This window comes from Numenius arquata, chromosome 5 (assembly GCF_964106895.1).
Source record: "Numenius arquata chromosome 5, bNumArq3.hap1.1, whole genome shotgun sequence".
Taxonomy (NCBI): Eukaryota; Metazoa; Chordata; class Aves; order Charadriiformes; family Scolopacidae; genus Numenius; species Numenius arquata.
Window position 1 is genome coordinate 10,335,801 of NC_133580.1, and position 288,358 is coordinate 10,624,158.

Below are 288,358 nucleotides of genomic sequence, written 5' to 3' on the forward strand. Positions count from 1 at the left end.
TTAGGAGTAAAAAATGAAATCGTTGTCAGGTGTGCCTTGCAGGGCTTTCATAGTATGACTTACTACTCAGCACTAATAAGAGATGGGACAGCTATTAGTCCAAAATTGCTCATATGAAGTGAAACAGCAAAACCTCATTTTAAACCTTGACCTTTCTGGTGCTAATCATTGCTGCAGGGCAGGAGTTACCACTGCCCTTTGGAGTCTGGTGGTTCAGTTATCCTGCCTGTGTGAGTGCTGTGCTGAGGCAGGACCTGTGAAGTGATGCAGAGCTGTGATGGATACCATTAAATAAAACTACCTCAAAAATTGGTAACGCTTGTTATAATGACTTCAAGACACATAATGGAGACATCACTCCTGCACTCCCCTGGCCTCAGGCTGAGTGATGAAACAAAATTCAAGCCGCTCAGCTCAAAACAGTATATCCCTTATAGGAAAATAATATAGAAATTTATAGATGCTTAACAATAGCTGACAGTTCTCACTACCTGTAAGATTCTCGAGGTGTTTCTCTACATCCTACTGAACGTTGGAAGATGTGTTCGCAGGGGGTACTGTGAAAAGTCAATACACTGATTGATTTGGTTGAAAACGCCTTCACGCTCTCCTGCTTCCTCTTTTATGTATATTCAAAGTGTTGGAATACATTTTTGCGCCACTCCAAGGAAAGCACAAGACTGCAGAAGTCCCCGTGAGCTGGACTGAGGCCCTGCATTTCTTCAGCTTAGCGGAGGAACTTCTGGTGGAGCTGTCTCGGGTTCAAAGCAGACAGAAGGGTGCTTGACCTTCTGTTTGTCTCAGCTTGGAAACCCCAAGTCAGAATATGTTTTCAATCATCTGGAGAAAACTCCAGAGAGAAACTTGTACTTTGTTTTTCCTTAAGCCACTGAGTGCCATGCTGTACCTTTATTATTAAGATGTAAATGGATGCCTGTGTTTTCCCAGATACTGCCTTCCATCCTAGACCCTAGAGGTTTATAAACCTTGGTGAGCTGGAAAAGAAGTTGCTCAAAGACTTTTAAGACCACCCTTTGTGGCATCCCTCATAGAGTATCTCCTATTCTAAAGAGTAACAAAAGTAACAAATTGTCTCTGCTGTTTAATGGGTTGTTGCAATTCTTCCTCCTCATAAAGGTGCAAATCATTGGTACGTGACTGTCAATCGCAAATATTTGGCAGGAAGAACATTGTGGATCCTTCTAAAGGAAAAAAAATAATGACAGCAGCAAACTATGTATATTTCTTCATTGAGTTAATTCCCAACATGGACTTAATTTGCTCTTTGGTCACTCCTTATTTTCTGTCTCAGCATTAAAATAGCTTTTTCACCCAATTTTACTTCCATCCTCTTACATCTCTGGTGTGGAAGAATAACTAGCTTTTCTTGAAAGGAATGTGAACCCACAGAGTTTACTAACTACTTGATTCCCAGAGAAGATATTGAAACGTCCCTAGTTGCTTCAGAAGATGTAGTGGCTGTCACGGTAAAGTGTGCTAATTGGCATCTTTGTGTTGACACTGTATCAACTCTTTGCTCCACCAAGGATTCAAAATGCTGCATTAACTTGTCTTGAACAGAAAGTACATGTTTTGCCCCTGCCAGTGGTTGCAGGAAGCAGTGTGTGGTCTAAGCATGTGGTCTAAGTGTCCAGTGTGTTGGGAAAGTGTTTGAAGTTGAAGTTCTTATAATAATTCCCTTGGTACAAAAGGAAGGAAAATGTTTTCTAAGTTTCATATGTTTATTTCTTCATGTTAAACACAGAGATACCTCCAATCTGTGCTTGTCTGTGAGAAGATGGATGGGCTAAAATTCTCCTGATTGTGCCCACATTTTGTGTAGGAATGTAATTGATGGATTCAATTCAGTGCTACATCTTAAAACCTCCTAAATCTTCTGGCAGGGAGACTTGTTCATACCAGTTGCAAAGGAGCCTTCTGTCTGCCAGGATCTGGACTGAAGCTGCTCATCTCATGGCACTGCTTCCCAAATGCAGCTGGGAATGCCGCTTGTTTACTGCTGACATGGGCCTTGGCTAAACAGATGGTTTGATGATAGGGATTCACTTGTCTGAGCTATTTGTTGCTTGTGGCAATGAGCAGACAGGTAGCAAAACTACCTGTCGGTAGTGTCCCCCTGACTGAAGCCCATCCCTCCATTGCTTAGTGCAAAGGGCTGGTGAGCAGCAGGGAGGACCAGCACTGCTGGCCATGCAGCAGGTCACCTTTGATCCCGTATGTCCCCATGGTGGCTTTGGCATGGCCAGGGCATGTGGTGCTGTACAACAGCTGCTCTTTGCACTGGAGGAAACCCGGGGAAATGGGAAATCCCATGGCCTGGTTCTGTGGGATGTTAGGATGCCCTACAGTCCTGGCGGGCCTCTGGGTCCTTTCCTATAAATGGGTTTTTACAAGCAAGGAATTGCTGGGCTCTGTGTGCGAGGGGTACCTGTTGTACTGCTACTATATTTTGTGTATGTTTTTTATAATCCGTTTTTCTCTAAACCTCAATTGTACTTTAACTCTCTTGGCTTTGATTTTGTTTTCTACAAACTTGCATTTTTATCTGGATAAGCGCTAGTTCCATTTTATGGTCTTTATTTGATTACATTTTTTTTCTGAGGTGATATGGATAGAAGTTAACCATCAGCCAGTTGTGATTTTCAGGTTATTGCCGTTTATATTGAACACCATGTGAAAAATCAGCGTGTAAGAGAGGGCTGAAAGATAAGCATTGAACTGCTGAAAGGGAAGAGCGCACAAAGTAGGTGGTATGGAAACTAAAAACCAAAAACCTGCAACAAAAGAATCCCACCCCCCTGCCCTACTCTACCAAAAAACTGATGAGGAAGGTGGAAAAAGTTAGCTTTGTTAATGAATAGAGCTAAAGAAAAATGTGGCAGTCTCTTAAAATTACACGTCTCAGTTCTTGTGTTTCCAACCAAAGCTGAGTTTCTGATTTCTCCAGTGGCCAGCAAAACCATGGGACCAGAGCACCATTGGTTTGGATTGGCAGCCTGTTTGGATTGTATTTTTATTTGTTTTTTGAAGGTGTCCTTGGCCAGGTTGGTGGCATGCAAAGGTTATATTTTCATGCTCAGCTAGAACATACAGTGTGTACAGGCCAGCATGAAAGAAGGTGTGCAGGGTAAGTGGTACAGAGAAGCTGTTGTATGAAGGAAAAAATGCAATGTGCTACTCAAAGGCATTCAAAAACCAGAGCTGTAGCTCTTGAAACTCGAATAGAATGATTTGTAAAGCATTTTGGTGCCCTTCAGGCTCTTGCAGAGTTAAATACTTCCAGCAGTGCCTTGCTTTTGCCATTTAATAAGGAATCCTGGGATAAATAACCAACTCATCTGCAGATCAGCAGGAAAACATGTATTGATTAGATGGGCTGGAGGCTGGACATAGCTGTTGGCAATCAAAAGATACAACACAAATACTCAAGAACATTTTAGCTGGATTAAAATTACTTTTGTGGGGTAGTCTTCATGTGGCTTCAGAGTTGTTTAACCTATCTAGCCAGTTTCTTAATATGATAATGAGCATTAACATCTGTTCTATCAGTGACTGTCATTGTTAAGCAATTAATTTCTGATTTTGTGAAGCTCCCTGTGGTGATAATGAACCTTGGGGTATGAAGAAATTCTTTAATGTGTCCTGTGTGTACTGAACGTAGCTTTCTTTCCTTTGTGTGTCTAAGTTTTTTTGCCCTCTCAGAATTAATTTTTTTTTTTTTTTTTTTTTTTTTTTGTATCTTGCTCCCTTGCAGCAGAACAGAAATGACTGAAACTCAAGGAGAGCTGGGAACACATGGGCTGCTGAATCCAGTCTGCTGCCATCACAGGCATCTATATAGCAGATGTTGAATGGAGACAATTTCACAGAAACGCCCGTTCTTGCATGTCTCCTGAGCCACTGCAAAGTAGATCATTAAATGGCTCCCATGTCTATTACAAAAATGAACTTGTTTAGTACAAAGACAAAAAAGTCTCACATACTGTATGTCAGATGCTGCTGTGGGAGAGAGCAGGAGAAAGAAATCCCCAACTCCACCACAGCCTGGAGGTCCGTGGAAAGTCCCTGGTTTTCTGAAATGATCCAGACTGTTGCCTTCCTCAGTATCAAAGCTGTAAATATGTCACAACTGCCTTTAGGTAATGGAACTGAAAATCCCATGAAGGAGAATGAGATATTTATGCAACGGGTTGAGAGGGTTTTAGTGTAGAGACTTTATCTTAATATTTTGCAGTATGTTTTATCCTTTTAACTCTACTGAGGTCACTAAAGTCATAAGAGGGATGAAGGTTGCTCATTTCTGTTTTACTGCCGTGGAAAACAATTTGATGCCTACAGAGCTACCCAGAGTTTCCTCTCCTCCCTCCAAAGACTCTCCTTTTATTAGTCCTCCCTGTTCTCCTCCTCCATAACTTCTCCTCCTCATGCTTTTCTTTCTTTCTCAGTTTCCAAATTGCTCCATTCATCACTGTCGGCTTTCCCTTCCTCTGTAAACTCTTCAACTTATTTTCTGCTTCAGATAAATGGTTTTAATTTAATGTTTTAGATGCTTCCAGGTTTCTTCTGAGTTTTCCTTATGCATCATATTTGGCTTTTTTTTCCAGATATAAATAGTAGATTTGATTTTTGTGTTGAGGGCCTTGAAGATGCTTTTGCACTCTGATATTTCATGTGCAAATTTCATGCAATCAGCAGTGCTTAAAATGAAGAGTATCTCGAGGGAAGCAAATCTATAGAGAATTTTACTTTTCCTGCAGTACTGGAAGAAACTTTCAGTTTGGGAAGAGGCAGAGAAAAGCATGGGTGGAGTATGGCTTCAAAGCAACATTTACCAAAAGTGGACTGAGTTATTTTTGAGTTTGGGTTGACGACTCAGGCTGACTTTAGTGAAGTGCACAGATTTACATTATTGTCAGTTTGTTACTGCTTAACTTGCTCCCATGAAGATACTGGATATGGAAAAGATGGAAGGAATCCAGAAAAAGCAAAGTCTTACAGGGATAGTACGTGTGGGAGCTTAGACCACCCCAGCTTTTGCTCAGTGATCTGGATGTCAGTGAGCCTGGTGGAAATTAGCCATCAGAGTCCTTCTCTGTTCTGCTCCTCTTCTGGGGCTTTTGCAAAATAGATATCCATGGAAACTGGATATCGTGGAAAACTGTACGAAATGTTATGAACCTTCTCAAAACTGGGTTGTCAGATGCTGGCAAAGCTGTTAAGAAAACAAAGATGAGGCTGTATCAGACTGGATAGACAATTTCAGTCTTTTGAGTTCCTTTTGGAGGATGAATTGCAGGTTTTCAGCTTCTGAAACTATCCCTTTTAATGTTCTTAGGAAAATTCAGTCAAGGTTTTGGTGCTAGAACTGAAAGTTTTTCAAACTCCCTGACTCTGCAGGTTGCAATCTGCTGTGGCAGTTTGCTGTGCATACCTTGTTATTGTCTTTGGTATTTTATAGGTTTCTTTCAGCACTTTTTTGATGCATGAGCTATCCTTTGACACGGCTTCAGAAGAAAGCCTGACAAGGCTAATGTGGGCAAGGAATTCTTCTCACAAGCTGCAGTGGGAGGCTTTGGAGATAGAAATCTGAATTTATTTGAACGTTACAGGGAGAAAAACAAGTCTTAGTTTCAAAATTCATTGCATGGTTTTACCTTCTCTTTATTTTGGTCATGTTGCAGTCCATCCTCTCTTTTCCCATTACCTCGGATTTAAGCTTGTCCCAACCTTCCAGCACATCTGTGATGTGACTTCCTGGCATGTGTTTCCTACACAAACTTCTTGCTGTGCTTTCTTTCTACTCAACCATTCCCTTGTCATCTCTGGGTCCTTTAAGGTGTCACAAATTAACCTGGTCGATCAACACCGTTCTTTTCTGGTCTGTACTTCTGCATCTCCATAAATGGCACTTCAACAATGCAGCCTGCAGTGAATCTGGCTGATAACTTTGAGTGTTTATTCTTGTTTCTTCCCCTCTTGTTTGTCATCAAAGGCTGAGCAGAAGCTTTGTGTTACTTTATTTTAACCATTTGTACACCAGGGGAAAAGTCCTTTCGCAAATCTGCAGTAATAATCATGAGTTTACTAGCAACAGTCTTATTTCTCCATCATCCCTTTTAGTGCTGTCTGTAGACTGATGTGTTTTTCTGCTTTCAGGATTTTCTATCTAAAGCAGTGACTAAAGCTATAGAACTGATAACTTGAAAGTTTAAATAAAGAGGTTTAGCAAAAATCTGTATGTGGCCTAAAATGCCAGGAATAAGGGAGCTGAAATGCCATTAGGAAGAATGCTTGGAAACATCGGATAGAATACTTTAAAAAATACATGGCCTATTGCTGGCAGACTAAAACAATATTATGTTTTTAGTGTTTTATCTGAAAGCTTATATATAATAAATGTCATTGATGTGAATTTGAAAATACCACTGGCTTTGTAGCAAAACTGTTGAAGTGTGATGTTTAGGGTTTTTTTATTCCTCCACTAAAAAAAAGTAATTTTTGGATACAGTTTTTTAATTGCTGCATTTCCCTCAAAGGACCCACGCTGAAGCTCTAATTTACTGTCTTCATAACTGTGGACAGTGCAGGGAGTTTAGACTTTCACTTTTGCTACAGTGGCCTTATTAAATATGCATATACTCTTGCCACATAAGGGAAAACTAAATCAGACCAAATTTGTTGCACTTTATATAATTATGCATCGAGAACAATGTATAATTAATAAACTCATTGTAGATTCAGGCTATGGGGTGCTATTACCACTGAAATCTAAAATGTTTTTTTAAGGTGAGTATTTCCTATGTCTTTTTGCAAAAAACTCTACAAATAGAGATGTAACCCTAATAAATGAAATCACTGGAATGATAAATTTCTTCTGTAGAAGCAGGAAATGTTTTTAAACTCAAGTGAACCCAGATGATCTTCCTTACGCCATTTTCTTTTTAGTTGCAATTTTTGACATTGTTTCCACAAAGTTTCATAGCTAAATTTAAATTAATATTGAATTAATACTTTATAGCTTGGTTTTTGATGTGCCAAACAAAATGTACTTCTGGACTCTTTCCCAGTGTAATAACACAGGAAGAATATGCCTAAAGACTGATGAAGACACCAGTCAAAGCTTGTGAAACTTAACAGTAGGTCTTACACTTATATATAAAGGGAAAGGAATAAGACCATACTGTTGACTTGCAGTTTAAATAGGCTTGGGGGTTCTATTTTTAATATTAATCTCCCCTGTTTCCCATTGATTTGCTGTATTTTGGAGGCCTCAAACAAACATGGTGAAAATATGCAAAGGAAAATAGTGGCACCACCTCAGCTGTGCATCCTAGTTCTGCCTGGGTTGATTGTTCCTCTCAGCCAGAGGAAAGCCTGTGAAAATCAGTGCTTCGGACCAAAAAGATGTCTCCCTGGCGGGTGACTGGCATCAGTTCTCCTCGTGGTTGACACTTTTTTTGAAAAAGCAAGTATCCCTGCTGTAAGAAGCCATAATCCATCTTTCCATGCTCATTGTTGTCCCCCCATGTTTTTCCATGTCTGTTCTTTTTCTGCAGATGTTTCCAATATCCTCTCTGCATTTTGACCAGGGTCAGTGATAACCCAGCTTGGGATTCCCGCTGCAGGGTCTGAGCACCAGCATCCTGGGAGCTGATAACAAAGCTGGAGGATAGTACTTGACATCAGTGTTCACCTGTACATCTAGGAAAGAAAAATCAAAAGATGTTTATCTTTTTTTGCCAGCAGGGGAATAATTGATTGAATGCACCTTTTAATTACTGAGAATTTTAGCATCTTACCCTAAAATATAAAGCTGCTTAAATTAATTGCATTTAAAAATTAGAGTGACAGACAGAACAGGTGTAACTTCTTCTATTCAGGTGCTGCTTTGTTGTCATTGTTCTGCATTTCCTACGTGCAGCTGTGAAGATGTGATCTGTTGAAACACCGTGATCTGAGAGAACTTTAGGTCATACTTCTTCAGGCTGACACATGAAGATCTTATTTATCCTTCCTCTTGCAACACCATAGCAACGAGCTTCATTGTTTTGTTTGGGAGTCAATATGGGAGTATATTCTGTGCAGCAATTGAATTTTTGAGCAGTCCTGAAAGGAGAAGGTTTAGGGGGCAATCCTGATGCCCTCCATAACTGTACTTGCTTTATTAGCTATGGCTTCACGCTAGAGCTACTGCAGATTTGTACTGAAGACTGTAACAATGAGAAGAAAAATAATATAGACAGAAACCGAACCCAAATGGCAAAGCATCTAGGCAAAAAGTTTAATGTAGTGTTGTTTTTTGTTTGTTTTTTTTTGAGTAGTTGCCAGTGGTGGCATTTTAATGGAGTTATGTTGGGGCAAGTACTTGAGCATTGAGACAAATTTTTCCTTTGAACTGGAATTTACAAGATCTGTTAACATGCATATGGTTTTTCTTGCTAGGTGAAACTGGTAACATTGCTTTTAGAGAGGAAAAATAGATTTCAATCGTAAAGATAACTTGTCTGTCTTCACAGATTATGATAGAAAGATGAAACCAAAATTGACCACTTCTCCCTGCCCCCTGTGTCCTGATTTCCATGCAACACTGCTGCTGTCCTAGCTCAGCTCAGTCTGTGCCTTCAAGGCATGAGTGTAATGAATAAAATGGTCATTTTACATCTCCACATCAAGTGGGTTCAAAAGAAGTAAGTCAGACTAGAGAGCAGAAATAATTTTTGACAGCTACAAACAGGGAAGAGATTCTGCTGAAATTCTGTTTAATCAACGGTGTTTACCAGCTCCTCTGTGAGCTTCATCTGTACAGAATAGTTCTGCTTTATGTAAACTTTCCCTCCAAAATAATTTCATGTTAATGTCTGATAACCAGTGGCTGCCTGTTAAAAGCTAGTAAATTCAAAGTGCAAATAGGATTTCCCTTCTGCTAACACAGAAGATAATACAAGGTTAGAACAGGAATGCACAATAGTATTTTTCTCCCTTTCTTGATTTCCTTAGACCAAGACTCAAAGCTTGCCTATAGTTTAATTAAACTTCACCTGAAGGATTTCAGCGTGGGAGAAAGTGAATGAAATTTCAAGGTCCTTGTGGGCCTGGATGGACCCAGTGTTGCCTCCTGCCTTAATAAGTAAGAAGGAACAAAATAAAGCTAGAAAGGTGCAGGATTAACAGCATTTCTAAATACATTTTTCTCTCATAGCAGGATATATAATATTCATTCCTGTTCCCCAGGAACCTTCTCGAAGCAGGTAGAACTTTAAGGATAAAAATTATCTCGCTGAATAGCACTCAAAAGAAAATTGTAAAGTAGGGGAAACTTCAGGGAATCAGTGTAATAATTCTTGTGACTCTACTAAATAAGTAGACAGCCACTTTGTGTATTAGTTAAAGCTTCTGAGTAGTCATCAATGTTGTAATACATTAAAGTATAAAACAATTACAGCTTGTACTTGTTTGCACTTGCAAGTCTTTCAGCCATTATTGCAGCCTGTGAGACTTTCAGCATCGTTAAAAAAACCCAACAGACCACAAAACCCCTGGATGCATATAAAAATATTCCCATGTTACTCAAAAGTAGGTGTGTTAGTTCCCAAATTATCATTTGTTTGTATCAGCATATATTACCACGGAGTCTGCAATTGTTAGATCCAGTGTTAGAAACTCCAGGTATTTCATAGTACAGAGTTCGAAAGCAAACCCGAATGTGAATCATCTCGCAAAATGACTTCAAGTGTTTTTGGGAAAAACTATCTCAAATTTGATTTGCCTCCCTGCAGTATACCCTTTAGGGCTAATGTATTTAAGATGTTATTTTCCCCTTATTTAATGTTCCCAGTCCTTGTGTAGTCAAGACTGTTGCTGGATTGGTAATGGCCCAGTGGTGTTTTACCTGGTCCCTGCTCCTGGTCTCCAGTACAGGCTTCTCACGGGTTTATCAGCAAGTGCAGCAAAAGCTCTGGGCTGCTGCATTTACCGCCAAGAGCACGCTTTGGCCCTGATGAAATAACCTTGCATCTGATAAAACAATAGTGTGTGACTAAAGGGCCGGTAGCATACAGCCCTGACATTTACACTGCAGGATGGGGGATTTTTTTCCCCTTCTCTAACCAGACACCAGACCACATGTACTCTCTGAGGATCTGTTCAGGAGCAGCCAATGAATAATTACTGCCCTTCCTAAGCCAGCTAGCTCAGCTCATCAGCTTGGAGAGAGGATTGCTGTACTTACTTACTTTCCTTTCTTGTCTGGCTTATTTTTTCCTGCCTCTATTCTGCAGGGTCTGTCGTGACACCAGACTGACTGACCATCTTAGTGGGGTGATAAATGCTTTCTTTGTGCTTGCCAAGAGATTCACTTCAAGGCCAGTGCTGCAGATACTACATACTCTTTAGGCCTGATTTTTCACCTCCAGAACTGGAGGCCAGATCCTAAAAAAGACAAAGTCAGGTTTGTCTTTTTCTTTTGGACCAAAGTCTAACAGAGCAACCTGCAAAATAGCACCTAACTGATAAGTGTTTCAACAGCCCGTTGGGTGCTATCTGTCTGTGAGAGGTGGCTTCAGAGCCTAGTGTTGTGTTACTGTGCACATCTACAACAGCGAATGTACAGCTAGCTGTCTTGGTGTCAGTAACCGGGGACACCTCTCCAGGATGCACAAGCAAGATAGGGGTGGCCTGGGCCTTTCCAGATGGTTAAAGCGCTTTCTCAAGAGCAGAGATTCTTGGTAAAGCTCTGTCCTCAGGCACTTGAACCTACATCTTGTGACTTCCAGGAGTGGGCAATCATTGCTGTCTTCTTGAGGCTGCCCCATGGGTGCAGCAATCCCCGTGGTGTAGGTGGGAGCCAGCTCCGGGAAGGGCAGGCCAAGGCTGCAGCCTGACAGGGAGCTGACTTGTGAGGAACAAGCCCTGCTTCCTGTGCCTGCTTCCCCAGAGCCATTTCCACAGCTTATTAAAAAACAGAATCTACTACTCACCTTGAATTTGGGCATTGAAGGTAATGCACCCAAGAAATCTTATGTTGTGTATCTGGCACGAAAAGTAATAAAATAGAAGGAATTATGACTTTGAAATGAGATGTGAATGCTTGAGGGGAACAGCACCTCAGCCTTTCTTGTCTCTTATAGGCCAGCGTTTTCTAAAGAAAGCCTTGTTTTGAATCATTTGGTATTACTAAATATCTTTGTCTTTTTCCTTTCCCTTCAACCAAATGCTGGGTTTTGGAAAAACAACCCTTTATATTTGAAGCTTTTTTGTGTGTAATATCTGATACAGGGAAGAGAAAGACAACAGGAAAAATACTATTTTTCTTGCCCTGTCGTCACCCTGCAGATGAGATTTAACGTACAAAATAGTTGGCCATACATATACTGTTTCTCATCTCAATGGATTTTGCTAGCAATTTTATTTTTTTGTTCTAATTCTTTTAACTTTATGCTTATCTGGCTTCTTGGGAGGCAAACATCTTGCTGCTTTTATTCCACTTTGTTTCCTCACACTGGCATATGTTGGAAGTATGGCCATGAAATGAAAATACTGTTACACAACAGCGAATACTGCAATAGTTATATTAGGCTGTACTAACCAGCAGAAGATTTAGTATCTTCTCCACGCTTTAGGTCAATTAATTTATAAAATGAGAACATCTTGTACAAATACCAAGATAAGTTGAAATTTGAGACTTAAGATCAGTTGCATCCCACGTTTAATTAGGCACATATAATAAATTACAAATAGTGATTATGGAAGAAAGAAGGGGGAGGAGAGGAAGGCCACATATTGGGAAGAAAGTTTTCTGCAAGCTACTTAGGAGTAAATGAGCCCTTTCTTTAATTATCTGCACTAGTCTTTGAAATGAGAGTATCTCACTACAGCTGTTCTCAAAAACTAAATTAAAAACTGTGAAGAAAATCCAGTTGTATTCAGAAAGGGTTTGCCAAGACTTCATGTTCTAAAATGGCAAAAACTGAAGTGAAATTTCAGTGGCAGAAATTCCCGTGCTGGGCTCCTCCTTCTGACCTTTGAGAAGAGAGATAGGATTTTTAGGATGATGATGAGTAAAACCCTGGGGTCTCTGAGCTGGTAAATCAGTTACTGAATTCAGGATACTAAAACATGGTAGAGATGTTGCTATACTTGAGAGATCATGTCTGGATTTTCTGGTATTTGAGTGATAATAGCCTCTCTTGGGCTATTAACTGTCTGATAATGTTTAATATAGTGGTAAAGGGCACAAGGTCGTGAGTAGTGTAGGAAAGGGGGGAAAGGCACCGAGAGAAAAGAAGATCAACTATTGTTGCTGCTTTTAACATAGCTTAAAATAATATGGCACTGAGGCAGAGTGGCTCTTCTGAAAGTTCACTCTTGCTTGTAAATGTAGGGTTTTTCTGGTTCCTGGTGATAACAGGACTTTGGAAATACAGCACCCTCCCTTGAGGCAGTACTTAGTAGCATCTGACAGTGTTATACTGATTGATGGGGTAGTTTGAGAGATATTTAATTCCCACAGAAATTTATTGCTGCTGCAGAATGGTAATAGGGACCTTGCACGGTAAAGAAGCTTATAAGAAATGGCTATTTGTCTTCTACTGTGTTTGTAGCCTTTTGTTAAACCCTTAACCTAACTCTTAGACTGAAGATTGTCCGTGATGTGGAATTTCTTAAGTCTATGCTTTGATCCATGAAATATTTTTTTTCCTTGATGTCATGTGTTGGATGAGTACAGTTAATGCCACTAGAAGTAGGTAGAAAGATATTAGGAGAGGGTAGGGGCAGAGGAGGGAAAGATAGATGGTCTAGAGATTCTAAAGGGTGCTACCAGTGTTAGATGCTTAACACCAGTTACGAGTTGAGAATAAAACATCCAAACAAGTTGGAAACTTGCTGTTTCTGAAACTTAAGCTTAAGGCTTAAGTAAAGGCTTAATTTAAGCATACGTTGCTTAAGGATTATATGTTTCTGTATAAAATGGTATTCTAGATAGTTAATGACTGTGGATAGGATTACTGGGATGGTGACTTGAGACAAAACTGTAAGTTACAGAGGCCTTAACAACAATCTTCCAGTACAATGGATGGAGAAGTCATCTAAGGAAAAAAATATCAGGTGCTCTTCAGATGAGGGGAAAGCTGTGGAAGTGAACTAGAAGAAATTGCCAAAGACGGTGAGATGGACTTACACGTACTTCTCACAATTTTTACTGGAAAAAAATTGGTTGTGAGTTGAATGAGAGCTTTGAGAAATCAGTGGACTTTGGTAGTGGACACGGCTTCCTAAAGAAGCAGACAGGGTTAAATAACTTCATCACATGTACATTAAAATCCTTCTTACACTGTGCATGCACTTCTGTTTCTTTCTGTGATTTAGTAGGCCGTAATTAGCAGAATTAAGCACTGGAATTCTGTTGGAGAAATGAACTGAGCAGAAATGCACTTTTTGAATGTGCAGATAGTACTTACATCTGTTTGCACCTCATGCTGAATCAGGTATCATTTTCAAAGGCAAAATTGTGTCAGTGTATGAAAAATGATTTGGTTGTGCTTCAAATGGAGATAAATTAATGGAAACCACCCCAGAGTGAACTGAAACCTTGGATGTAAGGTAAAGAAGATCTAAAGGATTGCATATTAATCAAATTGTGACACTTTGTTCCTGACTACTTGTGCTGCTGTCGCTTGTCTGCATGGAAAGTCAGTTTAAGGGTGTTCTTAACAGAGTATGACTGCCTTTCCTAATCCTTGTTAGAATCAAAGGTGTCATTAATCCTCATCTGATTTTGGAGGTTAATAGAAACTCTTTCTTCCTTCCTCCCCGCCCTTTACCTTGATATACAATTCATAGAATCATAGAATTGCTTTTGGTTGGAAGAGACCTTTAAGATCATCAAGTCCAACCGTTAATCTAGCACTGCCAAGTTACCACTAAACCATGTCCCTCAGCACCGCATCTACGCAGGTGGTGGAACATTTCCCAATATTTCAAGCCTTGAATTTATTGTTGCAAAAGGCAAAACTTAAAAATATGTTTTCCCAGCTTATGTTTTTTGCCGGATAACTCCCAACCTGCATATGAAGATGCTGCCCCCTTAGTTTTCAGTCTCGGAGTCAGTTTAGTGGTGGTCTTTCTCAAATTAGCAAAAGCACTGTTAAGCTCTATAAGAAGGCAGTCTGTATGAGGGTAGTGAGAATTATCATCCCTCAGCTGAGCTAAACCTGTCCCCAAAGTCCTTTGAGATTGGTTTAGTTTTGCTGTTCTTTCTTCTTTGTTCCTGTTCCTTGTGCAATAGCTCAGCATGCTGTTATTTTTTTTTTTTCCCCTCCTCTGACAGGAGGCATAAGTGTTAAAATGCTTATTAACATAAGCCAAAGCTTTGAATTGGAATACACCCACATTCAAACTGGAAGCTTGCCATCTGGGCCCATCTCTGTGTAAAAACCAATCTCTGTTGCTGATTTCAGACTATTTGGATTGAAGAAGCACTGGAAACATAAAGATATTTTACTCCCAGAGGACTTTGGATGCATTTTGGAGAGCTCTGTATGAGTTTTTTACTTTAACTGTCTTTAATTTCTATAGCTGTCACTTCCTTGATCTTTAACATAAATAATGTAACTGCATTAATGGTGCTGTATAGAGGTTTTCATTTGCTATAATGTGATACAGCACGTGTAACATGGAGGTTCTAGAAGAATTAGTTGTTTAAGTGGTTTTCATTTAATTAAGTATGTACTGGTTTATTTGGCTTCGCTCCTGGCAACTCCAATTCTATTTAATTTGCTGAGTTTGTGTTTTTTAGGAAAAGGCTGGAATAAAGAAAAATGCTGAATGATTACTGACAGTGCTGCCTTAAATGCAAAGAGAAATAAAGTATGATAGGTGGTGTTGCTTAAAGATGCTGTGCTGGCGCTGGTTGGAATATTTTAAGATTTGTTTTCATCTAACATGAGTTAGGTTGAAGGCTGGATTCACGAGATAAAATGACATTGAGAGCTAGGTTATGCTGTTGCTATGAGTCTTGCATGCAAATCACGATGCAGACTTCACCATATGAATGATAGCAAAGTTCTTGTAAATGCAAATTCTTTATAAGGAAAAGTTAGCTTAAGATTTGCACTTAACTGGATGACAGGAAGCAAGGTTTGCAGAAGATTAGCAGCAAGCAATGCAACTTCATAGCAAGGAGGAAACCAAATATTGTTGTGTTGCAATCTTATGTGCTCACTGACTTTATTTATAGGTCTCTAATCGTTCTTCATCTAATCACTGCAGAAAAAAAATGTAAGCCAGAACAGGGCAGAGAAGGAAGAGTGCTCAGAACTTAAAGGCTGGATGTGCTGGTGGGGAACCTGCATCTATGGTAGTAAGTAAAGCAGTTGTAATGGTGAATTAAACAGGTGAGGGCTGCTCTCTAGCACTAAGATCAAGTGGTATAGAGCGGGACGCATTCTCTCTGCCCTCTCCCCCACCACCAGTAGTGTGGCCTCATGTGTACTGTTTATTAGGAAATATCTCCTGGATGTGCTTGACTGGGTGGGCTGGAGTGCCCCAGGGAGGATGCCAGCAGCCTTGGTGATGCTCAGGCCCGGTTAGTCACTGCTGTGAGCCTGGTGAAGTCATCTTGTTTCTCTGCCTCTAAATTCCCTGCAGTCAAATAACGTTGTCCCTTCTTTTATTTTATGTTTTTTTTTTTGTCCTTTGTATACTTCTTTAGGCATGGCCTGTGCATGGTTTTTCTTGTCCGCTTCTCTGCTCTTTATAAGCATAGCTTTCAATTGATACACTTCTATGAAGCTGATTATTTTTTATGAAGGTAATCACTGATGCAGTCATAGGTGTTGCTAAAGGCACATTGCATTGGAAGAACGTGGCTTCATCTCTCTAATAACCTCGACATAAGGACGGGTGGCTGACGTTGGTCCCCCTGAAGCAGCCTCTTCCTAGGCTGAAGAATTCCAGCTGCCTTAGCTTCTCCTCACAGGGCGAGTGCTGCAGAATCGGGTCATCTGCAGATAATTTAGCCCCAGGTTTCCTACAACCATTCAGTTTGCAAAGGGTGAGATGTGGCAAATGGGTTGGTGTTTGTGTTTGTTTTTTTTTTTTTTTTTCCCCACACTCCAGTCTTGCCAATGATCAGGTTCCTGCCTCAGGTCTGCCCCATCCTTCAGCTTCTGTGGGGAGGCTGGTGGAGAGATAGTGCCTTGGAAGATAATGAAAGGAGCACGAGCATATTTTTCATATGCTGGTGGCAATTGGAAGAAAATATGTAGACTTTCCAGCAAGACTGCTTAATGATAAGACTAACAAGCAGAACGGTGTAGCCGGACACTTGGGATTCATTAGTGTTCTGAACTTGTAGGTGTGTTACCTTTTCATCTGATGCTTGGTTTCCTAGTCATCCATAAAAACCTCCCCCCTCCCCAGTTTTATAGTAGAAAAGGGCAGTATTGACAATACAACAAAATATCTGTTTATTCATTTACAAAATCCAGTAACAAATGCCCTTATCACAATAATCCTACTAGAAAAAAAAACCACAACTGAGTGCAGGGTTTCACTGAATGTTTTTGCTCATGCTGCTAGACAAACCCCTGTGGGTTTGGAGGTAAGGTTGACATGCTTGTAATCACCTAAGAGCAAAAAAAAAAAATCACAACAGGGCGTATTAGTTATCCCCGAAACAAGTACTACATATCAGAAAATTCATAATTTACCGTTAAATGAAATCTTAATACTTCAAAATGTGGAAATACAATATTAGGGACCCAAGTAACTTTGACAGTAACAATCCTGCTTAGTAACAAAAATAAAAAAAAATAGTATTTATGGTATCAAATTAGATTTAAAGAAACAAAAATGACATTTTTATATCCCTTCTCTTCTTGCCTTGGAATGAAGTGCTTGATTTACGGAAAGCTGCTACATTTGTGAACAGTGAGCATAGTTCGTTTTAAATTATGTGTAGATATGTTTGAGTTAATGCTCAGTGTGTGTTATATGCATATTTTTACCGTTTTCTTTCATTTGTATGTGACTGTTTTGCACATTAAGCCTCAGCAAGAAGTCATGTTGATGACTTATTTATGTGTAATATCAAAATCAGATGAATTAATGAGGAACTAAGTGATTCAGGCAATTGGTGCAGCTACATCAAAACATTTCATAGACCGATTTGCAAGTATACTGAATGCCAAAAAGTCTTCCAGTGCCCAATTCCTCAGCTAATAAGCAACTTCAGATCCTTTAGCAGGCAGTCACAATTGGCCCAAGAAGAGCAGCCAGTCAACAGTAACACACCTGCTGTATCAGTGGTAGGGTAGATGATTGTAACCTTGTGTGTTCCACCAGGCTACAGGAGGATAGACTTGATCAACTTTTCTTAATCAAAGGACTGGCTTACTTTTCTGGGGATAAGCCTAGACGCACCTGGGACTGTTTTGTGCAATGCTGCTGCAGAGAATTTGCATTCTGAATACCACAAAAAACAGTTTTTATGTATGTTAATTTTTTGTGTTTAACTTTCCCTCCCTTGTCTGTCACCCCGTTTTGTGTGCTTGTTTATGAGCATAGAGAGGTGTAGGTGCTTTCTGTCAATGTTTGCAAAGGTTTCTTGTGTCATACAGCCCCTCAGGTGTGTCCTGGACTGAGTTACTCTGAGGTCCCTTCCAGTCCTGCATCATTCTGTACTCAGAAAAAATATGTATGATATTTTAATTAATTTTGATGGAGTGGAAGGTTAGAAATATCTTTGTTGTTCATTTGGGATATAAAAAGGCCAACCCATGCTAAATTTCTCTAAATTAATTAAACTGGAGTAATTAGACTCAATTTAACAAATGGTTTTACTTCTACAGTCTCATAGCAAGTAAGCACTGTTCTCCCAATGTGTGTACTATACTTCTCATTCCCAAAAAAGTTCAGATCCCTGTTAAAATAGGGAGGAAGGAAAATATTGCACAGTTTCCTTGGGTTGTGTGGTTTTTGTGTAGGGTATGAGAAATATCAGCATATTTGTAATGTTTTTTTTTTTTTTTTTTCAGGACAAGAAGTTGATTTAGAACTAGAAAACCTATTTTGCTTTCCCAGCACATAGCTATGCTGCTGCACAATTCCATCTCTCTTCCTGCCCCTCCAAGTCCACCATGTGATGCTAAAAAATAAACACATTTTTTATCTTGGCCATGACTGTGAACTGCTTCAATTTATTAAAGTCCCTTGAGGCCTGTGTTTAAACAAAAGTGGACAGAAATAGCAGGTGAGCATTTCCCTAAACTGAGAAATAATTGCCTGATTTGTGGCCGGGGAATGGTGAGTACCTGACAGTTATAATCTTGCAGAGAATGAGACTTTCTAGTATTTATTATTTGCATTATTCAAGAGGACAGGGGAAAGAAATTACCCTCATCTCTCTTCTTTCTTCCTCCCATACACTACGAAGCCATCGGGAAGTGGACCCAGTGCTGCTGCTTCCACGGCAAACTTGCCACCACCCTGGAGGCACAGACCAGAAGGGAGCACCTAACCATTTCTGTCCTGCTTCTTGGCCTCTGCTTTGGCTTTTAAAACATTGGCTGATACATTTTGCAGACAGAAGAGTAAATAGGAGCTTAAGTTTGTTTCCTTAAGAAAAAGTTGGGAGAATCTTCTCTTTGCCCTGGCTATTGTTGAGGCAAGTGTAGAAGTTTGCACTTAAACCTATTGAGCTTCAGTGACATGTAAACACTTGTGATAAGCTTTAGGAGGTCACCGGACTCTTGTATGTTTTGAGACTTGTGATGGTACTGCAAAGTCCTGCATCAGGCACCAAGAAAATCGTAACATTGGCTTAGCTTTTAAGGGAATGCTAAAGTTTTCAGATTGTTTTCCAGTCTTGAACTGCTTAGTGGTTAAATGCTTTCTGTATAGCCACAAAAGGGGAAAGGATTCTTAAAACATACTGTGGAATTGAGAATCGTTCAGGAGCTTGAGCTTAAAGAAAAACATCAGAGGCCACAAGTTAGCAGCACTGTACAACATGCAAGCATCTCATCATGCAGCACCAAAACAATGAATTGTCTTTGGCCAGCGAATAGCATAATGTTACTTGAAATCTAGAGTGAGGTCTAAGTGAGCTAGATACTTTTTAAACTATTTTTAGAGTTTGGATTAACGACCTCCCCCCTGATTTAGCAGTCAAAGGAAGCTTCTAGTTTCCCCACCCTCCAATTTCTTGTAGGATACATCACTGAAAATTTCAATTAGAGCATATATGTCAAGGAAGAGCCTCTAAAGATAAAGTAACTCATTTTAATATTTTCTACATTTAATGTATGAATGGTTTGTTACATAAAAGCAGTTCAAGGATACTCTGTTAATCTGTGACATGGAGAAAAAGACGACAATCGGTACATTCTGGGAAGCAGAAAATTTTTAATTAAAAATGCCAGGCTAATTTGTTTCACTCTGAGCTGTTGCTATTGTGCTACTGGGCTGTTTTGCACTCTTGTCGGCTGTTTGTCTGAATATAAATAACTGTAATTTTCACACTTGTCTCTTCCTACAGTTTGTAAAAGTGGTTGGTTATAACACCAAATTAATTTCATATCTGCTGAGCAGGTTTTAATACAAAAAGTTCTCAAAAGAAAATTATTTTATCATTTATAAAAAAAAATAAATGGACTTAGTGGCACACGGGAGTCCTGTTTTCAAGCAAGCCATAGTTACGTGTCAGGGAGCTTTAGCAAAGCTCTCTTCTTAAGCTCACTCCTCCCACGCAAAGCCCCTCTTGCACTGTCAGGGCTGTGTGAAGAGGTGACCCCCAAGGTTGCCAGTGTAGGTTCATTAGCAGAGCAAATGAAGGGAAGGTTGCTGGTGTGGGTGAGTTTCCCTCTGAAAACACTCTCCCACCCTGGATTCTGATTGCTGTCAGAGATGTGAGGCAAGACCAAGGATGCAACGCTTCATGTATCAGCAAGGTTTTTTTGGGGTTTTTTTGCATATTCAAGGAAGCGGTGGGGTGTTGCTAAGCTATTTTGCAAAACCTTGCTTTGAACACCTTTTCCATGGCTGAAGGGAGAGCAGAGCCATAAAAACACATGTACTGGGTGAGACCAAGGTGCCGCCTTGACCTGTGCTTATGAGTGATTGCTTACAGCAAAGTACGACAGTGGAAGGAACAGACATCCTGTTCCATGTTGGGCTGCCTCCAGCAGCCTCCAGCAGTTTGTGCCTTGTGGACACCCTAAGCCGGTGGCTGGGTGTGTGTTATGTAGGATTTGTAGCTAAACTAAGATACTTGTGCGAGGCTGACTTCTGCAGCCAGCTACACTTTTCTTTATCCTGTGCAATGCTTTTTCCAAATGATGATTTCCAATACTTGAGAAATCTGCAAAGGTTTGATTAGGCCTTCTTCAAGCCTTTCTCATACCTCCAAGGGAAGAAGAGTCCTGGGAGTGCTTTGATCCTTGGTACTGTTTCAAGGGCAGGTTCAGCCTGCAGGTGGAGGGCCAGTGGACTTAATGGCCTGGGCCAGCATGAGTGCTGTGAAAGCCTTGTGCGGGTGTAGGGACCTCGTTACTGCTCTCAGGCTTCTCTTAGAAATGTTCAGTCAGGCTGGCTATCCTCAGGGCTTGCTTTCCACGTTGAGTACGGGAAGAATAAAGGATTGGGCACAGTGTTATTCTCTATCTGATGATAGTGGAAAAACTTTACTGAGGTTTTTGTATGCCAGTGTTTCAGGGGCTTCTGGATTCACTAATCAGCTGACCAAAACAACAAGATGTCTCTTCAAGCAGGCTGATTTCAGGTGGTTTTAAATTACCACTATTTTGGGAGCTACAGCTGCTTTTTGTATTCATGTGAGAGACTGGTAATTGGACTCCCATGTAAAGGTTTTCAGGTACGTAGCAAGGAAGAGCAGGTACTATTGTATCAGATGTCTTGAAATTTTCATAGTAACGGGTTGAACTTTTCAAAGTTGAAAGAATTTTTATTTGGAGCCTGAGTTCAATAACTGCAAAACCTTTAACAATAGCTTACATCATCTCTTTCTTCCTCTGAACCGGACACGATTCAAAAAAAAAAAAAAGGTTGAGTTTGCGTTTGCCCCAATTATTTGTGGAATCAAGTGGATGTACGCACTTGGAAAGCAGCAGCAATGTGACCCTTTCATTACTGATTATAAAAATACCTGGAAAAAACATCTGACTAGATACTAGCAGCAGCTGAATGTTGTAAAACCCTTTGGAAAGGTACAGCTTGGCTCTCACCTTCCAGCAAATTGGCACCTATGACAGTGTGCTGTCAGGTAATGCAGGGGGCTATGGGAATCAGCTGAAAGTGGAAAAAACCAAACACACAGAAAAGTAGTAGCCTTTGTTACTCCCTTAGCTGCTCTATGCAGGATCCCAGAGCTCCTTGGAAGGGAAGAAGTTCTGGCACGATCAGGAGCTGTGTTGGCCTTAGCTGAAAACAAGCAATTTTCCTCTGTACAAACCGATACTTTCATTTACAGCCCTGGGTTGCATTTCAATCCCGTGCTCTCAGGAGAGCCGCTGGAGTTGCAGGTGTGTAAGTTAATCAGGCAGTAATTGGCTAGTGGGAGAATAACAGGTTTTCTTGCGTGCAGCTGATTTTAACTCACTTATAAGGCCTAAAGTAGAAGGCTGTTGGCTATTGCTGGTTTTGTTACTCACTGTATTTGCAGGATTTCTTGTATTTCAGGTATTGGTTGTACCTGAGAAGCTTGGTTATGAGAGAACTGAACAGTCTGGTCCTTGTCCACAGTGTCTTTGGTGATGGTATCTAATCCTAAGGAAATAAAGGGTTTTACTTAAAAAGGAAAAAAAAAAGGGGGGGGGGGAGGAATTTTATTTGTATTCTCTTTAAGAGAATATTGATATTTTGACTGCACAGGTTTTAATCTGATATGAATGTCAAAAACATGATTTTCTATAACATGGTAAAATTGCTGTTCTCTTTAATATCCACTTTATTGTTATCCTTGTGCTACAAGTTGCAGGCAAAATGGTTTGGCCATCCTTTTTTCTGAAATCTTTTTGTCTCTGTTCATTTTCATTCCCCCCTACTGTTTTTTTTACATTACTGGGTTTTCAACTATCTCGCATGTTGTCTGTGTGTTCAGAAAACTTTCCAGTTTTCTAATTACTCCTAGAATCTTAGTTTGATCCCCAAACATGGTTACTAATGGTTTAGAATGAGGTCATGCTTCAGAGGCTCGCAAAGGCTGTTTTGAAAAGTGTCCTCAAACAGCTTTTCTTTTAATATCGTAGCCCTGGAAAGAGATGAAGGGAAGGTTAGGCTGTCATCTCTTGCATGTGTTTGCTGTTGGCTGCTGGGACCTTCTGTGTGGCTGTTGACCGTTGAGGATATATTTTTGTGCAGGTCATAGGCCTTGGCTTTTCCCAGCTTGGAACAGTAAAAGATACTCTCTTAAGAACAACTGCTGATTTACCATCTCAGTTGTGCTTTGTCTTGAAGAACCTACTAGTTTTAATGAAGTTTCTTTCATACAAGAGTGTGTGTCTAAGAACAGAAGAGTGGTATGTTTGGCAGAAATGAAAAGGCCTTATAGAGGAAGGAGTTAAAACAGCAAAAAAGAAAATGAAACAAAACCCACCCCAAAACATCAGTAAAAAAAGAAAGAAATCCACAAAACCCAATAATACTCCCTCCTCCCCCAAATCATGCCCATCTCATGACACCAGCATGGTCATTCCTATAGAGCTTGTGTTGTAGTTACCGAGTCCTTTCAAATCCTGCCCAGTGTCCAGACTCCTGGGTTCAGAGATCTGGCGGTTTTCTGTCACTCTTCTGAAAGTGTCCCTTCACTGGGGACAGCTTGAGCTATTTTTCTCTGCCTGTCTGTGTTGTAAACTGAGCCCTATAGAACTGAGCTAATGTATCCGTGCTGTAACAGTGCAATACACCCATGCCCTTGCACAGAGCTTTTCATGGCTAGAGCTCAAAGCTCATCTCAAGGGAGGTCAGGTGTATTGGCTCAGCTTTATAGACATGCTGCTGAAGTGAATGGACTAGCTGAAGGTCACCCAGCAGGCCAGCAGCAGATGTAGGAGCAGAACCTGCACTTCCTACGCTGCCTCTGGGGTCTGTCTGTCACGTTGTACTGCTGCAACTTCTGTTTAACACAAATTACAAGCAGCTCCATAACTGTTGATGTCTGGCTGGATCTTCGATATCCTTTCTTGCTGCAGAGTCATGAATTGGTGCTGAGAGTAACAGGCACATTTGTATAACATTTTTGGAGATGCGTTGAGAAGCTGATGTTGCTGTCTGTAAAATAGAAATATGTTAACTCAGATAAATGCAGTCAGGTCCCCAAGAGCATGAATCACATTAATATCTGTGGCTAATGCTGTATTACCTATGAGATCCCGGAAGAATTAATTCTATGATAGCTATGGCTCATGCCATGATGGTGATGCTCATTCTTAGTTTGCTGCAGGTCCCTCTCAAGGCGTGAAGTCCCATGTAAGGGATGAAGCACGGTGCAGCCCAGGGCTGCTGTGCTGTACTGGCATAGTGTGTGGACCTGTGGTGCAGGAAGCCTCTGGGCTCCAGGAGATGTGCCTTCCTTTGTATTTTCAGCCCCAGCGTGTCACTATTATAGCAGCAACAGGGTCAAGCCCTGGGAAGCCACACTGATGGTGGCTGCTGTAGCTCCTGCAGCGTGTACGGCTCCACCTACCCTTGCTGTGTGGCAGGGAATGCGGAGAGAAAAAAGGGGAGGGCGGGGGCAGCAGGTGTTGGTGTCGTCAATTCTCCTTTATTCCAGTGAAGTGAGATTAAAGAGGTGGGTTAATTGAAAGGCATCAGGAAATCTCACATCCTGCAAGGGATTCAGGAAGGTTCCAATGATGATGGGTAATCGTGTGAAATCATGTTGTTATAGCTTTACTACATGCACTAAGGTGCCCCTGTGCTTTTGTGAATTGTAAAGCTTTACAAAGCTTCTGCTCTTGATAAGAGTGTTTGCTTTCCTTATTTGTGTCTCTGTACTCTTCTGTCGTAACCATCCTGTGAGCCCGACTGCCGCTCTCCCTGAGCTGTGCACAGCAAATACTTGGTTCCTCGGTACAGACAGAGTTATTGTCTCTGAGGAAGAAAAATGAAATGCATGTTCACTGCATGAAGAATAAGCAAAGATACAGGTATTTAGTAAAATGCATTTGCAATCCATCTCTGAAATAGCTATTCAGAAATTATTGTGAATTTCAGATCATTTATAAGAATGGATGCTTTCTAGTATGACTTTTCAGTGGCAGAGTATATAAAATTTCACAATCTGTTCTTATTTAGTTGTAAGTCACATTTACTTCAAAGCTTCCTGGATATTGACTGAATCGCCTTTTTACTAATACAGTGACATCTCTTTATAAATCAGAAGGTTTATGGCCTTGACTCATGCTCTTTTTATTTTCCATCCATCTAAACAACCCACAACTATTGCTAGATAAGTATCTGAATGTTCTTCCTGTCAAGTGTGTGCTATCACAAAATATTGTTCAACAGAACAGTTTTTCTAATGCCTTCCAATTTTTGGTATAAATATATAACCCTAGGAAGTGCTACAGGCGTTCTTCCTCCTCTCAATCTTATAAACTCCTTTCAATTCACTTTTGAGCATGGATGGTAAATTACCGTACTGCAGAAATGCAGCATGAACTGGGGTGTGTTTATGGCGTTTGGAACCCAGTACCTGCAAAATGCTTTTACCCCTGGCCCAGAGCAGTGACAATATGATGATTGTACACAGCGGTTGAGATAGGAACGTGGGGTGGAAATATTCTTCTGTGGAAATATTGAAGCTTTGGTTTATTCCGTCTGTGGTAAATGCCATGGTACGCCCAGCCTGTCCTCAATACCAGCTGTAGGTAAAAGTTAGTGGCTTGTTAGTGCAGCACCACTTCTAGTGATATCCTTGGTGGACTAGAGATCCAGGAGTTATATGTCGAGAGAAATTCTTGTTCATTGATTTCATTAAAATGAAAAGAAATATTAGTCTGGAAACTTTTTGATTGTCTTTAGCTTTTTGCTAAAGCTTGTTATAAACGCTGAATTTTGTGTTTAATTTAACTTGGCAGCATGTGTCTAACTTCTCCCCTTTCCGTAGCTGTCAAAAAGCCCTTTGTTTATTAGTGCCTACAATGTAGCTGTTTCTGCACTTTGGATTTAAACCGTGATCTTTAGAAGTGGCAACCAATATAAGACTGGGTGTCAGCAGCACATCCATCATGTCAGAGCACTGTTTAGGAAGACAAAAATGATGAGATGTTATTCTAGCAATATTTACATGTCTCCTTTCTCATACTTCATTTCTATGAAATCCATTGCTGTTTAGTGTCTGACTAGAGCTCTGCTTTGTGCAGGTGGGAATGGGTGCTGTGTTCAAATTACATCGCAGTGCTGAGCACCTCAAGCACATTGGTTTTTGGGAAAAGGAAGTTTTGGAAGTTTTATCTTGAGAAGTCCATGGGATTTCTGGGGTATTAAAAAGCGTGAAAGCATTTAAAAGCCGAACAAAAGACCTTAAACAACATGAAATCCTTTCCCAAATTTGTTTTCACTTACATCAGAGAAATACGAAATCCTGGTCAAAGCTTTATCTCATGAGTTTATTAAGGATCTCTGTAAATCTTTTTTTCCTCCCTGTGTAACACCTAAGCCCAGGGTAGGATTTATTTCCCTTTACTGTGAACGTGAACTTTTTATTCAGAGGAGCCATCTGATGAGTCATTCTTTCATTCTTACAGTGGAAATCAATGTCTTATTGTCTTTTTCTGGCATATTTCCTTCTCCTAGGATCTGGGATAAAAAGGATGATAATATTCTTTTTCTGTCACAGATCTGTAGTTCTTCAAGGGAAGTTCTCTTGGAGATGGATGAATTACAGGTAATGATTTTGTTTACTAGTGCTGTAATGCAGCAATAGATGCATTTACTGGAGCTCTTTTAAAAACTGTGATGGCTATATTTTTTTTTTCTTTTCCACCAAAGACCAAACCCAAATTCCATCAAAGTCAAAGGGAAACTACTGACTTCTTCAGACCTGCATTAGAGCTATAGACACTGCAGAATGCTTCAAGGAAGAGCTTATATCTGAACACCTTTCTTCAGAGCATCTTTAATGCTTTTTCTATGTTAGCAGAAAAACTGCATTATGGATATCCTCATATTTCTTGAAAAGGCTTATTTCTTTAAATGGAAGCTGCACTCACAAACAAATGTGACCCAGTTACTTGCAAACCCAAAATTCTTCTAATGGAACAAAGGTTGAAAAAAGTGTAAAGATAAAAAGGTGCATTATTAAGTGTGCTAAACTGGAAGGCCTTTCCTTTTTCCTCTCTGCTTCTCATTCTCTAAGGGTGGTTAACAACTGTCTCTAGTTTGCAAGCACTGGCATCCTCTGTGGTGTTTTCTAGAGAAGGACAGCCCTATTGGTAAAGGAGGTTCCTGGGACGGTTCCAACCACCTCTCTCCTCCCTTCTCTCTTTCTTATTATCCACACCTTGTACCTGTGACTGGGTGTAACTCAGCTCTCCAGTACTGCCAGTCTGGTCCTTACTCCTCTGCTCTTCAACATTACCTCATTGCTTTTAATTTGTGTTTACGTTCATTGAAATGTTGTTGGCATTTGGCCTGTAGCTGTTCTGTATGTCTTCCTGAATATTACAGTAGAGTAGTTTGGCTTTACATATTGAATGCTAAGAGCAATATGGTGTAAATGCTGGTAAAGATGTATAAAGTTTAGTTTTCTATGATGTACACTCTACAAAAAAACTTGTATGAGGATAGGGATGCCAACATACTTTGGCAAATCCTTTAGACGTAAACTTCACGTTTAATGCCTGTGTGTGTTTTGTTAATGACCAGCTTCTAAGGAAGGGCAGAAGCATAAACAAGGTCTTACAAGGATTTACTTAGGAAACTCTGGGATTTACAGCTATACATGCAATAAATAACGTGGGCAGAGGAAGAGGAGGTCTAACTTCAACAAATATCCTTTAAGCGAATGAAAGCTGTTTGTACCATTCAGTGGCAGATGAAGTACTCTTTCCAGACATGAGGAAAAGGACTGTCATAAATATCTCACCCTTTTTAAAAAAGGGGAATTACAACTGTCTTCTCGGCATTCTTTTTTTTTTTTTCTTTTTTTTTTTTCCTCTTGATAATAGCACCCACATTACAGGGAAGCCAACTGGACATTAACTGTCTCTGTTCTCCTTTCTTCACTCTGCCAAAGTTTTAAATGGTTGAGACTGAAACTTCTTACTGTGCCACTACAAAAAGATGAAGTTAGTAGGGTACCAGGCTGTCTCTCTGCAGTTAGTGACAAATGAGAATTCCAGGTAACATTAAGGCTGGGGAATGTTTAACAGTGACCTTTGTAGATATCTATTATCTTTTGTCCTTTCTGTATTTCTTATTTTTGCCAAAATACAAGCTGTGTGGTAGGTAGCAGAACATGATGCCATGCATTTATACATATGTAATTTGATTGATTTTATAAATGTCGAAGCTGTCTGGTGAGCAATAGAAACTCTGAAGTGAAACTCAGGTTGGTAACATCTTAAGCACTTAGCTTAATGTAAAACACTGGAATTAAGGCCACATGTAACCAAAACTGAAAGACTGTATCTGTGTTTATCTTCAGATATCCTAGCATCCGTATGACCTCTGGCAATAAGAAAAGCCCTACCAACCGAGACAAGCCTAGTGGTCTGAATAGGAAAACATCTCAAAGCTACCTCTCTTCTTTCTTTAAGTGCAAGGGAGAAAAATCTACTAAAAATTCTAGATACTTGTCAGAATATGAATGCTGAAACGTCAGTGTGTTAAGCTTGCTCTACTAACCAGTTTGTGTCATGTATAAATCTGAATATACCAATGGAAACAATTGCACACTGTCACAACAGCAATGCACATAGTTTACCAGTTTTGTTTGAATTTTTGGATTTGTGGGAAAATTAAGGATCTTTAATATTTAAGGATCTTTGATTTTAAGGATAATTGATATTTTCAGCACTTTTGAAAGCATCCTTTATCTAAAACCGGGTAGTTGCTACTTTGAAACAGGTTTTCTTTCCTATACATTTTTGCTCCTAAAATATGTGCTTTGAAAGGATAGATTTTGAATATTTGAACCTTGAAACAGTATGCCAGAACATATGATTTCTTTATACATTACCTTGTTTACTCAGTTTTTCATCCAAATAAGTGTGCCTGAAATGCAGGTGGTTTCCTTAATTGCAGGTTTCTGCAATACAGAGATGGAACTTCAGCTTTAATTACCTTTCCAGTAGCACATGATTATTTTTGTTTGGCTAATCTCAGTCACTTCATCTGTCATGGAGTCTGACATTAGCATTTTGTTCTTTAAGGACGACTTATCTAACATCTCTGTACATAACAGGGAAACTTCATTTTTTTTGTAGCTGGTATTTATCCAGTTGACTTCTGTGAGTACCTTGTAACTTGCTTTTTGGATCTGATCCTGTATCTTGGTGGATCTAGACCTCGAGACTGTAAAGGTGGTAGTAGAAACCCTCAGGTATACGTTCAGGAGGAAGAACTTTAAGAATGAGCTTTTAAAGGTAAACTGCTTTGAAGGGCAATTTCATTACAGCGTTTATTTTTTAACACTAGTGCCTGGTAAACCATTTGTTTTGATCTGTGGGACTTATTTAGATTAACAGTTACCCTAAAACCATAATAACCATTCTAAAAATATTTGTGATCATTCCCGTCCTAAGAGTTTGGGAGTAATTGGATTTCTCTGGGTTGCTGTTAGTAAAGTGCTCACCTACAAACACCTGGGACCAGGAGCTCTTAATTGGGCCTCAGCTGGCGCGGTGGAGCCCCGCTTCCCTGTGGCTGCGGGAGGGAGCGGGCATTTGCAGACGGATTAGCTGCTGCTGTTCCAGTTAATGATTTTCTCTTTCCAGCTATTCCCCTGCATTTGTAGTGCTGTAAAAGAACTGCACAGAAAAAAAAAACAAACCAAAACCAAAACTCTGATCATATTTTTGCGAGGGGAGAACCTGGGTTTTTGCACATTCATGTTCAACCTGCCTGTTTGCACATTGAGAATACGGACCCCAAAAGTTTTGGCGCTGGGAAGCCATTCTTGAGGTGGGTTGTAAATCTCTAAAGGGTGATCATGATAGAATTGCTGATGCAACCTGATTATATCGGTGTGAATGGAACTGCCAAAATACAATTAAAGAAACTGCTTATATTCTCTGTCTTCCAGGCAGAGTACAATTGCTCATGTCATTACCACGCTTCTTATTTTCTTGGTGACGATTTAATGTACTGTTTGGAAAACGTATGTGCTTATTCTCTCAGTGCTGATTTATGACATGATAAGTAAGTGCCAAATATTTCAGCAATAAAACGGATCCTGTGCAATGTGCTATATATATGGTCAGCATTTCATCCTCTAGTCCCTAAATACTAGTGGGTAGATTGAGAGAATTACTGTTGGTTGCCGTTTACTACAGATGCATTTATTATAGGTGATGTGTGGCACTACTTTGGCTGATTCTGCTGTTGCGTCTGGAGTATGAGAAGGCAAAAAAGCTCGTTGCAGTTCTGCGTTGTGTTTTGTGAAGGCTCAGACTTCATACAGCCTGAGAGCATGAGTGGTGGCTTTGCTGGGAGAGGAGATGGGCTCTGTGTGTGTGGGGATTTGGTGCTGACAAAGCTCTTCCACCTCTGCCTCATGCCTGCCCAAGGGATAATATTCCCTTGCTGCTCCCTTGGGACATTATTGTAGGTAGGGCCTAATCCAGAACTCATCACAGCCAGCGGGGAAGGGGGTGCGGGTTTGGGGAGGTTATACTGGTGCATTTCAGTGCTTGTCAGGTAGGTCTAGAAAGCATCAGTGGAAATGGATGATCTAAGACAGTGATCAAAAACTTTGCTTGTATTGCCATCAGTGTTATTTTTGGTTCCTATTTATACTTTTAAAGATCATTGTTCTGAAGGGAGGTTTGTTCTGATTAACTAGTAACTACTAGAATATAGGCTTTCGATGAAGTCAAGTCATTATCTAAAATTTAGCATTTAGTTTTAGAGTTTAACGATGTATCTACTATATCACATGAACAGATGCATAGCTCTGACATGCATTGGGTTGGTTCCTTAATTTTAAGTTGGTTTTGCTAAACAGGCCTGAATAACTTATTTGCTAGGTCCATTTTGACTAAGGTTTGATCTGCCTTTTGAATAGGAACCGGAGTTAAATTTATGCAGAAAACTGATATTTTAAAATAAATTAACATTAAATGTACTGAATAATAAAGCAAAATGTGCTCAAAATATATTTCCCATTTTCCTTTAATGTGCCATCAAATGCTGATTTATTAAGGACAGTATTATCAGCACTTGGTGTATTGAACTGATGATTTCTGGTCAAAATATCTTTCTGTAGCTTTTGCATTCTTAAAGTTAATTTTTATTAATAGATTACAGAAAGGAAAGAAATTAATGAATGTGCAAATCCTAGCTGTTATTTTACTTTGAAAGAATTACATATTAATCTGGACTAGACTGGGGGGATGGAGGAGAAGGTAAGGAGAATATATTCTTGGAACCAGAGCTAAAATGTCAAGGTTGGGTTTATTATATACCAGGTTCCAGGTCAATGCTTAGACAGTGACTCCCCCTTTCCTCATTTTTTTCATAAAATTTGTCAATAGCATATGGCGCTTGAATAGTACCATTTAATTTGTTAATTTACTATGCTTCACTAGAAGCCCAGTAACATTAGGCATTGATGAATATTTTCATAATATATTGAAATTTCTATTTATAAAGAAAAATGTGTGTTTTAAATAAAACCAGCTTCTCTTATTAATTGTTGGGGTGGTGATGAATCCCCTGAATCGGTAAGTGCCAGTCATTAGATCACCCAATTCCAGTCATGATTTGCTTAGCTCCAAAGCATCAAATTGTCCTGCTGTCCTAAACCGCAGCATTTATGTATATAGAATGAAGCAGATGCCCAAGTGCCCTGCTGTGCAGCAGAACTGGTGTTTCCTGATGTCATTGCTTTTTTGGGGGGTGCTCTGGGGATGGCCATCGGCTGGGCACAGGGTAGAGTGAGCGTCTGCCGAGAGGCATTGGCAGCCCACGGGACTGGAGTTGGGGGGAAGATCTGAATTCAGCCACCCAAAAGGATGGCATAGGGGGGGTTGAGACAGGCTCTCCCTGGAGGCGCTCCATGGAAGGGCAAGAGGCGGCAGATGCTTGGGGTAGAGACCACCTCCCAAGGGCCATTTCGACCTGAATTATTATTTCAACCTGGTTCTCCTTTCAGTGGTTTTGGATTAGGGCTCTGCTGCTCCCATCTGTGGGTTTGCAACTGGCTGATGATGCCCTGCCACTCTGTCACCTCAAACTTCTGTGGATGCAAATTCCTTATTTTTTTAACTTTCCTATTGTGATAACTTGTGTATTCTGTCTGTGTGCTGCCAAGTACTACTAGAAGTATCGTTAATCCATAAGGATTTATTTAAAGCTATTCTCTCCGAGGCCGGGAGGAAATTTTCTCATCGTTTACCAAGCTGAATGTATAATAAGCACTTGTATCACTTACTGAATTCCTAGTGATATGTATTTCCCAATGGGTTCGTGAATATTGTTGCAAATCAGCTTTCTTTATGAATGGCTTTGTATTGACTGTCACTTCTAGTTTTGCTGGTTTTGTTTAAGAGCATTGCACAGATAATGGCATTTGGCCCAGAGGAAAGATGCCTCAAAGAGTAATGGGGATTTCTTTAATGAGGATCATTATTATTTGTAATGCACTGACCTGGTCATGAATCAGGTTTCTATTGTGTCCTATAAAACCACAGGGCAAAAGTAGTCTTAATTTTAAAGAACATCCAACCAAAGCATAGGTTAAACATCAACAGAGCTGACTATTAAAAGAACAAAGCACACTAATAAGATAACTTTTGGAGAAGAGGAAGGAAAACAATTGTTCATGATTTAATTAAAGCAGCAAAGAAATCAGCTGTTCTGGAGTTGAGGCTGGGTGTGTGCGCCGATGTTTCTCTCTTGTACAGAATTCACATTTGACCTTTCAATAGAATACAGTAGCTCATGGAAGGGAAGATGTCTCATTAAAAGTGAAAGTGATAGATAGTGTCTATTAATCAATGGTATGGAAATTCTTTAGGTCTCAGACTTGGTGTTTAGATGCATCTCTTGGGAATCAATATTGTTTCCAAGTAACTAAAACAAAATCAATAGGAGACATGGATTTCATTTTGGTTACAAATCATTAGTTTCCAGTGTTTCTGAACCTTAAACTGCGAACAAAATCTTTATAAATTTGCCTTTTAAAGAATAAACAGTACTCAGGAGACCTTGACATGTTATGTCACTTGAAATACAGCACCTTGGAAGCATCTAATTCATTAAGAGCTGCTCCTGTGGTCTAACAATGCCCTGTTACTGCAAATAGGCTGCAAGCAGGATTCTGGTTAAAAATACTCCATCAACGCCTTGGGGGTCTGTAGTAGCAAAAAACAATCTGAGATTTTTCTCTCACTCTTTCCTGTGTTGTCTTATCCTTCTACTCTTCTTTGGAGTACGCTCTTGCAGAAATTGCTGATATAACATAGCAGGCTGTCAGCTTGCTTCAGCCATCCTTCCCTTTTCTTCTTCTCCCCAAAATGCTGCATCGCACCTTGTACCCTAAACCCCACTAGTCTTAAAAAAGTGCTATTTCTGTTTTGCCTTCTCTTCTGCTGTGGCTTGGAAAAGATAAGTTTATTGTAGTTTTCTTAGAAACAAAGGAAAAACCCCTTGAGCAGTAGGGATGTAAAAAGCCAGAGTAACAAAAAACTACTGCCTTATGTTAGTCCTGGAGGCTTAGATTGGACAACAGTTAAAGCCTAAAGAAAGCAAAGTAGTAACAGAGGGTGGGGAGAGCAGAGCACAAACTTCTCTTCAGGGAGCTAAGCAGCTGGTGAGTCATTTCTCCTCAGGGACAGAAATGAGAGCCGTTCGTGGCACAAATAAGAAAGTGAATTTGGGGACACTGTCTATACTGCACTGCAGCATTACACAGTCACTGTCCTGTGGCGTTCCATTGAATTATTATGCCAGAAAGTTGGCACCCCTTCCCCCTGAATTGAGCATCTGACCTATATTACTCAGGTGCTCAGGAAAGAATAGGCCTATTGTGAAATCGTATCCTCATTAGCTGTAACCTGCAGAACATTCATCTTGCTTCCCATCACAAAAAGCCTAATCAGTGTCCTTGGTTTTCTTCTGTTAGATGATTCATACAGAGATGAAGGCATTGCTGTTTTTTCTTAGCTAATGATTTTTTACAATGTTGTGTTCCTCCCATTTCTTGAAGTTAGGCTTGGTTGAAAAAAATATACTGGGGGAAAAGAAGAATTAAAACTGGGTGACAGAACTTTCAGTCTCCTGCTACAGAAGGTCAGGAGTGCTTAATGCAGACTTGAATCTTAAAGTGTAAAGGAATTTTATTGGAAATTCTTACTGATTTCATATTTGCATGCTGTTTTTTCTTTGCTGTTTTCAAGATGTGAATCCTCTCTTCTCCTTGGTAGTGCCTCACAGTAAAGGTAGGTAGAAAAAGGGAAAAAAACCCCAAGTCTAACTTCTCCTAGCTGTTACTGGGCTGGTATGTTAAATGTGCAATTAACACAAAACCAGATTTAATACTAACAGAGATGTGCAGCAGGAATGAAACTTCAACAAATCTGTTAAAAGCTATCAAGAGGAGGAGAGGCTGCTTGAAGAAAGAAGTAGAGCCAAAGAAGCTCAGATTGGAGTTGAGTGAATAAAGTATTTGCAAATGTTCTTGTGAATAAAACCTGCTGATTTGATTTGCTGATATTGCATGCCATTTTAATCGCTTATTCGCAAACATCTGGTTGAGCTAATTCTTATTCACAAGAACAAAACGTAGAAGACAAAAGCACCATGGATGTTTGCATAGATTTCTGAGGTATTCCCATGAGAAGTGACTTGGTCCTTTTGAAAAGGTTTTTTTTTTTCCTTTTAATTTGCACAAAAGACTATCAAACAGTTACACATGTAATGAGGGAGCTCTTGAAAATTACAACCTGTTTGTGGAGTCTTCACGAGTTAAAAGAAAGGAAGAGTTCTAACACATGGTACAGAAGGGAAAAAGTGGCTCAGGTGTGACTGTCATGAAGTGACAGGTAAGAATAACATGTGGCTACCAGTTTATGAACAGAGGTGGCCTGGGCATATTACTGCTTTCAGTTTAGTTAAAGATTAACCCAAAGTCTGCAAGAGTTAACTGTTTAATTGCAAACATTGGGTACCAATGTATTATATAACCTTTTAATATAGTATGGTTTGTAGCACAATAAATCCAACTTCTCTGAAGTGGCAACTATTTGTAACCTTTTGAGAGGCACCACAGTTGTGCGGTTTACAGCATCAACTTATAGTGGCTTTGTCACTTCAGACATATTCAAAGTCTTTTGGTGGTTTAACTGAGAGATGGGCTTTCTGCAGGTTCAAGTTTTGTATCTCCACTGTCCCAATTTTATGCCAAATCAAATATTGTTTGCTCTTCCTTAGCAAGCAGTGTACGGTAATGTATATTACAGTGATATAATAGTATGTTTCCTTAATATGTAAGAGCTCTTTCTGTACTCAGAACAGTTTACTTTTCTGGTCTTTGGCAGAAATACCAGGATATGTTATTTTAAATTTTGTCCTTTTTCAGATACACTGTGTGGTCTCTAACATCCACCTGAGTCCCTGTGAGACCCAGCTCAGAGGGAGAGGCTTTATTAGGTCAACATCTCTTTCATCTTCTGTAGCCAGTTTTAAAACTTTCTGTGTGAGATGTCATCTGCCAGTTTTAAAATTTTCCATGTGAGATGTCATCTGCCTGCTCTCCCCTGAGGCATGGGAGACCTGTGCCCCACAGCAAGGGAAGAACACGCCAGTCCTCAAGGAGCTACCTGGGGGGAAGGAGGCTACAAGTCCTTGCCCTGTCTGTTCCTTGTCCAGGATGGGATTTGAGCTTACGATGTAGGGCTTCTTTATTTCACACTATCACTTCTTTCTTGTGTTGAAGAAGATGAGGAAAGGTCTAGAGTCCACATCCTCTTTTAAGGCTTGGAGTGTCTTTTCTTCAGTTTTTCCTGGTGTTTGTTCTTACAAGTTCCTTTGCTAAGGCAATATTCTTATTGCCAAATTATTTATTCTTGCTACAGCTTCATGTTCCTGTATGCAGATGTAGAATAGAGGCCACCTTCAACCCACACTCAGTACCTGCTGAAATTTGATTTTGGAATAACCCCATTCTCTTGAAGCTTGAAGATGGTCCTGTGCGAGTTAATCTGTTCTCAAAATCCAATCTAATCTGCCAAGTGGGGATTGAAGGAATCCGTTATAAAAAGCTGATGATAAAGTCCAGATGAGGTCACTGTAAATATCACTGTGTACTTCAAACAAAGAGAAATGATTAAAAACCATTTATTTAATGTGTCTTCTTTGAGACCAAAGGTACCAATTAACTAGGACATATTGCAAGTTAGGAGTTCTCTTTGCTGTCAATAACTGTCATACAAGATACATTAGTTCTCCTACAGGCACTCTACCACAGGAATTTTATGCCTCCCATAAATTTAAGCATGAGTTATTGTGAGAGAAATGCACAAGGGCTCCTACTAAATAATATGTGTTACAGTTAATACAATAATTTCTTTTATGACTCGGTGAAATTAATGACAAATAGATAGTAGGTCTTCTTGTTGGTAACAACACAAATATATTCTCAAATGCTTTTGGAGAGCGAGCATCGTTACCTTTGATCTAACGTCTGGCTCTATGTAGCCACTTAACTTGCTCTCTTAATCCTGAATTAATCCCAACATGCAATTGGTTTACTTGAAAAATATTTTAGGACATGATAGTGTTTAATCATATTTTCCTGATCAGGTAAATTTTAGTATCTGTTATCATTGATTTCTGAAGTTGGAAATTGAATACACCTACGTGTGAGTGCAAATTTCAGCTGATGGGACTTTCTTAGCATTCATCTTTATTCTTGCTTTCATGAAAACTTGTAAAAGCTCTGATCAGAAGCTACCAGAAGCAAGTCAGTCAAAGAAGAGGTAAAAACCCTACAAAAACTTTTACCTTTGGATCACTTTTATATCATTTTACATTTAAAGAACATTTTCTTTTCCTTACTACTGTAGTAAGAAATGGAAAATATAGGTATTTTTGTATCACACAGGCTTTTATTATGAGAGAAGTGATAGCGTCATGGAAATCAGCAGAACTTTTTCCATTAGTTGCATTTTTCTACTAAATGTGTTGAACAAAGAGGTCATTCTAAAAGCATTTATTTGTCAAAGAAAGGAACAATGAGACAGACAAGTCAGCTTCCAAAGTCTGTAGGAAGGAGAGTTGGGACTTAAGGAGCTGGCCAGTTGGAGAAATAGCAGGAATTCAAGCAAAGAGTTGTCTCCATGCCTGGTGCAGGAATGGGTGTCTAGGAATGGTTTCATTAGGACGTGAGAAACTGTTTTTTCATTCCCACTGGTATTGAGCTAAGGACCTGTGGGAGGCATTGCTGTGGTGTGTATTCCTGGATATCCAGTATTTATGTAGTGGGACTTTGTCTCAAAGATTTTAGTGTTGATACATGAACTGAGGCACTCAGTTAAGAGAGTTCAATTCACCTTGTTGGGGCAAATTATTGTTGGGGCTGATAATACACCCTAAAGTGATATAGAATTTATCTAAGACTAAGCAGTAATAATAGCGAAACTTAAATTTTGTATTGTCCTACCTGTGTCCTAAGGGTCAATTGCAGCAACTTTTTCATATAACGCTATGTAATTCAGTGGGATCACTTAAGGAAAAAGAGCAAGAGAAGTTTCACATCTTGAGTAAGCAGAGGTCACCCATCTGGAGATGTTTACCCTGCTTGAAGCAGTAGTGATCTTCTGACAAAGAAGCCTCAAGGTTCACCTTGTATCATCCAGGGCTGAACTTGAATGTGAGATTCTCAAATGCCTCTTTTTGTCAAAAGTTACGGGGAAGATAGCAAATTTTCAAGAGCACAAGAAAGCAGAAGAATGGCTCTATAGGCGTGGTTAGAAGTATATAGGCTCTTCTTGGTTAACTTGGCCTTAAGTGGAACACCGAGTTCTGCCAGTACTGGTGGTGGTGGCTATTCACTATTACTTGTTAATAGTTATAGTACATACTCGGTTTGCAGTATATGCTTGTCCTGGTTTGAGGTAAAACAGAACTAATTTTCTGTTCAGTAATTTTACCTTTTTAGCTGGGCCTCTTCTAACTAACTAAACTCTGAAAATTAACAGCATATTGTTCAGAAACTGTTCACTTTCATAGTGATAAGACCTGATAATACCAAGGAATGGTATGCAGAGAGGCCCTTACTTATACTTATTGCTATAACAACCAAGGTCAGGTAAATTTGTTATTTGCCCCGTTGGAGGGTCGGAAGCAGAAAAGCATAGAGGGGTCACACCAGTAGGGAGGAACAGACAGGACAGGTGACCCAAAACTGACCAACAGGGTATTCCATCCCATCTGCATCATGCTCAGTATAAAAGCTGAGGGAACAAAGGGTCAACTCTCTTCCTTCAATGGCTGATGTCCAAGGAGGACCCTGTCTGTTTGTCTGCCTTTGATCCCAATTTGAGCATTCCTGACTCCAGATCTGGAATCCAGCTCCTGTCCATCACTGAGTCCAGCCTGGGACTTTCCCCTGTGCCCGCTGGTGACGTGATCATCATCCTGGGAGCTTGATACAGTTTTGTATATACTGTATACTTTTTTTTCCTTTTTTTTTCTTCTTATTATTTTTTATTTCATTATTTATTAATATTTCCATTAAAGTAGTTTTTTCTAAACTCATAAATCTCTTTTATCTCTTCCTCTCCTCTCTTTTCCTTACGGGGGGAGGGAGGGGCCATCTGTCGTTCTGATTGGTCAATCCGGTCAAAATCATGACAGATTTATTGGCGCCCAACATGGGGCTCAACTGTGGTACGACTAGAGCTCTGGTAGATTTGTCTGAATAGTTTGAATTCCAGCTTTCTCAGAGATTAGTTGGAGTTGCCTAATGGTTCTGCTATTATCGCTTATGCTAGAAAGATCTAGACAGCATCCTCCCACATCTGATTTTGTTGCTGTGAGAGAGGAGGTAGGCACTTATGATGTAGATCATGTGGGATTATTGATTTTAAATGCAATGTAGACAGACTTTGATAAACTCCAAGAGTTTAGAAGGATTTCCTTTACTTGAAGTCTCTTGTCAGTTTAATCAGTCTTGAAACAATTTTAAAGAATACTTCTTGAGCTATTCTTGAACCCTGGAAGTGGGAAAAAAAGAATTAAAAAAAAAAAAAAATCCTCAAACAGGCCCTAAATCCTTATGTTTTTACAGTCTTTTTTCTTTTTTTTTTCCCCTTTATTGACAACAAATGTATAGATGGTAGTCTTAAACTAAAGCTACACCATCTCTTGTGGTGTTGTGGCTGCTTTCCTAGGCTGGATGTGCACCTACAAGCAGAGGTGCCGTAGGTGGTGTCTATGTGGTGCTGTCACCACAGCAGTGACAGCAGTGTAGACACTGCTCTCAATTTTGCATTAGCAGCACCTCTGCCTGTGCAGCACATTCATGCCAGGGACGGCCAATGCTTCCTGAAGCATTACTGAGGTGACATCTCACACAAGGGAGGTGAGTAATTGACTTCGGTGAGGAAAGGAAGAGGTGGCCTGCCCTTCGGCAGGCAGCTGCTCTCTTGAGCTCTTCATGGAGACAGTGGGAAATGAGGAATAACGGGTATTCCTTTTATAGCTGAACAGAGATGTTGGTGGTCATAATGGCTTCAATTTTCGTTTCCTCTACTATCATATGTTTTAAGTAAATACATCCTGGTCACTTGTTGGGGTTACCACTGAGTCTGCAGTACACAAACAGGAGTCAACGAGTCTTTGGTCCCAAAGCTGCTTTTTTTTTTTTTTTTTTGAAAGCTTTCATTTTGAAATGAAAGAGTAGGCAAGAAGGGAGGAGGAATTGAGATAAAGGGACTTGCTCAAGACCATCTGAGAGATCAGTAGTGATGGCAGAGCTTCTGTCACCTGAATTCCAGACCACTACCCATGTTTGCTGTTGAAAGTATCTTCAGAAAGAGCCAGTTTTGTTAGCAAGGCTTTTCCTGCATGTTATTTATTGCTTCCCCTCTCCTGGCCTTTTGCAAGGTCATTAGGAAGCAGTTAGGACAAATATTTTGAAACTCCTTAGTATTTCCTCCTCTGTTTTCCTTCTTTACTGTTTCCTTTTTACTTTTGTGGGGCTAGGCTCATCTCAAAACATTTAGAGACTTCCCTGACTGAAAGTCTTCATACTTTCCATGACTGAATTATGTTATGTTAGCTGTTCCACATAGACATTGCAATGATCGATAGCATAAAAATAAGACACTGCTACAATTCCCACTGAAGAAAGATTGACTGCCTCTATGGACTTCAAAGAACAGAAGGAGATGAATAGAGACAGGAAAATAGGCCAGTTTTCCCCCAAATGCATAGAATATACAAAAGATCTCTTTTGCCAAATTCCCTGTTGTATTCTGAGAGAAAGGTTAGAAGTAGAAGGTGCGTTGTGAGTGCACAAGTTAGTTTTCTGTGGACAGTGATTTGGCCTCTTGCTATGAGTGGGTGTTTATGCTGATCCCAGGGGGTGGTTCATGCCAAAAGGATGGATGTTTTTGGTGCTATTGCTCAATTCTGAGTGCCCTTGACAAGTCGGGAGATTAATGAGTTGAATGCAACAAGAATGTATTAGGAGAGTATTTGTTCTTTGGAAAGATTAAGAATTTAAAATGAGAATGCTGTGGCTGTAGGTGTGTCAAGACACTTGCAGGATGAAAAGGCGTGGGGGGATCACTGAGACCAAAAAATTAGAAGCAGATGAAGAGGAGTTCCCAAGGTTTCCCTTGAGTGCTGCTGCCATGAGCACTTCCATAGCACTTACCTGGACATCAGAGCTCCGTCCCCATTACTACTGACTCCTGCCCTTTTGTGAGGTTGATAAAAGGAAAGTGGGAATTCTTTCACACCCTCAAGGAGTATGGGCCTTGGTGACTGCTGAATGCCACCCTGGATGCTAAGGAGCTCTGTAAGGTAGTCTGTGGGGCTGGGGGGTTACTGAGTCAGACTGCAGCAGAATTGAAGGTAGGCATTCAGACTGGCTGTTCTACTTGGATAAAAATGATTGAGAAATTCCTTTTGCAATGGTGAGAGCTGTCAGGGCCCTAAGTACACCAGCAGGCTTTGCATGTCTTCTCCTTGCCTAGGGGTCTGACTGCTCAAGGCCAGCTCTGACCTCTGACTGCCCAGAAGAGCTGTGGGGAAAAGAGCTGGGAGAAATCTCATCTGGAACTTTTTGGTTCAGGAGGTGTTTGTAAGCTCAAACGCCTTGCCTTTGGCTCTCGCCTGAGCTGTGCGATAGGTATGCCTGTGCCCTGCCAGACACCTTGCTGCTCCTGACCTCTTCTTCCTGGCTTCTTGGCTTGACCTGCTGACCTACCTCTGGTGATCACTGTGGTTGCCATCATGGGCCTACTGTGCTCTTCTTGCTTGGCACTGTGGGACTGTGCCCTTGCTGAGGAGGCTGCTGCCCTATCTGGCCTGGTGTCACCTTGGCTCCTGGCTCACCTGCTGCTGTGAGGGGCAGCTGCTTGGCTGCACCCAAGTCCTGGTGGGTGGCACTGTATGAATTCAGTATCTGTGTTCTCTGTGGACTTGTGTGAGCTACTGTTGGGTCCCATGTAGCTTGACTGAGAGAAGGAAACAAAACATGAGCTTTGTGTCCAGTTTGCACAGCCCTGGGATGCCTGGGGGTGCAAGCTGTAGTCTGCTGTCTTGTATCATTTGGGGTCTCCTGGGAATTGCCTGCAGCAAAGGTTGGGAAACCTACCTGTCCTGCATGGTAGTCTGGGTGCAAAGAGTGGAAAGTGGGTGGAAGACCAGTGACCATCTGTCTTGCTGCAACTATATTAATCTGGTCTGTGTAGCATTTATCTGGGAAATGCTCTGGCTTTGTGTGAGGTTGTCCTTTTTCTAAGAACTGACCTTAACAACGATAATTCTGCCATTTGCTACAATCTGTTATTTTTTACTGCAAACCCCAGGTGTGTAAATGCTGAAGGTTTTGTGTTTGATCTTGCTAATGACCTACAGAAGATTTGTTCTGTCTGCCCTTGCACTTCTCATTCTTCGGTTTATTGAAAGTCCTACATTTAATTACAGTCAAACAGCTGCTATTTTTTTTTTTTCAGAAATGCGCATTAGAGACATCAGCACTTAACAATTATTAAATGTAGTGTGATGTACCATTTAGTGTGCATGTGAACTCTTACTCTCTGCCTGATGCCTGTAACTGAGCAAATATGTATTGTGTCTCCTGCACCTTCCAAGAACGAGTGGGAAACTCCTTTTCCCTGTGCTTTGGAAACAAAGTCCTCTCTTTGCTGGTTTTCTCTGATGTCAGAAGCACCAAAGCTGGATTTTTGCCATTATGTCACTATGTGTTTTTCACCATATGGTCTTTGTCTGCTGAGTGGAATTCAGTACATCGACAATGGCTGATCTGTAGGTTTGGTCACCTGACTGAATACATGCCCACGTGTGCCAGCAATGGTACGGGAAAGAACATACTGGTATTTCTTATGGTACCTGACGACACTGTGTATTGACATGACATAGTCATATGGCTTCTAGGATCTAATGTGGCTTTTGAGAGCTTGCTTGGGTATCTCTGCATAGTGCTGTGTACAGCCTTGTAATAAAGAATGACTTACCACATGCAGACAACCAAACATTGTCTAAAACCACAGGAATTTCCATACCTAGTTGGCAGCATGGAAGGTGTTTCCATTTTATCTCCATTCAGACCAAAGGCAGGTAGAATCTCATTGTAAGATAGTGTGTCTGTAGGTGCATTCGTGCTCTACCTTGAATATTTGGTAGGAGTACTGAAAAAGGAGCTGGTTTTTGAAGACATAATGTGGGATAGGCAATGGAGTGGGGAATGGTGGGCAGAGTAAATGGACCTTCTAGCTTCAATGGTTTCTAAGCCTTGAGTAAGGCTCAGTTTATACACTGAAGTGTGATTTATAGCTAAGTTTAGATCACACTAATTAGGGTAGAGTCCAAAGCGAGACAATGTTTCCCATTATTTATGAGCAAATATGCATTGTTCTATAGAATCCTAGTTGTTAAAAGACGAAATATTACTGGAGGACCATTTGCTATTTCCTACCGTATTTAAACCTGGGCTCTCAGATATAGCTGTGTTAAATCATAACCTGAAAAGTAGTAATGCTTGTGAGTCTTAAAATCAAACAAAGCAGTATTTGGAACAGAACAGCTGGCCATCAATTCCACAGCATTAATTCTGTCACAAATCAAATACATTGGAACAAAGGTCTTGTCACCACTTGTTTCTTGCCATGTAGAGAATGCAAATAATTCCATGTGATCATGCAGTTTCTTTATGGGAGCTGTTTTAAACCAGAATCATTAAATGCGGTACTGTGTGTTAATGACAATTAGTTTCCTACTACTGCTATAAGGGTTCATCATCTACCATTGACATTAATTATTCTGTTTTGGCTCATTGACTTGCAAAATCACTAAATGATTCCTTTGTTACAAAATACCGTATTCAAAGAAAGTGTTTGATGGAAACACAGGTCTACTCATCATCTTCATATCACTATCGAGAACTTGTCTTTTACGGGAATTTTTGCAAATGGCTTTCAAAAGAAATTAAAGTTGTTATATTTAGATCATGTCTGCTTGTCACTCATACTTTAGCTATCTCACAATAGAGGGCAGAAGTGAATTCTTTTCAATTTGCAATTTTCAGGCTTGTAAATTGAAAAATCCACATCTGCCCTTTCTAGCTTAAGCAGGATTGACAACAAAAGGTCACATTTTCAAAATGAATATGTTATGCATTGCCCCTTATTGTATCATTATTTTCAGGTTTTTGTATTGGTCCACTGCAATATTTCTTAAGCATGTAGTAATCATCAATATAGTTATACTCACAACACCCTTGTGAGAAAGGGAAGTCCTATTATCTTTTATTTATAACCAGAAAACTCAGTTGCAACAAGTCTTCTGGACTTGTCTGTGATTGCATAAGAAGCCTGTGATAAATTCATTTGTCAAATTACTGTGCAAGTTGCCGGACTCCTGGTTATGTCATTGTAGCGTCTGCTGCAAGGTAGGGCTCCGCTGCTGTTTGCAGGGATGAGGGCGCAGCTTTCACTCCCTGTGTGCTTTCTGATTTATTGCTGTAAAAGTTTTGGCATACTAACGTACATTTGAATGTTTTACAAGCTTTCTGACTTCAGGGGCACTGACAAACCAAGGAAACGGTCAACAAAGACCAGCAGTCAATTGGTGTTTGACAACAAACATGAGCAGGAATTCTAGAGAGCAGCAAGTAGAGAGGGTGCAAATACTTTTGTCCCTTATCTTTGTGGAAGTCATGAATTTGTGTTGCACGATGTTAACCTCACACCTGCTTTGCTCTGAAGACAAAAAAGCAAGCTTTTCACCTGTCTCATTTTTAATTGCTAGGGATAGTGTCGGATGTTTTTTGGTGAACAACACTATTATAGCCTGCAACTAAAATCTTTTAGTGGGATTCATTCCTAGAGAGTGACAATCTAAGAAACAAACTCATTTGGGAATACAGTTCATACCAGGAAGGAAGGAGAATCTGAGTGGTTTGACTTAGCTAAGCGACGATGAAGGGTCTTAGACTGACATAATCAGACAACTATGAGCATCAAGAAGGAAATAATTATTCAGGATGGAACAAGGGATAAAATTAGAAAATGTAGGACTATAAAATGGTCTCTCAAAGGAGATGGGGGAGGCACATTAGAAACTGGAGCAGCAAAATCTTACTGAAAGTACTTTAAAAATAGACACATATAACCCAGTGAATAATGGTTTTGCCTCTAGCAATTCCAGTTCATGAGTGTCAGGGAGCTTGGGGTAGGGATACCTGGGTGCTATTCCAGTTGAGTAGCTGAATGGCTTCAGCTCAGGCATGCACTGTGCACTAAAAGCTGTGTAATAGACGGTTTTACAAGACGGAGAAGATAACCTAGAAGAAAAGATATTCTGGAGCAGAGGAATGGATAAGAAAAGCTTAGCAGGGAATGTGGCTGTGCAGGCTTTTGAGAGATGGTCTGGGATGAAAAGTGTGAGGTGCGCCAAAAGGGGTGGGCTGGGGAGGGTGGTGTTTCAGGGGGAAAAAGGCAGTGCCTGGGGGCACGCAGGGAGGCTGCAATAGAGGCAGACTTGGAGCAAGTTTTAGTGCAGGTGCCTCCTTTCAATAAAAGCAAATGGGGCTTCTTAGAGAGGCTTGAGTCCATTGGCTGGGGAACATGGTGGGGGTAGAAAACAAGCGAGATTACTTCCTAAGGCAGAGGAGGGCATGGTACGTGGGTGCCAAAGCCAGTATTGGTGCTGTGCCTAAACTGAGAGTTAAGAAACTCCATGCTTCATTTCTTTTTCATATCAGCGAATTATTTAATTCATGTGTTTTGGGGGATTGAAACTTTCCTTTTAACTGCAGTCTGCAATTTTCTTTGGCTATTCAACGTGTTTCTTTTTAGAAAAAAATTTAGTGACGTCTTCCATTGGCATGAGGTGATACAGTGATTATGTGGACTTGCATGAGATGCTCTTTATTTTTGAAGTCTTTAAAGACTGCCTCTGTGCTTTTAAAAACCCTGAACTACTTGCCTGTTGATGAGTACCATATACAGTATTCTCACTGGAAGAAAGTATGTGACTGCTGTAAGTTGAGAGCCTGATTATATTCACCTCAGTTCTATACCAGGGCAACTCCAAGGACTTGTCTGAGTGGGAGCCGACTCAGGCTCAGTATCTTTTCAGTTTGTGATGGGAACTGTATAACGGGATTAATAAATCATCTTTCTAGCTTTAAAAAAAAAAAACCAACCCCAAACCTGCTTGGATAATAAAACTTTTAGTAATGAAATAATCATAGATCAATTGGATTGCCTGAGGGTAAAAACGTGTCTGTCTCTCTGCTTAATATGTTTTGCTCTTTTGCTTAACCATCCATTCATGGTATTTCTCCACTGCAGAAGCACAGCCCAACACTTCTGCTGACTGGACAGAGGGTCAGATCGATGCAGGGCAAATTCCTGTTAATGAGATTTTGATTCTTTGACACTTGCAATCAATGTTTACTTGAAACACATGGAGGGAGTCTGATGTTAGCAATCCAATTCTCAATTGTTTCTCAAGTAGGCAATCATAAATATTTCTCTCGTGTATGTGTGTGGGTTTGGGTGTGGGTTTTTTGTGTGGTGTGGTGTTTTGTTTTTTTTTTTTTTTCCAAATGGAGGTCATAAATTTGTGTTGCTTGGTGTTAATTAGCTCCTTAATATGCCATGGTCTGCACTTCAGTGAAACCTTGCTTTTGTTTGTGTTTATTGCCTTTGTAGAAAGAGAGTATCAGTTTATTCTACTAGACAACCTCACTGTCTCTTAATTAGTAACTTTTCCTAATTTAATGCCTTGGCAGTGACTGTTTGAAAAATGAACTCTCCTTGCACATGTACGTAATGCAACCAGAGTTCTTATTAAACATCAGAGGTCCACAACCAGGAAACGCATACACCAGTTATGCCACTATTTGTTATGTTTTGCCAACATCTAATTTCTGGGGGATTGCACTTCCTTGTTATTCACCTAACTTTACCAAAGCTCAGAGGTGAAGCCTCTCATTTCCTGGGGGAATGAGATAGCTACTCTGATGTTAAAACATTCCTTCTTGTCCTGTCTGGGCTGTCCTTTGCCATCAACATGCAACTAGTCACCTGGGTGACTTGTGTCCAGATCCAGCTGTCTGTGTGTACACTGGAGATCTTAAAAGAATTAGTCTCTTCCCCAACACCGGCTTGTTTCTATTTAAGACGAGTAGTGAGGGAGCAGGCATCAGAAGAGCCAGAAAAGGGAACTTAGTGTAACAGTTGGTGTATGCCCAGTTAATTAACGTCCTATCTCAGAGAGGGCTGGAATGCTATGAGGTGTTGGTCTAGGATGTGTACAATACAGGCAGGTAGAGGTATTTGCCTTTATATTGGAGACAGAGAATATCTTTTGTAGTGGTGGCCACATTTTGAGTGAGACACTTCATTTCTTTCAAAAACTACTTATAGGTGTCTGTTATCAGGAAAGCATCTTCTGTGGATCCAGAGCGTGTGAAGTCATTTAGACTTACAATACTGTGTAGTATTAGCCCTTGCCTAGAGGCTTGACTCTAAGCTTGAGTTTCAGTCCTGGGAACTACGAGTCTAAATGGTTAACACTGGGGTACCTGACTTGCAGTGCCTGTGTTCTGCCAGATCTCATCCTGACAATCTCCAGCTTTGGGAACTAGGATTGCTGCTGCATCCTCCCTGTTAAACAGGTCATTTTGAGGCATTCATTATAGCTGCTGTTACCATTTTTTTTTGAGAAGAGTTTTTCATATCTGCCTGGCAGCGGAAGGCCTCTGTGCTTAAAAGTCTTATTTTAAAATAAAGTGTAGCTCAAGGCCTGGTACGATAACTTTCGGTTAGTTCCGAAGAAACTTGCTAGAGGTCAGCATTTTCAGAACAGACAAACCAGCTTTTGAGAATTTGGCCATCAAATTTTGCCAACAAAAGGTCACTCAGAGATGCAAGGGGAGAGTTGTTTCAGATGCTCCCTCTGTGGTCTGACTCTGAATTTTCTTGACATTGGGGATCTGCTACATAAAAGAGAAAAAGAGCCAAGTTCTAGGAAAGAGCTGACCCTCCAGCTGAACATGGATGGGTCAGGCAGCCACAAAGCAACAGTCAGAATAGTCTCACAAATTATGATGAATCACAGCTTCTGTTTCTGGAGAGGAAAAAAAATAATCCAAATCTACTGAAATTGAAACGTAATGAAGTAAAATGCCTCTAATACAGGGTAATCATGTGCATTTGCCTTATTTATAATGATTTATAGGGTCTAAATGTACTTTCGATTTCTGTCCCTTTTATTTTTTGCAGTCTTGGAAAACTCATCGGTTGAACTTGGCTTTGAGAATAATGTAATGCAGCTCGCGTAGCTCTGCTCCCAAACAGAACCATGCTTTTTATTTAGATGAAAATATTCAATAAACTTCTTTTGTGCTGGCTTTGCTATCCTTCAGGATAAGTAAGTTTCCAGTAAAATTAATAGCTAACCAAAAATGAAGAACACTTGTTTGAGATCTTGGTGGAGGAAATGAGTCTCAGAGAATGCTGCAAATTGCTCTGGTAGTATCCTTTCAGAAATAAAATACTGAGCTGCAATTGTAGTCAATTATCAGCTTTTGTCTACTATGTTTTGATCCTTAGAGCATTTTTTCCCTTTGCTAGTATGCATACCCCCAAAAAAGAAATGTAACAAGATGCCTAAATTGCTGACTGTCTTGTGTGCAATATCGATTGGGTTCATTGATGCTGTGTTATCTAAGACTAAATTGGCATCAATTTTTTCCTTCTGAAGCCTGAAGATTTTGTGTTCTCTTTAATTGTTGGAGAAAGGTCAGCACAGAGTATACCCTCTGGCTTTTAATCTTAGACGGAAATGTCCTAAATGAATAGAAAACTGCATGTCAGCGAAATGAACTCTTGCTGAAAGCAATGTGTAGGCTTCTCATGTTTTCCGTTTGTGATGACATAAGCTTTGACCTTGGCCTGTATCTTTTTGAAAGCAGAGTAACGTTTGTTCCCTTCAGCCTAATAGCAGCACTGATGGTAGGAACTGTGCGCTTGCATGAACAACAGCTCCAGACCTTCTGCAATTTGTAGTGCTGGTTGGAGAAAAACTTTTTTTAATATTGAAGTGCTATTCTTTATAATTTCTCAGTGTAAGGATCCTTGCTTTCATCTTTATACAGTCAAAATGTAAGTGTAAAAGATGTGGTTAGGGCTTAATGTGGTAAATGAATTTCTTTGCCTCTGTGACTGTTCTTGTAGCCAGTCTAGCAGATGGAGAGCTGAACTTGTGGGTAGGACTGTTCCTGCAGCCTAGAGGACTTTCTGAGTTTATCCCTTCTCTTTTTTCCCATCTATAGCAGGCAGGAAACAGGACTCCTCTTTGATATCTCTGTCTTTGTCCCAATAAGGGGGATAAGGGGAACGGATGCTGTGGGGAGAGGAGTCCTGTTTCTTTCTGAATGCTTATTAAGGCCTCTGCTGTGTCCTGCAACCCAAGCCTGAGAAATGGGAAGAAACATGGATCAAACCCCATATCTCATAAGCAAGTGGCAGAATGCAGCTGTTGGCATAGACTGTGTTGGGCCTTCTAGTGAGAAGGGCATCCATCCCAGAGAGACCCACATCTTTGTACCAGGCAGTGAGCGATCCTGTGTTGATGAAATGTGAGAGAAGATTAATTTTAGCATCCACTTTTGAAATTATTTCAGTGCACTTGCACCAAATGGTGTGGCTGAATGCAATCAGGTTGAATGCATAGGGGCAGCAGTTTATTTCCCTTCCACCTGAGCTCACCAAAAAATATGAAAAAACCTTGAGCCCATTTCCCTTAGGGCTTTGGCTCATATTTCCTGGTTGAAACAGGAGATTCATGAGTAAAAGAATAGCTGCCCATCTGTTAGGGAGGCAAAAGAGGTGAAATACATCTGGTCCTCTGATTTCCTTCACCTCCCAAGTCCTGCACATCGTGAGGAGAAACAAATTCAGTTTTCCTCTTGAAGCCCAATGAGAGCAAGAAGAAAGTGGAACAATTGAAAAACTTCTCAGCATATTAAAGAATAGTTGGAGGATAAAACAGGCCTGGGGGCATCACTGTGACTTTGAACAAAGCTGGGAAGCATTACTGGTCCTTTTTTTTAGAGTTCTGTGTAAACAGTTTCCAGTTGGGTGAATTTAGAGGTTTCCCTGGTCTGATCTGAGATTTCACTTCAGTTGTCCCCAGTGGCTCAGGAACACTCTCGGGCAATTGCAGTTGGGAGATTTTTTCATGTCTCCAATTTGACCATCTGCCTTTGACAATAAAATGTGCGCAGCAGTTGAAGAGATGTCGCAAGGAAACACAGAACACACTGGACAAAATGCTGTGAGCTCTTTGTGTCTCATTTCTCCCCAAGCCTGCAACCAAGGAAAGCTGTGGAACAGATGTAAGCCCAAAAGTGTGTGGGGATTTTGTACACAGAATAATTGAAAGCTAAATTCCAGTCTTTAAGTGTGAACCAACCATGAGAAATGTGGGAGTCTGTACCAAATCCATGTGTGAAATCTCTAAACAGAAAGATAAAGACTTTATACAGAGTGCTGTTTTATCAGCAAGCAGATGTGGCAGAGTTTGTGGTTGCTGTATGTGGTTTAGCTTAGAATATCCAGGTGGAGTTTGGGACATCTTATCTATTGGTTCCTGGAGATGACTGTCATTGAGAAGTACTCGTATCAAGCAAGCATGGACAATGTATGATTGCTTTGTTTGGCTTTGAGCGAAGGTGGAAGAAAACCTGCCAGCTGCAGCTCTCCATCCCACTGAAGTGGGACAGGTCCCTTTTCATCTTCCTTCATGTCCCTTTCTTGTTCTGTGAGTGTCTCTTGCTGGGACATGGAGGACAGAGGGATGCTGAGAGGCTGACAGGCCACAGAGGTTGGTGGGGAGAGATACAGCCCCCTCCCTCACACCCAGCAGTTGGTGTCACTTGGGTGGTGCATCAGAGAGCCAGGCACACCAGGATTCTGGCTAGAAACCAGGTTTGGGACAACCTTGCTCCATCCTATTTGTATTTGTTTATAGTAGGTGCTGGTGCTGTTATTTTGGGGCTTTGTATGCTGCAGGGCCCAGAGCTTTCAGAGGAAAATAGCATGTACTGAAGAGGAGGTCAGTGAAGAGAAGCAGACAGTGTGTTCATGTAATAAATCCTGGTCCTTTTTTCCTTCATTTGCCTGGCACGGTTGTTTCCAGAGGGACCCATAACTGTGAGAGGTACCCGCGTGCACTGCAGCGGCACTCCAAAGTTATGAAAAACTGAAGGGTGGCAGCAAGATTTTACTGCAGAGCTGTTCTTAAATAGTTATCATGGGCATTCATTTGCAGGGAAGGGGGGTTTCGGGAAAAACAAAGAAAAAACATTCCAGTTCCTTAAGAAAGAAGGAATGGCCTTACTTGTTTAGGGAACAGAGATTTTTTTTTTTTTTTTTTTTTTTTTTTTTTCTCCAGAGCTGGGCCTCATTCATGCATAGCAAGAATTTCCTTTGGTTTATGCAGAGCTAATTTTGAAGGGCACTTTTCTACTTTTTTCTAGTGATTAGTAACTTTTTTTAATGTTTTGTTGTGCTCTGTTAGAGCAAATGTAGTTATTTTCTGCTGGGCAAATAATGAAAGAGGAGCATCTTTCAAATAACCCAGTTCAGTGGGATAAGGGAAAACTTGCAGAGCTCTCTTACCATTAGCAGGAACCTCTGACTGAAGCTGCACACAGGGAGGTTTGCTGCTGCTCTATTCTTCCTTCCTGCAATTTCTTCTGTGTCAGGGCTAGCTGCTTCCAGCAGCAATAATGTGCTCCCCCTCTTCCTCCATCGCTGAATCGGGGATGGCCATGGCTGTTTCCTTGGAAGATAAAGCAAAGCTTGGGTCCTCCAGACCAGCTCCTGCTCAGCTGCTCTGTGCCCCATCTGACCCACCGGCCAGGTCTTGGTCAGAGCTCACTGTGCTGGATCTTTCATCCACTTACACAGCACACTTGACACCAGATGTGATAATTTATTGTTTCACCATGTTGAGTTTTGACATGAGGTGTGGCCCTTCTTTTCCCTCTCTTTCTCTTTGAGATTGTGTTTAGGAGAGGTGGATTTATTTTTCCTTTCCTGCAGCTCTTTAAAATGCTAAAGGATCGACATAGAGTTATTAGTGGTGTTCTGTCCTGTAGGGTTTGGGAAGTGAGATTTTTAGCACATGGGAAGACCAGTCCTTCAGAGACACTGCTGTGCTGTGTTATGTGAAACGCTTTGATTTCTTCTCTTGCAGAGTACTTTATGGGTCATATTGCCCTGAACTGTTCTCCTTGTACCCACCTGCTGTCTTGAGCTCATTTCCTTACATTGAGAAAGTATTTGGGAAAGAATTGACTCAGAAAATAGTTCACAGTGTTGCAATCCTGTAAGACTTTAAAAAAGTAGGCAAAAGAGATATTTTAAGTAATATACCTGTTCATTTTGGACATCTGAACCTGTATGCGTAGATGTTTTCTCACTGGTATGGGTAGATCTGTCCTTGCTACACTTATTTCACTCTGTGCTTTTCTGAGCTCTCTGAGGAATCCTGGACACAGGTGTTAGGATGCACAGCAGGGATTTGTTATGTGGAATGAAGTAATGAAGAGCCAGCAAAGGTTGTTTATAAATTGGTTTTCTAAGCACCATTGGACTGTTCTTCTAGTTGTGCAGTGTGTTTATCAGTATCTCATCTGCATGTTCAGCAATCGATACTCAAGCTTTCTTTTCAGTTCTTTGTTGTGGTTTCGTGGCCTGCTGAAAGAAGCATGGACCAGTGTTCTACCTGATCACCTGCTTATGCAGTCACTGAGGATAAATTTTAAATCATCTTTATGCTTTGTATTGTAAAATCCAGTGCTAATCCAGGCAAGCATCTTAGTTTAATACAGTATGTGTCTCAGATTTTGAGAATAAACCTTACATCTAGCTCTGTTCCTTTCAGTAGAACCCTGTAATAACAGACTGCTGGTGTTTCGCTGTAGACATTAATTTTGCCTCAAAAGCCAATAAATGTTTGATGCACACTTAATAATCTAAAGAAAAAGTGACTTGCTGCTGTGTTATATTTCCTTTCATTAGGTATTTCAAAGAGGATGTAATGTTGGTAGTATTCCCAGATGCTTCATGAAAACAAATACTAATACCTAATTATTGCCTTACAAACACTTTATTCTATGTGGCAGTAATATAAGATTGAATAGTATTAATTGCACCAGAGGCTCAGTCCTGATCTGAGTTTCTGATCCCAGTTCTGTTTTCTTAGGCACCTATATCATTGTTGTCATTACAATTTTGTGATACAGACAAAAGAAATAGAATCCTTGTTAAAAATACATTCTTACCTATGACTTGGTCAAAACTTTCCTTGAGTTTCTAGAAGGTGAAAAGTAGTGAATGAAATAATGAAGTCGTCTGGTGTCTCTCTCTATGTTGTCATGTGTAGTTATAGTAGTTTGAGGGACTGGTAATGGGTTAATTTTCTCATTAATATAAATTATTTCAAAGAGTAGGATTCTAGTCAAACTGGAAGCCATTCATGGGAATGAAGCAGTGCACAAGCCAAAGAGTTCAGACACAGAAAACACTGTGTACCAACACAAATCCAAAAAAAAGTATAATCAAACCAACTGTGACATTTTCCCAGTGACACAGAAACGTGGTGCATCCAGCAATGAGCTGACTTGTCTGAGGACCCGCGGTGATCAGGCAGCCTCCAGGCATTGGGGACACAGTACGCAGTGTTCGAAGTACTCTGCTCTAGTGATCCTCCCTCCTGTTTGCTGTTGCTGACTGAAGCCGAAATGTTGTACTATTTGATTTAAGAAAAATTTACAATGATGTGTTCTGGTTGATACGTTTATATCCTGTAGTGCATTTTCCCATGAAATTCAGATTGTGCATTTTATGGAGTACAGGACTCATTAAAACCAAGGAATTGTCAGTAAAGAAATGGCGTTTCTCACACAAAATACTAAAATGGGCTTTTGATGCATATGCATTTATATATAGGCTTAGTTGCTACTAACTGAGCCTTATAAAAGTAAATTGTGAACATTTTCTTACTAATGGCAGCTATTGTACCATCTAGACATGTTTGGACACCAGAAATGTTCATATTTTGCATTCTATTGTAAATCTGTTTCTTGACAACCCGGTAAAATGCAAAATAATAGAGACACAAAATGTAGTTAATGTTCACTGGCAACATATTTCCACATATGTTATTGTCACAACTGAATTAACTTATGTGAAAGATTAAAAGACCAACCTTCAAGTAGATTTAAATTATTAGTTGTCATAAGTATATGTTAAATAGTTTAATGGCACTTTCGATAAAATCTATACTACCCCCTTCTGCAGTGGATTGGCTGCAATAATAATTAACCAAAAGAAGAAAAAAAGTCATAATATCTGCTTGAAAGCTGGGCAAAGAAAAAACATAAAAGTTTCTGAATTTACTGGTTGTAACTTTTTGGCTGCTGCTTTGGAAGACCATGTTGTTATCAATGAAGAGATTCTCAAAAATGTTAAATAATCAATTCTTGTTTATCCTTTCATAAACCCACAAGCAATGAAAATTACGTCCTTTAATAAAAAAGAAAAAAATGAGATGGTATAATAGACCATTAAAAGAGGCTAGTAAGTGCTATAGCTGAATTATAAACTACTCTTTTTATGATCAATAATAATGGCTCTTTTTATTCTTGACATGGCTGTCATTACTCTGGCTGAAATGTGTGTTAGGATTATAGGGCAGAAAGCTGTTTTGGTATTAAAAAATATTGCTTGGAGAATTGAGGTGGCAAATTTTGTTGCTGGTGATTTCTGCTCTTTAGCTTGTCTGTCTGGTTTCTGTCCCACATATGCAGGGGACGGGTGAGGACCAGATGCAGGTCAGGAACGGGAGTCTGGGGGCCCGCTGGGTTCTCCTCAGGATCGCTGGGTCTTAGGATCAGTCCTTTGTGTGCTATATTTTTGATTACTTGTTTGTGCTGTGGTAGTAATTGGACACTGAGTTTTGTTGCTAAGGTTTTGGTTTTAATAAGAGTGTATTAGCAACCCAGGATCCTCCAAATGGCTGGTGCAACCATCCCTAGGCTAGCTAACATCTGAGTTATGCTGTCCTACAGTCTCTGCCATACATTGCTCGTGCATTTTGCTCGTGCACTTGCAAACTGAGTATAATAGCCCAGACATGTCGATGGAAGGTGCAAAAACTCTGTAGAGTTTTTCAGACTGGTTCAACACTTCTCAGGAAAGCAGGAAAACCCATGTTTTCCTTTCCTGGCCCAAGGGCTGGAAGCAGAAGTGGGACAGGGAAAGATGCAAGGAGAGGTCTGAAAAACTGGGTTGCTGACTTAAGCTCCCTGGGGTGGCCAGAGGAGCTGGGGGACTGTGACTGCTCTCCAGCCCTCAGAGCAACCTGCGCTTGTCCACTCCACTTAGGACAAGAACTGTTCTTAATAAGTAGGTGGGAACAATCTGTCCCCCATTAAAGCTTCATCTCAGTTGCTAGTAGCTGTGGAGTGACTTAACCCAGGCAGCTTCTGGAAAGATGGTCATCTTCCCCCCGCCCTTCACTCCCCTGGCTCCTGCAATGTATTTTAGCACCAGTCATAGGACCGTTGTTATCTGGGTGGTTTTTTGAGTGTGCGTACCCAATCTCTTTGGATTGCTCCCCTGTTCTCTGTTTATTTTCAGCTTTTTCAAGTTGAAGCATCTTTTCTTAATGGTATGTATTATCTTGCTGAGATGGAGAACATCCCGTAGGAGGTTTAGGACACCAGATTTGCATGATGGCAAATCTTTGTTCTGCTGCAGGATCATAGCACTGCAGTGGTGGATACTGGCTTGTATGTAGAGTTGCTGCCCACAGATCCCTTTTTGTAAGTTCCTTTTATATTAGAGATGTTAACTTCCCAGGGGTTGCATTCAAATCTTAAGCCAAGTAACATAATTATAGGTGAAAGTTATTCTTTTCATACCTCCCATCTTGGAGTATGTGAATATTTCAGCCCAGTTAAGGATATTTCAGATATTTTTTCTCTTTCCAAAGTAGTAATACATTTCAATGAGCGAAGTTTCCCAGTGTTAGCTACATCGGGATTTATATTGATTTTTTTTTTTTTAAGGATCCTCTTGTTACTCTCATGACTTTATATGAAACGGCTCACAAAGGAGACCAGGTGCGAAGTGTCCATAGAGCGCATGTGGAGTTTAGGCTCACAAATCCACAGGGAAATGTTCTGTTATCCCCTGTTAGCATAAGCAGTTTCACAGCTGATGTAAAGTAACACAAGGATTCAGATAACAGTCAGATTCACAGATGCTGTTTCTAGAAAAACAAGTTGCAAAGGACTCTTGAAGATGCTAACCTTACACTGTCTTTGCCTGTAATGTGATTTTGAAACTGGAGCAAAGAGAATACCAGAGTGAGCTATTAAAATTCAGCTTTACAACTGGCAGGATAGGTAGCGTAAGCTGACTTCCACAGACATTTGTTTCTACTGTCTTTTGGTCTTGTTCTTAATGTTTTGCTTAATTAAAGAGCACAAATCTAACCTGAAAATATCTGTACGAGTACAGTATACTTCTCTTTCCTAGAGTTATCTGCAGTAATGTTAAGATGTAAGATTTCTCCTTCTATATTATCTTTTTGCAGGCGGTTGTTTCTGCTAATAAATATAATGAAGGCAGCTAGGCAGCCGTGTATTTCAGTTTTCAGATGGTGCTGGGCGTGATTAGTGTAGACTGCTATGGAAACAGGTAGGAAGGATTAAACAGCGTGTTCAGATCACTTTCTGGCTCTTCCTGAGGACCCTGCTTGTTAATTCAAACAACAACAACAAAAAAACCCTCCCAAGGCAACACAAAATGAATTGTCTTTCCTCAGCTGATATAGCTGCTGGCTGCCTCGCTCGCTTGCCTGGCTGGGGCAGGTTCAGGAGCCACCTTCCCCTGCTGACCCTGCAAGTGGGTCCCTTGCAAAGTAGGAAAGTCCTTGCTCCACGCCTGGGATGGGCTGGAAGAAGGGTCACTGAGTTTTAAGAGGCACACCATGAACGTATGCAATTAGTATGACTATATTGGTATGTAAATAATCTCTAATTATCTAGCTCTGTGGTTGAGAGCTATTCGGAAGGAGTTGTGGTGTTACTGTGTCTTCTTCCTTGACCAGGAAAAGCATTTCCAGCCATTTCATGGAAGGACAGCTCTGCTCCTGGCTTAGGCAGTAAATGGTGTCCCTGATGTAAGGCCATGTCAGTGTCTCCTTGGCTTTTCTTTTTTTATGTTGAAGTTGGTTCTGTTGTAAATCTACCAGTTCCTGCAGATGAATATAGTGAATTTGATTAGTGGATGTTATCATGACCATGTCCCTTTAACAAATATAACAATGTATAACTAGGCCTGCAGTAATTAATTAGTTGGACTCTCTTACTAATTAATTTCCTGACGATATTTATAGTCTGTTCAGCAGGAGGAGAACTGGCATTATTATTTAAAAAAAAAAAAAAAAGTTTGTAGAAGTGTTCCCAGTGTAAAATGTATTATTATAATGCTGCATTTCAAGAACAAATGTTAATACAATTTTTCTGTTGAAATAATTTAATTCCAGCCTTTCTAGTTCGTAGGAGTAATGCATTTACTCCAAGCAAATATTCCAAAGTCTTCCATAATGAAATTCTAGAAGTTAGAGGTGAAAACTTTGTACTTATTCCTGCAGCCTAGTTTCTTTCCCTTGCAGGGTTGGTTCCTCTAGAATATACGCTGGTTTTTGTTACTGCGGAGTTTTCCTCTGCATATTGCACACAGCGTGTTAAAATCTGGCACTACTGAAATCAGACCTCTTGATTTTGAGTGATGATTTCATATGGCAGATAATCAACTCTAATGTTAAGTGTGGCAAGGAAAGAATTGGGAATTCTCTGTACTTTGGCTTAGAGATGCAGTGGGATGGGGTGATCAGATTTTCTCAGTGGAAATTCAGGTGGGCATGTAAGTGCAGAGGTACAATGTCCTCTCTGTGTGTGTCCTGTTGTGCTAACACCCATGGCAATAAGTTGATCATTTGATCAGGGAGATCTGCTGCTGATATCAGTGATTAGGAAAAAATATATAATTGCTTAACATTCAACAGTAATATTTTCTAGATGAGCAAGGGAATATAGTATTTCTCCAATTATTATGACTGATGTCTATTGTAGCTGTACTTTCAAGCCTTGTCTTGTCAGCTTGACTTGGCTCTCCCAAAGGCTGGGATGATGAGGAAGGTCTGAGCCTAACCCAAGGAGTGGCTTACAATGCCACAAGCTAGCAGGGAAGTGGAAGGGAGGGTACAGACTACAGAAGAGAAGAGATAAACGGTGGGGATGAAACAGTAATTAACTGTGTCCTTTAATCTAATAAAGGCCAAGCTACTGGAGAGGCCGGGGCAGGTGCTGGTTGGGTCCTTCCTGGGGAGCTGCCCTATGAGCAGCTGGGGAGCCCATGCCGGGGGCTCGGAGAGGGCTGGAGCAAGGCAGCAGGGTTACGACTTAGCACCACTGAAGTCTGTGGCTGCTTTGGACCTTGGTCTAACAAAGCTTGTGATGGCACTCTTGTGGCACTTCTTCCTCTGTTGCTGTACAATCCCCAAAGAGTTTTTATGTTGTTAAGTGCATAGTGCCACAAATCCTGATTTTAATGGCTGAAATGCTGCCTGCTGTCACTCCCCTGGCTCCCCTGTACAGACAGAGGCTCTGACTGTGGCTATGCGCTTAGTGGGCCTTCACATGAGGTCATCCACATATGCTAAAGGTTAAAGGGAAATTTTTCTGGATCATTCAAGCACTTATTTGTTGGTTTGAATGTGTCTGCCTGGACTTGATAAAATAGCAGCAATTAGTATCATCTTTCTGAGAAACAGGAGTGATCTTATCAAATTTTGGGAGGAGGTTAATGCTAATGCAAGTTATTTCTATGGCTTCGCATTGAAGAATTTCAATTTGCAGCATGAATAGTTCGATTTCTATTTAGGGTGCAATTCCAGAGGAAATATAATTACAGTTAAGGGATGTCACAGAACTGGTGAAGCATTAGGTTAGGAAAACACAGGAGATATTTTGTGAAAACAGTTTAGGGTTATGCCTTGCTAAATACAGAGGAGGCATAACTAAGTGAGAAACAACTTACCGCTCAGCTGGGGCAATTCACCTTTTAAAAGCATGAATGAATAAATGATGCTACTCTTGACTTTGTTGACTTTATTTTTGAAATATCCACCTCTGTTAGAGCCAGCATATATATGCCATTCTCTGAACTTCTAAAATATAGTTAGTGGCACCTAAATCAGATTTTTTTAAAAATCTGTCACGTTTGAGCTATTTTTGTTAATGAGATTATTCAGTACCATCTCAAAGCATACATAAATCTGCTCAGTGGCAGAATTTATAATTCATTTGAAGTGGATACAATTGATATTTATTTAATAGGGACAAAATTTGAAGATGCCCATTTTTCTTCACCCTTCCCATTTGTTTTCTCTTGCACAGTGTGAATAATTTATAGTGACCGTGATTGTCCCCTGTACACACCTGTTCCATCATACTTTCTCTTTTTTTAATCCATCCATTTACAGCAATCTCTGCTTTTAGCAAAATATTGAGATGCAATCACACAAAGCTGTCAGATTGCTCAATGTCTGAAGCAAGCTGCTGATTACTGTTGCCACTGTTAGCTGAATTACACTATTAAAGGCTTTTATGAAGTATTTGCATTGCTTGCTCATAGAAATATCAAATCATGGCTATGCCACAGTGAAAAAGGAAATAATGCTCATCTTGTGACAGATTTCTTCCAAGACAAGACAGCAACAATAATCTGTGAAAACATCTATATACAGAACACATTTGACAGTGTCTTTTGGTTTGTTAATTGCTAAATTGTTTAAACAACAGCCCTCTCTGTTGCATCCAGCTTGTCATACTGCTCTCAGCAGCGCAGGCAGAATTGATGGGGCTAAAACCACCAGCCATGGTTTCATGAGCCATGTGCCATGAGCATACACATGACTTCAAGCTCTGCCCTCGCATGTTGAAGCATCTTGTTGAATAACCAATAAGAAAATGAAGCAACTGAGCTGCATAACCGTCAAGAGAACAGATCAGCCAAGTATCTTGGAAGTAACTTGCGCAAGAAAGGCATCATGGCACTATAACTGTGCATGTTTGCTGTCTGTTGAGTGTCAGATACTGCTGTTTCTCAGAGGCCAGGTGTTATTTTGTGGAGGGCCAGCACCAGCAGTCTGAGGTGGTCCAGGCTATTTCCCCATCAGTCTTGTATGATCATGTCTCTCACTATGAATTCCTACAGCTTTTCAGGGCAGGGCTGGGGCTGATCAGTGTCTGGGGGAAGAGTTACAGACGAAGAAATGCGTTTGACATTTGGTCCTGGTGTCGCTGTGGAGGTAATAGTCTGCTGTAGTGCTTGTGTGTGCTAGGTTAGAGGGTGGGCATAGCAGTGTCACCTCCTGCTCCACTGGAGGGAAGGGGGAAGAAGTCGGAAAACAGATATGAAATGAGAAACAGCGTGGATTGTGTTATTGCAGAAAGTTGACCTGCGGAGTGGTGAGCCTACCATTCTGAAATGCTTTTTAGCATTTTACTGGATAAAGTTGTGTGAAAGACAATGCATAGAGAGATGCCAGCCTGGTAAACGGTGTCTGTGACAAATGGACCGAGAAGTGGTTCAGCCCTCTGTGAGTGCTCCAGTAAACCGCTTGTACTACTCACTTAGAAAACACAGTCTTCTGAGAGGTGTCAAGTGGGGGAGCAATTCCAGAGAAATCACGTATATCTGGGAAGCTTTCTACCTGAGGCAAAGGAAAAAGGGCCTTGGTTGAGCTTACAAGGTGATGACACCCTTGAGCTCTCTTTGCTCTCAGCTGTAGCTGGAAACATCCTGTAAACGAAAATAATTGCAAATGGCCAGGAAGCCCGTGTGGTGCTGAGGCACATCTGCTTGCTTCCTCTCTCGCTTTGGTATTGTATTGTTTCTTGCATTTCTTTTTATCAGTTCTGTTACAAAAGAAAATATCCCATTGTTTTAACAAGAGCCATTCACTACAGGCCTGATGACAAAGCCCTTCAGCGGGTGCTCTGCAGAGCACAGAAATGCGTTGCTTGTGGGTTCATCCACGGCAGCAGGGGGAACGCCCCAGGAGTATGGCTGAGGTGTTTAGAAGAGTTTCTGCGTTTATGTTTCATTGCTCAGAGGAGTCTTTCCTACCTGGGAGAATTTGCCCTGTGTTCAGTAAGTTTGATTCACCTGGCGTTAAATGGATGTGAAACCACGCTCGGTGCCTCTCAGACACACAATGCCGAGTGGCTTCCTGAGGTCTGCTTTGCTGCTGGGGTTCGCTCTGCACAGAGCACAGGTGCTGGGAAGAAAACTTTGCTGAAACTGCTGTTCTCCTGCCTTGATTGTCTCTGCTTCTGGGCTGCTTTTGGTGCAGAAGGATTTTTTGCCCTCATCTGCAATCCTCTGCCTGTCCTCGTTTCTAACAGGGCTGGTGCACCTCTCCTCTCCCATGGGAGGTTCTGGTGGTGGGGTGGGCAGCTGCCTCGAGGAGGCGTCCTTGGCACGGGCTGTGTGAGCTGGGCTATGAGCTGACCTCAAAATAGCTGCATGTGGGAGAAGGTGCCAGAGATGCACTGGGATGGGCTTCCCAGAGCAGCTCACCCAGGGTGTCTCTCCTTACGGGTAGCTTAAGTATCCCCCAGACTTTGTGCATCCTGCGGGAGGGCAGGATGGAGCGCCGGCATGCCCACTCTGCCTCCAGACACTGCCGGAGATGGGGACAGTCAGTTTAGTGATGACAGAGACAATCTGGTTGGTGACCTTTTGCCTTGCTGGCTGTAAATTTGTGATCTTGTCTGTGCCTGGACATGGATCGCTCTTGTCTGGAGCGGCAACGTGTATGAAGAGTAACCGCATAAAGTAGAGCTGTAAGAGATGGTACAAAGCCATAATCCCTGGAGTGACCTGCTGCTGCCCCTTGGCACCTTCCTAAAAACTGTCTGTGTTACAGTAATACACTTGGGAGAAAATTGTCTGCCTTGTCTTCTGTGCTTTATTGCTTGTAAATGTCATTCTGAAATACTTACTGGTGCATTTCTATTATTTAATAGCCATTTAATAAGATGGGATAAAGATTTTACATTTTGGCTTTTGCTTTCAATTTAGCAGGCACTGTTTGGTGCAGTAATGGCTCTGCTAATCAGTTTCCAGTGCCCTGTGACTGAAAGTCTAGTGAGTGTGTCTGCTTTCGGCCAGCTGTAATCTGAAGTTATAAGCTTTTCTTCCTCTGCACCTGAAGAAATTGCCTTTGTGTTTCTTGCTTTAATTTGTGCCTGTTATAAATGAGGGACTGTCAAGGAACTCTGTTGTCAGAGAGGACAAACAGATGCCGAGTGTAATTTAATACTCGATTCCTCTTGCAAGCTTTTTGACATAATGATTTATCCTATACTTTAATACTACATTTTTTCACTCTTACTACTTTGTATCTTTTTTCTGACAAATATTTATAATAGAGTAGAAATAAATTCAAACTAGAGCCAAGTTGTAACTTTTATATTCTAATAAGAGCTGAAAATATGACAAAAAACCTCAACTGAGCTGGAAGCAAATATAAGGAAAATGTAGAATAAAATGGTTCCATTCTCAGTGCAGGATGGTTCTTGATGGATTTGTGTTTCCCCGTGAAATGTGTTAAAGCTGCTGAGCTCACTTGAGGAAGGATCTGTATATCCCAGCTTGGAGCAAGAGACACAGAACTGAAGTTCTGAATTCTGCTTTAGGATCTGCACTAAACCATGACGCCTGGGTTGTGTGTGTAGCTTTATCTCTCTGCCTCTGTTTCCCCATCCATCTTACCTATTTGGTAGTAATTAAAGCTGAATGAAATAGTTTTACAAAAAATTCTGTGAAAATTGCATATACTTGAATTGGCCAAATATTGGCCAATTTCACTCCAGTCAGTCTGTATCAGCCCATTTCTTTCTGCCAGTTTCAATTAATCTGTTGCTGAAATTGTTGACAGCATGTGAATGTCTCTGCTGCCTCCTGTCTCTCCACTTAGCACACGGGAGGGTGATGGGCTAAAGACTCTTGTCATCCCCTTCTGATGTGGTTTGGGAACAGATGGCAACAGGTCTTTGAGGAGAACCGTGTTGTTGCTACTTCCAGCATTAATATAATATTTCGGTGCCGTCTGGGAGGGGGATGTGACACGAACCTGAACTGGCTTCTGGCCTCAAACATTCTTTTATCAATTAGCAAAACCACTGATGGATTTGACACAGCCTTGGGAGTGTCTTTGTGTCCTGCAGGACACAATCTGCTGTGCATACTGATGATGATCTGCTCTATGTAGAAAGTTGGGGGAAATGCAAGTTGAATTTACAGTAGAATTTTTTTTTTTTTCCTGTTGGGTACACTGCCTTTTGTTCTAGAAAGGATAGAGTACAAAGCCTGATGCTTTCAGGAAACACAATTATGCATGGTATAGAAGCCAACAATGTCAAAACTTCATCCAGGCAAGATTTCCCAACTGAGTATCTTCAGTTCAGTGCCACGTAAGTGCTGGTTGGTAACCAATTGATGTGATGGCAAGTGCTGGTTTAATTAATGTGATCAGTATTTCAGCGTGACATGCAGCGCCCGTGCTGCTAAATGGAGCAAGAGCTAGCGCTGGGGCTAGCCAGAACATGGCTTCCCAGGTATGCTGATGACTCAGTTTCCCTGCTACTGACCCAGCTGTGTTTGCCATTCTTGCTGTGGTCCCTGTTCTGAGCCTCAAGATGAATAAATTATGTGTGATTTCATTGAAAAAGAGACGGGAGCAGTACACAATGCCAGGCTGAGGGTTAGCAGCTGGGGTCGTGTTCTCATAAGGAGGCAGGAGTGATGGAAGGGCAAGAAGGAGTTGCCGTGTTAAAATCAAAGGCTCAGGGAGTGCTGAGATGAGAGGTGTACCGAAGCTTAGGTAAATGCAGGTTCCAGAGCTCCAATATGTCAGTATTTACTTTGCACAACTCTGACTTGCGGATCTCAACCAGGTCCAAATGGTGAGAAACTCCCAGTGCATCAAGAACAGTTAACCCTGCTGTGAAGGCTCTGGAAACAATCCCATCAGTGCTCAGGCTCATGACTTAACATGGATTTAGATCCTCAGTTTGGGTTTCGTGCCTTTTTTTTTTTTTCTTTCCTCTTTTTTTTTTTTTCCCCTCAAAGATAGTACCTGGATGGCAGCAATGGTTTTGGCCTTCATCATCCTCACCTTGAAGGCACATTTGTGTTCACCAGTCTTAGAGTCATGTTTGGTCATACTACTTATAGCTTTTACATACCTTCAGCAGCTTCTGATAGGCGCCATGCTTTGGTATGTTGGCCATCTTCATATTCCTGTTCACCATATGCTGGGACAGATTTATGAAGGATTACATCTGCATAATCACCAACCTGTTTTATGGCATCAGCTGTTCCAGTTGGCAGCACCAGGTGCTTTCTTCAGTCTTCCTGCTTTTTCCATTTTATTTTTGATCGCTACCAACAAAACAAATGATCCTCCTATGACCACCTAAATGGTTGCCATTTTCTTATTACCATATGGCTAATCCCTCAGCGCTTCATACACTGTTCTGTGTATTGCCCAGTCAACGAGCTTTGCTGCCTTTTGTTTCTCACAGACACAGGGCTGTCGGCACTGTTTGGGGATGAGGCTTAAACACCTTCTGGCAAGGCAAAGTGATCTCAGTGTTGAGTCCTTCCCTGAGACCTCCACATGTGCTTCATCTTCACATAAATAATCCTTCAATTTTATCAGTCCATACATTTGTCTTTTGCTTAGTGAAATGGGATAGTTTTACTACTTAAATTAACGTTTCTATCTTCAGAAGAAAATAATGCATTAACTTGACAACCTGTTGGCTGTCCCTTTCTAGAAAGAAACTTTTATTCAGGTCAAGGCGGTGTCCCTGTTAGGGATTGGAATATTAGACCTACTTGAATTTGTATCACAGACCCTGTTTTGTTTTGGGATTGCTTTTGTGTTTTTTCTTTGTTTAGAACAGCCATCTGGGACCTACTGTGTTATTTACCATAGAGATAATACACAGTGATACATTTTAAACTGCTTTTTAATGGGTTTTCCAGCAAATTGTGTCTGTTGCTGTGGTAGGTGTGAAATCATCTTAAGGGGGACAAGTGATATTGGCATTTGTGCAGGCTTGTTGATTCTAACTAACATTTGCATTAGATTAGAACAGTAAATGCTGTCTTCAGTGAAGAAATGCTTTGCATTTTCTCAATGGTATTTTAAAATGGAGTATTGCTGGTTTGAATGAGTCAGCTGAAATTACAGAAAATGTTTCCTTTAAAATATCATCTGAATAGAAACAGCTGTCATATCACACAGAACCTGAAACAAAGCATAGCACAAAACTTAGTTGGCATGTAATAACCCTAGTATTAGAATCTATAATGTTTTAATTTCTTCCTTGGGATATCTTTTGTGCACTTGGAATAGTGCATTTGCATGTGAATGGAAAAAGCTAAATTATATTCCTAGGTTCATGCAAAGAAGCTAATTTCTAACACTATCGATAAAGGAACTTCTTCATTCTTACTTCTAACATCATTGCATCAGACTAAAACTCCTCTTATTGCCATCAGTGTGTTTGTCAGCTGAAGTTCTGAGATCATCTAAATATTTTATGAGGTTCAATGAACAGTGAAAATAATCTTGCTAAGACCTGTCTTACTAGTAGATTATTCAGTACAATAGTTTCTCTTTCTTACAGGAAGTTATTGGTATCAACTTAGTTTTTGTTCATCTTTCTATTTACTTTTGGAACCACCCACTGCAGCTCCATTAATAGTGGTTCATTTTAATTCAGTGAAAATGCTCTGAAAAATTTTTAAAAGATCCATATATTTAGCTTTGTTTAGCAAACAAACAGGAAAAAAAAAAACAAAACAAACTAGAAATAGTATCCTATATTGGTCCATTTTGATGCTATGGCATAATATAAAATATCATTTTTTGGAAGGGCAATCAAAATGAAATCTTGAGTGTGTTTGAAATCAAAATGATCTGGAGGCATGGCAAACACAAGGCATTTTATTTATTGCAAAGAAGTTTCACATAGAAGGAAGATAAGAATGACTGGGTAAACAAGTAGCTTTTAGATAACAGATAAAACTGTAAAATGAAAGCAGGAGACTAATGGACAGAAAATGTTATATGTCTATTCTCTGAGCTATATTATCCATTTCACAAAGATTGAAGCAGCAGACTGACTTTTTCACCTCTCCTGCTGGCGATGTAAAATGGCAGCTACTGTATTTAGTCAAATTGTCGCTTTAGATTAAATGTTTCTAGAAACTCAGCACAGAAATATAATCAACACACTGAAAGCCTTTCCTGAAAGGGGAGAGAAGGATAATGGTAAAAAAATGAGTGGAATATTCAGAGCAATCCTTACATTATAATATTTAGGGCTGGCACAGAATGTAGATGAAGAGGATCATAATCTCCTGCTGCTGCTGCTGGAGGTCTCACTTTGCTTAAAAGGAGGATGTGTCTGGGTCTTAAAAACTTGCTAATGGTGTGCTGCACTAAAGGCAAATTGTCTCTAATATTTTAAGTGAAACTCTTTTCTTTCCTACACCTTGCCCAGTGTGGTGGGGATGATTTTAAAATTTAAAACTGAGGAGAAAACCGGTCTAAAGAAGGATGGTGGACTGCAGATTAGCTGTAGTGGCTCACTTGTTACTGTGGGCTTGTTGTCATTAAACAAGCTCAGAAAAACAGGCTTTGAAGTCTGTATAGATCTTTTAGCACTAAAGCAATATGGCTTTGCTGAGGTTTATTAAGTAGTCAGGGTGAGCTGCGTGCTTCTGAACTGAGTGTGCAAATTAGAGACCTCAGTTTGGGGTTAAAAGGATAAAGAAGGTAAAAAAGAATTTTGAGAAATAACGTGGCAATGTATTAAGACTTTCCCTTGGTTTTCACTTACTCCATTGTGCCTGTGTGTTGTAGAGACTACAGTCATCAGGTAACCTGATATAGTGCATTGATTTAAGTTACAATCAATACTTGAAAGATGAATCAAACATGGAGGGGAAGCCTTGTGTCTGACCGATCAGTCAACTCTGGAAACAGTTTAATTTCCTTTGCCCTGTAGGTGTTTGTTATTTATATAAATAAAGTAGTGTAGCAGGAATTGCATCAAGACCAGAAAAGGCTCCCCAGGTACTTTTTTTCTTAAGTCTCAGAAAGATTTTGCATGAGATTTTTATACATCCCCCTCCCCCCGTATATATACACACACACACACACGTGTATATATATATATCTGTAAAAAATATACTCATCCAGGTCTTCGCAGTAGCTCTAAGATGTCCTCTTTGTCACCAACTATCTGAAATAGAGGCAGAAATACACCCAGATGAAGACACATAACACAAGGATTGGGAGTGCATTCTATACAGGAAAAGATTGAAATTAATGATGTTCATGTTAGTGTTAACAGTTCCAAATACAGGGATCCTCAGTCATCCAACAACTAGACAGAAAAGAGTGCCAAAAAACTCTAGTGTAGCATAATTTAATTCCACTGAGGGAAGGGAAATGAAAGTTTAAGCTCATTTGTCCTCAGTGTCCGATAGCACAGCTGTTTCTGAAGGACGTGAGAATCACAGTGTTGCTACACTTAGCAATAGGAGGACACAAAATGGTGGAGCCTGATTGTGGCATCTTTGAGTTCCCATCAAATTGCTGGCATTGCTGTAATGCCTGTTTTCATGACTGTGCTTTATTGTTAGCCGGTGGCTTGCTTGCCTTTCACTGTGTGAGAAACTGTCTTAAAATTAAGTGACGCCTGGCTAGCTTTTTTCTCCTTGTTCACGGATGTCAATAATTTTCATGCTGAGTATTTTGGTACTTCTTAACCAATTAAAACTCCCCCCCTTCTGTATCAAATAATCTACCTTTCTGCCCTTTCACTCCACTACACAAGCATAGATCTAGGAGACTTTAAAGGTTTTCTGTTACGCCCCTTACACTCTTCTTGAACTTGCCTAGAGAATTGAATTTTTTTTTTTTTCTTTGAATATTCTTCCCAGTCCATGACCTCTCCTGACAGTATCAGCCCAAGGCACATTGCTTGCTGTTGAGCTATAACACTCTAGATTCGAGCATGCTTCTTGTGCTTTTGCTGCTGAGGTCATTAAAGAAAGGGTAGTTTGTGCCTGGTGTGCCAAAGTGATGCATTTGAATCTGAAATCAGGGGGGTTGCAGTAAGTGGAGAAACTTGCATCTCCTTCGGTTTAAATATTTGTTTTAAGTTTCTTCTAAAAAGAATAGGTAGTGAGTCTGAGCTGCAGAGCGATAACCGTGTTTGTTGAATAAAGGGTTGCTGTTTGATCAAAAACATTCAGAAAAATTAAAATCAAGATAACAGTTTTCATTTCTCAAACACCTTCTAGGCAGATGGATCCTCAGGCCCACGGCAAAACTATACAGTGTACAAAGAATTGTTTTATCTTCACTGACTTCCTGTTGCCTCAGGGACACGATACAGCCGTTGTTTCAACTAAGTATGTGTTAAGCATTGCTATGTTATAGGGAGGTTTTGTCTGGAATTTTCCCAGAATGTGTACAGATGGTATTTTTTTCCTTTGTGTGAAAGACCTCAGTACTATGAGGAGATTGATCTTGCCTCAACCCTCACTTGGGAAGGCAGCATCCTGCTCCTCCTTCTTGTGGCATTGTCTCTTAGCTGGCAATATACCTGTATCCATCATTCTCCTTTCCTCATTCCCCTTTCAGTCTGGTATGTTGATACATGCAGGTGCTGATCTATACGTGTAGAGACAATATATGATGGACGGAAGTATCATCTATATCAACTAACAGAAGTCTTTTCAGTTCATGATGGCGTTTTTCACTGATGTAACTGTTATCTACAACTCAGAAAAATAAAGCTATAGAGAAACTGTGGTTTCTAAATGGTGGTGGTAGTGGGGAATGTTAGGTTCAGACAATTAGTTTATATTGCATTTAAACAATATTTAAAGTAACGAAATCCAGTATTAGATCACTTGCACTAAGTTTTTAGCAGGAAAAAAAATAAAATATGTAGAAATAAAGGGGAATTTGTGCTCAAGTGGCATTCACTAAAGAGATGCTGTTGTCATCTGCCATATCCCATTGTGATAGAAAAGATAGCATCCTCCATCATAAATATGATCTTTCCATAGATACTGTGATTCAGAATCAGACGTTTCTTGAGAAGATAGGAGTAGATTTATCAGCAGAGAGGGATTTTCGTATGCTCAGACAGATCAGGAATTTATAATTCTGTAGTGTAGTAATAGCTGGTGGTTCAGGTTTGTGCTCAACATCCACAAAACAAAATGGACATATGGGGTCCATCTAGTACTTGTCAGAACCATAGTGGAAAATAGGACTAAATGCTAGTGGATCACCAGTTTACATATTGGGAAATAGTGGCTTCAGGCACTGCTGTCGAGTTTATACTAAATAGGGAAGTAAAACGAAGTATAAACCACTTGTAGGTGACAAGAAAACTTCACAGTTTAGAACCAAGTGCTTGAACACATGATCTGTGCACAAAATAGTCATGGGTATTTGTGCATCCAAAAAGGAATAAGACATCTGTATTGAATAATATTGTCTGCCCTAAAATAATTCTATTTTCAAAGCCAGCTGTTTCTTTACTTCTGAAAAGTTAGGAGCACCTTACCTTGATTGTTTTGTTTTGCTTTGTTTCCTTGTGTTTTGTGTGTACTTACACTCAAGAGCTTAAAGAAATTGAGCTGGAAACTCTTCTGTATAAACTAATAAATTATAGGTGCTGTTAGTGTCCCTTCACTGACCTCAATAGTGATCATGTGGGCACATTTGCTGGTCAAGTAACAAGTGCTGTAATTCACGTACTTTGTGAATTAATTCAGCTTCAATAAGCAGAAATTGCTAAATGGTGTCAAATTATGGGTAGAAGTTTTATGAAGCAAGAGCTTTTTCCCCTAGAGATGAGACCAGTTAACAAGTTATCTGGTCTTTTTAAGAAAATATACTTAAAAACTGGTAGGCCAAAGAATACTTTGTATTCACAAAATCAACTACTGTTGTCTAATTTTTACATCACAATGTGGTAAGCATATTTCAAAAACTACTTAGAATCATAGAATCATTTTGGTTGGAAGAGACCTCTAAGACCATCAAGTCCAACTGTTAACCTGACACTGCCAAGTTACCACTAAGCCACGTCCCCCAGCACCACATCTACAGGTCTTTTAAATACTCCAGGTATGGTGACTCAATCACTTCCCTGGCCAGCCTGTTCCAATGCTTGACAACCCTGGAGCAACTTGAAGCCATTTCCTCTTGTCCTATTGCTTATTACCTGGAAGAAGAGACTGACCCCCACCTCAATATAACCTCCTTTCAGGTAGTTGTAGAGAGCAACAAGGTCTCCTCTCAACCTCCTTTTCTCCAGGTTAAATAACCCCAGTTCCCTCAGCTGCTCCTCATAAGACTTGTGCTCCAGACCCCTCACCAGCTTCATTGCCCTTCTCTGGACATGCTCCAGCACCTCAATGTCTTTCTTGTAGTGAGGAGCCCCAAACTGGACACAGTATTTGAGGTGCAGCCTCACCAGTGCTGAGTATAGGGGGAGGATCGCTGCCCTAGTCCTGCTCACCACACTGTTCCTGATACAGGCCAGAATGCTACTGTCCTTCTTGGCCACCTGGACACACTGCTGGCTCGTGTTCATCCGCTACCAACCAACACCTCCCATATCATGTCATACATACAGTTGGTGCTTACATTATATTGATTTGTTACTTGCACACCAGATAAATCAGTTTTTTTATAATAAGTATGTCAAAGAGCACTCCTGAGTTTAGTATGTTAATACCATATAAATGGCTGGTTTACATCTATAACTTTTGGTGCTTACATGGCCTCGGATAACATACAACTTCTTATATAGTCTCCAGTTGCAAAGCAATAGGTTATGTAGCTATAACTACTTGCAGTTGTGTACATAATTCTTGTTACTACCTTTTCCTATAAGAGATTGTTGGACATAGGCAAAATTTGATGATTAGGTGCACATATTTTTTAATGGACTCCATCACAGAGAATAACTTCCTGTGTTGTCATGCAAATCCTGCGGATTCAATCAGTGCTCTCCAGTGGTGTCACCACCCGAACGGTTGATTAGAAGTGGGGATGGGAACATGATGATTTTTGGCACTTGCTGGAAATGCAATGGGGCACTGCCTTCAGTGAACTACCCGAACTTCTAATTTTATTTGTCTTTCTCAGCTTTTCAGCTCGTTTCCAGTTCATTTACTTGCTCCAGGACTCTGAAATTTTTCTAGTGCTTCATATATTGGCCCCTTCCCTCCTGCCTCCTCTGACCCCTTTCTTCTTCACCAAGACTTTTACAGCGAGATGTGAGATTTGAGCATCTCAAAGATAGGTTTTTATGAACTGACTGTGATTTTTGTTCTGTACCAAAACTGGAGCAGCTTGCACAACAAACTGCCCAAAAGATATGCTGGGCAATCTTTCTTACATAGATGAAAGTAGAAGGCAAGGTGAAGGCATTGATGGTTCAAACCAGTAAACACTTCCGTGTTTGCTGTTGTACTTTAGGGAGAGCAACTCCATAAGTCTTCAGTAAAATATTGGAAAGGAATATGCCTTTCTGTAAGTTCTATAAAACCCCACCATTACAAACTAAGAGTCAGAGAGCTCTTTGTTTAAATGGATACTTGTCTAAGAAGAAATGAGCCCTAGGTAAAACAGTCCATTAATTTCATCAGTTTACTACAAATTCATGCTAGTCCTAATATGGCAGGTGTAAAACTCAGGAATAGGACTGTAGTTTTGCACAGAGGCTGCTCATGGGCTCCCAAGAGGTTGCCAGCACCACCTCAGCCACGCGGCAGACTCTCCATGTGATGGCGTTTTCACTCTGTTTCTGTTGACATTAAATTTTTGAGACTTACTAAATTCAGCTGATGACATAGCTTATTCAGTCATCTTGCCACCACGTGTACTTATTGTTTCTTTTCTTTTCCTCCCTTTTTATCTTTTCTGAGCCTTTTTGAATGATAAATGACTCCTCTAATTAGCTATTCAGCAAAGGTAAGAACTTGAGCTCTACTGGCTACTGAAATTCTTTCTTTAATACATGTACTTTTAGGCTGAATGTGATTTATGTACCGTAGAATAGTTACTAAAAAAATCCTATTTCATGAGAAAGGAAATGTTCTTTTTACTTCAATAGAAAACATTTTTCCTATGTGTTTTGCAAAATGTAACTAATTTCTTTTACACTTTCATTGATTGGATTTTGCAATTCAAAACATCTTTTACCCGTACACTTGTATGTATTAAAGCGAAACAATTTGTCTGAAATGAGATGCTTCACACTCAATTATATCTAAATTTCTCATCTACAACTCTTGATTTCAATCTCGGGTGTCTGTGCAGCTATTGAGGCTGAAACAATGTAGAAAGGAAATGCTGTTATTTTCAATTTGTAGCAATTATACTCCCAGTGAGGCAGATGGGGTGGTTTTGAGTTTCTGCACATGGAACAGGCAGGCAACTTGGGGAAAGGTTGGCTGATTTCTATTATACCTGCGACTGTCCTCCTGAGTGTGGACTGCTGGATATAATGTCTGAAAACAAACTCCCTCTGAGCACAACAGTACTCCAAGATGCAGTTAGGTCCTCCTGAGCTTAGGACAGCACTTAAGCATTACCAGAAGTAGGGCTTGAATCTGTGTTTATTGTGAAAGATATGTGGGAAAGCTTTCTTGAATCAGCGCCATAAGTTAGATGCCTAAACTTTGCTCTGTTTTAATCTGAGCATGTTGAAGTCAGTGATTTTATGTGTATCTGTCCTTTGAGGCAGATTAGCAAGAAATTGAGAGCATTAATGCAGCCTGGATGCACCTACTCCTAGTAAGTTTGATGTACCCAAGAGGAGTAAAACACCATACCCTGATTTAATTAATACAGAATCTAGAAATAGTTGTCTACCACAATCCTCCCTGGCATTGAATAGTTTCACACCGGGGCTGAAATCCTCAGAACAGTGTTGGGAAGTTGTAAGCGTAAGTTTGGCTGAATTGCAAGTTGTGCAGCCAGTACTGGCATTATTATTATAATTGGTATGTTAGTCCTGGAGGACTCAGTGAAGTTCTGGAGCCACTGATGTAGATATTTTCCCAAGATGTGACAAAAATATTATATTGTCCAATTATTATTTAATGTATGATATTTGTAAGTGGCCTTGGAGTGGGCTGTAGAAACTACAGCCCTCCGCGCTTAGGCTGTAGGCCTGCAGAGCTGTGCTTCTTGCTGTTCTCTGTCACTGGCTCTGTGAAAATTTCTGGTCTACAAAGTAGAACAAATTTGAGAGAAGGAATAGGAAGCAAATGTCATCATCATGTGCTATGGCATCACAGTGGGAAAGTGTGCTTGCAAAATAAAGGTGATGGGGAGATTATTCAAAGCGTAAGACAAAGGTCAAAATGTCAAGACTACCTGCACAGTTCAGGACTTCTTTAGGTCCCACCTTACAATTAAAGGCCCTTTTGGAGAGGAACGCGTGTCTGAGTTGGCATCAAGAGATGATGGAACTGAACCCAATTCACCGTGTCCCGGGTGAGAGCTCTGGCTGCTGTGTTCCCGGGGAGAGGGGACAGGGAGGCTCTGACCCTCCCTACTTCCTTTTGTGATCCTGTACCTGGTCTCTGGGAGAGTAGATAAGAGCTCAGGCCATGCCTTTAGCAGAATGCTAGCCCCCATTTGACAATCTGATCAAATCCATGCTCTGGGAATAACTCTTATCTGCTTTAAAGCAGAACTAGTTGAAAAGATGTTCTACAGCAAATGGCTCCTTGCTTTGGTGGCCACAGACAGAAGCAGTGCTAGAGACAATACAGGGCATCGAGCTGCTGTGACCTCCATGCTGTTCAGAGTACCTGGGCTGAGAGCAAAGTCCCTTGAAAGGTCAAGGACAACCCTCTTCAGTGTTTCTTCAGACACCTGGAGTCTTGCCTGGCTGATTTTGCTCCAACTCTGCTTAACTAACTTTGTACCAAGAGACTCCTCGATTTATAATGCTTTATTTCTTTGTTCATGTGGCATCCTCTTCTGTTCTTATCCCTTCTCAGGAGTTCTTTCGCCAGGTGTTTTTTGGTTTAGTTGCCACCCACACAGAACTCAAATTTGAAAAAAACCTCAGAAAACAGATTTGCCTATGATAAGAGATGTCCAGCTGTGTGTCTGTTAAAACAGAGCCACCTAAGGATGTCCCCTCTGTGGTGTTTATCTTGTCCCATCATCCTTTGAACTGTAGTTCAGAGTGAGGGATGGCACAGATGAGCCGTGCCATCATTATGGGAGTTTGCAGCCTGACTCAGACTTTATGGAGAATTTATATGCTCTACACTGATTCCCAAGGCACAGTCAATTTTTGTTATTCTTTTGAGTACTCATTATGTAGGCAACTGTGACCATCTATGAATGATTTTGAGATTACGTTTCTTTGTGACTATAAACATAATGTAAAATAGGCTGTTAATGAAGCATTGCAGATTGTAAAGGTAGCTATGGACTAGATTTAATTCATACATTTAGTGGCCAACAAAAAGAGTTGCAAAGAAGTAAAGTCCTGCTGATCAGGTAATGCTGAGTATAATTAAGCTGCATTCTGTTGAAGGATGCTGTCAGCAAAATAAAATGCCGGCTAAGGTGAAGAATATGAAAACTGTAATGCACTATTCAGCTGAAAACCTGCCAGCTTACCTGCAGCTTGTTTGTTCCTCAATCATTCTGAAGTTAGATGAGGAAAGGAATTAGGCTTGGAAAGATATACAAATACATTATTACCTTTCATATTGGGATGCTCAGGCTTGTATCTATTTGTAAAGCTAGAGCTTCGACTCCATGCAGTGTGAAAAGCGATTGTACTATCTAATCCCCGCAAAAGCAGAGCGGAGTCATGTTTTAAATTGCATTACAGAAATATTAATGGAGAGTTTTCAGTTCCTTTAGTCATACCATTCAGAGGAAGCGAGGTGCCGAGAATGTGAGAATCAAGTCTTTGTGAATGGACTGGTGCTCTGCAGAGCTTCCGATTTGGACACCATATATTCTCCAGTATTCAACATGTCTTTTGGATTAAAAAAAACAAAAACAAAAACGCATAGCTGTATTGTCCCTGAGATGCTCCAGATTAGAGAAAACAAAGAAAAACCACGAACCCCAAAATGGAATGTCATTTCTGCTTTCTAGAGTTTGAAATTATCAGGGGCTTTTCTACACTATAAATTTGTTCCTGTCTCATTCCTAGAAATACAGACTTTTTGCATGCTCTGAATAGGAAGCTGTTGGGTTGTGTGGGGAATTTAGAGCACGTTCAGAACCTTTAATTTTTCTTTTGTCTAAGATGTTATCTTCCAATAGTATTTCATTGCCATATATAAGTTCATGAATGTTGTGGGTGACCCTGTCTTGGACAAAGCAGATGTGAGATTTTGTAGATACAAATTGCAGATCTTCCTAATTCCAAAGTGCAATGTCTGCCACTTGTTATTAGGAAAACAACAACCAAACCCAAACCTGAAACATTGTAAGTAGTTTAGGCTGATAATTTACTTGGAGATTTCTTGGTAAAGGCTGGAGTAGAAGAATAGTTTACTCCAGAGTTGCATCTTACTCTTAGGTTTATTTATATTTACGGCCTGTCTGGATCTTATTTGAAGGAAAGCTGAAGTCTAGCAGAATGCTATGTAAAGACATTCTGTTTAGGTGTATCTCTGGCAACACTCACAAAAATAATAGTTGTAAAGGAACTAAGTATTTCATGTGTTTACTTCAAATTCCTACAATGAATGTGTTTTTCTTAGTGAGGACTTGTTTTGCTGTCACAGGTGGAATGGAGAATAAAATATCATTGTATCCATCATAAAATAGAAAAATTTGCACTATTTTAAATCTATAAATCTCATGAATATTGAGAGACAACTTCAACAATGCCGCTGATTTAGCTATTAGATGTGGTGTTGGGGGATATGATATAGGGAAGAACTTTGTAGTGTAGGGTAGATGGTTGGACTCGATGATCCCAAGGGTCTCTTCCAACCTGGATGATTCTATGATTCTAAGATTCCCCCTTATTTTATTAACGAGAGGACGCTGGAGAGAGGTGAGGAGAAAGGGGAGAGCAGGGAAGGGGAGGCAGCGGGAGACGAGGGGCAGGAAGAGCCGGCCTGGGCTGATGTGGGTGAGGAACGAGTCTAAAGGTTTTGTTGCGGGGCACGAACTGGGAAGGGAGAAGAGATGCTGAATTACAGCTAAAATAGGTCTGGAGACACATGCGGTGACAAGAAAAAAGAAAGTGTGAGGTAAGTATCTGTTTCCCTTGGAGATGACTGAGTTTTATTTAAAAGGCTTTTCCAGAAAGTACCAAAGCTGGATGTTGGGTCCCAGGCCCCAGTCTCGGAAGCTACTTATATAGTGCACTGAGCATCCATATATTTGCATTATCAGAGACTCATATGTGCTTAAGTTTATGTGCATGAGAAGTAGAAACCTTACTCAAAGCGTGAGGCCACGGAAGTGGCCTGTGTCTGGCACCGGAATCCATTTTATGCCTGAAGATGGCCGCCGGCCCTGGGCACAGCCCTCTCAGCCCTGCCTCCTGTGGCACCAGAGGCGCTGCAGATGTGAATCACGGTGTTCAATTACAAAAGAAAAATTCCTCTGCTGTATAAAAATTGAAACGTACTGATCCTTATGTAAAGGTGTCTGTCAGACTGCTTTAAAAACAACATACTGCAAATTGGAATTTGCCAAGCTAACTAAATGCCTTCAGGGAAGTTATGATGGGCTGTTAAAAGAAAGGGCACTGTCAGGTAACTTAAGCAACTTTGAGCAAAAATGCTGCAAATGTGGGTTTTTTTTGTGTGTCTTTGAGGATGGGAGAGGACTGGCATCTCGTTTCTGTTCCAGAGTGTTTCCTGGCTGCTGGAGGTGCATTCCTTGTTTGAATACAAGGTTATCTGCTATTTTATCACATTGCTCGGGCTGGGGCTGCAGCTGCTTGTGCTGAGGTTTCTGTAGCCTCAAGACATGCTGGTCTGACCCCTTCCTGCTCCCTCCCCACAGCACTGGGGCATCTCATCTGTTTTTCCAGCTCTGCATCTCCTACCCTTGCCAGATGCTCTCTCCTGCCTGTGTATAAGCCCATGTCCGATGTCTGTGCAGGCAGCATGGACATTGGAGTTAGTAAGCCTGTCCTTCCACAGTCAGAGTTGTTGATAGTTGTGAGTGTGACAACACGCATTCCTCCTCTTCACAGTTAGTCCCAGTGCAAGGTTTTAGCTGCAGAGATGGTGATGGGTGTAATTTTTATTGTACCTATTGGAAACGCAATTTTACTAGAAATACAACTGATTCTTTCCAATACTTAGTGTTGGTTTTAACAGAGAGTTATGTCCAGGTTGAAAGAAAAGCCATAGTTTATATGTCCCTATTAACAGAAAATATGTACAAGCTGGCTTTTATTTTTGGACATATTCGTTTCACCAACATCACACGTTATCTAAAAAAGCAGGATTTCTTACATTTTTATGAACTGAAGATTGCTGGAGAAACTGAAATCTAAACAAGTGAAATATTTTTGACATTATTGTAAAATCCAAGGTGTCTGAATAAAAGAAACCTGCTGGCTCTTTTGTCCACTGCTTTCAAAAGACTTTAGTTAAATGCAAATGTTTAGGACCTTGAAATGGAGAAATGCTTAATAACACCACTTTCTTTTCCCAACCATTTAAAAAAAATGACACAATGTTAGCCCAAGTTTTGTTAGGGCCTAAAATTAGTTCAGGTCCTGATTTTCCTCATGATTAGTGTATTACTTTGTTCAATTCTCCAGAGTTTTGAAAGAGATCCCTGAGCAGTTTGGTACTTTCAAAGTATTTCTTTAATATCTTGTTGCTGCATATCGCTGATACCTGCTGATCTGCATATAGCTGTCTTGAAGAGTTTATTCCCATGCATTTTATCAATATAATATATCGATGAATTATTAATGTTCAGATTTTTTCTCATTTTCTCTTGTGAAATACCAGTATTTGCAATGAAGTAAAGAAATGCTACTATTTAATGTTTTGGTTTTTTTTTTTTATTATTTATGTGCTTCTATCCTGGAAAGATTATCTTATGCCTCTTAAAACTTTGAGTATTCTTTTATTCTGCCTTCTTCTGTCCTTTATTATTCTATTGCAAGCCTGCAACTGAGTGTGTAGGCTATCTAAGGCATAGACTGCCCTCACATATCCCACTTGACTGCTCAGCATAAATGAGATTTTTAATGGTCTGGTTACTTGTCATTAATTGGCTCAGACAGGCTTGAATTTTGTCGCACATCTTGACCTTTATTGAACCAACAACTTTCATAAATATAAAGGTCAAGAAATTCTGTCCTTAGCACCTCTTTATAGAATTGCTTTGATCACATATGCCAAAATCCAAACCTCTGGTCCCTAAAAGTGCTGCTATAAATACGCATAATTATTCTAGTACCTGAATGGAGCTGCAACATTAAAATATACTGTACACTATCAGTGGTTTAAGTAATTCTTGCTCTTCTGACACCAGTCTGCTTCAGTCTTTGAATGGAAAAAACAATCCACAAAACTTAAAAGCACCCTATTTTAAGGTTTAGTACAGTGAAAAAATCGTGCTTCAGATTCCAATGTCCTCAGGCAGGCTTTTTATGGAGGTTACTTCAGGAGTAGTTCAGGTTGCAGAAGGTGGAGACAAGGAGCAGAGTCACTGTTGTCGGGTGCCACCACCGTGCTGCCTGGCCAAGGCTTACCTCTTCATCCACCTTCACGTGTCTCTTTGTCTGTTCACAACCTAAACATGGTGTGATCTGAGTAACACTTGGTTAACCCATGTGGCTGTTCTTTAAAACATGGAGTAAAAAGTTAGCGGCAGTAGTGGGCCTTTTATATAGTAAGAATGTCATACAGACAGGCATAGACTTAGACAGGTATCCCTCCGTACAGAATAAACAATGCTGGCAGGATCTTCGTCTTATCCTATATGTAAAATGAACAGTTTTCATGGAGCTGCTGTGTCTGTAGAATTCAAGAGGTAAATGAAAGTTTATATGCAGTCTGTAAATCAGTGTCTGTATTTAAATACTGAATTTTATACATTCTACATGAAAGCAGTCAGGTTTGGCCTGTGTGTCCTGCTTCTGTGCTACTAAGACAACATTTAGTGCATTTGGCTTCAATAGAGGAAGAGCAAACCCAACCTTTTTATCACAAAGAAGTTAAAAAAAACAACCCACTCATTTGTGGAGCAGCCCTTCGATTTGTGAGTGTGATTCATGGCCTGCTGGTGCTCTCTGTAACCTTTTTGTGAATGTAGGGCACTGTTGTCTACCCATGTGCGCTGCTCTCCTAGTCCCATGGGTCTGTAGCTATTAATAGTCCTTGTTTCCAGGCTTTCTTGAATTGCGCTTTTCTTCCCCTGTGGTTCATTTGTTGTAGGTGTTTATGAGTCTTGTAGCTTTGACTTTTGTGAGCTGTAATTGGGGCCAGAAGCTCTCCTGTGTCAATATTCTCTAAAATCCGAGAGAGTAAGAAGAGTGCAATTTACAGTTGTGCTTGTAAATGGCAGAAGCAAATATACTAATGAACTTGACATATGGCTTTACATGAGAAAATTCTCAGTAGCATTGCCCTTGATTTTAACTGTGTTCCTTTAAAGCTGCTCAAGCTGCGTGATTCTTTGGGTATGGTACATGCCTGTAAATAAGTGAGGCATTTTATATATATACCACTGCAGATGCCTGTCTTTAATTTTTTGACTAAAAGGAAGTGATAATCAGTCCAGAGTGAGCAAGATATTGAAAGATTACAAAATGTTCAAGGTGTAAAACTAGAGAATGGCAGTAATTCAGAACTCCTGCCTTTATGGTCGGGCTTCTCTCATTGTGCTTGGGGTACAGTTCTCCTAGCAAAGGCTGAAGGAAAGTATGTGTCAGGTAATGTCAGGAATTGTAAAGGACAGAGATATTTTGTATTACAGGGATGCATGCGAACAATCTGCTTGGTTCTTATTATGCATATATATACACCACATATCTCAAAGGAAGACAAAAGCGGAAGCTTCTTGTGATGGTGGTGCAAGATTATAGATCAGCCTGATTTTCTTGAGAATTTTGAAACCCCATGATACCAAATACAGATGTCCTAGCTGTCATAAGTTGAAATAAAATGAATGAGATGTTTTTAAATACAGATGCACTATATGCTCAGCTTAACAAGACTATTTATTTTCTTTCATCATCATGAAACATCTTATGCTCTTCTATGATAAACAACAAGATTTAGTAAGCGAAGAGTCAGTGTTGTGAACTGATCAGCTTGAAGGGCTTCTTGACTTCCTGTACTTCTACACATTGAAGGGCAGCACTAACATGTTCAGAGAAGCTATGAAACAAGCCTGAACTATTTACTATTTAATTTTAATTGTGTAGTGGCTGATTGCCCTACTTTGCTATATAGCACTCTAAAAAGCCATCCAATTTGGTGTATTTTTGTCATTGACAGAATCCTGCCAAGAGTCTTTCATTTGAGAGTAAAATCAAAATGTTTGGGAAAGCTGCCTTCAAGTGATGCTGTAATTCTTCGTGTTGTTTCAGTCTTTGATACTTTTACCTCTAGTATGTTTTCCACACAATATATATTCCTTTAACATCAGAAGACTCTCAAGAAATTAAGATATGTACTCCTGCTTCTAAACTGGGATTTTTGGCACGCAGAATTATTATACAACCACGAGCTTTACTGATTCCAATTATTATTAATTTCAGTGCTTCTTTTCCCCTTCAGGTAATCTTTGTTAGTCTGGTGAAATAGCTACTATCTGTTCAGTGTCTTAACACACCTAATATAACTGAATTAAAATCTGACAGAAGGTCCCTCATTCATTTTGAAGGTCAGCAACCAGGCAGAAGAAAGACAGGAATAGTCGATAGCTTAGACAGAGAAATGATAAATGTAGCTATTTGTTTCTTTATTTAAAGCCATCATTTTGGATGATAAAGAGCTATCAAAAGGAACATAAAATGAATATGCCAGCTGCCCTCATCCTCTTTCCCCCATTCACTCTGGCAGGTTGTTGCCACATGGAGCCCATTTAATAACAATTCTGAAATATGTATTGTGCATGGTTACTTCTGCACCAGCACAGCAGGAAAGCACAGTGTAGATGAGTACGCTCAAAATTCTTTGACTGTAAGTTGTCCAGGCCAGAGGCTAGAAATTCTTGTGTTTATATTTATGATGCTTAACATAATGAGACCTTGATCTTAAGTGAAGAGCTAACCAAACACAGTGTGTTATCATTAATCTGAGAAAGAAGTTGGAAAATAGCATCTCGCACCTTAGACATCTATCTTGGTATGATTACTATAAAACAGTGGCTAGAAAGTAAAAAAATAATTACTATTATATTAAATCTTAGCTTTTTGTTACTGCCCATACCAGGGTCAGTAATGTTTCACTTCTCTTAAAGGAATTCTTATTGTGCAGAGCAAAAAGTATTAAAATTTTCTCACAATTAGTCACCATATCATAATTTTTATTATTTTAATATCTCCCAGGTGTCTTAAAAGATTTTGATGCAGTAAACACTTTCATTTCTTCTAATCAATATTGACTTCACTATGACATCTTATTTCAAGATTAATGTTCCTGTATTGCATAAGGTTGTAATTTTAATGAAATATCCAAAATAACCCATAATTTCTTGTTTTCAGAAATCTGATAATTATTTTGCCCCATGGCAGATAATTTTGTTCCCATTATATTGAAAAATATGTTATTATTTTTCTTTTCCAATTGCTATTAAGATGGATATTTTTCAGCGTATTAGAAGATCATTACTACCTCAAAATAGACTTATGAAACTGGTAATTTGCCTGTCAAAAACAGGCCACAGATGTAGCTGAAAGAGGTATACTAATGGAATGGCACTAATGCAATTTCACAAATAACTTAATGAAGCATGTAAAGCATATTTCTTCCATTAAGTACACATAGCATGGAGTCACATCTTGCTTACTGGGTGTGAAAAATATTTTTAATCAGCTTGAAGATGAAGAGACTCTTCAAGGTTATGGTACTGAAAGCCATAAAAAGGAAAAAATAAGGGAAGACTGGTAGGAAAAAGCGAAGCAACAGTATCTCTTTGGAAATGTGCCTTTCTTGAGGCCCTTGAGCTCCAGGAAGGAGCAGCCTGATGAAGGGGATGGTTCTTCAATACTCAGGCTCGTGCTCTCAAATCTGCTGCCTTATCTCAAAGAGTTGAACGAGGGAAGAAACAAAGGCAAGGTAATGTTTCAGATGATGGTAAGCACAAAACCACCAAGACGAGAGCCTACACTTAGCACACCCGTGAGGTTGCAGGGCTCTAGACCCCTTGATAATCCTGTTGGGTCACGAAGTCCCTGTGACATTTTTCCCAGCTCTTTAATACTGGCAGGAATTCCTGTGCATTCCTTGAGAGTATTTATGTCCATAAAGTTAATCATAAGCATAATGCTTCTTGAGGTGAGCAAGGGGATGCACACAGGCAGTTGTCTTTTCTCTGCCCTTCCTTTGTCCTGTACTTAAATGACAGACTGTGCTGTGGAGCCGTGTGCTCTCCCAAGTGGCGGTGGTGTTATTTCTCCACCGCCATGTGAGGTACCTGCACGAACATGCAGCGCACAAACACTGGGCTTTCCCGACTGCTGTCACTGCCTGCTCACGCCTCAGCAGAGAGGTCTGTCATTCTTCAGGTGAGCAGAGCATTGAACTATAACAGAGAGATGAAAACAAGGCAAAGGAAATGAAGAAGCAGTACTATAAACTAGGTAGTCCCACCATGAATTTATTTAAGGTAGTTATTGCTTAACAAGAATGTGTTTAGAGGAGTTAAATGCCAGACCCAGGACTATTCCCATAAGCCTTCCAAATCTTTCCTTTCCTAAAGGTCAGTGTGATGGAGCATGGAGTTGGCTTCTCACACTGAGAGCGTGTACTGCTGAAAATCTATACTCCCAATTACAATTTTTTCAGTCTCCGGAGTGAGCTCAGCCCGCCATGCCTGGTTACGTTAATGTCATTGTCTAATGCCATTAACAATAAATGTACTGAAGGCCAATACAATGTTAATCTGTGCCATTCAGAGTGACGCAGTCCTTTAACCCCTGTTCATTTTAAAAAAGAGTTTTAAATACCTTTGATTTTTTATTTCAACATGGACTATTTTCGTTGAAGTATAAAAATAGTTCCCACTATTTCCTGTGGTAGGTGCTAGTAAATTAATCTGTGCATGTTCTTTTTACAATGCCAAATAGCAAAGAAGTAGTGCCTGTAGAGTAAGCATCCAATGCAGTACAGACTAGAGGGAAAAGTTATCTTAGTTAGTTTAGTTATGATTTTACTTTTAAAGCCTAGAGTTAGCAAAGCATTTAAGAACAAGCTTTATTCATCCAAGCATTTTAGCATATACTCGTGTTCTTAGCTAATGATAACAGATAGTGTTGTTGGATTTCTGTTTGAAGTTACTTGGCTGATGACTACTTGAGCTCTTCTAGTCACCAGTAATTCACTGAAATTGGGAAAATGCAATTTTGAGTTGAACTAAACCCAAACCCATTCAATATTTTTGATGCATGTAAAAGTAAAATATGGATACTGTCAAGTTCTTTATTTTATCAAATATCAACATATATTGGTATTTGATAAAAGGAGTACATTGCAAAAGAAAACACTGCATTTTAATTTTGAACATTTCAGATAAGGTTTGCTTTGAATTAAAAATATTGAATTTGGATTAGAAAATGTTGAAGGGAAATGATCAAATTTATTCTCAGTTGTAAATAATTTTTTGAAATTACTTGAAAAAATTAAATATGTCTTGATGACATGCTAAATCTATGCTAAATACTTAGCTGAAAGAATTTCACCTGGAAATAAAAACCAGTGAAGCATCTTTCAAATTAAAGGAACTATCGTCTTTACTAGAAACAAAACAGGTAGCAGTTTGAAGAATTTACATTTTTGTCTCCATATGGAATGGAATTTATACAGTTACCCATGGGCTTCCTTCTGACCTTCTCTCTTTATTATGGTGCTCAGAAATGAACTTGGAGGTCTACTAGCATATTACAGTCGTCAACCAATTCTGGCAGATTGAGTAAAATAGTTCATCGTGGTCTATCTGTTCCGCTGCTGGATGCAACAACTATCCTCCTAAGAGCTGGCTGTTTCAAAAAATGGCAGTCGGGGAAAAATGTTTTCCTCCAGTATTCCAAATCCTCCAAATCCTTTTTTCTAGCTGTGAAGGAAAAAGTCCTTTTATTCATTCTTTCATAAAAGAACATTCCTTTTATGTGAAAAACTGCCATACTCGTCTATAAATGTGAGAACCAGTAAAAGAGAGGAATTGCAGCAGTTCCTTTCACTAAATGATCATAAACCAGGGTGAAGCTTTCACTAATCTTTTTGATTTCTTATGGTCTAGTTCTCTTTAGTCATCCATACCAACACAACCAATCTGGAATATATTGGATGGTAAAAAGTTTTGGGAGTTAGCAAAAGATTTTACTGAAAAAAAATTGTAGTTGCCATATTTTGGAACAACTAGCATTCACATTGTAGGGTTACCTGGTATTTCATTGAAAATCTTTTGGAATATATACTCCTAATTACAGCTTTATTGAAGAATACTGGGAAAATCATTCATTGGTTTGTCTAATAAAATCTCTGAGGGAGTTTAATTTACGACATCTGTATTCATGATTAATTTCTATGCATGCGTTTTGTGTGCAGTACTGCAAAAGTCAGTGGGAATTTGCAATGGAAACGCTGGAGATTTACCCACCTAATTTTTGCCCCCAAGGCAGTCTATCAAGTGTAAAGTTTTGGAAATCAGATTTATGTTTCAGTTCTCAGCTACAAGGTTAATTTCCCTTTGGCTTCTACCTGGTAGAAATCAGGAATTAATAGCATTGATTTCAGCTGCTACACTCATATTAAGCCAGCTTAATGGACGTTCACTTATTTAACACACCACAGTGATGTAGCACAAACAGGCCAGTCAGTTGTAGTGGAAGGAATTTTGCTGTTCCTAGTTTCTTTGCTATAGGGCAACCCAGGAAAGAAAGATCCTTCATTCCTTCAGTGGCCTTTCAGTATTTAAAGGGGGCCTACAGGAGAGATGGGGTCAAACTTTTCAGCAGGGCCTGTTGCAATAGGACAAGGGGTATAATGGTTTTAAACTAAAAGAGGGTAAATTTAAAATAGATATAAGGAAGAATTTCTTTACAATGAGGGTGGTCAAACACTGGCCCAGGTTGTCAAGAGAGGTGGTAGATGCCTCGTCTCTGGAAACATTCAAGGCCAGGTTGGACAGGGCTCTGAGCAACCTGATCTAGTTGAAGATGTCCTTGCTTCTTGCAGGGGGGTTGGACTAGATGACCTTTAAAGGTGCCTTCCAACCCAAACTATTCTATGATTCCATGATTATTCTAGAAGTTAAGTTTTACCAGAGTTAAAAGCTAGTGTTTAGGGAAGAGGAAAGTCTAGTATGTGATCTGTCAGTATAAGCTTTTTAGTGTGTATCCTTTTTTAAAAGAAATAAAAGAATGATTGTATAGAGAATATGTAGCATGTATTGATGCTTTTGTTAAATATCAGAAAATGATGTAGTAGTAAGAAAATGGCACTTAAAAAGCCTGGTGTGCTCTGAAGGGAGGGGGAGAGAGTTACAAGTGGTTTACTGACATTAGGAGGAAAACGAAATAAAAAATCCACAGACTGCCAATACAAGTAGTTGGCTTGCTCTATGGATTACCCATGAACAGTTTTTCTAGTTATGGATAAAGTCTGCAACTTCTTACTCTTGCAAAAAGCAACTAAAGCCAGAAGCAGAGGACAGATCATGGTGTGTAGTTTGTTATTCTTTTGTGAATGCTTTCTTTCATGTCTAGCTTTCCAGCTTGCTACTCCTGTTTTCCCTAATACTTCATAGGTACAAGGCAAATTGGTAAGATCTGAATTCTCAGCAAGAATGATTTAGTTAGAAAATTAGCTGATACTTGTTCACCCATCCATAATGGTAATTAACCCATGTCTATCTTAAGGGGGTTTTCACAACTGCCCACGGTCCTTGTGATGAATTCATAAGCCCTATTCAAAAGGGGAAGAAAATCTAATTAGAGTATAAATGATATGAAATAAAAACCACCAATCAGTAAATAGAAACGACTTCATATAAATTGGAGTCAAAGTGTCTTTACAGAAATTGAACGTTTCTCATGCTGAATTAAAGAGATCAAGAAGGAAATTACTAGTAATTCATAAACTCTACCATAGGACATGCCAATAAAGAAAGTGTTACCAGGAGTTTATAAAAATGAAGCAATATCCCTTTTAAAAAAGGTTGTATTTTGTTTTAATAAAAAGATAAATTATTATGCAAAACTAAGCATGTGTGCATATGCAAGTAAATATGAAGTACCAAATTTTTACACTAATTTTTTTAACTTTTTTGAATTTCACAGTAGGCTATAGATGCTATATTATCTAATAAACACTTTTCAATGTTACCCTTAATTTGTATTTTAAGTAACTGACCTACCTGGACAGTACATATGTTTTCATACTGCTTTTTTTTCCAATTAATAAAAAGAAAAAGCCTGGTCCACTTTCTGCATATTAACTGTTTGTAATATACAATGTTTGTTATGGAAGAGTTGCCCATAATCCTGTTTCTGCTGTGATTTTAGCAGGATTGAGAGGAAATAGCATGTTTGTCTGGAAAATATCTCGAGAAAATGCTGGCTTCCTGTAAATTATTTTGCACTCTTCATCTATGGAAACTCCCTTTGGTCTACAAAGTAAATGTACCGAAAGCTTTTTTTTCACTCTTACTGTATTTATTATGTCTTAGTGGTACTGTTGGCACTACTTTTAACAGGCTTACCTGGCACTGAAAGCACAGCTAAACTGTGCCAGGTTTTGTGCTGAATTCTTCTGTTGGTGCTCAGTTAAGTCCATGACGTTGCATTGATGTAAGCAAGGGCCCAAGGACTCCGGAGCTTATTGCCAACTACCACGGATGCTGTGAGGACGGATACATGAAGGTAGTGTGCAACTTGGGAACTCTGTCCGCAAAAGCCATGTAATTACCAGGGACAAAATCCAGCAGCTGGGAATTATGGCCCTTTGTATTAAGTTATCAGCTGGGTGATATGCAAAACCAAGCATTTATTTTTTTATCATCTGCAGATGTTGGTGGTCTTTGATTTTTGAGAATATGTCCTACACTGTTTTCAGTATAATACTGCTTCAGCTGAAGCATTTTAAGGACAGGAGGCTGAGTCTACGGATTTATTTACAAAAATATAATGAAGTTTGCCAATGACAGAACGTATGCTGCCAGATCTGTGTGGTACAATAATTTTTGTAGCGGAAATTAAATGTGGGAAGACTTTGCTGAAATAACTGAAATAAGAATTTGAGACAGGTGCACTCTATCTGTATTCCCTTTAAGAAGTATTACCATTCCTTACCAAATGTTTTTTGATTTTAGAGCAAGGAGTTTTCCAGCTTTTTGTTCTTTGGCATCAGGGTTAGTAGCCAAAGAGCTTTACGTTATAGTTTTGATGGGAGAAAGATAGCAGAAAATCTCAGAAGCGAGAACAAACCGAGTAGGGAACTCTTGATCCGTGTAAGATATAAAACTTGAGAGTACAGGTATGCACAAATTGGTTATGCAATTTAGTATTGATTTTATTGATCCAGGTAATGCAGAAGCTTTATTTGGGATCAGAACACATCTCTGCATTATGCTATGTTGTATTGTCTGAACATTTAGCATTTTGAGTTTGTTAGCTTGCAGAGTGGCACAGGGATCCAGCTAAGCCTTACTGAAGGTAGAGGGAAAGCTCAGGGGATATGGAGCAGCTGCCATCCTTCCGAGAGCTGCATGAGAGAGGTAGCCCTGCTTGCCCTCAGTGCATCACCCCCCTGTATAACTGGACACTAATTCTTTTTGTTGAAAATGGAAAGGCAAGGTGCAGCTGGGTTAGATTTCTCTCCAAAGACAGCACACGCTCCTCTGACTAACAAAATGGCTTGTAAACTAGTCGCCATGGCAACTGGGAAGCCTCTCCAGCCCCGCTGCTCAAGGATTCTTGTCAAAAAGTTCCCCCAAGCAAAGCATGGCAGCAGAAAACCTGCAAAGGAGGCAGGTAGTGAGGAATTAATGTTCAAGGAAGGTGAATGAAAGAGGTCGCACCTTGGAGAATTCTTTATTTTGTACCTCTACGTTTTGTCAGAAAGGCTTGAAAGACATCTGGGTAACTCAGACTATCATGGACAGGATTTAGGATGTACACAGCATTGGTTAGGGATTCGCAGGCAGTCTTAACTTTTGTTTACTCAACATGCAAGGAAGCAGAGATCAATATAGTGCTAGTTGTACTAGGAAAAAGAAGTTCTTGACATGCAGGAGGACCAAATCCAAGAAAGGATTTGTAGCAGCGTAAGGACTTCCTTACGTTATGCACTGTCCATCTGCCTCCTGTCCTCAGTCCCTTTGGCTTTATAGTCTGACAAGGCAGAGCGAAACAGCAGCCTGCACTCAGCTCTGTGCTGCCATGATCAGATCGCTTCTCTGGCACAAGAGTTAATTTACAGGCTACTTGGGTGTGTCTATGTTGCAGTGAAGCTTATTTCTCCCTCTGTGTTAATCCCTTAAATGCCCTGGTTTCCCTGTGCCCTACCATAACATCCTTACCTGCGTATGAAAGCTAAAGCTTGCCTCAGGAATGCAGGGTTTGGCTCTTGTTATTGCTGTTGCTAAGTGATAAATTTTTTTTTTTTTTTAGAAATTAAAACTGGCAGTTTGGGCATAATAGACGTCAACTTTCTTTAACTAGTTTTTAATCTATGGAATAGGTATTTGGCAGTTTGTGGTTAGTGAATTTCTTTAACAACTTCACGGAGCTGGTGTTGCTTCCCCTGTGCTGTTCTCCATTTCTTCAGAACAGTTAAGTGCTTTGTGGATTAAAGAAAGCATGGTAAAAGCCTTTAATGCGTCTGCTTCCTGATTACATCCTGAGTGCTTAGATGTAACTGATTTAACTTGCGTGACCTTGGTATTACTCTGGTTGATATTCAATCTGTAATTTCACACTTAATCTTTCAAAACATTCAAAAGAGGGAACCAATTTTGTTCATTTTCAACAAGTGTTGCATCTCATGTAGTCAAGGTCAGTCAGAATAGAGTAACTGTGCTGAATCCTAGGATTAAATTCTCAAGGAAAATTGGATGTAATCAATTACAATTAAAGAGCTTAGCAATACAACCACAAAATTACTCTGGAGATAAGTGCAAAACCTCATTGTTTGTTTATGGATTCTAGGAGGCATGTTTCTCTAAAATGCTTATGATAGTTCTTGAAATGAAAAAGTTGGAAATTTAAGAGCAATAATAGGTCGTAGTCTTCTCAAAATGGAGTCTACCTGTGGTGCTCATGACTGCAAGGCTTTGTTGGATTTAAAAAATAAGTTATTGAATTAAGAGACAAAATGAATCACAGATGGCAAAGGGATAATAACCTTTGGAACTGCACGAAAAGCATCAGAATTACGAGTTTGTTATTAACTGACCACATAATTAAAGTAATAGATTTGTGGATTTGAAGGTCAGCTGAGACCCTACTGTTCACCTAGTCCAGTCTCACTTATAACGTGTGCTCATAGGTTCCTGCATCTTGCCAGCAGCTTGTGGTCAGCTAGAATGGTGTACTGTGGTTGAGTCCTGCACGATGTTCTGCTGGGCTGTGAAGGTTTGACAAATTTGTAGGAGCTGGATCATGAAACAAAACTGCATTTGCTTACACTGCATGTGGGAGGCATGCATTGTCTGGGTACACGTAGGTGGCATACCTGAGGTAGCTTTTGTTGAAATGCCATGGGCTCCCCAGAGCAGGGAAGACTGTGGTTTGTTATGAACCACACAAAACCTGCCAGGGACCCTGGCACTGAAATCCATTAATTGCTTAGTGACATCCTCACTGACATAGCTAGCTATGTTAAACCTGACCTGGGTATATCTATGTACATTGTGGTGATTCCTGAATCACAACTGAAAAACAGACAGATATGTAAAAGTACCTTCAGAATACCTATTTTGTAGCAAGACAAATGCATCCCCTGAGGTTTGCATTCACCACAGTGTTTCTCTAGTAGCCTTCTGTAGCAACCCACCTTCATTGTGCTCACTATCATCTCTAATTTAGACCAGGAACAGCTGGGCTTTGTGGTTCACCTCATTGCAATGAGCAGTCTGCTGTTCAGTGGAGGTCACCAGTTTGCTGGTGAGGCAGGGTTTAATCATGGGACCTAAAGATGGAGAGAGCTTGTCAGTTCACTTAGTCCCTATTTTTGTTTGTGTGGATGGATTTCTCAGATTTCCCTCTTCTGTGCTTGGTTAAGGGGCAGTAGTATGTTAATTATTGCAGTGACAATCATCTATTGTACTGCAAAGATTAGTCATATTGCTGGGATTTAAAAAATAGAAAACAGAGAAATGTATTTGGCAAATAGAGTGTTAGGTATGCTGTAGACAAAAGTGGTGTTTGACTAAATTTAGCCTAAGAACTTTTAGTACAATTACTTAGGGTCCAGTTTTGGTCACAGTTTACATGTTGTGCAGAATGATATTCAACAGGCAGTTGTATACAGACATTATTTAAAGAAAGCAAGTGTATCAGATACTCCTGACATGGTTGAATGAACCTCCAGAGCTTCCATCCAACCAACATTTCTATGATTCTGAGAGCACACTTCCTAGTGTATGGTTTGATGAATTGTTCAGCGGAGAGGGAAGCAAGTGGCATTAATTTCTGTCTCAATTGATTAAATCAGATTGTATTAGATTTAGTGATCACACAGTCATATGCATGTGTAGTTATGGTTCTATGAGGAGACGTTATCTCTTATGCGAAATATAACATCTTTCTTCTGGGTTTGTGTAGGATTAGATGTACTCTGACCTGTATGAGCAAATGATATTTTGGCTTGCAAAATTATTGAAATACAGAAAAAGTCGTTTAAAAAAACCCCACTAGAATTAAATGTAGGCTTGATTTTGATACACAGTAAAAGAAATACTATCTTTGAAACCATTAAAAATATTATTTTTACTTCAAAAAATAGAAAACCTCTGTTTTTAGACCAAAATGATTCAGTTAATTCAGCATGATTTGCAAATAGTTTTATATGATCCAAGTTACAAATAGAGAGTTTTATTAACTACCAGAGGTTTTGAATTGGTCTTAGTGTAACATACTGTTTTACTTAGAACCGAAAAGACAAAAAAACCAAACCAAACCAAAAGAATCAGTGTGTCTTTTTATGTCTTCCACACAATGTATCATGTACTTTTGGAGACAATGGTAAATAGATTTTAAAGATCTACAATGAGAAATACAGACATTGTAAATGAAAATCTGGTATCTTAAACCCAAGTTGACATACATTTGAAGTACAGAACATTTTAAGTACTGTGTCCTGAAATGAGTATTAAATACAAGAACTTAAAATGATTTCTTCCTCTTTGTCTCTCAGCAGGCTCATAAAGACGAAATAAAGAAGAGCATATATACATCCTCCTCTCAAAAATGTTGCTGAGTTCCTTGGCACTGAATTAGTCTTAACATTACCAAAACAGTAGGTAAAAAAACATCTTCTACTGAAGAGTAATGCAGCAAATATCTGGTTGTATTTTTCTTTTTTTGAGTGCTCCTTACAAGCCTCATTATTACTTGCCCTATGTGAGACTCCAAGCAGCTGTTAAAGCATTTAAACTGCTGAAAGCAAAAATATTCTGAGTATAGGCCAAAATGTTCCCCTTACTTCACTCTCTGTGGCACTGTGTCTCAGGAAATATGGCCATCTACCAGGAGCTGACTCAAACACAATGAGGTGGAAAAACATGACCTTCAGAAGGATGATTTAGCATGTAGATTGTAGAATACATTTCTATTAGGTTGCTCCCAGCTTGGAACCATTGGGGATATTTGTAAAAGAGCTTCGTAAATACGGCATGTTGCCATGTACACAAGCTGCTGTCATTAGGAGTAAATCCTTGCTTTAATATTAAGGGTAGTCTCCTGACATTGACAAAGTGGAATTCTTGGATCACAGACCTTATTTAACCCTCACGTTGGGCAAGCTTTGCTATCCCTGTGTAGAAATCATGTTTGAACGATTGCTTTTTAAACACAAAGTGGCAGCTGATGACCAAAATTTTACCTCTAAGGCAAGTAGACCCAAAATGAGCCCTTGCTGCACAATACAAAAGGCCTTGATCCAAAAAGCCTTTCTCCTTCATCTGCTGCATGCCCCAAACTCGAGGGAATGCCTTCCCTAAATACTGGCAATGTTCCTAGCCCCTCTGTGTGCTTTCTGGTTAATTTTCCTCATTCCATATGGTGCATAAAGCTCTGAACATCTCTGTCCAGCCTCTGTAGCTGCGTGTAGGCTAGGCCTAGCACCATGTGGTCCTAGAAACAACTTTTATGCCAGAAAGACATTACTCAAATCTGGATGGTGTGTCACACTTTGTTATTAATAGTAATATTGACTGTGGTAAAAAGGTTACGTTCTGCCAAGACTCTGAAAAAGCAGGAATGAGTGGGCAGGTTGGATGAGGAGTAAGAAGTATTAGAAGCAAAACTATATAAAGAATGGACGTGGAGACTTTTTTTACAATATTTATATGAATTTATAATCCTTTTCTGTGGTGTTAGAAACAAAATTAATGCAATAGAACTTGCTCAGGTGCAGCTAACTTACACGAGTAATTGGGCCTATAAAGTTACTTGGTCTGATTTCAACATGAGGCCATAAATGTTGCCCTTTTTTCCTACTGTTATCTGTGACCCTGCCTCTTATGACCATTTTGCTTCCCCTAATGCTGCATCTGCAGCTCTCTGGGCAGCCAGCAACGGACACAGCATGACTTCATGCCCAGCTGGGGAGATGCGCAGTGCTGGTCAGAGCCTGGATGAACACAGCACCATGCCCTGCCTCAGCCTCTGATGGTTGGACAAAGGAATTGTCCTGCATGTGGCATGGCTTACTGTGTTCAAGCATGCATGTTAACAGTGAAGCCAGCTCTTGGACCTTTTGACATTCACTGAGTTGAGTGATGTGATGTGTATGAAGGTGAGTTTGGGCGCATCTTCCTCTTTTGATGGCTTATTTGGATAAAAGGCAGATGTGCGGTGTGTCTACATTAGTGGTTTTAGTTTGGATCAGGAGCATGTTTTGAAGATAGTCTTCTGATGATCCCTCTATATGTACTTTGGTTAGCATCAGAGAGCAGTCTCAAATCACATGGATTCCTTCTGGATGAAATGAAACTAGTAGACATACTCCAGGAGCACAGCTGAAGTACTGCAAGTGCAAATGGGCATGGGTCCATGGGACCAGACTTCAACAAGTCTGAAGTGGAAGAAACACGCTGGAATAGGCAATTATATCATGGATATCAGGACTTCTGCATGTTTTTCCTCAATAGATTTGCTATTATTCCATGTTGCTTGATAATGAATAGTGATAATAGCCATCACTTTAAAAAAAACCCCAGTGATATTTGAGGAGGAGAGTATGAGATTTCAGCCCCTTTTTCTCCTGTGAGCATTGTCTGGCCACGTGACACAGGTGTAGCTCCATGATTGCAGAGTTATCCCATCCACACTATGATATGATTAAGCCCATTTGATATTAAAATGTCATAAAGGCAGATGTGGTCTTTGAGGCTGACATCCTCTACAGCACTAACCACAGGCTTGAACAAAATCTTGAACTACAGTAAGAGAACTGAGTGAACATTATGTTCCTTTTCCAACAGATAACAATCTGTTCATAACCATTCATAGAAGGATTGGGACACACTGAAAAGAGTTACTAGAACTTTCATAAGAATAAGTGACAGATGCTTGAGCAGCCTTATTTTGAGAGTGGTTATATGGAGGACTGAGTAAGAAAGTGCTGGGGTGGAACAAATTGGGTTAGGCAGAGGAGCGAAGACGAGAGAAGAGTCAATATTTAGAGTGGAGATGCAGACTGCTGTTGTCCAGGATAAGCAGGATAAAAATGCCATTGATCTTAGGTATTTATAGAGCACCCATCACTTTAGTATATTATGTAATCAATACTTCCATTTTCAGGGGCACTCATGAGAAACAACATTTTAGAAAATCTGCTGATGGAAGTGGAATAGGTCCTGGTGCCTTTTTGTTCACATGGGTACTTAAGGACACTATAAGAATCAGTTCTCATTCTCCAACCCCTTGCTGAAGAGAGGAATGGCTAGCCATGTTTCAGATTTGACATTGACTTAAAGCTTGTAGCTTGTCCACAAATCACATCACTTTGATACAAACTGCCCATTTACAATGTGAAATTCAGGATGCAAATTAAAGATTTATGACTTTTCTGTCTGTCAGTTTTGATTCCATCATGTGCTCATTAGTCATGCCCTACTGTGCTGCCCTGTAACAGTTCTGACTGACGTTGACCACAGATATTATAAATGATCCCTTTTGATACATTAGTTAATTACAAAGGAAATCATCCTTCTCCTGGCAAATTCAAATCCATCTTAAAATTTCATGGAGAGGCAATTCATTATGAGGAAAGTTATTTATGAATTTACTAAAAAAATGGATCTGCTCTCATTAAAATAAGCTTAAAGGTACAAAATGATAAAATGTCAGTTGCCTACTTAACTCTTTTGGTGCATGTTTCGCTAATGAGCTGAGAGACTCTGAGACTTTTCAGTTAGCACTTACAATTAAATTCAGCTAATGCAAAGCAAAAGGAGCTTTGGAAAGGACTTGCTTTATAGGTGTAAAAAATTGAAGAAGGATGAAGGAACAGACATAGTACATCTGCACAGACTTTCTTAAAAGAACATTTAGACGCTATTCAACTTTTTTCTTTGTCTCCCTGTTAAAGAAGTTTTGCATGTAGTCATGATTTACTCCAAGAAGAGCGTTCAGGGTTTGCACAGATACTGTCATTTTAATTCAGGGAGACATGATAGAACTCAATATGACCTTTGCAAAATTACTTTCCTTTGATTAGTTTCTGCATCTCTAGGATAGGATTTTGCCAGTATGATCCAGTGCTCTCAGTTCCTGAGATGAGGTGTGCCATTTGAGCAACCTGATCTAGTGGGAGGTGTCCCTGCCCATGGCAGGGGGGGGTGGAACTCGATGATCTTTGAGGTCCTTTCCAACTCTAACCATTCTATGATTCTATATGAAGGTAAAGGGATTAAGTTTTCTTTCCCCAGATCTTAATTCTTGACATATTACAGGCTTGCTTAAGAGCATGAATTGAGGACCAGTTGGTCACTGTACCCGCGCATCCATCCATATATTCAAAAATTGTGGTTGTTACAAAGCCATCCCCTCACCATCACCAACAAATCATCCCAAAGAGGTGATTTGAAGAGGATGGAGAGTCCACAGGTCTGTAAATTTCCACAGAGAAATATGTGAAGGTGGATTCACGGCATCTTTTCATGGAATGTGAAGTCAAGAAAATCATCAAACTTGTCAAATTACATGGTAAATTTGTAGGATGTGGGTCACTTCTTGGCTGAGAGGTATAGTGTGTCTCTGCCATTTGACACAGATCGCTGCTCTGCCAATCAAACAGCAGTGGCTGTCACTCATTGACCTCCTGCTTTAAATGTTCTTCATTGATTTTGCAAGATAACAAAATGTAACTTTCTCTGACTGTGCAATCATTCTTGCATTTGTTTTCACAGGTGTTTCTTTTACTACACACTGTAAGTTCAGTAAAATGAAAAGGAAAAAGATGATGACAAGTGTTCTCCGGAATGTGTTTACCAAGTGACTGGAGAGTAGTTATCATGGTATTTGTGTAATAGTTTTTCTTCTGCCTTCTTCCTGGCTTCCAAAAAAATGTATATTTTTTCATATCAATATTACAGCTTGCAGAAGAATTTTCAGCAGAAAAGATGATTGCTTATTTCCTCTCAGTTTCTGTGATATTGAAAGGTTACTGATGGGCAGTACTCTATGTGTACGTACTGCCTGGGCCCACAGGTTCCCCATTCTAAAGGGACCTGGCTCTCCAGCCTACAGGTCAGTGGTTGGTTGTGGATGTATCCAAACTGCTCTCTAACATTTAAGTCTCATCAGGCCTTGGAAACATTTCAGTTGAGCCTCAGGAGCAGATTTCTGAAGGAAGCATGGATGCAACCCTCTTCCCCCACCTTGTTAGTGTTCCTAGCTAGGTGCCTGCTCTGTGTCATGTGTCAGGAAGAAGGCAACAGCCACCCTATCTGCACCATCGGGTCAGCCCGATGTGCTACTGCCCCTGCTTTACCTCTCATAGAGAGAAATTCCAGCTCAGTTGGAACAGTGTTGTCATCTTGTATATTTAGTGGGTTTTTTTGAAGGGCTTGAGTATCATCTTCTGGTCTGGGATGGGTTAACAGTTAAAACAAAAACTGAGGAAAGTAAGTAAAAATACTTACTATCTCCTGGGACTTTTCTTTCATGATTATTTCTAGAAGTGGTGATAAATGTAATTTATTTTGCTACTTACTTTTCCTGTCACTGATTTGTACTGCAGTTCTCATGGATCTCCTTGTAATGTAAACTCAGGCCAGATCTAGAAATATACGCCAATGTGAATCAGAAATTCTGTGTCAGCCCTTTGTGGACATCTGGGAGACCAATGGATCAGCTTGCGATTCCTATGAAACCTGGAGCAACATATTCTAACGTATAAAGTATATTGAAAGTGAAGAAGGGCAAAATCATTGACTTAGGGGTATTGACTAAATCAGTTTTAGATGATGAAGTTGAACACTTGATGACACAATATTTCATTTTCAACTGCATGTTGTTAAGCTTGCTCATTTTACTCAGCAGTATGTTCACCAAGTATCCCTAATATATCCTAAATATTGTTTTTTGAAAAATATTTCTATCTTCTGTTTTGTTTACAAGATAATGTATTCTCCCCCTGGCAGTCCATTGGCATCTGTGTGGCTGTGACAATAAACAATCACCTTTAAATCCAGATATTATAAATCTATATCAGCAATTAAAAACTGGGCAGAGCCTTATAATTTATTGCATGGGAATCTTCTGAGATGGATATGAAGAAGTTAGATAAAAAAATGTAGGTTATCCCATTTCCTGTCTTGTGGTTCTTTAAAAAAAATGCTTGCTGATGTCTTGTGATCCGTGAATTTGCATGTTTTTTTATTGTTCCTTCACACCCAGAAAATTAATTCAGGAGGAGATCCTTTCTAATCCCGCCTACCTCTGTTTCACAATTTGAAGGAGAAATGGCCTCTGGAAACACCTGGAAGAGCTTTGGAAGTGCTTTAGGGTGTTTTTAAAATCTCAAATTGTTCTTAATTTCCTCTGGGATAGCCAGAGGAGAGAAGGAAATATAAGGGTTAAGAAGCTTCCATTTCCTGTCTTGGCACCAGCTGCAACTTTTTTAGTTTTTCTTGTTTAGGTCCTGGTGTAACACTTCACTATAATCAATTCCAGAAGCTACGTATTATTGAATTTTTTTGAGCAAGTTCTTGTCTAACAACAAGGGGCATAGCCTCCTAGCCAAGTAGCAGGATGAAATGGCATGGTAGTGACAAAATGTTACGATATATCTCATGAATTTTGTTTTCTACCCAGTAAAGAATCTAAGATGGCTGCAAAGCCAAAGGCTGTTCCTACAATACTATTTAGGCTTCATTGGTAATCAGGTTTGTCCCAACTCATTTTCAGCTACAGTGTCTGAAAGTGTTAGGGCAAAACGGAACATTGTTTCCCAAAATAGTTGCTATTGCTTAAGCATGAGTTTGTGGAGGGAGGTCATTGTAAACCCTTTCCCCCTACAGCTGTGACTCTGGCTAAAGAGGCTTGCCATGCTAGTGAGCTAGATTCTAAATGTGTCTTAACATGGTGTTCTGTTGATTTCAATAGCATGAGCTTCCTTTAGACCCTCTGATAATCCAACCTAGTGTATAACCTAAATGTGGCTGAGAAAATTACCTTCTCTTAATTTAGCAAAGCGTCAATGAGAATTTAAACTTATAAATGCCACTCACAGTGAAAGCCTATTTCCTGAAAGTTCTTGTGGTGCTTCTGAAGCCCTTATTGTTTATGAATGATCTGTGCAAGGGCTTTGAGCCACTCATGATCGTGTTCATTAATTTGAAATTATTCAGTGAATGCTGTATGTAATTACAACTCAGTTGCTTATAAATTATCAGCTATGAAAGCTGTAGTGGGGATTCACTCTGTGTAGTTTGCTGTTTGTATGACACAATCAGTGATATGATAGTATTGCATCTGTTTCTCTTTCAGTGGCTCTTGAGCTTCCAAATATCTTTCTCAATACGAGTAGCCACAGGATACTTCTAAACTGGGGGGAACTCAGTGAATTTTAGTTTCTTGCTCCAGATGTGACCTGGCTGTGAATGTAGAGACTGTGCTCCCCACCTTCTGTGCACAGGCATGTGCCCTAGAAGGAACCCTAGGCCTGCTGAAAAAGAGAGGGAGATGGTGGGCTCTGGTAGCCAGTCTGTGTGATGAAGGAATTGGTCCTGTGGGATGGATGGCAGACAGGGGCTCTTCTCCCTGTCCTGACACCCTTGAAAGAAAGAAAGAGATGAAAGAGATGAACCTGTGTCCAGCCAGCATCAGTATTAACTGGCCTAGTACCATATTTTCCACAAATACTGTGTGACATAGGTTCTCTAAAGTATTTCAGTGTGGCTTATTCTATAAATGCAAATGCTTTACTGTCCAACACACGTGAGTTGGAAAGAAGCTGCAAAAGATTTCCCCTAAATTACATGAAGGACTGGCCTGGCTGAGGGACTGGCTGCTGCAGTTTTGACCTGGGATCAGCAGGAGCCTTGGGGCAAGATAATAACCCTTATAAAGCACATCTGCAGTCCTGTATTTCCATCCTTCTATCAGATTATGCCTTGCAGAAGAGACTGTCAAACTCTTAGTCCCACTGAGGCCCGTCCCAGCCTGGTTCAGAAGTGTTCATGGGCCCTGAATTGGAACCACCCAGGCAGAGTATCCACCAACATGCTATTTTTAAGCCTTTTTTTTTTCCTCTTCATCATTTCCTGATGAAACTCTGCATGTAACACATTCATAATTACAGTATGTAGAACTGGTCCCTCAAGATGTAGGCTGCCACTTACATGATTCATCGAATTCATTTTCCCCCTCTCCCTTTCAAGACATCTTCCTATTCTCCCTTTGATGAATCTAGCTCTGAGCCCATTATTTATACAGGGCACATACTGTCGCTGAACTAGTGGCACCCACGTGTGTCTCCCTTGTTGCAGTAATGCTTTCCTAATACTTAATGGTTGCTGTTAAGGTTAAACCAATCATTTTAGATATGATGAGGCAGGAAGACCGAACCACAGTTTAATATATAAGCCAGGATATCTTTCTTTAACTCTTTTCTTTCACAGAGAGCATTACTAATAGAAATGCAGAGAATTTTAGTGTTTGTCTGATATTTAGCAACAACATAAAAGTAAATTTATCATGCCCTTTGCTAAAAGTTGATTGGCTATCTAATCAGTTAATATGAAGCATTTTGATTATCATTTTAATTTCTTGGTCTGTGAATTTCTAGAAAGTAACAAAAGGCAAAGTCCTCAGCTTGGAAAGTGATATTGTGGAATATAGTTTGAGTATAGTGGACAAGGTTAACAAAAAGGGTGAGTGAAGATAAAGGAGATAATATTTGTGCTGGTAGGATTACATGGTGATTTAGTTAGAGCATATTCTGGTCATTAGTGTCACTATTTTAAAGCTCTGTTGTTTGACAGAGCTATAATATAATTAAAGTCATAGTGTGTGGTACATTTATGTTTATGCTGTATTTAGAAGGAGGAGCATGTGTTTAGATGCCATAAAATGCAAAATATGTTTCTTATTCTTCCCTCCTCTGCATTCTGAGAAAAATATAAACAAGAACATTTTGTAGTTTGGAATTATATAGTGCTGAGAGGACAGTATATGCATCTTAACAATTAATTGAACCTTAGCTCTACTTTTACCTCTAAAAAAATTTATAATTTTTATATTTGTTTAATTTGTACATTATGCATTTCTCCAGAAAATAACCCCCTGAGGTTTCTAGTTCTGGAAATAGCTGTTAATGTGGGATTTTAAAAAATAGTATTAATAATGTTATTCACTCAGACTAGTATCTGAAATTTCTTCTTGGAAATATTTTCATACTTTACAGGGCTTGCAAATACTATTTGCTATTCAAGGTTTCAAAAGAGAAAGGAAATTGGAAAAAATTGGACCTTTGGCTACAGCTTGCTAGAAGAAGTGATAAATGAGCTTTGCCTTCCTCAGCAAGGTCTCCTTTGTAACTTTGCTGATACTGGTTAACTTTGGGGCTTTTCATGTATTGCCAGTCCCAGCTACATCTGTGAGACCTGTCTTGGAGCTACATCTGTTATTTTCATGCAGCAGATACTGTAATGTTGCAGTAGCAGCGTTTGAACTCAGGATTAGTTGTAAGTTAAGTTCTTTAGGGACCAGGAAAAACAGGGTGCAAGCAAAGGTGTTTCTAAAAGACCAAGTCCTGCACATTGAGAGGCGCTTCCTGGTGAGACTGCATGACTGCACTTTGCTCATAAATCATCACTACAGAGGATTGTGGCTTTCTCTGCAGTCTTGAGCAGACATTGTTTGCTAACACCACACAAAGCATCTGAAACACTGTTCTTCCCAACACAGGGAATGGGCAGTTGTGCAGAGGCCACCACCTAGTAAGAGTTAAATATTCTCTCTCAAAGAATAAAAACTAGATGGTCTAGAGTGCAGATTAGTAAATTCTACAAGAGAATCAATTGTCTTTGGAAAAGTAAAGCTCTTTCTCTTACTGTTTCTATGAATATTTATAATCATAAGCTTTGATATTGACACAAAGTTACTACCGATTTATATTGAAACTTTCTGAAAGTTGGAAAACCAACACTGGAATCTTAAAATGGAGACAATACTGGAAGCTTTCCTTTGTACATTGTTCACTTGTACTGACGTTGATTTTGGGTGGCAAGCAATGCTATCATAAAAAGAAGTAAAAGGCTATTAACATTTGCACTATCAAATTGAGCACGAGGCACTGATGATTCATAAGTGATGTTGTAAATAGGCATTATTGATGTTACTGTTCTTGCCTTCGTATGAAATGTTTCAGTTTCCTGGGGGCTGTTAGGACTTGTCTCAGGTTTGTAAAGAGTAGGGGAAAATTGTTTTTGCAATGAGCATGCTGAAGCATTATCTGGTTTCTTTTGGAAGTAACTAATGTTAAAACTGTTCCCCAAATACAGAGAATCCATTCATAGCAGTCATGGGGTAATACTTGCTCTTAGCATATCATATCAAGAGCTACGGGCTGTGCTCTGTCCCACTGTGAGATGCTCTGCATCAGCCTACCCCCAAGCATTTTAGACCCAATTGTATCCTGCTGGATTCACCTTACCCACTGGCTTTCTTAATGAGACTGGAGCAGAGCCCATTGCCTGAGGGAGCTGCCAGGTGCTCCTCCGGCATGGCCACTGTCCTTGAGCTGGAAAGAGCCAGAACACTGTGTACTTTCCTAGCACATGTGTGATGATCAGCTGCAATTTGACACTGAGATTTGACTGTATTTTCTGAACTGGAGAAATGCATAGAACAGGCTGTATGTAGGAGTTCTCCTCTAGCAACAAAAGCCCCTTAAAAACTGGCCAGAAATTCCTGCCCTAAAGAAATGGAGGAAAAAATAGGCCTGGAGATGCAAGTAGCACAAAAAAAAAAAAAAAAAGTTAACGATTCTGTTTTTACATTCCAGCATGAGAACTGGAAATCCAAATGGAAGCTCCTGTATAGCTTACCCTACTTTTACCCCAGATCTCTTATTCATTTTTCTTCTTTATAACAAATGTATAAGGGGTAAGAGTATAAATGGCAAACAAAAATTAGCGAGTCTGAAAGTCCTATTTTCCAAATCTGGGAAGTCTAAGTAATATTGAAAGCATTTCAGATATAAAGTCTTGAAGTCTTATTGATTTACATGACAGTTAGATACGTAAATACCTTTGGAAACCTGGACTGAAGAAATTGTAACTTTCAGAATTGGGACTTTGTATCCCAAGTTGCTTCGAGTTCATTTTGCAAATGTTACAATCAGTTCTGACATGCTAGAAAGATTTTCTGCCTGGCACTTGATTATAAGATACTAATTAATTATCAAATATTGTAATAAATAACCATAATGATGAAATCATATTACTATTCAGGCTGGCACTTGTGGCCTTCAATGTGTGCCTGAACTTTTAAATAATTTTTTTTCCCCAATAATACTCAAACTTTGCTTAATGCTAATTTATTACCCTAGACTGTTTCACTTTAACATCTCAGGTGATTGATTGTCAGTTCAAGTCTACGCATTACACAGGCATTTTTTTTTTTTTCCAGTAAAACTGAAGCTGGAAGTCACTTCACAACTCAGTGTTCTCCAAGTAGGTGCTTTAAAAGATGGTCTCTGAGCAGGGGCTACCTATAAATCCCACGATTTATTACATTCATTAGTATCTAGATAAAGGTTATTAGGCAATCAATCAGGGCCATGTCTCATTACCCTTTAGTAGTTGGGATGTTTTCGAGGTTTTCATTAGGGAGTCAAGTTATTTTCTTTCCTGCTGCTGAGCAAAGAACTCCTCCAAGTGGATGTTGTCTAAACTGGAGTATTGAAACATTAAGGGCAGACCATGTGAAAAATGATGATGACTCAGGCAGTTTATTAGCTCTCCTCAAAAGAATACAAAGAAGGAGATGTTCATTCCAGATGGAGAAGTGGATGAGTCATTGAAAGGGCAGGTAATATGCAAGGACAGTGGGAGAGGACATGACATGGCAGACAGAGGTGGTGGCTATCAGTGCAGCTTTGGCTGTGAAGATAAACCAGAATGTGAAGGTTTCTGGTGTGTTCTTTTATCTCACTTTTAGCTGTGAGATTGAAAAAGCAAGACCAAGGTACTGTCAGGCCATTTCCCCAGTAGACTGTAGGAGAATGGATTCAGTTTGGATCAGTGGTCACAGGACTGGGGGGTAAATTCTCTGCCCAGCGGAGCTGTGCTCATGTATGCAGGCAGGGAATTAGCCTCTGGATGCTAAACTGGTGCTCCAGCCCTTTTCATTCTTCAACCTGGGGCTGGAAATCTTATGTCAGTTGCTTTTCTCAAAGCATTTCAGCATTGAGTCCCTGTTTATCCAGACTCTTCAAGTACAGAGGCAAGAAAAATCACCAAGATTTAAGAAAAAATAATAATTGAATTTATATAAATGTCAGCAGCGGTTCTACCCCAGCTCTAGGAAAAAAGTTCGAGAGGTTCCTATATATATTGAAACCAATTTACTCTGCTATCCCATATTATTAATAATATTTTTATCAATATTAATGTTCAAGATAGGTGTTCACAAGAGCTCTTTGCTGTAAGTCAGTAACCACATTCATTTTGTCTCTGTATGTATGTATTGTGCATAGGGATGACTAATGACTGCATGAGCTGTGTGACATTTACAGCCCAAAATCTAAGCGTGTGTGAAACTAGACCACTAATGGCTTTAGGTCCTGGCTCAAATTTACTGATTTTTTGCCAAAGATCTCATGGAAACTCAGACTGTATTTTGCATTGGGCTTGGTTTCTTGAACAGTGATTTTAAAGCACACATAATGCATCCCTGTCCTACCCTGCTACTAAAGCCTTTGTCTGTCCTACTAAAGCTTTTTCCAATTTTATGTTAGGATTTTGTGAGTGTAACTCTTGGTGTAAAACTGAGCTGTTTTCATTGTGCATCTCAGTCTCTAATGCCCTTCCCATGAAGTTGATGATACTTGAGGAGGGAAAAGTTTTTTGTTCTTACCGCTCCATCCCAAGCCGTGGAGTGGTGTGTGCTGTTGTCCTGCAACACTGTGGGTTTACAGTGATTCACTCTTCATGGGGTTTTATCAAGAGTTGTGAATCTGGACCAGGCAATGATGTTTTTGTCATTTTTTCCTAGTGAAAGTTGAGCTTTACTGTCAGACAATGCAAACGTGATAGGAGGGTAATTGCCTAACACTCTTCAGGAGAGGTCTGGGTAGCAGGAAAGTCTGTGACTGATGACTATTGTATGATCCACTTTGCATAATGGAGGCACGAGGTTATAATCAGCACTAGACAAATCACTGCCATGTAATTGGTCAGTGTGATTTTGAACAATGCAAAGATTGACTGAAATTACTGACTTTTATTTTTGATGATGAAATTAGTGAATTTTGATATAACTGCCGCTTGAAGATAAAGTAATTCAAATTTGTGCAGCTGAGAAGATTACTCCCGAGAAGAATACCAGGATACCAAGATATGCTGTGATAGAAAGGTTAGTACGCGAGGACTCACATTTGTAACAAATCTTAGAATAGATCACAGATATGTGATTTTGAGTTGTTTCTATTAAAATTTATTGATACATCTATTCCAGAGCAGAATCAGGAAACCCGCTCTTAAGTATTCCTGTATGTCACCAAAGTAACTGGGAAATGAACTTCCATATGCTATTTTTAACTGGGATGTGCTCAGTTTGTGGCTGTGTTAAAGGACCTGTTGTAAATTAAATTAGAAGCTGCTTGAATGCTTACAAGTTCTTTGCTACATCACTAGGAGAATGGCATGCCAAAATGACTGAAAGTTAATATCATGTTCTCTGACATCAGTCTAGTGATATATAGTTCACAGAATGAATTTCCATTGTCAGTAAAACTTTAAAAACATTTACATATATCAAACTCACAATTCTGAAACCCTGTAATGTCCTTTCAATGTATGCCATGGATCCTAGAAGCAAAGTGACAGCTATATATCTTAGTGGATTGTTCATTATCAGCTGAAGACAGAGATATAATATCATTGTGCATTTACTACTGTGAATGCCAGTACAAAGAGAAATAAAGATAGAAAAATGGATAATACTGTTCAGAGATTCTGATTTTGCTTTGGTGACAACATCAAATATAAGACTTAAATGTTTTCAGAGATGCAGGAATCTCTTTGCAATTCCTTTGACCCCAGCAGGCTTTCATATATTACTTAATTAGATAAAACCAAATAAATGCATGGTAGTTTGACATTACAAGGAAAAGCTATAAAGACATAGTCAGACAACACTTATCTCAGAAATAAAATTCCTTAGATATTAATATGTAAAAAACCCTCCAAACTAACCAGAATTTTCTCCTGTATGTTTAGCAATGCATCATTTTACCAGGATGCCTCCTCTCCAATCTCCCTGCAAGGTCACACATTTACATGGACCACACAACCTGACCACATCCTGGCAGGATCCTTTCTTGGGAGCCAGGAGTCCAGCTACCCTGGGTGGTCAGCCTTCTCTAGGGATTTTGGTTACTTTTGCTGCTGTCCAAGACCAGTGGCTCATGCCAGCACTCTCTAGAACTGCTTTGAAAAGCAGCAAAAGCAGGACCAGTGAAAGAAACAGCAACTGGCATGAGTGTTTGAGGACTCTGTGGAAAGAAAGGTGACCTGTCAGGTCATATGCACAACATATGCTCGTGTCTGTTGGCCTAAGCATTGCTGTTGACCAACAATTGATAGCATCGATTTCATCTTCATTGAATCACAATTAGCAAGGCAGTATACTCAGCAGTCCTAAGCTGGTTCAGTGCTCTCCTTATCTGCATTCCTGTATGACTAAGCCCTTTAGGGAAAAGGAAGCACTGAGCACATCCGTGATGCTTTGTAACAATAATGCTGTTATATCCCCTGGGAGGCCCCCACCCATTTGTGAAGGGCTTCTGAGACATTCCTCTCAATTGACTTCCACTCTGTCATCAATAACAGGAGTGGCTGGATAACACTGATGCTCCCAGAAGTGATGAATCCACACATAGACAAAGGAGAGGAGAACAGACTGGGCAGGCAGTAATCCCATTTCAAGTTTAGATAGTCACAGTCCCAAAAGCCTGCTTTTAGCCTTTGCCAGTATTCTTATCATTACTTTCTGTGCTGAGAATTGGAAAGCCCAGGGCTACACCTACAGATATGGTGGTTGTCATATCTTGCGTGATTCATGCCTCCTACAAAGAATTTCAAGTGAAGCAGGAGATAGGAGCCCAAGTTTTACTTAAACAGTTTGCTATTGTTTTTAAGAGAAAAAATAGCAAACTCCACTTCTTAATAATATGTTTCTGCTGCAATGGTGCAATGTATCCATTTCATTCCTTTGGGAATAACTTTTTTACTGTTGTGGATGACTGACTGTGAACCTGTTTAAACATGGAAGTTCATCCAGAACTATAGGTGCTGTATTGGTAGGTGCAGTTCTTTGTTGCATACTATAGCTTTTGCACACCGGCTCTGGCATCCCAGGCTGTGGAATGCTCCTTATCTTTTGATTGTATTCTTTACACTGGCCAAGCAGAGAGATGAGGCACAAGGGACAGTACTCCAGCTCAACATCCCACCCTCCACTTACCACCCCTGTGCTCACATAGCAGGAAGTTTTCTGTTGCGTTAAGAAGGGATGTTTGTGCTTGTCTCCAGCACAAGCACAGCTAAGGCTAAAGTATATGGACTGGTTGTCTTGCAGTTATTTTATTTCAAGCTAAATTTCATGCTGTTCAGCATGTTCTATGGTGACGAATCACAGTGTCTCATGTCACCAAGCATATTCACTCCTGGCACAGCCCTTGGAACTTAGAGTAAAGGGACAGACTTAAACTGAAGAGGACTGTGGAGGTTTGCATGGGCTGGCACAGGACAGGACACATAGTGGAGGCCTATTTTTTTGTGAAAGTAAGCAGTTTACTGTATGGAGTCTTCAGTTTTACAACTGCAGGTAAATGCAGGTGCATTTGTTCATTGGGAACAAGCATTATGGCACCTGTAAATTATGCAGAAAAATGTTTAATTGCCATCAATGTCTTTTGCATTTGTCATTCTACTAGCAAAAAATGATGGAAATAAGATGGGAAAGGGAGAGTGGCTTTTCAAGAATGAGTTTCTAACTACAAAGCAGCAAAATTTTCTCATTGATGCCCTTACACATTCACTGATGCTGATGATCAAACTTTAGGTGTAAGCATGTTGTGTTTAGGTCCCGGTATTATACATGTCATTGTTTCTGCCAATTTCTACTAGTCTGTCAATATTTTAAGATACCTTTTCCAAAGCTTGTAAACAGTACATTAATACTGTATCCTCATTGTATAAGGAGTGATTTTTCCTGTATAACTTAGCTCATTACGTTTTTCAATTTCCCCAGTAAATATATCGTTCTTGTATTTAGAGGAATGTAATGTAAATCCTTACTAGTAGTAAGTTTGGAGGCCGTCTTGGGCTTAGCGATCATGAAATGCTCAAGTTTTCAATTCTTAGTGAGGTAAGGAAGGGGGTTAGCAAAACCTCCACCTTGGACTTCCAGAGGGTGGACTTTAGCCTGTTCAGAACCCTGGTTGGGAGAGTCCCTTGGGAGATAATCCTGCAGGGCAAAGGGGTCCAGGAAGGCTGGATGCTCTTCAAGAAGGAAGTCCTAAAAGCCCAGGAGGAGGCTGTCCCCATGAGGTGCAAAATTAAAGGGCGGGGAAAATGGCTGGCCTGGTTGAACAAAGAGCTTTTGATGGGACTTAGGGAAAAAAGGAGGGTTTACCACCTTTGGATGAAGGGACAGGCAACTCAGGAGGAGTACAGAGATCTTGTTAGTTTATACAGAGAAAAAATTAGGAAGGCAAAAGCCCAGCTGGAACTCAACCTGGCCATTAATATAAGGGACAACAAAAAAAGTTTTTATAAATATGTCAACAAAAAGAGAGTCAGGGAGAATCTTCATCCCTTACTGGATGCGGGGGGAAACATTGCGACCAAGGATGAGGAGAAGGCTGAGATACTTAATGCCTTCTTTGACTCCGTCTTCAATAGTCGGACCAGCTACCCCCAGGGTGTTCAGCCTCCTGGGCTGGAAGATAAGGATGGAGAGCAGAACAACCCCCCCATAATCCAGGAGGAAGTAGTAAATAATTTGCTTATGCACCTGGACATGCATAAGTCTATGGGGCCGGATGGGATTCACCCAAGGGTACTCAGGGAGTTGTCTACCTGGACTTTGGTAAGGCCTTTGACACCGTCCCCCTCAGCGTTCTCCTGGAGAAGCTGGCGAATCATGGCATAGACAAGTGTACTCTTCAATGGGTAAAAAACTGGCTGGATGGCCATGCCCAGAGAGTTGTGATTAATGGAGTGAAATCCAGTTGGCGGCCGGTCACCAGTGGTGTCCCTCAGGGCTCAGTCTTGGGGCCAGTCTTGTTTAATATCTTTATTGATGATCTAGATAGGGGAATTGAGTGCACCCTCAGTAAGTTTGCAGATGACACCAAGCTAGGTGGGAGCGTTGATCTGCTTGAGGGTTGGAAGGCTCTACAGAGGGATCTGGACAGGTTGGATCAATGGGCCAAGGCCAGTGGGATGAGGTTTAATAAAGCCAAGTGCCGGGTCCTGTGTTTCGGTCACAACAACCCCAGGCATCGCTACAGGCTTGGGGAAGAGTGGCTGGAAAGCTGCCCAGCAGAAGAGGACCTGGGGGTATTGGTGGACAGCTGGCTTAACGTGAGGCAGCAGTGTGCCCAGGTGGCCAAGAAGGCCAACAGAAAATTGGTTCGGTTTTACTTCAAACCGGGACAGCCTGTATCAGGAATAGCGTGGCCAGCAGGAGTAGGGAAGTGATCGTGCCTCTGTACTCAGCCCTGGTGAGGCCTCACCTCGAGTACTGTGTTCAGTTCTGGGCCCCTCACTACAAGAAGGACATTGAGCTGCTGGAGCGTGTCCAGAGGAGAGCCACCAAGCTGGTGAGGGGTCTAGAGAGCAAGTCATACGAGGAGAGGCTGAGGGAACTGGACATGTTTAATTTGGAGAAGAGGAGGCTGAGGGGGGACCTTGTTGCCCTCTACACCTACCTGAAAGGAGGTTGTAGAGAGGTGGGTGTTGGCCTCTTCTCCCAAGGGAATAATGACAGGACCAGAGGAAATGGTCTGAAGTTGTGGCAGGGGAGGATTAGATTAGATATTAGGAAGAATTACTTTACTGAGCGGGTGGTCAGGCACTGGAACAGCCTGCCCAGGGAGGTGGTGGAGTCGCCATCCCTGGAGGTATTTAAGAATCATGTAGACGTGGCACTTCAGGGCATGCTCTAGTGCCCGAGATTGTTAGTTTGTGTCTGTTGGTGGGTGGATGTGATTTTTTTTTTTTTTTTTTTGTGTGGGGCTTGGTTTTTTTTTTGTGGGGTTTTTTGGGGTTTTTTTTTTGTGGTTGGACTTGATGATCTCAAAGGTCCCTTCCAACCACGAAGATTCTGTGATTCTTTCAGGAGGACAGCTGCATTTTTCATTGAATGTTTTTACACGTCAGCCTTTGATTACATTTCAATGTGCAGCAGTAACCCAATAACTCCTTGTGTTTGTCATTTGCAGCAGTGGCTGGCATCAGTGAACTTTAGTGAAGTAGGTTTTCATGTATCGCTTAATTGGGTCAAACCAAATATACACGTGGTACTTCGGCATTACAAGGAGAAGCCATAAAAATAGAAATATAACACAAGTACATCTTGGCATGTTTTTTCTCTTGCTTACTTAAAAGCCTTTGTGCATAAGAATTGAGAATAAAAATATTTACATTCACAAAAATGAAAATAGCTTGAAAAGAGCTGGTGTATAGCTAGCAGAGTGCATCCAACAGCACCGCAGGTGGAGGCAGCCGCTGCAGGCTGTCATGAGGTGCTGAAGATTTGTCTTAGGCTGATGTCAGTTAATTGATAAATTCCACATATTCATTTTTTACTGCTGATGCTCTATCAAACCAATAAAATACATCTGCAAGAACGTCTTCAGCTGGAAGTTGGTTTCCATCCTGAGTGCACCGTTGGAATCAGAATGTATTTCCCTCTTTACTTTAGATAGATCTCTTATTATAAAATACTGTCAGAGAAGTAGAATTGCCACCCACCGAAACCAACATAAGTCATGTGCAAGTGAGAATATAAATGGATTTAGAAGCGTAGATAAGAGCTTTACTCTATTTGCTACACTCAGGCATCATTGCTGGTCTTCAGGCTGGGATACAGCTATATCTTGGCAGAGCATGTTACCTGGTGAATATCTCCTTTTAGCTGTGGACAGTAGGCAAACGTGTACGTGCTTTTTGATATGGTGAACCCTGATGTGTTACTAAGTCCTCAGGAGTGAACTGATTTAGAGGTCTGATCTCTCCCTACAGGGAGACAGCAAAGACCTACAAGTGGCAGCTGCCTTGAGAGCATTCATGAACATTGTATTGTCTTTTATCATATTTTGCATAAATGTTGACTCTTTAGAGAAAAAGTCTTTTGCTGCAGTACATGTGGTAACTTAATCTTACATTTACTCCTCAGCTGCCAGCTGCAGTTCTGGCATGTATGTTGTACTGTCTCCTGAAAGATGCTGCCTGCAACTGTGAAAGGCCAAAGGAAGAAAGTATGTGAATGGTACAGCTCCAACAAGTAACCCGTGCTATAGCCTAATCAATGACAGTTGTCTCCTGATTGTTCTGGACTCTCGGTTCAAGTCTCTAAATTTAGCTAAAAATGTGCTTAGAAGCTATTAGCCTCCTAGCTCCAGCTACAGTGTTCTCCAACATTATGCTACCCCCACTGTCAACTACTGCAACGCTTGCTACAAGGGATGACTGATCTCAGTTGTTGTCTTGAATTTATTTAGCATTTGGATGAGCCAGTAGCTGTGTTTCATATCAGCTTTCTCCCAATACCATCATAACGTAGGAAGAAAAAATTGTCTTTCTCAGTGCATAATGAGGCAAGTAGGAGTATGCAGTTTGTTTGTTCGCTGAAATTTTGGTGGTCCATCAGTTACCATGGTGATGGCAATGTGACACTTAGAATTTGATAGCACACACAAAAAGAAGGTCCCTGCTTTGAGCAAGGACTAGGCAGTACTGGTGCATGTGAGAGACTGTGTGGGCAAGATTCTTAATAGGTTATCGTGCTTGGGGACTTAAAATTCACATTCATCAAGACATTTGTCATTCCTTTAACTCATTAAATGAAAAGATTCCACTTGGGTTGAAAAGTTTGTAGGATTTCTTTTAATTATTTTGGCAAGCTTCATAAATTAAGCTGTCTAAATGCACTGCAGATTTCTTTCCATCACTAATAGTTTTCTGCATGCTTCACATGGGAAGGATTGTTTGCATTTAGTTATTCTTCTGCATATTTCTTCTTTCTTCTTCCCAATCTCTGTAGTATTACTGCTGCTGAAAATTTGAATCACTGTTTGAATCACTGTTCTCTGAGACTATTGGAAATATATGCATTTGGGTGATAAATTTGTTTTTCACACATGCAGCAAATATCATATGGAAGAAATTATTCTAAGGAACAGAAGGCAGAGAGCTGCAGGATTCAAAGTAATTTTCCACTGAACAATAAGGATTGGTAGCTAACAGGGGTGAATTGAGCTGGAATTTTAAATCTTAATCCTTTGATATTTCAGGGTGAAAATTGGACTTGTAGATATCTGAATCAGACACCACTACCCCAAATGTAGATTTTGACTCTAGGTGGGAAACAATAGAAGAATGGATCTAATTTACTGGTCTGGATATATTGTGATAAAATATTTGCAAAAATTCAGTGAATATAAATTCAGACACTGATTTACCTTCTTTAGGAACAATCAAAATACACTTTCTCACAAGCATATTCAAGATTTCAAAATGCTCCTGAAGAAGTTGTAACAGCTGTGTAGTATTGGGTCATTTTGCACAGCCATAATCCAGTTGTGTTATTGCAGTAGGCTTCTCACGAGTATAAAGGAGGTTGTTTAGGAAACTTCTGTACTTTGTATTGCCAATTAACTTTCACTTACAATTGTGATTCCCCAACCTTACTGTTTTCTTTAGTGCAGAATACAATGAAAAAGACTGTGTTCAGATATTCCTGATTTGGGAAGCAGGAAGTCCTAGGAAGTATCTCAGTGCACACTTTTACAGAGGTTTTGCTGTACTGCACACTGCATTGTTTGTTTGGAATCTCAGACAACAGCCTGCAGTCATTCATTCTTCTTCGGATTTTCACTCAGCCATAGCCTCAGGTTCTGACTGGAGAAAATGGAAGGCTTTCTTATATTTTAAGGATTTTATTCATAATTTTACAGTATGTAACTGCTGACTTTTCTACTACTGGGAGCTGTGGTGCTTTCCATTCCATTTCCATTCAGTTCAGAAGTCATTTTACTTAGGGTGGCTGCAACCTTTTCTTCTGCTGCCTCTGATAAATATTATATGTCTGACATTTGAGCCTTGTATCTCACAGTCACCAGGATCCTTCTAATAGCAGAGCCTGAGGTCCTATTAGATGAAAAAACAACTGTGCTGACATGTAAGCATGTGAAATGCCTGTTCATTATGAAGTATCTTAAAAATGACCACAACATCCTGGCTAGGAGCAATTTCAGTAGCTGGACTGATCATGCAAAAGCTCTAGTTGACAGTGCAACATCTTGCCTACTGAACAGGGCACCTTAGTTTCATATTAACACTCCAGGATCTATATTAACTCTTTGTGATGCAGAAAAAATAAAATTCAAGGTATTGCTCAGGATATACGTACTACCTCCGACAACTTAGCTGAACCAACACCACCCAAAACGCTAGTATTTTTTTTATCGATGACCATTAATCATTTGTTTATTCTTAATATTATATCCCAAGTGCATAAATCCTTAATATATTCTTAATATACAAAGCAATACTTGCATCGCTTTTCCCCTTTTATTCTAATTCCATGTTTGTAGAAAAAGGAGGAAGAGTAAAAATTCCATGTGGAATTTACTTGGAACTACCTGTCTGGCTCTGAGGTCAGGCTCAAAAACTTAATATGGTCAAAATATCACCAAAATTTCTCATATATTAAAGTCTGAATAACTGTTTCCCTCCCCAAATTACTTTCTCTTTTGTTCTCATAAGAAAAAATCCAGCCTTTTCTGTATCCATACAAATTTCCTGTTCATAATGCACATCAGGAAGCTGCATCTTTACGTTTGGAGACTCTGAAATGATCTGTCTAGTAGGCTCAAAATATAGATCCAAGCAATGGAAATTGTAGCCCTACATTTAAGACTTTGAAAGGCCTTTGAAAATGTACAGTCTAAAGAAGAAATAGACTTTCCCCTTAAACATAGCAGGCCCTGCCCTTATTCAACACAATTATTATTTATAAACATTAATAACGTTTCTCTTTTCAGATATGCCATGTCAGAGGCATCAAGAAAGTAGTCTTAATCTGTGCAGAATTTAGACAAACTAGCAAGATAATTAAAAAAAGGGTGAAAGATGGTATGAAAGGATTACTTGGTGCAGGGTTTAATTGGGTCTTAAACTACCACAGATCTAGAGGGGATGCAGAGGCCCAGGGAGGAGAAGAGCAAAGAGCTGAGAAATGAAGTGAGTGGTTGACTGTGAGCTCAAAGGAGAGAGAGGAGAGGAGATGCCAGACTTGGAGAAACCGGGATGCTATTCCAGGTTTAGCAGGTGGAGTGAAAGAAGCCCAATGACAAGGAGCTGAAAAGCATTCATATAACATTTCTGCAGTGCACATACCTCCCTTGCTCCTTGTTTCATCGATAGACACACATATATTATAAAACTGTGCGTGGGAGCACCACATGGTGGTTTCCTATATCTTTTAAAAAATCCATATGAAACATTTCATGATTTACCACCTGTCAGCTTCTGTGGATTTTTTTGCTTTTACTTTTTCAGTTGTTGAAGACAAATGTTTTCTGTCATTTGTTGCTAGCTCTCTCTGCCCACCTCCAACCTTCCCCCAGCAGCTGCAGTAAGTTGGCATGGCCCCGGGTAACACTTCCTGGCTGCCGGTGACAGAAATCCCCCCGCCTGCCTACAGACCAAGCTTGCTCTGTGCAGTGCTCAGTGGTGGAATAGGGACAGGAGTGACAGAAAGCTTGGCTTTTTGGTGTTTGGGAGAACAATGTGTGAAGAATAATGTGGGCATGAGAAAAGGGGAGGTGGGAAGTGTCTGCTGTTTCTCAGGCTTGAGAGACTTGAGGGATGGTTCAGTCTGCACAGAGAAAACCTTCCGTGGCACCTAGATGGAAAAAATCTCTCCTGTGCGAAATTCAGAACCTGTGCCTTAACTGGTTTTTATACATTAAACAGGATTCCAGAAAACGACGAACACATATGGTGAGACACAACAGCAACAGCAAGAAATGGTCTTCTCTAGAGGTGGTGAGAGAGAGGCTGAGTGTAGGTAATGGGGATTTCAAGGTGATGGGAGTAGCATGAGAATCTGGGTGGATTCAGATGGGCTCTTACACATAGCCGAGGACTGCTGCTTGCAAATTATTTTCTTTATTTTGTACATCAGTTCTCCCCTTTACAAGGAAAAAGATAATGTATAAATCTGTCAGGCTAGAAGATACCATAATAAATCTAACACATGCGTGGCATATTTACAGCTTTATACGTGCCATTGTTGATGGATCTGGACAAGCAGCATGCTAATTGCTGTTCTCCAGAGGGGTTAGGAGGAGAAGAATCATTAAAGAAAAGCTCCTTGGCATAATAAAAAATTGTGATTGTCTTTTCCAGCCTTCTTCTGTGTGTCCATGGAGGATGGGCTAGGTTACCTAATTAAAAAAAAATATCATGTATTTTGTAGTACATTTCCTTAATATCCTTTCTTGAGAACTATTTTCAAAAAGAAAAAGGATGAATAAGGCAGGTATCAGCCCCGACAAGGACAAGAAACACTGGAATTAAAATGCAAAATGGATTATGTTTATTTGGAATTTTCTCTGTCATTTAGTAGAGGTTCTTTAATTTGTTTATCTCTCCCTAAAATTGCATATTGAATTTAATTAAGTGCACCATAGATTTATGAGTCAGGGCAATATGAAGAATTTTTTTTTTAAAGCAAGCTTATTTGTTCCTCGGATGAGTTTTCTCAAAGATGTTGTAATTATATGCCTGGATTACTGCTGGCACAGCAGAAAGTTCACTCAAATACAGCAACTGCAGATAGGCGAGGCACATGTCATGGGCTCAATGAAATCTGTCAACCCCCATGGCCACACATCTACACCCATCTGCGTCAATTGCTTAAGAAATCATGTTGATGATGCATCTTTAAATTACTCATCATGGTCCTAATACTTTTAGATACATACGTGACGTATCTCAAGTTGTGACATATCTCCTATAATCCTGGCATGTTTACTTTGCATGTTTGTCTAGACTCTTCTCTTTATCTTTTCTTTCAAGAAATATAAAAGAATATCTACTTGTCTAAATTTATGCTTATACAAATGGCTAGCATATCTGAGGACTCAGTGAGATTTCACCCATCCACAGTAACAAAAACAATTGAGTCATTACATTTACCACAATACTAAAGAGAGGAAAAAGTGAGTTAGTAAAAATTAGTTTTTGAATGTTTCTTACTACAGCATTCCAGATAGGTGGTGCATTAATGTTAATGAGGTAGCTAATCACAGTTTGTCATTGATGGATCTATAATCATTAATCCATGAAACTGCAGATTATTTCTCTAAATCGAGAGATAGTACGGGAACTGAGCAGGTCTATTTCATGTGTCGAGCTCACTTAAGGGAAGAGCTGCCATTCCCATGAATAAGGAGCAGGTTATTCGTGTTCTGTGTGCCTGTATGTATTGTTCTCAAATATATTATATATACCTAAAATTGAATGAGCAGAGTCTGACCCAACTTACTAAATTATATCTATCCATATCTATATGTACATATGAGCTCTTCTACCATAATATGGTGTTTTATCTGGTCTTATCTCTTAGACTGCGCAGAGACTGTCAGAAAAATAATTTTCAAGCTTTAATTCCTTTACGACAATTGTTTGACAAACGGGTGTCTGAGTTTCAAGGGGAGGCTGAGTGCTTGATGAGGATAAAAGCAAAGATGTTTACACAGGCATGTTACATGCAAGCCTCGATAAGTTTTTCTGTTCAGGTCCCTGAGTGTGAGATCCCTGGAAATCCTAGTACAAGCTGGAGCTCCACACCCTTAGTTCAAGTCTGCAGTGGGAATCTTTAGGCTCAAGCCCCTGCAGTGGCACAGATCACATCCATTCAGGGTAGCCAGGGCTGGGGCTGCCATGCAGGCCATGAACGAAGGAAACTAAAGTAATTAGTGCCCTTGGGTACCGAGATACACTGAGTCACAGGGCTGCCCTTACAGTGTTAGAGGCATGAAACTCCAGTAATTTAACTGTAGTTTTAGTCATAGCTGTCAGAGTCCTAAGTAGCATATTGTGTTTCAGAATCAACATATGCTGGCATTTCCAAAATGAATTTCTCCTCTGCGCTAAGATTTCTACTTTATGGGAATCCTGAAATATCAGAGTTTTCTCTATGTTGTTGTCTCTGTGTCCTGAAGAGTTTTGATCAGTGTTATCAAACTGTGTTGTCAGCTGCGGTTCTCTGTACCTTCTCTGGTCTTCGGTGCTTTCCAGGATGGGGAAATCAGATTTTATGCAGCAGCAGGCTCACTACGGAGTTATAAAATGGCATGATGGTGTTTTTTCTTTCATTCTCTCTTCCTTTCTAATAATTCCTAATGTTTTATTTGCCTTTTTAAGTGCTTTGAGTACCAAGCTGATGTTTTTATGGTACTATTATAACTTTGAGATAGCTTTCCTGAAAGTTAACAGCTAATTTAGAGTTAGTTACTGAATATGTATAGTTAAGGTTACTTTTCCATGTGTGTTACTTTACATTTATTTACACTAAATTTTGTTTGTAAGTTTATTGCCTAATCATTCTGTATCATGAAATTCCTATGCAAGTCTTGCAGTTTGCTTGTCTTTTTACTGCCCTGAATAATGTCACCACTAGCAAATGTTGCTACCCCTGCCACCCCGTTTCCATATCATTTATGAAAATACTAAATAGCACAAGCCTCAGGGCATAGGCTTCATTTGAAGTCTTACTATTTATTCCTACTTTAGTTTCCTATCTCTTAATCTGTTATTAATCCGTAAGAAGACATTCCCATAGCATTTTATGGACCTTTGGTTGAGAAATCCTGCTGAAAACCTGTAGAGAATTCAAGTACAGCATATAAACTGTCTTTTCCTTGCCCTACAGAGAATCCTAACAAGTTTCAGTGGCATGACTTACCTGTATGAGAACTGTGTTGACTCTGTTTTATTATAACAGGTTTGTTCCTGTGTCTTCTGTTTCCTTTGCTCATTATTCTATGATTTGGTTGAGTGCAGACATACTTGCTGTAATTTGCTAGATCCCCTAAAAACTAATTTAAAAAAACTTAGCACCTGTTGGCTTATATTTACCATCTTCCACTCATCTGATGCAAATGATATTTTAAGTGATCAGTATAGCAGTTCAGGAGTTTTATATTTAAGATTTGTGATGCTCCTGTGTGTCTTATAATGTGTTACTATTCCTTTTACCAGTTTGGGATTTTTTTTGTGCTTCCTTCTCCTAACACATCAGTTTAAGAAAAATCCTCTCATATACTCCCAAAGGTTGTTGAGTCTAAGTGGCTGTGCATATCCCAGCTACAGTAATTTATTAGCTTTTCTTCTATAGCATTGTCCTTCTTGAGTGTTCCTTTTGTACCTCTGTTGTCACTTGGTCCTGCAGAAAGACTGATAGCCTACATGCTTTGGCTATGCATTAAGGATTTACTGTTAGTTTTAGTGTCTTCTTCAAGTTGCTTCTCAACAAAAGTTCACAAGATTTTTTTTTCTTTTTTTTTTTTTCTCATTTTTTCACATAGCTTGCTAGATATTATGTTCTTTCCTGGTTTCCTTCTTGGAGAAATTTGCACTCTTTGAAGCATATCTTCTTGCTTCTGATAGCCTCTGTTATTGAACCATACTGATCTTTTTGAGCTATTGAAGGGTTTTTTTGATATGTTGTGTGTTTTAGCAGATGTCATTATACAATCTGTGACCTTTAAAAATATATGTTTTTGGCTGCTGCTTCTTATATAACTCCCTTTTTGAAACTGAGCACAAGTACAAAAGATTTTTCATTTCTTCTATGAGAAATGTTATATCTGACTACATTATGGGATTCTTCCATAACACTAGGCCTTTGAAAGCAATATCCTGAAAAAGGTAACAGGCAGCATTCAGTATGAAGTCGAGTTAGGTTTTTTCTTTTGATCCCTGACAAGTTTCTCCAAAAAGCAAATATTATCTAAGTATTTTGTGTCAGTATCACCTACATTGATACCTACCCAGTTTATGTGAGCGTAGTTGAAACCTTCCATTATTGTTAAGTTTTTTGTCCTTAAAGATGCTCTTTACAGTCATTGTCATCTTTCTGGTAAATCAGTGATATAAACTTAGTAATGTCTCCTTTCGTTACTCAGAACTGCAATTGTAATCCATAGTGATTCTGTTCCTTGTTGATATATTTTATTTATCGAATTTTGTTCTGAACTGTCTTTAGTTATATATATCTTTTGATATATTTTTGTTCTGGTTGCTTATTTTTAGGCTCAATTTAGGACTTTGTTACAGCTTTTATTTGATGCTTCCTACTTGCATTCTGTTGATTTTTGTCCTATGCTTTGCTGAAGGATACAGAGCAGTTCTAACTTTCCTTCAGGGAGAATTGTTATCCTAAACTGTTATGTTCTACTCCTATCAACTTTCTCTGTTTTTTTTGGCTCAGAAACATTCCCATAGAACTATTTTAAGTTCCAGCACTGAAATAAATTTCCTTGAGAGTTAATGCCATATTCATCTCTGGACAAACATCTGTCAGGAGTGATATAGAGGTGTTTGAACCTGCTTTGAGGCAATGAGACGGACTTTCTGACCTCCAAGCATCCCTTCTAGCCCTATCATTTCTTTTAAATTGATAACTGAGTAAAGAGATGCAAATTCTATAATCTTAACAAAGTACCAGATCCATATTTTTTTTTCCTGTGGCTGGAGATTGGAGCTCCTAAGATATAAAGGTAATGGATATTCTGTTGAAGTTCTGGAGAGATGGGGATTCAGATGTGTGCTAGCTTTTTATTACTATTATGATTGGAGTAAAGAAAGATCTTTTCTTCTCCCAATATTCCTTATAATATTGCCAGCCGTAACTCCAGCAAATAGGCAAGCTGTGTTTGCTTCTAAGAAAGATAGTGGGTTGTTTTTTTTTTATTGGTGATGACAGTATGTTCCCAGTCCTTCAAAATATCCTGTCTTTAGTTAAATTATTTCCTATGACGTGATGCAACTTGGCAGAATTCTTTCAACCATATTAGTATGGTCAACTGTGTTGAAAAACACAGAAGCAAAACCTCACACACTAATAATAGCTCCAATGAAGAGCTGAAACATAGATTTTCTTTTTTCTTTTCTATTTGTTGGTAAAAATATGTGCCACTGAACAGCACACCTCTAGTTATTGCTGTCGTTAGGTAACGATGCAGCCCGGGTTAAGTAGAGTACTTATGAATCCTGATGTAATACCCTTCTGCCTAAACGTACTGTCTGTGAAAACGCTTTGGCTTTCACTCTATTTGTCTAAAATAGCACAAGGGGCAGTCATACCATACTTTATTCCACTTGCATTCGACATGACGCTTGCTAAGAATAGGTGGATATCATATTGTATAAAAAGTAGCATAATGGCATGTGACTGTATTTTCAATGAGGGAGGCAGTATGTGACTGTACTGTCAATGAGACTGCTGCCTCACACTTTGTTATGCAGTTCCTGCTTTCATGAAATCAAAATCTGGATGACTCATCGTATCCGTTCAAATATTGTCAGTGTATCTTCATTGCACAAAACAGTATTTAAGACTTCCTAATCACATTACAAATAATCTTGGTAATTCCACATGGTGCTGATAGCGAGCAATAGACTTCAGGAAATATTTTCAAAATATATATTACGTAAAGATATAGACACTATATGTATCTATGAGGTACACAAAATCCCTGACCAGAAGCTGCAGAAGGTTATAGATGAAAGCACTGACAGTGTTACTGAATTGTTACATAGGAAAATTAACACAATGAATTTGACTTTTAATATGTTTTATTACAGCTAATTTGACATTTTTCTTGGTAATATCAAACTGGTTTCACTATTATAATCTACTTTAATGTCCCTGGTAAAACTTCAAGGTCCAAGTCACAAGGATATAGAGATAAGTTTATGTGCTTTTGAATTTGAAATACAGAAAAGATTTAGAAGATATGTTGGAGATGTTAACAAAAAATGGGGGAGTGGAAGAAAGATAGAAACATTAACAGAAACACAATACTGAATGACTGAAAGAAAAAATGATATAAAATTTAGTGTTTCAAAAATTAATGCACATGGGAAAAATAAACTGAACTACAGATACACAACAGTGGACTCTAAATCCTGTATTATTGCTCAGGGAAGAAATCTTGGAGTCATGGTGGACCTCTCCCTAAAGCATTAGTCCATTTCTTGGCAATAAAATGGAATTTGAAGCACGGAAATAAGAACAAAGCTGAGAACATTTTTACCCCACCATATATTCCCCATTTGCCCATGTGTTGAATGCACAGTTCTGGCTCTGCCCTGTCAGTGAGGATATACCTAGTGTTGGAAATGTATGGAGAAGGGTAACACGGATGGTCAAAGATGGTCAAAAGCACTAAAAGGTTTCTCAGAGAGGAGATGCCAAATGAATTTGGATTCATCCGTCTAGAAAGGGAGATGATTGAGGGAAAAAATGATAGTTATCTGTAAAATCACAAATAATGTGAAGATGGCAGGTAGATAATAAACATTGTTGTTTCCCATAACAGAAAACTGGAAGTTCCCTAAGCTGTTAGGCGTAGAAGATTTAAACAAATGAAAAGGTGCACTTTTTGTACATAGTTGCAGAATTTATTATTACTGTAAGGTTTTGAGTATAAAACTGTAAATAAGTATAAAAAATAATTAGGTAGCTTTCCAGAGAATAGACACAGCAATGACAATTAAACATGATTGCTTGGATACAGCCACTGTTTGGGTCAGGAATACCTAAATTGTTGATACCTGGGAGCTATGAGTATTGAATCAATGGAAGTATCACTCGTTTTTGTTATATATTCCTTCTTGCCTGGTCACAGCTGAAGACAATTATACTTAAGACCAAAGTAACTTTTGCTTAGACCTAGTACAGAAGTTCCATTGTTCTCACCTGGAAAACTAGCATGTAATAACTCAAGTTGGTTATAAGATTTTTATGTGCCGTTGAATAATTCATAATGCCCAGTGTTTATGGATCTGAACCAGAGGTGAATGAGCTAGATAGAAAATCTGGTGTTTGGTAATTCTGGACCTCTGGCCGTCATGGTCATCTGTGTTAATATCCAGTACATGGTTATGAAAAGGTTACACCACCTCTGCTCTTCTTTCTATTCTTACCACTAACGTGCCCCATTCTTCCCTTTTTGTCTTGGATTGTAAACTATTTGGAGAAAAAAAAAAAAAGAACAAGCTCAAAAGAACAAAATATCCTTCTATGAATATTGCCTGATTTTTGGCTGAAGCCTGAAGACACCACTGTAGTAAAATTATGTTGGTTGATGCAAAGCACTGCTGAGGCAGCGCAGCTTCCAATGGATTTGTGTGTAAGCTGAGCTCACCTCCATCTCCTTTCTGAGGTCTGCAGCCTCCCTGTCCCACCCCCCGCATGTCTGAGGGGGTCTGCGGCAGCGTCTCATGTAATGTGCCAGCCTCCTGGCTAGGCACATGTATGCAGCAATATGCTGGGTCTTTCTTGTCTTTTAGCTATAGTTTTTGATGAAATATGCAGAAATTTGTATGTCTGAGACCTTTAGCCTTCTGTCAGATTGGCTGAAATTGTTCAACAGGTTCAAAATGTGCTTGAGGGAAAATAGCAAACTGACAGATGGCCAGGCAACACAACGACATATGCCTCATTTCTTGAAGAACCAGGTTAAAAATACATCATTATAATAGACTTCAAGAAGGAAGGCAAAGAATGACAGGAAAACAATAGGTTAGAAAGTCAAGAATTGACTGATATACACTTCTCTCTCTGCATCGTCCTTCAACTTCAGTGGGAAGTGCCTCCTGTTTTTACTTGTCTTTTAGATCTTCACATTTTCACTGAACTCGTTGATTCCATCCCTTAGCTCTGACACATCAAATCTCTCTGTCTTGCTCTGATAGACTATACCATGTTGGGATTCATCACTAGTAACTGCCACTAGGGAATGTGTGAAATTAGAAGTCACTTATAGCATGTAGCTCTAAGTAACTTATAGTATGTAGTGTTATAGTATATATCTATTACCTTTAGTTATAAATAGTGGGTTAAAGGTCTCCTTGTAGAAAACTAAAAAGTAAGGTGAGTTGTATATTGTTTAAATTCCCTTTTACAAAGTTTTCTGTTAAATTAGTGTTCTTGAAAATGAAAGATTAATAGCATTGGTTACAGCTGTGTAATATTGGCTGGTGTTTTGTAAGCTTGCCAACTCCTTCTAAACTTGACTTTTAAAAGCCTGCTTAGTGAAAATTCCTAGACCATTTTAAAAAGACTTTCTTAACCATTCTCAAGGAGTGACTTTGCTGTGCTAAATGTTCTTTGAAATTAGTGGGAGTTTTCCATAACTGACAATGTGCAGAATCACTTCTGAATGTTCTAGAGATGGTATGTGGATAAATAGATTAAAATAATTTCACAGGGCTATTTTTCACTTTGAAATTGATTCCTTGCCCACTCTGTGAAGTCAGCACATGAACACAATGTGTCATATATTTTTCACTCTTCTGCTTGAGACACTCAATTCCCTGGTCATACCAAGATGGACAAAGTATTTTCTCTTCCTCTGCATTTCTTTATTACTCGGTGGCTACAGCTGTCATCATACTTTAGTTGAAGGAGAGCAACAATCTAAATGTTTCTGTTTGTTTTGCTGCACTGGTTTTATTTTTGAGACAGAGTTTTTGTGAAAAGTTGTCTGCTTATATTGGAGGGTTGTAACTGTCCTTGTGTGGGCAAAGAATATGTATTACAAATGGAAATCAGGAAGAATTCTTCTGCTAATGAGAAAAAAAATTATCTTATATGCAGTTCGAGAAGTGGAATTAATATTCTTAAATTTTTAGTAGCAGCAGGTTAATTAAAACAATCACCTCTCCCTTTTTAATGTTAGGAAGCTGCTTCATCCCATGAGAAAAAGTATTATGAAATGTGTTAACTGCAGCACTTCAGGATGACAACATCCTGCACGCAGTAGAACTAAGCAAGAACTTTGTCAGTTCTCTGTCATTCACAGTATTAGTAAATAGATTCAGCAAAAGGAAAACTCTGTGTCTGATGTTTTAATTATCTTATACTATAAAGGTATATAATAAGTAGATCACGTCCTAGTGTCTTTTAATACATGAGTGCTCCATAACCAAGGAAGCTAATTGCTAATAAAAGGCTAATTACATGAGAGGGAATCCATGGTAAGGTATATACATGCCCAGTGTTTACACTCACACATGCAGAGTAATGTTGCTATGTTACATTACTGTAAAACAAAGAAATGGGTTTTGCTGAGTTCCCTGAAGCAGACAAAATGTTGTTCTCTGGCAAAATCTGCCAATGGAGAGTAGCTGGTGGAAGTAAGGTAGGTCTAATTAAACATTTGTGCATTTAAACTCAGTCATTGCATTTGACGTTTAGTACAATCCATTTAAAAGTTGCAATATTTTTATTTACTGTGTTAATTTTCTAAAGTTGCTTTAGGACAAGATATTTGAAAGAAATTTAATAAACAAGCATCTCTAGAGCACTGGAAGATGCAACTGCAATCACTCTTCTTACCCAGCCTTGCCTCATAACTCATTGGGTTACGGTTAGTGCTGCTCTGCTGTCACAGCAGAGTCTGCCAGCACAATGACTGTAGTGAACTGATTTCATCAAACTGGTGTATTGGAGGCAGATCCTTCCTCCTCTATTCTTCTCCCAAGTGAATTTGTTTGCCTGTTACCTTCCAGTCCTCCTGCCCACCTCTAAAAGCTGGCTCACTGGAGCTTTCACCTGCAATGCTGTAATCTGTTACTGTGTGACTGCTTGAATGTTATATTTTAGATATTGTGTTTTGATTGTGTTTAGATTTGCATATAGGTGTTGTGTATTATTTTATATAGCTGATAGATTTTTTTTTTATTTATTTATTCAATTTATTATCAGTTTTCAAGGATTATGTTAAAAACAAACTCGCAAACCCTTTACAATACTGATGGAATAAAAAATGTCTTTGACTCTGCCGGGCTGCTCTTCAGTGATAGCTTTCATCCTCTGGGGAGCTGCACCTTCAAGATGCCCAGATGAGTCCCACTGCGGATGCTCCCATTGCACCATACTGATCAGGTGGTCAGAGGGAGGCAGATTGCCTTCTCAATTGTCTTTTATTTGCATGTATTTTTGAGAATCATGTCCTGCAATGTAATACACAGAATCTCATCCTGATCGCTATCCTGTTGGCTTCTCACTAGTTTTCTGTGAAGAGATCTCAATGAATTCAGATTCTGAAGTGAGTCTAGTTAGGCTTCTAGTGCTGCCAACCCCAAATGTAGAGAATAATGAATGACGTTCAGAAAAGGTTCATTATTCTTTCAGGGCATTTTTCATGAGAAATGATCTTTCACCCGTGAATCTTTTTCCCTTCCCAATACTGAATATGTAAAGTTTGGTGTCCAAGTAGATTTTCATTGTGGCATTTGGTGAATTGTTCAAATTCTGTAAGGCACTAATTTCAAGATAAGACATTTTTTAATGAATTAGGCAAGTGAACTTATTACACTGTAAAAGTGTTGTAATAAAATATAATTTTCTATTTTCAGAGTGGTTTTAGATGGGATTTGCAAGACATTTGCATATGTGGCATGGTTTTGCCTGTATGTTGCAAGATAATTCATGCAGTTTGAAATAATTTCTACCAGCTCTTCTTTGGATCTATCAGAGAGTATTGCTATTTATAAAGCTACTGTGAAGTAAATCAGATGCTTATCATATTAATTGAAATGTATTACAGTGTATAATATAAGGATAGCAAATCCAGTGTGTACCAGATCATATATGTTAGCAATACTCTACTGCAAGACACTGAGAGAATCATAGTAGTTAAAGAGAATCAAAGGGCCTCTATATGTTTTTTCTTCCTCTTGATGTTTAATGAAAGCAACATTAATATCAAGCTTTATGCTGGTGCTATTTAACTTTTAACTTACTGGGTTCATATTTCTGTATTAATTACATAGTTCAATTCAAGGGGCAACTGTTATGTACACTAATAACTTAGACATCCACTTCACTTAGAGCTGAACATCAAAAAAATCTCATATTGTAGGATTATATCCACTATCTACAGCCTTCTTTGATATCGTCAGCTTCTGAAAACAAAGGGTAGTCAGATAAATTGACTCTTTTATTCCTCCCTGGGGGCACTCAACAAAAAAGGGAATTAGGGCTGTTAGCATTTAGCCTGTGAAGCCCTTAATAAAATATTTTGAGTCCCTGAGAAATTTCAATCTGGCAAATATGATTCAGACAGGGGGTCAATTGTCTGGAGGTGGAATTAATATACTACTGTGTTGTGTTAGCAGCAGATAAGAATGCTACCATCAGGTGTGGAGTAGCTGTGGGTAATTGGGATAGTGCAGCAGGTCAGCAGATACTGTAACAGATACTGATTTATCAATACTCAGAAGAGGAAATTAAAAATTCTGTTAAACTTGGGAGCTTAGGAAGTTTTAGGTTGCCATGCCTTGTTACAGCTTATATATTGGATTGCGGTCATGCAAATTCGCAGTGCATTTTAGTTGTATATGATGATTTCAGTGTTTACCTTACAATGGGTGAGCGTCGGCTGTTCACAAAAATCTCAAGTGTGGATTTGACTGCTGGAATTCTACAGGTTGATGGTTCAGCAGCCCAGAAGCGACTCTGAAGATGCTCAATGAATAAAATGGTAAGGAACAGAGGGGCATAGTAATAAAATATAGCATTTTGAAATTGTCTTTTAGAATTATTATACAGGGTGAAACCAGAAATAAGTATTTTTAGATTAGCACACTGAGTTAATTCCCATTGCAATTTTTAGGCTTTGCCTACGAGTTTTAGTGCCTGGCCAATAAAGTATGTCTGAGCAAACAGAAAGTTGAAATGTATTTGATTTATCTGTGGGGGGCTTTTTTAGGTATCTCTTTACCAATAAATTGATGCATGACACAAAATAAAGGAGAGTGTTTGCAAAGTGTTTCATTAAGGTTAAGTTATGAGAGCATTACTGCTCTTGAATAATACCTAAATTTATGGCTGCCATACAACCTAGGGCTGGAGCTTATAGGTATTACACCAGCTACATATGGGAGGCAGGAGACTAATGGGATAGGCATAGAGAAAAGAAGAGGTAGAAAAAACTTCTGAGGTAAACGTTTTTGCTTTTGTCAGGAAGCTGATTGTGGCTAAATTTGTTAAAGATTTGGAGAGGCATTGCATGAACAACAAGAATGCCTATATTTTTGATGTAGGTGAAATGAGAAATGAACATAAAGAGATATATAATTCTGCTTTTGATTAATGCTAACGTATCGTAGAAGCATATATGTGTGGGCCAGATAAAGTTACCTTTGTGTTTCATTGTATTCATGGGTGTCTGCCTTGTCCCATTTGTTAGGCAGTGCTGTATTCTTCCATTGCTTGGTTTTTCTGACCATAGGGAGAATGTTTGAAACACCTTCATCATCTTTGCTCCTTTTTGCTTCAGGCTGTTAGCACGGGTATTGCAGATACCAAGAAAAATCGCATATTCATAGAGAGCACTTTGTATCAACAGGCTTGAGGGGAAACAAGCTTGTGGAGGCAAAAAGCAAGCTCTAGTTGAGAATATTTTTGAAATACAAAAGAACAGTACTTGCCCTTAATAGCTATTATGGAATAGCTGAACAGTTTTGCTGCAAAGGTCTCCAGAACCATGCGCTAATGTTCTTCTTTCACATCACTCATAGGTTTTGTGTACATTTCTTTCCTAAATAGGTACAATGTGTAAGTCTAACTTTGCTCTTAGTACAGAGAGACTTGGAGAGTTTTACTTAAGCTCAGAGTTCAGCCCCTGTGGGAAGGTGCAGAAAACTTTGTGCTTTCTTAATAAAATATCACAAAAGAGTTGAAATCCAAATTTTTGAGAAAATGAGGACACACTGAAAATACTGTGATAGAATGGCACAAATATAACAGGGGAGAGAGTTTACTCCAGAGCTTCTCATCTCAACAAGTTCATTATAGTAATACATTATTTAGTCTTGTTTTATTGGATAAATACAAACCACTAATTTATGTATAATGGAAAACAGATTTTTCCCTTTCTAGTACATGTGGTCATTCATTTGGAATGATTGGTTGTACAGATCTGCACATTGCACAACATCAAGTTATTTTTTTGTTTTAAAATAACAGCATATAAAAGAAAAAAATTATTTTTCTGAATTATGTTTGCATAGCTGAAGTTTCTTTCGGCCTCTTCAGAAGCCTCGGGCTCTTCTGCCTGGACATCACTGTTCTAACCTACAAATGTGATGTGCAAAATCTGGGTTCCTGAAAGAATATCCTCAGTTGCCTCTAGACTTAACAACTGCAGAGCAAAGCACGCCCAATTTGTAAAATCTTCTGCTGTTTCACAATCATGTATCCTTTGGGAAAGCAGCATTTGATGAGGACACAGTTTCAAATTTGACTTTGTATTCCCCTGGTTTTGGTGTTCCTGTCACAATCCCATTGTTAATTGACTGTAAGGAGTAATTTAATTTCCTCCCTCAACCTAGCGCTGTCTGTTTAGCTTCTCTGTATTTAGCAGAGGCCCGTTAATCCATGGTATTGACTCAAAAGTCCATCAGTATAGCAGCAATAAAGACAACTTCCTTTGGTTTTGGTCTCTACAGAATTCTGCTAACCTGTGTATGGCTATTCATGTGGGAATCATAGATGTTGGCTCTCAGGGAGTTGAAACGTGAGTGAAATTTCCCAGTATTACAGGTATTCCCTTGGTTATAAGTTCGTGACTTTTCCAAACAGCCACTGCAACTGATTAAATATATTTAGACAATATTTTTTTTGTAAGTATATGTGTGTCACTTCCAGTGTAGTTCTCTGTTAAGGACTGGACAGAGTTCTAGTCTTTTGGGGACATTTAAAAAAAATCTTAGATCTCAAGTCTAATACAGAAATCCCTAATCAATAGATGTCAATAGCTCCTAATTTTGTAAAGCAGTTACCCTACACTTCCTTGGCAAAAAAAATATTAATTGTACAGGAAAACCTCAGTTGCTATTTAAGATGTGTAGAATTAACTTTTAAAGAAAATCTATTGATGTAAATAAGAAACTTTTTACAAGATTTTTTGCTTCATTGCACCAGACACTTATTTGATGTGTGAATACAATATAATGATTGTCTATTTGGGAAGTCTTGGGATTTTGGATAACATTGCAGAACTTTGCAGCGTCGCTTGGTAACCCACCCATGCTGCAGAATATCTGATGTCACTGTTTTCAACATTGTACTCAGATTGGGCTTGGTTTACAAGATTACAAATAGATGAAAATTGCTCAGAAGAGCTTTGTTTTGGCAAAGCAGCAATTCCGTCTCTAATAAAAAATAGAGCTTTGTAATTGCAAATTGTTTCTTCAACGAGGTCTTTAAACTTTTTCACACAGGCAAGTTTGTTTTAAAATGATGAAAAAGTAAATGAATCATCATAAAGTGACTCATATTAGAAGATTTTTGCAAAGTGGTTGTCACGAGCAACTTGTCTGAATCATCTGTAACAGTTTTTGTCAGGGAGGCGAGGTTGTCAGCTTTCCCTAAACAATGAGATGCAGAATAGCAGCAGTGCGATTAGAGATCTCTTAAAGTCATCAGAATAATCTGCCCTACGATTTTGCTGATTTCAGAATACTGAATGGTCTGACATCAGTTGCAGCCAAAAGACAACATTAAATGAAAAAGACATTTCTAAAGTGGAACGTTCAAGTTTTAGGTTATTCCTGCATTCAGATGTGATCATAATTTACAGTTTCTAATTACTCTGTCACATTATATTTTTTCCACCTTCTGTGTTGCAGGGTGTATAGAGAGCAACTCACTTCTTCTGGCATGCTTACTTAGAAAGCAGTGATAGGATTCATTTAATGCCAATCAATCAAACTGGAATCGGTTATATGTTTTTTTCTGAAGATTTCTGTGACTTTCCTGGGCAAAATCCTATTTTGAGAAGTGATTTAGACACTTTCAGTCCTTCTATTGAGAATTACTTAGGCCTTGCAGAGTGGAGCTATCCAGAAATACATCAATGTATTTATTATCATTTGCTCTTACAAGACCACTGTGATGTTCAGAGATATTATCATCACTGGAGGGAGGGTGTAGTTTCAGTCCAATGGGCAATGGCCAAAGGCTGAATCCCTTTAGGTGGCATTTCTTCTCAAATTCAGCTTTAGGCTATTTATGGGAAATTTTGGCTCAAATAATTACACAAAGTTGTAGTCAGCCATAAACAGGATTGTATAAGGGAAACACAGGTTCTGCTCGTGGCACTGTAACCCCAAAAGCTCCAACTTGACATAAACTACCCGGAGAGTGCTGCAGAGCTGCTGGCCATGAGCTCTGCGTCTGTGGCAGCCGAATGCACAGCCTCTGTGCCAGAGCCCACCCTGGGAGCCTGCAGCCCGCTCACAGAAGGGAACACCCTTCTGGAGATGCGTCTTTGCCAATATATTGTGGTTTGTTGTACTCTGTGATTCACAGAAAATTACCCAACAGAGTTGCATGTTGTGTTTGGATTCCTCCTCTCCTCATTCTCATATTAGTGATAATTTCAATTTGCTAAAAAAAAAAAAAAAAGAAAATTAAAAAATTAAGGTCACATTTTTTTCTTGCAAAATACCTAAAATTAATCTATTGAATGCTCCTTTGGGCATATGCCTTTACCCTTGTATCTCTTTGAAAGCGTAGATGTACATGTGTTTCAGCATAATGAGTTTCCACAATATATGAAAGAAAGTGTGACTTTCCACAATATATCAAAAGCATATTAACATTTAAATTCTTTATTTGATTCTGACAGCTAGTCAGTTATCATCTTCTTTCTCTAAAAGATTCTTTTTTCCATATACTTCCACTAGTTTTTCTTTTGCTCTAGGGATAAACCCAGCTCATAGAAACTCCTAATGCTTTCCTTTTGCTAATACATCCTTCTTAAGTTTCTGTTCATTTTTTAGGTGTTGGCATCTGAAGCTAATTTTCCTCTTTTCTTCTCATTCCGTCTGTGGTTCTCCTTCCCCCTAAAATTGCCTTTACTTTTTATTTTTCCCCTTTTACCCCTGTAGATTGTTCTCCCCCCTCCCATTCTCACTAGTGCTCTGGAGCAGTAGCTGCACAAAAAATTCAGTTTCAGTGGTGCTATTTCTGGATGCTGCCATCTGCCAGGTTTTACTTCTATTTCAAACAAACTTTCAGTTCAGTTTCATCTTTCATTTGGAGGCGCAGCTGCTCATGAATGCTTGGTAATCACTGGTGTGCAGCACACACCTGTAGCCAAATATATAAAGGAAATAGAAAGAAAGAGCTATATATTCCAAGCTTGTTAGCCATTAAACAGGTTAGGCATGAAATGGGGACTCCGTTATCTTTGCTTGTGCAGATCTTTATTTTTAAACAATATTTTCTCAAAGGAGTAATAAAGAAGAGCAAACACAGAAGAAGGATTACCAAGCTCCTCTTAGAGTGAACCTTTGCCAATAACAAGTTTATCAGGGCAGTGCATGTGCAGGGGGCTTGGCATACTGTTAATTTGTCGCTACCACCAAATTAACTATGCTCTATTTTGTTTTCTTTCCAATTTTACATCCTTGATTACATATTCATAAAACTGTCCTTCCTTCCAAGCATAAATACAACTGCTTTGAAAATATAATTGTGTGTGTTTATCAAGCACCTAATTTGTTTTACTTGCCAGCTACTAATTACATAGGAAATATAAATGAATTGCAGGTCATATATTCCATTTGAAACACTAACAGAAAAACTTTCCAAATCACAAATTGAATTTAAGTTGCAGTATGGGACACAAAACGTGCAGTACTGTCTCCAGCAGTACTAGTCAAAGAAAACAAACATTTGAGCCGATAGCACATTTAAATTTGTCAAAACATACTGAGTGATGTGTGCGTTCTGTTTAAAGCGAATTGTTTTGGTAGCCTAGAGAGCTTTCTCTCTCTTTGGTTTCTAGATAATCTGCGTCTATCACTGCTAAAACTTGTTTATAGTACAGAAGAGAAAAATCAAATGGAAAACAGACCGAGAACGCGCGAAGATTTGGTTTTATCCACCATGTTGTTCATTTTATGTCTCATCCATTTTCTGAAAAAGATATGTAAATTCTGTCTTGCTTCTGAGTTGGATTATTGTAGCATCTCAATCCATTCAAAGTAATAAAATGAGATTTAATAGACTATGTTAGTTAATTGTTTAGGAAACATGGAGTTTTAATCACTGTGACAACCACAGATCTGGGAGTAGTGAGCAGAATGTCTTTTGCATATATAACAACTCTTGCAGAAATTTGTTATTAGCCAGCAAATTACAACTTTAACACTGGTCTTAAAACTGCTGCTTAGAATTTATATAACACTGAACAAACATTACCTAATTAAGCTTAGTAGCACATTTGTGGGGTAGGTCACTAAACATAGATACAATCTTGGTTATTTAGAATTTCAGCAGTGGGAAAGAAGAACAGGGACTTTTAAAAAGGAAACTGATGCTAATAGAGCATGTTATGAAGAAGCAGATTATCCAGCAGGAATAGAGTTGTAGCTTTTAACTGTATCGCAACTCCGCAGCGGACACAGGACTCAACTCATTGTATTATGTGCTTGTAAATAAGTTCTTCTGTAGGTAATTTCAAACATACATGACTGGATTATCAGACAGGTATTTGGGAGCCATCAAAGCATTGTTCATGGGATTTTCCCTTTAGTTTGCTGTAACCTGATACTGATGTTTGTACTAGAAAAGTCTGTTTACTTCTTTCCTATGAAAATGTGGGGAGTTAAAATTGCTGCCCCATGGCATATGATTTGGTTTCCAGCCCTTGGTTATTTTCATATTGGAAACACCAACCATGCAGAAGCACAACCATCAAAGATGAGAGGTGCACATGGTGTTGACAGATGGGTGCTATATCCTGTCATTATACATAATATAGGTGTGTTTGAATTGGGTATTTTGTTGAGCTCTGGACTCAGACCAGGTGTGACCTCCAAGTAGGTTGAAAGACTTATGTTGATTTCAGTGTACTTAAGCTTTGATCCTATAATTAGTTTTTCCATGCAGTTTTCCTTCATTCGTATTAATTGCAGATGTTGATGCTTCTGACTTGCTTATGCTTGTTCCACTTTCCCTATCTCTTTACTTTTCATGATTTTCATTTGTAGTTAGTTGTGTTGGCTGTCATCAAAGGAAGAGGTGGTTGGGGAAAATCACAGTTTCTAATGGCATCTGCAGGTAGTTTAGTTCATTTATTATTAATAAACAGGAAAGGACTGAGCACAGAAAATCTGGAAATAAACCTACTGTCCAGAATACAAGGGTAGTGTGGTATCAGTGTGGCAAAAATGGAGAAATCAAATGTTCTCGTCCATGATGGTAGATCACAGTTCATTAATAAAATATATATTGCTTATGTGGGTTTTTAGCACATTTTGCCTAGAAATCCAATAGAACAGTTGGACTAATTAAAATGTAATAAGCTGTTATAAATAAGAATGACATAAGCAGAAATGTATTGACTTTCTCCAATCATAGAATATTTAAACATAGAGAGTAGCAGTTGAAGTGTTTTTTGCAAATAGGATTCACTGAATATGTATAAAGTGTATGCAGTTTCTGTCTCTGGCATTCCTTTTTTCTCTCCTTTTTTTCTGCTTGAGTTAAGAAAATACATCTCCAATCGTTAACCTTTCAGATTGCAGTGGCTTTAGGGGAGTCATCTAAGATTTGGGGGAAGGACTACTGCACTTATTTAGCCATGGAAATTAAAGTAGATTTTGGGCCAGGTTGTCAAATGCTGCACACATCTCAGTGACCTCCTGCACTGTGTCTTTTCTGTCTTTTTTCATCTGGTGAAAGGAGAGAATAAAAGATCATTCTAAGCTTGTTTGAGAAGCCAGTTTATGGACTGTATTTCCCAGTGGTTTGTGCTGCACAAGATTATTTTAGTAACTGTTTGAGCGGTGGAAATGTCCTTGGTGCCATCAACCTAAATTTTGTCAAAACACAGTAACATGCTGAAAGTGCATAATTAGAGCATTCAGTGGCAACACTGACAGAATGCTCGTTCTCATGACATTTCCAGCAAGGCTCAAAGAGGTGCTGGGTCAAAAGATTTGTCTTTTTCCTATTTTTCATAAAGATGCATTTTATAAGTGTGTGTGAACCTTCAGTCCTCTGTACGAGCACCCTTATCTTGCAGTTTCAGAGCAGGAAGGACATATGTATCTTTTTTTTCCCACCTTTTTTTTTCTTTATGTGATGTTTTCCTTACATTTCACCTAAGTATGCTTAAGTTGACCTTGGTGCCTTCGTTAATTTGAGCATTTTAGTTTTTAGTTTGCATACCGAAAGAAGAAATTAGAAAAGACTGAGTTGTCTCCAGAACACCAACTCTGTTAACCAGTAAGGAGTTCATTAGGGGAAATGTGCCTAAATAATTCTGGGAGCCAAAGCTGCAGAGCAGGCAAAAAACCCCAAAGCAGCTGTTCAGGCAAAATAATGAGGCAAAATTTTTATCTGCTGAGGTTAAATATCTGACTTCAGTTTTGCTGGGCATTTTAACCTTGAAACAGAAACACTGGTGCTTCTCAACACCATGTTAGAGCGCTGAGTAACCTCATGTGCAGTCTTTGCTCTAGCTGTAGAAAAATCTTGAAATTTCAGAACTTGGAAAGAAAAAAATATCCAGAATCTGACTGATGTCTTGTAAGACATAAGGGGGAAAAAGAGAAATCATTCCTCAACCTTACAGGAGTTTGAATTGGCCTTAAATATAATATTTAAATAGGTAGAATATCCTTATGCCAAGCTGCAAGTAATATGCAGAAACTGAAGTCAGTGCAGGGGCAATGTAATTCCTCCAGGCTAGTGAGGGTGAATCTTGTGCAGCACTTCAAATCACAAAACAAGAACTTTTAAAAAGTGTTTCATCTTAAAGGCTTACATTGGGAGAAGTCCATCACCTTCAATGAAAAACTGTTCCAGTGTTTAATTAGCCTTTGTGATAGTAAATTATTTCTTATTCCAGATTGAATTTGTATGATTTCAACTCCCATCTGTTGGGTCGTGTTTTTCCTTTGTCAACAAATTTGAAAAGCTGCCACTGCAACTACCTCCTTTACCTGTATGTACAGTGAAGAAGCTACAGCTGAAGCTTTTCTTGAGAGCTAAATATATTTAGTGCCTTAAGCCCTGCATTGTAAGGCATGTTTCCGAGCTAGTGAATCACATTTGTGGCCCTCCTTTAAACTGCTCATCGTTTTTTCACATCTTCCTTGAATGAGTCTGGGAGCAACAGCCTAATAACAGGTTCACTGATGTTGGGCTTAGAGGTGATACTGATTTTGTTCTTCTTCTGTTGTCTTCTTTTTAAACATTCTGGGATGGTATTAGTCCTTTCTGCCGCTGCAGACTATTGGGAAATCATCTTGAGGCAATTACCTGTGATGGTCCCTAAGCTTTTCCCTGTACCTCTGGTTTTGATTGAACACCATGACTTGTCTCCAAATGTATTACATGGCAGAGTGCTGTATTAAAATGTGTTTTACTTACGGCAGTTAACTGGCAGTAAATATCAAGTTTATACCATCTGTTGATCTGTAAGATGTCTAGTCACTGCTGCCCTTTCTGCATTGCCTTTGCCCTTTTAAATACAGAAACTAAGCTGGCAGTCCTACCCTACCTTTAATATTTTCCTCCTTTCTGAGACATGCTAAAAGTAGACCTTAGTGGTTCAGAGAGATGTTCAGCTCTTTGCTCAATATCTGGGCCTGTTAATTTTGAAACAGCAGCAGCTTGGGCTGGCTCCTTTATGTCTTCAGGAAAATTCCTTGGTTTTGTAACTTTCATTCACAATGGTATCCATCAAATATAAAACAGAAACATCCGCTCAACTTTTCTACATTGATTGAAAAAATATAAAACTCTGCTCCAAGTAATGGATTTTTTTTTCATCTAGAATTCTCTTTTCCTCTTATGTTTTCAAGTTCTGCTGTACTGTATTTAACCTATTGGCTGCCCATAGTTCATTGCTTTAACTCCCATTATCTGTCACTAATGTTTTAGAATTAGTAACATGCTAGTAGATAGTTTATTTTCCCCTTCACTTTACACATGGAAAATCCAGATTGTATTGTTATTTTCATATTTCCCTTTCACCAGAATGGTACTTGTGATAATGTAATCCTTTTAAATACGTCAATGGAATTCTGTTTGACTAAACTTTTTAGATATTTTATGAATGTTAGGTACTAAAAGGATGAAATGTAGAAATAAAAAATTGAATATGAGTCTGAATTCCCTTAAAAGGTGAAGTTTCATTGCTTTTCAATGGGATTTGGGAACCTGTCTCTCCTTGTCTCCCTGAAGATCATAGTCTAAATCTGGACAAATACTCTGTTACATATGGAGAATTAGCTTGCAAACTGCTCATTTTATCCTTTTATTCCTCTGAAATACCATAGGGACCCTTAACATTTTATTCTGGATCTAGTGATATCAGCAACGTTTCAACAGTCGTTCCCTTTTTACATATAGGGAAGGCATCTGAATCTTCATTTTTCCTGCAGCTAGATGAAGTTCTGCACCAACTTTTCATTTCACCTTCAAATGGTCTCTCTTGTCCTCAAAAAAACAACCAACCAACCAACCAAACAAACAGAAAAACAAAACTCTGGGTAAAAAGGAGAAACTGAAATCTAAGATAAATTCCAGGTAGCAGAAACCTGAGTTTGCTGTGATCCTGCATTTACCCCTACATTTGCTTTATGGTGATGCTCCAGTGTAGCTGCAATAAAGACACCTCCTAAAATGAGGCAAAATGCAGCATTAGACCTTGGGTAAACTGTTGCCTGCTCTTGATATTCCTGGAGCTTGCGGTCACAATTGCACAGGCAGCAGTGCTGTGACTCAGCCACATCTGACTGAAAAGGGATGTTAATACTGGCATCACAGAAAGTGATCAGACAGCAAGCTTTTTGTAGCTTAATTAAAATACTTTACTGTTATATCATATCCTTCCCCATCTTCTATGTTGAAGCTTGTCTTGTTTGGTTAAGCAGATGCATAAATGACATTGGTGCCAGAGCATGTATTATGGATAGCGAAGCCATCTCCCCTGTTGAACAATCTTTTCTGCTCAGAAACGTTGACCATACAATTTTAATGTTGATTTGGAGATATAGAAGCTATTTCATGGATGGAAGAAAAACACAAATCAAGAGTTGACAGGTAAAATTTGCAACAGCGATGATTAGAAGAGCTGTAGGGAGAAAAAAGCATTTTAAGGAATAAGAAAGAAAGGAGAGGTTTATAAAATAAGTCAAAGGAAAAGATGGGCATCTTACTCTCACCTCATAAGTGTGCCCCTCGTGAGTCAGGCAATGTGGCTGGTGGGATGGTGGGATTACAGCTGGAGCGGGCAGAAGATCCTGGCCTATCAGTTCTGTTTCATTAGGTTGATGGCTCAAGTGTGCTGAGCCCTGGTGCTTCAGGGTGTTGTAGCTTTGTTTGATGTGGGATCATGAAGCCCAGACAGGCTAGTTCTCAGATAACCAGTGGTTTCAGGAGGAGGCAGCTCTTCATGTTCTGTCTACTGAAATAAATAAGTAAATACATTTTTTTTTCCTCTGGGTTTTGATTTTAATCTAGGCAGCACTACTCATTGAGGGATTTATGAGACTTTAATATTAAAATGATTTCTGTTGAATAGTGTGATCTTTGATACTCGTTGTAATTTCCTGAAAACTTCTTGGACAAAAATATTTGGATGATTGATGCATTTATGAAAACATATCTCAAGCTGCAAAATGTTTAGATCTAAGTGTCATGCCTGCAATATAAAAAAATAAATCTTATATAATTATTTTCTTGGTTAGAGTCAGGGTGAATACAGGCTAAGGACCTGATTCTGCCAGAGATGTGAGTGTTTTGGAAGTAGCCCAGGACTGGGAGATTTTGCCAAAATCTTAATGAGTGGGACCTCAAGCCTCCAGGCTCTTTACAAATTTAAAGCAATTGCAATTAAAGCTGCTACGGGAGTCTGCACAGAAGGATCTTGCTATATACCACACTGTGTTGTTCAGATCACCTGACTATAGTTGCAGAGAGCTGCGTTTCTTTACCAGTCCCTCTGATACTATTCACTGTGCAGCTGAAGCAGGCTCTCCTGCATGCCCAGACTGCTCCACAGACTCATTACCTGTTATTAGCAATCCAGTGACACCCGCTTTGTGCAAAGAATGCACTGTACTATGTGCCTGTACATAGAGCAAAAGCCAGTACTTGCTCCAGAGACTGCATGGCCCAAGACCTGCTAGGGACTTTGCCTCCATGCAGAATCGTGCTGTTTGGAACGAGGGTCGGTGCAGGCTGTGTTTTCCAGTAGGTTGCAGCTGATTGCAGGACAAAGAGCCGGGAAAGGGAAAGGTACTATAGGAGGAAACGCAGGGGTGACCCATGTTCTAACAGGAAACATACAGGACTGCTGTTAGATAGCCTTCTGGTGACACATACAGCTCCCAATTTCCCCAGGAGGATCTGATGTGTTCACTGCCCATTATCTCCATGGCTGGTCTGCAGCACATGTTTGACTGACCATAGGCTATCAAACTCATAAATGGGGTCTTGATTTCCAAACACTTGATCCAATGCCTAAAGCACAGTCAGGGCATTTTAGAACAAGTTGACAGTGGACATACAGCAGAGAGAGGGGAATGTCCAGCAGCAGCATGAACTGTAATTAGATATGGATAATTCCCTCCTGAACAGTGATCTTTCTTGAGGAAACTGTCCCTTAACCATTTGCACTAACATGATTATTGACACCACAAATCTAATAAGCACCACAAAGGAAACTTAAGAAGGCTTGCAGCCTGAATGCACAAACAAAACTCTTCAGTCTGTTTTATGATGATGGAGTGAGAAGTAGTATGCTAATGCATTATGTGATTTACTTGCAGCTAAGGTATAGCTTTCTGTCCCTACACTGGGTAACAAAGCTCAGAATACCAGTCCTACAAATTCTCATTGCATCTCTCGGAAAGAACAAGACAAGATCTTGACAGACGTACAGCATGGTTTTCCTCAAGAAATGGGCCTGAAAGATTCACCCCGGGTCCTCAGAGAGAAGTCTCCAGAAGCTAATGCTGTATAAGAAAGATTAGTCTCAGAGACTCCTACGTGTTCTGTTAATTTTGTTGTGAACCTTATATGAATATCAGGCACCAAAATGGAGAGAGAGTACAATACAGATTTCATTTTCCTGTGCCTTTGAAATTAACAGTCAGGGATTTTGCTCAGAAAGAAAGCCTTTTCATTTCTGAACTGCAAAAATGAAATTCAAGCACCTTTTATTTTTCTTTCTGTTTGCAGTATTTCACCACAAAGTCAACTGAACATTAGCTAAAAGAGATAAAGGAAGTATTTTACTCACTCGGAGGTTATTTCTTCTGCAGGTATTGTCCTGCAACATTCTGGATTTGTTTGCTTACATCTGTGAGGAATTTAATTAATCTGAGAATGATGTGGAAAATTCCCATCAAGAAGCCTACAGCTGAGAAATGTGTTAGATGTATGAGGGGTGAAAGTAGATGCTGTTTCTAAGAAAAGGTTAATGTGAGAATATTGGGGTGTGGGGGAAGCTGAAGCAAATGCCATGGGAACAGGGGAGAAACTGCTATGGAAACAATAAGAATATAATGGAAAAGTCAATTTTTCTCTAGTAATGGCTGCTACAGGACATCTAGCAGAGGAGGAAGACTTTAAGCATACCTTATTCTATTCCTGTATTGCTAAGCAACACACTCAGACTTCAACTGTTTTGGCTCAGAATGGAAACAATGAAGAAAATGTGTGTGTTGTAGGGGAGAAGGCGGTAGGTGACACAGATCTCATTAATGTAAAGAAAGCGTATTAGAAGCAGGCCCCATTTGCCAGATTTTCTGCTCTACAGTTATATGTGTTGAAATGGAGTTTGGGGAGAACGATAGACATTAAGATCCTGGATTCTTTGTGCCTGGCTCTGCATCCAAGTCTAGGTTATCACTGCTTTGGTCCCAGCAACATCTCTCACCTGCAGGACAGGCAGAGTCCATCTGTCACCCAGCCAAAAAAATTTTCCCCTCTGGGTAATGGACCACCGGAGTGGCACAAAGGGAGTAGGACATGGCAAAGGTTATGACAGAGTAATTAACACATTGCAACTATTGTTTTCACCAAGGCTACATATTGATTTTTTAAGGTGACCAGGATTTGCCAGGGTCATTTTTAAACTTGAATTTTACTTGGGGAGAGCTAAAGATCAGCTAAAGAGTGACTGTAGCCTTGCTGCATGTGGAGGCAAGTGGCAACTCTTCTGGCCTTCTTCCCCTTGTAGAACGTGGTCTGAAAAATATTGTTGGTGATTGTTTTCTCTTCGGGGCAGTGTTGCAGGCTGAGTGGAGAGCACTGTGGGGCAGAATCCCAGTGCCTTCTTTACTTCCTCAGTTGCTGATTAAGCTTAAGAATACATTTTTCTGGTCTTTTTTATGTTTGTTTTTGTTTTTAAGCTACCAAGTCCCAAAGATTTGGATTTGGATATGGTTCTGCATTATTTCCTACTTTTTTGATAGTGCTTGTGAAAAAGAGTATAAAACATAGATAGAGCAGTTGCTACAGCGTATCCGTTCTGCCCAGTGTGAATGACTACATGAGCCGCAAGGAGGTGAAGGTACTGCTCAGGGACTAACTAGGTTTAGATGCGTCATGTTATTTTTATACTTGACCTTCTCTGTAAGATTTTTTCTGGGTTGTCTCTAATTTTCTGGGCTGCTTAATATAGTCTCATCTCCCGCATTACATAAAGTTGATCCTTTGTTAGATCCATTTGGATTACTCAGTCCTTCAACAATCAGTAATGACTTTTTATCAGTCAGTGTGAGCAAGAATGGGCTTACTGTAATGCCTAATTATAGCTATAATTTTTTTTTGTTGCAAAATCAACCTTTCCCCCTCAACCTTTAAAATCAACCTCTTCTGACAAGCTTGGCCTTTAAAATGCTTTGAAGTTAAATTATGTAAAGAGAGGAAATCTAGCAGAAGATGCTTTTCTGACATAAGCCATGACATTTTTATTTAAACTTCGGCACCCACTGCCAAAGTTCCTGAATGCTTTGGTGACCAAACCACAGGTAATCAGAATCCTGTATCATATTGCTTATGTAATTGTACACTCTCCCACTTAATGAATATCAAAAATTAGAAGTGTTCAGTTACAAATCAGAAGAAACCTGAAATTATGACAGCTTCTCCCGCCAACCAGCTCAAATAGAAGTGTGTAATCCATTTCTGAAACTATGAACACATGAGGCTTTGTCAGGGCACAAGAGCTGCAAATTCCTTACTACCCCTAAACTAAGCTGATATTTTTTTCTCTGTTGCTCCCAACTTAGTCCTTTGGGGAGCTTTCATCCCTCAAATTAACTCAAATGGAATAATTTATTTATTTGTCACAGCTCATCTGTAAACAAAGAGCCTGAATTTGTCACTGGACACCAACTCAGCTGAAATCTCAGCATCCGCTAATTCCTCAGCTATAGGCACAATGCTGAGAGCTATTAGCATTACCAATAGCAGTTTACAGGGTAATACATAATGGAAAAGAGGTTTTCTGCCAGGACAGCATGTACAGAGTGGTTTTATGGTGAAAAAAAATATCTTGGCTTTGACTTTAGGGGAGCTTTGTTTAATTTCTAGATTTGTCACAGACACATCCAATTGTAGTTATGTCTAATCTCTGTTCCCAGAACAAATGCTTTCCATAAATAATATAATTAGCTAATCTTGTAATAGTATAATACTTTCTGTGACCTTTAAAGTGGCTATGAATTTAAAACCATCCTTTCTTATTCTTTATTTTGATTTTCTAATGAGAACAAGAAGGTGCAGTACCTTTGCTAGTCCCTGGGAGTCACAGTTTTAATACTTATTGCAGCTATAGAAGCATCATTGGCTGGATGTCAGGAAGGCAGTGTTGGCTGGGACCCTCCCTCTGAGAAATTTTTCTGAAAGAAAATGCTGCTCTGCAAAAAATACTATTTCTGCAAAAGTAAGCATTTTTTCCTCCATCAAAAGCTTAAATTCTGCAAAACGTTGCAGATTTTCTGACAAGATTTTCCATCTTTAATTTTGGGTTGGTTTTGATCTGAAACTGATCTCTTTGCAACTCTACTATTGAATGGCTTCAAAACAAACCATCCAACTCTGTTTCCTTAAGAGCAGTTTCAGCTGAAGTAGCATCTGAATGTTGATACATCTGAATGTAACTGATATTCAGTTACTTCGCTCGTGTGCACAGATGTGGTTGAAAATTTTTCTAAGTGTTTCTCCACTTAATCATGCATTTCATGGAGCTATGCCAATTTCAGCAAACAGTTCTGATGTGAAAATTATAAAAATTTATTTTTTTTGCATTGTATTACTTTGCTCATTTAAAAAAAACCCAACTACTAGGTACTTCTACATTATCAAAACATTTTTGTTCCGCAGTAAATTTTCAGCTTCTCCATTTGAACAGGAATTTGAATATCTTCAGTGATGGATTTTGATATGGCAAGGCTTTAAAATCTTGACAATTCTAATTAAAGTAAGTTAAAAAGCTAGCAGGCTTTTTAGAAAGACTGTAGAAAGACAGTAATGTAGAGAGATATTGCTCCTGTTTTAAGGAAGGTGAAATGAAATGCAGTATTTTCAGTGTTTTGGTCACTATGACCTGCAAAGCTTTGACTATAGCCAAGAGTTAAGCCCAGCAATCCTGAATGAGCATTTACTTTGTTGCTGAAAGACTGTAATCCTTTTCTGAAGGCTTTAGCAGACTGAGGTAGAAGTTCTGCCTTTCGTTTCTTCTGTGGCCAATGAGCTGTTTGGGTGATGGGTTATACTGTGAAAAAAGCGATAATCCCAGCTGCTTTGCATGACTGCTAGGAGAAACCATGGTATTTGTGAAGCGCATTCGGTGACTTTTGGCAACAGTACTGAGAAACTTATTTGTGTAGTAATAAAACTTCCTGGCGTGGATAATGCAGTAAGTAATGATGACTGTGCATTCCAAGGGATAAAGCCTAAGTATCTGGAAGTTAAATGTCACAAACACTACTTTTCTGTGGAAAACATGGCTACAGCAGGAGCCATTCAGTACAATCCATTGAAGTCCTGCGGCTGCCTGAAATCCTAGATGACTCCACTTAATTCTGAATTTAAAAAAAAAAATACATTTTAGAGTGTTTAAACATTTAAATTATATTATAGGAAGTTTTTTTAATATTTCAAACTGTTATACTTCAGATAATTTCTGTGATTTCATGTAAAAATTCTGCTTCTGCTGTCTGATAGTTGAATCCAAAATCTTCAACTGTATAACTTGAGTGAAAGGACCTGATTTGCAAAACTTTTTAGGCATTTGGATCCATAGAAATAAGTGCTCACTGGAGTCAATAGGAATGAGAACTTTAAGTGTATTATTTATTTTGTAGTATGCAGAAAATGGAGTCTGTTGTTAATAGGTTTAAATTAACTCCAGGGTTAATATTCAAGGTGATTGTCTTTTTTTCAATTTTGGAAACAACTCTGTTAAATACGAAAAATACTACACTTAGTTCAGTGCCTTTAAGAGTAACCCAAATATAGCCAGACAGTCTTCTGTAAACAGATTTATATGTCCCCCCCTCATATATGTGCCCTCAGCAGAAGTCTGAGCAGATAGATGAGCTTTGTGCTGTGCCCTGAAGGTGAACCAGCTTTGGGATGTGTCTCAGCCCATGGTGCGAAGTGTCTTGATTTAGGGGCCCTCCACTGAGCTTGCTTGTCACCGGTCCGTATTGCCAGCTGGGGATCTGCTGCAGTGGGTCCTGGAGATCCAGAGGTAGTTCCAAGTGCATATTGGGCCATTAATGATCTGCATTATATCCCCCCAGTAGTGAAAAGCCAGTGTGGGCCTTATGATGCTGTATCCCTGAAGCAATGTAGGAGATGATTATTAATTTAGCAGTGAAACAAGCAGCAAACACTCTATCAAAGCAGAGGTTTTGGTGTCATACATAGTGACCTTTAAAAAAGCTGTCAGTATAATTTTTTGCAATGCTTCCCAAGATAGTACTGCACATTTTCAGTTATATGGGCTTTAATTCCTTAGGGGCAGATTTTGTATTAAAGGAAGCAAACCATAGAAAACTTGTAACGCAATTATTGAGTTAGTGTGCAAAAGACACATCATGTGTACAGCCCAGTTTTAGGAATGTCTATATGCAAGTATGTTTATTTATGTCACTGCTGAATGCAAATTTGAAGGGGTCAGCAGCGCCTAGTGGGGCTCTATGAGTGTGGTCAGCACAGCGACCTTGGTCCCATGACCAGACAGGTCTTGGCTGTCACCCAGAAGCTGTGTCAGGGCTAGGACGGCTCCTGGCTTCGTCCTGCTGCACGTGCTGCACTGGGGCTGCTGGCGGCCACCTGCTGCAAGGACCTCTGCTGTGCAGACTTCTGGGCCAGTCACCAGGACTGGGATAAGTATGCATGTCTGAGTTTTCTCTGGGTTTTCTGCACGTTTATGACCTTCATTTGATCTGTTACTCTGGGTTAAAAAAAAAGATAACTTGTTAGGAAAGAGTTATTTATTTTGTTTCTGTTAAATAAAGAATTGGTTAGTCCTAAAGGTGAGGCATGGGGAAATTTTCCCAGGAGAGAAGGCAGAAAGGCACATGGTGGTCCCCTTCAGTGCTGGATCTTTCCTAAGAATTTCTGGTGGAGATATTGGTTTCCCTTTTTCATGTGTAATGTTCCTTGTTCAGGTTTCTGGTGCTGGAAGCTATGGCAGAAATGCTTGATCCCATTTGGGACCACAGTAACTTGTGGCAGAGGGCCTAATAAGGCATTAAGTCACTGCCAGGACTCACGCTGTTATCTAAATAGTTGTATAGTTTCATCTCATTCAAGATGCAATGTTTAGGAAAGATTTTGCTAAATATTGCCAAGACAGGCAGTTTTATTTGTTTTATAGAAGGGGGACTGATGGGAGGATTTTTGGAGGATCTGAGCCAAACTGTTAGGATTACAGTTTCTGGAAGGCTAAGGAGAAAGAGAGAGTGTTCTTCTGTGCTGCAGGTTTTCCTATGATGTTAGGTCATTTTCAGCTAGCTGCCTTCCCAGTTACTGCTGCTAGGCTGACCTTTTGGGATTCTCTGTAGTGGAGAAGATGACTTCCTCAAGAAAGAATAAATGAATTTGCAGATTCACTTATTCCAAAAGCAAAGTGATTTGTATACGATGTCTCCTAAAGAGAAATCCATGGACAAAGCCCTCTCTCCCTGCAGAAAAATTGAGTCACGTGGGGTTATATGTTGAAGTCTCTAAGAGGATGGCTCTTTCAAATAATGTTTGTAATACCTGAAATTGTGCGTTATATCTGTTGGCCTCCAGGATGGAAGTTTCCTGGGGACACAAGTGTGCTGCAGACATACATGTTACCATGTTTATTAAGGACTGCACATCTCAAAGATTTTGGTAGGAAAAGTGGTACAGGCAGAGTAGGATGAGATCTGTGGTTGTGTGCACTGCATTAATATCTACCCACAGACGTGCTTTTGGCTGCAGATGCCTGGTCAGGTGTCTGTCCAGGGGCCATAAACTGGACGGGCTTGTGTTTTCTTTGTGTTTGGGAGGAAGGCTGTCAGATACAATGATCCATGGCCTCAATAACCTTTTGCTTTCCAGAAAAGCAAGTTAGTTATTTCTGGGAGAAAATAAGGAGATCTTTCAAGTCTTGAAGAGATACTATATCCAGTACATTTTTGTTTGGTGATGGTGGAAATGTCTGTTGGGAGCAGCTTTGGCAAAGCAAATGTGACATATTTCCCTGTATTGCAAATATACCGTCTATTCACCATGACAGTGTAGTCAAAGTAGACTGCTGTACCCGCTCTTCCCTTGGAAAGCAAAAATAATTGTTTAATTGACTGCTGAGAATAAGATCAAGCTTAGCTTCTGCAAATCACCACTTAGGGCTGCTGGTTTCCTGTGATATACACCGTGTGATTCCTTCATGAACCTGGTAACATCCCTGAGGGACAGATACTGGCTGGTGGTGTGTAGAGCTGTCACCTGTGGGTCCTTCTGCCTCCTGCGGCAGTGCTCAGTGCAGGCCTTCCCTGGAGAGAGCATTGGGACACACTTCAGAGTAGCTTTCTCCTGATGTGCAAAACATCAGAAAAGGAGAATAATCCAAATCGGAGGACCAGCTGGCATGTCCTGTTCTCTGTCATGGAACGATGAGCAGGTAGGTACCAGGCAGTGTCCAGCTTCTGCAAAGGGGAATAATAATGTTATGCCTCTTAATTAGTCTGGTTTGCAAGTTACCAATCAATTTTTACAAAAATACCTGCGTTTAATTGGAATAGTGAGAGTATTGTGGTGTATCACAGCTATTACCTCAAGCCTAGCTAGCAGCAATTTAGTGATGAAAGTAATGTAGATTAAATAAGATCTCATTTGTAAAATTTCATTTAAATATTTTCAAAAGAAATCAAGCATCAATATGGTTTGTTGTTTTGTTTTTTTTTAAATGAAATTGGCGAGTCACATCTGTGTTTTGTTAGGTGCCATGACTTTGCTATCTGACAGTGGCATTTGTCATCACAGCAAATGTCTTGGGTGGGGAGGTGGAGTAAATCTGTAGCAAAACTAAGTGGCATATTTGTGTTTACAATTGCAGGCTGCTATGAGTTTTTATGAACCACCTCAGGAGTAGCAGCTGCAGCTTCTTTGGAAGGATATTTGCTCTGATATTAAGGGGATGGCAAGTCGAGGAGAACAATGAGCTCGTATTTGGCTAGGATTTACCAGGCTCTATTACAGGCAGTATGATGTATATTAAATAGACCCAACTTGCTGATATAATTTTGTTCCTCTGGTAATAGAAAGGAGCCCATTTAATGCCTGTATTTATGGTCATTGCTCCATCCTCCTACACCATGTGGAAGAAAAGCAGCTCTGATAATACATGTATATATTAAGGATCTAATTTAAATTATTCCACTGGTTGCAGTGGAATAGGCTTTTGGTGAAGCTGCTGTGGCTTGTCTTTGCTGCTTCTCGTTATTGCACAAGTCTAAGACATTTACACGTATTCTGAGCTAATTACAGCTAGAACAGCACCAACTCTGGGCTTATAAAGCCCCTGAAAGCTCTGGTGAGGGTATCCCTGCATAAAAAGGGACCACTTCTCAACAGCAGAAACTGAAATTCTGCTTCATCAGTTTCTGCTCAGTCCTAACAGTAAAACGACACCTTGAGAATTTTAAAGCTTTCTGTTGTGAAACATCTGAAGTTGGGTAGCCCATTTCTCTGCGAGGTGGTAGAGTCCGAGGCCCTTTAAATGCCACTGCATTGCCATTTTATTTATTATTCATTCAGTGAATGTATCAAATCGCTATAGGCATCCATCTGTCATTTTGAGGCCTATCTCATCAATTTGAACACACAGCTGCACAAAAGGACGGCCTCTCAATATACTCACCTCCATCCCCGGCCTCCTCAGCAGTCTGAAAAATAAAAATAAAGGCTGATGTATGACTTACACAAACAAGCAGCTATTTTGGTTCTTTCCTCTGGGTTTTGTGATGTTTTACCCTCTCCTTTCTCTAAGGGAGGTAAGAAAAAAGTGACAAGAGTCTCCCAGGGCATTCAGTGAAATGAAGCTTTTGATGAATCCATACATGCTTTATAACCTTTGAACTCAAAGTGCTTTGCTGCCTGTGCTCCAGCTCCTCTGTGCGTGGTACCCAAGGGTTGCTGGCTGGGGCACGCTGCCTGACCTCAAGGCTAGATGCTGACTCTGGCAGAGCTTCACAGCTGTCGTCAGATGTTGCGTTTGATGTTTGAGTCTGGAAAGGAGTGAAGTGGCCAGACTTTTCTAGTGTTATACAAAAGCTGCATCTTTTTTCTCAAATTACGGAAAAGCACCTTGGCTAGTCTGTGGCTCAGGCAATTGTTTAGTTAACCTGGGAGATTTCAAGCCATTTGCATTTTTTTCCTCACTTTGTTTTATCATAGTAATACTTTTAACTGAGGCTCACAAGATATTTTTTTACATTTGAAATGAGCAGAGTTCAGGGGAGAAGTGTCAGATCTGTGCAATCTGTTCAGGATGTATTTTTGCTTGGGGCTCAAGATACAAAGTTAAAGGTACAGTCCTTTCAGTCCATCTCCCTCCCTCCTGTTCATGTGTGACGCAAGTGCAGATGAGAACTTCACTGAAATCTGCCAGCAGTTAAAATCTTCCTTCAAGTTCTAAAATAATTCATCCAGATTTCAGTCTTCTTGAGCATGTTCTAGGGCACTGGAGAAATGCCTGAGCTGCAGACAAGGATACAATTTAATGTGCTTTTTAAGTGCATATTCACCATTAAAATTGACTTTGTGATTCTCCTTGCCTTTCTAATCTTTGCCTAAAGAAATAGGTTTGCAAATACATACAGTCTAACCAATATCTCTGTTTAAATCTGAAAACCTATTCTAGGGAGAATCTTTTCCAGTTGCTTGGTCTTGTTACCCAGAATCACATCTCTTATAGAGTACCCTATTATTTATGACAACAAGCAGGATGATGATCAGCCTAAAACTGTAGAACCAATAAAAATGCCTCTTGCCAAATGTATGCTGAATGTATCCTGAGGCATTAAAGAAGTCAAGTGGATCAAGGAGTAGCTACTACTTTGGAGACATCTGGTAAAAGCACAGATTGATTCTGAATGTCCTCCAGCAATGAAGTAGTGCTGTAGATAAAGAAATAACTAGTATTGTGAAAACATCTGCTAATTTTTATGTTCACTGGGGAATATACTCTACAAAAAACTGTTGCTCTCATTTGCAGTTACCTGGTTCACTTTTTAATTAGCGCTAGGTGGTGCAAGTTGGATAATAGCAAAATTGTTTCAAATTGACACAGCTGTAAAAAAGTATTCAGCTGATTTTGTTTATTATGAGAACCAGCGTGAAACGTCTGACTGTACTTCCTGATGGTAGTTCACAAAGGGTCTGTAACTCTCCCCTTCCTTATACAGTTCTACTTTGCTTGGAGAACAGTCTGTTTCTGCAGCATTACAAGTCTCTAGCGTGGCTGGGTCAGGCTGCATTAGCAGAAGCAAAGTACCCGACTCTCCTGTTGTTCTCATCTTCAGAGGAAGATGAGGGAGAAGATTTTAGCAATACGTGGATGGTGCGGGATATGGAAATTTTCAAAGAAATGGTTCTGCAGTGGTTGGAGTCCTGGCCCCAAGCATCAAGAAACAAGGTGACCATGGGCAAGTGCTCCCCTGTGCTCTTAGCTCCCTTTACCAAAATTCATCATTCTTCCTCAGTCAGCTCCTCTGTAAGCTCTGCATTGTGGCTTCTCCTAAACTTCATTGAGCAGCAAAAGACAAGTTATGCCGCTTCTCTTTGGTATGAAATATAAATGTAGAACAATTCAATCCTGAGTGTGTCTTCAGTGGGGATTTGTGCACCTGAGGCTCCTTGGGTGTGCCTGGCCCCATGTGCACCTGGGCTCGTTGTACCTGCTGAAGAACTAAGCTGGTTCAGCTGCTGAGGAGCTGGCTCTGCCCTCTCTGCCATTTCTGCTTTGTTCTCAGTAGTGAAGGGAACAGGGAGCCCATCTTTTCTTGTGGTGGCTTTAGGGCCTACTCAGCATGAAAGCATCTCCTGCTTTTTGTTGGAGGCTGTGCTGTGTCCTTTGCAAAGGGTATGGAATGGTAAAGCATCTGGAGGGAGCAGAAAAGTTAAGGTTAGTACTGCTGGATAGTGGGACCTTCTGTGAATAACAATGTGTTTGCAAAGGATTTGAGGTTTTCAGTGGGGAACTGCTTTTTTTGTTTCAAATGGAAGTCAGCTTTCAGCTGATATAGATTTATCCACTTTGGGATACAAAATCCTGCTTTCTGCTCTGTGCTATTTTTCCTGAATGCCACAGGAGGCTTTATTTTTCCCTGACAGCTAGCTAAAGGGCACGTTTATTTGACAACTCCTTCATCAGTGAAAAAGTAGAAAAGACATTAATCTAAGTCTATATGCAGCATAGCAGTACCAAGGAGCTCAACTGAATACTTCAGAAAACAATAGCAAAAGCTTCTTTCAGTGCTGTGGGGTTAACTGGGAAATCAAACTTCTGTAAGTCAGTTCTAATGTATGATCTGTGTATGGAGAGAACTGCTTTTCAGGAATAATTCTGGTGTAAGTGATGGTGGGGAGCTAGGAGAAGCGGGGAGAAACCCCAGAAATCAAAGAAGTGTGAGAAGTCAGGGATGTTCTTGGATCACACAAGGTTAGCTCAAACTGCTGGGAGTAACTGCATTGTAAGTCTTGCCCCCAGGATGCAGTCTAATTAGCTCAACCTGGATTTTTAAATTATTTATGTTGTAGCATTGTGTAGAGGCCTGGGTCAGCGAATTATGCACACACAATTCAAAGGCAGTCCTTACACTGAAGATCTTTCCTGGGAAGGGAAACTACATTGGCATTTGTTATGCATGTGACTTTTTTATTGGCCCCATGGGACTCTTCATGGTCTCGGGGGACATTGTATGAGTGTATGGTAAGACGTGTGCCTTGAAGGGACAGCAGTCCTCAAGTGAGCAAAATACGTAAGTACCTGCTGTAGTTAAACAGGTGAACAGCCCCTGAAAGTCAGTAAGACTATTTATATGTCTAAGCACAGGCATGTGTCTTATGCTGCTAAGAAACAGGAAAATAAGCAATAAAATCTCCCAATGAGATGGGAGAGGGAGAGAGCAGAGGATTGTGAACTTCTTGTGTACACTAGCTCAGGGCACAGCCCTAAGTACCAGGAATGAAATCCTGGCTCCTCTGAGGTTTTGTAGTGTTACTGACTTTGGTTGAGTCAAGGTTTCCCAAGTCTTTGTTTCCTTTTTATAGCCTTTTATTATGATCCTGAGCAACTGAAAAGGTTTGGGCTTCTGCAGATAAATCCTTTTCAGGCATTGACTTTTCTTGACAGTTTTAAATGTCAATCTGTTCTTAGCTGGTGGATTAGTGAGGCTTATTATAGACTATGTTAATTTAGTCTGTATATGTAGATCTGCATTTATAAGTAGCATGGAAACATGTGTTAACAGTTTTATATAATGACAGGTAAAACACTCGTTAGCGTTTCAGCTGTCAATGAGAGGAGTTGCAAATTCTTTCCTGGGCGGGCAGAGCTCTCCTGCTTCGCCAGGTGACCGAGAAAGACCTTTATTTGTGGGCAGATGATGAAAGTTTAGGTAAATTGACAACACATGCAGTGGGTGTTCTGTGTGTAATGTTGACAAATCCCACCTAAGATGAGACCAATCTAATTTGATTGCTATTAAAATGCGGTATTTGGGGTGGTGTTAATTCTTGTCTGCACCCAAGGCTGATGTTACTTACTACAAGAAACTGCTTTAGTGTTTAAAAAAAACCCAACACAACCCAATCCTCAGAGTTTAATTACATGGAATGCTGGAAATGAACCTTGAGAAAGAGAAATCTGTGTTAGCTGGGGCGGGGGAGGGGGGAATGAGGCAAAATGATAAATCCTTTAGTGACATATTTCCTAAAAAATGGATTCCTTTGTCAGATTTATTTTTACACCAGGAAGAAACTGTGCCTTTTACAGATGATGAGCTTGTACTGTTCTTTGTAAGACAGTATTTCTGGTATTCACAAGAAAGTAGACTAAACAGAAAATGTGAGTTAGTAGTTTCTGCAAGTTAAAGTGGAACAATCCCTTTTAATACTTAATTAGATTAAGTGGAATCTTTACAATTTGGAATGCTTATTTGCAATATGTATGAGGTGGAAACTCTATCTTAATTCATATTTCTATTTTTGCATTGTGTAGCTGTCTTATAAGAAAACTTGGGTACGAAAAACTTATATTCATTTTGGAAAATGAAAAGACTCTCAGGCAGGTAAACTGGGTGCTGAGTCCTCTCTTGTTTGTGCTTTATTGGGAATAGGAAAGTTTCTCATTGTTAAGCGAGTGCAATAAAGAGCTGTGCATCTATTGCTGACGGAGGAGCCAGAGAAGACTCCAGATGTCACTGCTGTGACTTTGAGATAACAGGAGTGAAATGCAGAAATGTTTGTTTAACTTTGAATGCACGTAGAGAACAGATCTGAGTAATGCAGCGCGTGTGGGTTTGGGGTTTTTTTTCATAGTCACATTGATAATGACATTCTTCCTTGCAGGCTGAGAATTAAAGGCAAAATATTCATACTTGGAGGCTCTGTTTTGTATGGGATAGGAAGCTGAAATCTGCACCACTTTGTGTGCAGCAGCGCTGAAGAGTGAGTCATTATGGTGTAACGCCAAACAACTTATTCCAAAAAGGCACATTATTACTTTTTAAAGTCACTCCCTCTGCTCCACTTGAGATTCCAACATTGTTTTTTCTGCTGCTGTAGAGATTTGTGATAGTGTTTTAAGGAAACAATCTGCATAGTGACTTTAAAGAGATCCAATAATGGTTGTTTTGTTTGTTTAGACCCCACTCTGCACCTTGCAGTAGTTGTCAGCAAAATGAAGTTATTGAAGCCAGTATCTTGCTTTCTTTATAGACTGTTGTAAAAGTGTGGAATTTGTGGGTGGGGTGAGGGGATTGATTGTTTTTAATAGAAGGCTTGGATTATTTCTGTAACTTTGGCTTCACATTAGAGTGGCATCTCTGTGTTAAACACCTATGGCTTGCCCTTAAAAGACAGAAAGATGTAATGGGAAAAATATCATATGTTTGAAGTACTGTACAATCAAGTGTTTCTGTGGCCTCTGTCTTGGTGGCAGAGGAAAGCATAGCTAGGTGTCCTCACAGAGACTGAGTGACACGGATTCCTCAGGGTCATGTGGGGCTCTGCACAGGACTATCGTGTTTTCTACTGTTTTGTCAAGGACAGGTAGCAGAGGAGGCCGGCAGAGGACAGTGAAGCAGCCATACCCAGCCACCTCTGGAGGGGACACCCTACAGCTCTGCTAGTGTGGTTGTGTGCCAGAGGTGGTACTCCGCGAGCCAAAGAGGCAGAGGAAGCAATCTCGGATGCAGCAGTGCTTAGCAGGAGTTTAACTATTCAGATGTGCTCTTTCAAATATGATCATCAGCTCAAAGCAGTGAACAGGTCTGTGGTTCAGTGGTGCTGAGTTTTGCCCCCTCTTAAATGAGGTTTCCACTGTGTTACTTCTGGTGTCAGGGGTGTGCTGATGACAGTATCTGGTTGTAGGTTCAGTCACTGCTGCCCTCACTGATATGGACAATGACATCCTTGATTCCTACTGAGGTTGAACTGATCTGACCTTATTGTGGTTAATTTATCTGATAGTATTCAGTTTGTTTTGATGCTTTTTGTTTCAGTTGTTTCCCTTTCCAAAGAAGCAGCGTTACTCTAGTGCTAATGACATATTCCTGAGTCTACATGGTACTGGTGGAGCAACATGTTAAATGCAAGCTGTTAGAAAACACATCTTTGTAGCCATCTAACTTTTTATTCACCACCTAACAGTATACAAATGAACACAGGGTTGTGTGATGTGATGTCATGAGGTGCAGCACAAAACACGCATAGTCTATGAAGTGAGTAGATGAGCTGGAAAAGTAGCACCTGAATTTAAGCTGCCAAATTAGTTTAGCGGGGGGAGACTGCAAAGCATTTTTCATAGATTGAAATGAATTGCTAAAGGTTGTGATGCCCATGACCTTTAGATATTTTTGACAGTAAAGCATAACCTGTTCTCATGAAAAGAAAATCCCCATCGCAATAGACACCTCTTACATTATTCAATCCTTTGGTGTTTGTGGGTAAGTCATTTTATTTGGAAAAGTTGGTATGATTTCAGCATGAAGATGCCTTCTGCTTTAATTCAATCTCCCTGACCTAAGTTCAAACCCATCACACGTTGTAGCGACTGCAAATAATTCCTTTGTAAAGATTGTCAGAAGTGAAATGAGGTTAAGTCAAAACCCCACAGCTGTGCAGAATGCATGACTAGAGCATATGAAGGGGTGACTGGCAATTGCTGGCCGGAAGTGTCAGTTTTAAATCGTCCTTGGAAGAGTTGTCATCCTCAATCAAAGGTTCAGCTCAATGACAAGGAAATTAGAGAAGTGCCCATAAGAGCTGATCTCAACTTGAAAATGCTCAACAAGGGGGTAAAAGTTCAGGAAGATAATTTAAGAAATGTGAGAAATGTAACTTTCCACATGAATGTTAATGGCTAATTCCACACTGATTTTTATCTTCTGACTTAGCCTTACTAGGTCAAATTTAAAAATTTTCAGGGTTTAGGCATGTGGGTGACAAGTAGGATTTTGAAAGTATAGGAAAGGCTAAACAATTAGGGCTGTCTAGCCACCAACAGGACTTGGGTCTTCAGCCTGACTGGATGTTAGGGCTTGTCAGAGGAAAGCAGGTTCTTAGCTTGTACATTTGAGATATCTTCAAAAGTATATTGACATCTAAGGGTCAGTCACTTCCGGGCCTGTAGAGTCTTTTTGTAAAAGCCGTTTTGGGCTGGTGGGGTTTTTGGATGAGATGCATTCATTGCTTTTTTGGAATGTAGATTTTATTTTGAAGTAGAGTTTTGAAACTCGATGGGTTAAAATAAGGTGTCTTTATATTTACAAACACGCAGTCAATATGAAGGAGTTGTGTGCTCCAAGTGGAGGTCTTAAATGGGACTTTGCATGGGTGGTGGTCTCACTCCTCTGAGCAGACTCACAACTGATGAGTTTACGTTAAACAGCTACTTGCTGGCTTTTAGTCAAAAGTCGGTATTTAAGGATCTAAATCCTGTCTGTATTGGGAAGGGGGGAAAATGCATTAGATGTAATTCTATCACTTTGTTGCACTGGTCCTGGCTTTCTGAAGTTGTGAACTTTCTTACCTTGTTTTTGCTAGAAGTGATCTCCCGCCTTATCTCCAGAAGAGCAGAAGACACTGGCCACAATGAGTTATCAATGACCTAAATGTCAGCAGCCACTCACAGATAGGGCCAATGGAAAAAAAAACCAGTCCTCTTTTTTCCTTAAAAAAACCCCAAAACAACAAACAAACAAAAGTTTATAGAGCTCAGTTTTATTCATGTGAAATAGCTGTGAAAACTTTTCTCTTTAAAAGAAAAGGGAAACTAAGGGTTAGAAAATACTAAGATGGACTGTACCTCTTTCTTTTCGGGTATTTTTTTTCTGCTTATGTGTAGAATAATTAGGAATATCTCTTTGTGCAGTATATCCAGCTACTTTTACGAGCTCCTCTGCAACGTATCTTTCATAGTTAAATTTAACTTGACACCTTTCTCAGTGACCATTAATTCAGCTTGTAAGAGACTCTGGAAACCTTTGATATTGATATTGTTTTGCTTCAATTACTGCCCATGGTCCTGCGGCCATACTAAAATAAAAAGGCCTGCATACTTTGCTTTTAAGTCAATCCCTTAGAGGCTCAATCAGTTTGATTTCTGAAACCTGTGCTTGGCAGTGAAGCTGATTAAATTCTGCTGGTATCAAGGCTGTGCATGCTGGGTTCAAAACCGAGGTGCAATGTCATGTTCTCATAGTGGAGGTTATTATACCAAATTTTGATGTTTTAGAATCCAGGTTTAAAAAAAAAAAAAGTCTTCAAAGGGTATAAAAAGATACGCGTGGAGCTGGGCAGCAAATGATCTCAAAAACATTAGATCAAGAGCTATAGGACACGGACATTTTGCTCACATTGAGTTACTTCTTTAAGCGTGCTTCTTGCATTAGTAACAGAGGTTGCAGCAAGGAGAATGACCCAAGCAGCAAGGGGACATCAAGTTGAGGCATGGGCAGAGTGGATTAGCAAATTAATGCCTACACTTTGGAAATTTCTGTTAGATTTTGCAGTTTAAGAAAATGCAGTAAATTGCCCCAGAACTAATTCCTTGTAATTAGAGCCAAAGCAAGGTATTGCTGACTGCCCTGTAGGTTACCAATGTGAAATATTCAGACTCTAACATTGCATCCAGTTTTCAAGCTGAATGACAGAAAAGGCTGCAGATCTTGCTCATTGATTCAGTGTAAGTTTATAGGAGTCTTGTGGGTCTTTCTGGCTTTGAGATCATCTGCATTATCTTTTATATGATGTTTTCAGGCTTGTCTACGATGCAGCTGAAGGATTTATATCGAAGAAGAACCGATTCCTCCATTTTCAGTGCCACGAATTGCATGCTCCACCTTCCCATTACATCAGACTGTCCAGAAGTGTCTTAGATTACTGTTATTATTTTGGTTAGAAAAGAAACACTCCTTTTTACCCCCAATTACTCTGATAAATTGTACTAGGAAATGCCTGTCAAGTAATAGGAAGCAACGTATCCTTGGAAATGAAAGGGACGGAATTGTTAAAAATAATCCACTCCTCAGTAATTGTAGCATACTTCTCCAAGCCTTGCAGTCAGGGCATTGAGCCAGACAAGAATAAGAGCTGGGTAAACAGGAAAGAGGGATTTTACCACTTCGTTAGTTGAGGTAATGTTTGTGGGAAATGGTAAGCCCATAGTAATTTACCCTAAAGGACCCTGTCTAATAGAGCCTTTCCTTAAGAGAGATTTTAATGATTTTTGGTAATTCCTGACTCCAGAGAAAAACTTGAAGTCAGTAAACTTCATCTTTTTGAGGGGTCGCTCAGTAGTGCTGCAGTTCTGACTTGCCTTAAAACAGACATACTGAACTAATGCCCAAAGATTTTCTCGAGTGAATCAAGAGCAGCTCTGAGAACAAAGAGCACCGAGCGATCTGTCCCAAGTATTGGCTGGTGTCAGTCCTTTCACTGATGACTGTATATGTGGTTTCTGTTTTTCATGGACTTCCTAACAAGAAAATTCTTGGCAGAAACCAAGGTATCTTTTGAACATATATGAATGGTTACCTATAGAAAAATGCATGGCATTCTTAAAGGTAATCACATATCTGAGGATATCTGGTTGTAAGCCTTTTATTTCTGTCAGTAGGAAAGACAGAATGCTTTCCTATCATCGAAAAAAAAAAAAAAAAACCATTCAGCATGTGTGTGAATAGAATTAATTCGTATTCTCATTCGTTTCTGCTCTTGGGTAATTGAACAAAACATGAATAGGATAAGCTGTTAGAAAAGGTGGGGGAATAGCAAGTTATCGCTATAGATTAACTGTCCTGGGTGACCAAAAGTGTGAACAAAGCTGTGCAGTAATGAAATCCCTTGCAATGGTTTCACTGTCTATGGCTGCCCTGACGAAAGGCTTTGCTTCTGTTTTTCTGCAGTGTAAAAGGGTGGCCAGATTTGTCCAGAACACTTGTAATTTTTCAACTCTGAGCTCTGTTATGAACATGGTTGGTCTCCATCTAAGCCTACCATTTCTTTCTGTGAAGTTAGAGGAACAGCCTCACTGACACTGCAGTTGAGAGTATCTGAAATAGCTAGTGGGATGCTGAAACTCACGAGGGAAGGGATTTTTCTCCTAGAAGAACTTTCTTTAAGTAACTGTAGTTATTTTAATTCTTTTCTTCTTAGGATTGTGAGCAAATGCAACATTGTTCTTTGTGGGGGGTGATGTAGATCCTAACTGAACAGCAGGCTAACTTGAAACAAATCTTAACTACGTGGCGGCACACAACCGATGAGAGAGGCGCCCTTGATTTCCCTGAATTAATCTGAAAGACGGAGTAAAAAAGTATGAGGAATTATTCTAAGCATGAGAAAATGCATCAGGAAAATGATTTCATTATGGGAAGACAGACTTGCATTTCATGCTATTGCTTTACAAGAACTGCCTTTTCATTTCATTTCTGTATAGCTATGTATTTACTTTCTGAACAAATCAGATCCCATTCAGTCAGTCCTCTTGTAATTCTATCTCTTGCTGATGCAGGTTGACCTTTTGCTCCAAAATTTAAAATCAAAATACAACTCATCTCTGTGGACACAGATATAGCCCAGAACAAATGATAAAGTACTTGGAAATAATAGCATAGTTTACATGCAATTGTACATAAGAGATATAAGGTCAAAACAGCATCTAAATTCAGTTCTTGGTTTGGGAGAAGGCTGCACTTTTTCATATGCCCAACAGATAGAGCATTGGGAGTTGGTGTTTCAGGTTGCTTCATATTTTTAATTATTTTTTTTTTTTTTCATTCCCCAAAGTAAAAAGATTTTGAAAGAACATGAATAATTAAAGAGACAGTGAGCAAATTTTAAGTGAACATAGTATATCTGGGTTTTTAAGGGCAGGTAACAAGAAGCCATGTTCACAAACTGCTGCATGAAGCTCTTTCTGTAGGCGTCTACAATACTTCTAAACCCCCTAATCTCTTTTGATTCCAAGTAATGATTCACTCTGATGTCAGGGCCAAACAAATACAAAAATGTTTTCAAGTCTGTGGGGGTATGGGAGAGTTTTAGTGTCTCTTACTCATGTTTTTGACAACTCTGACAATTGATTATACCTCTTTCATAACCTCGTTTGTTGATTTGGGCACAGCACTGCATGAACACTCTTGTTGATTAAGGACCACAACCATAACCACTCGGCTTCAGGGATTTGGCTGATTTAATCTCTATACGCTCTTGAAATGTGAAGTGTCATATTCCACTCTAAACTTGGAACTTCTTTCAATTCCATGCATCTCTGGATGTGTAAACGAAAAGATTGCTGCCCCTGAGCTGATTAGCATCTTTCCATCTGTTTACTTTTTCTGTAAGAATACACTGAATCAAACATTTTAATTTCATTTTTATTAAAGCAGGAGTAAATAAATACTCTTTGCTAACATAAATCTGAATCCTGGGCTTCTGCATTGCCTTATAGAAGTTGTAGTTTATGTGCTTTGCATCCCTTCTATCACTACGTCTAGATAGCATGGACAGATGAGCATTGTGGATGGCCATAACTATTTCTCTCTGGCTTTACTGCTGTGGTGTGTTGGAGGAATGTGTAGGTTTGTGTCAGCAGTGACATAGCAGATAGTGAGCCAAGGAATATAACAGACCTGCAACAAACCGCTACTGAATGGATGTGGGAGGAACATTTCATCCTGTGAAAAATGTCTGAACTTTTTTATTTTTTGGGTTGTTTTTTTTCCTCTGCCTCCTCCCCCCTCTGCCCTTTCATTCCAGTAACAAATGTTGAAGCATTGTGGTTTATGTGCGAAGTTTTAGGAAGTTTTTGTTAACACAATTTCTAGGGTTTGACCATTTAATGACTTCAAGCTGTAGGAGTTGACTGCTGGACTCCACGCAACTTATGTTGATTATATTTTCCTCAGTGTTTAATGCTTATTACTGAGTTGACACATTGACCAGTCCAGCAAGAGAGCTATGGTTCAGTCGCGTCCTTGACTATTGCTGGGCTTCGTGTTTTGCTGCTTCTTTCACGCTTTACCTGTGGGTCTTTCAGACTACCTCTGCAAACTGAATGTAGGGGATGTGCATCAAGTGCTTTGGATTAGCATAAAACCAATTAGGACAAACTGAGGAGTCTGGTAAGTGGAGATCCAAACCTTTGATGATATGTGTGCTTCCCTCTGCTGTACTGCTGGCACTGGGCAATAGGACTTACCTCCTAGTTCAAATATGTAAAATGGGTCCTGGAGGTCGAATACAAACAGAAATGGCAATGTTGAGGTGAATTATCTTTAACTGATAATTGATGTACAGGTTCTAAGCTATATGAGAAAAAAAGCTTAGGAATTTCTTATAGTGGGCAGAATCAGGCCTATGCAAAGATTACAAACTGTGGTCTTCCCTAGCAGCCATGCCACTTAATAGAAGTTATTTACCTCTTGGCATGATGTTGAAGGAATTTTCAGTTGTTCTGAATTAAGATGTTTTCACACCTGGTGGTGGAACAGAAAGGTGCTGGACCAATTGGATAAAAGCTTTTTAGGTATAGCCTTCATTAAAATTATACCAAATTATCAGGTTTTTTTTTGTTTTCATTAAGCTGTTTAACTTTTGGCTTAAAAATAATTATATCTGGATTACACTTCCAAATTCAGAAGGGGGAAAAAAAGTATGGGAAAAGATATTGCAAAAGCAAATGCTTACTGTAAGCATTAAGTATTTCAGGTCCCCATCAGGACTGAAGATGTGTTTTTAAGGCATTTTATGAGTTCTTAATAGAACAAAGTCCTTCCTGTAAAGATGAACATCTTTCCAATGACATCTTTGCTTTAAGTTTTACAGTGGGTTTTTTGTTGTTTACTGTATTGTTCAGAATTCTGTTTATAAACTTAATCCTTAAACCAGCACATTTGTAGAAGTACCACATGAAAAATTTCACACTGAATTTGTCTCAGTATGTTTTAAGTCATAGAATCATAGAATCATAGAATGGCTAGAGTTGGAAAGGACCTTAAAGATCATCTAGTTCCAACCCCCCTGCCATGGGCAGGGACACCTCTCACTAGAGCAGGTTGCTCAAAGCCACATCCAGCCTGACCTTGAACACTTCCAGGGATGGGGCATGCACAACTTCCCTGGGCAACCTGTTCCAGTGCCTCACCACCCTCACTGTAAAGAATTTCTTCCTTATATCTAATCTAAATCTCTTCTCTTCCAATTTAAAACCATTGCCCCTTGTCCTGTCACCACTCTTCCTGACAAAGAGTCCCTCTTCAGCTCTTCTGTAGGCTCCCTTCAGGTATTGATAGGCTGTTATAAGGTCTCCCTGGAGCCTTCTCTTCTCCAGGCTGAACAACCCCAGCTCTCTCAGTCTGTCTTCGTAAGAGAGGTGCTCCATCCCTCTGATCATCCTCGTGGCCCTCCGCTGGACCCGTTCCAACAGGTCCATGTCCCTTCTGTGTTGAGGACTCCAAAGCTGGACACAGTACTCCAGGAGGGGTCTCACGAGCGCAGAGTAGAGGGGCAGAATCACCTCGCGAGACCTGCTGGCCACACTTCTCCTGATGCAGCCCAGGACACGGTTGGCTCTCTGGGCTGCCAGTGCACACTGCCTGCTCATGTTGAGCTTCTCATCCATAAGCACTCCCAAGTCCTTCTCCTCGGGGCTGCTCTCCAGCCATTCTCCACCCAACTTGTATTTGTGCCTGGGGTTGCCACGTCCCAGGTGCAGGACCCTGCACTTGGCTTGGTTGAACTTCATGCAATTTGCACGAGCCCACCTCTCCAGCCTGTCTAGGTCCCTCTGGATGGCATCCCTTCCCTCCAGCATGTCAACTGCGCCACCGAGCTTGGTGTCATCAGCAAACTTGCTGAGGGTGCACTCTATCCCACTGTCCATGTCACCGACAGAGATGTTAAATAGTACTGGTCCCAGTACCGACCCCTGCGGAACACCACTCATTACTGGCCGCCACCTGGACATTGAGCCATTGATTGTAACCCTTTGGATGCGGCCATCCAGCCAGTTCCTTATCCACCGAGTGGTCCATCCATCGAATCCATGAGTTTCCAATTTTGAGACCAGGATGTCGTGCGGGACAGTGTCAAATGCTTTGCATAAGTCCAGGTAAATGACGTCAGTCGCTCTGCCCTTGTCTACCGGGTCTGTGGCAGTATTGTAAACGACTTTTTTTGGTGGCCTTTTACCAGTTTTTTTTCTGGATGATCTGCTTAGAGTGAAGGTGTTAGAACCATACTTCTTCAGAAGTACTATTTTGGGTTGTGTAAACAATGCAGGTTTTGATTTGGCGTAACAATAGCATCTCACTTATGCAGTATGGCAAAGCAATTCTTAGCACTTGGATACCATTTAAGATCTTCTAAGCAAAGTAAAACCTTAAACTAATCCTTCTAAGCAATCCTGTGAGAATTACCCATGTTTGCATTTTGCAGTAATGCAGAATGAGGACACCGTGTGACTTGCCACAGGCAAGGCACCGAGCAAGTGGTAAAATGGGGATTAAAATTTGAAAAATCCTGGCTCTCAAGCCTCCACTCAACCCACTAGATATCACTGACTCTTCTAATCAAACCTCTGAAACTACAATATCTTACCATCTGTTGTGCAAATTTCCTTGGGGAACTTCAAGACTCTCTCTTTTACATTTCAGGCTCTCTGGAAAGAAAAAAGCTAGAAGTAAACCAAAAATGCATACAAGCCATGAATTTGTTCTTGTGGTGTGTTGGTTTGGGTGTTGGAATCAGCTCATTATTGAGGAAAACAAAAGGTGTCTCCTACAGAATGCTTCAAATTTTCATCTGCAAAATTTTTTTTTTTTTATGGTGAAAACAGGAAAAAACCCCGGCTTAATTATTTCCATCTTCCAATATCCTCTGTCACACTCCTTTTGATTCAGCGACTTGCCAGAATTTACCCATTGGCACAACAGTTATTTTTAGACATGTTGCTAGATTTCAAGTAAAGCTCACTGGTGCATACAAATTATTCATTTAAGCATTGATTTGAAAAAACTAATAATATATATCTCTCTAACAGTGTGTCAGGAAAGCATTAAATGTAGTCATTCTGGAAGCAGTAATTGTAAGCAACAGTTTATTGGAAGATCATTCAAGTTTGAATGACAATAGAAAATGCAAGCCACAAATAAAGAAAAGCAGGAATTTGAGTGCCTGTTCTGCAGTGCCATGCAGAGGTTCCCTCAAAACACCAGCTTGCCCACAGCAACGCCAGTGTTGGAGCTGTGTGTTAGAAAGCACTAGCTCCATCTCCACTGCTGCTTTACAGCACTGTTGTCTCAAAGCTGGTCAGGACAGAGAAAGTAGCTCATGTGCCAGGGTGAGGAGGAGGGCACTTGTTACCCCAGTTATCTCATTACCAAGACACAAGTGATCTCCCCTGATCTGGAGCCTATCCTTCCAGCTGCCAGTACTTTAAAACATCTGGAGTTCTCCTTTTACATCCTTCACTGTGCAGCATCTAATGATATGCATTTGATTTACTCTTCATAGTGTTAGTACTGGCCGGTGTTCCTGTATGCTGTGATGCTGCTACACCTGTGCAATGGTGGTATCTTCACGTTTTGGATAAAGTTCTGCATCCACCACTGATCATAAGTAACTTAACTGTCCTGCACATCACTTTCTCTAGCTCTCTCCTTACTTGTCACATCAGCTGTAAGCTGCTTAGCTATCTAACACCTGACAAGATGTGATCCCATCCTATTTATCATCACACGTGTTCTAAAGATACTGGCTTTCCCTTTCTTCTTTTGAATTGCCCCTCGTGCATGAAATATTCTCTTTAGTCTGCTTTGGAATTGCTTCCCTCCTCCATCAGGCCCCTGTGCAGAGGCTTCTGGCTTGGAGGAGCTGTAATGAGACCATGTCTGCTGGTTGATTGTGGGTAAGTCTGTGGGAGTGACTGCAGAGGGAGATCTGAGCTAGTGAGAAGCTGTGTGTCACGTGCAACACGTGATACCTGTGACACTGCAGAGTTCCATGGCAGTAAGCAGGTGATGCCCATTACTTCTCTGATCTCTCCTCTTTAGTTGATGCACTTTATTTAGGCGGATACATTTGCCTGGTACTATAAAATGTCCCGGGTGAGCAGGTTTGGGAGCACTGGAAGCTGTATGGCCCTATGTTGCACTGCATGAAGCAAATACGCCATGGCTCTCGCTACAGCAATACTGAGCAAAGATGTTTCCCGAGCAGTGTGACCTGTCTTGGCTAGAAACCCTGTGCTCAGTCTATCCAGTATCAAGGACAAGAAGGATCTGGTCTGTGTTTGGAGCTAAAATGGTTTCTGCTTTACACGTGCGGATTACTACCTACACAAGGTACCTACAACTCTGCGTTGCAAGAATTCGTTAGTATTTTCCAACTCTCTGGTGGAAAACCTTCTCTAAATGTACTTGACACCTAAATATCACCCAGTCTTTGGGGACTATCAGATACTGACTGTTTGCATATTGTTTGGACAATGTGCTACATAATAAAAAAACCTGAAAAAGTTATTGATATTCAATAGAATCCACAAGGCAAGGCAGATGGATTTCTAAAGGGGTTGGACTGTACATATGTGCGTCTGTTTCTGCTGTCAGTAACTGTTTTATTTGTGCCACTTATTGAATGGCCTCTAATAAAATATCTACTGACTAGCATTCATCCAGGGTGTTGGAATTTTTTTTTTTGTCTAGAGATGTAAAGCAAAACACTTTCCCAGCCAACCAAAATAATTTGGAAGGATGCCCTAATGACTCTACTGGGACCTATTGCCCTAAAGCAAGGCTTTTTCTTGCTATCCTATATATTTCTAAAAAACTTAAAAAAAAAAAAAAAAAAAAAAAAAAAAAAAAGAGGGGGGGAGGGAAGGAGAGATGAAATCCCTCTCTCTCAAGGATTAATGATCTGTGAATTCTATGATAAAACCTGTAACTTAAACAGGAGAAAAGATCAATTAAGAGATGTGCTAGAACAGCTGAAAAGTAAGAGTGGCTTTTGTGAAGGGGATGTGATGCCAACAGCTTGTGCCTGCCCTTCAAAAGAGAAGTCTATGAGTTGTCATGCTGTTTATGCGGCTTGTCTACAAACAGACTGCGTATACAGACACCCATCAGCGTAGAATGGAGATGCTCTGATTTTTATTTTTTTTTTAATGTGGTTATCAGTTCTGACTGAGAACTCTAGTTCTCATCAGCCTATTGTTACTATTTTCTTTGGGAAGCCATGTTGGACGTGATACGGCTTGCTGGCAGATTGCAGCTGACTTAAGGGGTTAGTGTGTGCAAAAAGAGGTGATGTACTTTGTTCATTCCATTGCCTTATGTGAATACTCATTGGGAAGAAATAGGTTTGCTGTAAATACCAGAATCTTGTATTCTGTGGGGAGGGCAGGGTGAAAAGCAAGAAGGAAGCAAAAGCACATTATGCATGGGAGAGCATTGTGTACGCCTCCCTTTGGGGTGTTCTGTATGTGCTCTACCTTTTAGGAAATGATGCTGTCTCCTGACTAAAGGTGCCTTACCAGTGTGGTCTAGGTCAAAACAAAATAAAAGCAAACAAATGAAAATAGCAAATCATGCTCCTTGGACTCCTGTGTAGTCCATGGTAGGATAAATAATTGCTTTTGTTGTCTGGAGTTACCTGTATCTGAGACCTGCCATCTTTCTCTCATTTTGGTCTCACAGTCTTTTCTTCAATGAAATCATGAGCTAAAGGTGTCGACTGAGGGTAGTAATTTCTGACATTTTTAGAACAATGTGCAGTGAATTTGGCTAGCAGGAAGTGATTTTAGCTTCCCATTTCAAAATAATTAATTAGAATGGGATTTCAAAAACAAAGCTGAAGCCTTAATATTATTATATAGGAGTTTGGGTTCCCGTGGCTGTATGCGCAGGACATTCAAGCCCATTAGAAATGGTGCAAATGCAACACAGAGCTGGAACAGCTCTGCCATACTGGGTATCATTGTTTTCCAAGTTTTAGCCCACAGGAAAGTACAGGAATGCTGGTATAGGAAATATTTCCTCAAGTCATATTACAAATGAAAGTATTTTCACTTATTCATGTTAACGAGACATGGCTTTGCACCAGCTCTCTATTTCCTCGGACAGCAGTGGCTTCACTGTCCTGTTAAAAGACTGTCAGTAATTCTCAATCTCATTTTATCAAGTTAGTCCTACTAGGATAGAGAGGGAATTTTCTTGTTTTTTCCAGAGAGGCAAAGCAAAGGCTTCAGAGTTGAAACTTGACTAAAATTATATTGCATAATTAAGATAGAAGTGCTGTTTCACTTCATAGCTTTGTATCAGAGATATTTCAACAAATTCACAGAGAGTATTTAAACAGGAAAATACTTTGCAGAAAAATTCTTTGAAAATCTTGTTAAATATGTTATTTGACAACTATTCTTAGAATACTGAAAAACCTGGAAGGAACCAAAGATACATAATGCATTGGGTTACTTGCATTTACTGACAAATACAGTTTTATAGAAAGAATTCAAATGTAATGTTAAACTACATTAAAGAAACATCATTAAGGTTGCAAAATTAAGCAATCAAACATAAGGTTATCAGTGCAACCCTGATTCGGGCCCCTTGTGTGTCTGCATTATGATACAGTCTTTAATTACATGATCATATACTATTTTTTTTTTCCCTCCTGCCTCATTCAGTGAGCAGGATGAATAGCACTCACTAAATGAGCAGCTATTCAGTATTATGTTTCCCTCATTGTTCAGTGTGTGGTCCCATGCTTTATTTATGGCACACTATTCAAACTCTGCTCTGAAAAGAAAATCTAAATCTCCTCATGGGCTTTTTAACAGCAGTCACCGCTGCAGTGTCTGAGAGCTTCACAAGCGCTAATGATGACTTTATCTTCACAACAAGCCTGTGAGATGAAGCAGTGACAGCAACTCAGGGAAGCTGAAGCAAAAGAGATAAAGGTCAAAAGTCTTCTGCCAGCTTGGGGTGCTTAATTTAAGACCTTTAGCATCTGATTCTTTAGTGCCAATATTACACTGTGTTTAAGGGTAGTTTCTGTAAACAGAGTACCTGTGTCTGTATCCCTGCCATTCTCTCAGTCTGATAGCATTGTTGCCTCAGTTATGAGACTGTCCTTTCTCTTCCTAGTCTGTTGGGTCAAATTTAGCACGGACTTCTCCACTGCTCTCTCAGATGAGCTTCAGTGCTGGCACATGTGTGGTAGTTCTGTACAGCTGCATATGTCACAGTTATGTGTAGGAAAAGATGGAGCACATTCGGTGAAAATGAGATTATGCAGTATTTTAAAGACTAAAATAGAGTGCTTTTGTTGAATGTATTCTACTTGTAGTTCTTCAAAACTCATAGCCTGGCCAGCTTGGGTAGACTTTCATGGGGATAATATAGGGAATATCTCTCCCTATGGCACGCCTATTGAATTCCAAATGTTTAGCATCTCTAGAGCTTGGAAAAGAAACTTTAGCTGTTAAGAAGTTGATGGTACAGTAGACAGTATTTGGCCTTTTTGGTCACATTGTGAGGTTTTCCTTTAAAAAGATTGGGTTAGGTGGAGCTTCTGATAGAGAGAGGGGGAAATTACTCCTTTCCTAGAGAGCTAGCACGTTTGCTCATCAAGAGTGATGAGCAAACGGTTCAAGAGACTGGAAGGCACAGGCAAGGGGCTGGAGAATCATAGTGTCTCTCGCAGAGAGACTGGTAATTCCAAGAATAACTGCCAGCTGGGCCATTGGGATCAGGGACCTTCCCAGGAACCAGGTAGGACTGGGCAGAGTTTTCTTCCACTCTGTCATTGAGTTACCTGCACCCACACTCAGGCTGATATAATCCTATACTGTGTTGATGTGTTGGACGGGAGAGCGGAGAATACAACTGATTTCTGTTCTGTTTTCTGACTTCCTTTTGAGTTTTTCTCTATTTAAGTGAAGTATTCCCAGTTTTATTCTAATAAAAATCTGACTTTTGATCACTTTGGGAGAGTTCATAGTAGAGAAAAATATCCAGACAGATCTCAAAGCTGAGGGTCATGGAAGAAAATCCACAATGTGCTTTCTTTACTGTGCTGTTAGGAATGGCTGAAGTATTTTGGCTAAAGTTTGTATGTACTTCAAACCAGCTGGAGGTCAAGACCCTTTATAAAAATACTCAGTATTGTATACAGTGGCTAACCCTTGGAGGAAAGAGAAAACAGGCTTTTATAATGGGAAGACAAGGAATCTTACTAATGCACAGAATTACCAACCTTAATGCAAAAGCTAGCATAAAAGACGATGACTATGTGGACTTCCAAGATGGCATGTTGATAGAGCAGCTGGCAGTCTTGCTAACATATTTCCAAATAATGGTTGTTAAAGATATAACAGAGGAAAAAAAAATAGTTGCAATGCCATCTGGAGGGTCCCATTCTGGACACTATTGACATTTGACAGGATTCTCTCAGATGCGTCAAAGATATGAAAACATATACTATGTGACATTCTGTCACAGTTGCTAACGTAAGTTGTATATTTATATGCGTTCTTTTTCATAAGTATAAATGCCCAGTTTGGCTCTACTAACTTGCTTTTTTACTCTGCTGTGGGTTATTTTTGAGGGAAGGTGGGTGAGGGTTGTTTTTTTTAGCATTGCTGAGTGAAGTTGGTGATAGGACACCTCTTTAGATTGCGCTATTGTAAAATACCATGTCATTCTGCATCTGTGCAGAAGTCTTGTTCACAGCTTTTCTCCATTGTCTGGAGACAAGTGCAAACCCAGGTAAGAAGACTTCATAATTCATGTTTTGGTGAAAATAAAACTTTCTACATCTTTGTGTTCCTAAACTGTGCTGGCAATCCATTTCCATATAGGGCTGCATCAATAGCACTTTGGAGAAGTGTAGAGAGAGGTGAAACACTTTGGAGAAGTGTTAGAAAGAGGACTTTTTAATATTGTAGTTACACTGCTTAGGTAGAAGTTCTCACAAAGCCCTTTAATGGTGGTGTGCTTGTTAAAAAAATCAGCCTGATTTAAGCCTTGCAGCTTTTTTTATACATGCTTCATTAAATCTACTTGTATTAGCCAATGCAGCATAAGCACATAGCCAAGGGTTTAGCTGGCCCTGGCCCACAGGTTTGTGTGTGTGTTTACATCTTTCGGGGTGGACCTGCTGGGCCTCCTGTGCCTGTCTAACTTTGTGCTTTGAAAGATCCAGCAAGGAATCCTCTCTTCAAAGCCAATAATAGCCAAGCAACTTGGGCAGGGGTTTCCTTAAACTCCCCTGCTCCATCTGCTGACATATTGCACAGTTTAACTTGCAAGTTGAAGAAGCACCTGTTATAGCAGACAGTGAAAAGTCATTATAATCTGCCAGTTGTAGCCTACTGTTCCATCCTGCATCCTGATGGCACATCCTAATGGGCTGTGTCGCGGTAGGCAGTGCGGTGGGCTGCCTGTCATGCTTTGCACAGGCAAAGCTGCTGCATCTTGCCAAGAATTACAGGGTTCAATGCATGATATTAGAAGCCTGTTACAACAAGCCTGTGTGTGCTGCTGACAGGAGAGGACAGCGAAGCTTTTTGTAGTAAAATAAATGACCATCAAGAAATCTCATTTTTCAGAAAGTAGTTTGGGTGCTGTGTGACGTGCTCTGGCTGCTTTGCCAAGTGCTTTTGCATTTACTTAGTACCTCTTTGGCAAATGGGAGAAGAAAACAGTAGCAACTCATTCTGGTATTGGGAGCAGGGCTTTGGGCTGTCTCCTCTCTGTGTACCCACGTGTTCACAAGCAGAGCAATTCCCTTGCAGTGGTGCTTGTGCAGCAGAGAAGGCAGACAGTCCTTCTTACACTGGCCTGCTCCTGACACAGCCAGTTTTTCTGTCAGTAGCATCCGGCGGCAGGATGGTCAGCCTTAAGTGTCTAATATCTTAGAAGTGGGACCTTTGTTATGGTACCTATTCAAAGATTTGGAGGTGAGGCCCTTTTGGCCCAGTCATACTCTTCCCAGGCTTGTTCCATAGTTCTCAGACCCAGGCATTTTCCAGCTTGCCTAACTTGTATTTCTTCTTCAGGAAGAAAAAATGTCCAACCGTCCTTTATCGGCTACTGAAGTTCCTCTGTAGTGTAAAGGCTGTTCCTTTTCTCAATGGGATGTGGGGGATTTTGGTAGTGCTTTGATTTTTTAACAGCCCTCTCTGAGGGATTCTCACGTAGCCCCAAATGCAAAACAATTCTTGCATCCAACTTAGTTTTAGTTAGTGCCAGTACAGTTAAGAAAGTGGCAACTGGTAATGAAGAGTCTTCTCTGATAGAATCAACCTTCAACATTAGGTGGCCAGAAAACAAATAGTAGAGCAGGACTCTTCCCCTCAAAATGTCACTGCCTGCCCTATAAACAATAAAATCAGAAACCTGTTTGAGTTGTGCAAGACCAACAGCAGCACTAGCAAAATTAATGACTGCACTAGTAGCAGCAGCAGAGAAGGCTAATGTACTGTGACGTGGTAGGAATTTGTCTCCTGAAATGCAACAAGATATCTTTTAGTAGGTAGTCGGATATCCTTGGCTTGACTGAAGGCTTTCTCCCATGGTTCTGCAGCAAGACCTCTCTGCACCCTCCTTTAGCAGTGGAGGTGGCTCTGGGGGTGGTGGTGGGACTGGAACAGAGAGAAGACACAGTGGTGCTGAGAGCCTCCTCTGAACCTTCTCAGCAATCACTCAATTTCTGGCTGTAGCCTTAGCCTTTTTGTTTATATCTTTTATTTTGAGGTTCCCCAGAGTCTAAAAACGTGTGCAAGTTAATGAAGGGTGCAAAGTGTTTTAAGTGTGTATATGCATAGTGTTTCAGAACCTTCTTCACAGATAAAAATTATTTTTTTATTCAGAAGATGGCTCTAAATGGTCTCTCTCAAAGACAATGTTTTCTATCAAATGTTTGTTGGAGTTTTTTAAGATTTATGAAAAGAGCAGACTTCTGTAGGAACCATACTGGGACAGCTCTTCATAAGCCTTTTGAAACAACTTCTTTTATTAGCTTTTGAGTTTCTCCTGCTGGGATTATAATGGGTTAAACAATTTTTTAAAATGCTTTTTTTTTTTTTAATGTAATTGAGGACGATTAATAGGTGATTAGTAAAAGAGGTTGCTGCTATGTTTTGCTCCAAACACTTGGGCAACAAGATAAAGGAAAATTAGTTTCTTGCATCTTGCCTATTGGATGGCTGGCACTTGGTCTGGGACAGCTGTCTCCGAGTTCTGAGTACAGATGGTTTCATTTATGTGGGATAAACTTTGTTTACCTGTTAACTTCTATGGTGGCAGAACACGATGTAGAAGGAAGCTGATATATTTGAGAGCTGGATGTTGGAGCAGAGTGGTGTTCTGGTGAGAGGCGAAGGAGCACGGTTGTCAGGAGTACATGTGAACCATGTCTGGTGTCCACTGCTTGTGTGAGTTTGGACCATGGTTTCTGTAGTATCAAGTTGGGCGACATGGAAGCTGTGCACTTCAGGGTCCCTCTTCACAGAAACCAGGTGTCCTTGCAGGTGGGGTGGAGGAAATGAACATCTAGGTTTTGCCTTAAAATGGAGGCTAGACAAGATGTGGTGGTGTTCCAGACTTTGGCTGATCAAACACCACTTCCAGTCTCTTGAGTTACACATTGCTATAGACACCTGAAATGTGTCTCCTCCTTCTAGGGAATGGAACCATAAAGCTTAGAAGTGGTAGCGTCACTCAGTCTCTACCTTCCTGGAAGGGTGTGCTGTCTCAAGGAGGATTTTCTTTGTGCAATCTGCTTCTCACTGAACATCTATGTTTTCTGTGATTGTATTCTGGGTCACTGCCTACTTTACTGATTGTAAAGGGTGGTGCTGGGTCAGTCAGTGTTCTGCTTTTCTCTGTTGCAGTTATAGCTTCATTTTGCTCATGTTAGTTACTGTATATCACTGGTTTTCTTCAGCTAGATATTTAGTAATTTCTTTTTTTCATCATTGGTGTTAAATTTGACAAGAATATTATAAATAGAAGAACCGGGAAGCCAGGGACTAACTCCATTCAGATGAACACGTAAATCCTCAGCACAAATCCACATCATACCCTGTCTTAACAGTAGAATTATCTGTCTGTACTGGTGGATAGAACGAGCTAATCCCCAGAGCCAAAGTTCATAATTCTAAGCAAATCTTTCAAATTCTTGTATCAGGTATCACATACCAGCTATTTTGGGGGAGAAAGGTCTTGCTGTGCATAAATGTGACATCACTTCACCTTTGAAAATAATTAATGGTCACACACGGTGAGGCCAATAAATAAGCTGTATTCAATATAGGATTTGCTTTCAGAACTGCACAGTTCATTGCAGACTGCTGTTTGGTCATATATCTCTCTGGACCACATTGCCAACGTTTCTTTTTTTTTCTTATTAATACAAACACATCATTATTACTTTCTCTGGAATCTTGAGGAAAGAAAAAATATTTTAAGCAATTTCAGGTAATGGTGTTTCCCAAGGATAATCACACTTTGCAGACACTAAAGGAACTTGGCTACAGTTTCTGCTCTGTTAAATCTTGGAGGGATGATTAGCATGTGCTAGAAGTTCCCTTGTGAGTTGTTTTTTTTTGTTCTTCATATACTGTTCTCTTATCTCCTTCTTTATGATAAAACTCTGAACATCCTCTACCACTGCCCCTTCTCAGTATCAGCCTGCTCAGAGGACAGATACTGGTTTTATGTGCTTGCTATTCCTGGTAAAGCACTGCTTGCCTGGCAAAACAGGCTGATGGGCTCGACTGGAAACTGAAAAAGTGAGCATAGAGACTGATTGCCAAGGGTAAAGTGACAGGGGAGTCCTTGAGGAAAATATGGTGCTGCAGAAAGATGAAATGCCAGTACACCTGGTCTCATCTGCTTGGTGTCATCCATCCAATCCTGGAGCAAGGCAGGTGACAGTTTAGTTCCTGAGAAGGCTTAGGGCTGCTCTAATTTGGGATGGCAAGGCCTTCCAGCCACAGGCTGTTAATATAGTTCAAGCTCTAGCCAAGGTTTGTGCCAAATGAAGTCCCTGATGTCCAGTTAAACTTGCGTGTTTAAAGTAGCTCTAAGAGCTTGCTGTATCTGTCCACTGCAAGGATTTATCCACTTAAATTTTAATTTTGGAATCAGAGCACTGAGGAAGGGATTTCACCTTTATTCTGTTCAGGGCTGAGCCTTGCGGAGTGCTATAATCTTTTGATGGAGAGGGACACGCGAGAGGAAATAGGCGTCCAGAGTGTACCGCTTAAACATGTTACTCTGTCACTAGGGTTTCTTTCATGCCCTGTGTCAGATTGTGACATGGCTCTCATGACATTGAAAAGCCTGAAGCTTTTTATGAGTATTACTAATAATTTTATGAATGCATACCACAAAGACAACCAATATTATGTTTGTATTGAGCCTAAATCTTATTTCCGCTTTTTAAAATCGATTAACAGAGTTCTGTGTAGGTACAACTGAAATGAACTGTGATCAAAATTCTTCCTTAAAGAATGAACAGAACAGAAGGTTCTCCTGTCTGTGTACAAAGGAAAAGCTTTTCTTCCTGCCCTTAAGGTAGACTAAAATAAATTGTGTATGTATTAAGACTGAGAACTGGAATTTGAAGGTGGAACATTGGGACCATTTTCCAATGGAAGACTTCAGGAGCATACTGATGGTTCTGCTCAATAATCCTCATGCAAATAATCCTTCTGTAATTGCTGCAAGCTGCAGGTCCCCAGGAGTGCCTACAATTTCTGAAAAGTCAACCCTTCTTATTTTATTAGAAGGTGGTCACTGAATGATATTATGAAAGAAAATAAAAGTAATCACTACAATATAAATAATCACAGAAAAATTCCGTCCATAGTCCCTTCTTTGCAGTGTTTGTTCAAAAATAATTCCTATCACTCAGAAAACTTTGTTTTTTACTGTAGGATATAGAGATAATAGGATTGCAGGACATAGAAATAATCATCCTTTGGGGGCATGCCTCAACTTTTTATGCATTAAGACTGATAAAATGAAGTATGTTCTCTAATTGTGAAATTATTTTCATAGATGGGGATAAATGACTGAAAATGTTTCTCATCTTCCAAATTAATGATTTATCTGTACTGCAATTCATTACTGCATCAAGAACATAAACTGAGCAGTTTGAAGCAAATGTTTATACTGATTTTCTGTTTCTTTGCAGTTAGAGGGATGTCTCTAAAAGATTATGTTGGAATTATCCCTTGCAACTATGATATTTTCAGAACTTTAAAGTATTTGATTTAGATACAACAGTAAAGCTGATTTAGAAATATTTGAAATATAAAAGTGTATTTCAACTGTCTGCTGACAAACATTTATGAAAAACTGTATCGATGCTTCCAGGATTTAAAGTATTAGTAGCCACAGAGGGGAAGAAAGTTTAATTCTCAGCCAAGTCTATGATTGTTTTCTTATTTAAGAGGAACTAATGTATTGCTGGCAGTACGCAAAGATTTTGTCTTTCTGTAATGCATCATTTTTGTTCTCTTGGGGAGAGGGGGTCTATTTAATTTTTAAGTGATCTGTATGAAAAACTGTGGATGATACTGTGATACACTCTGGCTGTTTCTGTAGCAACGACCTATGAGTTTTTGTTTGTATTTTCATGTTTCTTTCCAAGAAATGTTTTTCTTTGCAACAATTTTGTTCTCAGAAGTGTTGCTTGAATTATTTTTATGTTCTTCATTTGCACGCTGTCTTATATACAACAGTCCACCACAAACAATCGAGACATTGTTGTATAAATTACTGAAAGCACTATGGCAGTTATAGCAATCTTTAGTGATCCTTACGCTTTCTGTAATGAGTGGAAAATTGATTTTTGTAATTACTCTTCTTGCTTTTGAAGATGGTAGACTTATCTGATGAAATGTTACTTTGCAGTCACTGTGACAATCATGATTTGTGCAGTGCTATAACTCGGGCAACTCTGAATATAAGTGAAAATTAAATTGAACTTTAGATTGTGACTCCTGTTTGCTTTGCATTGTTTATGTGCACTGGGATAATACTTGCTGGATATTTTAGTGCTTGATAAATACATGGCATCATAGCTATTTTTCCTAGTGGCAAAGGTTGAAGAATTCAGTATGAATTTCATACAGACTGTTGTCAGTATACAGCGTGGGTGTGCGTGGTTTTTTGGTTTTTGGGTTTTTATTTAAAAAAAAACACCCAAAATCCTATTTGTCTGAGTGTGTGTGTGTGACTGGTTTTGCATTGTTTCTGAAGTTGTAGTTTCATGTTATGAAACCTTTTAAAATAGTTTCAGAAATCCCTCTCCGGATGCTGGCGAATAATCAGAACGTGCTTCCCTTCATCCCCGTTGTCTCTTGCTTTCAGATTCTCCATCCCCATGCAATAGGCAAGGGGATTTTTACACAATGGCTGTGGTGGGCTGACCTTGTCCAGCTGCCAGACAGCCACCCAGTCGCTCTGTCCCTCCATCCCAACAGGATAAGGGACAAAAAAAGATAAAAAATCTCATAGTTGAGATATAAAGGCAGGGAGGTAGCTTATCAGTTACTGCCATGAGCAAAACAGACTTGACTTAAGGCAAATTATTTTAATTTATTCCCAGTTAAAACTGCTCCAGCAGGGCCCTCCATGGCTGCCATTCCTGTCAGGAAAACCAGCTCCCCGGGCTCCCTCCACGGCCGCAGGGGAGTCTCTGTTCGGGGCCTGGAGCGGATTCTCAGTGTCTGGGGCTGTTTCTCACACTTTTTCTCCTCGCCCCTTGCAGCCATTTTGCCCTTTCTCAAACAGGCTTTCCCCGAGGTGCCGCCAGCCCGGCTGAGGGGCTCAGCTCTGCCCTGGGGCCGCTGGAATCCGCTGGAACCGGCCGTGTCCGGCGCGGGGCAGCCCCTCGGCTCTCCTCAGAGAGACCCTGCAGCCGCTGCCAGCACTGGGGCACCGACACCCAGGACAGTAGCTAACGCTCCTTTCTTTTTCTTCTCTCTCTCCACCCCTCAGCCCCCTTTCTTCCCCCCTTTCTTTTTCTTAAGGAGATTTGCAAAGATACTTCCTTATATTCTGGGGATGACATGCAGTGTTTTAACGGGCTACGTCTCTTAACAGGCTTTGGCCTATGTGAGAGAAAAGGACAATGCTGGTTTCCTTAAGTGGTTTCAAGTATCTTAGCGTGTTGTAATTTTTGAGATGTTAATTGCTCTTAATATTATCTACCTATGTATAAAAATTTCTTAAAACATTACCTTTGTATTTATAATAATGGAGTTACTCAGAAGATGCACATTGTAGGCTTCAGAGCTGTGACACTTTCAGCTCTCCGCAAAGGGCAGGTATATCATAATTACGCATCTGGGGATGCCGAGGCTTGCAGATTAAATGACAAAGCAAGTATGTAGCCAGGGTAGCTGCTATTCTTAATTAGACTTGATCTGCTTAGTACTTTCATGTTAATAAAGTTAGGAGCTTTTTGGTATTCTCTTGTAATCTAACAAAGCATCAATATTTTCAGTGACAAATGGGTGTTGATTACCTGGTGAAGATTGATTACAGGCTTTAAATTTGCTGGACTGAAGCTTGTGTTAATGTCCCCCCCCCAATAATAATTCAGTTTACTCAAATCTACTCTAATTTTAGGCCCACGATACCAGTGCTTCCACTTCCTGGTGACAGTTAAATCCTCATTGATACTGGTTAAGCCATTTGGACAATGTGGTGCAACAAGCATGATGGATGGCTTTAATTTGATATTCTTAGCCTGTCTTTGATGTTGCTCCTGCACCAGTGAAAACTTGCTACAGAATTAAATTAACACTGCATCTGCTTTTGTGTTTGTATTCCAATAGCCAGAGGGCATGTAAGCCTGCATTAAAAAAATAAATAGAAACTTCTTTCTACCGTGGTATTGGGGGAGGGAAGTGGATCTGAAACTCTTGATTAGAGTGACAATGCCAAGATCTCAGGTTGTGGGTTTTGGTTTGTTTTTTTTTTTTTATAGCTGACTATTGTATCTTTACACATATATATATTTTTATTGCTGAAAATGCAAATAATCTTTTGAGGGTAGTGTTTCCTTTTTGTGCAGAGGGTCCTAAAATGTTCTATATTACAAGAAAGTGCTGAAATAAAAGTAGGGGAAATATATACATGTAATTAAATGTTTTACCTCATTTTTTTGTCTTTTGTACTAGAAACTTGCACTTAATCAGTCCCAAACTCCAAATTCTTCTTAAACTATGTTGTTATTGGTCTGAAGGAATTAATTAACTTTTCTTTCACCTGACAGCTCCTGTGAGCAAGGCCTGTATCCCTCTGTAAGCAACCATGGCAGGATATCTGCATCTGTTGGGGCTTTTTGGCCCAGTCCAGGGTACTTGTTACTGAGTTCAGTAAGAAGCTCCAGTAACTTATTTTTAAAATCTTCTTGTTAAAGCTGTTGGTTTGTAATTGCAGCAGCTTGGGATTGACTGTTTAGTGATGATTTCAAAGTGGGCTTTTCTAGAATTTTTTCTGACACTGTGCTGACTGTGATTGTGTTTGTTTCAGCATGGTCTGGTGTGGTGCAGGAGGGGCAGGTGAAGGGCACTGGATAAGCCTGTTGCTCTACAGGTAACAGCAGGAAGCATTTTGCTTCCTTTCCTTTCTTTTTCCTTCTGTCCCCTTCTGCTTTCTATGCTAAACTGCTTTTCTCTTTAAGCTGTGGCAGCCTTGCTCCGTGAGGGTGCAGAGACTTTCTGAAGCAGGAGAGAAGCCACTTCTGGGTTCCTTCATGCTATGCTGATTGAACCATCAGTTGGCCAGCAAGTCTACCCAACCTCTGTGTGGTCTTGATGGTGGGCTGATCTCATCTGGCCCACTTGGTAAACTCTGTGTCCTTATCAGAGGTTTCCTGAAAGGTGAAGTTGTTGGCAAGATGGTATTTTATCTGCACGCATTTATGCATTCCTTTTGATACCCTTGGTGATTACTTAATCACCTCCTCTACCTGCTTTGTTAATGTCTAAACCATGAGATGCATAACATAAACAAAAGATATTTTCTCTATGATGTAATAGGAAAAATTTTCACATAAAAATATCTTCATTAACCTCCCCATTTTGGTGGAATTTCAGTCAGCTAGTAATTATGAAGATGAAAATATTTGCCATGTTATACAAGGAAGTGAACAAATCTGTTTCCAACCTCTGATGTTGAAGCAATTGAATTCTATTTTTAAGTAAAGATTAGAGTAATGGTAGAGGTGCATATTTGGTGGATAAAGATGCTGTTTGTTGCTCTGGAAGAAAAAGCAAACTGAATAAAACCAATTACCACCTAATCCAAAGTCCGTTCAGATCAATGAGAGCCTTTCTGATTACTTGAATGGGCTTTGGATCAAGTCCTAGTGCACAAATTATAAATACTGTAGCTAGGTCATTTTATTCAAGAAATATACTGAGCTAGAGACAGTTCAATTTTCCACTAGCATATGCCCTTTTAAGATAGTTTCTCAAATAGTAACATACTCACTGACCTAAGTCCAGATTATTTTACTCTGTAAAGGCCACAAGATCTTGACAGGCCTATTGGCACCTCCACCAATTCTGTTTGCTGGGTTTATATGGCTGGACTTCAATCCATTCAATAGCCTCAATAGATCCACATCAGTAGAGAAGATAAAATGAGTTTTACACTATTGAGGTGAAGTAGTGTTTACAAGAGTCAATATTTTTCCAAAGCTTAGCCTTTCTTTTGGATGCTAAAATACATAGGGGTGAAAGTGTATGCTGTCTTGGCTGCTTTTTTGTTGCACACTTTGTCCATTACAGCCAATGTATATCTGTAGATTTAGTTAAATGTGTTCCTGTATCCCATAAAAGTAACTTTTAAAAATATTCTATATAGGTAAGTTATTGAAATACTCACTTGGCACTTCAGAGTGCATGTGGTCTCATACTGGCAACATTACAGGGTTAGACTCTCACTGGAGCTGTACAAAATAGGTTTTTCTTTTATTTCATTATATATCTGAGAAGGTTGCTTGTAGGAGGAAATGACTGAATATTTGTTGAGGTATCTGCACTGGAGGAAGTTTAACTCCCCTCCTCCCAGCTCCTTTCCACCCCCCCAACCCTCCAAGGCTAAGCTATCCTAGCGCTAAGGCACAGAGAAAGCCTGTAAGTGCTGTTCAGCATCTGTGAAAATTAAATCCCTCTGACTTGGACACCTAAGGATTTTGAAAGAAAATTGCGCAGACTTGGCATTCAAACGCTTTCACTGTTTTTGCTGGTTCTAATCACTATGAACCAACCAATCCTCATTCTAAATTTGAGATTCAAGTGACTTGGTTTCAGGAAGGAAGCCATAAAAGAAATGTACATTTCACGGAAATATTCACAGCTGTAAGTTGAATAAGTTTGTGGTTTGTTTTTTTTTTTTAAGACAGGATGAGTCCAGATAGATTTAGACACTCAGTGTATCTTTTGGTACATGAATTTCAACGAAGGAAAAAAAAAGTAGTAATTTTCTTAATAGTTTTAGGATTTGTACAGATGTTTTCCAAAGAAGTATATGCTCCAGCATTTACTCTGAAGTCTTGGTACAGAACAGTGTTGAACCCAGGATAATTTCTGGCCATTAGGCATGAAGTCCTTTCGGTTATTTCTGCATGGTTTTGGCTGCCTACTTTAGTTACATATTTAAATTGGTAACACCCACTCCCTCTAGTCCCTCAGATTTTGGACAGTGCAGAGAATACCCACCTCTGCTTTACAGTCCAAGTGGAGAAAAATCATACCTGCCCTTTGCAACCATCACATCTGCACTTCTAGATATTCAGTCAGGATGTGCCTCTGGGTTTTTTTGGGTCTTCGTTACTGTTATAGCACACCTCAGCAACTACCAATATGTCAGCACAGCTTACATTAATATTTCTTCCCTGCCCTGTTTACGATTACTGAAAGTCTTTATTCCCTATGATGTCTTAAATAATGCCTTAGAATCTTACAATTCTGTATAGGACTATATTTTCATAGGATACTATTATCATAGCATTCTTAGAGTACTAGGAATGTTGTGAACCTAGACTTGCATTCCTTGCCCAGGATAGATTGGTCGTGTTGAATATTGGAATACCACAAGAAGGAGGTGCTGAGAAAACTCAAGAAACAACAAAATTTCTCTCATTTGTGTTTGCAATTGCTGGTAGGATTTGGAGAAAATCTTGTAATATCCTGTCCAAGTGGTATTAATGCATGCATTTCCTGTTGTCAGTTAAAATCTGTAGCACCTCTGCCTTGGAGAAAAGGTGAATCAATTTCTTAAAAATGGTTTTGAACACTTGGTTCTCTCAAACAAGATGTGAGTCTATTGGGTCAGCAAGGAGCTAAATTTAAACTTCAGTATATTATCACTCTCCCATCAATCTATGCATTAAATACTCACTCTGCATTTACCTGTATGTACTATGATAGCAATCACAATTAATAGATGGAATAGTGCATTTATATTATGTGTGAACTTCCCAAGTACTGGGTGCTCTGGCACTGAACCATCAGAGCATTTGAGTACCTGCTTAACTGCAGGAAAAATGGGCTTGGTTTTCCTTTTAATGAAATCAACATTCATGGTGCAAGTTCAGAGCTGGCTTGAATTATCCTGGTAAAGCAGCAGGGAGGATTTTTTTGTGAAGTTTAAAGGCTCAAATCAGTGGGCAAGGCTACTCATATCTTTAGTGCACACAGGGAACCTTTATTTGTTAATGCCAGAGTTCTCAGTACCTTGCATGACTGAACCTATTGTGAGGATCAGAAAAAAAGAGCGCTAGAATGTCTGCTATTTATGGTTTAAAATAAGTGACTGGGGCTGAGTACTCTGACTGGATTAATATGCTATTGCATGCTTTAGTTATACATTTATTAAAAATGTTTTATGAACTTGAAATAATGCACTCATTCCGGAATCCAATATGATTTGCCCTACTTAATCTATTTTGCTTCTCTTCCTTTCCCCCTATCTATTTTCAGATTGACTTTGTCCAATTTTTTTTATAACTATTTTTAGTGGTGAATGTCCTTTGTGGTGTATTTTTAATCATGCTGAGTTGCTATATTATGTTAAAGTCTTATTAACAACTGACATGAACTGAGAATAGTTCATTGTACTGGGCAGTAGAGTGCAATAACTTATGACTTCTTAAAATAACTTTGGCTTTTTGATTTCTCATTTTCTACATCTGAGAGAGATTGGGATAAAAAAATAGGACCTCTAAATTCCTTCTGTTCCAACATCATAAATCCTTTGCTTATCTGAATTACATAATTAGCATGGGGTGACAAAGGAGAGGGAGGGGAAAATTTCTAGTACTTATTCTAGTCCCCTTTTACTTTCATTTGTGAGTCAGCTGCACTTACAGGTTGAATCTTTTGGGAATCTGGATGGTTACCTAGTGGATACAAGGTGCCCTGTAGCAGATGCGTCACTGAAACCTGTGCCTATAGAAATGCACGGGAGACCTTAGTGGGTTGTCCCAACTGATTGCTGGTCAGGAGGCATGATAAAGACTACCTTTATGGGGAAACTGAGTGCTTCCCTTAAGGTGCTGGCTGACCTCAGTCTACATGGGGACAGACTGGAAACAGGAGTCTTACTGATACATTATGTCACTCCTGAATACTTCATGTTTTCTAGCACAAATGTCAGTGAGGAAAAAAATCTAGCCCCTGTTTCAGGACTGTATCCAGGGATTTATGTCTATGAGAAAGCATCAAAGCTAACCCTCACTTAGAATCATAGAATTCACTTCACTTTCATTCTGGCGTTCTCCTAATGCATTGTACCATATGGTTGTTAAAATGTAAATATCATAGAATCATAGAATGGTTAGAGTTGGAAGGGACCTTAAAGATCATTGAGTTCCAACCCCCCTGCCATGGGCAGGGACACCTCCCACTAGACCAGGTTGCTCATTTTGGGTGAAAACTTTGTTCTTGCAGTCATGAATTCAGGGACCTGATTTCCCTGGCCATGGAGAGTTATGGTGAAGCTGCCTAGGCAGAGTGAATCTCCTGTGGGTTGTGGTGCTAAGGTAAAATAAAGGCCTTGGAGATCCTTCTGTTATGGGGACTTTCCAGCCTAGATGTTGCACGTGGACTGCTGTGGTACATGGTCTGGTCTCTCAGGCTGTACAGACCAGCATTTCTACAGTTGTTGGTGATCCCTGAGCATCCTTTACTTTCCTAAAGATTTTGAAAATAATGTGTCTAAAGATAAGGATCAGGTGAAAAATATTTTTTCTTCCTGTTCCCATACCAGAGAGGCTGGTTTTATCTTGTTCTCTAGTTGTGCTATTAGCTTGGTCTAATCCCTTTCTATTATCAAAATGCCTTTCTGTGCACAGATTGTCCCCTTGATTAATTTTCCACTCAAGAAGAATTAGAGGCACGTGTATGAAGGAAAATTGGGGGCTGTGAGAAGGGTTAAAGAATTGAGAAGTCTGTCTCTTCCTCATGCTCAGAGTGATGGGGGGAGGAGGAATGCTCTGCTCACTGCACTTCTGCAGCAAACTTCACTGTTACTTTCACTAAGACAAAATGCAAAGACTTTATAATCCTCTTATAAAAGTTTATCTACCACACCGCATGCTTACTCATGGTGTGGTGAGATAAGTGCCATATGTGAGGAAGGTGTGTGAAATTTGGAACCTGGAGGACTGTGCTGTGATATGAGGTTGGACAGGGTTTATTTGCATAAATACTTTTTTTTTTGTTTGTTTTGCCTTGTAGTTTGAGTGAAGAAATAAGAAGTTGATAGGTTGTGGCCTAGAGGCTAAATATTGGAAATCAACTAGTGAACGAATACGCAAAATGTAGGGAAAGTTTTTTGCTTGAACTATTTAGATATGACTTACTGTTCTTATAAAAAAATGTCCGGTATGATTAATTTGCATTTAGTGATGAAAAAAAGCTTAAACTGAGCTGTCTACAAGGTTTTTTTCATCTTCATCTTAACACTTTAATCTTTCACTGTTTTAAACATAGAATAAGTTGTATTTCATTTTCTTGGTATAGTCTTAGCTTGAACTTAGTTGTTTATAGATACATTAGAAGTTTCAGGGAAATTTGAGGGCAAGTATAGTATAGTATCCCAATCAGAGCTGGAAGCTGTTCCACATGTAGTTATCACTTTGCCTGCAGGGACTTCAACAAGGTGCTCAGTCTGGGCCCTGGTGTGCTTGAAGTTTATGCTCTGGGGCACTATTTGGTTGCCACACTGGGGTTGCCAACTGAGTTGGATCTGTAAGTTTTGGGCAATGGCGTTCCAAGACGCTCCAGTTTAAGTCACTGGCATTTGGCAGTTGTCAGCTATTTCTAACTTAAGAATTGTGTGATAGAAATCTGACTGCTTCAGTGATCCTGGAGCTTCTCATCAGTTTTCATAATGCAGCAGTCTTGTAGAAGTGGCCAGAATCATCTGATCAGACAAAGACTCATCAGATTGTTGCAGTGTTGGATACGGGAATTGGCGATGTCGTTTTCCTGAACTTCCTCTCCAAGCATTGCTTAGAAAATAGTTGTTTAACAAGCCCCAGGAAAGTGATGCCTGGTATGGGCTGTGTGTGTACATGTTTGCTTGTAAAACTGTGTTCTCTGGCTTTTCTTGGCTTCTGAGACTTCAGGATGAGACTCTTCTCATCTTCAGTCTCTGTGGCATCTCTGAGTTTAAGTACCACCTTGCCAATGCGCATTGATCCTGGCTACTCTTACAGGACTTTGCCTTCAGCAGTAGCAATAAATGATGCTGTTTACCAACATGTGAGAAAATAAAGCAAGCTATGAAGTGTCCTTCCCTGTGTCCTTGTCCATACTTAAGGTCTTTGCCCTCAAGCTGGTCTCTGCCAGAACATGTTTCTTATGAAAACCATTCTTTGATCAGATCTCCCCATTGGGTTTGGGTTTGAGGACTGGAGTGAAATTCCTGATTCCAACAAGATGTCATGAGAGAGATGGGGAAGAGCGCTTTCCCTTCCCTGGACTTTGGACCTTCATGCTCTCCATGAAGCACAAAACCTGAGCGTAGGCTAGCAACTTTCTGTCTTCTTTGTGTAATTTCCATAGAAACAAAATCCAAGTGCAGGGACTGTGTAAGAGCCGTGATGTGCTCCAACAGATCTATACCTGGCCTACAACACCAAATCAGTAAAGCAAGCTACGTATATCAATGCAGTGTGGTTTGTATGTTGCCCTGAAAATCTTAGGCAAATTCCCGGGAAACTACAGGCTGGTCAGTCTCACCTCTGTGCCTGGCAAGATCATGGAGCAGATCCTCCTGAAATCCTTGCTAAGGCACATGGAGAATAAAGAAGTGATTGGAAACAGCCAACATGGCTTCACCAAGGGCAAATCGTGCCTGACAAATTTGGTGGCCTTTTACAATACTGCCACAGACTTGGTAGACAAGGGCAGAGCGACTGACGTCATTTACCTGGACTTATGCAAAGCATTTGACACTGTCCCGCACGACATCCTGGTCTCAAAATTGGAAACTCATGGATTCGATGGATGGACCACTTGGTGGATAAGGAACTGGCTGGATGGCCGCATCCAAAGGGTTACAATCAATGGCTCAATGTCCAGGTGGCGGCCAGTAATGAGTGGTGTTCCGCAGGGGTCGGTACTGGGACCAGTACTATTTAACATCTTTGTCGGTGACATGGACAGTGGGATAGAGTGCACCCTCAGCAAGTTTGCTGATGACACCAAGCTCGGTGGCGCAGTTGACACGCTGGAGGGAAGGGATGCCATCCAGAGAGACCTAGACAGGCTGGAGAGGTGGGCTCGTGCAAATTGCATGAAGTTCAACCAAGCCAAGTGCAGGGTCCTGCACCTGGGACGTGGCAACCCCAGGCACAAATACAAGTTGGGTGGAGAATGGCTGGAGAGCAGCCCCGAGGAGAAGGACTTGGGAGTGCTTATGGATGAGAAGCTCAACATGAGCAGGCAGTGTGCACTGGCAGCCCAGAGAGCCAACCGTGTCCTGGGCTGCATCAGGAGAAGTGTGGCCAGCAGGTCTCGCGAGGTGATTCTGCCCCTCTACTCTGCGCTCGTGAGACCCCTCCTGGAGTACTGTGTCCAGCTTTGGAGTCCTCAACACAGAAAGGACATGGACCTGTTGGAACGGGTCCAGCGGAGGGCCACGAGGATGATCAGAGGGATGGAGCACCTCTCCTATGAAGACGGACTGAGAGAGCTGGGGTTGTTCAGCCTGGAGAAGAGAAGGCTCCGGGGAGACCTTATAACAGCCTATCAATACCTGAAGGGAGCCTACAGAAGAGCTGAAGAGGGACTCTTTGTCAGGAAGAGTGGTGACAGGACAAGGGGCAATGGTTTTAAATTGGAAGAGAAGAGATTTAGATTAGATATAAGGAAGAAATTCTTTACAGTGAGGGTGGTGAGGCACTGGAACAGGTTGCCCAGGGAAGTTGTGGATGCCCCATCCCTGGAAGTGTTCAAGGCCAGGCTGGATGGGGCTTTGAGCAACCTGCTCTAGTGAGAGGTGTCCCTGCCCATGGCAGGGGGGTTGGAACTAGATGATCTTTAAGGTCCTTTCCAACTCTAGCCATTCTATGATTCTATGATTCTATGAAATTTAGGTGTTGGTGCTTGTTTTACTACAGACACTAGTATCTGAGAATCAATCTCTTTGCTGAGCTCTCTGATAGAGTGATGTCTTTGAGTGATGCCTTCATGCCTTTGAGGGGAGCTTTCTGTGGCAACGGCTTGGTTAAGGTATTGATGTTCTCTCGCATTGATTCATGGATAGCTCTAGCGATTAAGCCTATTCCCTCAGCTTCAGATAAGTATGTTTTTTTTCCCAGGTCAGTTCAGAATTAGGGTATGGGTCAAGCCAGTCAATTAGATCCATATGGATAGGCACACTGGTTGACTTCAGCAGCTTTGTTGGCTTACTTGGTTAATTTTCAGCACCAGGAATGCAATGCACTTCGAGTCTGCTGGTGAATGGCTTTCTAATAAAATGTGCTCCTGGTATTTCAAGACATTTGTTTGAAAACTATATGAAGAGCCTTCTTTGCTACACTGAATTCTTCTTTCCAAATAAATCTTCCAAAGAGTGTAATGACTTTGCGGATCTGGGATAAAAAAGCTGAGGTCTCGGCTTTCAGTTCCACTGTAGAAATGTTTGCAAAAGATACTGGAATAACTGGAGTAACTCAGTGCAACAGCTGGCAATGCCAAGTCCAGGAATGACCACTGTAGGATTCTTTAACTGGCTTCTGCTGCATGTGAATTATTCACCAGCTTACACTTATGAATAAAATACATGCCTTGGGAAATCCAGCTGGTATGTGTTCTTTTTATGCTGTCTCCTGTCCTTCTCCCCGCCCCCCCCCCCCCCCCCCCCCAAGGATAAGTCTACATTCACGTTTTCTGCATTTCCAGGCTAGAACAAGTTTCTGATTTAGTCATAAGATTCCAGGGAATATCTGCTACACCCGAGCCCATTCAGAAAGAAATACAGCAGTGTTTATTCAGCTTTTCAGTTATAATTGTGTGTTTTCGAAGTAGGGATTTCCTGTATTTGCATGTTATGGAGCCCACTTCACATAAGCTGCCTGTGCTCTTTCACCATAATGGTAGGGGCACTAAAAGGAGATGTGAAGCTTTTGGGTGTTAATGCCTTGTAAACTTACTCCCATCCTCAATGCATACTGTATTTTGGAAATCTTTTTTTTGTAATCAGTTAAAATGCTATTAATTATCTTAAAATGTTGTATGAAACATGATGCTTACTTAAAACAAACACTAACACAAAACCATAACCCCCCCCAATGTTAAGTTGAAAGACAAAGTACACCGCTATACCACCACACCCCCTCCCGTGGCCTGTTCAGTATAGTTAGGGGCTGGAGAAGCTGTCCTTGGCTTGAAACGCTCGTGGTCTGCCACTGGACCTTTACTGATCACCAAATTTGACTGAAATCTTTTGGTTACTTGTTTATGTTGTAAAGGATCAGAATTTAGATCATTGAACAATTTTCCCCCACATTTAAGGAATTTAATTGCTATAGAAAGGGAAAAAGCAGCGTGTTAACCTCTTCATGAAGCATGTAATCCTGTTTTTTTTTGATTCCTCCCCAACAAGAAATATGGTTGATTTATTTAATAAAACATTCAGCAGCTTTTACAAATCTCATTATCAATAGAGTCTAAACAGATGCTGGTTCAGTTATTGTGTCTGCTGCTACATTCATTTGGCTCTGCAAGAGTCAGATATGAAGGAGTTGCAACAGCCGGAAAACAAATGTAGCCCTTCGTTATGCTTTTGAGTCTTGGTGAAAGATCTCCTGTGATCCAAGTTCCAGGAGTGGGCCTTGTAAGCACTAATAATCATAATTATAATAAAGATACTAATGACCTAATCAACAGACATGCTCAAATTCAGTATTATACTAGAGGCTTTGTCATGTAATGTGATGCCTGGCAGTACATTTCTACACAGCCTTTTTTCTCAAAGGATTGCGAAGTGCAGGGCAAAACCTAGAGTGTTGGGAGGAACTAATGACCTGGCAAGAGACCTCTCAAGGGTGTCTTTCTCGAAGATGTTACCAGGAAGTGGAAGTCCTTTTGGCAGTTATGTCCATGTAATTGCCATTCTGGAGTAGCTCAAGTACACTAGGGAGACGTAGCATCAGTAGTCTATGGATCTGCAAGAGAATCCCTGCTTTCTGTCCCTCCTGTGTTTGGCTCTGCTGGCCATCTAAATCCCTGCTTAGGTTGGCCAGTGCAGAACTACAGCTGCCATGTTCATTGAAGGGCTTAAATTGGTCATCTGCTGGGTGACTACTCTGGGATGGACCAGAGCAAAAGTGGGGAAGAAAGTCCAAAGCAAATTTCAGAGAAACATTTCTTCATCCTTTGCCCAGTTTGAATTGGGTTTTAGGCTTTTCATGTGCTTTTTATAGGGTCTATAGGTATAGGGCCTTTTTATAGGTTAAGTCCTTACTTAAACATAGTAAGGACTTTATAAATAATGGAATAATGGTGGAGAAGCAGCTTTTCATTATTAAGGGGTCCAATATCATTGCAATGTGCCCTTCACATATTGTCTAACAATAGAGAACAGTTCAATGGCAGGCTTTTGTAGTGGAAAAGAGAAACTTGAATGATCAGCAATATTTTTTTTTCTTAAAATGGTTTCCTCTTCTTAGTATCCATAGAGAGAGCTTTTTCAATCAAATATTACCGACAGCAAAAACATTATCTAGTGTATAGACAGATGGCAGGACGATAATTGTTTAGAGGGACAGATGGCAGTTCCTTGTACCCACTTTCTAGTTTCTGTGTTTTTAAAGCTCAGCAGTTGCATTGTGCAGCATTCGTGGCGCCATAAAATACCAACCACTTTAAATAACTCTGAACCAGGCTTTCAAGTGATTTGTTTAAAAGGAGCCAGTCCTATTTAAAACATGATCAGCTGAGGATGCCTAGATATTTGACAAAGCAGATTGTAATTTAGAGAAATAGTGCCTAACTTGAAGCTTATATTCCCAGCAAACGTGGAGCCCTTCTGCCTCCTTTCTGTTGGAAATAAGAAAGCTGAAATTACAGAGGAGGAATATTCCTTTTTTAAAAAAAGGAAAAAAAAAAATCTAAGGAGAGGGCACCATAGGAATAAAAATAATGTATGAGTTGGAGTGAGCTGCCACAGATATTATTTGTAGAGACATGCCTGGAATTCCAAGTTAGTTTCTCCCACGGACTATGGTAAATGTGATTAGATCCACAACACAAAGGTTCTTCTACATAAATGGCTTACAATGAAAAAACAAATATTTAGTTTCCCTGGAATCTAAGGATTATATGAAACACCTTTATCCTTCTCTACAAAAACAAAGAGGTCTTCTCAGAAGTAATTTTGTGCAATGCATGGGGATGCTTCAAGCGGAATCCTGCATGGTTTAACAAACCTTTTGCTTGTTGAAATCTTCTGGTGCGCTTCTTCCTCTGCCCTTGCCCCCTTTTTCCTGCATCTCATTCTTAGTAACCTTCGCAAAAGGAAAGAAGATAAGGCTGTTCAACAGGATTGCTTTCCAAAGCTAGGCTGATTGGGGCAGCTTTCACTATGACCCATGAAGCCTTCATCTCCCGGGGGATCAAGGGTCTACTTCATTAGATTATGTTTTCTTGTGGGCTTCTCTGAGCCTCCGCATAGTTCCACTTTATAGAGTATGTAGAAATATTCGCAGGCTTTCTGGTATGGAAGCTTTCATAGGAGGTGAACTACCTAGTTTCTTGTCTTTGCTCTGATACTTATTGTTTGTATATATGTCACTTATCACATATGAAAGTTCCGCTGAAATAGATACATGTAACTGGAAGACTAAAAAGTTATTAATACAGTAATTTTCAGGATAGCTGTAGCCATAGGTGAGGTGGCTGCATTCCCAGTAATGATCATGTAGCTTCAGGGGTTGTGCTCTGCTTGGATGGGGAAAAAAATTAAGCACCTGTACTTTGCATCCTGACAGTTGAGTACTGAATGCTCCAAGAAACCGTTCAGTCCAAGATAGTTATCTAAAATGTGAATAGATATAAGCTGCTGAAATCATAGTTTCAATATTTTTAAAAAAACCTTTGTTTTACATTCTCTTTACATACTCTTACATTTTTTGTCAGCCACCAATAATTTAAAATTCGTATTTTTCCCTAGACATTCTCCATAAAATTAACATGTATGGAAATGCATGGAAACTGAACTTTCAGCCAGTGAGCGCAGACCTCTCTAGTTGTGAGACTCATGGCTATCCAATGTGGGAAATGAAAAACATGCCATGCAACATGAGCTGAACCAGAGAGCCCGACTTATTTTTTGGGCTTTTTTTTGTTTGGTTCAGTGATGGTGGGGGGGGTGGTTATTTTTGTGGGTTTTTTGGTGTTGTGTTTTTGTTTTGCTTTGTTTTTTTTCAATCTTGCGTAATCACAATGAACTGCTTGTGAGCAATCTGGAATCTCAGAATTATTTGAAAAAGATATTTTGTAAATAATTCCAAATAAGGACCATGTGTAAAAAATGCCAAGTGTTCTTGGACAATTCGCAAACAGGAGGCTAATTTCATTAAGTAAATGATTCACTACATTCAGTTTTTCTTCTGAGCTTGGAGCCTGCTGGAGCTGCAAATCAGTTTTGTTGTTTTTTATTAAACTTTTTTTGTCTTGTTTTCCAAACAACTCATGTTGTTTGAGTCTTTAGGGTGAAAATAAATCTGGGGGCAATAAGAGTGTTTAAAGACTTCAGTTAAGCCTCTTTAGAAGCATCACTGTCTGCATGAACACACATGCAACACCCTACAACTGTGAAGAGGCTCAATTGCGTGGAATTTTCCTTTTTAAAATGGTGCTATTCTGATCAGCATGAATCTTGCACACCTGGGTGTTTGTATACATGATCATACTAACTGAAGGTGGGGATTTTTAATTCTTTTTTTTTTTTTTTTTTTTTTTTTTTTTAAGGGGGGTTGTTGAATTTAGTATCTGATATAACTTTGCTGTCAATTCTTGTGGGGGTCAGGCTTCTTCTAACTTTGGTGGGCAGAAAGTGGTGCCAGTGCTGAGCAGCGACTCTGTGCCGCTTTGCAGTCAGTAGGCTGAGTCCGTATCTGTTGTATGCATCGATGTAACAGGCAAGTTCAACAGGAGAGTGCTTGGGCTGTCCAACAGCAGTCATGTAGCTGAGGCTCTCCAGTGGTCTTGTCCTTCATTTCCACTGCTCCAGTTAGCTTAATGCTTCTCCTTAACTGCTTCTGAACTCTTTCATGATAGCAGATATATAGCCAGTGTCATCTGACAGATTTTTAGGCATCTCTGTTGTAAACATGTAAGTATTCATTTAATGCTTGAATTGCTTTACCATCCTCTGTGACTGCATTTCTCATTCCTTTCTGAAATGATCTTTCTTCATCCTTGGCTGAGTCCCCTTCTATGCTTTGAGAAAAGGCTTCTTGATATCTAACACTGCCAGCTATACTTCTTCCAAATTTATTTCATATTCTTTCCTGATTCATGTATCTTTTTTGTGAACTGTTTCTTCTGGCTCTCTGTTGTCTTGATTCACTTTTTTGTATGCCATGTTTATTTTAAACTTGGTTGGAACTTGCAGGTCTTCATAAAAACTTAAAAAGATTTCTTGAAAAATTAAAAGTGGCTGCATAGGTTGGTTGTTCCCCTGGCCTAGCGAGGAGATCTGACCTGAAAATACCTCAGCTACCTCTGGTGTCTAAGGCTTCTTCCCCCTGTATCTTCCCTGAATGGCAACATAACCACCACCAACAAAAAAATTTATTTCTTTGGCAGTTGGCATTTATTTCCTTGCAGTGAAGTAGCAGAGCCATGCAACTTGCAGCGGTTGATTGGGGAAGGTGGCAGGTGTTACGTTGAAGAGCCTGGGCTGTGATGGGGTTGGTCAGCGCTGGCATATCTGTCTGACCTGCCACAGCTTCATCCTGGTCCTGAAGGTGGGAGCTGGGCTATGGGGATCCTTCCTGATGACAGCGTGTTTTATGTGCTCTTTTTAGTGGCCTTGCTGTAACCCACCCAGAAGTAGAATGATTCTTTTTTTGTATACACAAACCCATTAGTTTTTCATAGCAGCAGAGTTGTGGAGGGGTTGTCGCAATGACTCTGAATCTTTATGACAGGAAGACATGAGACAAAATAAGATGGTGATAAAGTTCAAAAACTTCTGTGAATAGGAAAACCTGGTCTCAGGTTTTGAACTCAATGATGAAACCGTACTCTTCACAGAGGCTGAAATTAGAAAACATACATGACTATCTCCTTGTTCATAGGGATGGTACTATTTATCAGGCTACGTGGAAATCTATTGCACACTTCTAAAGCTATTTCTAAATTAAAAAAAAATACAAATCTACTCTTTCCCTACAAACTTCCCAATTCCCTCTGCCTAAACCAGCTACCTACAACAAAGTAGTGATTTCTGTTAGCTTTCAAAAGTTACACGAAGTGCACTTCAAAAATAAGTTGAGTGTCTGTTAGATTATCAGAAAATTTTTGCTTCTTCATGAGCCTTTGATTTTTTTTTTTTCTCCCTCCCTCCTTCCATTAATCTATACTACTTTAGAACAAATGTTTGTGTTAATTTGTGCCAACTTTTGAATTAGGAATAGATGAATCTCTAGTGGCTTAAAAATTTGCTTAAGTAAACAGCCGATGAATCACATGTTCCTCTAGCGTTTGTTGAAAATAAACAACAATTTTTTTTTCCAGTGTGAAATAGAATATTTCTCGTTTAAAGATAAGCTTTCTGCTTGAGGCTGGAGATAGGCATAACTTTTCTAATGACAAAACAATTTTTTAGATTTCTAAAAAAGTAGATTTCTGGGCTTGAAGAAATCATATTTTTAATGACTTTGGAGAAAGGAAGCCCTGCTAGTATTTTGCTTTACTTTACTTTGGATTGACTTGAGTTTGAAGGTGGAATCAGGCCAACAACAGCAAAGGAACTGGTATCTGGTAAAATGTTGTTGTCTCCTCAGCATGTTCAGTGTTGTGCTGTTCTCCTTGTGCTGCTGTAATGTGATGGCGTGAAGGATTAATCTTTCTTTCTAGCGGGACACCTCAAAAACTAAAACAAGTGTGGAGTGTGGAATTGGATCACTTCAAGAGATTTTTCTAGGCCTTATACAAACTGAATCTTCTCCGTATGCCAGGTTGTGGTTTTTTTTTTTTTATTAGCACTGCATTAGTCACATCACTTGGCAATAGAATATTTAATAGACAGACTATTTCTGTCAATTATCTGTCTGTTTTTACATGTGTCATAAAACCTAGTGACTTTTCTGCTGCATGTTGAGATGAAACAAGTGGCGTTCAGGTGAATGGAAACTCTCCTGCTTCTGTTCCTAATGGAAGACATGGATTGAGGCTTGTACTGAAAGCCACAACAGTCTGTGATTGTTAGTGGCTTCGCTAAAGTCAATACAATTTTGCTCTTTCCAGTTCAAGTTAAAGTGTACTCTACTAGCTGTAAGGACAGCCTTTGAATACTTATTTTTATGAAGAAATAGAAATGCTTTAACATTGATGTCAAGGTGTTATATGAAACCAGTGACACATTCACTGTAAATGCAGTTCTGCATCTACATTTTTCTTATTCACATGTATTTACTAATGAAAACAAAATGAATTATTATGAACAAAATGTAGTCGTCTTTGCCTAGGAGAGCTCAGGTTACTAAGTCAAGGCATGTGTGTTGGTGAAAACCTCTTTAAAGGCAGAGATCCTGTTGCAAAGTGATAAATTACTCAAAGTCCTTATTTTTTTTTTAATTTTGTGCTTGGCTAACCATCTGGCATTTTTAAAGCTTTTACATAACAGCTTTTTTTGGGGTAGTGACATTTATTCCACTTGCGCTTTGTTGCTTCTTGGCCATTATGTAATTATGTTCAACACAGGTCCTGGCCACACAACCAGGTAAGAAAGTGAGTTAGCTCAGTAGGTCAACTGTATTGATATAGACTTGAGAGCTGAAACTTTGTCTTATGTTAGCTATGAAACCAGTGTGGTAGGCCAGGGATGAAATGCATAATCGTCTTGGCATGGGAGAGTTCAACCAGCAAGCATTTGAACTTTTGCTGGTAACCGGAAGCCTTGAGTAACCAGAAAACGCTTATCATAAACTAAACACTGCATGAACTTAAAACCTAGACTAAGTTGTGGGTAAAAGTGAAAGTTTATAGCAGAAATTCACAAGATGACAGCAACAAAAATAAATAAATAAATGAGAGAGAAAGCAAAGTTACACAAATTCCAAATTGCACGTATAATAGCTAACACTCTAGAGATGGTGTTAAATATAGAGGAGGTGGATGGAACAACAACAGTCATTCAGAAGAGCATGTTCTGTGCTAACCACAGTGATGGAGGTTGTGAAAGGACAGCCTGAAGCGTGGACAGAATCCTTGTGGGAGAGTGCATCACTGCCAGGAGCCTCCAGCCTGGTGAGTCTGGACCCCAGGAGGAGCTCTGGGGTTGTCCCCACATAGAGCTGCTTCCAGAGGAGGCTTCCCGGTGGGTAGACCCAAGCCAGCTTGAAGCAAGAAAGTTTAGAGTGAGAACAGAAAGCAAGGAGGAAAGAGAGCAGATGCTGTTTGGAGAATCAGGGAAGGATTTTCTGGATCAGCTATATCCTGGTGGGTGTCTTTCTAGTGGATAGGCGCAGCAGGGTCTCACACAGCTGGAGGTATCTGATAAACCGTTATTTCAGCACAATTTCCTCTGCAAATAGTCATGATTGAATGGGGAAGGGTCCATTCATTCTCCTTCCTCTGCAACAGATTCAATGAGCCATGATTTTTGAGTTATTCTTTCTTTACAGCTGGATGAAATTGCAGAAGGCTGAGATAAAATGGTATAGTAAGAGCAGATGCAACTTTATTCTCATTAGTTCTCACCTTTCTAAACATTTTCCTTTGCTCTGCAGCAACAGTGATGCGACATAAAAATATTTGAGTTAGCTGCTGGTAAAAGGTATCATTTCAGTACTGTTATTTTGCTACAGTCACTTCTTTGAGTCAGAAAGCGTTGGCTACTAATGCAGGATGACTTTGATGCTAATCCTCTGCTTCTGTTACGTGGTAAGGTATGGTGCTGCTTGTACTATGAAACAGTGAGGAGTCTGAGCTCACTTGTTCATTCCTGTAAATATTTTCTGCTCTTGTTGAAGATGTAAAGGCACTCTTTGCTCCCCGCAAGACGAGAAGAAAGACTTCTAGAGACTGAATGTTTTGGAAATCATTAAAAGGCAGCCCCTGGGGGCTGAGATCTCAGGCTTTATTGAATGAGACTGCAACTATGAGTATTCTCTTCTGGTGTGTAGCTTCTTTAGATAACCCCAATAATAGTCTGATGAGTGGGAGGCAGTCTAGCTTCATCAGTACAGTGAACTTTGAGTGTGACCTGTATGTGGAGCTGCCGTCTTGGGTCATGCATCTCTTGCTACCAAAGTGTGAACAGAGACTGGAGCTTGGAAAGTTTATGCTCTTCTCACCAGACCAGAGTTTCACAAGGGTCAGCAGCATCTCTGCTGCCTCTGCCCAGACTGAAAAGCCAGGCTGGTTGTTATGCCTCTTCAGTGCTTGCTCAGGCTGATCTGGATTTAGATATTATTTGGTAGCTATTTTATTCCAGCCAACTTTTCCTGGCTAGGCATGGCAACTGACAGTGAGTCACTGAAGAATTTTTTTCCCCGACTAACATTCTCTTTCCAGTGATTAATCAGTTCTCTGACTCTCATTTTATGTTGGAATGTAACTTCAAGTGTCTCCTCTCTTGTTTAAGAGGAGGCAAACTCATCACATAAACAATACACAGTTCTGTTTGCTTGAGTGTATAACCATTAAAAGAAATACGACTAAGCTCTGGGAGACTAGGGGCAGCAGAAAGTTAATCACTATTTCCTCATGCTTTGTGTATCTGTCTCTTCTGGTACTCATTAAAAAAGGACATCAGTCCCCCGCTAAGTACCACACCAGATGCTGCTTATTCTGAATGAGAACTGAAGGAACCATCATGAAGGGAAAATTCACATCATTTAAGTGTGCAATGAAAGCCATTTGCAGTCATGTAGAGAAATACTGTTTTAGAATTGCTGTTAGTGAATTTTCACAGGGATGCAGAATATGATGGTGACCTCCAAACATGAATATGTTTGTTTTCCAGAAGGTAAGGAATTAATAGCTTAGGGTAGAATAATCTAATTTAAACTGGTGCTAAATGATGAGTGACTCCCTATCTTCTCTTTGCTTGAGAAGGTTAAGCTCCATGCAGTGTTGTTAAATCATTTTGACCCAAGTGCTCTGTGAGTTTCAAGGAAATACTCCACTCAAAATCATCACCTTTAAAAATTGCTACCTTCTAATGTTATCTATTTTTGCTTTCATCTCTGACTATAACCAGTTTTTGACTATTTGTCTGGATATATTCTGAGTTTAACGGAAAGGCATACAAAATGCTGTATATCTAAAGATCAGGTTCATGTATAAATTTTAGCTTAGGTATGTCTAAGGCGAATTTCCCTCTGAAGAAGCCTGTTTCTCCCTCTTGATTATAAAGACAGTCTACAGTGACTAGCTTATACATAGGCAACAAATTTCCTTATGCTTATATTAGAGGAGGTGAATCCTGCCCAAAGAGACTGACAGTTTGGAGTGTAGACTGAAGGCAGAGTTTCCATGGAATAATCCAATGTTTTGATCAGTTGACATGCAGGATTCCCCTAATATCAAATTGAAACAGAAATTAAGACTTATGCCTGTTTAAAATATATTTTATTGAAAGCACTATAAGTCTATTTCAGTGAGTAGAAATACATCTTTTTTCCTGATGGAATTTCTGTTCTGGAGGGTCTGTGCGGTGCTCAGTGTGATGGCACTTTTGTGGCTTTTGGGTCTATGCATTCATCGTGCATCTTTGCTGAACCCTGCAACAATAAGCCCTGTAGTAAATGTATGGCCCCAAACTCCTTTCTAAATTAAGGAAAGCTTTCTCAGCTGGTGCATTATTTTTTGTTTGCTTCAAGCATTTCAGTAATTCTGTAATTATAAACTCAAGAAAAATTGGAGACCTATTTGTACTCTTGCTCAGAAAATTTGCTGCAGAATAGTGCTGTAGAACATAAATGATGAGTGATAGCTTTATTATAAAATGGTGGGGGTTTTTTGTTTGGTTGGGTTTTGGTTTTCGGTTTTCTTAGACATATAACATATTTGTCCAACATTAAAAAGTCCCTGTGAAATATACAGGCATGGATAATATTGGATTTCTCAAGGTAGCCTGAGTGCTAGAAAGACTTGCTTATATCTAATAGAGCATTCTAAGCCACTGGGATAGAAGAAAGTGTGACAATGTCTGTAGCTCTAAAGTCACCTCCAACAAACAGTGGAGGAACACTGACCATAACATGTTTCTGCCAGTCAGTATAGATTTGCCAGATTGCTATATGGTATATTTAAAGGTAGAAATTCTCCTCCTCCTTCCCCAGTGAGCCTAGGAAATAAATTCAGTTTAAGCAAACAAACGTTTCCCTGCTGAGAAGTCTGTGCAGTGGCTGTCAGAAAGGACATTTTAATTTATTGGTTACTGAGAAGTTGGCTGGCCCTAGCACACTAACAAAGTGTTCTCTACTGCAGTTGCTCACCATACAAAGTATACTCAAATCATCTTCAGTGCTGCTGGTAGTGTTTTTATTGTTCTGGCTTCTGTGAGAGCAGTCACTTCTGCATAGTTTCTGTTTTGTCTTTTTTTCTTTGATGCAAGTGGAAATTTTTCCAGTCTATATGTCTGTCTGATTTATAATTCTGAAGATAAGATTGGCCAATGAAGCTACTGCAGAACTACATTTAGTTATGGAATGTGGTAAACTTTTTTCTCGTTATTCCTGTGAAATAGGCAGCAGTGATTAGGTCTAAAATTTTGCCTCTGGATAACACCTTCTGGTCACACAGCTGTGTGCTAGTTGATAGAGGCGTTCTGTGACCTGTCTGCAGAGCACACTCGTGACTGGCTGAGGGGGTGCTGGAAGGGGGCCATACAACCCTGGGTAAAGGAGAGTCGGCAGCACTCTGTGGGATTTGCTCTACCATCCTCTTCTCTGTCATCCTTATCTTCTTCACTTTTTTCTGTTTCTCAGTAAATCCCTTGATTTTTGGTTATGATCCCTTTGCCAAAAAGGGGAAAACTTACTGCAGAATTGGTAGTGCATTGTGATGCACTAGATGAAACTAGTAGTTTCATGGATATTTTACTTGATCTCTCTAGAGCTGTAGGTTATGCCCCCTTTATGATATTAAAAGGTTAAGAGGAATACTAATACTATGTCAGTGTTGGAAAACCCCTGGAGAGACATCATCCAATTAGTGCAGACTCTCTAGTAACTGTTGCTTTATAAAATAGCACTACTTTGAAAATACTGTCCTTTATAAATGAAGGAGACTGAAGGGTAAGAGAAGAGGAGTTCCATGCAGATACGCCTGTCCTTCCCTCTGCTGTCTGACTCTCCATGTAGGATTAATTATTTATGGCTGATTTTATTTCTAGGTTGGGCTGAAGAAAGTAGTGGCCTTCTCCTTGGCTTTCCAAGATGTACAAGGAGCAAGGGCATGCTGCTTGCAGGCAAAAAATGGCTCCTGATCCTTCTCAGAGAAGTTCCCAGGATCTGCTGTTTTGTTTCAAATTCAGAATAGGCTTGGGGTCTTTCAGTGTTTTTTGATGTTACATTGTGACTTAGTCTCACTCCATCTGTGCAGATTCAGAAGCTTCCAAACCTTACTTCTCTGGACTGCCAAGCCTTGCTCTGTCTTTGTGAGCCTTGCATGTTTTGGCCTCCATCTCGTATTCTGTTGCTATACCACTGGGAACTTGGGAGGTTATTTTGTGTACGTGCTTGCAGTGTGGAAACCCTGGTCTGATGCCCCTTTGCTTGCTGCAGACAAGCGAGAAGGAGGTTAGCAAAGAAGAAGCAAACAATTGGTATTTAGTTGGCTTTTGTAATTTAACCCTTTCACCCTGGTTCCCTATTTGCATCATTACCAAAACCAGGCAGAGCTTTTAGCACAGACAACTCTAACTTAAAAGCCAAACCTGTTTTGCTTCTGTGTGGGAGCAGACTTCCACCAACAAAGGTTTGTTTGAGAAATGTGGTGAAACGTGGCTAGCCATGTTTAGCTGTGTAGCCTGCTCTGACCTGCTGCATTGCCCCTCCAGCTTAGCTGGCCAGCAAGTGTAGCTAATGTGGGGTGCCACAGTGGGTGCAGTGGAGTCCCAGAGCACTTGGGGACACCAGGTCCAGCTAGTCTGAGGCTGTTTGCTCCTTCCTGGGGCTCCTGCGGGTCATACGCTGCCTTTGTGGCACAGGAGCTCAACTACGCCTTGAGTCTCCTCTGCTTGGGAGCAGAAGATTCCCAGAGCTAAGCTGTGCACAAATATTCTGGCTTTTGTAATGCAAACTGTGGTCTGGGGTTTTTCCTGCATTATGGTGTGTGTTTCTTGTGCATTTGGAGCAGGTGGGGAACGTGTTGGCTTAGAAGATATCCCCCAGAAGGAAAAGGAGAGAGGCTCCTGGGGTGAGCCATGGGTGCAACAGCACTGGTGTGTATTCATGAAATTGCATCTTTTCAGTGAAATGAATGGCAAGACTTGCTCTTCTATTTCTTCTGTTCCTACTTTATGCTGTGCCTTTCTGGTAAGGCTTAGTGATACTCCTTGTATTAATGTATTTCCCTAAGCCCGTGTTTGGGTGTTGCCATTCCTGAGATAGTCTGTACTCATGCTAACTGGAAGGCTCTTTAGTGCTGTAGTTTTGTGGTTTTCTTTTTTTTTTTTTTTTTTTTTTTGTACTGCTTCATTATTCTGTTACCCTTTACACCAAGTAATTACTGCAAAGTTCTCTCTTTGCACTAATACTTCAAGGACATGGAGATTAGCTGTCTCTTCCTTCCCCGCACTGCCCCCCACCTTTTTCTTGATGCCATGAATGTAGTAGCTTCATGATATGATTACCAAAGGCGGTTTCAGTAAGCCTGCTTCCACCCCACCCTGCATCCAAAACAGAGCCCTCCTAACAGTGTTTTCTGTGAAGATGTGAACATGCAAACTCTGTCATCACTATCCTTAAGGGAGAACATCTGCTGTTGTCCTATCACAAGTTGTCTCCTCCTTAGAGCTTTGCTTTCCGCTTGGGTATGCTATCACGTAGATAGATGTCTTGTTCTCTTATGTTTTGTGATATGTCCTCAGGGTTTTGAAAAGACCTGTACCTTCACCGACCTGTTTTTTATTACTATGTATCCATTTGTCCTCTCTTCTCACGTTCTCTTTTGCTCAATGATCTTGCTTTTTCCCCTCTGCTACACGACTACCCTATTTTGTGATGTCTCATACATCAGATGTGAGATCTGATGAGCCTTTCCCCATTTCTTTATCTCCCTGCCCCTTTTATTTTCTCTGCAAACTTTTGCGGTTTCACTTTGGTTAATTGTGCTTGTGTTTGACAAGAGCTGTTGGCATAAGTTTTAGCACAGCTTCTTCAAGAATCTTATGTTTTTCAGTTCTCTGGCTGCTTTGAGTTTTTAACTAATTTATCACTCTCATCTTGGAAGCATAGAGTTTGTTATGAAGAACAAAAATCCATGATTTCTTGATGTTTGCACCTGTACACATCCTGTGGAGCAGTATCATAAAAAGCTTTGCTTGGTCTTTGCTAAGCTAGTTTTTGAATGGAGCCTGATAGTTATTTACTGTCCAAATCCTAATGCTTACCTGTTGTGTGAGCTTGCTCAGCATCTCTTTGTCTCAACATTCATTTCTGAATAACAGTAATAGTTGCTGCTTTTTACAGAATTGTATAAAGAGGTATTTTCCATTGGTTTTCAGCACACCACATTTTGCCAGCTTTCTTGTTTTGGTTTCTGAGGTTTTGGTTGTTTGTTTTAAATAAATAAATGATGAGTCTCTTTCCAGGGTGAAAACCTGGAAGGTGAGATCAGTCCTTCCAGGATTAAGCTCTTATATACAAACTCAGTTATGGAAGGAGAGGTATTGACATCTGTTCTTGTAAAAAGTAATATAGGATGTAGAAGATTTGCTCATGCCTTGAAGGCTTTTTTAGGCAAGTATTTCAATACAAACAAAATCCACACTTGGTATTTTCTTCCAATTTAAGCAGTACATTTTGCGGACTGCAGTAAGGAATAGGCCCACTCCAAGTGTTGTCAAAAATGCTGTAAATTAAACCTCTTAGAGAACAACCTGCTATAATGAAAAAATAACTACTTTTGCATAATATTATATGCTTTATATAATTTTGGTCAAATTCCCATTTAAAAAAACATTAGTACTTCTTTCTGACTTTTTCTCACAGAATTTAAGCTTTTGTGAAATACTGTTGTAACACTAGAAATGTTCTACTTCTCTTTGCAATGTCACTGACAGACTCAGGAGATTCCTTTTTAACAATAGCAAAAGTGGAATATAGTCAGGTCCTCTGAATTACATCTATATAGGGTGACTTCAACAGTTGGCTTGACTTTCCAAAAAAATTGCAAGACAGTTCAGGGACAGAGTAGTTAGTGGAGTCATTTAGTGTGCTTCGTTATGCTATAGTGCCTAAACTTTTTGTGTGTGTATACTATAGGATATCCAGCATTAAAAACTTTGAGTTCTTTGGGACAGTAGTAAAATGCAAATAATTTTTTGCCAGTATCTTTTGTGTTCATCTGTGTTCATGGTGATTATGAGGTTGATTAGTCTAAAACTTTCCATTGAATTGGAAGTTTTGTAATATGTTTAAATGCAGGTAGATTTGGGTCCTATTACAACTTGACTCTTTCCCACTTCCCTGGCAGGATAGCATGTTCTTAGCTTTGTGTAAGTTATTGTCCACATGCATATGAGGAAAGTATTCAGAATCCAAAACTACTTAGAAAAGCTTATTTAATCAACTGTGCTCAGCAAAAGTATTCACTGTAAGGAGAATTGAATCACATCAAGTTCAAATTTGGAAAATGGCCTGTTGGATAATAGGTAGCCTTTACCTGGCAAATATCCAAGCAGAGCACTGGCCTAGCCAGTCTTAATGTTTAAAGGTTTGTCAGACATTAAGTAATATTTTAGAAATTAATCTCTCATGCTTGTCACTTAATACTGCTATCTTCCTAGACTTTCATTAGCAAACAAGAGGTTTATCTTGGTTATAATAATATAGTGTAATTAAGTGGATGAGTTTATTTACTAGCATTATAAAACTTTTAATTTAAAATGTAATGGTGAAGGGCCTCCCAAGGTCTAGCCATACTGGAGATTGTTGTGTTTTCATACATCATTCTAAACAGATAAGAGAATGTAAAAAGATTAGCATAACTGGTGACTTTATGATCCTATGATTTGAGTCATCAGCTTTATCTGTGTTAACAGGTGGATTTAATCCTGAATTTCACCTTTTAGCTCTGGGTTCTTGTAGATTTGGGAAGGCGGTGCTATATGGCCCAAATCCTTAGTTTTCATCAGACTGAATGTATGTTCCAAAATGTACATTACCTTTTGGAGAACTCTGTGTGGGTCTGTGGGGCTGCAAGGAGCCTTCTGCTCTTCCTGTGTTTCATTTCACGTCTGATCTCTTTTTCCCCTGAGCTCTATTTGCTGTTGGACAATTGGAGTGGGTGGGAAAGCTCTGTTGGCTTGTTTCCTGATCTATTAAAACAAGTTGCTTGCCCAAGGGACCATCTGGACTAAACCTCCTTGGTTCCCCAACCTCTAGGCTACTGCTTTGCCCTACTTTTACATGGCCATGCAAAAACATGGGGCATCAAAGCACCTGCTGTTTCAGTTTGGCCTTAGGGCTGCCCTCAATCTAACTAATTCTACCGGTATAGATCCCATTTGGATATTTTCTCCCTTGGAGTGGCCTTAGCTTCACTGAGAAAATCCAATTTCTGCACAGAGAAGTGGCATCAGGACAGCTGGGATCATTACTCCACATGTAGTTAACAACAGGCCAGAATTTATGTGAGGCCTCAAGGGAAGAATTTGAAGTTTGATGAGCTCCCGATGTGATGGGCCTGTGCTATGTTCTCCCACTCCATCTCTCTCGTTTCCTGCTTTGGTTTAAATTTGATCAACAACTGTCCTGCAGGCACTTTTAACCTTCCATTGAATTGTAAAATTAGAAAAAAGGGGGGTATCTTGGGTTATCTGCCAGCATAGTCCAATCTGTGAGGAGAAATTGCTGCTTCGTTTGAGGAGTCATATGTTTTGTTAAATGTGACAACTGTTCCTAGAATTAATAGTTATTAATATCTGGTTATGGGGGATGTTATGTTTACCTGTGCCACATCTGGAAATGGCAGTGAAAAAGGACAGTACATGATATAGCTGAAAACGGCTTTTGTAAGGAACATGGTCTCAACTACTGCCTGGCAATCACAGTGCTAGATGTTGTAGAGAAGTAAGAGTTGGCACAGGAAGGGTTCAGACCAGCAGTAAAGGAAAGGTTATATTTGTACCAAGCAGCAGAAATTTGCACGCAGGCATCCAGATGAACATAAACTCAAGCCTAGCCCAGTGCCATCAAAGATACCAGCACAGGTCTACTCCCCTATTCACAGCTGACCTCTGTTATTTTTAAGGTGGTGCTACAACACAATAAACCCTGCTTCTCCTTTACCAGCTTTGTGTTTGAGAGTTTGTTGCAGTCCTAACAGCAGAGAGAAAGAAAAAGAACCACTGGTGGTGAAGAAGAGATGTTGGTGTGGGTGAGGCTGCAGGTTGTGGAAGGATGGGGAGCAGAAACAGTGTCCCCTGGCTTGAATTGCTCTGCACCACCTATCACTGCGGTCACCCCTTGGACTCTCAGCTTCCACTGCTGTTGCAAATTGTGTTTGGGTTGTTGTGGGGAGATATTGGTGGTGGTCGCTGGATGGATCTCAGCCGTGAATGTTCTGTAAGCAGCTGCCCACTCCTCTCTAAAGTACATTGCCTACGCAGTAAAAGCAGCTTGCATCAAGAACAAGGCAAGTACGCAGGTTTCTCCTTCAACAAGACAATGTAAAAAAACATTCGTAGTGCTTGCTGGGAGCTGGCTTTCATATGTTCTTGTCTTCTTGATGGGCTTTTATTTTGCTACTAAGTTATGGCTGGGGAAAAAGCACATTTTTGCCTGACCCATCAGTGCAGTAGCAATATGGAAAATGATTTGAAGTTCTAATATATATTGGAAATCTAGCCATGCAGTCTGTGCTGCAGGAAAGAAATCCAGACAGTAATTCATGGAAGCTGATCTAAACTTAAAACCGCCACTATTGATATTTTAAACTGGTGTTTCAGGAATAAAGCAGTTAGCGAAATTCACATGCCCTGTGTCTTCAGGCATCTTGATTCGAACAACCCCTACAAACAGTCCTTTTTCTGTGGCTATCTCTGTTTGAGGTTTGCATTCCCACAGGGGATGGATCTATGCAGCATGCCATAAGAAATAATTTCATGCACCACTGCAGTCTCTTGAAACTAATTTAACATCCTATTTTGTTGCAGTACTTCTTTGTGGGTAACAGGCACAGCTTACAGTCCACCTCGCACACTGGCCACCTTCCTTCTTTTTTGTTTGCTCTTTTGTTTTGGTTTTAGTACTTAGCATTTAACTCTTTATATTAGCAGTGCTGCTAATTAATGATATCTAGTCTAAACAGATAATCATTCTCTATTTCCAGGTGGTTAATGGGGGCTCCTATTAGTATCACCAAGGACTAGCCAGGACTAAGTGGTTGTTTACACACACGAAGTTGTCCTCTAGGGTGCTCTAAAATGAATGCAGAACGACGTATTTTCCGCTATCTAACCAAAGCCAATTTTACATAGGTTAGTCTTCAAATAATGCAAAGTAATTCAAAGGGTCGGTATCCTTGTATTTTTAAATAAATTCTGGGGCACACTTAGTTGCTTTGTATTCTGTGAGTTAACTAAAAATATCACCAGAAGCTATACATCTGTCTACCTAAATTTAATCTTAATTTTTACTCCTGTATTGAGTTGTTGCTAGCAATGTTTGCTGGGCCAAAAGTAGGTTTTGGTTTTTTTTTTCCTTATGTCAAATATCTATATCTTGGCTCTTTTAGAGGTCTCACATGGGGATTTTCAGAAGTCTCTGCAGCTGGCGTTTGCTGACTTTGAATCAAATGCGTGCTGCTAATCACTTTGGGATGGATTAAAAGGAATGCTTAAGTGAGACTTCAGCAGTAGGTGCCTAACTCCAAAACTGAGTTGCTGAAAAACCTTCAACGAATACTAACCTTGGAGGCACTTAGGGTGCTCTGAGTGTGGACCAAAGCACCCTCTTCCTCTGGCCTGGAGCCAGGGTCTCTCACCAGTGTGCTATAGCTGAAAGCTTGTTTTTCAGAAGCAAGTTATCTGAAGGGAGTATTCGTGAGCTGGAATCCCTGCATTAAAATACAATGCATTGCTCTACCTTTGGAAAAATCTGGCCTTACCTTTTACATGAATGATTAAATGTGGTTCTCAGAAACCCAGTGTGGTGGATACCATAAGAAATGAGACCATTTAGCGAGCATTAGAAAATCATCTTGGAGTACCCTTCTGTAGCCTGGAAAAAGTAACTGGGATGTGGAACACTGCAGAGGTGTCTCTGTGGGGCAGGAACGGCTCACTCCGGCTTGGTGGTGGGCAGGCTGGGGGCCTAGCTGTGCCCCTCTGGGTCTCTGGGCCACCTTAAAACAACAGTTTTTCCTACAGACCAGAATTTACCATATGTTGATATTATCTGAGATTACATATGATGTTGCAGAGTGATAGAAGCTTGTGGGGGGAGGATTGTTTCACTCAAAAACATTTAAAAGGCAACTGATCTGCTTCATTTTGACTGAGGTCAATAATACAAGCTGGAAAACAGGGTTAGAAGAAAATACCTGTTTTTTAATCTGTGTGTTGACAGTGTGGCCAGCCCCCATCTTCAGTTAATTTGTTCATTTCACGAAACTTCAGTTTAGTCATGTGAGAAGACATGGAATATCACTGGAAAAGAGCTACAGATTGATAAAAAAATAGTGGATTTAAATAATTAGCATAGTAATAGTTTCATAGCACTTCCCAGAAAGGAAACAATGTCTAAGATCAAAATAAAATAGGGAAAATATGTTTAATAAAATCTATACTACTCATATATGACTCAGCTGTATCATTAGCTTAGGTTTTAGTATCTGAAAAACACAAGGATGTAACTTGCGTGAGGAGTCAGAAAAATGTTATCATCACTTCATCTTTAAATGTAATGAGAAAGATTTTTCTTACTCAAAGGAGCGGAGTGGCCAGTTCACTAATTTTCTCCATCACTAGAGGGCTCAGATCACTTTCAGAACATTGTGCATTGGAGACAACTTTGGTGTTTAAATAGTCCTTCGCCTTTGTGTAATGCATTTGTGTCTGTGCACAAGAGGGGGAGAGGCACATTTCAGTTCTTGTGTGCTGAAGCATTACTATGCTTCTCCTCGCCTTTTCTTGCTATTAGGAAGTTCTAGACAAGGGGCTAAGGACACAGCTGTGTTCTGCCCCATGGCATTCCTGTGTTCACATTTTTTGGAATTTTCTATGATCAGTTTATATCTCATGGATTTTGAGAGGGTTTTGAAGTGTATCTTTGAAAATACATTTTAAAGTTAGTGGACGTGTAAGCAGATCAGAACATTTAAATCTCTGTGGCAGTACCAGGTTTGTACAGTTCAGTTAAAATTAGGAAGCATTCCTTTACAAAGAGGGTGGTGAAACACTGGAACAGGCTTCCTAGAGAGGTGGCCAATGCCCTAAAGCCTGTCAGGGTTTGAATTATTTTCCCTTATTAACATGCTTTAACTTTTGGTCGGCCCTGAATTGGTCAGGCAGTTGGATAAGATGATCATTTTAGGTCCCTTCCAACTGAAATAGTCTATTCTATTCTAATCTAAAATGGGAGATGCCCCTCTGGTACATGACAGAGTGATCCATTAACTACTAGACAGGTTTCCAGAGCTTCTGATAAGATAGTTGTGGCACAGATGGAGAAATCTTCCATTTGACTCTAAGATGCTCTTTTTGGGGTCTAGCCCCTGTGTGGGTAAGCAACAGCACTGTGGTATTTCTGACAAGGTTTTTTGCACCAAGTATTACTCACACATTCACCAGAATGCATTTCCATCTTGTGGAGATGTTTTATTTGGTCTGTTCCTGGATTAATTTTGTCTCCGGAATATTTGCGAGGCAGAGAACTAATGATTACACCCTTATGACTATCTCAAGGAATGTCAGAGGTCCGTGTTTCTTGTCTTAATGGTGCATGCAGCCCAGTAGTGAGAAATTTAAGGAATCCAAGAGGAGGCATCTTCCTCACAGCTTCTTACACTACAGTTACTGGAGTGTTGTGTTTAGAGACCTGTACTCGGAAAGGCAATACTGCCTCTGCAGCATGCGCTGGGAGCTTCTGAGAGGTTAAAGTGAGCTGCCAGCAAACCAAGGGGGAGAGGACTGAATCTGTCTCAGCTTCCATGGAGAGAGCTGAAAATGCCTTATGCCTGAAATGAGAACAGGAGTGAGCTCTCAGCAAGTGTCACAGATAGAGCTCCAGTTCTTTCACTGAAGAGGTCTTCTGTCTTGGAGCCCTAGTGTTGGGAAAGAAAAGAAGGGATGTTTGACACAGATTCCTTAGGCAGCTGCTTTACATGTATTCCTAGATTGTGGGTATGATATTCATGAAGGAGAATGGATGTAGTTCAGCTCAGGGGAGCATGGGAGTCTGGGTGACAGCTCTAGATTTCATTCAGACTTTGTTAAACTATGATGTTCAGTGTCTGCATGCAAGCTTTCCTTGGGGGCTTCTATTGAACGTGTAGGCTTACATAGCTTTTCCTAAAGAAGCCTAAAATCTTGATGGTAGCATCACTTTCAAGCCTCTCGTGTTCTTAGGCATTGAATCAAAAAGAAATTGGATGAATCAGTGATTGTTATAAATAACTTTAGTGCTTCATATAATCTCAGTAAAAATTGTTACACAAGTGTCATAAATGATACCAAGATATTTTGTTGTGTTACTGAACTAAATCAGAAGTTTGGTTTTTAAGTTGTCTCGTGTAAGTTCCTGGCTTACTTCGTATCTGGACTACTGTTGAACCTGAGCCAAAGTTATTTTTATTTTTCACAATATTCCCATTGGCAAGAAAACATGTAGTACTTTGGGTAGATCTTGGAGGAAAATGAAGATGTGCCAGTAATCAGAAAGACACATTTGCTTACTTTGTTAGACAGGAAGTGGGCAAAAGCTTGGTTCTGGTTTGAAGTTCATCAAGGTAGGAAAAGTATTGCAAACTCAAAGCTGTATTCAGTCTCTGGCTAAATTTTGTCTTCTTCTCAGCACATAGTTCTGAACCGCACCTTGTTGAACGTGTGTGAGGCTCCTGCTTCAGCAAAGGTCAATCCGTTTTTCCTTTTCCTTCACTGAGCAGCTATCTGGAAAAGTGTTGTCAACTTTTATAAACTTGATCTCATTCTTTGTTGGGGAAGTGTCCATTAGGTTCGATGACCAAAATGCAGCAGTATTCTCTTATATTAGTGTTGAAGTTGATCTGAATTTGCAGTTCATTCCTGGTGAGGAATGTTTCCAGGTTTGGAGTGACTACCATTTGCAGCACTAGAAAGTGAAAAGAAAAATCAACAAATTATTTATTTAACGTTGCCCTTGCTTTGTTGTGAGCTTTTAAGTAGTTAAAGTGCAGCCCTTGTGAGCTTGTGTTTAGCTACATGAGGTGTGCCAGTGAGTCTGCAGAGGCTTGTTCTGACACTGTGCTATCCCAAAAGTACATAGTGCGTTCCCAGGTAAAATGGCAAAGGACTGTCTGCCCTTGGATCAGAGTTTGAAGGTGCATGTTTTGCAGTGCTGTACTCATCTCACATTCTATCTGTTGAAGAAATTGGGATGACCATTTCATTTCATTGTACAAAAGAAGCAGGTGGGTGTTATTTTTGTCCTATATGCTGAGCTCTGGAAAGCCCTATGAAGAACAACTTTCCCAGTGACAGCTGGCCGATACCTTGCTGTCAATTAATTTAGAGTTACAACCTGCTTTTGGGGGGAATATTGCCCTACACTTCCAGACTTTGTAGTTGTTCTTGGTGCTTCCTAGAACATTTAGTGATGCAGTTTCACTAATCCATTTGCGCTGATAAAGCTCAGTAAGTGGATTACAAGGTTTTCCTGTCACTGTAGATCTTGATAGCTTCACAAAATGTTTTTCATCTTGTTTTTGTTACAGGAGAGCTGAACAAAACTACAGATATCTGTATTTTCATCTAAGTCTAATGAAGAGAACTTTCTCTGCTTTGCAGAGTCGGAGAAGCTGTGCCTTAAATTATTTTTCCATCACTCCATAGTTAGGGATGAGACGTCAATGATTTTGTGGCTTCATCCCCCGGAACTGATGACTTCTGTTCTAGATGAGGATGAGACACTTATTGTAGGAGGTTTCATAGCCTGAACAGTTTTTAACTCCATTATGATGCTTTTGTGCTCTTTAAAGCCACGTTTTTTTTCTGTTTGGCAATCTGAAAACTTGCCTTGTTCTCTGCAAAAATGAGGATGATTTTTTTTTTTTCTGCAGTTGTGCTTTTTATTAAAGTGATAGTAAAGTAGGGAATATTTTGTTGAATGATTTTATATTATAATGCACAGCAAATGATGCATTGAGACACTAAATTGTTTTGTCTATCGTTAAGGCTGAATTTGAGATGTTAACTAGTTGGGAATAGTGCTTCCTTGCACCCTCCTACTAGCTGTTATTCATAGCAGGAAGCAGCGCTGAAAATCTTTTTTAAATTTTATTATTGCTCAGGTGTTGATTCACACTACTTGCCTATTCTATCAACAGGTTTTTGTTGGTATTTCTGTAATTCTTGTAAAGTTACTAGTATACCATCTATCTATCTATAGCTGGGAGCCTTCTTTTGTATTTCTGAATATAATCGCCTTGTGCTGATTTGAAGAAATTACACCAGTGTTCAGATGAGAGAGCCAAAGTTGGGCAAAGACTTCTGAATGCATATAAATTTCTTTTGTTAAACCAAAAAGTGGAGGATTGGATCTCTGACTCAGCCCCCCTCTCTCTCTGCTGACAAACTCTACTTGCAGCTGGGAAAGAGCTATGGGAGATAAAAAAGAAGGCCAAAGTCATTGTGTTTATGGAGCCATGCCAGAATCTGTGGTTGAGGAAAATCCACTCAAGATAATGTCAAAGAATTACCTGAAAAAGTGAGAGGAGAAGAAAGACTTAGAAGAGATGACATTTCAAGAATATCAGCATGGTCACATATGATGGAAGTGTTGGATAGGGCAGTGGGAACAGAGTGGTGTTTCTGAGACTTGAGTGAGATGAAGTCATCTGTTTTAGAACAAATTCAGAGAAATGCCAAGTTGAGGGGTAGAAATAGGAAGCAAGAAGTATACTAGAGAGGAGTTGAAATAGAAGACCAAAGTATAGTTGAAGGTCAGGCGCTTTAAAATGGGAATAACTGAATCATGCTTGTGTTCTAAGAGGAGAGACTAGAAAAAGCCAAAAATATCTGAAAGGAACTGCAAGGAAAGAGTAAAGAAGGGACAGAAAATAGAAGTTGCAGTGAGATTAGTAAGCACCATGAACAGCCTCAGAAGTCAGGAGTCTGGAGTCCCCAGTCTCAACAGTGCTGGGGAGGAGAAGGGGCAAGCTCCGAGGTGAGACAACGTGTATGCTGTTCAACTTGTAGGGGAGAGATATGAGATTCTGTGTGAGGAAATGGCATCGCAGGGATTCACCTGCATTGCTGGCACTTATGCATCTGTCTTGCACTCCTCTACCACACTCCTCAATCTTTCCTCAAAACTGCACTGCTTTGTAACACTTCCTGTGTTATTTTATGATGTTTTAAAGTGACTTTTACTGAGGTAATGTATTGTCTCTACGCTTTTCCTTATCTTGGCCCTATTTGATGAACAAAAAAACTCCAGTTCTGCTGTCATTTGATTAAGAAGAGAGAGGAAGGGAGACAGCTTGTGATGGTGACATTTTTGTACTCGGTAGACTTTATCCTTTATAATGATGCATCAGAGTGTTATGCCCCAGTCTGCTCTGATGAGGCATACGCAAACAAGTGCCAGGAACAGGGCAGGATATCATAGAACATAAGAATGAAAATCATGCATTTTTTTTTTTATATTTGATGATGCTCTTCATGAAAAGTAAGGGAAATATTTTTGGGTTTGAGTAAGACAGCCTTTCTTGTACAGCAGTTGTGCGCTAATGAAGTTCCTGCCTCCTTTTCCCTGGTGCTCTTTCTTCTGCCTCTAGTGTTCACTGCTATACTCCCACTTCAGCTTCTTTCTGCTGTTGACAGGAGATAGTGGCAGTGCTTTCCTGTTTCTATTTCTGTCTTCTATGTATTTTTCCTGTTTTCTACTAGAATGAATAGGAAGGGGGTTGGGTCCAGTTTGGCTTTGAGTTGCTTCCTCTGTTTTACCTTAAGCTATGTGTAGCTTCTGAGTGTTTGCTCACAAATTCAGTTTGTGATCAAGGCAGAATTTGGATGTTACTTCCACTAAGATGAGAAGTATTTAGTAGCTTTGTGGACTCTCCTGCTTAGCTGCAATACAGTTTAATTAAACAGCTTCTCTTGACTGAGGGGGCTACAACCATAGGCTGAAGGACACAACATTGTAAATGATGGTATGAATAGTCTTAGTCTCCTCTCCCACCCTAGAGGTGACTGGAAAATTTCTAAGAAAGTGGCATTTTGGTAGAAAGCTTTGAATTTTTGGTTAACAACATCCTCTTTTTTTTTTTTTTTTTTTTTTTTTCCCATACAGAAACAGGAAGAGAAATTATGTATTTAAGGAAAAAAAAAAAGATGGCAGTATGTGGGTTCAGGAACTCTGCTCGGAAGAGCTGTAGTTCGTGCCTGCCTGATGCTCTCATTCCCACATAGACTGGGTCCTCTGTGGTATTTGACTCTTTGCCATGCACCACAAGACACCCAGAGGCATGTGAGATGGAGTTGTATCAAGAAGTGTTTTTCAGTAGGAAGTGGGACCATCAGGCACTGAGAGGCATTTTTGAACTATCCAATTTTGTCTCTCATGTTGATGTATTTAAAATCTCATCCCAAGTATGGACCATTGCTTCTAGTTCCTGCTCTAAGCAGGATGTAATATTGCCATATTCAACACAGACCTCTGTCCAGGTAGAATTGGAGTATTTTTAGTGTTCACTGACAGTCTCACATAGCCATGTCAGTGTAGTTTGATCTCTTCCCAAAGATAAGTACAAAGCTTTCTGACATCAGAAGAGTGAGTTTGTCTAATGAAGCACTTTTAATTTGCTTAAACATCTAACATCCATATTCATTTATTTATTTACTTAGGTTGTGAGGTCCAGTGAACCTTGGAGCTGCGTGTGCTGGTGTTTCCCTGAAGGAGTTGCCAGTGAAATATATACCGCTGAGCTGACTGCAGCACTTCTTACTAAAGCATGCCTGTCAAGAGGATGAATGAATTGCATGGTAAGGATGCAGTATATCTTTAGTTTAAGGAAGAAAACAGACCTCTGTTTGTGGTCAATCTAGAATTGAAAGTGTCAGCTGTAGAGTACACCATGTTAATCCATGGTTTCACAATCACAGTATGTTCTGATCAGTATTGCTGTGGAACAGACTTCCAAAGCAAATCCCAGGGCAATTCTGTTATCCTAAAACAAAAGTCTTAAGAACCTGAGACTTAGCTGCTTACTCTGAGCTGTGCTGTGTAAATTTGAGCGTGTTCTGTATGCTTGAAAAGGAAGTAATTTGCATTAAAAAGGAGTATCTGTGTCTAAGTTTAAGAATATCTCTTTCTCCAAGTTTTTTCCAAGTTGTAAAATCCCAGGTCAAACCGTACTTGATCCCACTTGTGCCCAAAAATGCTGTTCAGGCTAGTAAAGGTGGCAAAAGTGTCTTCTGAATGTACATACATTGGTACGAAGGTTCAGTGTAGTTCAATTTAGCTAAACTGAATGTCTATTGTGATGCAGAATTGTGTGTGCTGCTAGTTCATTTCTACTGAATAGTGAATATATGCTGTTACTGATTATATTAATATGTAATTATTACCATGAGAATCTAATCCCCTGAAACCATTGGTCACTTGGTGTATGTTCATTTAGCTACAAATGCTTTTAATTTTCCATTTGTATTTTATCATTTAATTGCTTTACTCTATTCAACATCACCCTTTTTTGATCTCCTGTTAATCATTATTTGGAATGAGAATTAGCCCTTAAGCAAACAGTGCCCCAAATCTATCTTGCTGCTTTGTGTGTAGTGATGACCTTGCGTTGGACAGAAAAAAGAAAAAACAACAATTAGGTATTGCTTTTGATTTATAATAAGAGTTCTCTTAATTATATTTTAAAATTGCAAGTTGAAAAAAAATTAACATTTATTCATACTGTAAATCAACAGATTATATTTTTGAAGGACCTTGGATTCTAGAAAGACCTGATCTTACAAACACCTAGTGGAAACCTTTCCTTAAAAATCAAATGAAAGTCCACATCTCTCTGTAAAAGAGATCTAGGCAGTTGTAATTTCTACAGCCTTTGAAGGGAATCAAGTTTGTAAGCAGCGCTTTTCAAACTGGGAGTTGGTGCCCAGGATAGTGATATATCTGGAAAAGTTGTTACCCAAAATCATGTGACAAAGAACACTATCCTAGGAAGTTCTGCTGTAGAATGGCAGCAGGAATAAAAAGACTGGGACTGGGGAGTTGTCTGCGATACACTTGGGAAACCAGCGTAACTCCGCAGTTCCCTCCTGGTTTGTGTATTGGTTTTCCTTCCTGAGCAGTCTTGGACATGAGAGTGAAGGAGATGTCAGGGGTGTCCAGGGTCTGTTGGAGAAGGCCAGCACATGCATCTGGTGACTGGGTTTGCAGGCTGCACAGTTGTGATAACTCTCCACACCGTTAAGACAAGAGCCATTGCCTGGTGTCCACTTCAGACAGGCAATCCTGTTCCTCTTAGGAGAATGGCATTTTCTTCACTGCACTGAACTGGATTTGTAATCTCTTAATGTTTACATGTTTTGTTATAAAACTAATGACCATCCACCCCCTTAAAAATCTCATTAAAGTTTTTCTTTGGCAGATTGCCTCCCAAAGTCTTGACAGCACTTTGGGTACTGATGATCTGATCAGAGTGTTTTCTCATTCCCTCCTCCTTCCCCATCTGTTTGTATCCACCTCTTGTGTTACAAAAATAAACTGTTTGGGGTAGGAACCGGTTTTTCTGTTTTTGCATGGTGCAGTGCTGTCTGGCGCATAACTTCTTTGCAGAGTTAGCCTCTGCTGGTCGCTGCTACACCATCTTCTCTATCCAAACAAGTTGTTTGAACAGTAGGCTGCATGTTGCAGCGTACATGTAGCATACGGTAATACAGATAGCTGTCATGCTTTCCTGTATGTAACCTGCTTCTCAGACCATCCATTTACACTAATAACTCTTCCAACTTGCTTAAATCAGAGGTAGAAGCAGAGGGACTGTTGAGGAGGTGAACAAAGGTACGGAAGATCAGAGGCTGTGGAACATGTAGGGGAAAATGACGTCTGTTCCCTTCTCTTCAGTGTAATGTGCACTGCTGCCAGATCATGAAGGGGGGAGTAATAGGAAGGTTGTGCACTATAAATATGAAAATGGAGCTGTGTTTTAAGAAATTTATGCTACTTAAAATGCTGCTCTTTGTCTACTGATTTACTATGATCTGAGATGATACAAGGAACAAACAAAGCAAGGGAACTGGAGGCTCGAACAGCCTACAGTAGCAAATTCTTTACTTGCGTGCTTTTGAATGTGTTACAGTTAGGATTCATTAACTAGTGCTTTAGGCTGCAGCCATCATTTAAAAATGCCTCCGTGTAAATAAACAAGAAATAATATAGCCAAATGCAAGTATGATAAAATATAAATCAGTGGTTCTTTAGTAGCCCTTTATTAAGGATTTGTCTGTAAGCAATTTTACAGCAGATTGCATAGTCACGTCTATTCAGTGGGCTTTTAGAAATTGGGGAGATTGTTGTTGTTTAGGAATATCAAAGAACTTTTGTACTTATTATATAGCTCTGGTGAACAATCATTAATCATCTTAAAAATTACTGGGGGCAGATAACATAGTGAACTGCCCCTGGAAGTATTTCTTTTTTATCAGCCAGCAGTTACAAATAAAAGACAGAAATGGTGCTTCTAGCTAGTTTTGTTTAAAACAGCAGGAATGAAGAAAGAATTTATCAGGATGTGAAATGCATTAAATCATGGCAAGAAAATTCCTTTCATCTTGAGTATGGCTGCTGACTGTCAATAACGGAGATTAATGCCACAGGAAATAAAGAAGAAAGGTTTAATATAATGACATTTAAAGAAGAGCAATAACCAGTTTATTAAAGGAAAGTGGTTTGAACTCTGTGAGGTTGGCAAATGGAGTTTCAGAAGCATTTTAAGATACTTTTGTCTCTTCTAAATCATCATAGGAGTAAATTAAAATACATCCTGTAAATGAAATCTGATCTCTTTGTATTATCTCCTCTAGGAGATATGCATACTCCTAATTTTTAAAAGGAACCCAAATGTCCTGATTGTGAGCCTGAAATTCTCTATCTGATGTGAATGCACTGAAACAGAGGCTGCTTTAGGAGTGCACGTTACATTAAGAAATAAATTGATCTGGGAGAGTTTTTTTTTAGCTTTCTTTTCTGTCCCATAGCTTTCTCTCTTTCCCAAATTTAATTGCAGTTCCTGACAACGCTCGGTGCTGCTGCTCACAGGGAAGTACAGAGCCAGGCTGGTGAGAGCAGCTCTGTGCCAGCAGCCAGGGCGAGTGTGTAACAGTTTAGTTGAGCCACTGTTTCAGTTAGTGGTGTGTCATTAACCTGGGTGTCTCTCCTCTCCAGTGAACTTGATTCTTACAAGTTCTATGAAATTATCTTTAGAACTTCTAAGCCTCATTGCCTTGGGAAATGTGGCCAAAAATCTCTCATGGTCCAGTGACCTTGGCAGAGACAAAAAGGCTCGGCTCCCCTCTTAGCAGGAGAGCTAGAAGGAATTTAGCCTCGCAGAGCTTCGTTGGCAGAGATGTTGATTAAAGTCCATGGATGAGGATCTCTGCTGTTCGGAGTGCTCCAATATTTAAATGCATCCTACTTTATAAATTTCTGTGGAGTCCTAAGCGTGGAGGGGTGCACCTGTGTGGAGAAGGTGGCTGTAGAAGGACCCTTGGTCTAAGACTGCAATGTGCTTGTGAACTGGATGCCTCTAATGATTTTATGGGACACAGTGCTGTGTACCACTTACCTATTCCTACCACCTTCCCCTTCTTGCTTGAATGTTGCATTTACTCCATTAATTCTTTCTCCATTAATGTTATCAGTTTCTGTCACTCAGCTGAAGTCCTATGCATTCTCTACCAGTCCACTGTGCATGTCAGTCTCTTTGATGTGCACCTGTTTCTTCTAATGAATTAATTCCAAGGTTAGATGATCCTTGTGATCGTCTTGCCTGTCCTTCCATATAACAAAGACCATACGGCTTCCCTGAAATTATTCAATTATAAGAGGGAGGCATTTCTCTCTAATGTTCATTTAATTGGGTGCAGTGAACAGTCTTTTAGTCCATTGATATTTTGGAAGAAAGCCCACCCTACCCTATGATTAACTGAGACCAATAAGCACGTTTTGGATTGGAAAGTTAAAACTAATAGATTCAAATACACTTTTGAGGTTGGTTAGTGGAAGTAACTAATTTCTCTGACAATTTCTAGTCTTTAGACACAGGTCTTATAGGGGCACTTGGCCTTTTTTTTCCTGCCTAATGCATGAGTGGCTCCTATTAACATAAACAGGACTGTGTAGTTGTAGGTATGCCTATCAGCAACAGAGCACTGCACAGGGTACCTCAGCAGGCTCCATGTCAGCCCTATGCTCTCTTCCTGGCAGTTTTGGGCATCCTGTTAATCATGGGAGCTGTTTTCATGCTGTTTACAGTGAGAAATTAGTTTTGTCACTACAGTATCTTGTTGAGACTGACTTGGATCAAACAGTATGAAAGCTGTTTCCTCTTAAGGATAGTGTGAAATTTTGCTCATGTAAGAGACGAGAAGCAGAATGTCTTCAAATGTGAATGGGGCCAAGGACTATTAATGCATAATGGAATGTGGCCCTTGAAGATACTTGTTTGGGAGCAGCTTTCCTGATGATGTAGTAATTACTCCTCTAATAGAAAAAAAAAAATCTGCAGGCATTTAACAGCAGCTGAAGAAACAGCAACAACAGAGGAGATCAAAAAGAAATGACATAAAGACTGATAGCAAACGGGGGTGGCAGGTGGGGAAGTACTATTGACCCTGAATCTGAAGAATGTAGATTATGATTTCTCTGGAGCAGGCAATATACGCACTATTTTGTTTATGCGCTATCATTTTTCTTTAGTGATAATGAATCTCTGCAGCTCTAATAGAAATTATAATTAGCCACAACAAAAACTTCTATGAAGAAGTGGTTCCAGCCTAATACAGTATGGCAGAAGAGTTTACGTGTCTCTGCTCTCCAGAGGCTCTGTGGCCTGCTCCATGGGACCAGAGGCTTAACCGCATTCAGGGACTTGGTGGGACTATATGCCCTTGCTTTAAGGCCCCCTTGGTAATTAAGAAACTGGAATTGCTTTGTGTCATGTGGTAGCCTAATGATACCACTTATAGCGTGTGTGTCTACCTGTTGATCTTATCTACATAACTGTGAGATGACAGGGGGAATGAACAGTGCTGGAGATTGCTAATGGCTTTTTGTGGAGGCAAAGTGTCTGTGCTCTTGCTGTTTGAATGGTTTATGAATATGGCTTAAAGTAGAATCAGGTCCAGTTACAGGACTGGAGTGACTGCATTTTTTTTTTTTTGTAAAACTGGCGCTCAGTACACTTATGTAACCTTCATGTTTCATAGAAAAAAATCCAAGAGTGACGTAGGAAGCAACACATGACATTGGCTCTGAAAGTCACTGTGATATCTCTGTAGTGCTGGTAGATGAACTGAGTTTTCTTGGTTCTGGTGCACAAGAAAGCATGGATGATACTGAACAAAGTGGTGCTTTGCTTTTTCTTGTGTGGTAGAGCCACTGATAAGACACAGAAGTCAATGTAGGATTAGGGGTTTTTTTGTTCTTTGGGTTTGGGTCCTTATTTTTGGTGTGCGAGAACTGCATGTTTCACATGACATAGATGGGTCTTTGTTACTATTTGGGAGATTGCTTTATCGATCCAGCATTTACAAATGTGAACATGGAGTTCACTGACTTCTACTAATCAGCATTCTGAGTACATCTGGACTTCTGACTTTTTCATAGATAACAGAATATGTTTCTAATACTATTTGTACTACTGTATTCATATTGACTTAAATGCGATTCTTACCAATTCAACAGTGTGGATTTAGAGGAAGAAATGTTTCACTGAGCAGATTATAAAAAATTGAAAGGAGAAAGTAGTTTTCCAGATGACTTGATCCTGCTACGTATGTCACTGAAAATAACAGGAAGCTCCTATGCAAATGGATGCAAGGTTTTGGATGACGTAGCATAAATAAACTCTGTCTGGACTGATGTTCTGTTGAGAATGAAGCCGTCTGTAATGAGTGAAAACACAGCAAATGGGAGAATACTCTTAATAGGGGTCTGAGATTCTTCACGAGATGTTATTGTCGAAGCTGGGTAAAAAGCAGTGGCTGAATTTTGGCTTCCACTGTCAGTAAGTACATTCTCTGCAACAGCAGCAAGGGTAGGGATTTTAGGATAAATTGAGTTGGGCTCCAGTCTATGGAAATGGGATTTCCAGCTCCTGTGTGCAGTGAGGTGTGGAGGTTGAAGCACTGGGTGACTTGCTCAGCCTGGTGCGATGCACACGTGCGTGTTGTGCTCACCCTCGCACTACACCTGACTTGTTCCGTTTTGGGCAAGTAATTCCTGTGTGCTAGTGGCAGGAGATGAGTGTGGAGGTGGAAAGAAGCTGAATAAAACTCAGACAGAATATGCTAGTTAAGTATCCTGCAACTACACCGAATTTGGGCTTGTATAATATGACACTAGATAGAGAATTTAAGCTGATTGATGGAGGAGTAACTTGGCAGAATATCCCAAACTGTGGCTGTCTGCAACTTGGTTTTGATAAGTCCTGTGTGGGATCTCTCTGTGCTTCATATTAAAGCCATAAATTAAGATTTGAAATACTATTTCACCTATTCTTTCAGGGGAAGGAATATTTTCTTAGCAGCGACGGTGAGAGAATACAGAACTGCTTCTCCTTGTTGGCTGAAATGCCACAGGAATGGTTTTCCTTGCTGCATTTCACTCCAAAGCAAAATGGCTGCATCAAAAAGAGTTTCCCCATCCTGAATCTTAATGGTTTTATTTTTCTTGCCTGAAATCGAGAAGTCAATAGACATTTTGTCTTTTTTTTTAATGAAAACCAAATAATAATTTTTAAAAACTGGACTGTTGTAGGTTTTAAAATATGAGAAAATAGTATAGAATATAAAAATGATTCAAAATTCAGTTAAAAGTGTTTGTTATCTTCAAATTGGGTGTTTCTCTTCTGTTGTGGAGGAGATTTTTGGGGACTCTATCTGCAGTGTTCTCGCTGCTTGAAAGATTACTTTTCAGTTATATCTGTGTTGGGAGATTAGTAGGTGAATGCATAATTTTCCATAATCATAAGAGACAAGAGTTTTGAATAGTGGCCTCAAACTCCTCTGGGTCTCTCAGCTTAAATTAACTTCTGCCGGTTTGGTTGCTGGTTTTTTTATCTTTTCTTCAAAATGGTTAAGAGCACCATAAGGCTAGATAGCAGGAATTTTCTCCTATCTATTGAATCTCACTTACAAGGATTAATGAAGAGGAAATGGAAGCTTTTGTTGTAGGAACTGAGTGAATCTTATGGCCTTTATAGCAAACTATTTGTTGATTTAGTAGAAATTGTGTTTCACTAGCAGGGTAATTCATCAGCATCAGACACCAGTAGTACTGTATGTGCTGAAATCAATTTTGTGTGAGGTTCAGAGCACACTAGAAATCTTATGCTTTAAAATAGCTTTCTGGGTATGACAGAGAAGAATCAAGTGATTACCCTAAACTGAAGTAACGGAACATGCTAAGACACGTCAAGCTTTATCAATCAAAGCTATTTAACAAAAAACCCTATGCATTAGGCCATTTTTATTCATGTTGGCAATAAATACTTCCATTTTCTGAAAAACTACTTGGGGAAATTTTTGTCATGTGGAGCTTCTCAGGTAGTAAGGTTGTAGATGAAAAATGGCAGAAACTGCTATTAACCGGAAACAGTTTATATGCTGGTATGTGATGTATGAGTGGAATGGGCCCCGATGATCAGGATGCTCAGCCCAGCATAGGTTTTCCCTGGCTGGTGCTGAGAGATGGGAGGTTATCGGTCCTGTGCTCCTCTTCCCCCTGTGTTTCTGGAAAGTTTGAGGGAAGGTGTGAAAACATACATGTAATTAGGATGATTTCATTTTCAAAAAACAAATTGTCTGTGCATATTTAAAAATAATGGACATTATAAGATTTATAAGTCTATACTTCTTTATTTAAAGATTAACACCCAACTTACATGGATGCCCATAAGCATTGTACTACTATGACAGCTCTAACTTGAGGGAGGGATGACTGCAGTTCTTGTATTCCTGGTGGTTAAAATGTGCTGATGATTGTTCTGGGTTAGATCTAAGATTTGTCTTCTATGAGCTTTTTTCTTTTATTTCTTACAGGAAAAAAATTAACCCCATTCTGGCCATCAGAGAGAGTCTATAAATTTGTATTCACAAAGTATCTCCTGATTTATAGCTGCTTACAAATGTCAACCTTTTTATAACACCCTCCAATAAACTGAATCTTGATATTTTCCCTTTGTGGTCATACCTGTGGCATGCAATATACTGAAGGGGCACTGGGAAATGACATGATCCACTTGAGCTGCAGCCCAGATGTTGTTGCTGGCTTTCAGTGCTGCCACTTTCCCAGCAGAGAATGCCTGCTGCCAGAAAGTAACTGCATTGTCAGAAGCTGAAATGGAGAAGACCAAAATGAACCAAGGAGATGGAGAGGCTTGTTTATAGTATGCTGAGTTTATTGCTTATTTATTGTCCAGATCTTTAAAGATGGGCTAATGGAGAAGGGGAACTAATCCTGTGGGTGTTGAATCTCTTCTGATAGTGAGAAACGGAAGCATAAAATTGCAGTAAAGCAGGACAACCTCTGAAGAATTTTCCTAGCAGTAAGCTTTTTTTTCCCCTACTGTGCAAAACAACTAGAAAATTTCCATTATAACCATGCTCTTCACCTGCATTAATGGCTTTGTATCAGGACTGAGTAGCCTTCCTCAGAAAAAAGAGAGAGAGAAGGTTTTGTATGCTTTAAACTTCACCTTTGACTTATGTTTCATAATTCTTGCTCTTTGTTGTGTCAATAAGGAGATAAAGATAGAAATATCATGAAAAAAATGGAATAAGAAAATACATTACTGAATGTGGCCCAGGAAGCTTAATTTGATTATCTTGTTTGTTTTGCTTACCAGCAGGTGGATTCCCTCTTTTTAGACCATACAAAAATAACGTGATGAAATGTTCTTAATATCTTAATTAGTCTTAATTCCTAATATTACATTTTATGACTATTGTTCTGATCCCAACACTTCTTCCTCTGTGCTTCATTCAAAGGATTCCTGAAGTCCCTTAATCTGGAGTCAATAATCTCTCTCAAAAATATTGCTTCTGTCTGCTATTAAAGGATTGAACTGAATTAGTATCCAGGAAGAAGTTCTTATGGGTTTGGTTTTCTGAGGTTCATCCTTCCAACCATCATTTGGGCATTGAATAGTTGAAAGGCTAGAACCAGAGATTGGAAAGGAAAATAGGAAGAGAAACTGTCAACAGTTCTTGTTTGTTTTTAAAACTGTGTGTAGTCTGGCCATATGCTTGTTATTCTCTTCCCAACTTTGTTCCCTTTAGATGTTTTTGGTTTGTAAGGGAACTGGGTTATATTGTGGTTGCCAGAGGAGTAAGTGTAGGCTGCAAAGACCAGAAAGGGAGAGAAGGCTTTGAGCAGAGCTTGTGGGACAGCTGGGCCACTGCAGAGGCAAACTGTCTTGGTTTGGTTTCACTTACTGTGGTTTTTTTTTTTTTTTTTTTTCCTACAAAACAACTGTCAGTAAATTCAAGAGCTAAGGAAGGTTCTAGTCCCACACAACAAAAACCACCCTACCACTCTGAGAAGGGATAATAATCTGATTCAAATCCATTGTACATTGAATGATAAATCTCGTTCTTTATTACCTTATGGTGGCATCAGCCACAAATTTCAGCTACATTTGTAGACTGAATTAGGGTTCTGAAATGGCACTGAGACCCGATTTGTTTTTCTCCATGTGAACTAGTATCAGTGAAGTCATAAAAGAGATCGTTTGAAAGATGCTTGTGTGTATTGAGACTTTGTCAGACACATCTTCAGGATGTATCATATGTATTTTTGTTTCAGAATTTCTTCTAAACTTCGGGGTTTTTTTGTAATTTATTTAATATATTGTCATTGAGCTATGCTCTTCCTAATCTGGATCTAGCTGCAGTCTGAAAAGCCTTGCTCTCTTTTTCCCTTGAGCATTAAACTTCAATAAGTGTTAGACTATAATATTGGCAACCAGAATACAGAGGAACTTGCATTATCATCAACTGTCATTCTGATCTGACAATACCGTATTATATTCTCAGTAGATACTTTTGTGAGCAAACAATGAGTGGCATAAATGACTGTGCTGGTCTGACATGGGGAATTTGACTTGTCAGTGAAAGAAGAATAAGGCAAAAATTGTATACAAGGCCAAAATATTTAGCATAAAACTACTTGTGCTCCTCCTCCCTACAGAAGGAAGAAGAAAGTTAAGAGGGAACAGAGAGGCATATATTTAACAGATGGAAGAGGCTGCCTGATTGTACTACCTCTGTCAGCACTGTCGTCTTCTGATAAATGAAGTGCCCTGCATTTGCTGCACAGCTGTGGATACTGAAGGAGAAACTGGAAATGCATGTTTTTCAATAGAAAAGCAAAGATTATTTGTGTGAGCTCTTCACTTATCGGGTGACTCCAATATGTGCGGTGGCAGGGCTGCTGGGTAAATGATTGGGGTTACATTCTTCTGGAGTAGACCCTCTTATGGGCTGTGACCTTCCTCGGCTCATTGCCTAGAAAGCAGTGTATTTCAGCAGAATAGCGCCTCATGAAAGATACATTGCCAGTCACAAAGAAATTTGGTCTTATTTAATATAGTCTTAGCAGAAATATAACCAATTTACTTGCAGGGCTCAGTTCCTTTAGAGTGGCTTAGAAATTGTCTGGATTACATGACAATTTAGTGTACTAAAGAAAAAAAAGTATCTTTCGATCAACTTTAAATATGGAAAAAATTCTTTTTAGTCCGCGGTTATCACTAGTAGCATGATAGTAATTCTGTTCAGTAGAAAATCTCCAGAGATACAGTGATTTACCTGTTATATCACTTTATTATATCTTTCTTATCGTTGACCTCTGTGAGCTGGTGTTAGTTACGTGGTACTTCAGGGTTGCTGTATTTTCCTAGTGTATAAAGTGATCTTTCAAGATCTATATATCTACCATAGTATAATGTTATGTGGAATAAGACCGATCTTTTTCCATTGGAAGCTTGCAGCAGTCTTGTGATCTTAAATGAAGTAGAATGTAGATAATAGCTGTAAACACAGCTGTAGCATCAGCGAATTAAATGCCTGCCTGGTTGTAAGGTTTACAGGTGCTTCAGAAATGCTTTAATTACAAGAGAGTTTTTTCAGAATGATCTTATATATGATAGCATAGTGCTTGGAGGTGCAGCACAGATCAGAGCTTTTCTGGTGTAGCTGCACTGCAGACTCAGTAAAAATTTAAAAAGGCAAGAGAAATATGAATGATGAAAAGGAACTAGGGAAAATTGTTTAAAAGTGGGGAAGCTGTGGCATGGTGGCTAAGTCTGTGATTGCACCTGAATTGGATTCTTAATTTGGCACTTCCACAATAACATAATAGTTTCTCTTGAGAGAGAAATGCTTTCTGAAGAACATACTTTAAAATGCTACTTTTTTTTTTCTTTATCAGAAGAGGATATTTAATATGTTTATCTGTTTTATCACAACTAGGCACTCTACAATGAAAACCACCATTCTATAATAGACATTGCTTGTTTCTTACTCTGTAGTACAATTTGTCCAGAAATGTTCTTGGGGCTGATGCTGCTCATACATGGATCATTAACTAAGCATCCAAGGTACTCCGACCTAACCCATTTTCATAAGATTAGATTAAATAGAAATCACAAAATAACTAGCTTTACAGATATTCTCACCTTGGTCATGTTGTACTTGTATTGGTGGAATTAGACACCACAGTAGATGAGATTATTTTTTCAGGTAAGAGAAAATTTAACATCATATCAGCAAAATAACTGCTTTTGAAACCAAAGGAAGCCAGGAAGACTATAGTGCAGGTGAATCAATTTAAGCATAGGTTGTTTAAGGCATTTAGAATTTAAAATCTATCCTGTGGAACAGGAGATAACATCCATGGGACCTCTGCTGCCTGAAAAGCCTAGATCAGAAACCAGAAACTACAGCGGTGATAGGGTTTTAAGTTCATTACAAATAGGCTCTTTGAAGATCTACAGTCATGGTTGTGTGCATTTCTGGGCATTTCTTATAATCTGTTTAGTAGATATAAAGTGGGGGAAAAAGTGAATCTACTTCCAACATCTCTCCCCTTGTCTACTTTACGTTTACCGGAGCACAGGAAAGCAGGGCTGACTGCCTCCCCTCATCTCTGACCATAACAAACAACAAATCCCATGCAGATTTTGTACTTATGCCAACATGTGCAAATCCTGGGGTTAGAAATATCACTAGGGCTTAGCAATACATGCCAGTGAAGCCCATTTCCAGTACATAATCTCACCACACCAGTAAGAAATGTCCCTTGTAATGGGACTGACAACCACAAGTTATTTTACTGCTAGCTTAAGCACCAGCAAGGTGTCTGTACTCTGAGAATTCAGGACTTTGGGGCAATTAGTATACGACATTACTGATGTCATAGGTGAATATTCCAATGTTAAAGTGAAAATAAAGTCAGGCAACAGGTAACACACCCCCAGCATGTTTGAAAAGACCCTTTTGCACTGCAGCGTCTTTCGTAGCATTGCTCGTTGTTCCTGTCATCTGTGGCTTCAGGGCTGTTAGCCTTAGCCTTGCTTTTGAGATGCCTTCTTTTGAAAGCAAATTCTGAGTTAATGAATGATTTGATAGTGCCTGTTTTGCACTACAGCTTAAAAATCTTGGAGAAAGGAAAGTGGTGCAGTGTTTGGCTGTGGAGCTGCAATGCTGACAGCAGGGCAGCAGCAGACCTGCTGCTGTACGGTATCAGCACAGCAGCTTCCTCTACTCGCCATCCTGGGCTTCTCTGGTAAGACAGACTCCTTTTTCTTCCTGTACCCCAAACTGAAATAAGCTTTCTGCATGTATTTACGTAGATGGACGAATGGGGGCATTCTGCTGTGTTGACTTTGTCTTATTTCTTCTTTAAAGACTTTTTATCCTTACAAATTTCAGTAAAAACATGTGACCGGATCCTCAGCTGAGTTAACTCATCATCGTTCCACTGACTTCTGTGGAGCTCTGCCAGCAGGAGGTAGTGAAGTGCGTGGCTGGGTCAGCCACCGTGCTGGGAAGGGAAAAGGGAAGGTGGCACAAAGACCCTGCCAGTGATCAATTTGCAGGCTATGTGAATGATCTGTGATCACACCTACCTATTTTTGTATTTAAAAATGATATTATGAGAAATCTTGATTCAAAATGAAGGAATTGTAATAACCTGGGAAAGTGAAAATGTTCTGCTACTGCGTACATCTCCGTTAACTTGAATACCAATGGCCTCACACAGAACTGAACTGGCACTCGTGCTTTCTTCTGCCGATGCCACAGGAACAGGCTTTCCTGAACAGCCACCAGAGCAGCTGGGAGGAAAAGGTTTTTAGTCTGGTCCTAGTTATCCTGACAACAGCTTTTAATTTTTTGGTCTTAATTCCTAGAGATACTCACTGCAGGAGATCTTTTCCTGGGAATCATCTAACTAAATAAATGTTTATTTTAACTCCACTCTTAGAAATACTGCTCAGTAAGGTGGAGTGTTAATTCTAGATTTCAGGATGCGTGCAGAAAAATCTAAAAGCTTCTAAAAGTAGTAGAGCTGCCTCTTTTCCTTTCACTGCAAACCTGTGCCTCCAGATTGTCAGTGCCTTGAGCTATTCTGCTAAAAGCAGCAGCGATTAGACTTTGTAAGTAGAACCAGTTGTTGGAGAGGAAGTTGGAGATTACCACAGTTAAGATGGCAGAGCTAAAAAGTGAAAGTTTAGACACACTTTTATCAGTCTTGCTGAGATGGCTTATTGTGTTAGTCCAACTCATGCTTCCCCAACTTTCTATGTCACCTCTTTGCCAGAAGTACTCAAGCTGCCTTGGAAGGGGTGAGGAAAAAAAAACAAAGTAAGTGTCTGCTCCTTGCTCCCAGGGAAACTGGAGTGTGTTGGCTTAAACTTCTTACCTGAGGGGTGGCAGCTGAGCACTGGCTTTGCCCTTGCTGGGTGCATTGGTGTGTCCCTCCCGGAGTGTGCTGCGGGCCAGGAAGGACTGGCGGGCAGCTGGGAGCAGGCAGATGGCAGAGGGAAGCTGGCCATGCTTCGAGCCACCACAGCTGTTCAGTAGGTGAACGTGTATCACAGCCTGCTCTAAGAAGTTTGTATTCCCTTTAAAAAACACTGCAGTAAAGAAATATGGTGTACTTGGTATAGCTGGCTTCCCTTTTAATGGAAGTAGCTTTTTGTATCAGTTGCCATATGGAAAGTGTTTAGTCTGTTCTTAACCATAATTATTCTTTTATATAGTCTTGGCCCTTAATCTCCTTCTGCCCTTCTTGCCAGATAATGTAAAGGACTTTTATTTATGGAAAGTTTTGTTTATAAAATTAATATCCTTGCAGAGAGTGCATTTTTAAGGCCAGGAAATAAAGTTTTCAGGATGGTTGCATTTTCTTATAATATTGTGTGCGCTGCATTATCTTGAATAATCCATAGGCACTGTATAGTAGATTTCTTATTTAAAAATATGACAGTTGCAAGTAATTTTTCTGTGGTTTTCTATAAAAAAAAAAACACCCAACTTTTGTTGTGCCAAGACAGACTGACTACTGAAATTTGTGCTTTCCTTTGTGCTTAGTTTTGAAACACTATTTAGTAGCTGTTATAGCTCTTTTAGTTTTGCTGAATTTTTAAATAAATCTGAGAGAGAGTAAAATTAGGCTTCATGTTCTTTGAGAAGAACCAGTGGTGCATGCATCCTCATTGAGTTTGGAGGAGATTTATGCTAGTTTATCAGCTGATGCATCTGAATCAATAATTCAATAGTCAGCTGTCACTTCAGAAATCAAAATTTGTTGGTGATGTACTGAAACAATGTTACAGTTTTCTTTATTAATAGTGCTTTACAGTTGTACAGCAGTTTTCACTTAAGGGTCTCAAACCATTCTAATAAAGTAGAAAAAAGGATTCTACCTCCTTTTCTTGTAAGTGGAAAAACCAAAAAATACGGTGACTAACTGCTAGGGTAGAGAACGTATATTTGTACACTTGAGTGTGCCTAGGACCATTTCTGGCCCTGCAGCCATCTGGTATGTAGTGGCCTGTGTCCGTATTGCTAAACTCTCACATTCCACCAAAATAGGGAGCTGCACTCAAACTGTTTCTTGTGCGTTAGCTCGAGGCAGGGACCATTCTTAAACATTGTCTGGGAAATGGGGGGCAGAGGGGCGAGTGGTAGGATTTTAAGGTGTATAACACAACATTTGCGTGGCAGGGAATGTTGCTATTGTTGCCGCTTTTTTCTGGTATCCCTGACCCGGTGGGTTCCCCTGTTAGATGCTGATGTGCTGTTTTCAATGGGAGAGAGTGAGTGACCTGAGCCTGAACTGCAGGGTTCTCATGTGTCCTCGGGCAGTGGTTGTCATGTGGGAACTCACTCATAATACAGTATCCTTAATGTTGCCCAGGGAAATGCTGTGGGTGAGAAAGAGCTGGCTCACGGAGCTGTACTGGCTTGCATCTCCTGAGGGTCTGGCCCAGGATCTATAATTGCACGAGAATTTTCCTTTGCAACTGAGCTGAATAACAAAGTAGAGATAAATGGGAACCAAAATTGTAAGCCATTTCACATGGGCTATATCAGAGCCCACAACAGACCAGAATTTCTATTAGGAAGGTATGATTTGTGACATTTCATAATGCTATTTTCATCTATTTTGAAAATGGTCACAAATGGAATTTTCCTGTGGGTAACACAAATTCCTTTTATAAAGATAGTCTCTCTCTCTCCCCATTCCCCCTCTTTCTCTCTTAAAAAAAAAAAAAAAAAGAGAGAGAGACAGAGCATGAGCTTTATGGATCACAATAAATCATAGTGACTGGTGATAACAAAATATTTGTTAGGATGAAACTGTTATATTTGATTGGACATTAATCATCTTTTCTGTGTGCTGTGGATATGGTTTCTGTGTAAATTGTTCACCAGAAAATACATAGTTTGTGTTGAAAATTAAGTGACACTTTAGATGGTAACATATTCCTTTTGAAGTAATAAAGATGGATGAGTCTTCATTATGACTTCTGGGATCTGAATGAGAAGTATTTTGAGAATTGACAAATAGCAGAGGTTAGGGCTGCAGCCAGGGATAATTTACAATCCGTGTGTTGTCACTGAAATTTTCAGCATATGTGGCACGGATTGATCCTGATCTCAGACAACATTTACTAAAGAATTCCTTCTGTTGCAAGTAACAGCAAAACAGCGCTGACTAAGAATAACTTAGGCTCATCTGCAATTCTTTGGGTATACTCAGAGTGAGATATAACATTTTTGAACTTTTCTGTGAATAAAACCTGTCATGCTCATACTGGACAATGACTCTTGCTCAGTGAGCAAACGAGGCGAGGCGTAGGAGCCAGCAATGTTTTGCTTTGGAGACTAGACGGCCTTTATCATGCCTTTCCCATGTCACTGGCAGAATCTTGAAGGTTCCCTTTGCCTATTTGTGGTGCTCAGGTTTAAATAATACCTGCTTTGTTAAATAGCTTCCTGCTTATAGGAAGAAAAGGGAGTAAAACAGAGTATGTGCACTCGTGAAGTTAGCATCTCTATTTCATAGAAATTTAGCAAGTTATGTTCTAGTATCACCTGAACATCTCATAAAATGTACCACACTCTACGGGGTTTTGCAAAATGCTAGTTGTTATGCATAACCCAGCACCTTGCACTGCTCACACTTCTGCTGTTGCAGGGCCCATTACTGCTGCCTTCCCCAAAAAGGTGCTGAATGGCAGGACTGGAAGAGCAGCACAGCCTGCATTACCTCAGGCATGTGTCTCTTCTTCCCCTTTTTCCTTCTCTGACTCTAGTTTAGCCTGTAAAATCAACTCTTGTCATGTTTCAAGGCCATATCTGTCTGCCCCAAACATTCTTGTGTTGGTCTATCCATTCCAGAACCTTTCTAGAACAGTCATCTTCTCTTTGAAAGGAAATACAAGTTGTTTTTTTTTCTTTTACTTGCCTTGCTGCCTTTTTCTTCCCATCTCCTCCTTTCATAACTTGTATTTTTTTATTTTCATTTGTTTAAATACGTTACACAAATGTACCTCATTTTTGTGTCCCATCATTTTATAGATTGGTGTTAAGTTGTGAAGCTTTGTTCTTCCTCATACATTTGCTTGATTGTGGTCCAGTTTTCCTTTGAAATGAATTTATTTGGAAGTGGTTTCACTGGCATGACTTATCCTACTGTTTCCTTACATACGTGACCAGTAAATAGTTTCCCTGTTCCTTATGACAGAGAGCTCTTAAATTACAGCAGTAATGAGCTCTGTGATGTGAAAAACAAGAAAATGTTAATTAAAGTCTTGGGAGAAGAGATTCAAATATATTTTTTCTTCTTCATTAAGTTAGTGCTGGTTAATCTTTGTGGACAACACGTTGGGAATTGATGCTGGCTACTGTGCTTCTGATAGAGCATTTAATGGATTTAGGGTGGGGAATATCCCGCTCAGAGTGAGCAAGAACAAATTGTCCCCATCCCCAAAGCATTGCCTTAAACAATAAGTTGTGGCATCAGATTTGTGTATGGAGGGAACTTCAGTTCTGAAGAATGGGGCTTTTTGTTCCTTGTGTTGCACACTACAATTTATGATATGAAGTGTCATTGAACTTTGAAAACCTGAGGGTTTTGGAGTGATAGAACATTTTTTATTTATTTTTTTTTTCTGTTGTTAATGCTTTACAGTTTGAGATTGCTGCCGCTTCAGCATTACTTATTTCCTCAGTGTTTAAGATTCTTTTCATTATTCTCCTTCCATTTGATTTTCTTTAAAATTGTATGTATTAAAAAAAAAAAAAAAAAGCAGCAGCAACTGCATTGGTCCCAAGATATAAATGTAAATTTCTTGAGACTATTTTTCATAGTTCTTCATAAATTATACACTGGAGCCCTTTGTGAATGGGTAGAATAGCTCTGATTAAACATGCAACAAATGCAGAAGGCTCAGTGTAGAAATGAAAAAGTCATTTACATTACTTTGAGGAGTCACAGAGCTCCAACAGCTATGTTTCATAGGCAAAAGGAAGGCCAAGAGAGGCTGTTAAACTGTAAAGCAGCATCTCAAATTCTTACTCAAGAAGTAAAGTAAGGTCTAAGGAAACCCTTCAGGAATCATAGCATCTCGTTGCCCCACATTTTTATTGGCCTGCATTAAAAACAGTTTTCAACCAATGTAAAGATTTCTGGAAAGCAGAAGGTCAGGGTACCAGAAAGTTAACTTTAATTTCAAATAACTGTTAAGTTTGACTGAGGAAAGTTCTGAGAGTTTAAATTCAGATGGACGAAAGAAATTCCCCCAATGAAGGCCTAATAATTACAAGTGAATTTTATTTTGTCTGATGGTAGATTCAGTTTTGGCCTCTTGTTGGAACTTTTATACTACTTCCCACTGCCTCTCAAACTACTGCCTCTCATTAGATCACTTTTGTTCTTATTTATAGTTCTCCAAACATCACAAAAGCTGCTACTTTAATTCAGAATATCAACAGCAGATATATATTCTTGGGATTTACCTGACAATAATTAAAGAAATAGCCACGATTACTTGCTTTATCTAGGGGACATAGAAAGTTTTTATAAGAGGAAAACATTGTTGTCCCAAAGGCTGATGCTATAGGAATCAACAGGCTGTATTAGGTCCAAGGACAGTTGACGTGCAAAAACATAAAAAGGAGAAATTAAGAAAAGTGGGGGAAAAATGTGAAGCCACCTTTGGAGCAGATAAGAAGCTAAGGTTTGGGCATGAAGCTGTTTTGGGGGAAGCCTTGATAATACAACAAAAAGTTATGGGGACTGGACTACGCTAGGGGAGGCTAAAGAGAACTCTTAGTTGAAGTGATTTGCTGCTTCGTTTTTGATGCTTACTTGTGATTCCAAGTGAGGTGAGCTGGCTGATATCAGAAGGGTGGCCTCTTAATGAGGTGAATGCCTAGTGGAGGAGAAGGCTGGGGTGAGCCTGGGGTGAGGCCAAGGTTTGCCACTTGCTCCAAACCCAGGGCTCTTCTCCATTGGTTTCTCTGTGGTGGTCTCATGAGGGTGGGGCAGATCCCTATGCCAGGTGTCTGCTCACCTGCAGGAGGAACCTAACTAGTACTGTAAGAGTAGAGGAGGCTGTTTGGGTGATTTAACTACCCTGGCTGTGCGCTGAAAAATGTGTAATGTGCTGTCTCTTGTCTCCAGATCTGATGCCATGTTTTTTTATGGGTATCATCATGATTGTCTGAACCCCAGCAGTTACTGTTCTGGTTTTGGTGTCCTTGTCAAAATAACTCTGCTGCGTAGTTTGCTAAATACCCAGCTTGCTTAGAGGTAGCAGTTTTATGAATATAATATCTGTGCATGGCTGATACCTGTTTTCCAGGGTGTGTGTGTAAGGCCCTGTGGGAACAACTCTGGCCAGATATATAGTGGTCATACAGTGACGGTGTTCCAGTAGTTCTACCACAGCTATTTGCTATTAACACGGGTGCAATTGTGTTAGTGCAATTAAATTCTGACTTAAGTGTACTGGGATACTAGTGCAAAACCACTTGTAGACAGATTTTATTGCTTGGTATTTTGAAACCTATCTTTGCCTGCAACATTGGCTTTGCATTTTCCGTTCCTGATAGATATGTTTTGTGGGTTTCTCTTCTCTCCCCCAGCACAATTGGGTCAATACTGATTGCATGCTTTATTTCTATTACTACTCCCCCCCCCCCCCCCCCATCAAAGAGCTCTTCATAACTTTCATTTTGCAAATTACACTGACTTGGTGCACTTCTTTGACCTTTTCAATATTCTGTAATTAGATTGGCTGCAATTCCTCGTTTCTTCCTGTTTATAGTCTCAGTAGCCTCTGGGAAAGGTACGTAATGCCCATTTGCTCAAAATATAAAATACTGCAAAGGTCAAAGCAGCATAGTATGAAACTGCATCTCACTGAATGTATTAATGTTTTGAAGGGAGGCTGGAGGAACATGAAGCGTTCTACTTGTAATTGTGCAGATCAGGTATCGTCATGCAGATTTCCTGGATTTTCTTCAAAGCACGTCACCTTAATGCATAAGACTTCTTAGCTTTGCCACAGCATAAGCTGGCACTGCAATATATTGCATTCTGCAGGCCTCCATTAGAATATTCTTCAACAGTTTTGGGTGCCTTAAGTTCCTCTTGACATGGACATTCTTGCAAATGATTGCAGTTTTTGAAGTTAGGGGCTTATGATGTATTAAATTGAAAATCAGTGCGGTTTTGTGTGTTTTTTTTTTTTTTTTAAACTGTTTTATTTATAGACTTGCTTGACTAAATCTGAGATATTCAAATGGTGCCAGTCAATATAACATCATCATAACGAATTCAGAGCCCTATAATATAAGACGGGGTTTGGGGTTTTTTTTTTTCCACTTTGCTCTTGTGAAGTAGTAGCAAAATTCTGTGGACCATCTCTGGTTTCTAAACATATGCCCTTGAGCTACCCTCTGGTTAGTTATGGTGGAGATAAGGTTTTGATATGTCACATTTTTTCTGATTGCTATGTATGATGCCTCACTTGTTTTCTGGTGGAAAGTTGTAAATACTGTTCCAAGTCATTTTACTTGAAACCAGAAGAGCACACAGCCTTTTTTTTCTCTGTCTTCTATAACTGTGATACTGAACAGTTATGTGAAGTTTCTTCAAAACCTCAAACATCAGTAAAATGAAGCTCTCCTCACTTAAGGAAAAAAAAACAAAAAACAATCTCATGTCATCTGTTTTCAACAGGTCTGTACGCTATTTATGCTGTATGTCACATAAGGAGAATACATATGATGTATATTCTTTATGCTGCCTCCTCCACGGAGCTGAGGTTTTACATGTGCTTGCTGAGGTGATCATGCTGGAGATGAAGGTGTGTAATGCTGTCTGGAGTGGAAACGTTCAAGTTGGCTTGATGCCATTCTAGCTGTCAATAGAGATTGCCTCTTTTCATTCAAAACTGAAATGCTGAGGTGGAGTTTCTGTAGGATGTAAGTAATATTTGATCAATAGTTAAATCTCAAATATGAAGCAATTCTGCCTTGAGGACAGTGGGTGGTGTCTCAATGTGGTCTTTATATTGGTTGTCAAAGAATCTGTATTTCCTGGTGCTACTTTGGTCTTATAATAACAGATGAGATGTTTGCCATTTAGAATGGAGGGAAAAAAAAAAAGCAGGAAAGGATTTAATGTTCATAAAATGGCCTCCAACCCATCCTTGATGCATATGGTGGTTTTATTTAATGTGTGAGAACTTAACTGCTAGAGCAATGAGCACTACAGAAACTGTAAATGTGAGTAGCTCATTTCCACTTAAAGTGAGCTTCCAAAAGAAGCAACGTGCACGTTTACTGCTATTTTCTAGCAGTGCTAGTCCATCAAAGCATTTTTGTCCTAAAGCTTAATTTATACGATAGTTGCACTTCCTTCTGTATTTCAAGTATTAATATAATTGCCTCTGGATACATGGAATGGGTTTGTGGTGGACAATTGCACTCAATTACAATGTTGTTTATTAAAAGGTATGTATTGTGCCAGGGATAGAAGGAACTCTTATAATTAACTTTTATAAGCTGCAATTGCACAAAATTATACATTATGACTTTCTCCACGTGTGATATTACTTTCTGTGGGAATACAGTCAGAAAACAGCTTAGAAAGGTTCTTGGGCTGTGTTGTCCAAGATCATTTAAGGATAGTTTGGATTGGTGTCAGATTTGCCATACAGTAAGCTTGGGCAAGCACTCAGTTGATCAGAAATGTTCCAGAGTTTTTAATCAACTTGAAGGGACTTCAGATCATGTTTAATACTTCAATAGTGCTGAACGCAGCCAGTGTTGGTACAGACATTTGTCTGGAACTGCCTAGGGAAGGTAGCTCAGCTATACCAGCCCCAGTTCCTACGTGGGGAAAGGGGGACATCCAGTCCCCTGTCTTGTTCCAGGCCACTTGCCTGCTGAGGGGGCAGAGCCAGGGCTTGAGGTCAGATCTTCTGAATCACCACCCTTCACCTTCCTTTTTGCTGTCAGTATGTCGGAAGAACATTTTTGTTGCAGAATTAAAATACAATTCCTCTGTTCACTGGAAGACAAATGAGATAATGCTTCTGAACTGGCAGAGCAGGGTTTTATGGCTGGGTCTTTCCCATCCCTGATGTCCACCCTAACTTTTGGGCCATTGTCTGTTCTGGCTGTAGGGCATTTGAATCTTCATCCTTTTGAATAATTTTGACTAGAAATCCTTACCTGAGCTGGAAAAACCTTTCCCAGTATTATCACTGAATATGTGTGTTTTTCCAGGGGGAAAAAAAAAAAAAAAGTCTAGAACAGCAATTGGGTTCCAGTGAATCAGTATTTTCTCCCAAAAGAAACTGTTTATTTGAAAATAGAGACTAACATCCTGTGCTGCTTTGAATATACTAGCATTCATCAGTCTTGCATCTCTTTTGAGTTGAGAGCTTAATCTTTTACTTCCAGAGTTTAAATTTGAAGTGTGTGTTCAGTTCTGGTGGAGAAAAAAGTAGTGTGTTCCAGGAGAGCTTTCAGACTAAGCTGTTGTTATGTAGTCGTCTGGTGAACAGCACTGTTTCACCCCTGGAAACTATCCATGGTTCCCTTCTGATAATATATAGTCAAATCTAAATGGAGTTCTCTCTGACCACACTTGCATCCTTAATGTGTGCACTCTCCGTGAACTCCCTGGTGATGTTTTTGCTTGCACGACTCCTTTTAGAATGTGAATTTTAAACATTTCTGACTTTTAAACAGTGTAGTACATTTTATAGCATTTTTGGATACTATTTGTCAATTGGATTTTGCTAATTTATGGCAGGCTAAAGCATTGTCTCTCTCAAGCATATTAGCCCATCTATCCTGGGCAAGAAGGTTTAATTTCTAATTTGTGAAATGCAAAATATTTAGAAGGTAATCACCAGTTTCAGCAAGGGAGCAGCTAGAATTTCTTCTTTTTCTAGGCAACATAGCATAATAAAAATATTTTTAAGAGGTTTTTTGTGGCTAAAGTTTAAATGATGGCTTTCTCAGAAGTTCTTTTGGGGAGATTATTCCCCATTTCTGCCTGTAGTTTGCCATGAAGATTCTATATATATATATCAGGCTGGGATTAATAAAAAACAAAAAAAAACAAAAACCAAAACCCCAACAAACAGGTTGTTTTCTTGGTTTATTTTGTTTGTTTTTTAAAAAAATAAATATCGGGAAACATTTGAAATTATCTAGGTCATAAGAATTTATAACTTACCAAAGTTTCTTTTGGGTATTTGGGGTCTTTATATAACCATCACTTCAGTTCTTCCTGGATGAATTCAGAATTTGTCAGTATTGAAATGCACTCATTCATCTTACTCTTTGCCTGTTATGCAGAAACCACACATTAAAATGCATGGTAAGCGGATGCATATTCAATTCTGTGGTCCCCTAATAGGCTAATCTCATTGCAGAAATCTCCATTGATACTGCTCTGCTACTGTAATACTGCAAGTCAGATACTAATCAAAACTTAACTCATTGTATGGCATTTGTACTTTAAAGGTTAACCAGACTTTTGTATACCATATTCTTTAAGTACTTCTTTTTCCAAAGTGTGAAATTAGAGCTTCTCCAGTTTCAAACTCATTAATAAGTAGATTTCCGTGGGCACTGTCACCTCTTTATTTGTCTTTCTCCTTCTAGGAAAGGCAGGCCTAGATGATTACTGAACAGGCTTGGCTGCAAGACAGAACATTAAGGTTACTGTTGCAATTCTTAGAAGATTCTTCCTATATTTAAACATCGTGCTTCAGATCATAAAATGCAGTTCTGCAGTGCTTCCTTCCTAACAAAGGTCCTAGATCCAATAGTACAGCTATTGCCATGTTTAGGGTATGGAGTGTCTTTGTACTTAAAACAAGATTAATCAAAATCTAAATATAAAAACCTGGTTAGCATGTTTATTCTGTGATGTCTTATTGTGATTGGGGGGGAACACACACATGACATAAAAACATGTAGAGGGAAACGGAAACAAAAAAGGAAAAATAGACTCTGAGAAAATAAAGACCCCAGGCAGAAAAACTTTGTGAGGAACAAAGGCATTTAACATACCTCCAAGTATTTCAAGACAGTGTCAAATACACACAGTTCAGTTAAAGCCAGGTTTTCTAGCAGATAAAACATCAAAAGTTCTGTAAATCATGCCTGTGAGTTGCAGGTAGTGGGGTTGGGGATAAAGCCTCCTTATCCTTTGATTATTTTGAACTTACAGTAATTGTCTCTTTGTAGGTCTCTAAATGTATAATTGATCAGAAGGAATAATATGTACCAGGTGCTGTGCTTATGGAGTTTAGTCTCATCACAAGAACTGATCAAAACAGCACTTGAACTTGGAGCAGTAATATTTAGTTAGACGTTCCTGGTGACCTTTCTGTACTGAACTTCGACTCTTGCATTTCACTGGGGAACTCAAAAGCCACTGCAACTTCTTTCTGGAAGAAGTAATAAATTCAAAAGCTTGAGGAGTTTTAAGCAACGTTAATCTTCCTGTCAGTCTACTTTCTTCCTATCTCTCTGCTTGAGGTACCACTCCTAGAAAAAATAGGCTATATTTAAGTTTTCCTCAGGATACATTTTACTCAAGTGAGTAAATAGTGGGTATGAAAACATGGTCCAACTAATGGTTTCTCTCCCCGGGCTCCTAGTAATGGGTTTTGGGCTACTGTGACGTGCTTGGTTAAACTTACCAGTTACATGGGCATTACAAAGCTTTTATTGAGAACATAAATTGCAGATGCTGAAGTTGCATAGGCTATGTTTTCATTCTTGGTGGTGGTGAAAGAAGGTAGTTTATACTCAGCATCCTAAAGACACCAGATAATGTTTGCATCTATATTCATCTGTTTGACCAAAAATAAGGTCAGCTGCGTTAAGTGAACACTTAGAAGGCATTTTTCAGATAAGAAGGCAGTTTTTGTGGAGGTTTTTTAAAGCTGCATCAGCAACCCATTCAGCCTTAAACAGCTCAGGCCTGTGATACAGTTGAGATCTGACTAATCTTACACGTTATAAATCATGAATCAGACCTTGAAAATCAAAAGATTAAAAATATATGTACTTCCTTACCTTGTTTCTTGAGCATGTTTGTATTTTTCTCTGCAGTGATAGGGGCTATGATTTTTATTTTTAGAAAAAGATAAAACTCCCCTCAATGCCACGTGTTAAGAAAAATCAAAATTATTGTGAGATTGATCACAAGAACTGAGAACTTCGCATGCTTAATATGGTTAGCTGGGAGTATTGGCCAGAGATAATTGTTCAGTCTGTGCTTGTACATACTGTAATATCAGACCTATAGCTGTTCATGCAGTACAAACATTCTGTCTGGGCTATTAAAACATGTGTGCAGACATTGTCATTATAGCATCCTGTGCGGCATGGTCAGGCTAATTTACAGAATGAAACTGTTACTTATACATCTCTGCATAGCAACTGCCAGAATTTGACATTTTATATTCTTTCTGAATGCAGATAACTTTCCATGCCCTAAAGGCTTATCAGTTTTGCTCCTCCTGAACCACTCTTACGCTCTCAGAGAAGACCTTTGGGTAAATTTCCAACAATGTAACAGCATTCCAGATTGAACTGCTTATCGTAATTCAAAGCCTATGGGTCATTGAATGATGGGGCGCTACCACTTTTTTTTTTTTTTCTTAAGCACAACATTTAACTACTTCAAATAAAAGGGAAATAAAAGCTAACAGTATGTTGAATTACTTAAATGTGGTTGTGGTGGGCACACTCTTAATTTATACAAAGAATTAACACCATAGCATGCATCAGCAAAGCATCCTTCTAAAATAAAAATATATGCTTCCAAAATAATATTGATCACAGGGATCTGATATAATTAGAAGCGGGTGATGATGGAAAAAAAATCTGTCTTGGAAAATTTTGAAGAATGTCAAACTTCTCCCTTTCTATGTCAGGATGAATATGAGAGTTTAAGAACAAAAAAAAAAAAACACTCATAGAAGAATGTGCCTTTCTGGCCAATATCCATGAATTGGTGTTTAAGGCCTTGCCAGGAATGTGGCAAATGCATTTTCATCTCAGCTTTAAATCAGAAACAGAAGAGATCTAAGACAAATCTTTGTTTCTGGTGAAGACCTGTCTCTCCAAACTACCTGCTATTCTGGGTTACCTTGAATGGTGAAAATTGTGTCCTTTGCCTGGAAACACTTTTCCAAAGAGGTTTTGCTGCAAGTAATAGGTTTAGCTTTTAAAAATTATTTTTCCAAGAAAATGTTGTTTTCTAAAGTCATGTTAAAATGTAGTATTGTCATTCTAATGTCATGTTAAAATGTAGTATTGCTTTTGTGAGAAATTTTTCACTATGTAAGATATGACAACATAGAAATCTCTTTTTGAAGGGTGGTCAAGAAATAAATGCTATTTCAGTTTTTACAGAAAATGAAAAATTTTACCTATGCTATCATATTTATTATAATTTATCTGGTGTTGAGAGCTCCATTCTGTGGCTCCTTTCCATGCATACTGGGAAGACATAACCAAAGACCAAGACAGGCAATAGGTAAGAGTAGTAAAAACAGTTGTTCCAGAAACCAGTAATTTGCATGAGTTGATTCTACCAAATCAGTGAAGAATGTCACTGTTAAAGATTTATGTTCCCTGATCTTCTCATCAGTAATTCTTAAGTCCTGAATGCCTGAAAATAAAAGTGAAATTTGAGTGGGGATCTGAAGAAAAATGTATTTAACTACAAAAGCTAAGAACTGCAGCTTGTACTGCTTGCTTATTTATATCTTTTAGCATTCTTATATTGAATTTTATTCAGGCCGCATTCCATGAATGTGTACTTCCAGGGTGTACTGGTATTTAATACAAGGTAATGCTAAAAAGACTGTGAATGGAGCATGCAGATGAAACTGAATCTCCAGACACTTCTTCATGTTCCAGTGCAGTATCCTCTTGAAATAAACGTTGCTCTTTGCAGTGGTTTGCCTCCACAAGCATGGGGAAGTTTGGAGGATTAGAAGGTAAGAGTGGTAGGATTATGAAGCAGAGATTCAGGAATGGTGTCCTCTTGGGATCTTTAGTTGAGACTTGGATTTGGGATGTACTTACTGTTTGTCATGTTGTTCCCTAAGGCTGCATCCATGTGCAGTGCTTGGAATGCAGTAGAATACTGGCCTTCATTAAAAGAGTTTTAAATTCCATATTAAGAGAGACCAAAGCTAGGAGAGAAGGGGGTGGCTTTTACAGTAGTAAAAGCAGTGTTGGTGGATGTTGTTTTTTTTGTTTTGTTTCATTTTAAATGTGATGCAGAGAATGAGGATACTTTCAAAACTTGGGGTTTGGATTGGCAATTATGCAAATTTTGAAAATGGTGTAAAAATGGTTTCATACACAGCTTCTCAAAGGAAACTTCCATAACGAATTATGAGCAAGGCTCTTGTTAGGCTTGATTTGAAATTAGATGGGCAGGTCAGACATAAGACAGGTAAGAACTGGGTGAGGAAGCCCAAGAAATCTTCCGCCTCTCCCTTTTCCCTCTGTTACCAGTGGAAGGCATTTGCTCAGGATTTCCATAGGTCTTTTGATCTACACACATGCAAAATACATGCTTGGTCTTTAGAAATAACCTATCTATTTTGGTTAATCTGTGCTTTTAGCCTTCAGTATATGTGCAGTAAATCATTGATTTCAGTGAATTAGAGATCTATTAAAGAAAACAAATCAAGTAAATCAGAGTTTAAAATAGATACCCACCTGCTTAAAGTTAAGCTTCTGCTTATGCTTTGCTGATAAGGGGCTTGCTTCATTTCTGTATCCATGTGGAAATTAAATGGATATACAGGAACTAAATTAGTTGAGAAACTGTTTTATGAATAAATGCATTTTCTTTGTGAGTGGTAAAAGGATCTGCTTTTTTTTTTTTAGCAGTGTCGTAGCCAACTGTTTAATTAGGGATCCACCTACCAGAAGTGTCATCCAGATTCTATTTTTGCTTCATTTCTATTCTCATTAATGCAATTTTATTTGAAAAGCTTACTTCCACAGATTTCCATTAATTTTCTTCAGTAGGTTAATGACAATGTATTTTACTTCATATGAGTGGTATTTCCTTGCACATCTGATACTGAGTGGCGGTATTTCCTGCCAGCTGGATTGACATTAAATCCTGATTCCGTGTATTTTATAAGATTTGGGGTTTAACAGACTGATGCAATCCACTTGTTCAAATGTAGTAAAAAACTACATTTGAACATAAAACTGATGGTGAAATTTAACCTTTCAAACAGAAAAGACTTGGGAAGCTTGGGATAAATGGATTCTTTAAGCAGGAGGGTAAAGACCTTTATTGGATATTGTGAGGTTTTGAGAGAAATCCAGCTCAAACTGATTTCTTCTTCCTACCAACTTTTTTTTAAATCAGGGTGGGAAGTTTTTCTAATTAATGACTTGCTGTCTGTTACTTTCACAGTCATGATCACAAGTGTATTTACAAAAACTAGGTAAAATATACTTAAACCTGTGCTAAAGACACTGGCACTGATGACCAAAATATAATGATATAAATTATCAACATATAGGTGGGGGAAGAGGGAAAGGCCAGGCCAGCAAAGCTCTTATTTTTCAAGGTATTATCTTAAACTTCCAAGATATATTCCTGTTACAGGGAAAAAAGTTATGTGGAACACTTCCTGGCACCACACTCGGACCTTGTGGGAGCCTGCGGGAGGCTTGGGAAAGGAAATGGTGGTTTTGGGGAAGCGGGCTGGGGGTGAGGATGGTGCATAATGATATCGAAATGGGCTGAAATCTGGTTCCTGGCTGCTGTTTCTGGGGCACCTCAATCTCCTGGGAGGCAGTCTCACAGGTGAAGGGTTTCAGTAATGGTACTTCCCCCCCCCCCCCGCCTTGTGTCTCTTTGGAGCTGTGACAGCGTTGCAACAATAACAGCACAAGTCTGTTGTGTTAGCGACTGCCGCCACTGCACGCTCACCTTGCTATGGGCCCTGTGTCAATGCTCCCTTTTGGTTCCCTTGGAAACACAGCATTTTGTTACTATCTGCTGATGAGATGTGCCACATAATTGTGTACCAAGTTAAAACAGGAGGGAAATAATCCCTTACCAATATAATTTTAAATAAAAGCAATGAAAAGACCCTTCAGGCTTGCTGCCCAATTACTTCTTGTAACCATTTGGCTGTGGTGCCACGTCAGTTCCAATCCAAGTTTTTCTCTCAATCTTGGAACAGAGCTAAAACGAATAGTCACTACGTGATAAGACGTCATGCAAGTGTGTAATCGCTACAGAGGACAGCGTAAATACACTGTAACTTCAGGTTTATAATGATACAGAGGCGAACAGTCAGCAAAAAGTTTTAGTACAATTTTCTTTAAGCTTAAAGATGTTGATAGTTATCAGGAATTTTCTCCTGACACAAGGTTGCAGCTCTTGAGCTTGGGTTATTTTGGGTTTGGTGGGTTTTTTTTGTGATGTACTTTTATGAAAGTTATTGCAGAGCTGATGTTTTATAGCAGTACTTATGGCATTTGTGAAAATTGGGGGGGCAGAAGTAGTGAAGCAGATTTTCAGTGCTGTTCTGGGTATAGGTAAGCACAGAGTTCCCAAATTACAGTATTTTTATGATATAAGTTTAATATCTAAAACAATAGTAAACATTCAGGAATTAGCATAAGACCAGGTTACATAAAGGGGCAATGAAAAATGTGAGTTTTTACTGAATTTGACTGAAGATAAAAACAAAGTAAAACAAATCCTTTCCCTAAATGAGACACAAAACTGTCTGTTTTCAACAGGCACAGCTCTGCAAGCGATGGTTCTGTATATTGATCAAGGTGAATGCTATAGGTAAAATAACTTTTTTAAAGACTGGCTGCAGAGTTTTGTGGCTGTGCCAGACTGTAGCACCCTTTTTGTTTTTAGAAAGACAATTCCATTGAGTTCCATCCTGTAGGCAAAAAATGTATGCATAATCTGAGAAAACAAAGACTTGTAATGCAGCACAGTACGTGTTCTGGTTTGGTAACGGTGGATTACCAGATACAAGTGTTCTGCAAAGACGACTCTCAATCCTCAATAATATTGCTTCTAAGAGCTAATAAAATTTTTTTTAAATGTGTAAATATGTAATACACTTAACCAGATTTTCTGGAAAGGACTTTGCTGCATTCCTGAAAATAGACTTCCTAAGAGAAAGGGCTGATTCACATCAGTTCTTGTTAAAGTTGTAAGCTAAAATAAAATGTGTGATGTTTGAATGGGTAACCTTTAATTACTAGAGTGATATATATTTGAGTCTGTCTTGCAGAATTGAAAGGATTTATTTGCATTCTGATTAATTACTTGTGAGATAAAGCTTACCGGGTCTGGTCCTTGAATGTTCATTTGGGAAGAAAACTAAAATATAGGACTTTAAAAAATAATTCCTAAAATTTTACCAACATTTGGGGTTCCCAAATGGAGGGAAATGCATAGTCAGGGTATAGCTTTATGTGTTATGAATAAATATTTTTCTTAGCAGCTTTCAAGAACAGTCCAACGTTAAAAATAGAACTACATATGGGTGGTATTTGGAAGGCATTACTGATGATGATCTAGACATTTATAAGAGTGTTTCAACAATATTTCCTCATTTCAGTGAAATCAGCTCTTTGAAAAAAATCTGTTCTTTTTTTCCCTGCTGGAGAAAAAGGAAAATGTCTCCAGTCATTTAAAGTTACAACTTGTTGTTTATCTTCATGATAGATGGATTCTGTGATGTAAGAACGTACTGTGTACCTTTTTAACGGGTCCTAGAATATAAATGATCTCTTTTCTTCCTTTTCTTTTTTTAAGCAGCTTGGACTGTGAAATCTATGGAGTAGGTCTTTCTGAGGTACTCAGACATATCCAGAAGCAGATAAATACTAAATTTAGTTTTGCAGGTATCATTGTCAGGAAGAAAAGAACACTTCTAAAACAAAAGAGTCTTAAGCACTTGCCACTATTCACAGTGCATACGAATGAGTTCTTCTGTTCGACTTTTTTTCAAATTGCTGTCTAGTAAGGAAGCAGGGGATAGCAGTAATGAGGTTAAAAGAACCAAGACTGGCTTTGTGGAAGAAATATAAATAGATTCCAAATGTGAATAGCACAGATGCAAAAATCACTCTGTGGTCAATGCCTGTTACATCATTAAGAAAACGAATCTGTAGTAGTCTAGGCTTTGCTTTCCATCTTCAGTCAGTGACCTTTTCTTTACCAACCAGAGTGGCTGAGTGAGGTTTCCTGAGACATTCAGAAACTTATTTTATAAATAAAATCTCCAATCAACTTATGAGGCTTAAGAGGAGTACTACACGTTCACCATATTCGTCCTTTGTCTCTGTGTCCTAGCAGATGAATTTATGTTTGGTGGTGTTGCATACCCCTGAACAGAGCAGAGCATTATGCTCATATTCAGTCATGTCATCTTCTTTATGAGATCCAATATCTACAAAAACTTAAAACCAGTGGAAAGCAAAAGGAAAATCCTTGAAAAATCATCATCTGGTAACATATGTTGATTCTTCTATACAGTTGGGTTTTTTTTGTAACTGCCACCGTCATGCCTATTTTATGCTTACATGTGCATTTTACCTTCAAGAAGGATATATAGTCAGCCAGTTTCTTTTATCTGTGAAATGTGTGAAGCCAACTGACTTCAGTACTTGGCAAATATGTAATGTAATATACAATATGGCTGTTATTTAGATATAATTTATTACACATCAAAAAGTTATATGAAAAGGACACTGGGGAAATGTTTTGTCTGATACAAAACAGGGGAAATCGGGGCAAGAATATTTGCCAAGCTCTCATTCTTAATAAAAATCAGTTGCTTTTTTTTCATATCTGTGGGAAGGATGAGGAAGAGCTTGGAGGGCTTTTTATGAATTTTGACATAGTTGGTCTCTAGTCCAACCTCCTGCTCAAAGCAGGGTCAGCCATAAGAGCAGACTGGATTACTTGAGGCTTTGTCCAGCTGCGCCTCAAAAACTGTCAGGGATAGAGGCAGCACAGCCTCCCTGGGCCCTGTTCCACTGCTTGAGTGTTCTCATAAGGAAAAAGTCTTTTCTTGAATTTTTTATGAACTTCCTTTCCCCCCCACCCCCAGTTTATTCTACCCTTGTTCTCTCACCATGCCACCTCTGAGAAGAGCCTGGCTCTGTCTCCCAGCTTCCCCCTCATAGGGATCAGGAGGCTGCTGTTATGTTGCTCTGAAGCAATATCTTCTCAGGCTGGATCACCTGGATTACCAGGATCTCAAGACCTGTATGTACTTGGTGGCTGTGAAAAGAGTACAGTTTCAGGTGTCTAGAAAATTTCAGATGACCTAGAATCTGTAAGCATAAAGAGGAATCTTGGTAGAGGTGTAAGACTGGCTTTGATCATTTGCAAGGAAACTAATTCATGTAACATTTTGTCCATTTTGTTATTTTTAACACCTGACACTGTATCAGTGTTGCAGAATAGTGGCAGATCCCTGGCTTCAGAAATTGACCACTCACTGTTACCTCCAGGCTTCATTTTCTTCCCATAGGTGGCACACACACTGCAAACCTTGAATAGCAATAGTTGAAGTAAATAACTCTGTGAAATGATACGAGTAATTATAATTTTTTTAAAAAGTAACTAAAAATTATCTGTAAATATTGAAAAGCCAGTAGCTTTGCAGAATCTTTTCCTTATTATTTGATAAATTCTTGTGGGAATTGAGAGTATCTTGTTATAGTGATGTAATGATAGCAATAAGTTTTTACCATGTTAGGAAACAGGACTAAGCTAAAATCCTAAAAAGTGGCTTTTTTAAAAAGAAAATTCTAGGCTACAAGTATAAATAGTTTGGCTGGCTATGCATTTAAAAATAACTCATCTTCTAGGGAGGGTTGGTTGCATGTGAAACACATACAATGGTTCCTTAAGCGGTTTTTTTTTTTTTAAATCATGTAGAAGCAGGCATGGTTCAACAAATAAACATTTCAAAGTGACAGGGCTTGGCTTTATTCAGAAATGTCTAAGGCGAAATTGAGAGTTAGACTCTGCTTGTTCTATGTTGGCTTGAAGTGAACTAGGTCTATGGATGCTCTATTATGTTGAAGTGAGATCATAATTAACTTGGAGGAAAAGTTTCCTAAATTATTCAGATTTCAGAGGGAGGGAGGCACAATACCTCCAGGTGTCACTTATGTGATTCTGTGATTTTATTGTATTATTAATTATTATTCCTGGAAAGCTAGATTCAAGGCAACAGGTTGTCTTTCTTTGATGCAACATGAGCTTCCTCAATAGCTCCAGTGAACCAACCCCCCCTCCCCACATATAAGGTGTTCAAAATCTGCACGAAACAACAGTCTTTGATCAGCATCAGTGACTGAGTACAGGGAGTTTCCAGGAAAAAACGACCCTCTCTTTCCAAATCCCCTCCAATTAACTTTATAGCTTGAATGAATTTTTCCCTTCCTCTGTCTGGAAACTGCTGCAAACTTCCATAATTTTCTATGCACCTAGATAAAAAGGGGTATATTGTGTATGGGACAGGGGATTACCAGTGTATGAAAGCACTGGAAGTGAATAATTTTAGGTCAGATCTAATTGAAACCGCTGCTGAAACATTGTTATTTCTGATTGAGGTTTCTTTTGACCAAAAAACCTTGAAGCATTGCCAATAATAAATGTATAATCTTCTAGTGTGATACTGTATTTCTGTTACAGTATTCTTCATGGGAAATTCCTTTTCCTCTTGTTCAAAGAACATGTTTGTGCTGTAATGAGTTTGGGAAACAGAAGGGGCATGTGCAGTGGGAAGGGGCTGCATGTGCATTTCAGGATGAAAATGCATGCCTTCAGTTCCAGTTGTCCTTATGACTGGTGTTAGCAATTTGCTTGACTATTTATGGGTCGAGATCACCTTAGTCTAGTCTTTTAGCCTGCTGTAATGCATTTCTCAGCAACTTCAGAGGAAGTAGCTATGCTGGCTTAGCACTTCCTGAAAGAAATTCACATTATCCTGTTGTATCTGGTCAAGAATTCCCAGGACTTCTCTCTTCCACAAAGTAAATGTGTGTGCATTTCAGTAAGCCTCACAGTTCTTAGCTTGTTTAAATCTAAGGATATTTCATCAGCAGTTGAGAATAGATTCAGCATTACTTCGAACATCTTGAGTAGATTCCAAGGCCATCTGAAAAAGGTTGTATTCGTAGCTATAACATCTTGGGGAAAGAGCTGGCTTTCCAGCGAATTTGGCTTTAAAAGGATGCAAGTGCTTAGGTCCTCTCTTAGCTTCAAGCTATTGTTTGCCCTCTGCCATATGATAAATGAGGGAAGTCCTGGGAAATACAAGGCACTTTTTGCAGAGATGCTGTCCTTTCGGGTGGGAGCTGCTTATAGAGGGAAGACTGAAGGAAGTGGACTGTGATTTCTGAACAATGAGGGTAGAGCTTCATAGACGGTCTGAAAAGAGGTTATGATGCAGTTCTAAGTAACTACTAGTAAAGAGCAGTCTCGTTTAATCAAGATCATAAGTGCCTCAAGGTGATCTCATTTCCATGTTTGATTACAAAAGCTTAAATGTCTCTAAACTTTTCAGAAATAGGTGGTTGTCTGCAGTTCATAATCACGTACATAAAAATGTTTTACTGAATGTTGGAGATATCAAGACTTTGCCCAAGAAGAAAAATACCCAATGACTTTTTACCATAATGATAGTATTTTTTATTTGAAAACATTGCCAGTCATTTTCTTGCCAGACCTGAAATGCTTGTTGCAAGCAATGAAATCCTCATCTAGTGTTTTGTCAGCCTGCAGTATTTTGCAATGCAGCATGCTGTGGGTGATCATATAATTTGAAGTGTAAATTGTAAGAGAAAAATGCGTTAGCTTACCTGGGTTTCCTGCTGTTGTTGAAATAAGCAATAAAGCTGTGCATGTCACAGTTAATTTGCATGATAGACGAATGGAAAATATCTAGATTTTATTTTATTCTGCTCACATTAACTTTAGTGACACAGCTTTGATTAATGAAAAGAGGCTGGATTCTTCATGGTCCATGCTTTCTTAGCTCTCTACTTCTGAATAACTGTTTAGTATTAGAAAGAGCTTATATATCAGGTAAAATTAAATGCTTCTTCTTGAGATGGTTGCTAGTGATAATGGAAGCATGCAGGTTAAAGATGACCCAATTCCTTTTCTTTCCCAATTCTATCCCATCTCACCAAAGACTTGCAGTTTATGGTTTCCCCTGTTGGAATTTCTCCATCATAGAAAATATCCTTAGTAATCCAAACTGGTTTTACACACAAAAGAAAGCTATTCCTTGCAGCAGAGCAGGAGGCGTGCACTGTAGAGGGTGGTGTTTTCTTGGGAGTCAAGAAACTGAAACTGCAAGAGAAGGTGGAGAATTGTAAATATGTCACAGATGCCCATCTCGTTGCCTCTGGAGAAATAGAAAACTTAGGTCAAACACAAGTAGTTTTAGCTCAGACGCCAGATGTTTGCAAGACTAGGCCCTTAATTTGTATGTTCCCTTTGTCTTCAGTGTGATTCACTGTAGCTTGTAAAGATCTTGGACAATGACATTAAATCACTGACTCAGGATAAAACCTTTGTTAATTCTAGTGCTGGTCATCATGTACAATCCTCTCTAGAGAGTGAAGAGGCTCCCAGGTTAGATGTCTGTGTGTAGGCTCTGTACTTTAAATTACAGTGTGAAAAGGGCCTGCTATTTCTTACCTTCAGTAAAGCTGTCTGGTTTACCAAAGAATAGTTGAACAGAAAATAAGAGTGGTAGAAGCTAAGAGTAAATGCTAATGTACCTTTAACATTAATAATTTACCGTATCATTCATAATTTAAAACTTAGTGAGAATTGTTTTACTTTATCTTGTATCACAAACCAGTTGAAAAGAAAACTGAGAAAGCCTGATTACTCTCTGTAGGCATGTACTTAGATTGGTCTTCAGCTCAGTTTATTCAGCCTTTCAATTTTAATGCTTCATTTGGTTGCAATGCCTAAATTGAATGTAATAAATTATTGTTGTATTTCTTTATAGTTATATTTTGAAGTCAGCAAAAGGTAGTCTAGCTAATTCTTCTATTGAAAGCAAGGCTCAACAGGCATTCCCTAGCCCTGTTTATGATATTTATGATTTTATACATCTATGCCATATCCTCACTCTTTTCTTTTTGCAGGATGATTTTATAGTATTCAATAGGAAAGCTGTAACATGTTTTTGATGATCATCTCTTTCCTTCTCTGCACACCTCAAATTTCTGCTCCGTTCGTTTTAAAGTAGGGCAACTGGAAGTGTTTGGAACAGTCAAGATGTCACACTGCAGATTCATAAAACTGCACCATGGTTCTGTTTCGCTTTTTACTTCTGTCGTAATGATTCCTAACGTTTGCTCCCTTTTTTAAGCTACTTTTGTGACCTGAGCTGATGCTTTCATAAAAAGATCTTTTCTAACACTAAGTACTTGATCCTAAATGATGATAATTTTAGATGGCAAATTAGGTTTGAACTCACTGCTACCTCTCCACCCCGCCATGCACATCACTTTCTATGAATCTAAAAGCTACCTATGGAGAGTATCATGCAAGTAAACATACTCGCCTGCAATCAACATATTTTCTTGATGACTGGATACATATCTAATGATATCTAACCGATGTCCACATCAGTGTCTCTCATTCTCACAATCTCCCCTTGCCCCCTTCTTTCCACAATGATTTCACTGAGGAAAATCACAAAGATAAGATTAATGGCATATAAAAGCATATAATGATGACTTATAAAGATAAGTTTAATAACATTTTGGTTTTACTACACAAAGATTCTGTTTCGTTTGTTTAAGAATGCAGGATTCATCATTTTACTCATAACAGTAATTCAGCCATAGACTCTTTTCTCATTATGGAGTGAAATTGTCGGTGTAAATTGCATAAGCTTCCTATAGGATGTAACATTGCTTTGTTGGGGAAAATCTGCTGCTTTCCTCTCCATCTTGCTTGTTTACTGTTCCTCACAGAGGAACAGTACAGAACAATCTGGATCAAGTTTTTGAACTTTCCCCCTCCTCTAAGTGTTTGAGTACTCAGATGTAGGTCAGGCACTGCAAATAAACAAGATGCTCAATCTCTGCACTGGATCTGCAGCTCCCAAACCCTTCTTTCTTCCCTCTGCATGGCCTGCCTGAATTCACTGTTTTTCTAGATTTGGCTTACCCAGCCTCTGAAAAATAAGTGAAATATGAATCTCTTAAGACTTTCTCTTTTGAGAAGGCACCATTTTAAAAATGGTCATAAAATTGCCGAAGAATCTCTTTCTTCTAATGTACCATGACTAATGAACTGCAATAGGTTTTCCTTATTATATCACTGCTATTTTTGCCTTTGAAATACAGAAACTTCAATCACTGTGATTATAGGTAACAAGACAGGCTGACAGTTAAACTGTTGAAATGTGTGTTTTTATTATAACTTCTATGAGTGCATTTAGAAATCGTCACTTTTGTTTTCATGACTCCCTATGGTTTTAAAATTGTATTATATAGAAATGAAAATAACTCAGGCCAGAGCACATTCAGATGTGGGCCTCTGTGGGCTTTCAACTTACATCCTTTAAAATATCGATATTCTATTAGGAATAGAGGTACGAAAACAAAATCAAACTCCTATTTTTAGGGGACATTCACTGCTAAGGGTGGGAGAAACTAATGCTTGCATGAGAATTGAGCTAATGTCCTACAAACTTGTTGCCAATACAAGAAGTGTGGAATTAGCCACAAGAAATCAGCTCAAATCTGACACGCCATAAAATTTAAAGGCTCTTTTATTATCACTTAACCACCTGCCTTGACCTCTTAAATGATGCATTTCTTCTGTGCAGGAATGTAGGAATCATGTAGGTTTTGGTAATATAGGAAAAACATTCCTTGCAGTTACCTGAGAATTGATAATGAGAACTTGATTTTCAGTCAGCCTTTCCTGTTCTGTTGATCATGAGGGAAAACACATTTGATGACAGCCAAGGGCTTCAACTTCAGTCTGAAATTTAAAGCATATTTTATCTCTAAAAGGCCTAACAAATCTTTTTTTCCTTAAAGTATATCAATTGTCATTGCCTGCATAGCATTGTTTGATTTTAGGCAGGACAGTTTATGAGGATGCAGTAGTACGCAGCAGCCAAACAAATACAGATTAAGTTAATATGAGAATTTTTGAGTGTTTAAAGGCAGAGTCACTTTTTCAAATGCTAAACAAGACATCAGCTTTTAATTCTGTTTTTCAAGGTCTTCAGTCTACAGAGATGGCCATTCTCATTAAAAATTTTCAAACCATTGAACATTAGTGTCTGAAATTAACAAAATGCAGCATTCATGGGTAGCTTCAACATTATATGCTAAGTTTTAGTTTAAAAATGCCCTTTGGAAATATAATGATGCTCTTACATAACATTATTTATTTTTTTAGTATCGAAAAGACTTTTTTTTTTTCCATTTAGTGATAGCAAAGTAGACATTTCCTTTGAGTACTTGGAAGACAGACTCTGCTAGCTATGATAATCTTTTTATTAAAAGTTAATGTTTCTTAACCCAGAAAATTATTTTTGGCTTTTTTATTTTAGTGATTAAAAATACCTGGCATTTGTACCTTGAAGGTCGGTCAACAACTCTGTGCACCGTGCGCACACGCAACCCCTAGCTGGAGGCTTTTTCAAAAACCCTGTGAATTAAAAACCTTGACATTTTCCCAAACCTTCCCACATCTTTTGGAAGAGTTTGAAAGCCCACTGAAGTACTGTGTTCAGATATATCAAAAAAGAAGAGAGGATTATCCAAACTGCTGCACAAATAATATTTTCTTTCCTTCTTATATAATGCAAGTATAAAAGTGTGAATCTTTGAAAGGCCTGTGTGTGCCCCTGTCATGGAAAAGGACAATGATCATATCTGTCTATACTCTGGAACAGTCACTGTTTACACTGGTATTTATGATTTCCACCTATAGGAGGTACCATCTTGTACATTGTGGAGGCATGGTTTGCTCTTTAAAGCCTCATCTGTTTTGGTTTGGAGAAATCCCAAGAGTCCTTTGCAGGGGGAAATTGCCAGTTTCTTTGTCAAGCAAAAGTGCATGCTGACATAACACTTAGTTCCTGCTTTAAAATGTCCTCTCCAGTTCTGGCAATCTTTGTGGTGATTTATTGTGAGGTTAATGTTCCATGTTTAGTTGGAGAATAGGAAATTGGGGTGTTAGGGTGATTCTCAGTTTGCTTTTGATCTCCTTTACTTTTTTCATTAGCTTTTGTCATTAGCTATAGCACTCATCTCAGATAAATGGCTGTCCATCAATCACTGTTCTCCAGACTAGACTATGTTTAGATGTTGTCCTTGGTTGAGGCATGGTTTTGGTACTCTCCTGTGGTTAAGTTGCTTCTCGGAGATCCCCAGGAGCAAATCTGTGGCTGGAGTTCTCAGGAGTCCCAGTACTGTTGCTGTTCTTAGCGCACAAGCATGCAAGGGATGGAAGTGAGAAAATGGAGAGATAAGCTGCTAATTCCCCAATTAGCCTATTCCCCTTGCCTATGCCAGGGGTATTAATCTCATTGGCTTTCTCAGGCTATGCTAAGAGAGGCAGCTCTGCATCTCAGCAGTCTAATCTCTTGCTGATTAAACTGGTGGGCTGTAGAAGCTACCAGAGAATTTGAATAGTAACAAATGATAGCTGCAATTGCACAGCTGGCAAATGGGATGTCTCCTAGTTCCCAGCCTGCTGTAGGCTCTTAACCAGAACAAATGACTAGTTGTGTTTTTTTCCCTGTTCATTTTCTCGTTTGGGTAGATCTACACTGTCAACAAATATGCCATTTCATGTAGGTATAGGCTGAGTGGCCTCTGTGAAGTTAAAGTGGAGTTAAAGGCAACAGAGCTAGGTAAATGATGGTCTGAAGATTTTCCTGGTGCCCAAGAGGAATTTCCACCTCTTGCTGTAATCCTTGCTGCCAGGATTATGCTGCTGCCAGTACTTAAGTTTCCTAGTTTAAAGCTAGGATGGGAATCTATGAATGAACAGCACTTCTAATTCTGGTTGTGTGTAGACACATATCAAAGTCACCCAAGAGGTTGCAACCATTTCCCGATGCATTTCATTGCTGCTGACCTTATTTTTGTTGCCTAAAGGTAGAGGTGTTGCGTGTTGTGAAATGTCTCAAAAATCCATCTGCAAACAGACACTAAAACAACCAGGTGACCTGTTCAATTGTTAGAGTTATTCTCTGTGAGCAGGTTACAGAGGTGCCGAGATATTTGCTGGCAGAAATATAAGGTACTGGTAAAAAGATGTGTGCTTCTTGAAACAAGTGCTTAGATACAGCCTCTTGCATGGCTACAGTTGCAGTTATCAGAAATGCTTACACTCCCTGCTCAGAAGAGAGTGTCTTCATAGACTGGGATGCCCTTCACCTCTCAAACTGAGCTTGACAAGACTGGGCCTCAGAATAAAGTGCAGAGTCCAGCTTTTTGAAATGGATCCAGAATGTGTAGGGTGAGGTTTGTTCTGGAGCTGTCAGAAGGGATAAGGTTGTTTGGTCAGAGTTGTTGTTAGCTGGTAGTTTTATATTATTTTGGCTGTTCTGCTGGTTTGGGGTTTATGATTTTTATTGTTATATCAGGGCACCTCGAAGCTGAGAAGTTCTTCCGTGGTAAATTACTTATGTTTGGCTATGTTATTTGAAGATTCATAAATTGACATTAATCGGAAAGTATAGGAAAACTTGTTTTGTTACTTACAGTGTTATTTTATTGCTTTTGACAATTACCTGAGTTGTGTATCCACCATAAATGTCCTTGGAAAAATGATAAATTGTTATTATTATTATTGTTGTGCAGCAGCAGTATTAAAGTTTTCTTTTTTTTCTAGTATTTAAGTATGCAAAAGCCTCCCACACTTAGCCAACTGTGCTGCTTAGGTAAATTAAAGACTGACTAACATATATACATCAAACTCTGAAGCAAGACAAAAGAAAATTTGCTAGCAGTCTTGCCTTGACATGGTTTACCTGCCAGAGAAAAATCCTTTCGAAGTTGCAACCCACACAGAGACTTACTTTTCTTGTTAAAATTCTGTACGTGTTGCAAGTAGAGCATTCAGTAATTGTGCGCCAGGGTTTCAGCTTTATGTAGGTGTCAGACTGGTTTGTCATGGATTTTGTTTTTAACACTGGATGTATTTTTCAGGTTTTTACTTCCCATAAAAGCAACTCTCTCTTCCGGGCTGGCAAACACCCTATTGAATAGACTCTACCAGTTGTAGTTCTAGGTGGGACAGAGGGGCTTTTAACCTGAAAAAAACAACGCAAGCCACAATAGTGTAATGCACTCAAATACAAAAGAGACTTGGATTGGATTCCCTGCTCTCATCAATAATGGCTTTTCCAAACGTTTCATTTCCAGTAGAAGAGATTGTGAGAGGCTACACCTAAAACATCTACTAGCCTTGTGCGTAGTAGCCAACTAGAACGCAGGAGGCAAAGCAAACTGGAACCTGAGAGGCCCCAGCTGGCAGCATGGTGGAGCAGTTTAGGCACAAAGAGGGCAGTAATAAACATTTGAACCGGAGAAGGATTTTGCAGCTGACATTTTTCTTGAATAAAGTTGTTACAGCAAAACATTTGAGTTTTAGTTGAGTGATAGTTTTCTAGTAGCAGTATCATTTAACCCTCACTAACCTCTAGCCTTACACATTGCCAAGATGTTAAGCATAGTGTGGCGTTGCACATTGTACCATAAACCCACTTTCTGTTGAAGCGCAGGTCTTTTCAGACTGCTTTGTTTAAACATTAGGGGTAAGGCAGCTTTGTTGAATTTTGAACCCATTCTAATCACTGAGAGTTTCAAGGACCTCTCAAAGTCCTCAGGACCAGGTGCTAACAGCAGAAATATTGGTTCAGTGCCTCTTATGACAGTTGTATTTAAACCTTTGATGAAGGACACTATTTAAAGGAGCTGGAGAATTTCACAGAATGCTCTGGGAACATTTAATTTTCTTTTGATTCCTGCACATTAGCATAAAACCACTGAATTAGTGCTCTTCCATAGTCTTCTGCTGTGTATGTTGAGTGCAGGTTTAAAATAAAGCTGCTCAAAGCTTAGAACTTTTGCTTTATGAAAATTTCTGTATCGTTGATTGTTTTGGGGGTGGACATCGAAACAACCAACGATTGAGTTTGAAACTACTGAAGACAATTTTGAAATATATAATTAAAATATTCAATTGCAGTAAAGCTTGTATTTGTAAGAAAAGAAATACAAAGAGAGTTATAATAGTAGAAAACAAAGAATAAAATTATAAAAAATAAACAATAATTTTTGTAACAATTTTTCAAATGAGACTTCAGAACTTTTCAAATTGAAAACAGCCTGTTTTGTAGAGTTATTTTTATAATTAATATGAAGTTAAGGCCACTTCAGATTTGTCAGTATTGTATTTTGTAGTGTGAAAACTGGACCAACAAACGTTAAAACTAGCAATCAATGCTACTGTGATAAGACACTCTAGAATCAGCCCAAACTTGACTGTCAGCAGAAATTATTCAAGTTTTCTGAAGTCTCAGAACTTCCCTGTTTTCCTGCAGACTAGTTATTTATGAATTTTTGTACAGATCCTGTCTGAACTTTAGACTGTTGCATACATAATACAGATTTTTTTTTTTTTTTTTCTGTAATCTTGCAGGTATTGTTAGAAAATAAACCAATAAGCACACACATGAACACTATTCAGCACAGGACCTTTGCTTTGAAAAAAAGGGAAAATGAATTCAGCCTCTGTTGTCTTCATTTCTTACACGTGTATCATATTGATACATGTGATGTCATAATTTAGAGTTCTGAGGGTTCTCTTACATGAGGACTACACTTGAATGTTTTGGTTATTTAAGCTTCAAAAGTTATCTAGTTTATAGCGTGGGGTTTTGTTTTTGTTTTTGGTTTTTTTCCTAAATTGTTGCTCGAGGCTAGTTGTTTTGTTTTATGGAAGTCTTGAGAGATGGTAACACAGCCCATTGCTCTGTGTAGCAAGCATTGGGACAGGCTGCCCAGGGAAGTGGTTGAGTCACCATCCCTGGAGGTATTTAGTGTAGATGTGGTGCTGAGGGACATAGTTAGTGATGATTTGGCAGTGCTAGGTTTACAGCTGGACTCCATCTTAAAGGTCTTTTCCAACCTAAATGATTCTAAGAGTATATATAATTTGCAATTTCATGTTGCCATTTGCAGAAAAACGTTCAATATTTATATTTGTCTTTCTACTTGACTCACAGCCAGTCCTGGTCAAATGAAGAAGCACTGGTAAATACTTTTGCTGGTAATATTTCTGCTTTTGTTCATACCTAACTGAGTGCCAGCAGAGTCCTGAAATTTATGAAAAGCTCTTGCTGAAAGCCACTTTGTTAGAAGTTTGTTGGGAGAAGACTATTCTTTTTTCTTTTTTTTTTTTTTAAAATCTTTGGTAATTTTAATACATTATGACTTAGCAACCAGATAACAATTCAGTTAAAGCATAATAATCCAGTACACAGCTGAAATGTACTGGCTGAAAGGAGTCAAGGAATTTATGTCAAATATTCTGAGCTGAAAGAAACTGGGATCAGCTCCCAAATGATTCGGGTACTCCAAGTTTACCATAAAATAATGTCATGATGACAGTTTCCACCAGCTGTATTTATTTAAAAGCAGGAGAAAGATTATGTTGGTTTCACCAGATGTCTGTCTTGATCAGTATCCTGTTTCTGGCAGTAGCCAAAGTGAATGACTAGGAGAAAAATATTTAACAGAGCAGACATATTGTGATAGCTTCCTAAATATTTTCTCAACCTCCAACACTTTTCAGTCAAAGAATTTTTTAAGCAAGAGGTAGTGACATTGAACTCAGTAGCCCTAGAAGATTACTCTTGTGTGAACTTGTCCCATTTTCCCTTGATCCCAGGTACTTTTTCAGCATCTTTATCTTCTATAGTAAGGGCTTGCAGATTCAAAACACGTGTGAGCTTTGTGTTTGGCTTTTCCTGCTGATTTTCATCCGAAGTTCCTTAATGCTTTTTTTTTTTTTGATGGTCAGTCAATATCTCCTCTACACCAGACTTCTTTCTCACCTCTGTCATTTGTCCCTTCCACTCTGACAGGTTCAGCTGCTGTTCCTAACTTTGTTCATCCCTGTCATGCTTTTCTGAACTGTTCCTAGATCTTCTATATAATTTCTGAAACAGTATTGGGGGAGTGAGAGGAGACCAGAATTGCACAAAATATTATATAAGTATGTAATATAATCTTTAACCTCCAAACCAAATTTTGGAGTGGGCACGTTTAAAGTGGCAACCCTCATTCTGTGGATGAACTTTGGGCTGTCTTCCTGCATGTGTCTTGCTTAGTTTTCTTCACTTACCATTTGAATTCCTTGTGGCCTTAATGTAGCTCTTCAATTAGCCCTCATTTTCACTACAAACTTAAAGACAAGCAAATAAGATGTTTTCATCTAACTTTCATTTTTGTGGCTGAGTCAAAGAACCTGTATACCACAGTGGAGCACATCCAGAAGACTGGGGATAATAGGAGCCCTAACCCAGGATTCCATGCTTTTAGTGGCTTGTCAAATGCGGTCTTACATCCATATAACACTTATGCTGTACCTACTTTACAGTTTGTTTTTCATATGTGTCAGAAAAGGTTTTCCTAAATGTGTTTATTTTTATGAGCACCTAGAAATGCATTTCCTTAAGTGCATCTTAAATGTGAACACCTGTGGAATAAACCAATTTTTTTTTTTCACTCTTGTGTACCTTTATATTGGCTAGGCTGTTGGGAGATTTCTGCAATTCTGTGATGCGGTCCTCCTCTAGCTTCTTTCTGCTCTCAGTTAAGAAAGTACCAAACTGTTGTGCTGTTTCCAGGCAAGTGGGACTCTGACCCACCTCTGCTTTAGCAACTTAAAGACATGTTCTTCAGCTCTGAGCACATTCTTTAAAGAAAAGTCAAAATGCTAGTGTTTTATTAATGACATCCTCCTACTTTGCCTAGGTAGGCTGGCCTTTTAAAGCACTAGATTAGCACTCAGCAGCTTATTTTCTAGAGACCGAACTCACTTCAAGTCTCTCAGAAACAGTCATTTGTCAATGATTTGAATTTCATTTCTGACTATTTGCATATTGGCTTTTCTGACTCAAGTGAAAGTAGGAAGCCCTGGTTGTCGTACCTAAAAGCTGCATCTCAGGGAAAATCTCCCACTGAAATTCTAGAACAAAGGTTTTCTAGAAAAGACAGCTTTGCCCGGGTTGACTGAGTGCTCATCTACTGCTACCCCCTTCCCCCCCCAGCCCTACATTACAAATCGGCATTATGGATTTTTAGTCTAGAATAGAATCTTCTATGCTTCACATCTAATTTAACCCTATTAATGGCCTTTTCATAGCAGAACATGAGGCTTCATTTCCATTGTCTAATTAGAGTTATTGAAGACCAAAGCAAAGTGTCCAAGTTGCTGTGTGAAAATCTTTCTCTGAACACGGTGCAGGTATGATGACTGCATATGTAAGTCATGACTTCACATGGAGTCACGTGCAGATATCTGGAGACAGGGTCTTGAATATGTGTATATACTAGACATTTTATTTACCTCATTCAACACTGCAAACACTGAATTTGCAGCTCTGTAATACTGTTGTAATGCTGAAAATTTGGGGTATGATTTGAGTAAAGTTGACTGTAAGAACATTGAAATAAGGCTTCCAACTCTTAGAGAGGCAAAACCGAAACATAATGTCATTGATGATATTCCTTTCTTCATGGACTGTGTTGGCTAAAGTCTCATTTTTGGAGAAAGCTGGCCCTTTCTTTCAGGAAACATCTTCTGTCTTGTGGGGTAAGAGTTAGCAATGGCTGTTACAGCCCAGATAAAATCTGCTATTTAACATGCTCTGTGAAGACAAGTCTTAACCCTAACCTTATACAACGATTACAACTCCAGGAAGGCAGCCTTGTCCTTGAATTGATGCAGACAGCAGAAGCCAGCTCAATTGCTCAGAGTAATATTTTTAAATTTTTTTTCCAACCTAAAAGTCAGACAAGCAATATCTAAATTCTTTCTATGTGAATTGCTGTGATCTTGATTAAAGTCTCAGCTTTGGAAAGGGAAGTCAGTAGGGAATACTAACATTTCGAAATAGTTCTGCTTCAGCTGTTTCCCAGGTTGGTTAGAGAATGCTCAGTGCCTTGTAACTTGGCCCCCATTGCTTCCTAAAATGCTTACAACCAAGAATGTTTCACCACAAAGGACCACTTCTTAAATTAAGTGTAGGTTAAGTAGTTCTTGCATGCATCCCCCTTGAATTTAGAATACTTCTTAGCAGGGTTTCACTCGCAGTGGGTGTATCGGCTCTGATGATCTCTGGTTATATTTTAGCAGCAGAAAGTGAGCTTGAAGGTCAGACGTGCCTTTGTTTTACATGTGTTTTACATGTTGCCTCTAGTACTTACTTTGTGTGGTATCTTGTTGACTTGCCCCACAAAATTTCAGCATCTAGCCAGCCATCCAGGTTCCCTGTGTACTCAAGGGTAACTCCTTGCCATCCATCTTGGGTGGCTATCTCCATTGACCAGGGATGACCAGATTAACTTTTAGTTCATTAGATTAGATTTGCATTGTCATCGAACAAACTTTTGGTACTTGTTCTGATGGCAGCAGAGGGAGAGAAACTGTATTCCTTAGTTTGGCAGCAGTGCGTAAGAGTGATTGCTGCTTGGAACCTAACAACTATGGGTCAAAGACTGGGGGGGAGGAGTTGGGGGGGGTGTCTTTCATTATTTTTGTTTTTTCCTTCACTGATACAAATCACCCAACTGAGAAGAGCTGGGACTACTCATGTCAGTCTGGTCTGAAGGCCCAAGGCTGAGTTGCTGGTCAGTTTGTTTTGCATATGTCTGTGTGGTAATAAAGAGTCTGTCACACTTAGATAATCAAAAATCAGAGTCCTACAAATACGAGTTTATAAATGATCTGATTTATAAATGATACTAATAAGCCTATCTTCATGGATAGGATTTAACATTTACTTTAAACACCTAGAATGGAGTCTGTCCTGGAAGCGAGCATTTGCAATAAAGATATGGTTTGGGAATGCTTTCCTTTTCTCCACCTAGAGTATTCTCTTGAATTGAAAGCTGAAACACAGAGGCTGACCAGTGCTGACCCACAAAGGGAAATTAGACAAAAGATGCTTAATGATTCAATTGCTTTGTTGTAGGTTGCCAGTAAATAAAGTTCTGGCAAATGTTGTATAAAGTTATATTCAAGGATATTTCTTTCTTTTTTTGAGGTTTTGGCAAGTATTCCTACCATAAGGAAGTATTTGTATTGGTCTCCTCCATTTATTCTGTTATGTTTCAGCATTCTTTGAGAAATAGCTTACGGTATACATATTTATTTTACTTTTTCTTACTGTAGCTGACATGAATATTGACTTAATCCAGCAATTTGTAAGATTTCAAGGCACAGAAATCCATTGAATCAATCACTTTGTATGCATATCGCAGCCCCAAGCCTGTAAAAGTAAAATGTAAACTTCGAGAATCTGACTGATTCAAATCAATTTTAACACTGAGGAGAGAGTCAATTTTTCTTCTCTGGAAACAATCTCGCTGCATTTGGAACACTTCTACTTGAAAATATAAATCAAAGAAAGGATTGTCTTAAAATCCCATGCTAATACCAGATGTATGAAATCAGTTTAGTTTGATCTAACACGATTTTGTAATAGTATTGTAATCAGATGCAGCATTCTGAATTGAGTTGGAATTGTATAACTTTCATATGCATCAGTAGCTGCCTCAGTGTTTGCACCTGGGTGGTCACATCGCAGTTTCTTGTTAATTTTGGTGTGAAGGTAGTTAGCCATATGCATATGGCCCTCCATTTAAAGACAAAACAAAACAAAGAGAAAACCCAACCCCCCAAAAACGTAGCATCTCTGCTACAGTCATTGGATCTCACTGCTGCAGTGACTGCAGTTTTCACAGTGGGTTCAAGCTACGGGATTTTGAGTATAGTACGGAATAGAAAAGTTCAGATGTCCCTTGGGTCCAGCCTAGTGCTACAACAGTTGAGTGATCTTTGGCATGTCCTCTGATGTTTTCATCAGGCACCAGCTAGGCAATTTTGTAGCAAAACTTAAATGTTTATAAAGCAGTTTACATAGCGGCATTTGTCATGATTTGTCAAAGCCATAGTTAAGTTATGTTTCGTGTGAAGCTGCAAAGAATTGCTAAGAAAAGAATTTGCTTTATTGTCATTCGCTTATATTCAGTGATGATGTGGCAATGCAGCAGTATACTTTATTAAGCTTTGGCCTGAAAGCTTGTGCTACTATATTCCTCCTTTATGCATTGGCAATAGTATTGGTCAGATTTATTGGAAAATGTTTTTCCTACCATGAAGCACAGAGATACCTGCAGAAGATAATGGCTGACATCTACCATCTCCTGGTGAACCACTCACTGTCTCAGCTGAATTACATTCTCTGCAGAAGAGCACCCACCTCAGCACCCACAATCATTTATAAACTAATCAAAAGGAGCCCCTGAAAACTAAAAGCTTGGAGTTTGTTTGTGATAAATGTGCTTATGTCTTGCATATCATCGTTTTGCTTGAACGTGCATGTTGGGGGAGCACAGGAGCTACACTGGTCTTCCTGTTCTGTGGCAGAGATGTGTCGCTCCAGTAGAATTAACACTAGAGCCACTGGACTCCATTAGTGATTACAAATCTGCTTTGCTGTATTCACTTAGAGGCTTATTTATTCAACAGTAGCAATCACAAAACTTTAAAATGACGAGAGAACCACTCTTTATGGTTTTGAAGGGTTTGGTCTGGACAAAACCCTGTGGTTGCTTTCTTCTGTATTAACTACCACCATTTTAAACATAACAAGTTTGCAGATGAAGTATTTCTTAATATTTAACTAGGTTGGTGGACATAGTTCAATGAAATACCTTGGCAATTAAATTGTCAGAGCTACAACTTGTTCCACAATGTAGAAACAACTGAAGGGACATTTGGACAGTCATTTTTGCTGGTGTAATGTTTAATTATTGGAGTCAGTGTGTTACATTGATTCGTCAAGAACACCCAAGCTTGGGCTGCTGACTCTACAATGTAATACAGTATTATGGACAGTGATGTTACTGTACAGAATCTAACGAGGTTTTTCCTATGCTGCTTGTTGTGAGTAAGGTTTTAATGTCAGGAAAAAATGCTACTTGTTTTTATTAGTAGCATTTTTAAGTTTGCATAGTGGCAGAACTGATCTGTGTGAATAGGAGAATGTTTTGTTCTCTGTACAGCTCTTCGTCAATACAACTCTGGAAGGGAAGGCGTCCTTAAGAACAGGCATTATTGATGGACTGAGGACACTGAAAGAAGAGATTGTTGCACCTCTATTTCCAGGCCTGACTGAGGTATGAATACAGTGTGCACTATGGATAGTTGTTCAGACTCCATGTCATCGTTCTGTGAGAAGCTGCCCGTCACAGGTACCAAATTCTGCTGCTTTCAGCACAGGCATGAGAAAGGTGTCAGAAGGAGCGTCAGGGCTGGATAAAACAGTGACAAGAAACACAGGACTGAACAGTGGCCTGGGGAAATGACTCCAGAGTTTGCATATGATAGAATCAGGAGAAAAGGTCTTAGACAAGAAAACAATAAAAATAAAAGAATGACATATTTACCTCCTTAAACAAACAAACAAACAAACAAAAAACCCACAAAAAACCCCAAGAAAACAAAAAAACGAAGAAGTAAAACATTTGCCTTCTCTTATAGTGCATTCTGTTTCTTTTGCTTGTCCAGACCATGGGCTTCTTTGTACTAAAAGATGCTAATTTCTGTAGCCTTTTGGAGCATTTACTAAAGCAAAATAATTAGTTTGCTTGTAAATGTCAAAGTTTTCTTGCACTTTCAGCATCTAGGTAACTTACTAGCATTACAGCCCTGAGAGAGAATTATGCCTATGGGAAGACAATTGATAAAACAAAGGATATTTAAAAGAGCAAATTATGCATCCTCAAGGGAAAAAAAAGTATTTGAAAAAAGGCCACTGCATAAATTTAGGTAGTGCTTGCTTGTACTCATGCTACCTACTCAATTAGTTTGCTAGATAATTTCTGTCACATGTTACTAAAAAACCTTCCTCAGCAGTTCATATATAATGTGTTTGTTTTAAGAAACACCTGCATTTCTTTTCAAGAGAATATTTGAACTTTGAGTCTAAGGGCAAATATTTTATTGGAAAGGATAGAAGAAAAGAAAAATTGCCAAGTTTTTCCTTTGAAGTTGAATTATTACTTCACCTAAGACTTTAGTTATTTTGGTGTATTGTAGAAGTTTTCTGTTTTGGGAAAAAGTATACCTTTTATTTAGAATTTTATTAAATTCTAAGTTTAATATAACTTAACACATTCTTCATGAAATTCTATCAGATATCTGCAAAGGAGCTGACTTTTTCAGTGAATATGGTGCTTTTGGAAGAAAAACAGAACGATTGTATCATGAATAGCATCAGACTTCCCTGTATCTTGCCTATTTTCCTTCTAAAATCTCCAGTTCCTTTTAGGAAGAATAACTTCTACCAGACAGTAAATATATCTTAGTCTTTGTGCCTCTCCAGATCAATCTCCATAAGTGATGTTGGGTGGGATGCTAGATTTTATAAGATAAACTCTTGTGCATGAAAAATGATACTGAAAACTACTGTTTTGTTTCAGAGCAATGACAAGTCATCAAATTATCCCTTTAGAAATATCTAACCTAAAGACAGTCCCAATTAATTTACTACTTGAAGTAAAAGCTTAACAGAAAATGTGAAATTTTTGTATGTTATTGATCTTGTGTTTCAAGACAAAATTGACTGTATACCATAAGTGGCCAAATTATTTTCGAAAATACTTTTACAGTTATGAATCAGGTTTCTAAGAAAAGTCATTCATAAATATTTAAGTCACATTGCATTTTAGGGAAACAATGTCTAAGTGGCAGCAACATTATCTTCGTGGCACAGACTAGATACACAATAGCTGATAAACACACACGTTACTCTGTAATTGCTATCCAGCAGAGAATACTTTGATTAAAGAATAATTTAATCATGTGTTATGGAGGTTGGGGATCATTCACCCCAAACCCATTGCTCCCCCGTTGCTTCTGGTCTCAGTCAGCAGCCAGTCACGAGCAGTCCTGTTCAGGTGTTAGTATCGCAATGGTTTGGATGTAGTTTCAGACATAAGCTCCAGCGAATGCCTTTCATACCAAAGAATGCCTGAAAGGCACTTGGGGCAGGTGACAGAGTTTTACCTCTGAGGCAATTTACTACCCACTTAAACGTGTGAGGTGATTCTCAGGCTGGCAAAAAGGCATTTGTATATTTGAGGAATCTCACCGCTATTTTATTTAAGAAAGTTGATGACTCTGTGTCCCTTGGAAAAGGGAGGCAAACTGTTGTCACAGTGACATTTAGCTCCCTATGTAAGAGGTCCTTAGCTGAGTGGGTTTACCTTAGTGGACCATTAGAAAAGTTCTGGAAAGAGGGAGTTGAATACCAGTGCTGATATCTGACTCCCTGAAATCCTGCTCCAGGTAATGATTTCCTGTACTTGAGTTACGTGTTTTGGAGTGATGAGAGAAAAGGACATTAGTTATATCCTTCCCTGTGAGGCTCTGCGTATGACTCAGCAGAGTAAGGAAGAGATGGGCAGCAGATTTGTATGGCAGAAGTAGTATCTGCAGGTGTTTAAATTTACAATCCTGATTTAAGGTTTCTTCATGGGAGTTTTAAGGTCTGAAGCATGCTAATAATAGGATAAAGTATGTATAAATGTAGTTTGTCATTTGTCAAATGTCTTTTTCTAGCTTTTTCATCTTTCAGTATTAATAGAATATCACAGTTACTGACCAAACATCTTTTGATTTGTGGCTATTTTCGAACAATATTAAGGCACCTGGCAAAGAAGCAGAGGCTTAAAAAGCCTTCTTCCCAGAAGCAGCAGGCTCTATTGCTGAATGCAGGATACACAGTATATACTTTTGGATGCTTTTGTGGGGGTTGTTGGGGGGGGTTTTAGGGGTTTTTTTAAGTGTTTTTTTGTTTTGTTTTGTGGTTTTTGGTTTTTTTGGTTTGTTTTTTGGTTTTTTTTTTTGAAAGTGATTCCTTTGTTTGGGGCAAATGAGAAAGTGAGCAAGTCTTCACCACTTCCACATGAGCACATGCATTTATTTTGCAAGTGAACCAGCTGGAACATCACCTTCAGTACGGAGTTTGCAGTGTTCTTGTAATTCATCTTTTTCGCACAGAACAGACCTAGCTATAATTCCTTGGCTGTGTATCTGTATTTGAAAAGTGTTTCTAAGGATGATGCCTTACATAGATACACTAGGCCTGGTGACAGCCTGTTTAGAAACCAAGAACTTCCCAGCCTCTGTTGTGCCCTGGCTTACACAAAGGGTAACATCTGGTGGTCCGTTCGTGGCTCTTGGCAGCTGCTATCTCTCTTTGCACTTAATGGAAATGTTAACGTTCGCTGATGGACCAGTAGTGAAACAAGCTGGAGAAGAGCCTGGTGGTAAGGAGGAGCTGATGCGGCAAAATAGGGAGATGATCCCAAATCTAGACAACTGCAGGCAGCAGGATACTTGTTTGCCCTGGGCAAAACTGGGTATATTTAGAGCTGTGGTGCACCCAGAAATAAGTACTTCGTTTTTCACATTCAGTTCTCGGAGCACCACTGCGAATTTGTTCTCTTGATGGGGTTTATCTGTGGGGGAGAGCTTTAATTCAGTGAAGCAGTAAGTAAGACAAGGTAACTGCTGGGAGTCTGCTCTGTTAGGGATGAAGAGTCTGTTCATGTTTAAAACAAGGGCTATCCTCACACCTGCATGTAGAATAACTGTGGAGTTAGAGATGGAGTAAAGCTGCATTAGAAATGCTATTTTCTTGCTAATAAATAATGTCCCTAGGGGAAAGAGAGCATCTGTATAAGAGAACCCAAATACTTTGATAAGAACTCTGTTGTTGCAAAGCTGCTGAATTTTGTCCTCAAAGCCCCTGTCATGGTTTAACTCCAGCAGGCAGCTAGGAGCACAAAGGTGCTTGTGCAGTTCTCCCCCTTCCAGAAGAGGGAGAAAATGAGAGGAAAAGAAAGGGGAAAAAAAAATCTTGCAGGCTGAGATAAAGACAGTTTAATAGAACAATAACAACAACAACAAAAAAAAGGAAAATAATAAGGTAAAAGAATATACTAGATAAGATAATAGAACACAAGTCACGCTCACCACTGAGTGAATTGGTTGCCCAGCCTGCCTTGAGCAGTGATCACCTATTCCTACTCCCCAGCCTACCCCCATTTATATACCAAGCATGATGTCTATGGTATGGAATATTCCACTGGCCATTCCATTATTCTGTCTTTGCTCCTGAAAAAAAGTCCTTGAATAGTATAAACATCACCTAGCAACAACTAAAACAATATGCATTATTGACATTCCTATCATACCAAATCTGAAACACAGCAGCCACTAGAAACAAAATTAACTCTCTCTCAGCTGAAACCAGGACTGACCCAAAAACTTTGCTTTGATTTGGTGCAGATGCAGCTCCATTCTAGATGGCTGATATTGGTTCAGATGGGGTTTTCTTAGTTTACTATATTTTGAATGAGATATTGGGATTCCTCAAGTTTAAGAAGGTTGCAGATATCACCAAAGATCATGGAATACAAAATTTCATTGAATCCAGTAAAAAAAGTTTCTGCCTATTTTAGGAAGAGAATTAAATAATGTGGCAGCATGTATTCAATTATTTAGAGTTAAAGCATCTGATTACTAAAGTCAAGTCTTTAGAAATCTTGATTACAAGTGTCAACAATCATTCTGAATAGAAGTATTTGACTATTTAAACTTCTCTCATCTAAGAATTGTTTCTCTGACTATGCTACAGTTCAATGAGTCCTGCAAGCACTATCCCATAGGGCTCTAATTGCATGGCTTCTACAGATACCATATCAGCCCATCAGTATTAATGCGGCAGAAAGCAAGTACCCTTAAGTCTCTACAAAACCAATTTAAAATATTTCTAGAATATACTTTTGAATTACTTTTTCCTTCATCTTATTTTAGATAACACTTTGATTTAAATAAAACTGCCTGTGGGGCATTGTAGATTGATCAAAAAGTGCTGTATTGTTCTATTAGTTTAAATTCTTGGTGCTGCAATAAGTCATTTTCTGCCTACTTCATTTGCATTTTTCAAGTTCTTAATTTAGTTCCAGCATGGGATTGTCTCAGCTGGAGGAGGCACAGATGTAAGGTGAAGTGTGGAGGAGCAACATTTATTGGAGAGGTATATAAAACAAAAAGGATTTTGGCTGAAGTGGAATGAGAAGCTTTTTAAGAATGAAGCCAAGGATTTCAATTTTCTTCTAGTCTATATGCATTGACAGAAATGTAAAATGAGGGCTGGAGTCTGGGCAGGAAGGAAGACTACAGGATGTGGAGTGTGTCAGGTGCATGTTTATTAGTAAGAATTTGACCTGTAATGCTCAGATGAAAGCACCCGTTTCTCTGTGCAAGTTACTTCAAATAAATGCTAATCTTTAGCCCATGCCCTGGAAAGAACTGGGGGAAGCTTTCTTTCAGGGTTTTATTGCTCTTCATGTAGCTTTGGCATTGAAACGGGGTACAAAATTTTTCTTCGGTTGTAATTATAGAAAGCAATTGACTGCTTTTCTTCAGTAAAACAGAACAATGATGTTCTTTAAATAGGGATGTTTATTGAAGAAGTAATATGTTAAGCAAGCTGAAGATTTACATTTTTATTCTGCCTTCTAATAGTTACGTATAACTTTACAATCCTATAATTATGGCTTCTCATTTTTGGCATACAAATTTTCAGCAAGTGTTTTCATTTATTCTTTTGTGCTAAAATGTAGAACCCAGGCCACTGTCTTCTTCCTATGTATGCACAGCTTGTTTTGATTTCTTAGCATCTTTACTTCTGGCTTTTTGTTGCCTCTGTTAAACTAGTGAACTGAAAATTTTTTTCTAAGAAATGGGTTAAAAGAAATATTTCTTAATTTTGGCCTGTTAATTTTGTTGAAATTTGTTGAAAACACATTTTTTTGGGAAGATTTAAAAATATAATAATAATCCAGAGTTTTTCCTGGGAAGACGTTTTCTGGATGTAGGCCTCTAGCTTGTAATCAGTTATGCACAAAAGTAACTTCATATATCTGGGGCAACTCACATGTAGTTGTCTGATTGGACTTGCAAATTGCTGCCAAAATCTTTTACCTAGAATTCAAGGAAACCACACACCAAAAGAAACCTGATGAGAGCCTAATATTTCTTCTCTATTATGTCTCAAAAACATTCAGTAGATGTCATGTGGCACAGTCTCTAGATGAAGAAACAGGTGTGAATTTTATGGGATCTACTTGGCAAACTGAGATTTAAACATGTATTATTCATTAGCAAGAAGCCAAAGGTCTGTCTTAATTGATGTTCAGGGAAATAAAGATTTTAGTGGGATTGGGAGGCAGAAGGACATATTTACACATCAGAGTTGCAGTGCTCTGGCAATAGCATGTAGCTGCTTGCTACCAAATTTCTACGTTATGAACTATCAAAATTCTTCAGTTTTGATGAGAATGGTGAACCCAGCAGCCAGTCCCAAATTCATCACAAAGCAAGCCTTCTAAATGAAAGCAAGCAAAGACTAATTTTAGCCATGGAGCGACTGATATGCAGAGAGCAATTGTATCAATTATTATTAGATTATTATACTAGAATGACCTCTGTCCTGTTGCATGAATGGAAAAGGTTTCATAATTTATAATATAATCTGGGAATGTATAGCTAGCATTTTATAATGTCAAAAGTGCATGCTGTCTTTCTGTGATGGCTCGTAGGTTTTGGCTATGAAATATGAGATTCCAGAGGTCTGAATTTTTTAAAGCATGTGAAACAACCTTAATTAAATTGCTGGTAGCTGCATGGGTTTAATTCTGGTGGAAAATATAAATTTATCTCTGATATTAAAATGTCCTAAAGAGGACGTAGTTCATTTATTCTACCATTCTCCACAAATGGAATCGCCAAATTTTAGATATTTCAATGTGCAAACTACTGTGCAGCTGAAAAAATACAGAATCCATTTTAGAAAATGATGAGAAATGTGTATTTTGCCGAATGTCATAGGTCAATTTAGATAGTTTTATTTCTTAGTTGAGACGTATTGATTTTCATGCTTTTCCCATTAGTTAGAATGGCATATACAGGATACCAAATGTGAATAGTAGCTGAGGTTCATATATCACAGTCCCAATGCCAACAAAGACCTTTTTAACTCTCAGAAATAATGGAAACAAAATGTAATAAAGGCCAATATTCAAATACCAGCTTAATTGAGAATCACAAAAAAATATTGCTTTTTCTGTAATTTTTAATATTTCTTTATTGAAGATGTGTCTGAGAGCAATTGCTTTGATAGTTTGAGTAGCTTGGGTCTGTTATAATTCTGTTTTCTGTAAATCATGTATTAGGCACAATATTTTTTTTTACTACTTTTTTTTTTCTCTGGCCCTGCAAACAAACCAGCTTAGACTTACTCTGTTTTAAGGGTGTTCTTCTGCAGCTGATCATACAGATGGAAGTTACGTGTTGTTTGTCCAGTGAGTCTGATGAGGCAAAGCTTGTCTTGCCTTCCAGCTCAACCTATTTCATTAAGAATTTCCTTCAGATTTTGTACAAGAGACAGAGCACAAGGTTGGGATGTTTTAGACGAGTTCTCTGACAACTGGAAAAATCTAGGTATTACAATTACCTTGTTGACTAGTATGGATAGGAGGAACTGCTAGTTTTCAAAAGTTTTCTTTTCAGCGGCTTCCTTATATGCTTTGACTTTATATAGTTTTAAAGAGATGTGGGGCAAATGTAAAATTTTGTCAACAGATCCATTGAAATATAAGCTCTATTCTGTTTTTTTATTTACCCATTTTTTGTGTATGTCTTTGTATATATCCAAAATACACACAGAGACATGCATACGTACAATTCTGTATATGCTTCTACTTTTTAAAACTCTTTGTTGATTATCTCTCACTCATCTGTTTGCTTTTATGCATTGCATGTTATTCAGTATTATAACTCCGAGAGGTGTGAGAACAAACCATTTGAAAGACACACCATGACACGAATGTGCAATGGGGAGCAGCCAGTTAATTGCACCTTTTAGAGTAAGAATTTTTTTTACTCTTGGAAAAATACAGGCAGTAAAATCCTTGTATTTCCAAGAGGGCGCCATTCTTCCCACATCAGTTTCAAAGGACAGATGAAGAAATGAAGAGGCTGCTTGTAGGCATTAAAAGGAACAGGCAGTGGCTCTTTTCCGGAATTCACTGGCTGTGCTGGTGTAAAAGAGCAGGCGGGCAGGTGCTGTGTAGGCGCTGTGATTTATAGGAACAAAGCAGTTGTCCCTGGTGAAACAACATCAGAGATCTGCGAGCCTGGTCCCTGTTCTCTTGATGTCTGTAGTTGTTAATACCCCTTGGATTGTGTACTCAGACTTTTTGTTTGTTTGTTTGTTTTTGTTTTGGTTTTTTGGGGGTTTTTTTTCTTTGTTTGTTTTGTTGGTTTTTTGGTTGGTTTTTTTTTTTAGAAGGTAGGAGTTTTATGAAGATGGTAGACTCTTGCTTATGTAAGTATGCTATAGGGTCAGGATTAGGCATAAGGGTAGTAAAGTAAAAACTATAAAGGCTGACTGCTGGCAGGAGTCTACATTTTTATTAGGCCCTGGTTCCTTTCTGCTTCTGTATGTGCAATCGTACCCTGAAGGGTTAGAGTTGCTTTTAAGTCAGGTCATGGTTAGGAAAAGGAGGAGTTTAGCTGCCTGTAAATGTCTGCAAGTTTCAGAGAAGGATGCCAAAGGCCAGCATGATTTGACATGATGATGCATTGAGTGGGGCCCTGTGTTGTGATACAGGGCTAGGATTGGTGTTGGGAAAAGCAAAGGCTGCTGAGGCTGGTGGCCTGCAGGAGTCCATTTACCTCCAGAGCAAGAAACTGTGGTTGAGCACAGTGAGATTCCCATCCCTCACTTCTGACTGATGTGTGCTAGTGGGGTCCTGAGCACTTGTATGGGTTGCTTTCAGTAACAGGCATGAAGATGTCAAGGTTGTGGACAATTTAGACCTAGACTTCACCTTTGCCAACATCTCCAACAATTTGCTATTTCCAGAAAGTGTGCTAATGGAGTGTAGCATTAATGTGGTGCATTGCTCCTCTGTCTGGGTAGTACGCATTTTCTGCACTCATGCATGATTTACCTGGGGTTTTGAGATACAGTTACACTTAGAGTTTAGTAAAATTGCCAACTGAGTGTCTTGGTGCTTGCTAGAGTTTTCTCAGTTCAGACAGAGAGGTTAATGGGTGGCTTCTTTCTACTCTTGTTTTTGCCTAGGCTTACATTACTTAGCTTACGTTTTGAATGCTGTAGGCTTTCAACAGCAATCTCATCTGGCCATCACCTTATTCTAGTTTTTTTTTTTTGTTTGTTTGTTTGTTTTTTTTTATTTGACTGCTTGTTTGCGATGGGGGTGGAAGGGTCACAGTTTTGGGACCTGCTGCCAAGTTCCTTCTTGCTAGAAGACTGCAGGAGGAGAGGGTTAGCGCATTAGACTCTTATTATTCCATACTTTCCTATGTTATAGCGTTGCTGTAGCTATTTGTCTTACATGTTGGGTTTGTTAGGTTTAGTTTGGGAAAGTACAGCAGTTGTGATCTGAACTTTTAGAGTGGGAAGATGAGATCTGCTTTTAGATTATCATTCATCAATAGTTTTCATGGAAAGACAACAAACTTGGGAAATTTTTGACTTGCTTTGCGAGTAGAAGAAACGGTGAACTGCTCTGAGCGGGCTGTTTGTTGTGAACTACACACTCTAGAATAAAGTGGACTGAGAGGACATAAGAAAAATTGATCTGTCCAGGCAGAGAAAATTGACACTAAAATTTAAAACTTAACTCAAACAAAATACATTAACTTTTCTTTATTTTTCCTCTGGAATTTCAGTGCTTGTGGAGACTAAAGAACACTGGAAATTGATTGATTAGGCAGTTCCGTGTTGCACAGGGAGCTTTTTCTTAGGATGTTTCCATCTGAAATGCAGTAATTTCTTTTAAGTATATAGACTAGCAAAAGTATAAGCTAGTGCTAAGAAAAACTGAACCTAGCCGTAACTCCCCAGAAATAGGGGTGTTTGTCCAGAAGTGGCAAATTGATGCAGGCAGGTATGGAATAACAAATCAGTCCCAACATAATATATATAAATGACCCTTAAGTAATCAGAAAAATACAGCATTTACGCTTGGAGGGTGGGGAAGAAAGAAATATTTAACGAAGTGTAAACTTTTGAAAATCAAAAAGAAATTTAAGGAATTCTTTGTAAAATTGTTATAAATTCTAAATACCTAGTGGATAAACTAAAAGACTCAATTTACATGAAAAAAAAAGGCCTGTAAGACCCTGTCCAGAAATGTATCATTTTCTCTTTCAACAGAAAGAAGCCATTTATCTCTTTCAGGAAATAGACTCCAATTATATATTTTGTACATATTACACTCAGTATGCAGAAATGCAGTCAGATCAAATGCCTACACACAGGGCACACCGCTTCAGAATTACTTTGGAACAACAGCTTGCAATCTTTATGTAAATTCAAATGTGTCTCTCTGTCTTGTTCTTCCAGTGTTTGGTGTAGCATGAAAAACTGCATACATCATCTTTTTTTGAAGGGAAATGACTGATATAATTTTAATAAAGGTTACTAACGGAGTGTTGTGAATTGGGTTCTATGAAATAGGGTTAGATGGCAAACAATTTATCCTGTAACACTGCAAATTCTTCTGACAGAGGAGGAAAACCCACCTATGGAATGTGACCTCTTCTTTGTAGTAGTTCAGAAGGCATTAAAATGTTTCCGATTCAAAATTGGAAGATGAGTTTGGTCTCATTAATTTCAAATACCAAGTGAAAGAAATTACTTTAGGACACATCCATCACATATTGAAGGCCATGCTTGAAACCTGTATCTTCCTTTTGGTCTTGTGTCTCTGGCCTGAATGGGGCTTGTGGGGTGCAGGGAAAAATGTACTGGTCTGAATTAGGGGCATTGAGCTTCCTTTGGAGCCGGGTCGGGGGGCTGGTGAGAGAGTTATGGAAGGTCTGCCACGAAATCACCCAGGGGTATGTCCTAGTCCCCCAGTCAGATCACATTAACATAAGGGTTGGTATGTGGAGTGATGCCTTTGACCTTTTGACATTACATTACTTAAATATATGAATTAAATATATGAGTCAGATGTACTCTAATTCTCAGTTACTAGGAAAAGAGGAAAGTGGTCCAACATGCCAATAAAAGTCAAGGAGAACACAGAAATGATGGAAAGAAACACTAAAAATGGAACAGAAGGGAATAAAGAGAGAAAGGTGGTGGCCTGCAATGTTTCTTTCATTAATCTTATATGTTTTGGTGATGCTATAGAACTATTAATTTTACATCTTCCAGAATGGTTGTGCTGTAATGAATGGGCTCAGCCAAAGGTCTCCATGCTACAGGTGCAGCGCAATGCACAATCCATGCACTGTGTAGCTGAAGGTACAGTTGCCAGTGAAACAAAAAGTCTTACTATGAGACAAGGGAAGATGATCTGTGTGACTTGGGGAACAGTAAAAGAAATTGCTTTGAAATTTGTTTTCACCCTAGAAATTCTGCAGGAAGGAGAAGAAATATTAGTTGGCTTTTTTAGTTCCTTGGGATTTATAACAGCAACTCACAGGCCATATGTTTGAGAGGATGACTTTATTGATACCACGTATACGTTCCAGAAAAAGCAAAATTACATTTCCTGTTTATATTGTGACAATGTGATTTGCATATCTTGCGGGCAGCACTTGTTCAGAACATGCATTGATAGGCCTGCAAAACATTGCCCACTTCTAGCAGAAGGCTGAGCGCTGCTCAACTGGAAGCAAGGTGCCACTGTGAAAGTTCCACCACTGTTTTGGCAAGGGCCATTGCGCTCGCTCTACCGTTGTTACCTGGCTGGTTAGTTTGTAGCTGCATCAAGTATCTTCATATTCAACTGTGATTATTTCTGTGGCTGTCACAATGGTACTTGCAAACCTGATTAAAATGAGATTCCAGTCTAGAGAAGCAAATAGATTTGTCTGCATTCTTTGAGGATACTGATCAATTTAAAGGGAGAAGTTTGCATCCCATTATATAAATCCTATAGGTTCTAAAGGCCTAAATGGCAACACAATTCCATTCTTTGGTGAGGTCTGTTTTTATCCAACTGTATAGATATCTGGGACAAATGCAGAATCCTAATTACTGTCATATGTTGTATATTTTCAGTCATTAGATTTATAATCTCATATACTGTCTTGCATTCTCTGTTTTTCAGTAGGCTTGTCAGGAAGCTTTGTGTTTATTTTAATTGTAGTTATTTTCTCAATCCACTGTAAACCATATATTGCTGGAAATGTGCTTCTCTCCAGCTTTGTCTCTGAATCATCAATTTATGTTTTCATTTTCTTCTGATTTTGACCATTTATGCAGTGCTTTGGGAATTCAGAACTGTAGCTGGGGAAAAAAAACCATACGCTTGCAATGTAAGGGTAAAACAAATTAGTGTTGCTACTTCAGGGTTTTTTTGTTCTTGCTTCAGTCTCTGATTCCTCTGCTCTGCTGCTGCAGCTGGGAGTGGAAAGTGGCATAATCAATGAGAAATCAGGTCTCTGAAGCATTCAGGTGGGAATGTATCATAGACAACAGCTATCACTGGAGCAACTTGCTGTGTGAGCTTTGCTGTTCAGATGTACCCAACAAAGAAAAAGAAAACCTGGTCTGTAGCTGTTAAGAGTTGACCCTTTCCTTGTTTGCAGGTAATTCTAGCCAGTGCATTGGTCACCAACTGTCCTGACTTGAAGCATTCTTTATCAGCCCTTCATTAACATTTCTGGGGCTGTCAAAAGGCCAGATATTATCTAAAGCATTCACTACTTTTGTTTCCCTCATTCTCTCCCTTCCCTTGTATCTGCCTTATCCCTACGTTGATTGCGAGTTAAGAAAAAGCAGCAACACATTTGCTTCTGCAAACATCACTGCAGACTGGAGAGCAAATAGGAACCTCTTTAGGGAGCTAGCTGGTAAATGATAAACTTTCATGAGGAGCTATTTTGGTACGAGAGTGCTTCATAAATGAGCAATATCTTTGCACTCTTTATGCTACGGAAGTGTTTGTGTATTCGTCTTTGTTCCCCATTGCAAAGCTGTGTAATGTTCTCACTAATACCTGGTTCAGCGCTGGGCATAGCTGAGCTGTGAGAGAGCCGTCTTCAGCAGTCTCAGTGACAGCATGAATTCTCAGCATAAGTGAACTGCTTACAGTGTAAATAGCAATCAGCTGCAAAAACTTCTCTTTGGAAAGATAATAAAAATCAATAATGAGCCTGCTAATGTAGAAAGGACAGCAAGAGGCAGACATTTAATTTAGTTAAAAAGTGATCGGAAAGGAAAGAGGCAGCCTAAATAACCTGTGTAATTAAAGGGTTTAAAGGAAGTTCCAACTGGAATGCGCAGCTTTTATGTGTGTGGGAAGTAGGGAAAATATATGTACATATACTGAGCTAAATTTAAAGTTTTTCTGTCAGTACCACAGCCTTCAGCAAAGGAGCTTCTGCTTTTGACAGTGACGTGAATATTAAAGTTGTTTAAACATTAATATATTATATAGAAAAATCGATGACTCCCTTAAATGCTTTAAAGACTGAAAGGAAAAGAAAAGCTCACATAGAAGAAAAAGAAGGCAAAGAATGGGCGGTGAATAAGACATTTGCTGCTAATTGATAGTCAGAGGAAGAGGAAAAATGGGCAGATTGTGACTTTCTCAAATGTCATTTTTCTTAAACATACTTCTCATTCTTCTAAATAGCTCACTGTGAAGCAGTTTTGGACTCGCATGCACCCATGCTTGCAAATAGGAATGAGTAAGAGTCTGGCTCACATCCCCTCCCACGGTAGCCACACCGTGAGTCTGGGCTGTCAGGAATCAGCGAAGCTATTTGCCAGTTTGCACAGGTCTCTGAAAGGACGGGTAGAACTTACCCTCCACTGTCCGCTCTCTGGCTTGTGCCTGGGAGCGTCTGCTGCTCAAGTACCAGGCTTTGCGTTGCAAATTTCCAGAATTTCCAGTTTAGAAATGTTGGGTGGGATGGGAAGGGACATTTTGCATTTTGATCAGCTGCCATTCATTTGCAATTCTTTGATTAGATGTGTTAAATGAAAGTCATTCAGAACTCTGCAAAATTTTCTTGTTGTGGGCTAACGTGTTCCTTCCCTTACCCACAATAAAGACAGTTTGCAGCAGGACTATACTGAGGGCCACAATCTGCACCTGAGAGTTCAGCGTTTTGTTTCCTGACAGAGTGAGAAGTTTCCCTAGAATATTTCTGAAAGGGAGGGAGGCTGGAAAAACCTTTCCCAGGGAAGGTCTTTTCATTTTTCTGTTCTTTCAGCTTTCATTGCTAGTACGTGAAATGGACAAAAACAGTTGTCAGTCTCATACACATAACAGAAAGATGAGGAAATCTTGAAGAAAGCACCAAGTTATAAAGTGCAAAAACATCAGAATGCGAAACTTGGCTGCTGCTTCACACCAGCAGTGCTTTAGTGACTTGGTGGGAATGGGAGACTTCTCAGAAATATGAGTGTTTTAATGAACATTTTGCAAGATTTTTCTAGTTCCTCCAAGGAGGAGAGTACTATTTTTGTTAGAGTGTCTCACAGCAGTAGCACTTTATTAAAATATTGATCCTATATCTAATAAAACAAAATCAAGACTGAATGAAAGGTTCTGATCATCCCAGGACCATTCCCATGATCCCTTCTGATCACTGATGAGCTGGGTGGAATTTAGAAATTGTGACAGTTGTCCCAGCTTGTCATAATTTGTGTCAGTTTCTCAGGTACTTCTTTTGAGCCATCTACAGTATTTTCTCACTCAATCTGTTCTCACTCAATCTTCGTGTTCTTCTTGCAATAATCACAAGCTGTTTATGACAAATTGCTGCTCAAAGTAACAATTTTCTATGTTTACCACCACCAGTTAGCTCACTGGAGTGACTGTTCTGTGTTTGGAGAGGAAAAACAAAAGTTGAATGAGTGTAGACAATACAAAACCTGGCTTTGCATTGACAGCAGGTGCTACTGATGCATCTCAGATTCCCTTATGACCCTGTAAGCTGAACTGCTGATTTGTGGAGTCTCCCTCCATCACCACGTGCTTCATCTTTGCTTCTTCATTGCGAAGACGCACAAGTCTTCTGATGGAGTGGACCAGCCACTGGCATCCCCCTCACCATGCTGATGCCTTTCTGCCTTAAAACTGGGGTTGTTCTAGATGAGTCCCACTGCGTATTGCCCCTGAAACTGCTATATGAACATCTCTATCGTCCTGTTGTCTTTCTCCTCAGGAGTGGGCTTGCTGCTTGCCTTGAGATGAGACTGCTCAAGAGTGCTCCCACAGGTGCTCTCAACCACCCCCTTCCTGCCTGAGTTCCTTCCAAATCAACAACCCTGGCTTCCAGCCAGGGTATCTCACTCCCAGTTCTCTGTGCCATGCAAACGTGCTGCTCCCCCACAATGAATGGTCTTGCACATGCGAAGCTTGACACAGCAGGCTGGGTGACTTCCCCCTGCCCCCCAACATTGAGCTTTCACCACCTCCCTCCTATGGGTGCATGGTTGCTTTCCCTTGTGCCCCAGAAACTCTCTTGTCTCTAAGCACAAAACTGGGAAAGCCTCTGGCTTCCTCCAGCTGCATCCATATCTGGGTGTTCAGCTCTGCCCCCATCACACTGGGCTGTTCTCCCCCAAGCAAGCTCCTCCTGCTCTGCCCTGCCCTGCCCTGCTCCTCCTGCTGGCCCTGCATGCCCTTACTCTGCTGCCAAACACCTCAGCTTTAAAACAGAGGTGTGCAAATGAAAGGAACTCTTAAAATGCTCTGGGGACCTGCTTTTGTAATTGCCTTCCCTTCTGCAATGTGGTCTTCTGCTCCAGAGCACAAGATCAGGGCTTGTATATGCAATTCCTCCCATCTAATTTTATATAACAAATTTTAGGACCATTTTCGAGCTTTGCATGTCCAGATTCAAGTTGTAATATTTAAATTTGAACTAACCTAAGTACTGTGATAGGCTTATCTTTAATAAGCAAGTTACTGGGCTGTTCTGGGTTTCCTCTAGCTGTATTCACCAGCTGTGTGCTACAGACCCAGCTGGGTACAGCTCTGGGACCTTCCTGGAATCGAACCTCTTTGGGTTACCTAATCTGAGTTTGGAGCATCCTACATGTTGCTTAGTCCACTTCTTTTATAGTGTATTCAAGAACAACAATCAATTGGTTCTTACCAATAAGGTATGATTGCATGGTAATTATGAGTAGGAACTGCAGTAAAGACCCTGTACTGCCCCCTCAGCTCACTCAGGTCCAACTCTGTTCAGTCCCGGCTGTCGCAATTGTTGTCCTGTGCAGGGAGGGTGCCTGATCAGAGATACTAAGGGAAGCAGAAAGCACCCACCTTTCCAGAGCCAGAGACCTTTACTGTAAAACATTTGTGGAAAAGGCAGGCTGATGCCAGTCTGACTGGAAAAGTGGGAAGAAACAGTGGAAGGAGCCCAGCAGCTCTTTCCAATGTTAGGAGAGGAAAGAAGTAAGGACTGACAAGTTCATGGAGCATCAGGATAAGTGTATGAAAGGATGAAGACAAAATAGATGTTTATGGTGCAGGCGGTGAGCTGGGGAATGAGCAGGTGTCAGACTTGAGCTGGGAGAAGGAATAGAGTTAATTGAGTTGGGGGGATTGGGAAAAGCCAGAAAATCTGCAGCATTGGGTAATCAGTGAGAACTGTTGCAGCAGGGACCAGAGTTGCTTTTCTCAGTGAATTGAAAAGAACAAGGAGAAATGCAGTGAGGGAAGTCGGGGGGAGAGAGAAAGCACTGAACAGATGCATCTTTCTTCCATAGTAAAGGATGGTGTAGGTGGGGACTGAAGTTGCTTGAAGCTGGCTTGATGATTCTTGTGTTTTGTTGCCAGTCTGGTAATTTTAGGAAGAGACAGGAGTCGGAGGAGAAATTTGACTTACAGTGTTCTTCTGCGCTTAGGTATTTCTTTTGTTGTTTTGTTTTAACACCAGGCTTGGTAATCCTTGTTGCAATTCTGCAAACTAGACCTATCATTAATGTTTTGGGGTTTTTTTTTTTCAAAATAACTCCCTTAATTTTTGTCATTACTTCTGTAGATAACTAGTACTTGGTTTGCTAATTCTGAAAGATACTCTCCAAAATGTAGATCTATTATTAGCTGGGTTCCAGTGTAGTCATCTAAGCCACCAAGTAATAAAGTTTATATACATTTGAGGACTTAAGAGTGAGGTACAGCTTTATGCAGACAGCAGTCGTGACTGATATGACTCAGATATGGAAGAATAGGGGTATCAAAAATAGATTGTTTTTTGTACAAATAATACTTTGATATGGCTTAGGCTGATAGCTATTTTATAACAAAATTAAAATAAATGTGAAATTATCCAAATGTGAATAGAGTTCTTAATACTTAATGCAGAGAGGAAGAAAGTTCATTTTTAGCAGTACTGTAGGTATGGTGTTTTTTTATTATATTATAAATTAAAATTATGTAAAAACACCTACAACCTTGGACTTTATTGCCTTTTTATGTACTGCATTAAATAAGCAGAATATTTCTATTAGAAATACTTCATTTAAAAGGAACCTAAAGGTGAGAGTGGAAGCTGGATATCTTCATTTTAATGGTAGCATCTAATTTCTAAGGGAGATTTTGCTCCCTTTATACTCACAGCAAGCAATTAATTTCTTAGAGTCAATAGTCCTGGGATAATTCAGTGTGAGCAAAGAGGGCAGAAAATAATTCTTAGTATATCTTGGCAAAAGTTCACTTTTTTTTTTTATCTTTATTTTTAAAGCACCCATTTTTTAAAAACAATGGGAAATAATCCATATTGTGGGGGCTGCAGCATATTTATAAAAGTAACTGCTTTTGTTACCAGGGAACCTGTCTGAGTCAGCTAAGCTTAGCATTTCAGCAGCTTGTTCTTTCCTCTCATTCCTGTTGTTACCCATCTGATTTTAGGCACCTAATGACCTAATGTACTTTATCAAAACAGGAACAGTTTGTCACAGTTTTCTTTAAGTTTTGATAACTGTACTAAATCTCTGCATCTCATGCATACTCTGGGATGGCAAAAGGAGGCATACATTCTGTGCTTTGCTAAAATGAGAACTACTGGTATTTCTACCTAGCGGCAGTATCTGGTCATGCATCAAGAGTATAGACCAAAAACGTTAGGAGTGTAGGTGGAGCAAACACGACCTTTGCAGAACTTGGCAGATTTGGAATATGTCTAATTTTAAATATCACCTTTTTTATTGCATCCTATTGCCAGTCTAAACCAGAGATACCTCTCTGAGGTTTTTTGGCTCAATTCGACATGAACTGTAGTTCAGTGCTGATCATCTTCACCAACCTCCTTTTCAAAACACAAATATCCGGTACTTGAACAGAAAACTATTATCTGTTCCTTATAATAATACAATCAATGTTAAATTTCTACTACTTTCCTTAGCAAAGAGCCTGGCTGGGGATCCATCAGTTTTGCTGCTCTCCATTCTCCTGGATTTGGTTCAATCCAGCCTCACTGGTGGAGCGTGTTTATCTTGTTCCTCTGAATTTAGAGGCCAATCTGTTACTGTAGCACAGACATCTGTATCTCAGCTAACTAGTTCTGAAAGTTGCTGGTCTCTGACCTGCGGCTGCATCTATGATGACTTTGGGGTTTAACCCTTGGTGACTGTGTCTGAATCATAAGGGCTCTTCTTCACCATCCCTAGTGTATCTTATTGCTCATATTGAAGCCCAAATCCTCAAGTGCACCTCCTCTAGGAATCAAATTTTCACAATAACATGGGGCTATGGGAAAGAATGTGGGATAAACTGTCTTACTCAAATGGCAAAAAAATGCAGAACAATCTCATAAGGAAAGTTTTAGAACACTATTTGCCTTAAGATTTTTACTTATTTCTCTCTCAGGTTTACATCACTCTCCTGAAATATACAGTACCAATCTTGGGATTCAGCTATTTTTATCTATTTATTTAAATTATTTCAGTTGTACGCGTAGAGATTATTTAACTTTAATTTGAAGCTCCTCTCTAGCAGACTTGAAGTTTATCATGTTTCTGCAATGTGTAGAAGTCTGAGGAACATATTCTTCCACTGCTGAAGCTGAAGTGGAAACTTGCTAAGTCTCTTGGAATCAAGAGCTAGAACTTGAAGCAAGAACCTTAGACCACTTCCTAGTACAAAACTTCTGAGGCAAGCTTACACATTCTAATGGGTTTTTCAGAGCAGAACACTTCCCATATAACAGTCCATATCTGGCCTTTATCACACTTCAACTCTTCAAATAGTCCTTATAATTTTCTGAAAGGCCAACAATGTGGATTTTTTCTCTACAGAAAGTAGCTGAGTTAGGTTACAGTAACTGTTTGCTCAAGTCAGATATTTAAGAATCAACATGGGAATGAAATCCTTTCTTTTTTTTTTTCCTGTTTTACTATAATTTACTTTTAGATAAAAATTACATTTCTGATCAAACAATTGGTCTTCAAATCCTTATTCAAGGTAAGCCTTTGATGTCTTATGTCAGAAGCATCTTCTGTGTAAGATCAGATTTCTCTGATTGTAAGAAACTACCATAAATGTTTCAACACCGTGATTAGCACACTGGAAACATGCACAAACCATCCACCCAGGGTTTAAGCATTTTCTGTCATCTGCTTCCTACCATTCTTATAATTTTGAAAATTGCAACTTGGTAAATATGTTTAAAGTACGACAGTAGCTTCTAGCAGATGGAAATCTTCACGCAGTGTAGGTGTATAAAAATCTTCTGGGCACCCTGGGGCATGTTCCTATGTGTTTGAGATTGGTAGAATCATTTCTCAAGTAAATTATGAACCTCTTCTGATACTTGAAGAGGGTAGATTGGATAATTTTCCAACATCACTGAAGATCAAGTGATGACTCGTCTTCTCTAACTTTGCTTTATAATGCATTAGACTATCAAATGGAAGCAAATATTCATCCTCATTTGTTTTAAATTTGAAAACAGAGTAGTATCTCCCGAGATTAAAGATACTGGTTTTTCTGCAAATTCATTCATAGTGTCAAAGCTTACACCATTTGATCTTAGTGTTTTCTTTATGTTTTTGAAACTTCTGTAGTATGTTTCATAAGCCACAATGGCTTATTCACATTTTAAGTGTGTAATACCAGAAAACTTTTAGAAAATCTTGTTATGTTTTAGGCATCATTGGCCTCATAGGAAAAATATACCATTTTCAATCAAGACCTTAATTGTTTGCAGTTAAAAGAGAAGCTAATTTATTGTTGGTGTCCACAGAAGCATTTTAATCAAATTTGTATCTCTTTAAGGTGAATCTTGAAATAAAACATTGTCTAATTTTCTTTTACAGTCAGGAGACCTAGATGAATAACTATAGATAATTCTTTAATGGTCTATGGTTGTCTCCATAGCAGTGTCCTTCTAATCGTCTCTGTTTACATGTTTCTTAGCACTGGAATAGCTTCAAGAACTCTGTTTTTAGACACACAGTTAGAATTACTTTCATTTTCCATTTTGGGTTTGGAAATGTTACAGAGGAAGGCACACGGTCATCATCTGAGACCAGGTGTACAGAGCCTGATCTGAAACAATGAGAAAGCTTAGAAAACTAAACCATCATCTGTAAAAGTAGCTCATCACCTTGAACCACCCAGTACTCCATTCTTTTTGAAGAACAACTCTTCCTGTTGTCTTTACAATACACCTGCCAATTCTGCATTTTTCAGGCAGTGACCTCTGTCAAATGGAAATGTCTGCATGGCTCTTTGAGGAAGTCTTCCCTTTTGGATCTCTCCTAAAGCTTTCATCCGGGCTTTCTCCAAAACTTAAAGGTATCTATCTCATTTTCCTTTCAATTTTTTCTCTCTGACATCCTCCTACAGTCTCTTCAATTTAAGCTATACAATTAACCCAGTACTGTAAAGCTCCAAAGAGAATACAGTTTCCTTCAACAGCATTGTAAATCTGGAGGGGATTTTCAGAAAATTCTAGTAAGGTCTTTATAAACTTTATAACTATATATAACTATAAACTTTATAACACTATCAAATGAAAATGTCCTGCTACTGTGTTTCCAGGCCCTACACTTTTCTTTGCAATACTCAGCTTTGTAACACGGGAGCCTATAGCTGACAAGCCATCGCTGTTGGCATAGCCAGTAAAACCTTTCTAGAAGCTTTCTTCCTCTCATGTTGTTTACTGAGCTTGCAAGCACGAAAGCAGTGATCTGGGCTAATTTCAGTTTTTAGAAGTCAAAGCCCACTTTCTTGACTATTTTAGGTATGCAATTCAATGCAGTCTTTAACAATGCAACAAGAGAGGCCCTTTGAATTTATTACTTTTTGAACTTTTTAGTTGCTTTAAAAGACTGAGTTGCTTCAAGCTGAATTCTGTACTGAAAATAACAAAGTTTAATTAACACCTGTACTGCTTTTTGTTGCTCTGCAGAGGTTTGATTGATTGACTCAACCTCTTGCAACAAAATAGAGAATAGTTGGGTGACCTGAAGGAGCAAATCGAAGGAATGAACTGGGTCCCTTCATCAGCTGGTTGCCTAGGAGGGATGCCGGAGGGGAGGAGCTAGGAAATGTTTGGTTGTGAGGACTGCCCCGAGGGATGGGCTGAGAAATGGGTTCAGCTCAGGCCCTGATATTCAACAGGTGCTCTGGGCTGAGGCTGAGTATTTCTGGTGCCAGTATAAAGGACTTTTAATGGGGACAGTGGCAAAGGGATGTCTGAAGTAAACTTTTAGGTCTAGATACTCAGTGGGACTGCAGCTTGCCCATTTCACACTAGCTACTTCTTGCTCTAGTCCCACCATTAGTGCCTCTGGACCGAGTTGTTGGTCCTTCCTGAATTCATTTGTATGAATCTGATTTCTGCAGAGTGCCCCTTGCCATAGCACCAAGAACCACGCAGTTTATTGGATGAAGCACTGTGTTAAAATTGCAGGGCACACACTGGTCAGAATTTCTGTAGTTACAGCCAGCAGCATACATGTAGCACATGCTTAAGTGACCTCTAGAAAAGTCTTGTCTGTACTGCTCAAGTTAAGCTACACCAAACCTGAAAGCAATGATAGTGACTTGGTGCTGTGCTGAAATGGCACAGGTTGAAAAATGTTTCAGTATATTTGCCCCATATTTAATCTGGAAAACAAATATTGTAATGTTCAAAAGCTTTAAAATTCACATGGGATTATATTAAAGTGTTAAGATGTTTTGGAAATCTAGAGCATGGAGATATAGGAAATAAGTTGTATATGCTGTCAGTATGAACCTGACCATTCATGCTGTCAGTCATGGACAATTCTTTAATTTAATGTAGAAATTTCAGCTCATAAGCAGTATAACCTGCAGTAACGGCTTTGTAATTGGAAGATGTTTTTCTGAAATTGGAGGTTAGCTTTCAAAATTATATCTTTGCAAAGTGACATTTTTCCACTGACATGTTCACCGTATTGCACCCTGTTGGTATTGGTGGCTCATGTCAATCATCCCAGCAATTGTCACATTAAGTAAGGCATGATGCACAGGAAGAGATGTTAAAAACGAAATAATAAACACTGTTGTCTTTAAACTGTGTTTCCTTTACCAAAGTCTGGTGAGGAGTGTGAGATTCATATAGTCCACAAACTCCAGAAAGTATTAGCACTTAGAAGGGCAAGGTCCAAACTCATGGTAAAAATGGTTGTTCTAGTAAAAATTGATGCCAAATATGGTAAAAATGAATATGAATTACTTGAACATCTTGGTGTGATTTATATGCAACTTTTCCATATGAGGTAAAAAGTGTTTGCTCTTTGCCATATGTTATTGTGATCCATATTCATCTCTGTAAAACATTATGTGTAATAATGGAACTAAAATCTCATCCGCCTTTCCATTGCCTTGTACTGCATTGAAGCTCATTGTAACCCTTCACCTTCTCATACAGGGAGTGAGACTTCTTAGTTACTAGAAATTGATTTAAACCCAGCAAGGGAGAAATAATTTCAAAGGATCAAGAACATACGTAATTCCTTGAACTAAACCGATCATACTACTGACAGAGGTTCTACTGTATGAAATTGCCAGTTTTGGCTACTCTTTTCCTTTATTTTCCTGTACATCCAAGCATGGCTTTTAAAAGAGAAATTAATTAGAACAATTTTCCTACTTCATGTTAGCATTTTCAACTGACAGAAACAGCAGTAAAATTTATCTTCAGTACACGTTTCCTCATCAGAGTTGTTCTGATACTGATAGGTAAAATGAAGTTGTATCCAAACTCTTTTTAAACTGTTCGCTCATTTTCAAACCTTTACATGTAATTTATAGACATTGTACCATAAGAAACCTTCAAAACCTAGTTTGTGAGTCATGGACCATAGCCATGTTTGGGAATGCTGAACAGTAAACAACTCCAATAAACATTTAATTTAGATTTAGTAATTGATACAGAAATGTTTTGGGATGTTAAACTGTATACTGCAGGAAGGAAAACCTATTAACCGAAGTAATGCAGTCAGTTTAGCAGAAATTAAGGACCTGAAAATGCGAATATTAATTGAAGTTCTGATTTTCAAATCTATGCTAAACTAATTAGGCTGCTATTTAAAAGCTTGAAATAATTTCACCAAATTATATCATTTAAGTTTTGAAAATTTGTGGAATAATTGTAGTTTTTAAAGAATAAACTTTTTATAAAAAATTTTTGGTTTACTAACATGTAAGAAAACCTCCTTTCTGCACATATCAAAGTACATTCTGTTGATTTCTCAAATCCAGAAATAGAGCTGACTCTATCTTGGGACATAAACCCCAGCTTCAGTAAGAAAATACCTGAGCCAAGGATTGAATTTTTGAAGGAGCCTGAAAACTTTAGGATTCTTTACAATTTCAGCTACTCAGCACTATTTTTCTGAGAAATAAAGACAGAAGAGAGGTATTTTCCTGGTTTTGAGATTGGTTGATAAAGTGAAATGGTGCATCTGCCTTAATGTAAAGAACCTCAATGTGCACATTTTATGCAGGATAAATCCTGTACTGCTTCATTGACCAGAACATGCTCTTTTTCTGTGAAGCAAAGGATGTTTTAAGGTACCTTAGTGCAGTGTTGTTCAAGGCTATGGCAAGATAGGTAGTTCTAGGACTGTAATAGGAATGTGTTACTGCATCAGCCAAATACATTTTTCCTTGAGCTAATCTATCTGCTTCCTACACACTGTGGGAATTCAAAACAATTTTAAGTCCCCTCTGTACTAGTGTAGCAGCCCAAAGGGGAGCTGATTAGGCTTTGAACATGTGTTGAAGTAGAACTCCTACAGCTGTGTCTTACCAGCCTGTTGAGCTCTTGCTTCTTGCTAGTGGCCCGTGTGGTACCCTCTCCGCTTGCCTGCCTGGGTGAGCGTGCGATTGCGGGGAACTAATCACAACGTGGGTTCTGCAGCTCAGTCATACACTGGGCTACTGGTTACTGCCTCGCTCTTCTGAGAAATTAGGATTTCCTCTTCCTGTTGTCTGTGGAAATGTGTATTCTTCCCATGGATACCCCAGGCCTCTAAAGTCGACATTTGCCATTTGAAATTTCCCATGGACTCTTTCTGAAGCAGTAATCTCTGTACTTTATAGCTGCTGCACAGTAGATAATTTCCCAAGCTGTGAGGCTTGTAAGTCTTGTACTGGGAGGCAGAAACATACGGCTAATCCCCTCCTTTTCTAAACAAGATAGACCTAGCTGTTAATTCTTCTCTTGATGTATGGGGTAGTGATGGACATAAATCCCATTAGCATTAATAGAAGTTAAATGTGTAAATCCCTGCTATGTGGTGGGAGCATTGATTTCTCAGTTTCTCTAGCCTTTCTGGTTGGCTAAAATCCTAAAGTTCCTTTTCAGGTTGCCTGCAGCTATCCCATGTGCATTTCTGTGATGTCCTTTCTCGTGATGTGATGACCATTGTGAATTATTCTGCCTTCATTTTGCAGACATTTGTATTCTTGGGCTTTCTTATTGTTCAAATAAACTCAATTTAACTTTTACTATCTACCTCCGTTTACATATGTAGGCATCATTTGTGCAAATTTATGATTCAATAATATAGTGAAGACACCCTGTATCTTCTCAGAAGTGGGTAGTCCAGTTCTGTATCAAATATATTTTTAGAGGGCCATCACTCAGTGGTGCCCCTGCTGCATCTCCTGTTCAGCGCACTGTCATCTGGGCTTAGTCCGTATCTGTTACTTGCAATAGTTCCTAATGTTTTCTGTCATCCACCTGTATGTTTGGTTAGGTTTTGTTCCTCACAAGTCTGCTCACCAGCTTCCTTATCAACCTACACATCATACTTCTAGGTTAGTGATGTATCAGTGAATAAAACCTGTCCATGAGGCTAGTGAAAGCTAGGTGAAATACCTATTTTCCCTTCAGATTAAATTAGGTATCAGCATTTTTTACTCTCAAAACTGTTTTATTGTTACTCTTGCTTGTATAAATATCCATATTTTTTGGTCTGTGACTACCTAATTGCTAGTGGCTGGTAGCAAGCTATGGGAGACATGGTGCTCCACTCCAAAGGATGGGCTGAATAATGTAAGAAGGAGCTATCGTTTATTTCCTCACTAGTCATCTTCATGTTCTTCTACTTTATCACTGCTTACCTTTTCTACTTTTACTAAGAAAGAAGTCTCACTTTTTGGTCTTGTGATATAAATGTCTTAAGTTTCTTGCTTCATAACCCCTAGCACATAATAAGCCATTTTATACATTAAATATCAACAAAGATGCCACAGTATAAAAACTTAATTATCCTTCCTCTTCTTGAATCAACCATGCAGTTCCAGTGTATCTTGTTGCGTGATAATTTAGACAGCCATCAGTAGCTAGAATGAGAAAGATATATCACTGTAATTAATGTGATTTTTTGTCACCTGAAGTTGGAAAGCATCACATACAACTTTGTTAATAGTGATTATTATTGTTATTTTAGGTGCTAAATAAGGCTTGCAAACTTCCTTCCAAGCAGTTCAGTATCTCAAATTGCTTGAACTCAAAAGATTTCACTCTGTCATGGACTGTTTTGCACTTTTGTTTGCTTAAGTCCTGTGTTTACAAAAGGAGCTGGCTGCCAATTTACTACCTGTGGAAGTCTTAAAATCCTGTTTGCACTGTGTGTCACAGCACTTTGGAAGGCTGAGCTATCTGAAAGTTACAATTTGTCATTTTTTCATGAATAGGGTGCCTAAGACATCAAGAGTTTGAAGGCAGACGATAAAACTGTGGTGCAGGAAGCTGTGACCAAAAAGTATTGTAAATTATAACTGCGGAGATGGGGAGGAAGAAGCATTTTCAGAGTTATTTTAAGTCAGTGAGGGCATAGTCAGTACACAGTTAGCCAGTGTCCCTGTGTAGTGTGGGCTTGGAAAACCTGGATCACACTATCAGCTGAATATGCAGAGCCTAAAAACACCAATGGAAATTTTCCACAGATGCACACTGATGCCAAAACAAGAAGTTTCCGAACCAGGAGTCTGTTTCAATGAAGGGGCAGAGGACAACCTGTCTGTGTTTCGCCTTGTAGTTTCTCTTGATAAAGGAAGGTATTGAGAAGAGAAAATCGGGGAAAAATCAGTTTCAGCATTCAGATTTTTAAGGTTGAGTATATTGCTGTTAATGGCCATTATAAGTGATACAAATGTCGTTTAAATGGCTGTTGCTGAGCTCACCAAGTTCCTTAGAAAATGGCAACACAAAAAAAAAAATATTGACAATGATGTAAAACCATTTTTAGTTTTCCTGATGTTTATTTTTTAGAAGAGGAGAAACAAAAGGCCTGGTTTCGTTTGGCAATGCAGTCTCATTGTATAAGAAGGAACGGCATTTATGGTGGTGTGTTATGATGATTTAACTTCACATGCTGTAAAATGGTTGCTAGCCTGGAAAACCATCAAAGAAATGTGAAAAATCAAGCTACCCTACCAATATGATACGTCCAAAAGAAGTCTTAAAAAAAAATCTTTAGTCACATTTTGCATATTTTTATCCCTTGTATCTCTGGTTTTTCTGTTTTATTTACATTTTATAAAATGCCTCTTATTTTGCTTTCACCTTATCGTAATGTTCTTAAATTGCAGTTGCTTCATGGTTAGATGAAAGGCTGGAACAAATTTCCCGTTGCTGTTTCTCGTCAGTGTCTGTAGTTTGGAGTCAGCAAAACCTTCCTCATTCCAGCAGCGTTGTCTGATTTGATTTCCATGCATCTTTTTTCCATGTATGAACTGTATCACCAATATGCAGAAGGTCAGCTCACTAAAGCAAAGAATATTAACTGTAAGTTTCAATTCTTTTTTGAATTTTGCAGCTAAATGACAAAATTGCTGTTGATGCATCACTTTATAGCCCCATCGAATGTGTTTCTCTGGGTTACATCTAGCCTGAAGGCTACTCTTTTCTGTTAGCAAGCATTAAATAATCAGTGATAACTTCGTCTGCCCACCTTTCCTTCCCCAACTGAAAGTTTTTATTAAAATCATCCTTATTAGCATCTCCACATAAAAAAACTACACAAGTATCTCAACAGCACTTCAACTAATTCTTGCTGATCACTGATCATAGAATCATAGAGTGGTTAGAGTTGGAATGGACCTTAAAGATCATCGAGTTCCAACACCCCTGCCATGGGTTGGGACACCTCCACTAGAGCAGGTTGCTCAAAGCCCCATCCAGCCTGGCCTTAAACACTTCCAGGGATGGGGCATCCACCCTTCCCTGGGCAACCTGTTCCGGTGCTTCACCACCCTCACAGTAAAGAATTTCCTCCTCATATCTAATCTAAATCTCCCCTCTTCCAATTTAAAACCATTACCCCTTGTCCTGTCACTACATCTCCTGACAAAGAGTCCCTCTCCGGCTCTCCTGTAGGCTCCCTTCAGGTACTGGAAGGCTGCTATGAGGTCTCCCTGGAGCCTTCTCTTCTCCAGGCTGAACAACCCCAGCTCTCTCAGCCTGTCTTCATACGGGAGGTGCTTCATCCCTCCGATCATCTTTGTGGCCCAAACTTGATATTCATATCAAGTTTGTGAACAAGACACAACAAATCCAAATGGAACTTCTGTGGTATGGAAAAACCACTCATATTTGAAGAAGAGAAGGAAACTTCTCTGAACAGAGACCATGAGTTGTCAGAGAGTAGAGAGGGTGCTTAACACTTCATGCAAGTGTGGCAGCAGCCCTCTTCTTGAAAAAAAGAATTCAAAGTAGTGCAGTGCAGTTGAGATGCTGTAAGCAAGTTGGAATGGGGAGTTTTCAGTGGCATTCTGCAGCTCTTTGTAAATCAATTAAAAGAGAAGTAAAAAGCAGTCTAATCTATCCCTTTTGAAATATCTTGAAACGTTTTTGCCACATCTTTTCCTGACTGTTCTATAGAAAATGGGATATGAAGGTACCATACAAACAAAAAACAAA